Source organism: Stegostoma tigrinum, chromosome 2, assembly GCF_030684315.1.
Source record: "Stegostoma tigrinum isolate sSteTig4 chromosome 2, sSteTig4.hap1, whole genome shotgun sequence".
NCBI classification, from domain to species: domain Eukaryota; kingdom Metazoa; phylum Chordata; class Chondrichthyes; order Orectolobiformes; family Stegostomatidae; genus Stegostoma; species Stegostoma tigrinum.
In genome coordinates, this window is record NC_081355.1 from 76,228,123 (window position 1) to 76,476,680 (window position 248,558).

The window sequence follows — 248,558 nt, forward strand, 5'->3', positions numbered from 1 at the left end:
CAGCCATTCGGCTTTTCTTCACATGGAACTGCTTCTTCTGATCATGATGGTGATGCCACTTAATGTCAAGGGATATTGGTTAAAATCTCTCTCTTTAGAGATGGTCATTGCCTGACACTTTTATGACGTGGATGTTACTTGCCACCTGCGAGCCCAAGCCTGGATTTGGTTATGGTTGCGGACATACTATCTGAGAAATTATGAGTGGTGCCGAATATTGTGCAATCATCAATAAATTTCCAACCTGTGATCTTATGATGTTGGGAAGATCATGAATGAAGCAGCTGAAGGTGATTGGGTTTAGGACACTATCCTGAGAAACTGCAGCAGGGACGTTCTAGAACTGAAATTACCAACTTTTAACAGATACAACTATCATCCTTTGTGTCAGGTATGATGCCATTCAGTGGAGAATTTTCCCCAATTTACTCCGGTTTTGTTAGGGCCCAATGATGTTACGCTCAGTGAAATGCTGTGTTGATGTCTAAAACAGTCACTCATTCCCCAATCTCTCTGAATAATTCAACTGTTTTATCCATGATTAGACCAGGGCTGTAATGAGGTCAGGCATTGAGTGGCCCTGGTAGAACCCAAACTGAGTGTCAACACACAGGTTACCACTAAACGAGAGCTGCTTGACACAACTGTTAATGACCACTTCCATTACTTTACTGATGGTCAAGTAGACTGGTGGGTCACAAATTCTTTGGGTAGGATTTGTCCTGCTTTTTGTGCACTGGACATATCTGAGCAATTTTCCAAATTACTGGGCAGATGGTAAGGATGTAATTGTACTATAAGAGCTTGTCTATCGCATGTCACATTTTAGAACATATGTCTTTGGTACTATTGCAGAATATTGTCGGAGCCACAGCCTTTGTAGTATCCAGTGTCTTCAGTCATTTCTTGAAATCACATGGAGTGAATGGAATTGTCTGAAAACTGACATCTTTGATGTGGGAATGTCCAGAGGAGGCAGAGATGGAGCATCCACTTGCCACATCTGTCTAAAGATTGTTGCAAATACTCTGGCTTTATCTCTATATTGATGTGCTGGGATTCCCCATTGTTGAACTTGGGATGTTTGTGGAGTGAGTAGTTTAATTGTCCACCACATTTCGTGACTAGATGTGGCAGGATGATAAAACTTAGATGTAATCCGTTGGCACCTATCTGTCTATCACTTGCCTCTTACGCTGTTTGTTTTACAAGCTGTGTTGTAGCTTCATCAGGTTGATACTTCACTTTTAGGTAACATATGTTGTTGCTGCTTCTAGCATACCCACCTAGACTCTTCATTGAACCAGGGTTAATCCCCTGTCCTAATGATAATAATTGAATGTGGGCTTTGAGGTTGCAGATTGAGGTTGACAATTCCATTGCTGCCCAGTCATGGATGCCTAGTTTTCTGTTGCTAGATCAAAGTCTACACCATTTAACACAATTTTAGTTCCACATAACACAGTGGAGGGTACCCTTGATATGAAGACAGGACTTCTTCTCCACAAGGAATGTGCAGTAATCACTCTTACTGACACTGTCATGGATAAGTATACCTTCAGGTGCAGATTTCTGAGGATGTTGTCAAGTTTTTTTTTAACCTTGTTGATTCCCTCTTCCTTCAGAACCCAGTTCAGTTAGGGGTGGTGCTTCTGAGCCACGCTTGCTGTTGGACACTGAAGTCCCTCAGCCAGAGTACATTTTGCATCCTTTCTGCCCTCACTGCTTACCTGAAAGGCTGTTCAGCTTGGGGAGGTTAAAATCTGTTAATCAGCAGGAAATTCCCTTGCCCATGTCTGGCCTGATGCCATGAGATTTCAGGAGGTTCAGTCAATATTGAGGCAGCATCCTGTCAAATATACCACTGTGTTGCCACCTCTGTTTTGTTTGTCCTGTCAGCAGGACAGGACATAACCAGGGATGTTGTGTGTAAGGTATGTTTTCATAAGCATGACATTCAGACTGTTGCTGGGCTACTCTGGGAGATAACTCTCCCAATGTTACAACTAGTCGCCAGATGATTTTAAGGAATACTTTGCTACTCAAACTCTTTTGCTGGAGAAGGACATAGTGTTCCCATCACAGGCTGCAATGAAAGCCAAAATGTGTATCTTGATTCCATTGATAAAGTGCAATTAGAATATAAACATAGAAAATAGGACATTACAGCACAGTACAGGCCCTTCGGCCCTCGATGTTGTGCCGAACTGTCATACCGATCTCAAGCCCATCTAACCTACACTATTCCATGTACGTCCATATGCTTACCCAATGACGACTTAAATGTACCTAAAGTTGGTGAATCTACTACCCTTACAGGCAAAGCATTCCATTCCCTTACTACTCTGAGTAAAGAAACTACCTCTGACATCTGTCCTATATCTTTCACCCCTCAATTTAAAACTATGCCCCCTCGTGCTCACCATCACCATCCTAGGAAAAAGGCTCTCCCTATCCACCCTATCTAACCCTCTGATTATTTTATATCTTTCAATTAAGTCACCTCTCAACCTTCTTCTCTCTAATGAAAACAGCCTCAAGTCCCTCAGCCTTTCCTCGTAAGACCTTCCCTCCATACCAGGCAACATCCTAGTAAATCTCCTCTGCACCCTTTCCAAAGCTTCCACATCCTTCTTACAATGCGGTGACCAGAACTGTACACAATACTCCAAGCGCGGCCGCACCAGAGTTTTGTACAGCTTCACCATAACCTCTTGGTTCCAGAACTCGATCCCTCTATTAATAAAAGCTAAAACACTGTATGCCTTCTTAACAGCCCTGTCAACCTGGTTGGCAACTTTCAAGAATCTGTGTACATTGACACCGAGATCTCTCTGCTCATCTACACTACTAAGAGTCTTACCATTAGCCCAGTACTTTGCCTTCCGGTTACTCCTACCAAAGTGCATCACCTCACACTTGTCTGCATTAAACTCCATTTGCCACCTCTCAGCCCAGCTCTGCAGCTTATCTATGTCTCTCTGCAACCTACAGCATCCTTCATCACTATCCACAACTCCACCAACCTTAGAGTCGTCTGCAAATTTACTAACCCATCCTTCTACGCCCTCATCCAGGTCATTTATAAAAATGACAAACAGCAGTGGACCCAACACCGACCCTTACGGAACACCACTGGTAACTGTTCTCCAGGATGAACATTTCCCATAAACCACCACCCTCTGTCTTCTTTCAGCAAGCCAATTTCCGATCCAGTGATGCGGTCCAGAACAGTGGCAGCAGGAGTTGTTTGGAAAATAACTATGGATGGAGTTGACTTACTCCTTGGTGGAAGTAAAAGTTATAGCTTCACCTATAACCACAGAAATCTTGAATGAGGTTAAAGAGATGCAACTGTTACAGGCACAAGTTTTAAGCTTCTCCTTCTCACGTAAGTGACCAAAGCAATAACTAATTAAATTCATTACCAAAGATAAAAGTAATACCGTAAGAGATGTTAAAGTCGCTAAAAGTTTCTTTAAAGATGGAGATGATTCAAAAGAAGTATTTAACATATCTACTTTAACTGCAACCCAGTAAACACATTTGGAGATAAGAAAGTTAATAAAGACAGTGGGTGAAGGAGTTCTAGAGTGTTACTTTGTTTAAACTATGTTCTGATGAGGAAGTAGAGACATCCCCAGGACAAGGAATGAATGGTTGCTTATCACATATGAAAAGAAATGTGGAATATAAGACAGGGAAAATAAATTAGGCTAGAGGTTAAAAAATAGGTCCTCAGTGGGGTAGTTCTATCTGGATTACACCAGATACCATGTGCTAGTAAGAGGTGGAATAAGAGGGCAGGGCAAATGAATGCGTGAGTAAAGAGCTGGTGTAAAGAGCAAGGATTCACATTTTTGGATCATTGGGATCTCTTCTAGGGTAGGAGTGACCTGTTTAAGTAGGACAGGTTGCACCTGAATTGGAAGGGGACTAATATCCTGGTGGGGAGATTTGCTAGTGCTACTCAGGAGGCTTTAAATTAGTAAAGGTGGGCTGGGGTCGGGGGGGGGGGGTGGTGGGGGGGGGGTGGGGGGGGGGGGGTGAGCCCAAAGTGATAGTAAGAAAAGAGATAATTCTGAGGCTGCTACAGTGGATAAGGGGAGCAAGTTAAATAGTCAAGGCAGGCACTGCATGGCACAGAATGAGATAAGACTGATAAATTAAAGTGCATATATTTCAGTGCATGAGGCCTGACAGGTAAGCCAGTGAACTTAAGGGATGGTTAGGAACATGGGACTGGGATATAAGAAATGCGTCTCAGGTAGGGCAGGTCTGGTAACTTAATGTTCCAGGGTACGGATGGTAGGGAAAGGGGGACAAAAGAGGAGGGGTAGTGGTGTTTTGGTTAAGAATAACATTACAGTTAAAATTAAGCAGGATATTCCTAGGAATACATCAAGTGAAGTCATACGGGTGGACCTAAGAAATAAGAAAGGGATGATCACCTTATTGGTATTGTACTACAGATGCCCAATAGTCAGCGGGAAATTGAAAAGCATATATTTAAGATCATCGCAGATATCTGTAAGAATAACAGGGTTGTAATGGTAGGAGATTTTTAAATTTCCAAACATAGACTGGGACTGCCATAGTGTCAGGAGTCTGGATGGAGAAGAATTTGTTAAATGTGTTCAAGAAAATTTTCTTATTCTGTATGAGTAGTACCTACTAGAGAAGGAGCAAAACTTGACCTTCTCTTCGGAAATAAGGCAGGGCAATTAACTGAGGTGTCAGTGAGGGAGCAGTTTGGTGCAAGCAATCACAATTCTATTAGTTTCAAAATAGTTATGGAAAAGGATAGATCTGATTGAAAAGTTAAAGTTCTAAATTGTAGTAAAGCCAATTTTGGTGGTAGTGGCAGGAACTTTCAAAAGTTGATTGGTGGAGGTTGTTCACAGGTAAACAGATTCCTGGAAAGTGGGAGGCCATCAAAAGTGAGATAACAAGACTTCAGAGACAGGAGAATGCTAGATGATGAGAAAAATTGAGGCTCCAGTCAAGAAAGAGGAGGCATATGTCAGATGTAATCAGCAGGGATCGAGTGAATTCTAAGAAGAATACAAGGATTGTAGGAGTATACTTAACAGGAATTCAGGAGGGCAAAGATAACTTTGGCAAATAAGGTTACGGAGAATCCAAAGAGATTCCATAAATACATTAAGGGATATTGAGTGACTAGGGAGACAATAGGGCCCCTTAAAGATCAATGAGGCCATCTATGTGTGAAACCACAGAAGATAGGTGAGTTCCTAAATGAATACTTCTCATCAGCATTTACTGTGGAGACATGGAAGCTTGGGGAAATAAACAGTGATGTCTTGAAGACTGTCCATATTACAGAAGAGATCTTAAAATGCATAAAGGTGGATAAATTCCCAGTACCTGATCACATGTATCCCAGAACTTTGTGGGAAGCTAGGAAAGAGATTTTTATGTCTCTTGTTGAGATATTTGTATCATCGGCAGCAATGGGTGAGGTTTTGGAATAGACTGGAGCTTTTTCCCCGAAGCATTGGAGGCTGAGGAGTAACCTTATAGAGGTTTATAAAATCATCAGGGGCATGGATGGGGTGAATAGCCAAGGTCTTTTTCCTAGGGTAGGGGAGTCCAAAGCTGAAAGGAATAGGTTTAAGATGAGAGGGGAAAGATTTAAAAGGACCTGAGGGGCAACATTTTCACACAGAGAGTGGTGCATGTATGGAACGAGCTGCCACAGGAAGTGGTGGAGGTGAGTACAATTACAACATTTAAAAGCCACCAGGATGAGCATGGAAAGAGGAAGGAATTAGAGTGATATGGGGCAAATGCTGGCAAATGGGACTAGGTCAGATTAGGATATGGAGTAGTGCGAACAAGTTGGACTTAAGGTCTGTTTCCGTGCTGTATAACTCTATGGCTCTAACTAGTGATACTGCTCAAATATCATAAGGAGGTATGGTGAGCGGCGCACAAAACCCCTTTGGTCAGGGCAAATGGAAATACAGAACACTCAAGCATCAATAAACAGGCCAAGGTTTCATATGGATGCAGCAATTCTGATGCATATGCCATACATGTCAGGTAATAGAAAAGCCTCAATATGTAATCAATCCAGAAACTTTAATACCCATATCAGTTTTTGAAGAATAATTCACTGAGTGTTGGTACGTTATGGACCATTATTGAAAACGCATGTGGGACACCAGTATATCCTCACAGTAATGAGATGACAAATTGATTTCCAGAATCTATCTCTTCAATGACAATTACAGCTGAAATGTAGTGGAAAAATGTACCCAGTTTTTACCTTTGATGAACTGACGATTGAAATACAATCAGACCAAGGTTCTGAGCTTATGCCTAAATTTTTTCAGGACGTACAAAATAATCTGGTTATAAAATGGTTGAAGTCAATTGCCTATCATCTGCAAACACAGGGAGCTTTGGGCTCTCAAAACAATGATTAAGGTACATTCACATGGGACAAAGAACTAGATTTCTTACTTTTTGCTTTCAGAGAGTTGCCTAATGAATCTGCAGGGTTTCATCCATTCAAATTATCTACTGTCATGAGATAAAAGGTCCCTTGAAATTGATTTAGGAGAAGATTGTAAGGCAAAAGGATGAATCCTTGATGTTGGATTATGCGTCTACCTTTCTAGAATGACTCTCAGGATCGTGCAATTTAGCACAACAGCACTTAACAATTTCACTGGCAAAGCTGTAACAATGAGCAAACATGATAGAAAATGAATGTTTCAAGCAGGAAATATAGTGTTATTATTACCTTTATAAGATGAACCTCTGAAAGTGAGATTCAATGGTAAATAGCAGCATTAATAAAATGATTTATCAAGCAGATACTCATGGTTGCAGAAAGAAAAACTGGTTATGCCGTGTGAATATGTTAAAGCAACATCATTGTGGGGAGGAAGACAAGAAAGAGTTTGTCAGATGATAAGTGTATTGTAGGATGACACGAGGTGTAAGAGTGAAATAGTAACAGAGGTAGGCAACTCACAAAGAAAATCTACAATTCAACCAGCTAATTCTGATATACTGGGAGAAATTAGACAACCTATTTTCATACTTAGAGGTAGGTCAATGGGAAAATCTAGTAACTTAAAGAATTCAATGACACACCAGGTTATCTAATGTTAGTCACACATGATGTAGGCATAGAGGAATCAGTACCAAAAATATAACATCCTTTTCAGTTAAACCCAGAAAAACAAGCTCAGGTGGCAATTAAGATTCAATATATGCTGGAATCACCTGATTGAACCTAGCCAAAGCAGCTGGAATTCACTGGTAGTATTAGTAAGTAAGCTAGATGAGACAACTAGATTCAGCATAGATTAAGGAAGGACATTGACAAGCATCTTGGTATCCTTTTTGGCCACAGGTGAGGTCTCTGAGGACTGGAGAATAGCCAATGTTGTCGCATTGTTTAAGAACGGTAGCAGGATTAATCCTGTAAATTACAGGCCTGTGAGTATCATGTTGATAGCAGGTTAATTATTGGAAAAGATTCTCAGGGACAAGATCTACATTCATTTAGAAGCAAATGGGCTTATTAGCAATGAACAGCTTGGTTTGTGTGGGAGAGGCGATGCCTCTCTAACTTTATCAAGTTTTTGAGGAGGTGATGAAGATGATTGATGAGAGAAAAGCAGTAGATGTTCAAAACAAGGACTTTAGTAAAGCTTTTGACAACATCCCTCATGGCAGACCAGTACAAAAGGTGAAGTCACATGGTACTGGGAGTAAGCTTGCAAAACAAATACAGAACTGGCTTAGTCATAGAAGACAGAGGATAGCAGTGGAAAGTTGCCTTTCAGAAAGGAGGGTTGTGACAAGTGGTATTCCACTGGAACGCCTGCTGTTTGTGATCTACATAAATGATTTGGAGTAAAAATGTAGCTGGTCTAATTAGTAAATTTGTGAACAATGCAAACACTGGGGGTGTTGTGGATATAGAGAAGGATTGTCAGCGGATACAACAGGATGTAGTTCAGTTGGAGGCATGGGCAGAAAAATGGCAGATGGAGGTTAATCTGGACAAATGTGAGGTGATGCATTTTAGAAGGTCAAGTACTGGTGGAAATTATACAGTGAATGGCAGAAGCCTTCGGAGTATTGATATGTAGAGAGATCTGGATGTCCAGGTCCCACAGAACACTGAAGGTGGCAGCAGAGGTAGAAAAGGTAGTATAAAAGGCTTATGGTATGCTTGCCTTCATTGGAAGGGGCATTGAGTATAAGGATAGACAAGTTATGCTGCAGCTTTATAGAACTTTAGTTAGGCCACACTTGGAATATTGTATACAGTTCTGGTCACCGTCCTACCAGAAGGATGTGGATGCTTTGGAGAGGGTAGAGAAGAGGTTTACCAGGATGTTGCCTGGTATGGGGGAGTTTAGCTATGAAGAAAGATTGGCTAGATTTGATTTATTTTCACTGGAAGGAGGCTGAGGTGCAACCTAATATAAGTTTATAAGATTGTAAACGGCATGGATAGAGTGGGAAGTATGAGTCTTTTTCCCAGGGTGGGCGGGTTGATTACTAGGGGCCACAGGTTCAAGGTGCAAGGGGGCAAGTTTAAAAGAGATGTGTGAGGCAAGATTTTCACACAAAGGGTGGTGAGTTGCCAGAAGAGGTGGTGGAAGCAGCCACAAGTAGCAACATTCAAGAAACACCTGGATGTATTGATGAATAGGAAGGTAATAGTGGGGTAGAAATCCTGCACATCAAGACCGTTTTAGTATGCAAGGGCAAAATGTGCTACACAGACTTGGAGGACTGCTTGGCCTGCTGCAGTGCTGTATTCTTCTTTGTTCTTTGTTCTGCAGCTGTTCAAGAAAGTAGCTCACCAACAGCAACTTGAGATGGACAATAAGTGCTGGCCCAGCCAGCCATGCCTACATTTTAAGAATGGAAAAAAAAGCCGATGCCACATCCAGAAACTGATTGTACTGAAATAGTTTAAGTAGTTGTGAGGTACATGACAATAACTCCAGTATAAGGAATGAGAGACGGCAAATAAATATACCTTTGCGTGTTGTATTACCCCGCCCACGGTCTCCGCCGACGGAACCCCGCCCACGGCCGAAGCCGACGGAACCCCGCCCACGGCCGACAGAACCCCGCCCACGGCCGACGGAACCCCGCCCACGGCCGACGACCTCATCGCTCCGCCCACAACCTCCACAGCCTGCAACCCCAGAAGAGACGGCCACACTGAGCCCTGCCGCATCTTCACCATCCCCCCAGACCTCCCACTGACTGAGGACGAACGGTCAGTCCTTAGCAAGGGGCTCACCTTTGTCCTCCTACAACCACACATCAACGAATACCAGTCACGGTCGGACATAGAGCAGTTTTTCCGCCGTCTTCGCCTCCATGCCTACTTCTTCAACCGGGAACCCAACCCTCCTTCCACTGACCCCTTCACCCGCTTCCAACACAAGTCCTCCTCCTGGACACCACCCCCAGGCCTCCTACCCTCCCTCGACCTCTTCATCTCCAACTGCCGTCGAGACATCAACCGCCTCAACCTCTCCACCCCTCTCACCCACTCCAACCTCTCCCCCGCAGAACGGGCAGCCCTCCGCTCCAACCCCAACCTCACCATCAAACCCGCAGACAAGGGTGGCGCAGTGGTAGTATGGCGCACCGACATCTACATCGCCGAGGCCAGACGCCAACTCTCCGACACCACCTCCTACCGCCTCCTCGATCATGACCCCACACCCGAGCACCAAACCATCATCTCCAACACCATTCACGACCTCATCACCTCAGGGGACCTCCCACCCACAGCCTCCAACCTCATTGTTCCCCAACCCCGCACGGCCCGTTTCTATCTCCTTCCCAAAATCCACAAACCTGCCTGCCCTGGTCGACCCATCGTCTCAGCCTGCTCCTGCCCCACCGAACTCATCTCCACCTATCTGGACTCCATTTTCTCCCCTTTGGTCCAGGAACTCCCCACCTACGTCCGTGACACCACCCACGCCCTCCACCTCCTCCAGGACTTCCAATTCCCTGGCCCCCAACACCTCATATTCACCATGGACGTCCAGTCCCTGTACACCTGCATTCCGCATGGAGATGGCCTCAAGGCCCTCCGCTTCTTCCTGTCCCGCAGGCCCGACCAGTCCCCCTCCACCGACACTCTCATCCGCCTAGCTGAACTCGTCCTCACACTCAACAACTTCTCTTTTGACTCCTCCCACTTCCTACAGACTAAGGGGGTGGCCATGGGCACCCGCATGGGCCCCAGCTATGCCTGCCTCTTTGTAGGTTATGTGGAACAGTCCCTCTTCCGCACCTACACAGGCCCCAAACCCCACCTCTTCCTCCGGTACATTGATGACTGTATCGGCACCGCCTCTTGCTCCCCAGAGGAGCTCGAACAGTTCATCCACTTCACCAACACCTTCCACCCCAACCTTCAGTTCACCTGGGCCATCTCCAGCACATCCCTCACCTTCCTGGACCTCTCAGTCTCCATCTCAGGCAACCAGCTTGTAACTGATGTCCATTTCAAGCCCACCGACTCCCACAGCTACCTAGAATACACCTCCTCCCACCCACCCTCCTGCAAAAATTCCATCCCCTATTCCCAATTCCTCCGCGTCCGCCGCATCTGCTCCCACGACAAGACATTCCACTCCCGCACATCCCAGATGTCCAAGTTCTTTAAGGACCGCAACTTTCCCCCCACGGTGATCGAGAACGCCCTTGACCGCGTCTCCCGCATTTCCCGCGACACATCCCTCACACCCCGCCCCCGCCACAACCGCCCCAAGAGGATCCCCCTCGTTCTCACACACCACCCTACCAACCTCCGGATACAACGCATTATCCTCCGACACTTCCGCCATTTACAATCCGACCCCACCACCCAAGACATTCTTCCATCCCCTCCCCTGTCTGCTTTCCGGAGAGACCACTCTCTCCGTGACTCCCTTGTTCGCTCCACACTGCCCTCCAACCCCACCACACCCGGCACCTTCCCCTGCAACCGCAGGAAATGCTACACTTGTCCCCACCCCTCCTCCCTCACCCCCATCCCAGGCCCCAAGATGACATTCCACATCAAGCAGAGGTTCACCTGCACATCTGCCAATGTGGTATACTGCATCCACTGTACCCGGTGCAGCTTCCTCTACATTGGGGAAACCAAGCGGAGGCTTGGGGACTGCTTTGCAGAACACCTCCGCTCAGTTCGCAAAAAACAACTGCACCTCCCAGTCGCAAACCATTTCCACTCCCCCTCCCATTCTCTTGATGACATGTCCATCATGGGCCTCCTGCACTGCCACAATGATGCCACCCGAAGGCTGCAGGAACAGCAACTCATATTTCGCCTGGGAACCCTGCAGCCATATGGTATCAATGTGGACTTCACCAGTTTCAAAATCTCCCCTTCCCCTACTGCATCCCTCAACCAGCCCAGTTCGTCCCCTCCCCCCACTGCACCACACAACCAGCCCAGCTCTTCCCCCCCACCCACTGCATCCCAAAACCAGTCCAACCTGTCTCTGCCTCCCTAACCGGTTCTTCCTCTCACCCATCCCTTCCTCCCACCCCAAGCCGCACCCCCCGCTACCTACTAACCTCATCCCACCTCCTTGACCTGTCCGTCTTCCCTGGACTGACCTATCCCCTCCCTACCTCCCCACCTACACTCTCTCCACCTATCTTCTTTACTCTCCATCTTCGGTCCGCCTCCCCCTCTCTCCCTATTTATTCCAGTTCCCTCCCCCCATCCCCCTCTCTGATGAAGGGTCTAGGCCCGAAACGTCAGCTTTTGTGCTCCTGAGATGCTGCTTGGCCTGCTGTGTTCATCCAGCCTCACATTTTATTATCTTGGAATCTCCAGCATCTGCAGTTCCCATTATCTTGTGTTGTATTGTTTATGTGTTGTGGTCACCTGGTAATTGCATGTTTTAAAAAAGTGCTTTTTTAAGGGTGAAAGCTTGTAAGAGACCATATTATTTTCTTATCTGGAACTATAAACTGGAATAGAATTTGGACTGCTCCAATTGAAATACCAGGAAAGTTTTGCAACTCCTGTGTTGTACTTTGATTGTTAAAAATCAAGTGTTACACAATTTTAAGTTGTGTGATACAGTGTTGATTTTTGAAGCAGTGAGAAGAATTTGAGATTGAGTGGCCCTGAGAATCTTATCAGTTAAAGAGATTCTGCCTGCCAACAGATCTCTTAGTGGTTGAGCTGCAGTGTTAAAAGCTACAAGTGCCAGGACAAACAAATATCTAGAAAGCACCTATTTGTCTCTATCTCTAATGTGGGAAAAATATCGAGTAAACTTAAAAGAAAAAATTCTAAAACAAAGAAAGACCTAGATCAACCACTGAATTGAAGAATGGTCACCAGCCCACAAACACCAGCAAGATGGAATTGCTAAATCACATGGAACAGAGGGAGAACTAGCTATTTGGATACAGAACTGACCTGAAGGTGGTGGTGACGGAGGGTTGCTTTTCAGGCTAGAGGCCTGTGACCAGTAGTGTGCCACAAGGATTGGTGCTGGGCCCACTGCTTTTTGTCATTTATGTAAATTATTTGGATGTGAACATAGGAGGTATGGTTAGTAACTTTGCAGATGACACCAAAATTGGAGAAGTAGTGGACAGGGAAGAAGATTACCTCAGACTACATTGGGATCTTGATCAGACGGTCCGATGGGCTGAGGAGTGGCAGACGGAGTTTAAGCTGGATAAATATGAGGTGCTGCATTTTTGAAAGACATATCAGGGGAGAACTTATACACTTAATGTTAAGGTCCTGAGGAGCGCTGTTAAACAATGAGACCTTGGAGTGCAGGTTCATAGTTCCTTGAAAGTGGAACCGCAGGTAAATAGGATAGTGAAGAAAGTGTTTGGTATGTTTGCTTTCATTGGTCAATGCATTAAGTATAAGGGTTGGGAGGTCACGTTGCAGCTGTATAGGACTTTGGTCAGGCCATGATTGCAACCTGCATGCAATTGCGGTCTCCCTGCTATAGGAAGGATGTTGTGAAACTTGAAAGGGTTCAGAAAAGGTTTACAAGGTTTAGAGGGTTTGAGTTACAGGGAGAGACTGAATAGACTCAGGCTATTTTCCCTGGAGTGTCAGAGGCTGAGGGATGACATTATAGAGATTATAAAATCATGAGGGGCATGGATAGGGTAAACAGACAAGGACTTTTCTCCAAGGTGGGGGAGTTCAAAAGGGTGCAGGATTAAGCTGAGGGGAAAGATTTAAAAGGGACTTAAGGGACAACTTCTTCTACACAGAGGGTGGAGCATGTATGGAATGAGCTGCCAGAAGAAGTGGTGGAGGCTGGCGCAATTATAACATGTAAAAGGCATCTGGATGGGTATATGAATAGGCAGGATTTAGAGGGATATGGGCCAGATGCTGGAAAATGGGACTGAATTTATTTAGGATATCTGGTCGGCATAGACAAGTTGGACTGAAGGGTCTGTTTCTGTGCTGTATATCTCAATGACTCTAAATAATTTTCCACCTCGTGGTCTGGACTTTTGATCTTTGGAATTTTATAAAACCTTGATATATTGTTTCTCTATCCACATTATAAGTGCTAAACCATTTGTCTTGGTTTATGATTCAGTGCATGTGCATTTGGGGATTTGAAGGGGCATAGTTTAAGTTCATTGTTGTAGATTAGAAACTCTTTCCTTTTTCTGTTCTTGTTAAAGCTAACTGTGTTACAATATAGTTATTTTTCTGTAACTGATTAAACCTGGTGCAAATCACAATCATCTTTCAGATGTCCAAGTTTATAGATACCAGATAGATGTGTCAGTTCTAACACATGCTAATGCTCCCTATCTCCGAGTTTTGATATCAAACATGTACACTTGATAATTTACTTGACCACAGGGTTCAAAAATTTGACTTCAAGACCTTTGAAAATTTTCCAGTCTGACTTTTCTGCTTCTCAGATAGCTCTAGCGTATAATACATTTTGTAGCATTCTTTTGCCAGCATTCATTACAGATTTACTACTCTTACGTATTTGGATTTCTTGTCTAATTCTATAGTTAGTTCATAATTTTGCCATTGAGACCAAAAGAAATTCCAATTCTTCCTCATAATAACCAAGTGTGAAGCTGGATGAACACAGCAGGCCAAGCAGCATCTCAGGAGCACAAAAGCTGACATTTCGGGCCTAGACCCTTCATCAGAGAGGGGGATGGGGTGAGGGTTCTGGAATAAATAGGGAGAGAGGGGGAGGCGGACCGAAGATGGAGGGAAAAGAAGATAGGTGGAGAGGAGAGTATAGGTGGGGAGGTAGGGAGGGGATAGGTCAGTCCAGGGAAGATGGACAGGTCAAGGTGGCGGGATGAGGTTAGTAGGTAGGAAATGGAGGTGCGGCTTGAGGTGGGAGGAAGAACAGATTATGTTGGCGGGGACAAGCTGGGCTGGTTTTGAGATGCGGTGGGGGAAGGGGAGATTTTGAAGCTGGTGAAGTCCACATTGATACCATTGGGCTGCAGGGTTCCCAAGTGGAATATGAGTTGCTGTTCCTGCAACCTTTGGGTGGCATCATAGTGGCCTTTCATTTACAGCACCAGGGACTGGAAATAACACAGCCTTTCTGACTCACCCAGTATTGCAAAGCAGCAGATTACAGTTTTAAATCCTCTTTGCTGTTTCCTACATTGGATTTGTCTGACACCACTGCGGTGATACATTCTAAATTAAAAATCTATTTACAATAGCTATCAATGTGCAGAACTGCAGCAAATCACACTTGCACACTATCCTTACAAATGTAATTATTCAAACAAACAGTCCTTGTATTGAGGCACATTACATTTCTAAATAGGAAAGCTCCCACGGGTCGATCCACGTGGTTAGTATGTACAACCAAACGAACAATGACAAATTTGACACTGACAAAATAATTAAAATCAAAAGGGTATGATATGATTTTCACATATGTTAATAGAACTTTTTGCCATAATCACCAGCCAGGGATGGATGATTCCAGATTAACGACAATGTGGTTAACTTTTAATTGCTTTCGTAACGCTCAGTTGTGTTCCAGAAGATTCCGGCTCACCACTGCCAACATGAGTTTCTGTTTCGGAATGGGTTAATACAATATGAAACCCGCTAATGGTACCTAATTTCCGTAAATTTTCTTGAAAATGCGTGCTTTATGTACGTTGTTCTTAAATAAACTCCCGTCATTTGGGTTTTACAACTTACTCCACATTTTGCACTTGCAAATCTCTGATGGCAATGGTGGCAGTCATTTTAATCAACAATTAACAATTCGCGTCGGAACCACCGTTGCTCCCGATGTTTACCAGTCGGATTGAATTTCCGGCAGGCACGTTCGGGTGTTTCCTGTCAGCTGCGATACATTTCCTGCGGGGCTGCAGCGTTGGGTCTAATATTGGCGTTAAAGATTATGTGAGAGGTTGCTGGGTGATGCTGACGATGATCATCCCGAGTCTGGCTGCATTTGGTCGTTGTGTTGCACGGGGTGGGCTGCAGGCAGCTCGACAGCTGGGACAGCGCGCGCTGCTTCACCCAGATCCCCGGGCTCAGTTGGCGCGAGACGCTCGGAGAAGCTGCAGCACCAGCCGGCTCTGGCAGAGCGGCGCGACTGTGGAGCCCGGTAAAACAAAACTGCATAGTTACCAAGCATATCGTCATTATTAACGAGTATTATAACACGGTTACAGGAGCTTGTATCGAGAGTACAGGCGAGCACACGGACGGCTGCTAGTTGTTCGATCGCTTACTAGATCGTTCTTAGGCGGGTGCGCACGCTAAGCTCAAACTGTCGTAGCGGTGCACAGCGCGGAAACGGACCGACGCTTCGATCCAACTCCTTCATGCCGACCAGATTTCCTAAATCGATCCAGTGCCATTTGCCACCATTTGGCCTGTATCCCTCCGAAACCTTCCTATTCATATACCCATCCAGATGCCTCTTAAATGTTGTAATTGTACCTGCCTCCACCATTTCCTCTGGTAGGAAACAAAAAAATGCTGGAAATCACAGCCAGTTAGGCAGCATTCGTGGAGAGACAGCAAGCTAACGTTTTGAGTCTGTAAGAGTGATCCCCCAAATTTTTGCTTTCAGTGCAGGTTACAGTACGGACAGTAATTTCCTCTTATTTCCATTGGCATTTAGGTTATACACGCCCATCCTCTGTATGAAAAAGTTGCTTCTTAGGTTCCTTTTTAAATCTTTCCTCTAAATCTTTCAAACTGTTTAAATTCAGATTTGAGAGTCAGATGTGAAAGGGTGCCGTAATGTTTGTTTTAATAGATGCTGTTAAATTGTGAATGTTCAATGTATCCGAGTTCCTTGTTTTAAAAAAATCCTAAAAGGTAAGCTCATTAGTTGCCTGTGATAGAACCAGCTAACTGGAAAATACAAAATAAATCTTTTAGGTTCAAAACAGTTCGATACTGCTATAACACGTAATACCGCAGAGCTTCTTGTATGACTTAAATTTGAATTATCATTGAAATTGTTTTGTCCTTTTGGTATATTGCAACATGTACAGTTTTTTTTGGAGTTAACATGAACAGTTTTATGTGTAAAATAAAATGTTTGTTTACAAAAGGATAGTTTGTAAAGAAACCACAAGAGGGAAATGAAGAAAATTGAAATAATTGGCAAATGGTTTTGACTATGAAAATGCTCAAGCATAAAACAGTTGGTTAAAGGGAATGAGGGATATAAGCGTGAGACAAAAAGGGAAGCATAGTGAGAAAATTGACAAGAGGATAGCAACTTGTGTAAATATCTTCAATTCAGTAAAGCATCGTACAAGCTTAATTAGCCAAAAATCAAATCGGTGCTATCAAAGAACACATTAGAAAAGGTGATTGAAAAGTTGTGTCAAAAGGGTATGATTTAAGAAGCATCATAAAGATGGAGAGGCTGAGAGTGTGATTTCCAGAGTTCAACATCCTAGTGGCTGCAACTCTTAAGTGGTAGGGCAAAGGGAGTGGAATGGGCAAGTGCCCACAGATGAAAGAAGTTCTGACAGGACTAGATAGAGTGTATGGGTAACAGGGGGGCCCAGAACCAGGGCTCACAGTCTATAAAGATACTGTACGCCACTTAGGACTGAGATGAGCAGGAATTTCTTCACTGAATTTTTTCTGACAAAGGGTCTAGCCCCAAAATGTCAGCATTTGTGCTCCTAAGATGCTGCTTGGCCTGCTGTGTTCATCCAGCTCCACGCTTTGTTATCTATGTTTTTCAAGGAGTTATGTATGGATTTAGCTTGGATAGGCTGGGAGAGGAGGAGGAGGAGGAGGAGCAGAGGCGGTTGGGGACTAGTGGGAATCTGATTGAGGTGTACAAAATTGAGAGGCATAGGGTAGGTGGTGAGAATCTTTTCCTCATGGCAAACCTGTCTAAGACCACAGGGCACAAGTTTAAGATGAGGAGTAAGTAGTTTGGAGGGGATCAGAGGAAACATTTTTTTTCACCCAGAGGGTAGTAGAAGTATGGAAGACGCTGCCTGAGAGGGCGATGGAGGGAGGTATTCTCTCAACATTTAAATAGCATCTGGATGAGTATTTAAAATGCCAGAGCATAGTGGCAATGGACCAATTGCAAGTAAGTGAGATTGTTGTAATTTGGTGTTTACTGGTCAGCATAAACATGATGAGCTGAAGGGTCTGCTTTTGTGCTGTATAGCTAAAGGGATCAAAGGGTACTGAGTTGGATGATAATCCATGTTCAGTTGAATGGTAGACCGAGCAGGCTTGAAGGGCCTAATGGCTGACTTGTGTTCCAATTTTCTATGTTGAGTTCTAGGAGGATCATAAGTCAAGGAATTTACAGACAGTAAGGACATGAAGGAATTAGAACACAAGGATGAGAAATTTTTAACGTGCTGTGGGCTTGGAAGACAATGAGGATGAACAGGACTCGATGAAAGTAGTTTGTATTTTAGATGAGTTGACTTTCCCAGAGACTGGAGTGGGAACATTAGACAGGAGACATTGAATGAATCACATCTGGTAACAGTGAGCATGTTAGAATTTTAAGCAACAAAGTCTGAGATGGACAATGAATTACATGTGGAAGAAAGCAGTCTGTCATTGCAAGCTTGGAATTGGAGATGGTTTGCCTTTGCTCCATCTTCATAGTCAGCAGTCTTGCTGATTTTAGCTGATAATTTTTTCCTGTGGAATAATGTTTGCTTGAAACTGGTATCTCATGCCACTTCAATAGCACAGGGATTCAGTGGCTGTGGAATCATGTACACTAATGACTAAGATTGGTGAATGGCAAAAATAGCCTCTTTATTGAACATCCACAGTAGCATAGTTCAAGGTGGCAATGGAATCCAAAGTTGTTTTACAGTAGCCTCTTTTTATACAGTTTTTTCATACAATTATGTAACACCATTGTGCTAAAATTTTAATGTATCTGTTGTATACAAGTTGGTCTGACATCTGTCATTGGAGAAGCAGGAAATAGTTTAAGCACTTGCTAAATGCTGTCCAGTCTGAGTTTGCATAATTAAGAGGTGGGTAGCCCCTTTGTCTTTAGAGTTAGTAAAAATACTAAACCTATATGATCTAAATAAGTGAGAATAATTAAATACTTTTATAACTAAATAATTATACATGTACTAAATAAAAGTATAGAGGTTATTAAACTGATCTCTGGCAGCTGGGTTGTGGGATTTTATTTACTATTGTCAGTCTTGACAGTTCTTACACATCCATTCACACAATTTCATGGAAGCAGTTTTGATAGTAAAAGTCTTAAAGGGGATCGTGGCCCTATTTTAATGTGTATTTAAAAAGTATAAATACTTTTATTTAGGACTGCCCTCTTGTACTAACATAAGTTAGAAATAGGGAGTGTATAAGGAAGTTTCAAAGAGAAACTTCAAAGAGAGACAGCCACAGGCTGTAGGGACATGCTAATGGAGGAAACTGTTTGATGTCCTGCAACCTATTCAGGTTCCAAGAGATGGTTCCTAAGGACTAATTAATATTATGAGCTTTGCATAGTTTTGAGTGAGTTATGGAAACATGACAGCAGTTGGCACTGTTCTGGGTAGGTTACACTATTAACACTTATTCAGGGGTAGCCTTTGATACAGAAACAGATCTAAAGGTTGCATGTAGCATGGGGTTGATAAGAATTGAAAGGTGTAAAGAAACAGTAATGGATTGAAAGGGATGTTTAGTTTATATTTTAAGAGTATAATGTACTACAAAAATAGTAGGAACTGCAGATGCTGGAGAATCTGAGATAACAAGGTGCAGAGCTAGATGAACACAGCAGGCCAAGCAGCAGAGGAGCAGGAAAACTGATGTTTCAGGTCTAGACTTTTGTGAATGGAGATGCAGCATAGTAACCACATTGCACCTCAGTGAGCTAGTAAAGAGGATCATAATACAATATCACACAGCAGCGTTGACAGCATGGCTATGTACCAAGAGGGATCCACCTTGACAGAGATGCTTACATAGTGATGTATCACAGCACCAACCAATGTCCCATTTGGCTTGGTGCTCTGTACGGAGTTGAAACACGTTGCAAGGAATGAAACCTGAGCCGAATATTACCATTTCAGGACAGAATCATGCCTCCTTTTGGTCTTGTCTGGTCAAGGGGATGCTACTCTGACTTTTCAGTGTGACCTAGCCCTGGGGTGTTTGATAGTGTGGGCCTTAAATGCAGCTTTCAATTGTAGTTCAGTTTACTTGCTCAAAAACAAAGAAAGTTGTGAAAGCAAAGCAGACCAAGCTGTTTTTAATTACTATTTCCAGGAAAGTGAACCTAAACTCACGCACTGTGCTTTCTTTCTATTAGGCTTTATTCATCAGCCAGTTTTTAACATCGATGTTTTGGTAGCTTTGTTACGTCAAGAGAATGCAAAGGACCTTTGTGTCATTAAACTGCCCAAGGAGCTAAAGTACACTGATTATTTTATCATTGTGAGTGGAACTTCTACAAGACATCTACAAGCTATGGCACAGTATGCAATTAAAGCAGTAAGTGATAGTGTGAATTGTTGCTATTTGGTTTATTAGTATCTAACATCTCATACCCACATCATAAACTTATTTTGATTTGCAAGATAAATCAATGAAAGCTCACTTTCTGCAAGAATCAACTTATTGCACTGGACCTACAAAAGGTAAAACTGAACCAATTTCTTCATGGCCATTAACTTAGATTTGGCTTTTAAAAAGCTTTGATGTTGCAGATGACACTTCATTTGCAGAAAATGCATCATAAACATTAATGTACTGTTGTATAACAAGGTGTCTCATTGGAATGCCAGGTATAGAATAAATATGAATGATCAAAACTGTAAAGTGTATGTCAGAATAATAATATACATATGATCTTTCAAACATCACTTTACTATTGTGATTTTAACTGTAAATTAAAATGTAGTTTAGAGATGCAGTGCTGTATAATTGAGTTTTATCTTGCTCACGTTACTAAGTTATGGAAATCAGAAAAACAAAGCTCCTGAGCCTGTGTTGGTTGACTGTTTAGTAAAGTTGTAAAAATATTAAAAATGGAAAAACCTATATAATCAAACTTATGACAGCTTGGGACAAGATTATAGAACTTTGCAATAGTTGAATGCAGAAGAGAGGATTAATGCTTTATGACACTAAGTTCTTTGAAATAAAATATTCCTCAGGACCCAGCAGCTAGTGAAAAGTAAAATTGTTCTGAATAAATTTGATTGTATCGATTTAAATCCCATTTTCTCCCAACTTGGTTTAATGAACAGGCACATTTGAAGGAAGAGGCCACTGAGGTAAACTTTTGGATAATTTGAATGTTCAAATTTTAAAAAAAAAAAGAGCAGGAAGATTGCTTGTTTACTTTCGGCTAAATTGAGGAAACTTGCAAAGTTGTTATTTTTGAAGCAGCTTTAGACATATCTCTGGATCGGCTTTAGCTTTTTGTTCTTTCTTCACCTCAACCAAATTGCTGGTTTGTAACAGGGAACTGAAATAGGTAGCTTCAAATTGCAAAATAATTGAACAATGAAATAATCAAGAACTGTAAATAGATCCATTATAAAAAACAGTTTTCTGCAGCTGGACTGCAACAAAAGAATAATACACTAAAGGAATGTCTTTCAACAAAGTTTGTACAGGCTCCTTATTAAATTCCAAGAGCTAGTATTTTCCAGGAATAACTTGTGAAATACTTGCATCTAAGTTTATAAAACTTAGAATGGGCATATACCCAATATTCTAGTATTATGCAGACATTGAAACAAGAACCCCCAGGCTTTAGAATATGAAGCCAAAGTCAGGAGACTGTACCTAAGTGAGACTTAGGTTGGTGAATAACAAATTATGTGCACTTGGGAAAAATCAGCCCAAGGTTGGGAAATAGTTGCCCTTAGTAAATGCCCAATAAATGCTAGTGTTGTAGCTCTACTGGAACAGCTCGGCCAAGGTTGTGGCAAATTCTGGAACACAAGTCTTCAGTACTATTACCAGAATGTTGTCAGGTCTCACAGCCTTTCCAATATCTAATGCCTTCAACTATTTTTATTTTGTGGAATCATTCAAATTGACTTAAGACAGGCACCTGTAATGATGGGTCCTCTGGAGGAGGCAGACACAGATCATTCACTACACTCTTCTGGCCAAATATTGTTGTGAATGCTTCAACCTTACCTTTAGCACCAAAATGCTGGGCTCTCCTGTTATTTGCAGATATGGATATTTGTGGAACCTCCAGTGATGTGAGTTTGCTCGCTGAGCTGGAAGGTTAGTTTTCAGACGTTTCGTTACCATTCTAGGTAACATCATCAGTGAGCCTCCGATGAAGCGCTGGTGTTATGTCCCGCTTTCTATTTATCTGGTTAGGTTTCCTTGGGGTGGTGATGTCATTTCCTGTTCTTTTTCTCAGGGGATGGTAGATTGGCTCCAAATCAATGTGGTTGTTAATGGAGTTCCGGTTGGAATGCCATGCTTCTAGGAATTCTCGTGCATGTCTCTGTTTGGCTTGTCCTAGGATGGATGTGTTGTCCCAATCAAAGTGGTGTCCTTCCTTATCTGTATGTAAGGATACGAGTGATAGTGGGTCATGTCGTTTTGTGGCTAGTTGATGTTCATGTATCCTGGTGGCTAGCTTTCTGCCTGTTTGTCCAATGTAGTGTTTGTCACAGTTCTTGCAAGATATTTTGTAGATGACGTTCGTTTTATTTGTTGTCTGTATAGGGTCTTTTCAGTTCATTAGCTGCTGTTTTAGTGTGTTGGTGGGTTTGTGGGCTACCCTGATGCCAAGGGGTCCGAGTAGTCTGGCAGTCATTTCGGAAATGTCTTTGATGTAGGGGAGAGTGGTTATGTTTTCTGAGCCCATTTTGGCTGTTTGTTGCTGAGAAGTCGGCGGACTGTGTTCATAGGGTACCCATTCTTTTTGAATACGCTGTATAGGTGATTTTCCTCTGCTCTGTGTAGTTCCTCTGTGCTGCAGTGTGTGGTGGCTCGTTGGAATAATGTTCTAATGCAGCTTCGTTTGTGGGTGTTGGGATGGCTGCTCCTGTAGTTCAGTATTTGGTCCGTGTGTGTTGTTTTCCTGTAGATGCTGGTTTGAAGTTCCCCATTGGCTGTTCGCTCTACTGTGACATCTAGGAATGGCAGTTTGTTGTTGTTTTCCTCCTCTTTTGTGAATGTTATTGATGGTCTTTGAATGTTTCCTCTATTTTGTTTTGTTTAGTGATGACAAAGGTGTCATCCATGTAGCGGACCCAAAGTTGGGTTGGATGATTGGCAGAGCTGTTTGTTCGCGTCTCTGCATTACTGCCTCCGCTACATCAACATCAACCTGGCCAAAAGAAACACTGACGACACTATTAGAAGAACAGAAGACACATACACCAGACACCACCAACCTCATCAGCAAGGACAACATCATCAAGCTAGTGGACCTATGCCTCACCACCCACTCCACTTTCAATAACAAAACCTACAGACAAACCAACGGTACACCCATGGGATCTCTGATATCAGGGTTCTTAGCAGAGGCAGTAATGCAGAGACTCGAACAAACAGCTCTGCCAATCATCCAACCCAAACTTTGGGTGCGCTATGTGGATGACACCTTTGTCATCACTAAACAAAACAAATTAGAGGAAACCTTCAAGACCATCAATAATACCGTTACTGGCATAACATTCACAAAAGAGGAGGAAAACAACAACAAACTGCCATTCCTAGATGTCACAGTAGAGCGAACAGCCAATGGGGAACTTCAAACCAGCGTCTACAGGAAAACAACACATACGGACCAAATACTGAACTACAGGAGCAACCATCCCAACACCCACAAACGAAGCTGCATTAGAACATTATTCCAACGAGCCACCACACACTGCAGCACAGAGGAACTACACAGAGCAGAGGAAAATCACCTATACAGCGTATTCAAAAAGAATGGGTACCCTATGAACACAGTCCGCCGACTTCTCAGCAACAAACAGCCAAAACGGGCTCAGAAAACATAACCACTCTCCCCTACATCAAAGACATTTCCGAAATGACTGCCAGACTACTCGGACCCCTTGGCATCAGGGTAGCCCACAAACCCACCAACACACTAAAACAGCAGCTAATGAACTGAAAAGACCCTATACAGACAACAAATAAAACGAACGTCATCTACAAAATATCTTGCAAGAACTGTGACAAACACTACATTGGACAAACTGGCAGGAAGCTAGCCACCAGGATACATGAACATCAACTAGCCACAAAACGACATGACCCACTATCACTCGTATCCTTACATACAGATAAGGAAGGACACCACTTTGATTGGGACAACACATCCATCCTAGGACAAGCCAAACAGAGACATGCATGAGAATTCCTAGAAGCATAGCATTCCAACCGGAATTCCATCAACAAACACATTGGCTCCAAGCCAATCTACCATCCCCTGAGAAAAAGAACAGGAAATGACATCACCAACCCAAGGAAACCTAATCAGATAAATAGAAAGCGGGACATAACACCAGCACTTTTCCGGAGGCTCACTGATGATGTTACCTAGAATGGTGACGAAACGTCTGAAAACTAACCTTCCAGCTCAGCGAGCAAACTCACATCCAGAACTTCAACCTGAGCTACAAATCTTCTCAAAACTCGCTGACCTCCAGTGAGTTGTTTCATTGTCTGCTGCTATTCGTAACTTGATGTGGTAGCACTTCAGAGCTTTGATCTGACTGTAGAATTGCTTAGATCCATCACACAATGTTTAGTGTACAAGCAGTTATATTTTGTAGCTTCACTTAGACACCTTTTAGGTAAGCCTGGCTTGACGATATGCCAGGCAGTGAAGTTGCAGATTGTCTTGCGAGTGCAGTTCTGCAGCTAATGCTCCAATGGCCTGGTCTTTAGTTGTTGAATCTATTTGAAGCCTATTCCATTTATCATAGTGATTGTGTCACACAACGTGACATGGGTGTGGTGATATACTTCATCTCCACAAGAACTGTGCTGCTGTCAATACTGGTATGGTCACCTGCAATTGCAGCAGAGCACTGAGGATGAGGTCAAGTAGGTTTTTCATTCACCACCTGCTGCAGACAAGAGTCTAATCTAAGTGTCCTTCTAATGACCTGACTGAGAATGTGGTGCTACTACTGACTCACGCTTTGGCAGTTGACACCGAAATCCCCCTGCTAAAGTATCTTTTACACTCTTGACACCTTCAGTGCTTCCTCCAAGTGTTCTTCAGCATAGAGTCATAATTCCTAGGGCAATTCATGGGTTCAGTCAGTTGTCTCCCACATCACTTCCATTAATGCTACCACCTCCTCTGGGCCATCTTGCCAGCAGGATAAGATGTATCCAGGTACGGTGATGTCAATGCCTGACACCCTATCTGTAAGGTATATGATTTGATTGTGACTCTACAATGCAAGGCTGATTCTTGACCAGCCTGTGAGACAGCTGTCCCAATTTTGACACTAGCCCCCACCTATTAGTGAGGACTGCTACTGCAGGGCTCAATGCTACTTGGCCATTGTAAATTTTCAAGATCAATGACAGGCAGGCTGTCTGGTTTCATTTTTTTGGAACAATTGCTACTGCAGTGCTTTACTAGGCCAGGTCATAGGGCTATTGATGTGGAGTCACATCAGGAGAGGCAAGGATGGCAGATTTCCTTCCTGGAAAGCCTATCAGGAAACAGGATGAGTTTTTTTTTAAAAAAGCAATTGACGGTGATTTCACAGTCAAACTCTAATTCTAGATATTTCTTGAATTTAAATTCTACCAACTACTTGGGGTTTTTTTTGGATTAATATTCTAGCAATAATACTACTTGGCCATTAATTCCCTTAATTCTGAGGGGAGGCAAAGGGCACAAATAAAAAAATTAAAATGCAAGAAATATTCCGACACATTCACATAGCCTGATTGTTTTGAAGTGGTCAGTTTAGGTCAGCATTTTTTTCTCATGTACAAGTTTGCCCAAACTGCTTGACAGAATTTAGCAAAAACTTGTTTTTAAAAAATCTAATCACCTTGGCTATGCTAAAGCCTGTGAAATTTACAGTACTGGTTAAAGTTCAGTAATGTTTTATCCTGCAGTATAAACACTTAAAGAGACAGCAGAACATTCACGTCCACATTGAAGGGAAAGATACAGATGATTGGAAGTGCATAGATTTTGGTGAGTTCCATAAAATCTGTAAACGTTTTAACATGGGCATAAGTACTGCAGATGTTGGAAGTCTGATTAAAAAAAATTCTAATTCACTCTAAGGGTGTGACCTGTAATGTTTCAGCTCTTTAGTTCCAGCAAAAGGTTGATCCAACATGCTGTGAGCTAGGGGGTGACTGGAAATACGTGGCAGTATGGTTTCTGGAAGCCACTGTTGCCCTCATTGTTCAGGCAGCAAGCAAAATTGCAGTGTTAGTCTGGTCAGAGAGAGTTTCTTTCCACAGGTACTGCATGATCTGTATCGATTAAAAATAAATGCTGCAAGTATTCAATGTATTTAATTTGGATGCTGATATCTAAATAGAGCAGAATTTGTAGAACAGTGCTTTTGTCTAGACAAGAAGCAGTACTTTTATCTTCCTGTAAGGAATGGAAAGTGATCCATGACTGCTAAAGGATCAAAGCATATTTAGTACCTGGCAGTAACTGCAACAATTCTGTGCTGAAGGGATTCCGTATGATCAGTTGCAGTTTATAAAACAAAATGAATTACCTATTTGGTTTCACTCCAAATTTTGTGCATAAAATGTTATCAACACCATGTGATACTTAGTCAGACAAGTGAATCCCCCAGAGTTAATCCCTCTTATCTATTTGTTCTTCCCAGGTAGTTCACTGGGACTGTCCAAATTTGGACAGTGTATTAAAACATATAAAATACTAACGATACCAACTTCAGTTTTAGACTTGAATTTCAGAGAACAACATTTATAAATTCTGGAAAACATGACTGGATCCAAACTATATTTTTATCCATTGAGGAAAATATAAACCTGATTTTAGGTGGGCATGTTTTTGATGTAACTGTAAAATGATTTTGTTTCTTCCCTCCCAAGGTAACATAGTAGTACATTTCATGCTATCTGAAACCAGGGAAGTCTACGAACTGGAGAAGCTTTGGACTTTGCATTCCTATGATGATCAATTTAATATGATACCTCCAGAAACACTACCCAGAGATTTTATATATGGACCAACAGACATAGATGAAAACAGTGACTTCAGAAGATTGTCTTGAAGGGATTCACACCATTGAACCAGTGTTTGTGTGAATTCATTCGAACTCCTCTATAATAACAAGCAGTGGAAATGAGTTTGAGGCAAGAGGATTGGACAGAGTGGCGCAAGACACAGAAATGAAGTCCAGCTTGTAGAAACTACACACAAGCTGGACAGTTGTACCACTTCACATTTGGATCATGCATTTGTTTACAGAAGTTGATAGTATGCAAAATTTTATAAACTAAATCAGTGCAGCAGCATTTTAGTTAGATATGCTTTACAAAATTATCCAGTGTTGAATGTATTTACGAAAGAGCCAATGCTTGGCAGGCTCAGGGTCAGAAGGTTTATTGTATACCAGAAACTGAAATGCATATGCCACGTTTGAACCTTTGAAGTTAGACAGTAATGTATATAACACTGAATTATAGCAAAATGAGCTGAAGCTTCTGTTACAAATAAAAGGCTAAATGTTTGTCCTTTTAACATGAACTTTGATACGTACAATATTTCAGCAGTGGGACAGCATGTCAGACACTTATCTAACATTGCAAAAAAAAAATGGATTTGACACAGGCAGTGATGGTATTGGAAAAGAAACGTAGGCAGATTAAAAGACATGTATTGCCACATCAATATGAGAATAAGGTTTTTGGCTCCTACAGATAAATTGTGAATAGGAATTCAGTGGTCTAAAACTTAGAGTACCATCTGAATAGCAGCTGTAAGATACTGAAGGTTAGTGCTGGATGACATGCCGTGGACCTGCTCTGATTAACTAGAGGGAACATACTGGAGGTCCCTCTATCCTGTGTGAGGAAAAAAAATTAATTTACTGAACCATTGAAATTTTAGTCTATGTTGTTGCTTAAAATTGAAAGCATGCATGAGCCAGTTCTCCTTTAAATGGAATGGAGTTAAGATTTTACATTGTACAAAAACAGAAAATCTGGATTTTTTTTGCAGGACTAAATATGGTCTTGAAAGTGACACTTCAAAAGGAAGTATAGGGAAGTTCGTTGAAAACTGGTGTGTCTTAGAAATAAGATTTTCAGAATTTTGAAATTTGATCTTTCACATTGAGCTGGAATGAAGTGACAACTGAATGTGTGCCTCTTGTATGTATATTCATTATCAGAGCCTTGTACAAGGAATTTTGTGAAATGTTTCCATGTGTTGTACACAATTGCAAACCACAGGAGTGGAATCATCCATTATCCTTCTACTTGGCACAAAATACAAGTCTGCTTAATACCTTGAAAACATACATAATCGCATAGGAGCTAAATTATTTTATTTCAAACAGAGGCATTTGACAAATGGGGCTGCATTGGGGCACAGTATTTAGATGAAAGAAACAGAAGTGAGCAAAGTTTTTTTTTGCTGGTTTCACTTCTTTTACAGAACTACCTTCAACTAAATGCCAATATTTCCAAATTACCAATCTTGTTATATAGTCCAGAAAATTAAATGATACAGCAGCAGATCAGGAAGTGTAAATGCAGCAATTAAACCAAAAACCAAGGTAAATCAATCTATCAATGTTACTTGCAACAAAAAGTGGGCTCTGACCTTTCAGCCTCACATCAATTTATTTAAGTTATTAAATGACCTTCTGTAATTCAGTTATTTTATCAATGTAAGAAAACATTTCTAACACTACATGGAGAAGTCACTCTGCCAAAAGAATGAGAATTAATCCATTTTGCTAAAGCTATAACATAAGCTTTGAGAGTTTTTGATTAGTAATGAATATATGTAGGCAAAAACACACCAGACCATTTTTAATTGTCTAATCTGTACAAAAAATGATCTTTGGGAAAATATCAACCTATCCTATGCAGAAATGCCTCTAATTCAAATGTATCTAAGAGGTAGATCAAAAATTGATGAAGTAAATGGTTTTGCCAAGTTGTGCCCCTCTATTTCAGTGCAGCATGATGATAATGATCATCTCATGCACAAGAAAAATCACAAAAGGTTCAGAGGTAATAGCATGGCTCTGCTCAGACCACACACAGCAGTGTCTATGCACTAAACGTGCACTGCCTTCATTTAAAGCACTGAGGTAGCTGGAAATTGGGTGCACTCAGGAAGTTGACTGGAGCATTTTCAACTTTACCACAAATTAGTTGCTTTAGCTTATTCTAGTCAGACTACATTTGGTGGGAGAGGGAGGGGGAATCAAAACTATTTTGTGGCTGTCAATTTGGCCATTAACGCATTTATTGCTGTACCGGTTATCTGTAGATGTGCACAAACTCTGCTGCATTTCGACTGAAGCTCAGAGGAAAGAAAGGGTTGAAACTAACAGCCTCCCCCCATGGCTTAGTGTAGCCCACTACAGTAGCTGCATATGTAAACTCTCTTATTTTCAACAACTTTAGAATGAGCAAGCAGCATTGACTTTTCTCTCAATTATGATCACACATGTGGTTCAATAAATTCAGAGTCCACTCTAGCAAAGACTGCCAGTGTACCCAGACAGATCTAATAACTCTACCAGTAACTGCAGATGAAGCTTGCTCTGAACAAAATGGCCAAGTCCAAATAGACTGTGTTATTATGCATCAAGATGCAGTGATGGTCAAAGGCACCAAGGGTCCATGCATTTAAAATACCCAGTTATACTAAAAGCTACTCCATTTTGCAGTCTCTTTCCCCTACCCCAGCCTCTTGCCATCACTTCCTTGTTTTGTTCCCAAAAGTACCATCAATCAAAAATAGGAAATAAACATTTTCATCATATCTTAAAAAGAAAAAAAATGGCATTGCTGCTATTAGTATATATTGGCATCATTCGGCGTCTCAAACATTCACAGAATTTTGATCAAGTGATGGTGTTGTGGACCTCAGGAAAACTGAGGTAAGTATCATTTATTGAATACTCCCATCAGCCAGCAGCTAGAAGCAACACATTTACATTGATATTTTTCTTTGTAGTGCTCCTGGCTTTTAGCTGATCAAATTTTACTTTTTTTTTTAAAAAAATAAAATGCTTGACTATTACTTTTATAAAGTATACAAAATAAGCAGAAAAAAGGAACAATTGAGGTACTAAATGCCTGAGGTAGTTTAGTAAAATGCATAATCAATTCATGCCTTGGCCAATACCATTCAACACTTCCCTTAGGTTCCAATGGCAGTGTTCTAGTAATCTTTGTAAAACAACCCAATTTAAAAAAGCCATTTTGCATGTTGGGACAGATGCCTCAATCTTGCCAACTCCCCTAGTCCCTCCCCCAAAAAAATCTCAAGGGTTTTATAATGATGATTTGAACTATAAGAGCAATGCCTTTTTGTAACCAGTGAAAAATCAGAAGAGAAAGCTTCGTTAAACCCAACAGGTCTAAGAATTTTGGGAAAGCTAACAAGGCAATGTAAAGATTTGAATTCGAACAAAAGAAGGGAAGTGAAAAGGCCTTATTTAAAGCTGGGTTTCACAAGGTTTTTTTGAACGCCTAAAGAATACATTCGCACAAAGACAGAGTTCATAGGTTGCCTAGTCCTCAATAAAAGGTGACTGGGAAGATGGAACATTTACTTTTTTAAAATCAGTGACAGGTTTAACTGCCCTGATTACACAGTGTCTCTCACTCTCTCTTTGGTCTGGCATCTGTCTCTGTGGTAGATTGCAGATCCTGAACCTTTTACTTTCTTCGTGGTTGGGGCTGTCCACTCTGTGCTGTTTTCTGTTGTTGTCTTCTTACTTGGGATAAAATTTCTTGAATTTTTCGCTGAGCAAGCTACATTTTGAAGAGATGTCAGTTAGATTCATGAATATTCTTACAAAAATTAATTTACATTGCATTCAAGCCTCATTTAATCAAAATGGAACATGCAAGTCATGTAATCTCCCAGCTCACAAGGGAAATAGTGAAAATGAAAGAAACAGTTAAAGATCTGTAAACTGATGTGTAAAAATATATAAATATTGTAACAAAGTCTCTGGCACCTTCTCCACATAACCAATAAATTCACATTTTGGAGCATAAAAAAATTCAAGTCATATTAAAACAAAGGTTGCAAATTTACTGCGAAATAGGGCAAGTTAGCCAATCCTATCTATACTGAATCTGTGACAATGTCCAATTAGTGTCATCCTCCACTGACACAATTTCCTCAACTTAACATTTAATCAAATATGACTCTTGTCAAATTATAACCCCTCAAGAACCGGCTACAAGAGTCAGAGGTAAAAACATACATTGGTAAGGATGATGCAAGGTGGTTTCTGGGGTGCGTGGACAGGTTAAAAATGAGGTAGAAAGTGGCAGATAGAAATTAATGTGAAAAAATTGGGGCATTATCCATTTGGTAGAAAAAAATAAGCAAAAAAGGTGCAGTACTTACTAAATGGTGAGACATTGGAAAATATTGCTGTTTAAATTTATTTGGGTGTCCTTCTCCAAAAGGCACTAGAAACTTGCTAACAAGGCCAACAGACAATCAATCAGGAAGACAAAGGTATATTTGGCCTTCGTGGCAAAGGGATTACAGCAGAGGGGCTGATGTTAAGAATGAGAGATGATCCATTTAAAACATTTTTAAAAATTGATACAGGGTATGACAGGATAGATATGGATATTTTCCCTGACTTTTAAGTCTAGAACTGGTTCCAGAATATAGGACCTGTGATTTAAGACAAAGACCAAAGAACATCTTCACTCGGTAGATGATCCATCCTTGAAATTCCATACCCCAAAAGAAGGAAATGTATTAAAAAAAATTCTGCAGTGGCATTAAGGACAACGTTAAACCCCCCCATTATGTAACACCTAAGTTTTGACGTGCATGCTTGCTGTTGGAATATAAATGGATGATGACCATCTATGATCTGTTTGAACAGGCTCATCAGGCTAAACGGCTACTCCCGTTTTTTAACTCACCACCTCTTTTTAAATCTAAACCTCCAACAGTACAGTAAATAATTCATAATTTCCCACTGACAGGACAGATTAGTCCAACTTCCCACATCTAACTCAGAGCTAAGAATGCTACCCATCGAGCATGCTGATGCTGGACAGTCAATGAACTCAAAAGTAGTCTGAAATACCTACAAGATCAAAAATCAGAAGTAAGGATGGCATTTAAAAACTTTTATTCAAGATTTTTTCAAAACAGCAAATTTTGCAATTTTAATCCTCTTTGCCTGACCTTCAGTAACAATTCAAGCAATAATCACCAAATTATCAGTAACTTCTCAACAATATAAACTGCTTGTGATTGATCTCTTTCCCCCCCCCATTCACACTTCAGAATAAGCCCCCTGCCACCAGAGTAGCTTAAATACTTGAGTAGGAGTATCAGACTGGACCAAACTTCTCCAGGTGGCATTAGAAATAAACTGGTAAAAACATCATGCCACAACACATTTCAACTTTTCCTGTAGAGACATCCACCATAAAACAGGAAGCGAGACACACACAGACACCACTTTCTCTGTACACAGGAAATTGAAAGATTTCTACTCAACGATAATGGTTATCAGAAACATTTAAGTCATTAATCTATAACAAAGTGCAAGTTGAGGCTAGTAAAGGCATTACCTGACTTGCAAAGAAGTGACCAGTTATTTTCACAATAACCTGATCATTTTCATCTGGCGTTTGATCACGAGGTACTACCACCTCTGCACTCGTCAGGTTTTGTAGTTCATTTACCTTTTAAAAAACACATGTTGAAACGTTTTAAATAAAAAGGTCCAACACTAAGAATCCCAAAAGTGACACCAACAAAAACAATTGCACATTTTTAGAATTCAGCAGAACAATTTCCAGGTGAGTGGAGAACAATGCAATTTCCATCTTCGGAGATTAAACTGACCAAATACCCACAGAACAATTATTCCAACACTACATTGAGGAAAATAAACTGCAGAGGCTTTGCTAAAAAAAGTAAAACATTAGAGACTGAGAACATATTCAAAATTAATCATTTGACAAAAGCATTGGAATTTGAAAGGTATGATGCCAAAATCTGCAGATAAAGCATGCAAGACTTAACTAAATTACAGAACGACATATAAAGTTTGCACATAGGGCAGATAACTGACATGTTCTTACTTATATCTCAGACTGCAGAAGGTGAAAAAGTAGATTTACTCCACAAGCCAAATTACAGATGCCATTACATCTGGTACTCACTGTTTTGCCTCCTTTCCCAATTACTCTACCAGCAGCATGGGATGGCACTTTGATATGGGTCTCTAACTTAACTTCTTCTTTGGGTCCAAAGAAGTTTTCCTCTTTCAGTTTATTATAGATTCTTCCTTGAGCCTGAAAGATGAAACATTTTCCAACTATAACCATTCCCTTTTAGAAATTGGGCTTCAATTTCCATTTGACATTTAAAAAGTTGTTGCAGTACTTTAAAATGTAAAGATACATTAATCAAAATAATCATTGATGGAAAATTTAATCCAGTCAGCACATTGTAAATTTTGAAAAGGGTACATGCATACGCCATCAAGGACAGAAATCCCACAAAATTGTTTTTTGAAAATTGAAAAAGCAAGTTATTAATAGCCTATTGTTTTGGACATTATGAACGCAACATAATTTACTGAGAGTTTAGTACAACTGTATGAAGTCACAAACTACAGTACTGATCAGCTCTTTGTTATAAAACAGACAATTGCTGGAGAAGCTCATCAGGTCTGGTAGCATCTGTGGAAAGTGAAAAACAGATTTACCAGAGTCCAGTATGGCTTCTTCAAGACACATTCTGCTGTTCTGAAGAGTCGAACCAGACTCAAAATTAACTGTTTCTCCCTCCATGCATGCTGCTAAACCAGATTACTTTCTCTAGCATTCTGTGTCTCTCAAGATTTCTAGCATCTACAGTGGTTTGCTTTTATTCAAGCTAGTTACCACAGCACAACTCCATTAAATTCACATGAGACCAAGTTTGAATTACTAACATTACAAATATCACAATATTACAGAACGCTGGAGGGCTCAGATTAGCTAACACCTACAGTTGTTGTTTCAAGCTGTACAGTGAAAGCTTGAACATTCCAAAACGATAAGTTTTTTTTGAAACTGCCAGGCATGCTAGAATCTCATACCAACACTAATTAATACTAGCTTTATATTAATATTTATTTCATGCATAATATATGGATCAGAAAGTTTGAAACTGACTTGAAATTAGATACAATTCAGGAGACAACTTGATGCAAAACAAAAAGGGATCCTTCTTGGCACTGATTTATATGTTTGCAGAGCAAACTTTGAATTTCAGAGAAAAAAAATCACCTTAAACTGAGCTTCAGGCTGCCCTGTGATGATCACCATTCGCTGTTTAGCATCTGGACTCTCTGCAGGAGCAATCTGCAAAACATTTACAGATCCCAATAACACCTTTAAATTAAATGATAAACACACACAGCCAAACCAACCAAAAAGTTACTTCTTTATTCTCTCACCTCAATTCTTCATGTTAGTTACCCCACTAATTTTTCTTCCTCCACAATAGAGTCTATGTGGATAACATGGACTTGGGCTATGAGGTGTGAATGTTTCTACCACCTTAAGCGTTAAACAATAATCACTGACAATAGAATCTGAGAAATGGATGTTCAATAACACTGCCATTACTGAATCCGGTATCACCAACATTCTGGGATTTACCAGTGACACCAAGCTGCAGTCATAGGACTGACAGTGGTAATACAGTAATGTCACTGGAGCAACAAAATTCATACATCCAGACTAGCATGCTTCAGTGGCAGAGAGTGAAATTTGAACTCAACGATCTGCATTAAAAATCTAACCCAATGAAGACCAAATAACCATTTCCAATTGCATCATTCTGGTTTATTAATGTCCTTTAGGGAAGGAAATCTACCATCCTTGCCTGGTCTGACCTGCGTATAAACCTGGAGTCTATGACTCCAGACCCACAGCAATGAGGCATGACACTTAAGTGCCCTCAGAAATGGCCGAGCAAGTAAGTCAGTTGTATCTAATCACGGAAAGAAAGAAACTGGGCATACCGATAAGCATCAACTCAGACACTAGAAACAACCAAACTGCTTGCATGCAATTGGCAAGAGCTAAATAATTCCACAACCAATGGATCAGTTTTAAGATTTACAGTCCTATCACAACCAGTCATGATTGGTGGTGGACAATTATATAATTAGGAGAAAAAAAATTCTACAAATAACTTCACCTTGAATGATGGGACAGGATAACCAGCCACAGTGCAAAAAAAACTTTTGCCAGTACTAAGGTGGACGATCCATCTGCCTGGAACCATTTGTTTAGAACAATCACATTGGTTTGGCAGTATCCATTACCTTTCAGCCAATGGTTCCTGACAACATTCCAATACTGAAGACCGGTGCTCCAGAACTAGCCGCATGCCTAGCTAAAATTGTTCCAGCATAACTGCACAAGTGGTAGAATACCTGACAGTTAAAGACTGTCCCAGTGCATCTTGTCCACAAACCGTGGACAAAGCCAACCTGGCAACTTCAACTTTTCAGTCTATTCCCTATTGGCAGAGGAAAGAAGCACATGATAAGATAAAACAGAACTCAAAGTTTTTGACAGCTATGCTGCCGTTTATGGCATGAATAAGTACTGACCACGAAGTTTGGAAAGCTGACTTGGAAGTGTATTTTGGCCTGAAAAACAGCTTTTAAAAACAGCCCATTATGTTGATCAAGGCTTGTACTAATCACCGTAGAACACGTAATTTTATTTGCTGGAATCTATTCATTTGTTCCACATTGATAGACATGTTACATTTAATGTGGAATGAGTTATTTGATTAAACTTGTTCAATTCTTTTTATAATTGAGTCACTAAAGTCATTGATTAGTTACTCATTCTCATCATACAGATATATCTCTGTGCATGTAGTAAATTACAGCAAAAGCTCAAAAACAGGGTCGGAATAAAGCATCTCTATTTTTAAAAAAGTTATCCAGCAATATTTCAACTTCCAAACTGCTGACAACTTGCTCTCAACATCTTTAAATGTAGTAAAGCATCCTAAGGTGCTTTACAGGAGCAATTTTCAAATAAAGTTTCATACCAAGAAATGTAAAGAGATATTGGGGACCAGTGACTAAATACTTAAATCGAAGATCTTAATTAGTAACTTAAAAAGAAATAAGTAGAAAAGTTGAGAGGTGGAATTCAAGATTTCAAAGCCACAGTTACAGATAGTTGAACAATCAGTGGAGGAGTGAAGTAAACCAGGAATGCCTCAAGGACACAAAACAGTCCACAAACTAAACTCGTAAATTCAATATAGCTTAACACCACTTACGTGGAGGCCAAATAAAAATTAAGGACTAGATAAGTGAAGGAGCAAGGTAACATTTGGAGATTATTTTAAAAAGTCAGTGGGTAGACTATCAAACATAAATGAACATGTGTATATCAAATTAAGCAGTAAGGTAGTGAAAATATTATGAAAGCATTTCCAAAGTATTGCAAGATAATGAAATGAGAGGCTGGATGAACACAGCAGGCCCAGCAGCATCTCAGGAGCACAAAAGCTGACGTTTCGGGCCTAGACCCTGCATCAGAGAGGGGGATGGGGTGGGGGTTCTGGAATAAATAGGGAGAGAGGGGGACGCGGACTGAAGGTGGAGAGAAAAGAAAATAGGTGGAGAGGAGAGTATAGGTGGGGAGGTAGGGAGGGGATAGGTCAGTCCAGGGAAGACGGACAGGTCAAGGAGGTGGGATGAGGTTAGTAGGTAGGAGATGGAGGTGCGGCTTGGGGTGGGAGGAAGGGATGGGTGAGAGGAAGAACAGGTTAGGGAGGCAGAGACAGGTTGGACTGGTTTCGGGAAGCAGTGGGTGGAGGGGAATAGCTGGGCTGGTTGTGTGGTGCAGTGGGGGGAGGGGACGAACTGGGCTGGTTTTGGGATGCGGTGGGGGAAGGGGAGATTTTATTGCAATTATTGCAAAGTATTGCAATTGCTTCATTAAACATCTTCATTTTCAAATGCATGCAAGTGCTGGATATGCTCAAAAAGTTAAGCAGCATCTGCAGAGAGAAACAGAGGGATTGTGTTTCAGGTTTAGAAGACCTTTCATGTGAAACTTTTTCTTCACAGATACTGCCAGATGTACTGAGCATTTGCAAAATTCTTCTAAAAAATTATTTTAGATTTCCAGCACCTACAGAAGTTTGCTTGTGTGTTTCCATTGTTAAAGTGGTTTGTCAAAAGCAAATACCAGTAGAATGCAAGTTACCTTAATGGAAGCTTCTGCATAGCGAGACAGTTGTTTGATGTGTTGCCCTTTCTTTCCAATAATTGCACCTACAGCCAGGGCAGGGATGAAGACATGAACTGTTTCTGATTCTGACTGCTGCTGCAATTAATATACAAGAGTCATTATGGACCTGTGACATGACAGTCTATACACAAAATTCAGATCACATTGCATGATATACACGGACTTCTCCTCTCATCTCAGTGCCAGCCAAGAATAAATTAACCGTACAATATGATTTGCTTTTTTTAATCCCTTCTGCTAGCACGTTGTTGGCAAACTTATTCTGTATTATTTATCTGAGCCAAAAGTGCTAAACCCAAGAGAACATCCTACTACCTTGAGTGGAATCTGACTGCTTAAATTTTTTTTTAAAAATACAGAACTAGTTGCCAACAGATCCGTCCGTACATATGTGATAATGCAGTATCTGATTGCATCTGGAAAGCCAGCCAGCCTAATCAAAACACGGAAGTATAGATTTTAGTCCCCAAACTTCGTTGGAGATGCTTGTCGAGTAAAGAAAAACTGTCTGGGTAAAAATAAATAAATAAACCATGTAGATTTTTTTTTTCCTTCCACCAACAGCTAAACTCCAAACTGAAAAGTGCAGCCGTACAAAAATCAAAAGCATAATAGCTTCGAATCAGAATCCCTGTGTGGAAGCAGTCCATTCAGCCCACTGAGTCCATACCGATCCTCAGTGGTATATCTCATCCAGAACCATCCCCCTACCCGAGCCCTGTAATCCCCCATTTCCCATAATCCACCTCGCCCGCACATCCCTAAACACAATGGAAAATTTAGCAAAGCGAGTCAACCTACTTGCTCATCTTTGGACTGTGGGAGGAAACCAGGGCATGCCAAGGAAATTCACGCAGACAGACATCGGGAGAATGCACAAAATCCACACAGTTGCGCGAGGGTGGAATCAAACCCCGAGTCCCTGATGCTGTGAGGAAGCAGTACTAACCACTAAGCCACTGTGACACTGGCTCAGTTAACAATTTATTTCTTTTTGACAATTAACAAGTTCAAATTTCCAAATAATAGACACATGGCATCAAATTAGAGTAGCCAGATTCTGATGCTGTATAGCTTTCATTAACTTCGCAATGCCAACACAATAAATAGTGATGACACTTAAAATGTTTTTACTGGCTGTAAAGCATTCAAATACAAAACTTGTTTCTTTCTCTTGCCTAAAAATATACTGATGCCAGTTAACCATGAACAGAATGGGAGAACTGGTGTCTTTCTTGCCCACTAAATGCTTCAAGATTATATCAGAAGCATAAACTAATGCTTAGCAATTAGAACAGTGCATGAAATCCCACATCTATTGAAACTTAAAATAAAACAAAATGACGAAGGCAAGTAATGCTGCTTTTAAAATAGTTATTTCCTCCCACTATCCATACTAAAACAATTGCAGGTCAATCCAGACTAGAGGGTGTCTTTTATTCAGATTTTGAATTAAACTTCAATAAGGCTGCAGTCAAACAGATAATATCAATACAAACCTAGGAGTTCACCATATAAGGCATTATACCATTTTTGCAACCACGCACAAGAATGGATATAGGATGAACAGATCTTGTATCTTCACTGGTTCAAGTAAAGGAACAACTTTTAAAATTTCTTCAGTGTTTACGTAAACTGCATTGCGAGTAACCATTTTCGTTGTTTTCTATTAGATATTTTCTAAAACGTTTCACAGGGTTTAAAAACAATTATCTCCAAGAATTGGAAGATGATGGAAAAGCTAAACTGATTGTCCATCCCTAGTTGTTCTGAGGTGGTAATGAGACTTCTTGTGACCCTGCTGACCTTGGGGACAATTAATGCTTCCTCAATTCCAATAAATAGGAATTCCCAAGATGTTTTAATTGACATTAGTTTGATTTCAATGCAATTACATGGTCTGACATTTTGGAGTGCAAATCCAATGCTTACATCATTTTGAAATATATAGACTAGTTCTGCTTGAAGATTTGTTTTCCATTTTTAAAAAAAGTTTCTAAGTGGGTGAAGAATTAATTTAAGAAAACACATTTAAGAAAATCAGCATACACTTATTTGAGACAAAAGTTGGAAATACAAACAATAATAAATTTACTACCAAGCAGTTTTCGTTTTAAAAATCCTCTAATGGACAGGTTGGAGTTTCAAACGGTTTTATATTTGAAACACAGCCACACTGAATTAGCTAATGCACGTGTGGAGGATATGGAAAGCAAGGTAATAAAACAAAACAAAAAAGGCTTAGTTTTAGATGATCGTGAAGAGACCAGAAACTCCAGGTTAAAGGTGATTGCTGACAGGCTGTCCAGACAGAATCGCACAACCGAGTTCTAATTATTAGAAAATATTAAAATAAGATGCTAAACTCAGATATAAAAAGCTCCCTTTTATACTTCTTGGTTTATCCTTTGAGGTGAAAATGACCAAGTGCATTTGGGAGTTTTGGTAGCAGAGAGTTACAAAGGATGATAGCCAAGGCAAATTCTGCTGCAAACACAATTGAATACTACAGATGGCATTCTGTACAAGTTGCAGGCTCAGGATTCCCATGCTTACTTTCACGCTGCCTCCAATATGCACTGCTTTTGAAGGGGGCTGCACCTTGTGTGCTTGGTTAGACCTCTGCAGCATTCCTAGATCAGCTTCTTTTAGGACTTGGAAGTTGTATCAAAAACACAATGAAATGTTTTCATCTCATTTCGTTTTACCAACAGTACAGTTTACCTTAGACTTGAGCTTGCCATTGAAGATTTGTTTCAAACAGTGTCACACATTCTGTCAACCAGTTCTGTTTATTGTGTTCAGATGCTTGGCATTTTAACTTAAGTGGGTGCCTCAGTATCTCAAATTATGTCCTACCATCTGATCTTCAGAAGCTTTGACAACAGTTTTACTTAAACTGTTATGCTGGCACGATGCTACAGCACATTTCAAATTTTGCATGTGTAGAGCAAAGAGGGGCCAAACTATTTTTCCAATAGATTTTAGTTTGGTAGACAGACTTACTCCTCTTCATTCCCAGATTGATAATCAAAGCCCAATTCAGGCTAATTTCACTCAGCAACTTTTGCACATATCTCACTGTCAATACAGATAGCCCTCTTGACAGCGGAGTCATAGGTAGGCAACGTGGTTCGGCATGTCTGCCGTTATTGGTCAGTACACTGCATACAAGATTCAGGGTGTCATGTTGCAGCTGTGCAGAATATTGCCAAAGCTAGTTTTAGAATACTGCATACAATTCTGGTCGCCCTTTTATAGGAAAAGTTGATGTTAAACTGGAGGGTGCAGAAAACATTTACCAGGATGTTGCTGGGATTGGAGGGTTTGAATTACAGGGAGAGGCTAAATAGGCTAAGGCATTCCTCTCCCCAGCCCTGCCATGAGCATTACAGGCTGAGGGGTGACCTGCCAGAAGTTTATGAAATCATGAGCAGCACGGATAAGATGAATGACCAAGATCTTTTTGCAAGGATAGGAGAGCCCATAACTAGGAGGGCATAGGTTTAAAGTGAGAGGGGCAAGAAAAAAAAGGGACATGATGGGGTAACATTTTCCAAGTAGATGGTGGTGTGCGCATGGGACAAATTTGCCAGAGGAAGTGGTGGAGGTGGGTACAATTACATCATTTAAAAAAAAGGTACCTGAATGGGAATTATGAATAGGATGGATTTTGGGGAAATGGGCCAAATGCTAGCAAATAGGCCTAGGTCAGATCAGGATGTGTGGTCAGCATGGATGAGTTGGATTGAAGGATCTGTTTCCAGGCTGTATCACTATGGCAAGTAGCATTATCTACCCCTCAGTCTGCTCATAGACAAACTCTTGATTCAATATATGACATGCCTGGGGTATATGGACACATCAGTTCCCCCCCACCCCCCCCTCACTGATCATAGGGCTGTAGCTGACACGTATTGCAAAAAAGTCCATACTATGGTACACGTCCAGCTCTGGCCTAGCATATAAAGGTGCAAAATCAGGAAACTGTAAATTATGAAACACTGCATGTTATTGGAGGCCTTGGTCTTTGCCTGGAGCTCTCTCAGATTGTGCAGCTATTTATTAGGTTTCAATGCAATAATCATCACCACAGAAGGCAGAGTACCTATCAGAGAAAAGCAAGTTGAAAAGGTTTGGAATTAGTACACAGTAGAGTTCAATGCCATTGGTGGGCAGGAATGGGTCAGAAGTTTATCATCCAGAATCTGCACAGGCATATATTCAGGAAATTGTCATGCCATCATGAAGTATTTCAGAAGACAGACAAATATCTTCATTTGGTTTCTAAAATTCAATTGGCTAACTGCTCCCAAGATAGTTGGTCACTCCAACATGTGCTGTGGAGGTCTTGCTCTACTCATGATATTTCTCCTGCAGCCAACTGAAAATTCTGACACTTTCAAATTTTCCAGTAACAGGGCCCTCCTCATTAGAGCTAGGAATGAGGAGGATGATCTCACTGAAACATATGGGTTTCGGCAGGTTTGACAGGTCAGATGTCGAGAAAATGTTTTTACCAGCAGCGAATCCTAGCTGGGGAACAGTTACAGAACAAGACTCATTTAAAATGGAAATGCAAAGAAATTTCTTCTCCAAGAGGATAGCATATGTCTGAAATTCTCCTACACAGTTGTGGAGGCTTGAACACAAAGTAATTAAGGAGGCAGCAGAAAGATTTTTGAGATATTGGGGAGTTAAGGGCCATGAGAAGCTGATACAAAAAAAAGGGGTAGGTCATCCATGATCCCAGTGAACGATGGGGCACGCTCAAGAGTCCAAATGTCCCACTCCTGCTCCTATTTTCTATTATTTTATTTTCTACATTAAGCAGTTTAAGCATTTTGATTCTGAAGCTTTCTGCAGTGCAGAAGGGGTGTTGTTCAGCATCTGCACATTTGGCTCTCAAAGAGCCAATTCATTTTATTCCTTTCTTCTACTTTTGCCACGCTATCCTGCGCATTCTTTCAGGAAATAATCCAGTTCTCTTTTTGAATATTTCAACTGAACCTGCCTCCACGACCAGTCTCAGGCAGCACCTTCCCAACCTTAAACTCTGGCTGCAGTAAGATGTTTCTCATGTTGCTTTCAACTATTTTATCAATTACTTTAAATGTCTGTGCCTTTGTAATCTTGATCCCTTCACAAGCGGGGACAGCTTCTCTCTATCCACTATATCCAGATCCCTTTGAATACCTCAAATCTCCACCTCATTCTCTTTTCTCCAAGGAAAATCATCTGAACTTTTCCAACCCAAATGAAATTGCTCCATGGATGAGGAACCTGTGTAGATCTTTGTACTCTATCCAATGTCTTGACATTGGGTGTCACATTTTAGGAACAAAGTGCAGTATTCCAGGTGAAACCAAACTAGCATTTCATAAAATTCAAAAATAGATTGGTAATATTGAATTTGTGTTCTGATTAATAAAGCCTAAGATACTGTATGCTCTATCTATGGTTCTCAACTTGCTGTGTCATCTTCAATGGCTTAAGCACATACAGACCCAGGTCAGAACATTGAGAAACAAGAAAACACTTCATATTTCACCACATTGATTTTCATCTTTCAGCTGTTTACTCATTTCATCAGTCGGCGTCGAATTGAATTTTTTAACATCAGCCTCTTTACAGTTCCATATCATTTACAAACTTTGACATTACATACAGGACACAAAAATTCACACCATCGATATGCATCAAGCAATGCAAGGACCCCAAAAGGTCTTTGGAAACTGTACTCAATCTTCTTCCAGCCAAAAAAAAACAAAATCAACAACTGTTTTTTCCTGTCACTCAGATAATTGCAGATCCATGCTATATTGTTTCTTTTTATTCCATGAACTATGACTTGGCACACAAGCTCACCTTGTGGCACTGTGCCAAAAATTTTTTGGAAGTCCATGTACACTACATTATCCACATTACTCTCATTGTCACCTCTTCAAGCAAAAACAAACCAGCAAATTAGTTACACATTACCTTCTTACATGTTGACCTAAGTAACTATTAATTTTGTCCTGAACTATTGCTTCCCACCACATTACACTAGCTAGCAGTCAGTCAATCACATTGAATAAAGCTATAAAATTTACAGCTCTTCTTTCCCCTGGCACCATTCCATTCTAATTTTTCAGTCTTTTGAAAATTATGACCAATGCATACAAAATTTCCACTCTTACTTCCTTCAATACCTTGGGAAGTACCTCAGCTGGTCCTGATGCCTTAATTTCACTTAAATAGTGACAGTTTAATACTTCTACCTTGTTGATCCTAAACCCTGTTATTGTCCAAATTACTACTTTTTCTCCACTGTCTAATTTGGATCTTCTCCCTTAGCAAAAGGCAGACGCTGAGCATTCATTTGGTACCTCAATTACGGCCTCTGCCTCCATGCATAAATCCAATTTTTGGTCCCTAGTTCACCTTATTACTGCTCTTTTCACTAGAATTTTTCTTTTTATGTTTTTGGAAGACTTTGGGGATTTGTTTTACGTTGGCTGTCAGTCACTTTTCATTCTTACCTTTTGTTTCTTCTCTTATTTCCGTTTTGCCTTCCCTCTCCGCCTCCTGTACTTAACCAGGGTCTCAATTACATTTTTTAAATGAAGAGTCTGGAGAAGATTCTGATTGTGACAGAGAGGAGAAAGATTGACCTATGACTGTTGAAAGATTAGCAAGTTCCCTTCTTGTACAGGAGGCATACTCGTTTCATGCAGGATTTCCTTGCTCCCTACAAAAACAAAAAGTCAGTGCATCTCTTGACCAGATATTGACCCCAAACTGTAGGTCTCAGGTGGAATAGCAACAGGTCCTACAACTTTTCCACTTGCGCTTATTACTTCCATCAACAGTGGAGACTAGTCATATTATAGTGACAAAAGAAATGGATAAAGACCAATTAAGGGTGTGTTTAAAGTGCTCTGCCCTTCTTTCTGAAATTGGAGCATTTTCTGTCAGGTGTTAATTTGTCAGCATCAAGTCTGGTGGTGAACTAGTACTCTAGTATTTGTAAACATATTTTAAGAGCATCTTAAAGTCTGTTTCATTGCAAATGACTGAGGTTTGTGTTCTCAGATGGGTTCAAAAGATCCTACAGCACTATCCAAGTAGTGCAGCAATCTCTCTCAGGTGTCTTAGTTAACATTTATCCCTAAATAATTTGACCATTAACTTGCTGATGTTGCGAGACAGGCTGTTGCGTGTCTTGTAAAGTAGACACATTTCACTTTCATATTGCTATGTTGATGCCTCAGGATGTCTGCCTCAAAACTACCATGTTAAAAAACAAGATTCTTTCCACCCCTCCTTGGATATTTCCTTTTTACCTTTTTTCTTTTTTTAAGGAAAGAAATGCAAAATTGTAACCAACCAAAACTAAATTCTAGTTCAGAAACAAACAAAAAAGTTGCTGGAAAAGCTCAGCAGGACTGACAGCATTTAAAGGAAAAAAAAGTTAACGTTTTCAGTCGAGTGAGGCCTCCTCAGAATGGAGAAGGGTCACCGGGCCTGAAATGTTAACTGGTTTTTCTCAGATGCTGCCAGACCTGCTGAGCTTTTCCAGCAACTTTGTTTTAGTTCCTGATTTACAACATCCACAGTTCTTTCGGTTTTTATTTTGATTTAGATTCTAGCTCCGTGTGCAAGTGAGGTAGGTTTAAAAAAAATTGGATAACATTAAAAAGGTGGTTTCAAGTGGAAATACATTTTCATTTGAGCAACTTGGAAAATTAAATAGGGAAGAAAATGAATAGTTAAAACTGAAATTAAATCATGAGTAGACATTGATGCAGCAGGTACATGAAATTAAAAAGATCCTGGCCTCCAATTTTATATTAGTATGATTGTTTACATGAAATAAATGATCATATCCCAATGTAATCATTAATCTTACACATTTTAAATACTTGCACCATTTCTACACAAAAGTAATCCAAGTCCAAAGTTCGACAGAATACAGCAGTTGCATTAATTTAAAGAACAGTAATATTACCAAGAAAAGATGATTACGGTTCAAGGAACAAAATTGGAGTTAGTGACAAACACGCCTTCACGTTTTTAAAATGTAGCTTTGAGATTCTTTCAGAAACCCTAGAGATCTCATCCAAAACCCCAATAATGCTCTTCAGGTTTTCAACAGCAGACAACCTTATCATCTATGATTTAATTCATACTGAAGAATCATGTTATTTATTTTGAACTTGCTGCCTTACACTCCAATTTAAGTGAATTGTAATGATCATACAGCTCACAAAATAATCTGGTAAAACATAGACCTTTCCCCTGCAATGTTTTTGACTGATTGACAACTCAAGATACTTGGTTAAGACCGTTAACAAGGTAGCAACTATAATCAAAGTCAGTTTGTGTGACCAATACAAAGTTACTGTTTTCCAATCAATACATGAAGTCTTAAATTGTAAAGCCTTGTGTGCGAGTATCCTTTTATGTAATCTTGAAATGCATCAGCTGAATGGTCCAAAAACTGTAGCAATTCACAAACAGCATAAGTGAACTAATGTGCTAAGTGCCTACTTTGGGTTCTTCAAAGTAAAACAGAAGAAAATGTTGTTGGCTCATTCACTACATGCAGCTATAAGATTGATGCACTGATGATGCACATTTTTTACATGCACAAATCAGCATAGCAGGCTCAAAGGATTAAATGAAACACTGAGTTACCAATCTTGAGAATTTGCTGTTCAATCTGTGTCATTCTGGTGTTTGTTTTTACACATTCACCACTATTTTAACATTTTAGAGATTTTCACACTATTGTCAAAGTAGCCACAGAATATTAAGTCTGGTGACTAAAAGAGGAAGTGAATTTTAACTATGGTGATAATGGATAACATGGTGCAAATTAAATCACGCGACCTTACGTTTAATGACAAATTATGGAGTTTCATTCTTTCCAAATGGTAACTACTTCAGTTTGTTTAAAAAAGAAAAGCATCTTGTTTTTACCCTTGATTTACTTTTCTCTTTATCCAACTTCTTTTTCTATTGTCTTTGAGCAATTGTTTAGACCCTGAATCACCTTTCAAACAGTTCTTTGTTAATTTCTCAATGTTTAAATTTGTTAAACACTGTTCATCCTACTGTTCACTGAGATCTCGTGCCCTTTCTCTCAGATGGCGACTTTTACGTCCAGCAAGTTACAACGCAAACAAAACAACTGAAAATGGTGCAGAAATATTCCAACAGTAAGATGGCACTCTTCAGAATCTGGCTAACTATGTTTGCTTACCCCTAACCAGTCATTAACATTTAACAATTAGATAAAAATCAGGCCAGTTTTTTTTGCATGTTGTTATAGTATAATCTTGACATGACCAATGCAATTAGATCAATTACAGTTACAAAAGCAAGGCTGTGCAGGTTAAACATAAAAGGCATGTGAATGTCAATCTTTTCCCCCTTCAACACCACATCTTCAGTAAAGCTATTACACCAAAATCAGTTCCATTTATGCAGCTTATTTTTAGTTTTGAGAAGATAGTTTCATTTTTACTACATCTTCAGCAGGAAAGCAGGTCAGGCAAACGGTGCTGTGCATACCAGACTAAAAATAGTCACTTACAGCTAGTTGCTGGCCCCCTGAAGCAATGCTCGATACCTCATACACATCACAGAAATTTGGATAGCTCTAAATCAAAGAAAATTGGCATTTATGTAACTTCAGTTTCTGTTCAGAATTTCAGTTCATCTCTCTATTGCAGATGCCATATGGAGAACAGCGAAGATATAAACAGAAACATTACGCGTTCGCATTCATCATAAAAAGGTGAACAGCCAAAATGGAATAGAACGTACAACCATGTATGGACATTATGTAATTTGTACACATATACAGTAGATGTTGCATTTTATTGGAGAAAGTGGATAATAAGAAACAAAACAGATAATGGGGTAGCTGTATCTGTACTTTACAGATAAATGAAGTGTTGATTTTGAAAAATGGTTTCGCGCTTTCAAAATCATCTACCTAGGTGACAAAATTAACCAGTCAAACAAACAAACACTTGTACAAAAAACTAAGAACATTCTTTCCCCAAAACATGGAAGTAAGTAAATTGGGTGAAATTTGATTAGTATGGCTGAAAAGGGCACTTATTACAAAACAAACTTTGCTAAGCCAATGTCAACATATTGGAGATTAAGCAACATTAAAAAAAAAATCACTCAAAATTAAGATATGTCATTCTATTCTAGTTATTTAAAGGTAAATTACTTGTTTTAAATAAAAAGCTCAAGGTTCTTTTTCATGCAAGAACAATCTAGTCTCAAAAAGGTCAAAACGAGTACCATCAAAATCAGTAGAAACTCCCCAAAAGGTGATTTTTTTTCCAACCTAGGAGTGTCACCGACTTCTAGTGCAATGGTTTTCAAATGGCACAAGTTATACAAACTCAAGTTGTGAGATAAGTATTCAGTGCTCAAAATTCCACATTTGCTGTAAATTGGCAAACAAACGTGCTGATTAAAGTTCAACCATGCTGAAAATCCAGGTCACCAACTTTGGTGGTTCAGATACCAGAGGTACACTGCATACCATACAAACTCTTTAATTAGAGAAGTTTCATTATCAGAATAATGATCGGCATTATTAAATTGCAGGTGGTAAATTGCAATTAGTATTGAAGCAAATCCAGGTAGAAGTTTCCTTTACCACAAAGCAAAACGCAATCATGTGCTGCTGATTCAAAACCATACATTGCATTATTCACATCTACTGAGCACAAACCATGGCTCTCAGTGTACAGGTGTTACAATGTTGAATGGAATCTCAACTATAATGGAGCATTGTAGGCTATTAAATGCAATACGTTCCAAAATCAGTAAACTGAGCTTTAAAGCTAACGATTACTTAGTCTATGACATTTCAGGAGCTGTAACTAATTTGGAGTAAAATAATGACTGCATAAGAGACTTTTTTTATTAACAGCTTTTAATATATTACATAACATTAGATTATTCTTACAATTAATATTTACATTTCTTTGCAAGGTTGTACATATGACTATAGCTCTCAAAAATTCCCATTTATCAGAATGCAGAAAGGCAAAGAAAACAAACCTACCTATCGAGAGGGGAAAAAAACTACTAGTTTTATTTGGTGGTTTCACTCAAATATAAAAGAAAAGTCAACTGGAATGTTGACTATGTTGTATGCCTTGAAACCCTGCACTCGACAGCTTCTCAGGTCAATCCAATACACATTTTTAATGTCATCAGGAATTGTGTGAATTATGGTTTATTCATAAAAGTATAACAAAAACGGACATATAGTACATTTAGATAATGATTTATAGAACTGACAAACATTACAAAACTACTGTTGAAAAGTCAAGGATTAGGTGATTAAGTAGGAAGCTAAATTTCAAGAAATGCTTCTAGATAATTTTAGAACATGATTGCTTGAGCAGTAATGCAAACTAGGAAGGAGTAATCAAATAAGCCATACATTAAATTACCTTGAGTAATTAAGATTTGCCAATCAAATAACATTCACATGAATCAATGGAGCAATTCAAATAACAGTAAAGCAAGCACAAATGAAAATATTTAGTTCAGGCCACAGAATACATAGTGAAACTTTAGAAAGATTATTGGTGAACATCTAAGTGACCTGCAGACAAAACATCCTCTCTGGATAAATGGGCTACAAAATGGCTTACTGTCGACTTACCATAAGCACACAGAGATATGGACAGCAGCTTAGTCACAAAAGCTCGTTTAACAAATTATTAAATTTAGCAATATTGTATTTCTCAAAGTTATTTTAACATTTAATTTGGCCTTCATTAAAATTAAAACAAACACACAGGTAAATGTTAAGTTGTCATGAAACAGCAGAAGGCAACTCCAACGGTGTGTTTCCAGAGTGTACTGTGATCCTGGACAACCATATTGGCAATAAGTGGCTATAACTGATCCAGCGTTCCTTCAGCTGTTGAGCCAGAGTCCGAGTCCAGACGCTGTGGGCCTCAATGAGGCGCTGAGCAACCATGATTCTTTGATCTGCCAGAATTCTCAAGAACTGTAAGGTAACACGTGACCTTGCTTCTTCAAAAAAAAAATTGAAAGATAGGGAATAGACTAATAATTTCCTAGCATAAATATAAAGCAAGCCACACTGGGAACTTTGCTGAATCAAAAATCACATTTGACAAAATTTGTTCAGACTTGATCTAAAATATTAGAGAATTCTTAGTTCTAATAAGTGTTCTTACAGAATTTGAAATCCTAGGACTCAGTTTATGTAATATTAGCACAAATTGCTGAATGGAGAGACAGGACAGTTCAGGTTGGCAAGCTTGTAGAGTACCTTGAGAATCAGCAACCAGGTCTCACCTATTTATCTTCCACATTAATGAATTTGATAAGCTTACTTTAGTGAAACATAAACTTTGCTGCAAATACAAAGTTGGGGAAGAAATTAAGCTTCGAGGATGCAACAATGCCGTGAAAAGATGCAAGGCTGGATGAGTGAACAAAATTATGCAGATGGAATAAAGTTGCAAGTGCAAAACTTATGAATGGTTAGAGATTAGGACATGCATTCAGGAGTTACCAGGATGTCCTTATACTGGGAATATTAACATATAGATATAATAGGCAATTAGGAAGGCAAGTTGCCCTTACTTTTGTTACAAAGGAACTGTTATTGGAGGGAAAAAAAACAAACAATTCTTACTGTAACCACACAGGGTATAAGCAAGGTTACTCAAAAGCACTGAGAAGATTTGGTCTTGCTACATAAAGAAAAAATATGCATTCCCCGTAAGATGTGCAATGAAGGTTCACAATCTGGATCCTGGAATGAGTGTACTATCCACAGGAGTTTAAGTTATTACCAGATGATCTCATTGAAACAGAATTCTTAAGCATCTTGACAGGGCAGAGAAAGGTTTCTCCAGGCTGGAGAATCTGGAAAACAAGGTCAGTCTCTAGCTCAAAAGGGTAAGCCATTCCAAATAGGGAGGAAGGGAATTTCTTCATTCAAAAAATGAAGGGTTGTGAACCTTTGGAGTTTTCTACTCAGAGCAGTGAATGGTCAGTTACTGCATACATTCAAAACAGACGTTAATAGACTGTTGAGTATTAAGGTAATCAAAGACTGTGCAGAAGGTAAAATTAGGTTAAAAGGTCACCTATTTGTTGAATAGCAAAACAAGCTTAAGGGATCAAATGATTCAACACCAGCTCCAGCTCCATTTTCATTCTAGGCATTCTACATAGTGGGGAGAAAAAAAAATTGCCATTTGTTTCTTTTAAGTACGTACTCTAGTAATCGCCACGGTCATTTTAATTAAGTGGATTCAGATTGCAAGATTGAGACAACAGCATTAATAGTCAAGTAGGCACTAAATCATTTGGGTATACACTACCAGAACCTGAATTAGGCATAAGCCACCAGGAAAATCTTTAAAATTGAAATGTTTCTGAAAAAAAAGGTTTGTAATAATGGTGGCATGTGTTGAGGGCAACTAAATTGCACCAGTGAATCCAAATGGGAAGGAGCTCATAGGAACAAAGCTTCTGTTAAGGAAAGCATCTAGAGCTAGGTAGCAAAATATTTCAAGCAGGGGATAAAATATCAATCTATTGTAGGTAGGCACGGGTGAGTATGATGTTTGTGTTTACATCTAGTTAAACAGAGGGGCAACAATACAAGGAAGTCACATGAATTGCACCAGACTATCAAGGATCATGCATGCATCCAACAACACACTAAGCCCTAAAAGTCTCACCAACAGATGACCTAAGTGTTTGGGCAACCATGTGCAGTTGGGACTTCCCAAAGTGGGACTGGGGTGCCAACTGGAGTCATGCTGAAGTTACAGCCACTGCAGAGTTCTGTACTGTTACATCCACTTTCCTTTAGCCTCTCTCACAGATCTTCTCTCCTTGTCCCCTGTTTTCACTGGTCTTCGCTCCAGTACCCTCATGGCTGGTCCTCATTGAGGGATCACAACAAGTTTAAGGTTCAAAATTGTGTCACAGTGGGGCAGGATGGTGGGGGTGGGGGTGGCTGTGCAGAAATTTGGAAGGTCTACTCCAGAAAGTGATCACAGTAGCAGCAGGTGTGGTCACAGCTTGGAATGAAAGGATGGGTGTAGCACAAGAGAAGTGGCTTGTCCAAGAAATAATGAAAGACATTTGTGTAGGTTCAGGAAATCAAATACCAGAGCTCTCAAAAAAATTGGTGTGCTGGAAATCCAGGAGGGAGATAATGGCTCACAAGAAATGGTCCTGAGTAGCACTCCAGAAACAAACAGGCTATCTGGTGTTGAAGAGCAGTGAAAAGGCAGAAAACCCAGTGAGTAAAATGAAGTGGCAGACAGGAGATTCCTTAGTCAGAAAAAGAAATCTCACTTTATGACCAATACCAGGAGTGTTTAATGGTTTGTTACCTACTCAGCTCCATGGTAAATAGCCTCTGGGATCAGTAAAAGCATTTCTTTCAAGAAAGCAAGAGTATGGTGTCACATGTCAGCACTGGCTTGGTGGTCAAAAAAGGTCCTGTTCCTGTGCTGCTGTATTGTTCCTTGTTCTACAGGCCAAATGCTATGGTCAAGATTAGAACTAACATCTTAGATGTTTGTTATCTTTTACTGGGAGTTCAAGAAAATACACGAGAGATTGGTAGCCTCCAAGTTACGTTGCTTTCCATATGCTGAATAGTAACACCTGCACGTGTAACCTTTGATATAGAAAAACCAAACACTTACCAAAAGAAATTGTTAAATGCTTGGCAAACATTAGTCATATTATACAAATGCACTACGTGAACTTGTCAAACTATACCATAGGATTGTCAAGTGCAGGAAAACATTCAAACAACCCCATTTTGTTTTTCCTAGCTCTTTAATCTGCTTCGGTGCATGCTCCAATTCTACTTCATTGCTTCCCAAATGACTGCAAATTTTGAATTCAACTTGGGAAAAATACCAAAGTTAGTTTAATAATTTTCCATATGCATATATATTGTGTGAAGATGTAACATGATGTCCTGTCATGTAATCTGGCTTCACCAGATTACACTTAATCATCTGCTGTGTGCGCAGCATGTGTAAGATCGTCTAGTATACCAAGATTACATTCACTGCAATTGTAAATTGCAATCACACCCTATTGTAAGCTAATATCCAAGTATTCTTCTTGTAGAAGTTTCTACATTAAAATTCTCCCTTCAGTTGAATTAAAATTAACATGCTTATGACTTTGAGCAACCAAATTTCAAAGAAAGTTTTAAACGAACAAAAAAAAATTTCGGTGGTGATGAACTATTCCTGTCTGTTAGATGTGTGCAGCTACAGGAGGAATGCAACTGACCTCCGCTCTAGCATTTTTGTTAAAGTAAATCAGCATAGATTACTCCTCTTGATCACCATCTTTCCAGGTTTATCTGAAGTAAATTATGGATCATTAAGGAAGGGATAAAAAAATTTGCTCATCAGATATTCAGCAAGTGGCTTATCTTGGAAGTCTGCTTCAAAGACATGCACTCATTTTCACAACAATACATTCTCCATATTACAACTGAAACATCACCTTCAGTACATTTTTAAATTTTAAACCCCTATACCTCCTTCTCCACAACTCTACAAATAGAAAACTGTTTTGCTGTTGCCCTTTTATCCCATTGCCACGTATGGGAAGTGTACAGCATAGTAACTGCTTCATTTACTGATAAAACAAATAAAGTTACTAAACTGCAAACATGACAGCCCTGACAAAAATGACAAATGCCACACAATCATTGATGTCCAGCACAGAAACAGACCCTTCAGTCCAACTCATCCATGCCGAGCAGATATCCTTTGTAAATCTAATCCCGTTTGACAGCATTTGGCCCATATCCCTCTAAATCCTTGCCATTCACATACCCATCCAGATGCCTTTCAAATGTTCCAACTTTACCAGCCTGCACCACTTCTGGCAGTTCATTCCATACATGCACAATGCTCTACATGAAAGTTGCCCCTCAGGTGCCTTTTAAATCTTACCCCCCTCACCTTAAACCTATGCACTCTAGTTTTGGACGACACCACGATGGGGGGGGCACGAAGAGACCTTGGTCTATTTACCCTATCCATGCACCTTGTGATGTTATAAACCTTTCTAAGGTCACCCATTAACCTCCAGGCAAGATAGCCCCAGCCTTACAGCTTAAACCATGGCAACATGCTCAAATCTTTTCTGAACCTTCAAGTCTCTCAACATCCTTCCTGTAATAGCAAGATCAGAAAAACACGAATATCTGTCCATACTCCATAGCAACAACAGAATTGCATTAATGAACACATACATTTAAATATACAGAAGTTTTATAGTTAGATTAAAAAGGATAACAGAACTTTCACCTGTTTCTCTATTTCCATAAAATAATTCATTGGGAATACACGTGGCAAATGCACTTATGTAATTTGATATGTATATGAATCTCGAACCTATTAAGCATCTTAATCTAACCCAAGATGCATTATTAATATCATTTCAATACCTCAAAAACAAACATTCAAGACTTACCCCAGATCATTTAAGGCTTGGATATTTTCTTAAGCTCATGCATTTTTTGTTTGTAATTCTATTTAGTATACAAGGCAAAAAAAAGTCCCAGCAATATAAACTGCAAGTTTATTTGCACTGACTTGAACGCAAAACACTCAAAAGGAGATGAAATACATGGGCAATTAAAAGCATCACAAAGGTATTAATTTCTTTGTAGTTCAGGTGAATTAAATTTTACAGGGGAACTGCTACTCATTTTAAACAGTAAAAAGAACAGAACAGAACTAGACCCAACAGGTTTATGTTGGCTCTTACTGGTTACGAATATTTATCCCCCAGATGCCCTTCGTTACTGTTCAGGGAACGACAGTGAATACTAATTACATCAAATATAACAATGTTAAGAATTCTAGACATTAAAACCGCCAATAGTTCTTTAAATAGATCAATTTGACCAACACCATACGGGTAAATGTACCTTCCAGAAATGAAGATTTTCCAGCAATGCAGTAATGTAATGTATTTACCACTAGAGTAAAAGCAACAGCATGAGCCCAAATCACTGAATCATCCTAGAAAGCTGTAAAAAAACTTTTCAGATGTCGTGCAAGTTAACATTATTCAAACATATTAAGCAATGGCCTATGAAGAATGCCTTGGGCATCCTTAAGCACTTACCCCAAATGGAGTGTAAGCAGGAGGCACAGAAGGCGGTGGCAGTACAGGTGAAGATTGAGGAAACAAGCCTAGGGCTTTCAGGTTTAGGCCAGGGATTAAATGTGCTTGAAGCTGCAAAATTAAAAAAAAGTAAGTTATTGCATAAAAGCTTCAACCAAAACCATTATAAATTACTTGCTTTTCTTGAAACATCAGGGTTTGAGAAAGAACATAAGCATCAATTCAATTCTTGATCTTCAACGAGGATAATTAACATTTGTAAATAAGCTTCCACGTAGAAAATGAGAGCTGCAGAACATTTGGCTATTTTTGAATTAAAGGTCAATGGATCTCAACATCAAGTCTACCCAGATACTTTCAAATCATGTACTGAGAATCCAGTGTATTCAGAATTATGCACTTGATGTAATAAACAGCTACTTTTGATTTATAACATTTCATTGCTATACATTAATGCAGAATTTGCTTTGGGTAGCTAGTTCTGTCTTCACAAGATAGGGCAGAAAGTATTCACTTTCTTGCACGTACTGAAAAGGTAGTACTCACAATAAAGGATTCTGAATAATTATCAGCATTAAAATTAGGCTCAGCCACCAGTAACAATCAAAACATAATCTAAAGGACTTCCTCAACATACTGGAACTGCTAATGGATCAGGATTGTTTGGGAGACTTAACATAGTCAAATTTTGTACAGTAACAGATTCCAAAAAGTCTTAAGATCTATCAAGATGGTAAAATGCAACCTTAAATCGCTCTTCCTGCCTTAGAGAACACAGTTGCTGTTGGCCAACTGCATCCATATTAACAATGATAGTGTTCAAGAACAGCTAAAAATGCTGTTAGAACATAAAAGGTCAGAACTGGAAACGTTTTTTGGGAAGCAGTGACAATAAGGTGAGAAATGGAAGATGGAACTAAAAATTAGAAGCAGAAATTCAAATTTTGGGGACCTATTTTATCAGAGCGTGAGACTTTGCCTTCAGCTGGGTGCAATTGGGAATCAAGGGTATACACCACAGGAAGCTTCAGTAAAAGGACAGATGAGGGGAAAAGGGGTGCAGTAACAATGTTGAAAATAATGTCTTAAATATTGAGGGGTCTAGATAGTGTGTTTAATGGAGTAATATAGAAAGCTCAATTCACATGTCTCCAAGTGTCAAATCTGGACAGCAAAAGTAGAAAATTCACTTGGTTAATTGCACGGATACTTCTCATTCACACAATGGTTGCGGCATGAAATAGCCATTCATCCCATAGTGTTAATTTTGGCTCTCTGAAGGAGCAATTCACCTGGCAAAACTCCCCTGCATTCTCTCCAGTGTAATGCATATTCTTCTTGTACATTCAAAGCACTCATCAAAACAATCATTTGAGCCTACTTCCACCATACTTGGACTGTATTACTGATATAAACAAACATTCACTACGTGCAAGACGACATCTCCACGTCACTACTTTGTTTTTTTTGCTGGTACCTTGGAAACAATTCTGCCAGCTACGCTGTTCAATCCAAGATTTTGAATACTTTTGACAAATCTCTTATCATTTTCTCTTCTCCAAGGAGAACAGTCAATACTTTGCCAATATTTCTAGGTAACTACAGTTCCTCACCCTCGGAACTATTGTGGTCAATCTCATCTGCATTCACTCTAATACTTTCACATATTGCTGAAGTGTGGCACTCAGAACAGGACGTTAAGCTTCAGTTCAGGTAATGGTGTACTATATAGATATAAACAATTTCTTTGCTTTTGGATTCTACCCTTCTAAGAAAAGCCCAAGATACTATATGGTTTATTAACCATACTCTTGAACTTCCTGCCATCTTGCATGACTCAGTCACACATACACTGAGATGCCTTAATTTCTAAAAGGCAATACGTCTTATCGTCAGTATTCCTAAGAAAAATAAGCACTTCAGATTTCTTTGCACTAAATTTCATCTGTCACGTATCTACCCATTCCACCAATCTGCATGTCTTTTTGAAGTTCTTTACTATCCTGCTTGAAGATTCTGTTAAGCAGGAATTGGGTAACATAAATTAGGAACGGATGCTGTCAGGGAAGAGCACTATTGAAACGTGGTGATTGCGTAAGGAATGCATACTGCTTGTGATCGATATGTATGTCCCTAACAGGCAGGGAAGATGCAGTCGAGTGAGGGAGCCTTAGTTCGAGAGGTGTCAAGTGACTGCTTGAGACGAAGAAGGTGGCTTATAGAAGGTTTAGGAAACAGATCAGAAAAGGCTCTAGAGGGATACAAGTTAGCCAGGAAGGAGCTGAAGAAAGGGCTGAGGAGAGCTAAAAAGGGGGCATGAGAAAACCTTGGTGGATAGGATCAAAGAAAACTCCAAGGCTTTTTACATGTACGTGAGGAATAAGAGAATGACCAGAGAAAGGGTAGGGCCAGTCAAGGATTGGAAAAGGAATTTGTGCACGGAGCCTAAAGAGATAAGAGATGTCCTTAATGAATACTTTTCTTCAGTATTCACAATTGACCTAGTTGGTTGTGTGGGGAGGACGGCGTGAAACAGCTGGTACATTGACCTTTTCTAGCCTAAGGAAGATGTGCTAGGAATTTTGAGGAAAATGACGATAGATAAGTCCCCTGGACCTGATGAGATTTATCCAAGGATTCTATGGGAAGCAAGGGAAGAGATCACAGGGCCTTTGGCGATGATCTTTCGGTCCTTACTGTCCATGGGTATAGTGCCAGAAGATTTGATAGAGGCAAATGCCATTCCCTTGTTCAATAAAAAAAAGGGAATAGGGATAACCCTGGAAATTACAGGCCAGTTAGTCTTACTTCCGTGGTGGGCGAATTATTAGAAAAGGGTTCCAAGAGACTCAATAGTTAGAGGGACTTGAAAGGTTTGCCAGGAAGAAAAGAGACTTACGGTTGGTGTGTCGCCTCCCAGGTGCCAGGGTCTGTGATGTCTCAGATCGTGTCTTTGGGGTCCTGAAGGGAAAGGGTGACCAGCCCCAAGTCGTGGTCCACACAGGCACCAATGACACAGGTAGAAAGAGGGATTAGGGATGTCAGGTAGGATTTCAGGGAGCTAGGGTGGAAGCTGAGAGCTAGAACAAACAGAGTGGTTATCTCTGGTTTGTTACTCATGCCACGTGATAGCGAGGCAAAGAACAGGGAGAGATTTCAGCTGAACACGTGGCTGCAGGGATGGTGCAGGAGGGAGGGTTTCAGGTACATGGACACTTGGGGCTCATTCTGGGGAAGGTGGGACCTCTACAAACAGGACGGTCTCTACTTGAACCAGAGGGGCACTAATATCCTGGGTGGGAAATTCGCTCGTGCTATTCGGGTGGATTTAAACTAGCTCAGAAGGGGGATGGGCAACTGAGGTGTAGTCCTAGTACACAGGAAGATGAGCATAGGGAGGACATGGACAGGACCTCACTGTCACAGGAGTGTGCTGGCAGACAGCAAGCTGGATTGAAGTGTGTCTACTTTAACAGCAGGAGTATCCAGAATAAGGTAGGTGAGCTTGCAGCTTGGATAGGTACCTGGGACTTCGATGTTGTGGCCATTTCAGAGACATGGATACAGCAGGGTCAGGAATGGATGTTGCAGGTTCCAAGGTTTAGATCTTTCATTAAGGTCAGGGAAGGTGGGGGAAGTGTGGCTTTGTTGATCAAGGACAGTATAACGGTGGCTGAAAGAACTTTTGACGAGGACTCGTCTATTGAGGTGATATGGGCGGAGGTTGCCGAGGAAGGTTTGTCAACTGAGTCAGTGTGGGTGGAAGTTAGGAACAGCAAGGGAGCAGTCACCTCACTGGGGGTTTTCTACAGACCCCCAATTAGCAGCAGGGAGATCGAAGAACTCATAGGCCGGCAGATTGTTGAAAAGTGCAAGCGTAGCAGGGTTGTTGTTATGGGTGACTTCAACTTTCCCAATATTGACTGAAACCTCCTTAGTGCAGATGGATTGCATGGAGCTGTTTTTGTCAGGTGCGTTCAGGAGGGTGTCCTGACTCAGTATGTGGACAGGCCGATGAGGGTGGGAGAGCTATTTTGGATTTGGTGCTCGGCCATGAGCCAGGACAGGTGTCAGATGTCATGGTGGGAGAATACTTTGGCGACAGTGACCGCAACAGCCTCACATTTACCATAGCCATGGAAAGGGAAAGGAGCAGTTACCAGGGGAAGATATACTGGGGAAAAGGAAACTATGATGTTATCAGGCAGGATTTGGGAAGTACAGATTGGGAGCAAATGTTCCACAGAATGGGCACAACAAACATGTGGAGGCTATTTAAGGAGCAGTTGTGTGCGAGTGATGTATAAATTTGTTCCTCTGAGACAGGTAAGAAGGGGTAAGATTAAGGAGCCTTGGATGATGGGAACAGAGGTGCTTCTCGTCAAAAAGAAAAAGCAGCTTACGTAAGGTGGAGGAAGCAAGGGTCGAGCACCTTGAGAGGATTACAGGCTTGCTCAGAGGGAGCTCAAATCGTGGACTGAGGAGGGCCAGGAGCGGGCACGACAAAGGCTTGGCAGGAAGGATTAGGGAGAACCCGAAGGCATTTTACTCATACGTGAGGAATAAGAGAATGATCAGGGAGAAGGTAGGGCCGATCAGGGATAGCGTAGGGAACTTATGCATGGAGTCTGAGCAGACAGGGGAAGCCCTAAGTGAGTTTTTTTGCTTCGGTTTTCACTAAGCAAAGGGACCTTGTTGTGAATGAAAACTTTGAGGAGCAGGAAAACAGGCTTGAACAGATCAAGATTGAGGAAGTTGATGTGCTGGAAATTTTGGCAAACATTAAGATTTATAAGTCCCCAAAGCCAGAGCAGATTTATCCTAGGTTGCTCCAGGAAGCGAGAAAGGAGGTTGCTAAGCCGCTGGCGAAGATCTTTCCTTCCTCACTCTCCACGGGAGTCGTACCAGAAGATTGGAGGGAGGCAAATGTTGTTCCTCTTTTCAAGAAAGGGAATAGGGAAATCCCTGGAAATTACAGACCAGTCAGTCTTACGTCTGTGGTCAGCAAGGTTTTGGAAAGAATTCTGAGGGATAGGATTTATGACTAATTTGAAAAGCATAGCGTGATTAAAGGGAGTCAGCATGGCTTTGAGGGGGCAGGTCATGCCTTGAGTTCTTTGAGGAAGTCACGAGACAGGTTGACGAGGGTCAAGCAGTGGATGTGGTGTACATGGACTTCAGAAAGGCATTTGATAAGGTTCCCCACAGCAGGCTCATTCATAAAGTCAGGAGGTATGGAATACAGGGTGATTTGGCGGTCTGGATTCAGAATTGGTTGGCTGACAGGAGGCAGTGGTTGTAGATGGTAAGTATTCTGCCTGGAGGTCAGTGCTGAGTGGTGTCCCGCAGGGCTCTGTTCTTGGGCCTCTGCTCTTTGTAGTTTTTATAAATGACTTGGATGAGGAGGTTGAGGAGTGGGTTAGTATGTTTGCTGATGACGCAAAGGTTGGAGGTGCCGTTGATAGTATAAAGGGCTATTGTAGGCTTCAGCGAGACATTGACAGAATGCAGAGCTGGGCTGGGAAATGGCAAATGGAGTTCAACCTGGATTAATGCGAAGTGATGCATTTTGGAAGGTCGAACTTAAATGCTGAATATAGGATTAAAGGCAGGATTCTCAGCAGTGTGGAGGAACAGCGGGATCTTGGTGTTCAAGTGCATAGACCCTTAAAGTTGCCACCCAAGTGGATAAGGTTGTTAAGAAAGCATATGGTGTTTTGGCTTTCATTAACAGGGGGATCGAGTTTAAGAGCGGCAAGATTATGCTGCAGCTCTACAAAACCCTGGTGAGACCACATTTGGAATATTGTGTCCAATTCTGGTTGCCCTATTATAGGAAAGATGCGGAGGCTTTGGAGAGGGTGCAAAGGAGGTTTACCAGGATGCTGCCTGGGCTGGAGGGCTTGTCTTACAAGGAGAGGTTGACTGAGCTCAGACTTTTCTCTCTGGAGAGAAGGAGGAAGAGAGGTGACCTGATCGAGGTGTACAAGGTATCGAGAGGCATGGATAGGATCAATAGCCAGAGACTTTTCCCCAGGGCAGGACTGACTGCCATGAGGGGTCATAGTTTTAAGGTGTTAGGAGGAACGTATAGAGGAGACGTCAGAGGGAGGGTCTTCACCCAGAAAGTTGTGAGCGCATGGAATACTTGGCTAGTGGAAATTGTGGAAGCAGAGTCATTAGTGACATTTAAGCGACTGCTGGGCATGCACATGGACAGCAGTGAATTGAGGGAAGTGTAGGTTAGGTTATTTTATTTTTGGATTAGGATTATTCCACGGCACAACATTGTGGGCCGAAGGGCCTGTACTGTGCTGTACTTTTCTATGAGATGGGATTTGTGATCACTTGGAAAGGCGCAGTTTGATTTGAGATAGTCAGCATGGATTTGAGAGGGGTAGATCATGCCTCACAAACCTTAGTGAATTCTTTGAAGAGGTGACCAAACACGTAGATGAAGGTGGAGCAGTGGATGTGGTATACATGGGTTTATGCAAGGCGTTTGATTAGGTTCCCCATAGTAGGCTCATGCAGAAGGTAAGGAGGCATGGGATAGGGGGAAATGTGGTAGATTGGATTCAGAATTGGCTGACCCTTCGAAGACAAAAATTGGTAGTAGACAGAAAATATTCAACATGGTGCTCAATTATGAGGGGTGTACCACAACGATCTGTTCTGGGTTCCCTTCTTTTTGTGATTTTTGTAAATGATTTGGATGCAGGAGGAGTGGAAGGGTGGATTCGCAAGTTTGCGGATGATACAAAGGTGGGTCATCTTGTGGACAGTGCAGAGGGCTGTTCTAGGTTACAAAGGGACATTGAAAGGATGCAGAGCTGGGCTCAGAAGTGACTGATGGAATTGAACCCTGAAAAGTGTGAGATGATTCATTTTGGAAGGACAAACTCACAAGCAGAATACAGGGTCACCAGAAAGATTTGTAGCAGTGTGGTGGAGCAGAGGGATCTTGGGGTTCATGCCCACAGTTCCCTGAAAGCTGCCACCCAGATGGCTAGAATTAAGGGGGCATATGGTATGCTACTTTTCATCGATAGAGGGATCAAGTTCAACAGCCGTGAAGTTATGCTCCAGTTATAAAAAAGCCTGGTTCAGCCAGATCTGGAGTATTGTGTCAACTTCTGGTCGCCTCATTATAAAGATGTGCAAGCTTGGAAACGGCGCAAAGGAGATTTATCAGGATGTTGCCTGGAATGGAGTGAAGGTCTTAGGAGGAAAGATTGAGTGTGTTGCAGCTTTTCTCCTGAGAATGAAGAAGGATGAGAAGTGACTCGATAGAGGTGTACAAAATGATCAGAGATATAGATAGAGTGGACAGCCAGAGACTTTTTCCTAGGGTGGAGGTAGTTATTACAAGGGGACATAGTTTTAAAGTGAGTGGAGGTAGATACAGGGGAGACATCAAGGGGTAGGTTCTTTACTCGGAGAGTGGTCGGGAAGTGGAATGCATTGCTGGAGAGGGTAGCGGAGTCGGCATCATTAAAGGCATGTTAGCAGCTATTAGATAGGCATATGGATGATATTATACAGTAGGGGTAGAGGTTAACCAGACCTTAGGTTTAGGGTAAAAGCTCGGCACAACCTAGTGGACTGAAGGGCTTGTACTGTGCTGTACTATTGTATGTTCGACATTCACAATTCCTGTACTTCCAAATTTCATACGGTTTACAAATTTTGAAATTGCGCTCCGCACAAAAGGTATGCATATGCTTTCATCACCAATTATTATCCTATTCACCAAAGCTTAATTCAAGCTCTGATGGAATCAATCCATTCTAGGCCTCATCATAATCCTAATCCAGACCAAAGCACAGCCACTAAAATGAGAGAGGTGGAAGTAAGTTCCTTCATTACAATCAGACCAGGATCGGGCAACATGTAACCCAAACAAGTTGGAGGTCAAATGAGAGAGTCAAATGGAAACTTTGGTGTCAGGGTACAGAAAGATTTAAGCCCAATGACATGGTTAAAAGAACATCTCAGTGACCACCCTTCCACCATGTAAGAAGTGGGGCTGTTTACCTAAAACTAGTTTATTTTCATTCACAAATTCCTGATAATGATGCAATCAACACCGATTTAAAGCAAGGGGAAGTTCAAGGTCAGGCTAAGGCAGCTGATCCCTGGTAACTGGCTATTATTTGCCATTCGTGCAACGTAAATGTTATTTGTCATTTGTCCTAGTCTGGATGTTGTCCAGGTCCTGACATAGACTGGCACGTACAGAGTCATTGTAGGAGTTATGAATGGAGCAAAATACTAATGCTCAATCAACAGCACTTCTTCTGACCTTAAGACAAATGGAAGGTTACGATTTTCTAACTGAAGGTAACGGAGCTGGGGAAACTGCAGAAGTCTCTCAGCATTTCCCAGGGCAACCATAATTGTTTTATCATCACAGCCATCTCCTATGGCAGAGATAATGGGAACTGCAGATGCTGGAGAATTCCAAGATAATAAAATGTGAGGCTGGATGAACACAGCAGGCCAAGCAGCATCTCAGGAGCACAAAAGCTGACGTTTCGGGCCTAGACCCTTCATCAGAGAGCATCTCCTATGGCAGTTAGGATTCCAGCTGTTGGCATGTTTTCACAACGCCCTCAGGTTTACAAGCACTTCCTATGCCATGCTTTCTATCACACACATACACAGACACGTGCCGTCAGCTATTAAGCAGTTGGTGTACACACCTGGACTAAAAAACATAAGTGAGGTCTGCAGCCAAGTAGCTGTGCTAGAACATCAATGACTTATTTGTTAGGTAGTACCATCACAGGGCAACTACTATTCAAAAAGGCACTTAATATGACTGCAACCAGTCAATTTATATTTTGTGTGTTTTCTGGAAGTAACGTATACCAGGACACCATTCCATTCCTCGATAGCATTCGGGGCTATGGGCCAAGTGCTGAAAAGTGGGATTAATATAGATAGGTCAGTGCAGATTCAATGGGTCTCTTCTGTGCTGTACAGCTATAACACTCTTGAGCGGAGCTAATTTGCAACGAAGTTCCATGGGGAATGCCCAGAGTTTGGAGCCCTATTGTTGTTGAACAATCAGGGCCTGCAATGTGTGTAAAATTCCTTGGTTGCTTGCCCTAGAAAATGTTTCATGTGGAATTTGACCAAAGGTCTTAAAAAGGTACTGTTTAACCTAACTGCTTTGCATTACAGTTGTTTTGCATTGTACAATGATAGGCATGGCTACTTGACTATTACGCATTTTACACAAAGCGTATTTTTCAGCCAAAATAAATACAAACAGACGTCAATCTCAGCCACACTTGGGTAGAACGACAAAGATGTGTTATTTTAGTATGTAAAATTTGTTCAAGTTTGATTTCTGAGAATATGGAGTGAGCACAAGATTTTCTGAAAAATCAACGAGATTGCAGCAATATGCAAAATGGATTATTTCTCAAAAACCAGAGAAACATATTTTGAAACAAAGGAAAGATCCATTTATAGTAATATTCAAAGAGAATAATTGTCAAATATCTTAAAATGATAATACAACTCATCTGGAATAAGAGCACTGTATATACACTAAACATGTGCTAATCACTTACATTCATAGCAGCCATATCATTATCATAAGATTCTCTAATTTTCTTCATAATTTCTTCTTCAGCTTTGGAAGATGCTTCAATACTGCTTTTTATTGTAATGGTTCTTTCTGGATTATAAAGAGTTAAGTCTTGCAACCTGCAGAACCAACATAAGCATTTCATGTTTTGTCAAATGATTAGCAAGACAATGCACAGAAAACCGAAATCCAGAGTTCCGAAACTTACGGAGAAATCGTGATTTTAGTATCAGTATCTTGTTCAATTTTTTTCAGGTTTCTTCCTTCTTTCCCAATGAGTCGTCCAACAAAGTTGTTATGTGCTAGAATTTTTAAAGGTATTTCTTCTGTGCTGCAATTATGTAAATGAGATTTTAATCCTACTTTTCCATTTTTACAGATGGCAATTTGTTTAATTTACCGAATAACGAACAAAAGCATCCAGCATTCTAAATCTTCAGGGCACTGCCACACTACAACTACAGACAAATTAGTACTGTTGCCTTTGGGGCTCATTGGGTTTGTGCAACAGTGTTAAGAATGCTGCATCTACCCAGATAAGAACCCAGAAGCTTGCATGCAGACTTGGCTGTCTCAACTCCAGAATTTGCCACTATTGGCTTTACACTGCAGGCTTAACATAAAAAAGGTAGAGGGGCATCTTGGGTAAAGAGAAAAGGTAACTGATAGTGTGTTTATGGATTTAACACAGACAGCCAAATTGAAGATTTTGGGACAGAAATTATTTAAGTAACCAAAAAACTGAACCCCAACTAACGTGCAAGTTGCACAAATTCTGGAAGTCATAGAATCCACAGAGTGTGGGCTTGTTGAGCTGAAGGGCCTGTTTCCACACTAATGATTCCTTCTGTATTGCCCTAGTGACTGGAGAATCAAGTGTATTACATTATTACACTGTTGTCCAAGAACCCTGAGTATCCCATCCAAACCTATCCCCCTAAGATTTAAGCTACACATCCCTCAACACTCTGGGCAATTTAGCACGGCAATTCCACCTAGCCTGCACACCTCTGGACTGTGGGAAGAAACCCAAGCAGACACAGGGGGAATGTTCAAACTCCACACAGACAGCTGCCTGAGGATGGAATTGAACTAGAGTTCCTGGCACTGACAAGCAACAGTGCTAATCACAGAGGAATGTTTGTATTTAGATTTAGAGCGGTGCTGAACTTATGAAATGGTTCTGATACACAGACAGTCCTGAATTTAAAGAAAGAACTAAGTTTTTAGTGACAGTGACCAAATGGTTCACAAAATGTTGTAGTTCCCCATGTCTTCAGTGCTTCAAACATTACTTTTAAAGCAAAAAGGGAGGGATATCCTAGCAATTTAAAAAAGCCCTGTCCACTTCGGGGTGGGGGGAAAGAGAAGATTTAATTTTAAAAAAAACTCAACGTTAAGTATTGCAGTGAAAATGTTATTTGATGTACGTACAATTTTGTGTCCTGAGCTTCTTTCTGCATGATTTCCATTATCATCTTGCAAGCAGCTGAACAGCCCTCTGGTGTTGAATGAATACTTATTGGTTTCTCAGCAGCACCTGCATTATCTTTGCGATGAATATCAATCCTAAACACAAAAGGTTATTACTCAAGAATAAGAAGCATCTCAAACTTTGAAGGTGGGTGAACATGAGACGCAAATGACAGGAAGTGAATATTCAATGAAAAGTTGCAAAACTCATTAAAGAGAGAATGTGAATAAAATCTGTAGCAAAAAAGAAAAAAAAAGTCAATAAATAGTGTTTCCCCCTTTTTTAAAAGATCTATGTTGATTCCCCAGCCGGGGCAATGGCCCAGTTATGGGGTTCTATAGAATAGTAGGTTTGGGTCACAGCTAGAAATTTGTCATTGCAATGGGGATCGGAGATGGGCTCAACCTAAAATGGTTAAAATCCACAGCTTCAGACAAAAGAAAAAATAAACCAACCAACGCGGGACAGCAAAACATTCTGCATCATCTAACCAGAAAGAAAATACAAATAAAGCCTTTAAATCAGACTCGTAGTGGTTAATTTATTAACCAACTACTGAAGAAGTCCTTCTTCTGTTTTGCTTTAGTGATTGGAGAACCAAAGTGTAATACGCTAATACATTGTTGTCCAAGAACAGACTGGAGAGGCAAAGCAGAAAGTAAAAAGCACTCATTACCCCTCATTTGTTTTATTTGAGCAATGCACACTTTGTGGGAATTGCTTGTGAAACTGAAGATCTCAAAGGATAACTCCCCCACGTCTGTAACCCTCTGAGGAAAGCAGCTTAAGGCTCCAGGCCCAAAACATCAGCTTTAGTGCTCCTAAGATGCTGCTTGGCCTCCCCAACTTACCAGCCCACTTTTAACACAATGTTATTCTTTTCCTCTCTACCACTGCCAAACCCAGGATCTGACATCCCCACTGTCAACAACACCATCTGCAGTGAACAGGGTGTGATGTGACTTCCTCCAATTGCGCTGCACAAATGGATGAAAAAATATGTAGCCTTGGTTTCAGCTGCACCTCATTTCCAAAAAATTTTAAAAAAGGGCGGGGATCAAAATTCCCAGCTGCAAAAAAAAACATCCAGTCTGAAGGTAAAGAAATATGAGCAGAGTGCCAACCCAACCGTGATTGCCACATCTCAAAATATCTGGCCAAAAACAAACATCTGCAAACCAGATACAAAGCAAAACATCCGAAAAAAGACAAAGTCTATCACAAATCAACACACAAGTTAAGATGAGCCATTTTCCAAAGTAATCACGAGCAATACTCGACATATACACAATATAATGTGCTTTCTGTAAGAACAATGATTTTCTTTACTTCATTAGCAGTTTGACCTCTATCTTAAAATCAGGCCAGAGTAGAAAATGCCCAATGGAGGGAAGGCTATTTTTTGGGGGTGCCATCTTTAAGAGCTAATTTTAAATCATAGGGCTAGCAAAGAATTGCCCATGTTGGAGTCATAGATAACAGTGTGGAACTGGATGAGCACAACAGACAAGAAATGGGGCTTTCTGAAGAAGGGTCCCGACCTGAAACATCAAATTTCTTGCTCCTCAAACTTTAAAATCATGTCTGCTTGTGCAAGTTGCAAAGGGTTTTTCACCCATTATGTGGAGAATAATGGGTGCTTGCAAACAAAAACTTTAAATTTTGAATGGTAAACAGTTAAAAAGTAAGTGATTTAAATATTTTGCACACATTTTGTTGTACAAAAATAACTGAAGTACGAGTAAGCGTTTCTTTGGTATTTCTGGGACTTTGCATGCTATTTTGGGAGGCAGGAGAAATTTACTTCAAAATCACGACAAAAAATTCCTGTGTACATTCCAACACTAAGAAAGGCTCATTTATTGTATGGCAGTCATATTGTGGATCAGATGTTACAGATTAAAAACAAACACTCCAAGTACCCTAAATATCAAGGCCAACCTTAGTGAGGGAATTGAAAGATTATTTTTGTACTTTTTTTTGATGTCTTAACTATACCTTCACATCAAGGTGAGTAGATGAACCCAAAGTTTGGTTTCACCTTGAAATTCATGGCCACTGTCATTTACAAGGCTAAAAGGAAGCAAAAATATCAGAGCACCATCACCTGAAAGTTCCCCTTCAAACAACTCATCATCCTGACTTGGAACGACATTTTTGGAATGGCAATATCACTGAATCAAGGTGTCAAACTCCCTCCCCAATGAATGTCTACCAAATAGTTTGCAACTGTTCAATACAGCAACTCACTATCACCACCTTGAGGGCAACTAGGAATAAGCAACACAGGCTGGTCCAGTCAGTGACGCTCACATCTTAAGTGAATAAGAAAAATTTCTGCATATGGTCAGCTGCTGAAATTCTTGTTCACTCATATCATTAAGTGCTTTTGCATTTAGAAGGTTAAAAAAATTCAAGTTTTTTTTTAAATTTCAAGGTAGAAGAAAGAGAGTGACCTACTCTATAAAGTCTGCCTGTTAGTAAGGCTGGGCAGCTTCCTTTCATACTCGGCAATGAAGGTTTAGGTTATTTCTATGGAATGAAGGTGAAAGACGTTTCTACTTAGAGGCCATCACGGCAACCCATGCATTATCAGTGCAAGTTGATCCAGAAATGGTATTGAAAATGACAGGTTGTCCAGTTGTGCTTTATATGGAGATAAAAATAGCCTGGAATGTATGGCTGCTCCCTCATTAGAAAGAAATGACAAGTTAAAATCACCAAAGTGTCACCATGCCTCAGGCAAGGGGTGACGCAGTGGAAGAGTATGTTCTTCACAACGACAATGACATCATCTGGGAACAGAGCACAAATCACTAGCATCACTCTGCTTTTCAAACCACCTCAAGGTTTTTGAGATTTGTAGCTCGGGTCGTTGATGCCATCGTTGACTTGCTTGCCGAGCTGGAAAGTTTGTCACAAACATTTCATCACCATGCAGGTAACGTGAGCATGCCTCTGGTAAAGCGTTGGTCTCCTGTCCTGCTTACTGGTTCTGCTGGTTTAAGTGGGTGGCATCACTTCCGGATTTGTTTTTAAGTGGTTGGTATGAGGGGTCCAATTCTACATGTTTGTTAATGGAATTCCAGCTTGAGTGCCAGGCCTCCCAGAATTCTTATGTGCGTCTTTGCTTAGCTTGTCCTAGAATGGCTATGTTGTCCCAGTCGAATTGGTGTCCCTCTTTGTCCACCTGTATTGAAGATAAGTGATAGTTGGTCATGCCTCCTGGTAGCTAGTTGGCATTCATGAATCCAGATGGCCACTTTCCTTCCACTATGCTCTATGTAATGTTTTTGGCAGTCCTTGCATGGTATCTGGTTGATCGGTTAGATCGTAGATCCCTTATTCTGATCAGAAGCTGTTGCACTGTAGTTGTCAGTGTGCAGGTCACCATGATTCTTGGAGGGGGAAGTGGGGTTATCTGCTGGGCATTTCAGCTCTGTCCTTAACATTTGCAAGGGTGACTAGTGTTTCTGGGTGTGTTGTGCAGATCTCAATGGACTATGCTTTTTGGGTAACCACTGTTTCTAAAAGATGCCGTAGGCATTTTCAGTTCCAGGGTGCTGCAGTGTGTTGCGACTTTCTTGGAGTGTTTTGATGCAGCTCCATTTGTGGGTATTGGGATGACTATTGTTGTAGTTGGAGTAACTGATCCATATGGGTGGCCTGTATGTGCTGGTCTGGAGCTCAGCAATGGCCACTCTTTCGACTGTTATGTCCAGGAAAAGAAGTCTGTTGTTGTTCTCCTCTTCTGTGAATTTCAAGCCAGTGAGCATTTTATTTGAGTAGATGGGTTCCTTCCAGTTTAGCATGTTTGGTAATCACAAAAGGCCTCATCCACATAACCAGATGGTGGGAAGTGCTGTCTGTTCCAGTCTTCGCATTATGGCTTCCACTATTAATGCTGCTGTCAGTGATCTCATGGGTGTTCTGTTGATTTGTATATAGATCTTGCTGTTGAAGGGGAAAATGGGTTGAGAGTCACAGATCCAGTAGTTTAAAGGGTGGTGCTGTCTTTGCTGATGATGATGGTGTTAAGTGACTGTATCCCTGGTCTGCCTGGTAGTGAGGAGAGTGTTTCTTTAGCTAAGGGGATGTTTACAAATGTTTCAAACCAGCTGTCCAGCTAACTGACCAATTAACAGTTGGACTTTCAAAGATAGCATTTCTATCTTATGCTGTCCCAGAGGATTTGGAGTAGGATGAAGAGGGTCAGGTTACAGGCTTCCCTAGAATATCACTGAGTATTATAGATTGTTTGCGTCTGACTGGACGTGAAAGAAAAGCAGCAACTAGAGGCCAAACAAGTCTCCATGGCTCACGGAGCGACGTGTTGGAACAGAATATGTTTGGATTGAAAAGACCAAATTCGATGAGCTAAAAATAAACAGATAAGAGGAGTTACCAAGTTTGGGATAGAGGAAGTGTCTCCAGGAAAAGAAAACTTCATTGTGGAAGACAGTTCTAAAGATTGCAAGTTAACAGAACAAAAAAAATTACAACAATAAGTGATTGGGAACTAATTACTTCGGACTGATTCTGGGAAAACTGAATAATTCCAGAAAAGGCTGTTCAAAGTGGTTTTTTTTCCTGCCCCAGTACGGCTAAGAATAAGGAGGAGTTTTCCATTTGGTGGTTTAAAAGGTGGAACCTGCCTATACAGACTGTTCAGTTAATAGTGCTTTTGATTAACAGTTTTTTACAGTTGATGTTTAAAATAATGAAATCTTGTCACATTTCAGTTATTAACAGGAAGTTCAAATTAAAAAATATTGCTCTCTACCAGGACCATAAAATGTCAACCAGTCAAATTCCTTTTCTTGCCAATTTTCTTTCTTCTTCAGAATTGAGGGGATCAAGGTAAATGTACAAACTTGGCACTGGTATCCACCTGTGATTTGTACTTAAATTCAATGAGCTATGATCACTTTAGCAACTGCTGTGATACTTTGCCCCACTTACCAAGAAAAGCACAAAATAAAGCATACAGTCTAAATTGAGGAATTAGAAGTAATTAAGTTCACATTAAAATTTACAGATGTAATACTTACTTTGATTGTGTTTGTTTTGTGATATTCCTGATTGTTGCTCCCTCCTTCCCAATGATGGCACCTACAAACTGAGTAGGAACCATGATTCTCAAAGGAACATCAGACTGCTGCTGTTTTGGTCTAACTGTACCATTAGGAGACCCTTGTCGAGGTGGACCTCGTTGACCAAAACCACGCCGTGTTTGTGAAGTTGGCTGTTGTGAGCTCTGCTGACCAGCCAGCTCATCGGGGATGTAGGTTACTTTAAGTGCGCAATTCTCCAACATATAACCATTAAGTTTTTCAATTGCCCTATGAAAGGAAGCAGCCATTAATACATGAGTATCACTCATGAATAGATGCACATGCACTTTTCTTCCCATAGATAAACAAGGTTTTATTAAGATTAAAGAAAACTGCAATATTATCCAACTCAAAACATTTATACTGGAAATCAGAAAACATTGAACAAGATCTATTAATATTTGGAAGAATTCAGATCAGTGACCATTTATCAAAACTAAAGCTTGACCATGTCATTATGCAAAGTTTTTTATTGTAACATGGACACAGGAATTGATCAGTCTGTTCTACCCTTCACTGAAGTTATGGCTGATCTGCAAATGTAACCTTTGCCCTAATTTCTCCCCCTCACCAAACAAAACCATCTTAAATTAAGTTGCAAATATCTAACAGCCGACAAATGGTAATCAACCTTTGTGCATACAAGACTTGACTAATTTCACTACTGAAATTACAGCCATAGGTTTTCACGACTATACCCATGATTCCAATACTTCCTTAAAGAGTGGGCTTATCTTCACTAAATCAACTTAATGTTCCCCTCAACACCTTGACAGCTCACATGAACTCACTGCCGTCTTTCTATATTCCAGGTAATACAACCCTAGATCCTTTAACCTCTTCATAGCTTAACCCGTTAAGAGTCTACACACAATCAAATCTAGGCTCTTCTCCCACACCGCAAAGCCAATACGTCCTTACTTAGTTTTGCACTGGGAGTGGAGATCTCTATTGGATCAATTACTTTGGTCTGTCATTTCCTAGGTTGTTACAGCCTACTTGACATTAACACTTTTTCCCCCCCACACTTCTTACCTTCAGGTTCACCTGTTATTAAGTGATCATCTCAAATTTTCTGGGATGTACCAGAATTTGCCTTGATATCCTGCATCCTCAGCTTCCCTGGACACCATTTGGTCTTTATTTAGAGTAGTGGTGGAGGGAGGAGGGAAGAGGAAACAACAAAAGAAGACGATGACAAGAACACGAGCAAGGGAGAGCACGTGGGAGCAAGGGAATGGGGTGCAAGGTGGGGGAGAAGAGGATAACAAGGGAATAGGCAGACAGAGGGAAGGTGCTAGGTGTGAGAAAGCAAGAGCGCAATGTTTATATTTCAAAAAAGTACACATTACACATGGGACTTTAAACATTTGTAGGGAAAGATTTTGTATCCCTTCTGAATTCCCAGTGCCAATATCCTGACCAGCTTACCTGTCTGATCTGAGGTTAACTGTCAAGCTTAGCTAACTGAGTAACAGATCCAGCTGCAACTCCACTCCAACCAATCAGCACCAATGTCTCATGTATATACTGGTGCTGTTTCAAAGTTTGGTTTATGTCCTAGCCCTGATGAATGTAAAACAAAAAGCTTTGACTTAGTCTCTTTTCAGCAGTGATTATGTCCTATACTACAAGTAATTGTGAATACTGTATTCCTTCATTATACAGAAAACGTACAGCTTTAAGACCAGACCAGTCAGATTTTTCACTCTAAATCACAAACTATCCTGGTCTTTATGCTGACTCCACTCTCACCAATCCAAGAAGCTCCCAAACAATTCGGTGAGTATAACTTATCACCACGAACTATTTTACCTAAAACAGATGGTTAGAAACCAGAAAATGCAGTCCAGTCTGGGCAATTCAATGCTGTTCATCTCTAGAGAGGGGGGATAAAATAACTGAGGTTCTCTTAGAGTAGCACTTATGTAGACAAAATCCCTAATATTACTATCAACGTACCTACACCAGTTCAGTGACACTTACCATCAGCTTGACAAAGACAGTTAAGCAATAAACACCAGCAAGGCTCACATCAAAAGCAAGGTCTGCTCTCGTCTGGGCCAAACCCAGAAATATGCAAGAAACAATTTGCAGACTGACTTCACCTGAAGAAATAGCTCAAATATACATTAGTATTATGTTAGATGGACATTGCAACTTAAAAAAAGAAACTTTGAACAGGCGTCTCTTAACAGCAAAATATTATATCCTAGTTATAAGTTGTAATACTTCTGTGTTATCATGCATACTGACAAAAGTAGTGTCAGGAGATGCTAGCTGGAATAAATGGAGAATAGTTCTACTGGCAGAAGGGATTTTTGGGTGAATTGAAGGAGGTAAAAGGAGGTCTTAAAATGAGGAAGGGAAACAGGAGGTACACATTAATGTACAGTGGCAGTTCATTTTCAAAATGTTGGTGTCTGAAAGGTAAGCCTACATAGTTGAATTAGGAAGACATTTTCTCCTAGGTTTAACTTGCATAAAGATCTTCCCTCTCTTGTGGAACAGTCCCGTATGGTACAAGTGAGCTTGAGATATGTTGAATCTTGTTATAGTGGACTACCACTGCAGTAAAATATGTATAGTCAGAAGTCAAGTAGCAGAATATGGGAGCACACACAAACAACCAGCTGATGCCCCACCATCTCATCTTTACTGCTGCTCGAAGCTTATTGAGACAGCATATGCTGGCAGCAGCTCTGGTGTTGTAATTTCTAGCTCCTCCACAATGTTTTGTTTCTTTACTAGTCCATGAGTACAATGATTGGACCTGCTCTATTTTCTTTTGTTTAAAGTCACTCCAGGTTTCTACCTATTTGCTTTTCTTCTCTTCCCTTAGTACATGTTTAAATGAACTGCTGCATTTCTAGATGTTTTCAATTTCGATAAAAGGTCACCAACCCAAAAGAATGGTTCTCGCTCTACAATTGTCACCTGATCAGAGGTTTTACATAATTTTATGATTCAAGTTCAGATTTCCAGCATCAACAGTATTTTACTTTTGCATTACACAAAACATGCAGCAGAAACAAAATGTTAAGGAAAAAAAAATCCTGCTGAAAAATTCTCAAGGCTGCAATGTGGCTACAGCTGAGTTGCCTGGTTTGAATTTAAACATAAACACAACAGTTAAGCATTCCCGACTGCACACTCAGTCTCAACACGTCCAGAGTCAACTTGTCAACCAATCAGCACCATTTTTTCAATTAACATCAGGAAATTTGATGTTCTTGTGATTCTGTCCTGATAAGTGCCACATGAAAATTTACAAGCCACCCACCATCTGGGCTTGGAAATATAAAATCACCATTCCTCAGTGTCTACCTACAGCACTTCATCTGCTGTGATTCAAGAAGGCACCTCACCAATCAATCACTTTCAAGAGCAACTACAGACAGGCAACAAACGCTGGCTGAGCCAGTGACACCCGTCTTACACCCCAGCCCCCTCCAGCCACCTCAAAATGAATTTTTTTAAAAAAGCTTCAACTGCATGCCACATTAGCACTTCAGTATTGCTGAGCAAACATTTACAACTTTGACACTGAAAAATAGAGAGATGGGGAAAAAATTCACTTTGACGTTTAGGAAAAGTAATCTTTGGAGTCAGTCCTCAAGTGGTCTATCAAGATGGCCACAAACTCTTGGCACAATAAAAATCACCAAGAACAAACAAACTAATCAATACTCACTGCCTTGCATGTTCCTTGGTAGAGTATGTAACATTTACTACTGCAGTCTCTGTTTCCGTGTTTACTACAGAACAGACAACACAAGTGATTTTTTTTTACAAAAGGAGCAGGTAAATAACAATCCATAAAATAGCAAAAGTGTGTTTTCTATTTACATACCTTGTTCGCAGTTCTCAACTGAACCATATTGAGCTAACAAACTATCCAACACCTAGAACAAGAGAGAGACATGGGAGATAAAACACTCTGGAGGAGTTATTTTCTCTAACAGAATTCAAAATAGAAATATTCCTCATGAAACAAAAGTAAGTAAGACTGCTACATTCGTCAAATCCATTACAATGATCAGGGTACATTACATAATCTGAAAGAAATCGCTGTCATTTTCTTAACAAAAGAGAAAATGCTTTGATATTGTCAAAAAGTGAGGTTGCCATAGCTTTGTCGTGCATTTAAACAGGTCAGGAATGCCAAATTTCCAATCCTCACAATAGTTTATAGTACTGGAGAAAAGGGCGCTGACTGGCACACCAACTCTGCTTTACATGGCAGTGTTACTGCTAGTCAATGAATGACTGTACATCACTAACGCACACATACTATAGGCTCCTTACACTTCAAGGTAAATGAAAAAAAAGGTACAGGATAGCACATTTTTGTTTTCAGAAAATGAATCCCTTTGTAAGAATGTTTGTCACTGCTCACCACTGTGCTGTGGCAATGTGATAAGTTTTTCCACTAATAGGATGCCATCAACCTGAAATTATTTTCAGTGCATCTCAAACCAGAATAATGTAGTTTGAGCTTCAGTACAGGGTTGGCATCAGATACAAGGGCCATACAGCCTAGGAACTGGCTAAGTAAATAAGACTCTGTTCCTTTGGATGTTCATAATAAGTAAGGAACTGTAATCACCCAAACTGTTCTCAAAATGCTAAACAGAACACCAACAGTTGGATGCGATTCCCCATTTGTTTAGAGTATGCTATTATGTCAAACTGACAATAATCAGTTGCACTTGAAACAGGGCTAATTTAAATTTGCGTGAAGCCACATACATCCATATGCAGGAATCCATTCTCTACAAACAGAGCAGAGATATTCAAGCCTTGTACCTTATATTGGAATTACTTACAAGACTGGAAAGTCTATAATTGAGAATTTCTGTGGTAAAACCTCAGCCAACCAATCAGCACCTCTTCTCCTATACCATAAAATTTTTGATTGTTTGAAATTTGGAATTCACGTGTCTTGGTAAGTGAAAGGCTTCGGCAACAGGTCTCTTTTCAGCGATATTTAAGCTCTGTACAACTAGCAACTGATCAGAAAGCATTTTGTTAGTCTATATAATGCCTTATATTGATAACTCTGCAGACCAGCCTCAGGATGCATTGCATAAAGCACTTGCCAATTTTTATGCATGTACTTGATCTTAGGTCAAAACACAATCAGTACCGGTTATTATATTATTCGATCAAACATGTTCTACTTCAATGAAAAATGTGGTCAGTTGCAGACAGTGCACTATTGCATCTGGTTTTAGATAAAAACTAAAGTATTGCTGTAGCCAATAATTGGAAACAGTTGCAGGATTTTCACAGAACCTTGAATGGATGCAGAGTTTAAAGATTCTTGCTAATTTTGCACTATAATTATGAAATTTAAACTGATGTAGAATCGCCAATAAATAGCAGAGCTCAAAATACAGGATCGCCTGAAGCAACAGCCAGCTTCATCTAACAATTCGTTCATGCTTTTGTCCTCCAGCTGTTTCTTTTTGCAGATATCATTTAGAATACTTCAGCTTTAAAGGATCATAATATAGACCAGATTTCACAGAACAAATATGAAGTTATTCATTCTGAGAGTGAAAATGAAGGTGAAATATTGAAATGTTGCAAAGTGCAGATCTTTAGGGTGTACTAGTTTGAGTCAAAGTTAACTTATTAGGTGCAAGCAAGCAATGAGGAAGACAAACAGGACATGTTGCAAAAAGATTTTGAGTACAAAGACATTTTGTTACAATTGTGTGGAGCCTTGGTGAGACCTCATTTAGCACAGTTTTGGTCTCCTCGTCTAAAAGGAAGAATATTTACCTTAGAGGGAGTGCAACAAAAAGAAAGTAAATGCCACTTAATAGCACTGGTGACAGTACCTTCTGTTATTATCTGGTAAAGTTTGGCAGGAATGCAGGAGATCAAATCAAACTAGGGAATAAATAGTGGTTTTATGTTTACTAAAGGATAATAAGGTGACCTCTTAATTGGATATTTGGGGGACAAGTGAGCTGTGTTGGAGTTTGTGGAGTTCATATAGATAGAAAACTGACTGAGAAACAACTGTAGACCTGGACCCTGGCGAACTGAAATTTAATCTTGGGTATGTCACACTTTCCAACATGTTGCTGATAATTGAGAGGAGATGTTTGGGGTGGGTGCAAAGCTTGATTTGATTTTGGACAAAATGAAATGATGTAAATTTCTATTTTATGGGTGAGGTACCAGTGTTGTGGCTATCATGGAACAGATTCACTCGGGGTGAAGTCTAGAAGTGTGAGACTGGAAAAGCAGAGCAGGTCAGATGGTATGGTGGCTCAGTGGTTAGCACTGCAGCCTCTCAGTGCCAGGAACCCGGGTTCAATTCCAGCCTCGGGTAACTGTCTGTGTGGAGTTTGCACATTCTCCCCACGTCTGCGTGCGTTTCCTCCGGGTGCTCTGTTTCCTCCCACAGTCCAAAGATGTGTAGGCTAGGTGGATCGGCCATGCTAAATTGCCTGTAGTGTTCAGGGGTGTGTGGGTTATAGCGGGATGGGCCTGGGTGGGATGCTCCAAGGGGCGGCGTGGACTTGTTGGGCTGGAGGGCCTGTTTCCACACTGTAGGGAATCTAATTAAATCTATAAGTTCATCAGATGGATTCCTGGGATGACAGGGCTGCCTTATGAGGAATGAGAAAATTGACTGTCTTCTCTACATTTTGTAAAAACGAAGACTGATCTCATTGAAACATACAACACTCTTAGAATGCTTCTCTTGGCTTGTGACTCTAGAACCAGGAAGAACATCTTCAAGTTAAAAAGGGGCCAGCCACTCAAGATCCAGAGAGAGGAGTTTATTCAGGCTGTGGCGCATCTTGAGAATTCTATAGCCTGGAGAGTTGGGGAAATTCAGTCATTGAGCAGGTTTAAGACAAATGCTGTGTTTATGGAGACTAATGGCATTACAGGATATGGAAACAGTGCCACTTTCCCACAGATATGATCAGCAATGATCTAGAACATCAGGCAGGTTCAATGGGCTAAATAGCCGACTCCTGTTCCTATATGCTTAGCAGAAACAGGTCATGTGCCTCAATCCGATCCCTGGCAGTAATGTTCCACAGGAGCCCACAGCTCACCTCAACTAATCATGTCAGTAAACCAAATCCTCTCATCCTTTCATTCATGTTCAACCTTCACACGGCATCAGTGAAAGTGAAGCAATGTTTTTCAAATGCAAATGTTCAAACTGGCTCAGAGGCAAATTAGGCACTCAAAAAGGAACCAAACGCTTTCTGAAATAGTACCTCATGACAGTTGTGACATTTTAAGAGACAAATGACCTCAGTATCTGAGATAGTAGGAAATGCAGATGCTGGAGAATCTGAGGTCAACAAGGTGTAGAGCTGGATGAACACAGCAGGCCAAGCAGCAGAGGGGCAGGAAGGCTGATGTTTCAGACCTAGAGAGGGTCTAGGCTCAAAATGTCAGTCTTCCTGCTCCTCTGATGCTGCTTGGCCTGCTGTGTTCATTCAGCTCTACACTTGCTATCTCCGTATCTCTCCATTCTGCTCTCCTCCCATCTCCTGAGGAAGGGAGGCATTTCAGGGCCTTCTCATTCAGTGACAGTATTCTTTGCATCGTATAATACAACATGCACCAAATGATCATAATGAAACACCGTGACTGGTTCGAACTGGAGGGCTTCTGTTGTAACACCTCTGCACAATGGCCAGGAACTAGGCAGATGTCAGGAGTCACCTCAAAAAGGGTGACACTCATTCCTCACAACTACCTATGGAATCTGGCAGTTGGTCTAAAAGGCTGGGACACGAACTATAAAAGCATTAGGGCAACTAAGCAAGTTGCCATAATACTACTGGACCATTGGGCTACATGACAGATTACTGACCAGCAGTGGATCAATTCAAAGATCACCACGACTCAAAAGGTTGGGGAGGAGTCCTTCACAGTAATCTCAGATGTTGCAGGAGTTGAATCCAATCTGCTGAATTCACTCTGCATAGCCAGTCATCGAACCAACTGAGCTAAGTGAATCCCATCAGGAACGCTAACTTGGAACTGAGCGAAGGTCTTCAAAATGTGCTCCAGACCAAGTGGACATATGAGTGGAGATTTTTTTGGTCAAGAATCTGGCCAGCTAGTCCACTGGTGTCTTGATGTACAACGTTCAGTGACAAATCCTGCTGCTGTCCTCATCATGGTCAACTACCTCAAAGTTAATGCAGTTCTGTTTGTTGAAATCAGACATTTGTTCAGGAGACTAACTGCATGATGTTCAGGTGGTGACTGCAAGACAATGCTCAGACCGACATGTGGAATGATGTGCAGGTGTATAAAAATTCGATGCTATAAAGCAACTTTTATGCCTGCAGGTAAGGAATACCATGGGGACCACAAGGTTCTATGTCACAGCCAACCACATTCCAATCAACTATGTGGAAAGAGAGAGAGAGTCTCTAACAACAGTGATGCACTTACACTTACAGATATAGTTAGTTATTGGGCAGTATAACCGACGTCTTGGATAACATCTGCATCCCTTGGCAACTCCTGGCAGTTTTTTAGTCTCTCCGAGCCAGGAGCTACAACTTGTCCTCATTATTCTACCCAATATCAGAATGGCTGGCCACCATCTCTACTTCCTGCTACCACCTTTTTCCCCACCCCCTCCCTTACGAGTCAGCACCTGCTTGTCCCTCTCGAGTGCCAAGCCTTCATTATTCACAAATACAATTCTTACAGCAGTAAAACTTTGAAATTCTGTTACTGCAGCTCAAGTTTCTCTCATTTCACATGATTGAGCAACATGTTCTTTGGCACTCATGGTTTGTGAAGACATTTCTGATAGCTGTAGCTGTTCCACATTTTTTCTCGTGACTCCCAGCTGGAAAAATCTCAAATGGGTGTTAATGAGGCTGACATTCCATTAATTTGAGGCACATTAATTGCTGACTTTCCTACTCTGAAAATCTTGTTGTAGGAGGTATTGTGATCGAATGATGCCACAAGACATCAGGATTGCCAATGCAAGCTCAGGACATACCTCAGACTTCTAAGCATGTTGCCCATGTAACCTCTATTTATATCAAATCAAACACTTCCAAAAAAAAATGCAAGACTTCCATCAGATCATCTCAGCTCTCTCCATTCAGGCTACCTGATAGTTCTAAACCTTTCCATGGATGATTGTTTATTGTCTTTCTCCAAACACCTATGTGGTAATAAGGAGACCAGAGCCAAAACTTTAACTTATTCTCTGCTTTTGAATTTTATTCTTCAAGAGTGGAACAGTTGTTTGTGTTTATTTTAAAACTTTTACTATTTGAAGTGTGTGTTCAGTGCTGCAAGATTTCTTCAAATCTCCAATTCATTTTGAAACTTACATGTATGTAACCTCCCAACTCCTCCTACAAAAATGCACTTGATATTTGGACTCAGAATGGTTCAAGTACAAGAGGAAGTCATGTTCATATTGGTTCTCTGCAAGAGTAACTCAACTAGCCTCACATGCATCTTCCCAGAGTCCCAAACATATCTCTTTAGACAATTGCCCAGTTCTGTTCTGAAAGCCTGACTGAAGCTGCCTCCTCACAGCCAATGCAGATCAGATCTTCAGCCACTCATTACAGAAAAGCACTCCTCCATACAATACTCTTTCTTACTTTTGCAGATGGCCCTTAAATCTATTATCTGGTACTTGATCCTTCTACCACTGGCAATGATTCCCCCTACCTACTCTGACCAGATCCCTAAACGATATTTTTCCTAACACTTTCACCATCACCCCTCTCAACTATCCATTCTCCAGGGAGAACAGCACTAGATTCTCAAGTCTAATCAAGTAAAGGAAATTCCTTACTCTTGCATAAAAGCAAAATATTTCAGATCTTCAGTATCTGAAATAAAAACAGGAAGTGGAGGTCTTCTGGAATTGTGGGTTGAGCTCTGATGAAGAGTCATAACAAAGTTGAAATATCAACACCATTTCTTTCCGCAGATACAATCACACCTTCCAGGTTTCTCCACTACAAGGAGTTCTGCTCCCCAACTGACTAACATCAGTGAATGCTCATACTTTAACATTATCCTTCATAGCGGTGTCATTTTGAAAGACCAGAGATTTGAACTTTTCCAGTGTGGCTGCGTTAGTGTCCTGTACAGTGTTCCAGCTTGGGTACAAATCAACTTACAGATGGACTCCAGAATGGAAATCGGTTTGCAACCCAATGATTGCCCATTATGCATAAATTCCTCATCCCAAAAGCATCAAGAATCTTAACTACGTCCTATCCAAAGTCTTAACATATGTGGGTACATTTCAGTTCAGGTCAGGTCTAAACAAATATTTAATACAGATTTTGCTCTATACCCAGTTTATAGAACCAAGAATTATGTGTGATTTATTAGCCACTTTCTGAATCTGAGCAATCACCAATGATTTGGGCACACACAACTCAGTCTTTCTGCTCTAGCACAGACAGAAAATTCTGCCCCTTGATTTATATCACACCTTCTAATTCTTCTTTGCAAACTGAGGTCAATTCACACTTCTCTACAATAAGTTTAATTTTCTACTTGCCCACTTTGTCCAGCAGTCTAACTACTTTGGAATTTTTGAAAAAAAAAAAAGCCCCTCATGGTTCTTAATATACAATGACTCACTAGTGTCCTTCAACAACTGAGTAAGCCACCGTTGTACCAAAATTTTATGAAGACCCAATAATGGAACGAAGATCACCTGGCTACAACAACTGCAAAAACAAGCCTATAAATGATGCAAAGTCCTCTTTACAGGATACAGATTAATTTGAGAGTTGGGCAAAGAAATGGCCGATGGAGTTTAAACTAGACACGTGCGAGGTGACGCTTCTTTTTGGGGGAGGTCAAATTCAAGAGGAAAAAAAAATGCAGCAGATTGCAGGACCCTTGGGAACATTGACACACAGAAGGATCTTGGAGTACAAGCCGATAATTTCCTGAAAGTGGCAACACAAGTGGATAAGGTGCCAAAAGGTGGTAGTGTACAGCATGTTTGCCATCAACAGTCAAGGCATTCAGTATAAAAGTTGGCAAGTCATGCTGCAGCTGTATGAGAGTTCAGTTAGACCATATTTGGAGTATTGTGTGCTATTGAAGGCCTACAACACTTCATGGATGCATATTTCAGAGTTGCTAGATCTATTCAGTTTGTCCCATTTAGCACAGTGACCATGTTGTATGGCACTATGGAGAGTACTCCCAATTTGAAGACAGGACTTCATCAGCATCAGATCCATGATCTGTGGCACTGCTTCATACATTCATAAATGGTGATGAACAATTAAATAAGTCACTGGAGAAAGTAGTTCCATAATTATCCCATCCTCGATGAGCTCTGCACAAAGCAAACTGAGTATTTACAACCATCTTCAGACAAGCCAAGTGACCGACTCATCTTAGTATCTACCCAGGGTCTGCAGCATTACAGATGCAACTATTAGCCAATTCAATTCACTACATATGAAAATCAAGAAACGTCTGAAAGGCCTGAGAGTACTGCAGTACATGGACTCTGACAATATTATAACAACAGTACTGAATACTTCTGTTGCAGAACTAACTATAGCCTGAGCCAAGTAGTGCCAGTACAGTTATAAGATAGCAAATGTGGAAAATTGTCTAGTGTGCCTGTCCACTAAAAAAAAATTACAAATCCAAGCAGTGAACTAGTTATCACATCAGAAGATATTACTGGCAGTGCTAATACTTACTCAGCAATAAAAAAAGTTTTTCCTGGTGACCACTTTGTTCCAGCCAGAATCCAAGTGAGAATAAAAGATTTGTACTCAAGAAGCAAGGCAAGGATGACTATCCTTGGCATCAAAAGCCGCAATTCTCCAAGTCAAGCTTCAAGAAACCCTAACAAAACTGGAATCAACAGCAATGAGACAGGCTCTCCACTGGCTGGAGTCATACCTAATTACAAACAAAGCTTGTTGTGGTTTTTAAACAGGTCTGTCATCTCAGTCAAAAGGCACCATTAGGGGAGCTTCTCAGGGCAGTATCTTGTGTCAATTGGTCTTCAACTACTCCAATGACCTGCCCTCCGTAAAGGTTAGCAGTGGGGACATTCGCTGAAAAAAGTGCATCATGTTCAGCACCATTATGAATCATCAGATATTGTTTTCTTTATTCATTCACAGGTTGGAGGGCATCACTGGCGAGGCAGCATTTATTGTCCATCCCTAATTGCCCAGAGGACAGTTAAGAGTCAACCACATTGCTGTGGGTCTGGAATCACATGTCCGCCAGACTAGGCAAGGATGGCAGTTTCCTTCCCTAAAGGGCATTAGAGAATACTGAAAAAAAGAGTTCATGCACAAATAGAGACAGATCCGTAATAACATACAGGCTTCTGCTGATAACTGGCAAGTCAAATTTATGTGACTGAAGTGCCAAGCAATGACCATATTCAACACAAGAATCTAACCCTTGGAACTTGGTCTGCCGTTCAATATCACAACTCATCATCCAACTGAGAATGTCATTCCACCTGCGAGACATAGGGTGCTATTAAACTGGAAAGGGTGCAAAAAAAAATTCCAAGAATGTAACTGCAACTAGAGAGTTTGACTTGTAAAAAGAAAGCCTGGATAAGCTAGAACATTTTTCCTTAGAGTGAAGGTGGTTGAGGGGTGACCTTCGAGGTTTTTAAAACAGGAGGGGCAGAGATAAAGGTGAATAGCCAAGGTCTTTTCCCCAGGGTAGGGAAGTACAAAACTAGACGGCAGAGGTTTACGGCAAGAGGGGAAGATTTAAAACAAAAGGGGCCTGAGCGGCAACATTCCAGAGAATGGTGCACATATAGAATGAACTGCCAGGAGGATGTTATATAGGAGAGTACAATTACAACATTAAAAAGACATTTGGGCAGGTAGAAGAGGAACGGCTCAGAGAAATATAGGCCAAGCAGGCAAATGGAACTAGTTCAGTTTAGGAAAACCAGTCAGTGTGGGCAATTTAGGCCAAAGGGTCTGTTTCTGTGCTGTATGCCTATCTTTTGCCCCATATCCTTAGATCCCTTAGTCCTACCAACTAAATCTAACACTTCCTTGAGAACACTCATTGTTGTGGCCTCAATGGCTTCCTGTAGCAGGGAATTCCACAAGTTCACTATTTTCTAGGTGAAGAAATTTCACTTCATTTCAGTCTTAAAAAGGTCTACCCCATACCCTTAGACCAAGATCCCTGGTTCTTGATACCCTAATCTTAGAAACATTCTTCCTGCTTCTACTGTGTCTAGTCATGTTAGAATTCAAGGTTTCTAGGAGATCCTCTTCAAAATGAGAAGAGGTTCTACAAAATATCATAGATCAAGAAAAATGTGGAAGTTCAGAATATGGATCAAGTATAAACACAAGACAGAAAGACAATGGCAGGTGGAAGGAATATATTAAAGTGAAGATTGAGGTGAATGCTGTCACAGTGGACCATGTAGACAAATTTGTCTATTTAGGTTAAAAGACATATGTCTAGATGACAGATGTCATGCAGTTTTGAGGAGGCCAACAAAGATAGCCAGAATTAATTGTGTTAGGAAAACTCAAGCCTATTACAAGGCAAGCATTCATAGGATACTAAAATTATTTACAATTTTCTGTACAGCTCAGGAACCTGGAAAATAGGTAAAGATCTGAAGAGACATTTGAACTATGGGTGCTAAAACTTCTGCTAGAAATTCCATAAATCAAAATTTTTAACAAAGGAGTTTTCTTTAAGACAGAGGAGAACTCAAAAATGAAAGCTAGCAATTAGAATGCCAGCATCCAGGCCTTTTTGATCAGTGCTGAGAATATCCAAAAAAATAAAAATCAAGACAATAAAAAAAGGGACAGCAGGAAGAGGAATCAATCCAGAGTTCAAGGAGTGTTTTTGCAAATGAGGTACATGGATGGGTAGGTGAGAATAGTGCCAAGACTAAGGAATGTGGGACATCATGACACCAGATCACGCATCAGGAGTAGCTTCAAAACAGGAACAGACTTCCTTTCAGGTTTAATTAGGTTTTTTTCCCCCTCCCCCTGCTTGCCCTCTCCCACCACTCCACCTCATGGTGAAGGGGAGTCTTCAGCCAAAACCTTGTGTGGTGTGATACCTCTATTTCCAGCATTAGCTGATTTTCAGTACTAAACATTTAAAACCAATAGCACCATCTATGGGTGAACCTGTTACTACAGGTAATTATGAGCATTCAATTTACAAACAACACTTTGGAATTACAGCTTTTGGCTTCTCTTCAGAAGTACTTCCTTCCTTGTGAAGTAATCTAGTCCACGAAGGCTGCTACATAAATGCACTTAGTGAGTTTGTTCTGTATTTTAAACCATTCTAATCTATTTTTGCATGCAACATAGTGACCAGTTTTTAAGCTTGTTAGGGTATGCAGTAATGGGGACTCAATGGGCTAAATGGTCTGCTAAGTTTTCTACAATTATTGAAGAGATAAACAAACTATGCATGAAAACCATGGCTAAGAGACTGTTTGTGAGCAGGCATTCAAAAATAAAAGACCCCATATATTCACGAGGTATATATCAAACATCCAGCTTCCTATTCATTTTTCTACACCATGAATCTCATTTTCTTGATGTGTTCTTTGTGAAGCACCTCATTGCATGACAAAGATCACGTCCAAGGCATTTACTGAATTTTCATTTCTTAAAAATGATCTTTGTCAAACAAGCCTTGCCTATGTGACAAGCTTCAAATATTTAAACATAGCTTTCTTCCTCAACACATTTTACAAGTCTGCCCAAAAGCTATGTTTAAACTAACTGGTCTATGGTTAGATGGTTTAGCCTTTTAACATTTTCAAAGGTATTTTGGTATTCCCCAGTTCTTCTGGCTAAGTTACCAACTTGATTAGAAAAGTTGTAGTCAGCATCTGTTCTCTGAAAATAGTTTAAAATACAGAACAAGCTCACTAGCAGCCTTCATGGACTAGATTACTTCACAAGGAACTAAGTACTTCTGAAGAGAAGCCAAAAGCTGTTTAAAAAAGGTAGGAAACAGCAGCAGTGTATAAAGTGATAATCGCAAGACAATACTGGAGGGAAGATGATTGATGAGGACATCAAGGATAACTTCATTTCTCAAGATACAATGCCATGAAACCTTTTATGTAAATCCAAGGGTACAGAAAGTGCTTCTGTTTAATATCACATCCTGAACATTGCTGCACTCAAGGTTGGCACTGTACAGTCAGCTGAGATTTTTGTGCTCAGGTGTCTGGAGTGGGATTTGAAGTTGGAATTCCCAACTGATTCGCTGAGATACCCACCACAGATGCTGTTCTTTATCTCTGGATATAAAAGGAGCAAGAGAAATTGTGGGCAAGTAAGAGTGCAAATGCTTATCAGTGAGCATGTATTTCACTTGAGATACGCTATAGCCACATAAATCCATTCCTATTTATTTCAATTACAGCTCAATTTTACTTCCAGGTTTACAAAGGTATGTAACGTTTGGGTGCACTGCAGTCTGTATCTCTGCCTCAAATCACTCAGGTTGACGCACTGCCACAATGTGACTCACTACCAAGTTATAACAAACCTACGACAGAACATGTTATTGGAGCAGTAGCTCCTGCCATTTTGTATGTGGAAATGACAATGTTCTCAATAGTTGCTGCAGTGATTGAACTTTCCCAGGTGTTTGGTATCGTTGGAGGCCAAATTTGGTTTTTGAAGCTTGCTCCAACTTTTCCATTCATTAACTATCCATTCATTTGTGGAGAACTGCGCAGTCATGGTCCACACTGCAAGTGACATTCAGAAAACCCTCTTCAGCTTCTGTACACAAAATAAGGGTTAGACACTTAACTCAGTTACATCAATCTCGCAACTTTTCCCAAAGCAAGTACCTCCATCACTGGTTATTTACAAGTTTCAAACTCAAGACTTGAGGTTAGTGAACACTAGCACCAAGTCCCATTTACTCATCACTCCTGTATCTGCTGATCGACAAATGGTTCCTGGTTAAGGAAGAGATTATTTAAAAGTTTGGATCCTAGTTTTCAAATCCCTCCATGGGGTTGCTCCTTCTAGTCTGTAATCTGCTCCAACCCAACAATAACAGGTTTGTTACAAATTAGGATGCAGGCAACACGTTTTATGAGATTAGTACATTCTGCAAAATGTCTGGAGACTGTTTAAAAACACCCTTGATAAAACTGCTTCAAAAGGCACACAGTTTTACCATTTAATATGCAAGTTTAAATGTTTGAAGTGTTGGCAGGTAAATGAACTAGGCGCGTGGTGTAAATTTACAAATCAATATCAATTAAAATAAACACCTGCCATATCAACTTTTGAAAATGTAAGTCATTGCAATTCACTAGACCCTTTTGGTTTTGCATTTTATCTCATTTTTGCAAGTCAACAGCAGGGTTTCTGAAAGTTTTAGTATCTTGATAGCTATCCACCACGAACCTTACAGAAGTTGCAACCAAAAGAAGAGGCAAATATTCTAGATGGCTTGTACAAGGCTCAGGCTGAACCAATGCCAACACAGGTACCGGATGCAGCTGCTGCATCACCACCTGCTGCCAAACAAAACCTAAATGCTCCTTCCATTGATCATCACCACTGCCTCAAAACTATTGTGGGAACAGACTATTGTCAGATCTAGTAATGTGTACTAAGGTAGGATTAGGAGAGCTCATAGTTAAGGATTCTCTAGAGGGTACTGATCACAACAGTGTAGAATCTGGAATTCAGTTCGACAGACAGGTGTCTCAAGCCAGAGTCCTCAACTTAAAAAAAAAAGTGCAACTACAAGGTATGAAAACGAGAATGGCTTCAAAGTGGAGGGAAAATACACAGACTAAAAAGGAAAGATCAGAAAGGATGTTGTGAAACTTCTCTGAACCCTTTCAATGATGTTGCCAGGGGTTTGAAGGTTTGAGCTACAGGGAGAGGTTGAATAAGCTGGGGCTATTTTTCCTGGACTGGAGGTTGAAGGATGACCTTACAGAGATTTACATGAGGGGGCACGGATAGGGTAAATAGACAAGGTCTCTCCTCCAGGGTAGGTGGGGGCAAAACCAGAAGGCATAGGTTTAAAAAGAGAGAGGGGAAAGATTTAAGAGGGACCTAAGGGACAACTTTTCATGCAGTGGGTGACGTATGTATGCATGCAATGAGCTGCCAGAGAAAGTGGAGGAGGCTCGTACAATTACAACATTTAAAAGGGGCATCTGGATGGATAAATGAATAGGAAGTCTTTAAGAGGGATATGGGCCAAATGCTGGCAGATGGGGCTAGATTTATTTAGGATATCTGGTCGGCATGGATGAGTGGGACTGAATGGTCTGTTTCTGTGCTGTATATCTGTACGGCTTTAGTACATGAGCAGTGGTAAACATTTTAGGCAGATATTTTATTATGCTCGCAAAAATTTATTCTGTTCTAAAAAGGGGGACAAAAAAGGTGGTTAAAGGACCATCTTCAGTCAAAAGGCAGGTATACAAAATGGCAAAAGATAGCAGTAAGCCAGAGAATCAGAATTTTTATGCTAGCAACTACCAAAAGGATGGCCAAGAAATTAATAAAGAGGGAGAAAACTTAGTCAGAAGTTAGCAAGTAAATCTAAAACAAAAAGCAAGTAATTCTACAGCATTTATTGGAAGAAAAAGTAGTATAGTGAGCGAGACACTTGGGGACACAACTTCGGAATTGACATTCACGTACAAAGGAAATAACAATTTAAACCCAATATTTTGCATCAGTTTCACGGCAGGGGTCATTGTAAAACAGCTAAGCAGTGTTAATGGGAATAAAAATCTTGTAACAGTCGCTGACAAGTGGAATGAAGTATTTGACAAGCTAACGAGACTAAAAGAAGACAGGTCACCAGAACCTGATGGTCTGTTGAGGACTTTAAAAGGAAATCGCTGCAGAGGTAGATGTAACGGACAAAATAATGTAGAATTCACTGGATCTAGCAGGTATTCAAGTAGGATGGAAAGCCAATAACATGAAATGCTACAGGTCCAGTGTTAGGGAAGAAATAGCAGGATATTTAGAAAAGATGAAAACACAGTCAACACAGCTTTATGAAAGGGAAGTCATGTTTGACAAATTTGCTAGATTTCTTCGAGAATATGACAAGCAGAGTTGATAAAGGAGAGCCAGCTGATATTGTTTTCAGATTTCCGGAAGGCAAATCAATAAGATGCCGCATTACACGCTGTTGCACAAGATAGGAATGTACAGTATTGGGGTTAATATATTAGTTTGGACTTAGAATTGGTTAATGCACAGAAGAGGGGGTCAGGATTAATAAGTCTTTTCAGGTTGGAAAAACAGCACTAATGGAGTGCCACAAGGTTCAGTCTTACTAAATAATGAAGGTCCTATCCATATTAATTTGACTTGAAAGAGGTCCAAAAAGTGTAATGCAACCAAATTTCATGATTATACATAGACTGAAGTCATGTTGTGATAAGAACATAAGCAAGTTGCAAGGGGGTTCAGACAGTTTGAGTGAGTGGGCAAATCTTGTGAGATGGAGTTTAATTTAGCAAAGTGTGAACTCATGTCGTTTGGTAGAGTGTTAAAAGGGGCACACCATTATTTAAGAAAGGGTTCTAAAAAACCAAACCATGGAAATACAGAAAGAGCTAGCCATTCTTGTGCATGAAACAAAGCTCACAGGCAGGTGCAGCAGGTAACTAAGATGGCAAATGGAATTTTGGCTTTTGTTGTTATGAAGTTGAAGTCTTAAAAAAAGCACAAAGCAAGCTCCACAGGGCCAGGCTCACATCCAGTGGGAGACAGTACAAATAAGAATATAGTTCAGGAAAACTGGAGGCACGATGGGAATTTGGTGCAGAGGGAAAGAGATTTTTTTGTTTGCTTGTTCTTTTTGCACATAGTTTAAGGTTTGTTTGTTTGCACAGAAGTGGGACATCACAAGTAAACCACAAGTTCATTGGTTGGTGATAGTTACTAATTTGAATTACAGGTTCCTTCAGATTGAAGGGAAATATTTGCAACCTAAAAGGCCAGTACAAAACTCAAGATTCCATATGAAAAAGATGAGGAATCTAACTTCTGGGACAGCAGCAAAAGGGGACAGCTCTCAGAAGGAGCGGGAGAGTCAATGCAGAACTGAGGGTGCTGTACTTAAATGCATGCAGTATACAAAAGGGGGTCACAATGAGCTTTAGTTCATGTTGAAATTGGCAGGTATTATGTAGACAGTGTCACAGATGCGGGTGCAAGGGAATCAGGGCTGGGAGGTAAAACATCCACACATACACATCCTTTCCAAAGGACAGGCAGATGGGAAGAGGAAGCAGGGTCACCTTGTTAGTAGGAAACGAAATTTAAAAAAAAACAAAAAAAAAATCAATAAGTGATAGAGTCAGAAGGCAAAAGAATCTGCATGGGTAAAGTTGAGGAACCACAAGGAAAAATGACCCTGATGGCAGTTACGTACAGGCCTCCTAGCTGTAGTCAGAATGCAGGGAAGAAAATCAATCATGATATCAAGAAGACATTTTGTAGTGCCCTTCTTACAACAATTATGCAATCTTCAATATGCAGGTGGATTAGGAAAAATCAAGTTGACGGCTGAAGAAGAAAAGGAATTCATGGAATGTCCGAGATGAATTTTTGGAATAGCCCACCAAGAAACAGGCAGTTCTGGATTTGGTGGTGATATGTATGGTGTGTAATGAGGCAGACTTGATTAGGGAAATTAAGGTAAAGGAACCCCCAAAAAGGCAGTGACAATAAAATAATTCACCCAGCAGCTTAAGGGGGAGAAGCTGGAATCAGACATAACTGTATTATAATTGACAAAAAGGTAACTACAAAAGACACCAGAGAGGAGCTAGTCAGAGCTGACTGGAAGGGGAGCCCAGCAGGGAAAATAGTTGAGCAATGGCAGGAGTTTCAGGGGGTAATTCAAGAGGCAGAAATTCATCCAAAAGGGAGAAGCAGGCGAAAAGGTGGCTGACAGAATATAATGTGGCAATGAGGGTTTATCTACTTTGGTAGTAATAATAGCAGCTTGGATAGTTTCTAAACCAAAAAATCTTTAGAAATCTGAAGCACAAAAAGGACTTGGGAGGCCTCAGGATTCTCTTGCGGTTAGTGCTCATGTTCAGCTGGGGGTTAGGAAGGAAAATGCAATGTTCGCAATCATCTCAAGAGGGCTAGAACATTCGAGTGCGGATGTACTGCTGAAGCTGTATAAGGGTTTGGGCAGACTGCATTTGGATTGAGAGCAGTTTTGAGCCTTGTATCCAAGTAAAGGTACGGTAGGCTTGGAGGAATCCAGAGAATGTTTCCATGGATGAAGGGCTTGTCATTTGAGGACTCTGGATGAAATCTGAGCTTTGTGGCGCGGCGGGGGGCAAGGCGGCAATGTTGGTGGTGGTTCTCATTTGAAACTTGCAGAATACGGAGAGGCATGGACAGACCACATAATATTTTCAGAAGTAGGACAGACTAGGACCCATGGGCACAGTGTCAGTGTGAAGGGTCAATCCTTCAGAGCTCAGAAAGAGGCATTTTTTGAGCCTGATGGCAAGAACTGTTATGATCCCAACACAGAACCCTGTGGAATTCCGCAAGTCATGACCCAGGGGCTCGTGTTATTTAGCAGCCTCCTGCACTACACCTTGTCAGAGGCCTTCTGGAAATCAGAATAAATCACTTTCACTTCTTTTTCCAAGAGGATAAAGAGGGTTACAGGGAGAAGGAAGGGATGAGATTGGGAGTTCAGAAACAAATCAGCCACATTCAAACAACTGAGTTAACTTGATAGGCAGAATAGTCCAAGTCTACTCCAAGAATTTGTTACAACCAGACATGGTTGTAGTTAGACCACATTTCAAAAACTTGTACCATTCTGGACCCTGCTGTTAAAGAACACAGGATACAAAAAAAACAGACACTGGATACAAAAGAGACTCACCGGCTGATTCCTGGGATGGAGTTAGCTGATCAAGAACTGCAGTTAAGTTAAGCCTTTGTTGATTAGAGTTTAGAAGAATGCAGGGTGAGCTCATTGAAAAAAAACAAGATTCTGAGGCAGCTTGATGGGGTAGACTTAAAAAGGAGTTGAGACCTGGGACAGATCAATCATGATCTTTCTGAACGGTAGGGAGACTACAAGGGTCAAGTGGCCTTATACTGCTTCCATTTCTTATGGACGAGTACAAAGATATTCCTCTTTGTGGGACATTGTTTGTGCCGTGACTGTGACATTTTCTATACTACACTGATTTCTCCAAATAAAAGTTCACTGGCTGGGTGGTCCTTAACTCACAAAAGTAGGTGGATAAACCAACTTTTTTCTTAAAACACTTCCAAAACAAGAACCTTTCCAACAGAACATTGTACTGTATTTGATTAAAAATAACGCATACATATCCCAAGACTGACCTGTCTAGTTAAACCCAAACTTCTAGCCCTCATGAGCCAGTGATATGTAGAAGAACCATAACCACAGTTTAAAATGATTTCCCCCCAATTTGCATCCATTTCAGTTGTTGGTACCAACTCATGATGCAGAAGAGAGAGACCAAACGGTGCTAAAAGATCAGTCTTTGTTAAAGCAGAAATACCTTTTTAAAAAAAAACACTCGCACAAAAAAAAGGGCTATATTGCCTGAGCTCAGGAACTAATATAATACAAGTCAACTGTTGTGCAGGGGATCAAGATTCAGAGGTGGACGTTGTTTAAAAAGAAAAAACAATAACCATTTCCATCTGTGCCAGATATGGTTAAGTTTACTATCTGTCAAGAACCCAGAATGTTTAGCAAAACGTTTGGCAATTCATACAGTATCTATTTATAGCTACTATCCCGGAATGAAGGGAAATCCTCAATGACGTGAGGAGGAAAACTATTTCCATTCCACAAAATGAATTGGCAGCAGTATAAAAGAAAAAAGGGTTCTTTTTGACAATCTGGTTTTTAGAACTTTAGATTGACACTTTACTGAGATGAAACTAGATGGGAGAAGGAAGGAATACAAATAGTGAGGGAGGGGAGGAAGAGAATGTGGAGGAGAGAAAGTTGAAATGGAGCAATTAAAATCATTGTGTTTTGGTGGCTTTAAACCAACTAGCTACATTGAATCACTGGTATCCAGATGCACGATACAGCAGGAAGGAATATTTCTCTCTCACACACAGGCACCTATTTTCAGTTGAAATATTTGCACATGCTTACAATATCTGATTAATCAAACTACACCATAATTCACACAAGTCAGTTGAAAAAAAAATCACTTCCCCTAGTTACAGAGGTTCATTTTTAAAATCTGAAGCTACATTCAAATCAACATTTCAGATTCAATTGAATCAACTGCAACAACTAAAAATGAACAATGAAGAATAAGCTAACAAGTCTAGGTTTAGCCTACCATCACCAGTCCACCACAGGACCGGAAATAAGAAGAGTGGTAGGGCATATGATACCTCGAGCCTGCTCTGCCATTTAACAGGATCATGACTGAGCTGACATTCCTCACAGCCATGTTCTTGCATTTTCCCATATAACTTGACTCCCCGATGAAGAATCTCAGCCTTTTTTTAAAAATTCATTCATGGAGGGGAGAACATTACTGGCTAGACCCAGCATTTAATGCCCATCCCTAGTTGCCTAGAGGGCAGTTAAGAATCATCTACATTGCTGGGAGTCTGGAGTTACACACAGGCTTGATCAGCTAAGCATATAGATTTCCTTTTCTGAAAGGGCACTAGTGAACTAGATGGGGTTGTTTTTAAACCCAAAATTGACAGATTCATAATCACCACTAGCTTCTTAATTCCAGATTTTCATTAAATTCAAATCTTATAATCCACCACAGCAGGATTTAAACCTGGTTCCCCAGAACATTAACAGGGTCTCTGGATTAGCAACCCACAATAACAACAGACCTCTGCCTCCCCTATACACGAGTATACACAAGGACTGTGGCAAGTTTGAAAGCCTCTCCTGTCAGAGCAGAAATTTCTCATGAGCCTTAAATTGCATTCCTTCAATTCTGAGACCATGCTTTCTGGCCCTAGACTCTCCCATGAGTGGAAATATCCTCTTAAATATTAACCATCAGGTGAGCAAGGGGCACTTAGGGAGCAAGGGCAAAGACAGCAAATTAACAAAAGGAGATAACTGATAAGCAGAGCCAAATGCTGGGAAGGGTCTTAATGAAGAGGGTGACTAATTGAGAAGGGGCTGACTCTGCAGGAAGCAATCCCATACAGCAAAGGGTCTGGGGTGTTTTGGGTGGGTGGGTAGGGTGCAGGGCCTTGCATAAATGACGTGGGGGGGGGGGGGGAGGAAAAAAAAAGAAAACTAAAAAGGTGAACAGACAAGTGTTGCATCTTCTGCAATTGTATGGCAAGAGGCCATGAGGGTGTGGGGGAATGCTGGGAAAAAAGGAGAGCAGACCTGGATGCCGCAGTGAGAACACACAGTCTCTGCAAAATGTGGACCAAGGGAAAAGGGGTGCAATGGATTCCAGCGGGAGCACCATGGAGGTGGCAGAAAATGTCAGCTTATGGTCCTCTGGTGGGCCATGAAGACCAAGGGGAACCTATTCGCACGTGGCAAGGGAGGGAAGGAAATGGGTGAGGACACAAAAAGGTGGAAAAAAATGTCGAAGTCAGTCAGACACCTGTCCTCCTGTTTAAGGAAGGGGTGCAACTTAGAGCTGTTAAAAAGGGCACTAAAATTGAAGTATGTAGTGTAAGAATATTATCCCTTAACTAGTGATCCAGAGATCTAGGTAATGTCCTGGGGACCCCACTGGCAGATGGAGTTCAACATTTTTAAACATCTGGAATTAAAGTTTAATAATGACCATGCAACTCAATTGTCAAACCCACTGAAAATTCAAAAAGCCGTATGGTTTACTAATGCCTACATGCATCCTCAGACCAACAGCAATTTGGTTTAGTTTAAACTGCCCAGAGAAATGGGCAAGACATTCAAGAGATCTAAACTCCAGACTGGGTAGCTGAGAGGCACTGGGGGCCATTAGCAACAATAGAAAACATGCTCCAACACAATCAGCAACCTCACAGTGGGAGATATGCCACACTTTATCATTTCATTAAACTCTTGAATGGTAGAGCATAGGTCGACATGCCAGGAGCTGTGTAGCATAGATAAGAAATGAGCTGGCAAATGGTGAATCTATGAAACAGGACCACCTGGCACTTGTGCAGCAAACAGCTTATGCAGCTAGCGTTGGGTAGAACTAAGTGATTCCATAACCAACAGATCACATTTACGACCTGCAGTCCTGTCACATCCAGTTATGAATTGGCTTGGCTGTGGACAATTAAACAACTCACTAGAAGCAATGACTTCAGAAATAGACCTAGGATTTTGGTGCAAAGGATGAAGCTAAAGCATTCACGGCACTTCTGGTTGAAGACCTGCTAAGTGGGTAATCCGTCCCCGCCTTCTCCACCACCTCCCCAAGGGGCAATGTTTTCTGCAGAGGGTGGTGGCGTATGGAATGAACTGCCAGAGGAAGTGGAGGAAGCTGGTACAATCACAACATTTAAAAAAGGCATCTGGACAGGTATATGAATAGGAAGGGTTTACAGGGATACGGGCCAAATGCAGACTGGTGAAATTAGAGCCCGTAGAAGTATAAAGTTCATAGCTGAGAGACACAGATCATTCCAGGTAGATTTTGACAGCCTCCATGCTTCCAATTTGTAAAATATGAATATGTTGCCGTTTCTCTGGCAAGTGAATGCTGCAATTAAGTTTTCAAAATATGCCAGCTACATATAGAGAAAGTCAAACAGGGTCAAACCTATAAGTTGTGCAGAGAGTGTGACCTCAGAGCTTCTCAGCAGCTTGTAAAATTCTGGCGAGAATACATGGGTTTAAAACAAAGCACATTATGTGTCAACTACTAGTAATTCATATATGATTGTATATTTGAACTATAAAACTTATCAAGCAGCTGATAACCAACAAGCCCCATCTTAAACCATGACCTCAATGTGCAAGCTTTACTGGTCTATCCAAGAATTGAATACCTCAGCCAATTGCCATAGATGCCTTGTCATTGAAGTGGGAGAAGTAGGATTGTTCACACTCGGACTTTAGTCAGTTGGATTTTGAAGATTTGCTACATTGATTCAATAGGTTATGCATAATGATAAAAATTGGGGTTTGTCATTATGAACCAAGAGTTGGGTGACTTTGTCTTTAAGTCATTAAGTTTCTATTATGCTTCTAGCTGGAAGCTTAAAACTCAGTCTAGCATAGGTCATGTCTCTCACCTGAAATTGTCTTTTTCAGCATGAAATCCTAGCTGTAATTTATCTCCACTGCTCCAACTGTAGCCCAATAGGAACTTTTTTTCAAATTACACACCAGTCTCCCAAGTTCAATTTAAAAAAAATGCTGGCCTCATGATTAAGACTCATGTTCATTTTTGGACAGACATTTCTAAATGCCTAGCTACACTCAATCCTTCAACAGGGTATTTCCCACCAGCCCATTCTTTCCCATGTTATTTTAGGCTGTTCTATTAAGGTACTGATCTCAAATGTAGGCATTAAGTACTGTAGTGCTGAAAATAAAAACAAGAAAACCAGATGGAAACTTAAAAACCCTAGTGTCTCTGATCCAGACAAGTCCCCAGATTTAACTGTCAGGTGTGGAGTGGCAGAATAGCTCCTGTGTTTGACGATATCCTTTTCAGAAAGGCAAAGGCTATGCTGGTATATTCATTGTGTATTTTAACTGTTCATGTGTGGTGACTAAAAGTCAGACAAGTTTCCTCAAGTCTTCCAAAATAAAGAGAATAGTATTTATTGTACTTAATCTCGTCTGAGATAATGGAATATTTTAATTTTATGTACAAGCAGACAGAGTGGGAGCGTAGATTAAAAGTATTTAAAGTCAAATACAAGGAAATACATTCTTAAAAGTTTATTTGACTAGGCTGGCACATGGAGCGTGTAAAAAAGGTCTAAAACTTGCCAATTGCATTGACAGACAAATCTGCACAGGGATCCATTTTCTTCAGCATCTTATTTGCTGGTCCTAGGCCGCAGAGAAAATAATAGGTGCCTAAACAGGTCACATGACAACCCCCACCTCACTCCAACAGCTTGTTGCACCACGTACAGTTGCAACATAGTTTACAGGATTAAAATGTCAGCTAAATTACTTTCATTAGCTTCTACTGTTTGATTACATCCAAAATATTTGCCTCCGCCTTGTTGAATATCCAGGTAATTGGATGTATTGCTAATGAGTAGGAAATAGCCCCATTCATAACCATTCAAGACAACTGATCCTGGTGAGACTCGGCAAGACAGGACACTTAAATTCCAAAGCCATTGAAATGGAGAAGTGAGACAAACATTCGATCAGCCATCTATCACTTTAAACACTTGCAAGGTGACTTGAATCTCTTCAAAGAAAGTGTGGTTTTCAGCCAATTTTAGTCCTGAAGGAAGCTTCATAATAATGGAAAAACCCACAAACAGTGGAGCAGTAACTGGCTCACCAGGGAATTAGAAAGTCATGTTATAAAAAGACACAAATAAGCCCTAAAAACGATGGTATCAAAATCTGATTAGCTTGATACTCAGAATGGTAAGACTGTTTTTGAATGCTACACAATTTAAGATTCAGTGGCATACTGGCAATAATGACTGGAGTATGCTATCCAGAGACCCAGGATAATGTATTAAAAACAGTTTCAAATTCTATTACAATCAATAAATTAAATTCAGTTACTAAAAGTGTGGAATTGAAAGCTAGTCTCAGAATGGTAGCCATTGCAATCAATTGTTACAAAACATAGAACATTACAGGCCCTTCAGCCCTCGATGTTGTGCTGACCTGTCATACCGATCTGAAGCCCATCTAACCTACACTATTCCATGTACGCCCATGTGCTTATCCAATGATGACTTAAATGTACCTAAAGTTGGCGAATCTACTACCCTTGCAGGCAAAGCATTCCATTCCCTTACTACTCTGAGTAAAGAAACTACCTCTGACATCTGTCCAATATATCTTTCACCCCTCAATTTAAAGCTATGCCCCTTTGTGCTCGCCGTCACCATCCTAGGAAAAAGGCTCTCCTTATCTAACCCTCTGATTAGATTATGCCTCAATTAAATCACCTCTCAACCTTCTGTCTAACGAAAACACCTCAGGTCCCTCAACCTTTCCTCCTTCCCTCCGTAAGGCCTTCCCTCCATACCAGGCAACATCCTAGTAAATCTCCTCTGCACCCTTTCTAAAGCTTCCACATCCTTCTTACAATGCGGTGACCAGAACCGTATACAATACTCCAAGTGCGGCCGCACCACAGTCTTGTACAGCTGCAGCACAACCTCTTGGTTCCGGAACTCGATCCCTCTTAATAAAAGCTAAAACACCGTATGCCTTCTTAACAGCCCTGTCAACATGGGTGGCAACTTTCAAGGATCTGTGTACATGGACACAGAGATCTCTCTCCTCATCTACACTACCAAAGAATCTTATCATTAGCCCAGTACTTTGCATTCCGGTTACTCCTACCAAAGTGCATCACCTCATTTGTCTGCATTAAACTCCATTTTCCACCTCTCAGCCCAGCTCTGCAGCTTATCTATGTCTCTCTGTAACCAACATCCTTCGTCACTATCCACAACTCCACTGACCTTAATGTCGTCTGCAAATTTACTAACCCATCCTTCTACACCCTCATCCAGGTCGTTTATAAAAATGACAAACAGCAGTGGACCCAACACCGACCCTTGCGGTACACCACTAGTAACTGGTCTCCAGGATGAACATTCCCCATCAACCACCACCCTCTGTCCTCTTTCAGCAAGCCAATTTCTGATCCAAACTGTTATATCTCCCACAATTCCATTCCTCTGCATTTTGTACAATAGCCTACTGTGGGGAACCTTATTGAATGCCTTGCTGAAATCCATATACACCACAACCAGTTCACTCATCTACCTGTTTGGTCACCTTCTCAAAGAACTCAATAAAGGTTTGTGAGGCACGACCTACCCTTCAAAAAAACAGTGCTGACCATCCCTAATCAAATTATTCTTTTCTAGATTATTATAAATCCTGTCTCTTATAACCTTCTCCAACACTTTACCAACAACTGAGGTAAGGCTCACTGGTCTATAATCACTAGGGTTGTCTCTACTCCCCTTCTTGAACAGGGGAACCACATTTGCTATCCTCCAGTCTTCTGGCACTATTCCTGTCGACAATGACGAGTTAAAGATCGATGCCAGAAGCTCAGCAATCGCCTACCTGGCTTCCCAGAGGATCCGAGGATAAATCCCATTTGGCCCAGGGGACTTATCTATCTTCACACTCTGTGGGATTTCTAATACCTCTTCCTTGTGAACCTCAATCCCACCTAGTCTAGTAGCCTGTAACTCAGTATTCTCCTCAACAACATTGTTGTTTTCTAGAGTGAATACTGTTGAAAAATATTTATTCAGTGCTTCCTCTATCTCCTCTGACTCCACACACAACTTACCACTACTATCCTCGATTGGCCCTAAATCTTACTCTCGTCATTCTTTTATTCCATAAATACCTATAGAAAGCCTTAGGGTTTACCCTGATCCTATCTGCCAACAACTTGTCTCTCCTCCTAGCTCTGAGCTCTCTCCTGGCTACCTTGTAACCTGCAAGCACCCTAATTGAGGCTTCACATCTCATCCTAACGTAAGCCTTCTTCTTCCTCTTGAAGAGAGATTCCACTTCCTTCGTAAACCACAGCTCCCGCACTCTACAGCTTCCTCCCTGCCTGACAGGCACATACTTATCTAGGACACACAGGAGCTTTTCCTTGAAAAAACTCCACATTTCTAATGTGTCCATCCCCTGCAGTTTCCTTCCCCATCCTATGCTCCCTAAATCTTACCTAATCTCATCGCAATTGCCTTTCCCCCAGCTATAAACTCTTGCCCAGTGGTATACACCTATCCCTTTCCATCACTAAAGCAAACATAACAGAATTGTGATCACTATCACCAAGTGCTCACCTACTTCCAAATCTAACACCTGGCCGGGCTCATTACCCAAGACCAAATCTAATGTGGCTTTGCCCCTTGTTGGCCTATCTACATACTGTGTCAGGAAGCCCTCCTTCTCACACTGGACAAAAACTGACTCATCTATACTACTCAAACCGTCTCTCTCACTCCTATAGAGAATCATCTTTGCCATCCTTTCCTCTACATATCTGGAACTATTCGGAGGCCTATAGAAAACTCCCAACAGGGTGACCTCTCCTTTCCTGTTTCTAACCTCAGCCCATACTACATCAGTTGATGAGTCGCCAAACATCCTTTCTGCAACTGTCATACTGTCCTTGACCAACAATGCCACACCTGCCCCCCTTTTACCATCTTCTCTGTTCTTACTGAAACATCTAAAACCCAGAACCTGCAACAACCATTCCTGTCCCTGCTCTATCCATGTCTCCGAAATGGCCACAACATCGAAGTCCCAGGTACCAACCCATGCTGCTAGTTCACCCACCTTATTCCGGACGCTCCTGGCATTGAAGTAGTCACACTTCAAACCAACTTCTTGCTTGCCGTTGCCATCTTGCATCCCTGAAACTTGATTTCGGACCTCCCTACTCTCAATCTTTTCTATACTCAAACTACAATTTTGGTTCCCATCCGGCTGAATTGGTTTAAACCCACCCGAATAGCCATCGCAAATTTCTGCCCCCCAGGATATTGGTACCCCTCTGGTTCAGGTGAAGACCATCCTGCTTGTAGGAGGTCCCACCTACCCCAGAAAGAGCCCCAATTATCCAAGAATCCAAAACCCTGCCTCCTGCGCCATCCCTGTAGCCACATATTCAGCTCCTCTCTCCCCCTATTCCTCACCTCACTAGCACATGGCACGGGCAACAAACCACAGACAACTCTCTTCGTCCTAGCTCTAAGCCCCCATCCTAACTCCCTGAATTTCTGCCTTAAATCCCCATCTTTCTTCCTACTTATGTCGTTGGTGCCTATGTGGACCACAACTCGGGGCTGCACCCCACCCCCCCCTTAAGGATCCCAAAAACACATACATCACGAACCCTGGCACTGGGAGGCAACACACCAACCGTGAGTCTCTTGTCCCCACAGAACCTCCTATCTGTCCGCCTAACTATGGAGTCCCAAATGACTACTGCTCTGCTCCTCTTCCCCCTTCCCTTCTGAGCAGCGGGGACAGACTCTGTGCCGGAGACCTGTGCCCCACTCCGTTCCCCTGGTAAGTCCCCCACCTCCCCCAACAGTATCTAAAACAGTATACTTATTGTTGACGGGAATGACCACAGGGGATCCTGCACTGCCTGCCGGTTCCCTTTCCGGCCCCTGACCGTAACCCATCTGCCTTTTTCTTGTACCCGAGGAGTGACTACCTCCCTGTAAGTCCTCTCAATAACCCCTTCTGGTTTCCTTCCACCATCCTTGCGGCTGGACATGAGTCCAGAGCCACAGCAATGGAGTTGGCTCTTAGCTACCCTCCGAAATGGCCCAGGAAGCCACTTTTTCCTACTGTTCTCCTGAATATGGAAAGATACTAGGTAGCAAAACTCAGATTATCAGGGCTCAAGGGAAAGCCCATCAGGGCTGAAGTCAAAGACTCATTCTAGCTAGAGACTCAAAGACTTCATGACAGGAACACAATCAGCTGCTAGAATTACCTTCCCCATTTCCACTGACAATTCCATTATTTATACTGATTCCACAGTAAAGTAACACTGTCAGCCTAAAAGTCAAACTTGTGGATGGCTGGAGGAAGACAGCAGGAGGATGGGAGGAGAAGAGCATCTTGCAGAAGGTCCAGGTCCAGGTCCAGGTCCAGGTCCAACTCCCTATCTTGGCTATGTTTCACATCACGTGCAAGGAGGTTGATTCAAAAAACTCTTACGAACAGGACCTCGGCAGTCAGTTACATTTACGTCATAAATACAAACCAGTAATTAAAATCATACTCCAATCATTTGGCCAACACAAGTCTTTTGGAAAGAACCATGACCGAGAATGGGCATTTTGAAGTGAAACGTCCACACGATCTCAACCACTGTGCTCATGATCACTGAGTATGTCGCAATGACGGGCTCACCTAATCATATCTTTTTAAAGGCAGGAAATCCAAAATAAAATGTAGTATTTTGTAGTACTACTTAAAATGAAACCGAAGCAGGTTTCAAACAGTTATAGCCAACCATACGTAGGGATCATAGCTCATCAGCAGTGTAAATGAACACTCACCACGTGTGATTCAGTGTAGTCACAACAGCGTTTGGAATCTTGACACTATCCAGGAGACAGAGTGTGATCTAGCGGGTCAAAATTTTACAGTGCGCTTGGCCTCCCTTCACTGCTGGCACACACTGAAGCCATGTTAGGTAATAAAAAAGGGTACATATAGTGCAGTACTGCAATTCACCAAGCTGCCAATGACATCAAATAAAAAGATAACAATGTCATCAATTGAATGCTATCATTTCCAATTCAGACAGCATGTCCTTTTGGGGTATACACTGTTTGGGATTACACTGGCAAACATTACCATCTAAGAACCAATATCAGAAACCAAGGTAATTAAAGGAGAGACTGGCCACCACTACCATCACTGGACAATTAAAAAGGTGGTCCCTAAAATGTGACCGTGTCAACATGCCGAGAACAAAGGGAATTATTCTTTAGATCTAGATAGAATAATCTTGAGAAAATCTTGTCTCAATACAATATAAGCTTTAGGACCATGAAGTAGGATGCTCTCAGACTAGGGTGGGTTGAGTAAAAAGTAAAAAAACACTTTCATGTAATGGAAGACATGCCCAAGTGCACATGAGTTCAATCCACAAATACAAATAGGGGAGCCTTGAGCTTAAAAGTGGAGAATGCAAATGACTGATATGCACATGCCCAGGCAAATATGCACAAAGTCAAAAAGGATATGCAGATATTTTTGTTTTAAGGCTCAGCATAGTTTCTAGCAGGTAGGCTGTGATCTTGTTCCCATACCACCAAAAAAAAACACCAGACGTTATCTATCGGAGCAATCCAACTTTAAAAAGGTGGTATTTATTTCTTTAAAAATAAAAAGTGACAAGTGACAAGTGCTTGTTACTGGATAGGCCACTCAAAAATAAATACAGTTCCACTCAATTGCAACCAAAAGGAAAAATTTATGCCCATCTCCATTTGTGCATCAGGACATTCTCAAATACTGCAGCAAGTTAATTAGTTATACATAAAATGTCATTGCTGTTTACAGGCACAGTCCTACAGAAAAATTCATTAATTAGACAATCTGTTTAAAAAAAAAGTGAAAATATCCCTGTTCAGAATTCAGTTCCTGTCCAGTTTCCTAAAATCCAAACAATTGGTTTGTAAACCATCACAACAAGGTGCTGAATTTCTGGGTCACATGTTCAAGAAACTCCGCTAATGCACTTCTAGATCTCAATATTGTGGGGGTTTAAGAGCATTTTAAGCTGAATTATGTCAGCAATACTTGTAAAAGACCTTAATGTACACTTTGCTTGAAAATTTGAATCAAGAAATTCAATGCAGATACTTTACATACACAGCCCAATTCAAGTTATATTTGAAGTGTGAAAGAACTCAACTTTCAATTGTATACATATGCAACTTTTTTTTGAAAAAAGGACTTTTTAAAACAAGGATTTTTTGCTCCCTGCCCATTTCACAAGTTTGAAATTTTATCACACAAGTCCAACATACCCATTAAGCTTCCTCAGATTGGGCTACAAGATCATCATTTAATGAGTTCAATTTGAATATCAAAATTAACTTTTTGTACAACCAGTTTACTAATTACCTGGTCTTAAATGCACAGTTCCACTGTAGCTTTCAAATTTCTCTATCCAGTGATTAAAAGATGATAATATTGAACAGACTAATTCCTTTCCTCAAGATAATTCTAGTTAGTTGTTGATTTGTTTGCTAAGCTGACTGGTTTTCGTGCAAACACTTAATCTTCCTTTTAAGTGACATCTTCAGTGCCATCTCGCCTCAGTTCAAGCGCTGCTGTTCTGTCCCGCTCTGACTTTATATAGTCTGGTCTGTCTTGGTGGGCAGTAGATTGTACCTATTTCAGACGTTTGTTTATGGCATCGGTGGTTGAAAGCCAGGCCTCCAGACACAAAGACAAGCATGAGAACTCCTGGAGGCCTAGTTTTTTTTTTAAAAAAAAAATCGATGCCATAAACAAACATGTTGCAATAGACACCATTCACCTGCCATCACAGTACAAATAGCAGAAACAAGACGACTGCCCACCAGGACAGACCAGACCATATAGATTCATAGCAGGACAGAACAACAGTGCTTCAGAGGCTGGACAGCACTGAGGATGACGGCACCTACAAAGGGAGATGAAACATTTGCACGAAAACCAGTCAGCTCGGTGAACCGACCAACCAACAACAATCCTATCTACAGATCTTCATGAAAACAATAATTCTACTTAATGTACTTGGATAAACAAACTCCTGAACACAATTCTTAATATTTCCTTTGCTTGAAAAATTTCTATTGTTTGTCTGCTCATTTCAATTTCTTACCTCTGCCCTTTGTATTTAAATTTTTCAGTAAGTTCAAATCAAGTCAAAACAAAAAACTCTGGATAGCTTTTCCACCCCCAATTGTACATCATGTACATTTCTCATTACTCTGATTTTCTACCTGAAATGCTATCAATCAAGAACAATGCTACATTCCTTTAAATTAGTTTATCACTACAGTACCCTCTAATCAGAGGAAGTTTGGGGAACCTCTAAAAGGCAGCCATGTCCTTTCTTTTACCCTAGCCGCAGCTTTTAAACTGGATTTATCAATTTGGGAGTTACACAAATCTACGTACCTACCTACAATAACCACAAACATTCTTTCCTCAAAATCAGTGGGCAAATAGTAAATTCTTTGCTATAAATAAACACCTTGGGACATGGCCACATACGAGGCTTCACAGGAGTTTAAAACTACAAGAGTTGCAAAATTTGAATATTAATTCCAAATATTTTTCAAACAAACAAATAGTTTTCATTGTTAATTGCAACACAAGTCTTATTGCCTTAGAAACTCAATTATTTCACCTTTGCTTAAAAAGGCAGTTATTATTCATACACAGTTCAGGATGAGAGAACCTCCTTTCTTTTAAGAAATCTTTTGAGATTCCCTTGCAAGTCAGTTGTTTGCTTCTAGGTGAGTGACTAAGAACTTAAATTAAGTTAGGCAATAAGTGCTGAAAAGTTGCCCAAAAAACATATTCCAAATAGTGATATAAAAATCAAGTACTTTAAATCCACAGTCTTAATTATCTGCTTCTGACGGAATGGCAGCTACCACACACTCTTCCAATTGGCTCAAGAATGCTCTGATACCTGGCAGTATTATTTACCCTATTTCCTCCATTGGCATCATATGTCCGACAAGAACTCGCACTATATTCAGTCAAGATAGCAAGTCATTAAAAATATAAGCAAAACCATCCCGAAGGTTGACAGCTTTCAAAACTAACTTTGATCACTACCCAATTTTTCATTTTTAAAACTTGGATTCCATCCTCCGCCTTTTTTCATTTCCTATTAATTAGTATGTCACAAAATAGACACTATAAAATGTTTTTCAAAGCCTAAGTGACGAATCAGGTATAGAATAACTGCACTACCCTACTTAGCAAGGAGTATACCAAACCCACTCATCAGCTCACGTGAATGCTGTGGCTGAAGAAGCCATGGTAATGAAGGAAGGAAGGATGGGCCTTGGGGTTTGGGAACCATATTGGGAGTGACCCAATTACAGATTTCCTGACATTAGGCAAGGGAAAGGATGTCTCACACAGAGGATCAGAGACCATCACTGCACACAAAACGCCTACAGTCTCATCCTCATCCCTTGCTTAGCTTCCCAGGAACCATCCTTCTAGGTCCCACAGGAAACATAACTGCTCCTTTCCACAATACCACTCTTCTCTTACCCACACATCCAAACAGTAATTGTGTCTCCGATCAAGCAGCAGGGACATCACACTAATTTCAGATGGAGTCAGTCAATAACTGAAAAATGCCAATATAATCCAAGTTGAAATCCTTGTTAATTCACATTTCTTGGGCCAAGGGTGTTTGCCATAAACAAACAAAGTCATTCCTCCATATGACTTTGTGCTAAAAGTAACCAAAATTGATAGGCAAAACAAAAACACACATCCATGACCATTTTGACTTACACAGCAATTTCGTTCTAACTCTTCCCCTCAAAACTCCACAAGCAAGAGCACTGGTGCTTGGGAGGACAACCAGGTCAAGGAAAGCCTCGAGAACATTGGCCAGATCGAGGGAAAAGGAGGAGGGTACACCATTGGAGGAAGAGTGGCTGGGATGGAGGCACAGCTGCCGTTCTCCCTTTCCCACACCCCGTAATCAACATAACCTCCAACACCACCCAGCCCTCGAAAACAGAACCCACTGCCTTTAAAAAGTAAGTCAGTTACAACACATGACAATTATTTGTTATTTATTTTATTAATGTTTCATTCTATTAACATTTATTTCATATGTTTTAATGTTTATTATTTTTAACCCAAAAAATAACAGGCAGTCAATCTTGGGGTCTGGGAACCCAACCTTATTTTTAACACAAGTTATTGAGCCACACACTTGCAAAGTTATTGTTCACAGGGTTTTTCAGGAATCAACCCTCATGGATACAGAGGAATGACCGTATTCTCTCCGAAAACAGTTCATCCTTGATTTCCTTCTGAGAAATTCCAGTTGGTGCAAGGTCACTTTCCTTTAAATCCGTAAGTATCCTTTTTATAGTAAAGTACTTTCTCACTAAAAAGGTAGGCATAACAAGGAAACTGAAAAGTTGCTTTGTAAACAGCATAAGTAAACGGTACAGGGATACTTGCCTCCCACTGCAAGTGAGGGGGTATGTTCCTGATTTGAAGTTTTCGACTCCTGTAGAAAGAAAGATAGATAGATAATTTGTGAAATAGAGCAATGCAGAAGTTAGTTCTTTCTCCCCCTTTAGTCACTAAAATCTTCAAAAATGAGCAGTGTTTAAGCACTTGAAGTGAATGCTTCCTTCCCCCAACTGTAGCATTAATGGCCCACATCACCATTTAAGATGATATCTGGTTTGATAGAAACGTTCAAAGTAGACTGCGACACTAGGATTCAAAGTTTCTCTACATTCTAGTAACCCAATGAAGAATATCAAAATTTATGACAGCCAGTAATTTAATCAACCCATATCTAGTTTCATCCATAGCACTCAGCTCTGGTGAAAATAATTGAGGCAAGTGAAAACCATGATGGAGACATTAAGGAGTAGAATTTGTTTTTTAAAAAAGGTGAAAGTAATGGAAATGATCATCTGAAGTGAGTGCTCAGATTAACAAATAAAAAAAAGTGGGCACAAAACACTTGAAACTTGTTACTGCAAAGTGAAAATATAGTATGCTGCCATTATTTGTAACTAGCAAGGGCTCTGCCACCCTACACATTTACCCCTGACTTCAGAATTCCAAGGCAATCTCATTTGAGGAGGGAGTTTAAAAACCATGAAGATTAGAAGTGATAGGTACTCTAGTGCATCACTTGAATGAGTTACTTTTATGATTGAGAAAAAGGCAGTTTCACCATTTAAAATTTTCAAACCAAAAAATTTCCAAATCTTCCATTACTTCTAGACAATTACATTCCTGTCAAAAAAGTGGACGATGATCAATGACGTTTACTTTCAATGTAAAGTGTTACATACTAATACTGCTATTTAACAAAAAGGATTCTTACCTAATATAATCCTGCAGAAATATCTGTTATCAACTAACCTACATTTCATGATTCATTTGCAACTGATCAACACAAAGTGCAATTTAGTGATACCAGTTTGGGATAGGTACCTTCAATAGGGCAGCACATGAATGCATAAAATCAACATAAATTTTTTGTTTATCAAATTGTATATCTGTTTCCCAAACTCTAAATACCAATGCTCACAGAATTTTTACCTTATTCTGCGGCAAGACAAAATCAACATGCATCACAAATGTTAAGTTTTATGGTGGTTTCATTGAGAAAATGTTTTTTAAAAGCCATATTGCAAAAAGGTTGAATTGGCTTCAAATTCAGTCTCAAATTTCAGCTGTACTTGACTGAAAGTTGTGTTGTGTTAGGGAAGCAACAAGGAAGAGCAGGGAGTAGAATTTTGCTAGAAGTAAAAAAGGGAGAAGGAAGCGATTTGGAATATTCTCATCTTGAAATTATTTTTAAAAACCTTAAATGTGCAGTGCAACTCGAGGATCACCGTGAGCTCGAAATGGAAGATTCACATAGATGCCATTTATTGAAGAAGTGCATTAACAGGCCAATTGCAATTATTTTCCTGAAAAACTCCAATACCTTAATTTATTAGGGTTTTGAAAAAAAAATCTGAAAATCCAACCAAATGCAAGCTCAAAGGAGAAACAATTGCGCCCCCAAATGTACCACGATTCAAAAAAATTTAATGAAATGCTACTGGAAGAACTACATAAAAAGCAAAGATCATCCTGCATTTTGCGACCCAAGGTGGTTTAGGAAGTATTAATGAATGCAAAATAAGGTTCCAGTCACACACATTTTGAAAGCTCCATTTAAAAACAGTTAAAATAACTCAGCAAGTTAACCTTTGAAACAAGTACTTGAAAGTAATTAAGCATTTTGCAAATTAACAATAATCCAATTACTTGCATCACAAAAAGTAGTCGGTCAATATCTGAAAGAGGAGAAGGATCAACTCTCTGACAGCATTTTTGCCACGTGTTTGATGTTTTCTCATATTGGTGATCCTAGCACTGAAACCAGATATTGCATAGAATGAAACCTGCTGAAGCAGGGCCTATTGAGAAGACTGGAGATACAAATAAGAGAATCTAGAGAGAAATACATGTGATTAGCGTCCAGAACTTTAGACTCCCTCATTAACAGTGAATTAAGCAAAAATCAATCAGTAGAACAAAAACAAAAAGCCATGAATTTTGGTTACATCAATGGGTTGAATTCAACTATCTTCCCCAAATATGAAACTGTCATTTACACAGGTCAACCTAAAGTAAAGGGTGCCACACACCATAAATAAGTAATAAAATTGTCTTAGCTTAAAATTTTGGGGCAGGAAGATTCCAGCTGGATTTTCAGAAAGCCAGCAAAATCACCACCCATAATAATAAAGCAGTTTACTAGGCAAGGTCAGTGGAAATGTAAATCTGTATGGGCTGCCCACAGCATGGCACTATTAATGCCAGTTTCACCTCATCTTGTGACCAGTTGTTTACAAACTGGCCAAATGGTTGGGTAAATTACCAAAGTTTAAAGCAAAGTTTTTCACACAAGATGGATTCACTCACATTTACAAAAAAACACATTTGATTTGCATATAATCACAACATCAAATGACCACATGGTCACTGGAATGACAGCCAATGTACCACTCAAGGGAGCAATGGTTCTTTGCACTGCAACTAATGACAAGCCACACCCACCCCAAACGATCAACTACTGATTCTCAAATATACAAAACGCAGCAACTTAGGCAGTCAAGTTCAGTTCTGACACTCAAAGTAGATAGCGTTGCAAGGGATGCCTAGTCAGCTCAGCTCTCAAATATCCTTTGTTGGGTTTCTCAAGAAACAAAGTCCTTGATGACTCATACCCAAACCCCTACCCTTTGGATATCTGTGATGCAAGAATTTCCTAATGGTCTTAATGAGCTCCACCACGTATCAAATTCACATTAAAAAAAATGTAACAGTCATACCAGCTTATTTTGCTACATTCTTTAATTGGGCAAATAGGAGAGTCAAACTGTCTTGTCTGAAAGCAAATAAGACGACAGGCAGGGAGAATGAGGAGGGAAAAGAAAACTGTACCCTACGGATGACTTCAATCTTCATACAAAACATTAAAAAAAACAAAAAACAGGGAGAGGAAGCCATGAAGAAGAAATCAAAGCATGTTCAGGACAGTTTCCTGGAACAAATGTGTGTTCTGGACCTCACCTCGGAGCAAGCTTTTTTTGGATCTGGTCAAATGGGGCAGGTTTTACTAAAATGACCTTAGAGTAAGAGGTCCCTCAAGAAACAATGAGAGTTGAATTTAGCATTCAGTTTGTGCATGAGAAACAGGGATTTCAAACAGCTGTACCTAAGCTAACTTCATAGGGTTAAGGTAGAGATAGCTAGAATGAACTGGGAAAGGAGATCAGTAGAAAAGATGACTGAGAATCAAAAGAAAACAATATACGTGGATAGGGACTTGATGATAACTGACCATGGTTAGCCATGGGGAAGAGAAGGATAGTCTGGTGATTGAAAGAAAAAAAAAACAAAATAAAAACAAAAACAAACAAACAAAGTAGAAGAGATTAGGGTAAACCAAAAGGACTGGGGAACTTTCAGAAGACAAAAAATTGAAGGTAAGCAGTTTAAAAAACAGACCAGGGCTTCATTAAGTGTCTATTCTAAAAATCCAAAAAGGAAGTGAGATGCTCAACTGTACAAAGGCCCCTTGGGGAAAGGGGCAAGAGAAATAATTTTAAAAAAAACCGGGAGGCAGGATATGGGAGTGGAATTAAATCAGAATCAGAGCATGGAAACAGGCTCTTTGATACAACAAACCAACTTTTATCCCAAAACTAAACTAGTCCCATTCGCCCATATCCCTCCAAACATTTCTAAGTCATGTACTAATCTAAATGTCTACTAAACATTGTAACTGTACCTACATGCACTACTTCCTCTCAAAGTTCAGTTCACACAAACCAAACACCAAAACAAATTTCCCCTCATGCCTTTTTAAAATTTTTCTGCTCTTACCCTCAATCTTGAAAACCCACACCTGAGGGAAAGACACCTGCCAATCACCTTATCTATACTCTCAGCATTTTGTAAACCTCTCAAGCTCCAGGAAAAGTCATCCCAGCCTATCCATCCTCTTTATATTCAAACCGTCCATTCCTAGTAACATCCATGTAAATCTGAAACCTCTCCAGCTCATCTAGAAAATAAAACCAAATTTAAACTTGTCACTACTAACCAGACCAAAACAATTTTGTTTTGTCTGTAACAATGATGCCAACATTCTAATTCAGTGCAATTTCAATGCTCTTGATTCTTTATTCGAACCCCATTTTCATGTCTGTTTCACTTCCTTTACTTATACAATGTTCCATTAAAGTTCAAATCAAATTTAGGAAATAACATTCATCCCTTGGTTCAGCATTTGGCAATGATCTCATCATAACACTGACTTTCAAACTGTAAACCACTAAATCCATCTATTACCCTTTCAAAAAGTGATAATTATGTAATTGGGAGTGATACATGTTGCTTGGTGCTTAAAGTTAGCAACGCCCCATCAGCACACTGCACTGGTGAGCTGCTCATCATCCTTGGTGTTATTTTGAATTTCACTTTTATCAGGGTCCTGGGACAGTGGAGCTTGTTCTGCCAATTTGTCTCTACCTACCCACACACCCGAAACCTGTTTTGGCTTTTGCACTATTATACTTCCTACTTTGCAAAGCATTTTTAATGACGGTATTGCAAAAAGCAAAACCTCTCAATGTTAAGCATCTGGAGTATTCTTCTGTTCAGAGGAATAAGTTACAAGATGTACAAGATCCACAGATGCAACCTCACGAACACTTCCAGGAGTTTTCTGCTTTTATTTCTTATTGCCAGCTTGGGAAGTCCTTTGATGTTTCCTCTTTTACTTTAACCTATTATGCCAACACCATCTTAGAGATCATAGAGACAACTTTGAAACAAAATATTTTGCAAAATCGCTTGAATGAAATACTAACAAAAAATATCACAAAATCAACAGTTTTCCTTCAACTTCAACAATGGCAGACTTAAGAGAACGGAGTTCTTAGCAAAAAAAAACTGAAACAGCTCTACCAAAACACATTTGAAATCCTGCGGTAACAATGTGTAGAGTTGGATGAACGCAGCAGATCAGGCAGTACCAGAGGAATAGGAAAGCTGACATTTTGGGTCTGGACACTTCAGAAATTGCTATCCTGCTATCTCTGAAAGCCTCAGGATTTCAGTCTCAATAGACCTGGATCATGCTTCATTATCACATGTCCGTAGATTTAAAAGAGAGTTGGTGGTTTGTTCACTAAGTCTCTTTTCAGTACAGGGTCAGATTAATTGAAGCCCTTTAGCAAAAGGAACAAACCTGGTCTGCACAGCCAAAGCTAAACTACACATGAACTTGCATGTTATGTCATGCTTCTATACATTAGACTATTGCTTAAAAACTTAAAAGAAACTGAGGAATTACTTAAAAAAAGAACAGAACTTGTTGTCTTCCATTCTAAAACTGTTTTCCTAAGGGGATGCAGCTCTCACTGGCTGAACCATTTTTTTTTGAACATCTCCCAGTTTCCCTAAAAGGTGGTGGTGAGCTGCTTTCTTGAACTATTGCAATCCAGCTATGTGTAGATTTAATATCAATTAAAAGCAGTTCTAGGGTTTTGACTAAGTGATACTGAACAAATGGCAATACTTTTCCATATCAGGAGGATGAATGATTTGGAGGGGAACTTGCAGGTGGTCATCTTCCCATATACCAAGTTGCCCTTGTCCTTCTAGACTATAGTGGGTGGCAGCTTTGGAAAGTGATGACCAAGGATCTTTGATAGCTCTCTTGTGCATCTTGTAGATAGTAAGCACTGCCAGCAAGTGCTGGTGGTGAAGAGAGTGAATGTTTGTGAATACAGTGTCAAATAACACAGATTGTGTCACAGATGGTGTCAAGCTACTCAGGTATTGTTGGAGTTGCACTCGTCCGAGTTGGGAGTACTCAGATGGGAGAGACACACACACACAGAGACACACACAGAGAATTAAGTTAAAAGCATAGAAGAAAATACAAGCTGCAGACCGAGAAGCAATCCTCATGACAGAGCTGTGTTCAGAACCACCAATTACAAGCACAGTAGCCAGCTCTCCAGCAGTCATCTAGTGACAATTCTGATGTACGGAAAGATGCATCCAGAAGGATGGTTAAACTTAAAATAAATTGAGCCACAACTGAACAATGTACCAGATTCAAAAACTGAACTGAACATTACAAATGAGAAGGGATCAGTGAGAAAAAGAAAAAGAGTGATTGAAGTCACAAGTAACAGCATTGAGAGCGCCAATCTTAACCCATCATGTCACCAACTCAGGAAGCAAAAGGTACAGTTAAGACCACAGCTCTAAATATCAGGAGAGATTCGCAGACGATTATCTTTCATTGGAGTAGCGTGCTGAAGAGAAACCAAACCCTATGGTGTCCCAAATGATCCCACAAGTTAAATTTTATAGGAAGTACCCAAAATTCTCCAACCCGTCTTTTAGGCCCAAGGTGCTGAAGCATGGATCAGGTTTCTCACCTTGGAGTGCTATTAAAAATAATTGTTTAAATGTGAGATAACAAAGTGTGGAGCTGAATGAATACAGCAGGCCAAGCAGCATCTTAGGATATATAAACAGGAATCTATTTTTGAGCCATCAACAATCCACTCTACCCCACATAAAAACTTTGCACTCTACAGACACAGGCAGATGAGATGGTTTAAAGAAAGTCAGTGTTGTGGGAAGAGGGAAAGACTGAGGCAGCTCAGTAGTTCCAGTCCGCAGGGATTTGCTGCGATAGTCCTTTTGCGATCACGATCCTGCTTTTTCCTTCAAGGCACTTTTACCTATTTGCAAGAGTCACGAGGTAACAGGTTTTTAAAATCTATAAAAACATTTCATACCAATTTAAAAAGTCAAGCTTACAGCATCCAGTAAGGGGAAGCAAAATGGCTTAAGATACTCTTTACTGTAGAGGAAAACATCTTCCCTTTAAGAGGTCTGCCCTGAACATGCACACCAGCATGCTGCTGTGTGACCTGGAAGCTGGTCAGATTGATAACAAAGGCCTCCTGCCTGCTAACAACTAGTCACTATTTCACAGCCCAATCGGCGACTTGCTGATGACCAAATTTCCATTTATACACAGGCCCTCCTCCAGCTCATCCCAAACTAAATTTTCACCACACCTCGAACTAACTGTGGAAAAACCACTTACAGCAAGTGTGAGGTAACTTGACTTTTAAAAATGGCAACAATCATTGAAGTTGATTGTAAAATCCCTATATAGTGTGGAAACAGGCCCTTCAGCCCAACAAGTCCACACTAACCCTTGCTGCAGCCCATCCCTGACCCCCGCATAACCCACCTAATCCACGTATTCCTGAACATAATGGGCAATTTAGCATGGCCGGTCGGACAGTCGGTCGGACAGTCGGTCGGACAGTCGGTCGGACAGTCGGTCGGACAGTCGGTCGGACAGTCGGTCGGACAGTCGGTCGGACAGTCGGTCGGACAGTCGGTCGGACAGTCGGTCGGACAGTCGGTCGGACAGTCGGTCGGACAGTCGGTCGGACAGTCGGTCGGACAGTCGGTCGGACAGTCGGTCGGACAGTCGGTCGGACAGTCGGTCGGACAGTCGGTCGGACAGTCGGTCGGACAGTCGGTCGGACAGTCGGTCGGACAGTCGGTCGGACAGTCGGTCGGACAGTCGGTCGGACAGTCGGTCGGACAGTCGGTCGGACAGTCGGTCGGACAGTCGGTCGGACAGTCGGTCGGACAGTCGGTCGGACAGTCCCTTGCCCATTTCAGTCCACAGTCAAAAACAATTGAAAAATATAGTTTTCAAAAGAAAATTAAATTAATGGGAGGGGAGCCTGAACTGGAAGACTTGCAGCTTTGAATATTCCTCAAGTTAAAAGCTTTGGATGATATGGTTGCCCAAGTTGATTGGCATCCATTTTAATCTGGCTGAGTGTTACTTGTCTGCAAATGAAAATGCTGGTTGGTTTCACCCCACCCCCAAGAAAAAGGGATGACCCATATGCATTTTTTGTTTTTTTCCTCCCAATTTGCTTGTATGGGGATTTGGAGCCAAACATCTGTCTTGGAAGTTAATTAATTCTGGCAATGGTTAGAGAAGTTTTTCAGGTATACATCATTTCTGCTCTTTGCTGGAGGTACTGGTAGGAGTGAAGTGTCAAGTGCACATAATTCAAAAAACTGCTCCCTGGCTTAAATCAGAGGCTGGTACTGCTCAATAAATAGGAAGGTGATTATCACTTGTGCTATTTTGTTTGTGACATAGCTGCAAGAGTCCAGGATCCAGATGTCTACAGGGAAAGTCAAATAACTTCTTCCTAGCACTCTCAGAAGAGACAGTTACCACTGCTCGGAACAGCAGCTGCCAGACCTATCCTGCTGTGGGTATGTGAATACAGTTAGGCTGCCTAAATTAGCAGCATTTCACAACAATCCAATACGCACAGTTCCAGAACATGTGATCCCTGATTCGGTGACACTAGTCATCTGCCTAGGAAAGTGCAGCCTGAGAAAATCTCAAATGTCCTGTTAGGCGATCACAGGTATGAAGATAGATTTCGCCCAAAAGAAATCTCAATTCCTGCAAATTGCATCTGTCTTCATAAAAGAAAATGATGATTCCAAAGTACTTAATTCTCTAGCTCAGTCCTCTACCTTACTTAAAAGGTCTTCCTTCGGTCCCTTAAAAATTTTAACCATTTCCCCGGCAAATCACTGTTCTGAAGGTCTCATTTAATCGTCTTTTAGTTCTTGACTTTTCAAAATCAATTTTCTACAGCCCTTCAAGTGTTATAGAAACAGACCCATTTTAAAAAGGACACTGGAACTTTTAAAGAAATAAAATTTGAGCACTGACATAGTTTCAGCCAAGTGTTGGACTTGGTTTCTGGAAGTCACCTGCTTAAGTTTTAGACTTTCTGCTGAACAGTGTTTACAACCTGTGGAATTTGCTCTGGTTTTCAGTTGGGGAGTTGGGTGCCCAAACTACCAAGGAAAAGCTTCCAAGCTCAGCTCTCATTTCTAAAATGAAGTTTTGCAAATAGCGTTGTACCTAGAGCTTTGATTCAGCTACTTTCATGATAAAGCCTTTAAAAGGCATGTGCCTAATCTTCTCACCAACTCCCTTTGACTCCATAATCACCATTCCAAAGCCTTCCTGTACTGTCTTCCTGGCTATTAAACGACCAGGAATTCTGCTCTCTTCAGTATGTAACTTTTAGTTTCTTCATAGATCTTTTCTTTCAAATGGAACATGTCCAATTTGGGCTAACTTACTCTTCTACAATACTTTTATTACTACATTCTGCCTTTAAATCTTGAATTAAACTCTTCCACAATCCACTTTAAAAATTGAAGTGCCAGTGTAGATGAAGTGAACAATTGCACTTCTCTCCCCTCTCCTCCACCCACCCCCCCCAACTTATTAGTTTCTGGTTTGTTTCCAATTATTCTAAATCTAATTAGTACTAAGTTGTGGTGACTATTAGATGATTTTCCACTGTGGCAATTCATTTGACCAGGTTTCCTTCCTAACTGGACTGGAGACACACTGATCATTTTTCTCAGTTATAGTAATAATCAGGTGATTTCATTTATCTTGATATTCTTTTTGATTCACTTTTTGGAATTTATTCTTCTCTTTTCCATGCTTTTGATTTCTAGAACACCCCATACAAAATTGTCACTCCTCCTCATCAAGCCAAATAGTTTCAGTACTGAAACTAACAACTTGTATGTTCAACTCTGCTTTTACCTTTTTCATTAGAACCCGGTCTTGATTAAGCCATTCTTTTATAAAAAAAATTGTGAACACAAAGTAGTAATTCATTCATGCCTGCAACTCAAGCACTTAATTACACACAACATTGACTGACGTACAAATGTAACAAGAGTAGACCTGTTAATACAAGAAGCTGGAAACAAAAAAAAAGTGAAGAAATTCAGCAGGCCTGGGAGCACATTTAGAGAGAAACACTGGTAACCACATTCATGAACATTCACTCCCTTCATCACCAACACTTGTTAGTAGATCTTGTAGATAATAAGCACTGCTATCAAAAGATCTCCTTGGCCATCACCTTCCAAAGCTGCCACCCAGCACAGCCTGCAAGGACAAAGGCAACTTGGTAAATAGGAAGATGACAACTTGCAAGTTCCCCTCCAAATCATTCATCCTCCTGATGGGGAAATACAGTGATACTGAACAAATGGCACTAGGTGAAAACCCTATAACTCCTTAATTGATATTAAAAATCGACCTACAACTGGATTGCAGCAGTACGAGAAAGCAAGAAAGCAGCTCACCACCACTTATTACCTTTTGATAAAAACAAAAAAGTTTAACTCTTAATTTCCCTTAAAACAAACAAAACCAAAAACAAGCTGGTCCCTGCCACTTTTGGCACATTAATTTATTGATTGCTTGTTGGTATCTGACCCTTCATATCACTTGTGCTGCTGCTATTTCTGGTTCCCAAAAGAAAAGGGTAAACTAAAAAAAAGACACTTATAATAAGCATATGAAGCATAGCAGTCAACCACTGAAAGACTGTTTGGTATGTGGAGGATTGAAGAGACACATGGATTTCATATGGGGTACCAGAACCACATACAGGAAGCAAAGAAAGTCTCCAGTAGAAGTGGGAAATAATTAGACCAGGGGATTCATGAGCAATTCAGTCCACGATTTGAGTAAATGCAAAATCTTAATGCCCATTTTTGAAATTAAAAAAAACTTGCTATTGTTAAGAACAAAGATCTGTTTAATGTAGAAGCTGCTTTTTCACAATAGCAATAAAGTGTGGGCCATCAGTTTTTAACTTGCATTATTTGATCATGATACCAGATGTCTTTCATAGACTAACATGAATTTTAAAACAAAAAGGGAAAAAATTAAGATGGCTGTCTGGTTGACAAAAAGCATGAGAACACAACTGGACACAAGAACATGTTGAAATGAAAAAGCTATGAAAACTCGAGTCAGCCACACAAAAAAAAACACCTGGCGTCTCCTATTTATACCACAGTTGTAGCATTTTAAGGATTTTAGATGCAAGTCACCTGCAGATCAAGCCAGGCATGGGAACACAAAACGAACTGTATACAGAGGCAAACAGCTTTTGCTGAGAAGGAAATGAGGGTGAAGCCTCATTTAGCAGAAAGGCCACAGGGGAACATAGCCAAAGCCGATCATTCTCCTGATGTAGTAGTGTTCAAAGGAAATTCAAACTGGCTAGGATAAAATTAATCTCCAAAATTAAAAAGGAACATTGTGCACTCCTTCTGTGGACAGTCAGTCAAATTTCAAACCTCAAACTAGTCCAAATCGGGTTGGTGGAAAGTTGAAATGATTGTGACAAGTGCAGGATGCAAGCACAGACACCATACAGGAGGTAAGCCTCATATTCATCATACACCAGCCTCCTCGGAGATCAGATTTGCCAGATTACTTAAATCTGACACCTAGGAGATTATAAAATGGGTAATGAAAGATTAAAACTCAACGCAACAAAGCTAAGAGAGCATGTCCAACTGCCAAGCAAGTTCTGAACCCCAGTTGGAGGAAGAGAATGAAAAGAGGTGCTGTAGGGTCTCAATTTTTGTGCCGATAGATCATGGTTACTTTGCAATGGACACGCCATTTTATGGTTTTAAAGAAGTTATTTTGCTTCTAGTACTAGATCTGCAAGCAAGCACTAAATAGTGATCAACTGCTGGACAGCCCAGTGCAGAATGTTCGAAGGAGAATTCGTGGTGATGGTGGTGGTGACGGTGACACAGGGGCATACAGATAGTGACTAGGCAAGTTGTAATCAGCAGTTGTTAAATAAACCTGTATGAGATTCAAGTCAACTAAACCTGTTATATAATCTGCATATCTACCAATTAGACAAGCAATTTGTGCAAATGGATGTTTGAGAGTGGTGGGTAGGTAGGCGAATTGGCATGAAGCTTAAAATCGATCATTCAAAAGGAGTGATAAACTGATTAATGTGCATGTAACAAGCTTCACCAGCTAATTGAAAAGCTTGAAATAGTTCAGTTTTGTTTTAAGTTACAGCACTAAACAAAAACATTTGCCCATTTTTGGACATTAAGTCATTGACACTTCTGGTGTCATGGGGCTCCATTCACAGTGCACACTTCCTCCTGGAACTGTAGAATTAGAATGAGAGAGTGAGTGGGCTGTTCTTTCATTAGTTTTCAAAAAAAAGACAAATGGCGTTGATTTATCCTGAAGGCCACCACACCTCAGGAAAAGGGAGCGGTTGAGACAGAATCCACCATGGTAACTTCAGGCCAGTGTGGGGGGGGGGGGGGGGGGGGGGGGGGGGGGGGGAAGAGAGGAACGGAGAGAGAAGAAAAAAAAACCACAAGTCTCCTGTTGGCACCACACTGCTTTGCAAACAGCCATCCAGTCAGAGTTAAACCAATCCCCAAACATTTGGGAAAAAAAGGCACATTGTTGCAGGACTGCTATAAATCTCCTCACCGATTACCTCAGCATTTGTCAAATGCTATCAAAAAGGTAGTTCCATGTCTTGCTAGAAATTGTCATGTCATAGATGTCTTATCCAAATTTAGGATTTTTTTTTAAAAACCAAGGGTAGGCCTATGCCTTTTAGATTTAGCCACTAAAAAACTTCAAGTACAGAATTTCAAAGACAATTGGAGATGACAGCTGACACATTCAACGCTTCAGAAATCCCACTAAATTATAGGATATACCTTTAAAAAGTGCATTTTGGAATTTAGCCATCTACAGCTGACATCTTGCCACTAGAATCAATTGGTCAGTTTGTTGGCAGGTGCCATAACAAGAGCATGGACTGATTGCTACTGCCACTGCTCACCACCCCCCCGCCACCCCCCCACCAACCACAGCTCAGTTGCCCAAAGTGGATAACAACTGGTTATAGCTACACAGTGCTTATCTTTTCTTACAAAAGATTTTTGTTGTTTTCAAAAGTTCACACTTAAGACTAGCAGAAAATAGGAAGCCATTGTAGCCATTAAAAATCAAGAACATTAGCATACGTTAGGTGCACTTAACAGCATTGCTGCCAGACAGCCATAAAAAAGCAAACTGTATAGGACATGCAGTCTATTGTACCCACCTTGAAGCTATTTGGTGTTTCAAGATCTTCACAATTCATTTGGTGCAAACAGACACTGGGCTCACCTGTGCAAATAGAAAATCTGGTTCTAAAGATACAATGAAAGGCAACAGTAGGATGCAACCAAGCAGAAAACACATACAGGCAGCGTTATCCGCAAGTGCAGCAGAGCCCTGCACAAATCATGTGCATATATTAGGTCAGCAGCAAGACTAGAAAAGGGCAATGATCAGAAAGGATGAACTTTCAATAAGAAAATATGTAGGCTTTCCACATGGTCTGCTCAATGCAGAGTAGCAAGGGAGCACTAGTTGTTGCCCAGCCCTATTTGGCCGTGAATGCTGATGCCAATGCCAATGCTGTAGGTGAAGAAAACTGGCAAACATACCCAAGACCAAAGACAACAAGGGAGCAAATACAAATATTCTGAAGAACGTGACATGGACTCCAAATGATCCAGGTACAAATTGACAACAGTAAAGTGAACTGCATGTAGTTGGAACACCCATTTATTACATCGATACGATAAAATGTAGCTGTGACAATTCTGTATTGAAACATTTTATCTGATGGATGCAGTAATGACAACCAGTGTCAACTAAATTAAAACAGTGTAACCACTTACAAGATACCAACTGTAACACAACAGATCAAGAATAAGATTATCAAATTGGTCCAGGATTTCCAGCAAAATATTCCCAAATAGCTTCGATGCCATGTTAGATTTGAACAAAGTGAAATGGAATTGCACCTCACAAGATGCAATTCCATTAACCAACTTCCAAAAAGTGAAGCCTTGTAACAAAGAGAAACAGAGGCTGATGTAGTTTTGAGAGTGAAGAGAAATGGCACAAATCAGGGTGCATTTGGACCCAGATGACTAAATCCTTCTCTAAAAAAGGGTGCTCACATTTTCAAAACAAAGAATTGAAACCCAAACTCAGAGCTAAAATGATTTTCAAAACTGAATATTGGTTGGTTCACATTATCAAGAAAAAAGTGAAGAAATCACAATTTTCAGAACATAATTTGAAAAATATTGCTTCCAGAGATTCTCTTTCGGTCATTAGTCAAGATCTGTTTCAACAGTACACAAACAGAATTACATATACATCCAAGAATGTTTTGTACAATGTTGATGGTTCTATCAACTGCTGCAACTTCAGAAGATGAGCACAACCAAATCCAGATTCACTGGTGGATGCATATCATTGTGAAGGACTGGTCTTCAACAGCAAGTAGTCAGATAAATATACCTCAGACCAACTGTGTTCTGGGATCTATTTCAAGTCATGCAAAAATCAAAACAAAATGGAAAACAAGACTAGCCCCAAGGTATAAATCTGCAGGAGATGCCTCAGATTTTCTTTTAAAATTCTTAGTGCCAGACATGCCAAAATCCTTCCAATAAGGCATTACTGTTAATAAACATTGCAAATCAAAGATGTACCAGTTGATGGCATGAGGGCCACCAGTGTTCAGATCAAACAAACATGGTAAACAGAAACTGCTATCTTACCCAACTACAATCCAAGACCGACCACCATCTTGGACATCACTGTCACAGGAAGGGCTAACAGCATGCATCGCATGGTATAAACCTCTTATTCTGGTGTTCAGTATCACAATTCTACATGCATTTGTTTGGCAAGCTATTCACTGTGGAAAATGATCACAAATCATTGGAAATAATTTGGCACACTGACAAGTGCAGCACCCAGACTAATGTCAAATGGCACAAAACACTAATTATTTGCAACAACCATGCTGTGATACTTGTTAAGGCAGTATTATGAAGTTATACAAGGCAGAAACAGGAATAAAGTAGTGAGGAGTAGTGGTAGGCTAGTTGACCCAAATCATTTCCACAGGATCTAGTTGAACTTGCACATCAATTCTACCTTCCTCACTAATTTTACATCCCTCGATTCCATTAGTGGCTTAAAAAAAAATTAACCTATTGAGTATATTCAGCTACCAAGTAATCACTGAGAGACTTTAGAATGAACAGATGAAAATTTGAAAAAAGATGCAATGACTCCAAATAGGGTATTCACCGCCCTATGTAAGTGCTGTGGAGCATTAAAAGGAACTTCACAAGAACATAATAAAATCAAAGCAAACACCACATTAGGTGATGTCCAATATTTTGTCAATTAATTAGCTTTTAAAAAACAAACTGTTCTAAAAGCCAAAGTAAAACTAGCGAGATGGAATTCCAAAGCTTAGAGTTCTGATGGTTGTGCCTTCAGCACACCAAGATAAAACAAAAAAAGTTGGATCTGTTCAAGAAATTCAGATTTAACATACAAGCAAAAAATCTGAAGTAGTTCTTTAAGCTTTTGAAAGCTTGAAAAGAAAGAGAAAGAGAGAGTCCACTAAGAGACTAATGGAATTATCAAATCTAGAAGTAACAAAAGGATATATCATCTGGGTTTCAGGCAGACCCCACACAACGGTCAGTCCTACATATTTGGCTTTTGTAGTATACACTTCAAAGCAAAGCATTTATATTTCAATCAAGTAAACCCCTCAGCCTTCTAAGATATCAGTGGAGAGTAAAAAAAAAACTCAGTCAAAAACCAACCATTCCTCAAAGACAACTGATTCATTTCAGAGATAACAAGGTGTACAGCTGGATGAGCACAGCAGACCAAGCAGCAGAGGAGCAGGGAAGGTGAAATTTCAGCCTACACCCATCAGAAAAAAAATTATCCTATTATCTCGGATTCATTTCAGCTCTGGTAGACCTCTTTGAACGGCTTCCGATATGCTCCAAATCGATCTGTTCAGTGATATTACTACACACATCTGGGGCAGGCAGGACTTGACCCTCAGCCTCCTGGTTCTGCCACAAGAACCACAGAGAGTCAGAATTACACAACATGGAAGCAGATCCTTCAGTCCAATACATTCATACTGACCAGATATCCTAAATAAATCCAGTTCCATTTACCAGCATTTGGCCCATATCCCTGTAAACCCTTCCTATTCATATACCCATTCAGATGCCTTTTAAATGTTGTACTTGTAGCAGCCTGCACCACTTCCTGTAGCAGCTCATTCTATACACACACACACACACACACACACACAACCTTCTGTGGGGGAAAAAGTTGCCACATAGACCCTTTCCAAATTTTTCCTCTCACCTTAAAATCTATGCTCTCTACTTTTGGACTCCGCTACCCAGGGGAAAGACCTCATCTATTTACCTTATTCATGCCCTTTGTGATTACAGAAGAAGTTTATACAAGGTCAGTCGTTAGCCTCCAACACTCAAAGGAAAATAGCCTCAAATGTAATCCTTCTCTCTCCACAGCTCAAACCCCACCACATCCCTGCATATCTTTTGAGCCCTTTCAAGTTTCACAATATCTTTGCTATATCAGGGAGATCAGAATTGAAAGCGATACTCCAATAGTGACCTAACCAATGTCCTGTACAAATGCAACATGACCTCCCAACTCCTAAACTCAATCCACTGGCCGATAAAGGCAAGCATACCAAACGCCTTCTTCACTACTTTATTTACCTGCAACTCCAACTTCAAAGCAACTATGAACCTACACCCAGGGTCTCTGTTCAACAAGACTCCCAAGGACATTATCAAGGTGAACAAGTACTGCTAACCATACCTCAGATTTCAATATGAATACAGAGGTGACAAAAAGCAGTGGACCCAGCACTGATCCTCGTAGCACACCACTGGTCACAGGCCTCCAGTCTGAAAAACTACCCTCTAGCACACCCTGTCTCCTAACTTTAAGCCAATTCGCTTACAAATGGCTAGCTCCCCCAGGTTCTGTGATCTAGCTAGTTTACAAAGCAGACTTAAGTCTATCTAGACTAAGGTTCTAAGTGTTTGACCATGTCCACCTCTTGCTTTCAACGTTCTTTGTCACTTCTTCAAAAACCTCAAGTTCTTGAGCCATGATTTCCCAAGCATAAAGTTATGTTGACTATCCCCGATCGCTCTTTGCTTTTCCAAATGCATGTAAATCCTCTCCCTCAGATGCCCCTCCAACAACTTACCCAGCCATCTAATTCCCTCATTTTAAATTTACCACACTTAAGTAATGACACCACATTCATCAACCTCCAGCCTTTCAGCACCTCACCAGTGGCTACCAATGAGACAAATATCTCAGCAAGCAAATATCTCATCACTTCCTTACCTTCCTGCAAAGCTCTGGGATACACCTGATCTGGTCCTGGGGACTTGTTCAGTTTTATGCCTTTTAAGACATTCAGCACCAAATCCTCTGTAACATGGACACTTTAAAATATCATTATTTATTCCTCCAAGTTCTCTAAGCTCCATATCCTTCTCCATGCGAAACACTGATGTAAAATATTCATTTAGTATCTTCATCTCCTGCAGTTCCACACATGGGCAACCTTGTTGACCTTAAAAAGGAGCCCTTTTCTCTTCCTAGATAGATTCTCCAATGTCTGCAGTTCCTACTAAGATAACAAGGTGTAGAGATGGATGAACAGGGCAGGCTAAGCAGGAAGGCTGATGTTTCAGGCCTAGACCCCTCTTCAGAAATGGGGGAAAAGAGGGTGGGGATTCTGAAATATATATACATTGGTTAGGTCACTATTGGAGTATCGCTTTCAATTCTGATAAATAGGGAGGGGGGGGGGTAAAAAGAGGTGGAGAGGAGACAGACAAACAAGTCAAAAGAGGCTCGGATGGAGCCAGTAAAAGGTGAGTGCAGGTGGGGAGTTAGGGAGGAGGAGGAGGAGATGTGTCGGTCCGGGGAGGATGGACAGGTCAAGGGGGCAGGTTGAGGCTAGTAGCTGGGAGGAAGGGAGGGAGGAGCTGGGCTGGTTTTGGGATGAGGTAGGGGAGATTTTGAAGCTTGTGAAGTCCACATTGATACCATTGGATTGCAGGGTTCCCAAGCGGAATAAGACATGCTGTTCCTGCAAACTTCAGGTGGCATAGTTATGGCAGCGCAAGAGGCCCAGGATGGACATGTTGCCTGAGGAACGGCAGGGGGGGGGGGGGGGGGGGGGGGGTGGTGGTGGTGCAATGGTTCGCAACTGGGAGGTGCAGTTGTTCAGTGCGAACTGAGCGTAGGCATTCTGCAAAGCAGTCCCCAAGCCTCCGCTTGGTTTCCCCGAGGTAGATGAGGCCACAATGGGAACAGCGGATACAGTATACCACATTAGCAGATGTGCAGGTGAGCATCTGCTTGGTGTGGTAAGTCTTCTTGTCCTGGGATTGGGGGGGTGAGGTGTAGCACTTCCTGCAGTTGCAGGGGAAAAAAAGTGTGCCAGGTGGAGGGAAAAAAAAGGTCTTTGGTGGTGGGGCTGGATTGCAGATGGCGGAAGTGTCTATCCAACACATCATCCTCTGACACTTGCCTGGCCTTATTTACAAACAGGTCAATTTCGCTCCTTCTCCAGTAGATACACACTGAGTAAGAAAATCTACTTAACATACAAATTCCTCTCTATCCAAGCCCTCAACACTATGACGTTCCTAGTCTGGTTTGGAAAGTTAAAATCCCTTACCATTGTCAGTGGGATAAAAGGGCTCTAGGTTTTTGTACAAGTTTGCTTCAATTTTCCACTATGGGGTGAGGGTCTCCTGTCCAATCCCAATAAAAGGTGACCATACTTTTTTTTCTTACTTCCACCCAAATAACTTCATTGAATTTACTCCCAGAACATCCTCCAAATACAGCTACAACGTCAACCCCAAGCAAAAATTCCTCTCTCCTTCCCTTCTTACCTCCCTTTCCACCTTCAATCACATCTGGATGGGAGTTTGCTCGCTGAGCTGGAAGGTTTGTTTTCAGACGTTTTGTCAACATTCTAGGTAACATCATCATCAGTGAGCCTCCAGTCTCTGCTAAGAACCCTGATAATGGAGATCCCATGGGTGTCCCGTTGGTTTGTCCGTAGGTTTTGTTATTGAAAGTGAAGTGGGTGGTGAGGCATAGGTCCACTAGCTTGATGTTGTCCTTGCTGATAAGGTTGGTGGTGTCTGGTGTATGTCTCTTCTCTTCTTCTAATATAGTGTCAGTGTTCTAATAGTGTCATCAGTGTAACACTCTGATGAAGGGTCTAGGCCCAAAACGTCAGCTTTTGTGCTCCTGAGATGCTGCTTGGCCTGCTGTGTTCATCCAGCCTCACATTTTATTATCTTGGGTACACCCATGGGATCTCCGATATCAGGGTTCTTAGCAGAGGCAGTAATGTAGAGACTCGAACAAACAGCTCTGCCAATCATCCAACCCAAACTTTGGGTCCGCTATGTGAATGACACCTTTGTCATCACTAAACAAAACAAATTTAGAGGAAACCTTCAAGACCATCAATAATACCGTTACTGGCATAACATTCACAAAAGAGGAGGAAAACAACAACAAACTGCCATTCCTAGATGTCACAGTAGAGCGAACAGTCAATGGGGAACTTCAAACCAGTGTCTACAGGAAAACAACACATACTGACCAAATACTGAACTACAGGAGCAACCATCCCAACACCCACAAACGAAGCTGCATTAGAACATTATTCCAACGAGCCACCACACACTGCAGCACAGAGGAACTACGCAGAGCAGAGGAAAATCACCACCTATACAGCGTATTCAAAAGGAATGGGTACCCTATGAACACAGTCCGCCGATTCCTCAGCAATAAACGCAAACAGACAAAACGGGCTCAGAAACCATAACCACTCTCCCCTACATCAAAGACATTTCCGAAATGACTGCCAGACTACTCGGACCTCTTGGCATCAGGGTAGCCCACAAACTCACCAACACACTAAAACAGCAGCTAATGAACTGAAAAGACCCTATACAGACAACAAATAAAACGAACGTCATCTACAATATACCTTGCAAGAACTGTGACAAACACTACATTGGACAAACTGGCAGGAAGCTAGCCACCAGGATACATGAACATCAACTAGCCACAAAACAACATGACCCACTATCACTCGTATCCTTACGTACAGATAAGGAAGGACACCTTTTTGATTGGGACAACACATCCATCCTAGGACAAGCCAAACGGAGACATGCACGAGAATTCCTAGAAGCATGGCATTCCAACTGGAACTCCATCAACAAACACGTTGGCTGCAAATCAATCTACCATCCCCTGAGAAAAAGAACAGGAAATGACATCACCAACCCAAGGAAACCTAACCAGATAAATAGAAAAACAGGACATAACACCAGTGCTTCGGAGGCTCACTGACGATGTTACCTAGAATAGTGACAAAACGTCTGAAAACGAACCTTCCAGCTCAGTGAGCAAACTCACATCCAGAACCTCAACCGGAGCTACAAATCTTCTCAAAACTCGCTCATCACATCTGTACACTGCAACATTAAGCTGTCAGTCTTTTCCATCACTAAGCCACATTTCTGTAATAGCTATTAAGTCTAGTCCCAAATTACCGGCCATGTGGAGTTCATCTGCCCAGTCAAGTCCCTTGCATTGACTTAAACTGCATTAATCTCAGTCTTACCTCATTCCCTGCCATACTTCGCCCGTCTTCACTATTTAACTTGCCCCTCTTCTCTACTGTACCAGCCTCCGACTTCTGATCTCACTACCTCTAAATTTCAGTACATCTACAAGCTTCCCTCTATTGACAGAGCTTGCAACTAATTCTAATAAGTTGGTTTTGTGAAAGTGTTTAATCATGGTGACTTTTACCAATTACCCTGAATATTTCAAAACCTCCAGCTGTAACCACCTTAAAATGATAGGCAACAACCTGCTTCCCTCCTCCTGTTCAAGTAGTAGTACATTTGCTACCTCCTTCTCTGATGGAATTCGCTTTAATCTAGCAAAGTTTGGAAAGTTATCAAAAAGTTTATTCACTCATTAGCAGCCTTCTGGAGACCCTGTAACAAAATCCATCTGGACAAGGAGACTGATCTGCCTGCAGAGAATCCCTTCACTAGTGATAGTAAATTCACCACAATCCTTTCTTCTGCCAATCTCCTGAGTCAAAATCTCCAGGGGAACTGTTAATCCAGAAATCAGATAACTTTCTGGAGACCTGGGTTCGAATCCTGCCAAGACAGATGGTGGAATTTCAAATTCAGTACAATATCTAGAACTAACAGTCTAACAATGACCGTGACTCCATTTTTGATTGTTGGGAAAAACTCATCTGGTCCATTAACGTCCTTTAGGGAAGGAAGCTGCCATCTGTACTTGCTCTGGCCTATATAGGACTCCAGACCCACAGCAATGTGGTTGACTCTGAACTGTCCTCTGGATAATTAGGGATGGGCACTAAAATGCCATCTGGCCCAGAGATGTCCTCACCCCATGAACAAATAAAGGAAAAAACCCTATTATTGGGATTTCTTTTCCTATCTTCTACAAAGAAGACATAGCAAAATGCCTGTTCATTTCACTTGTTGCTTCCTTATTGCATTATCTTTTGGATTTCCAGCATCCACAGTACTGTGCTTATACTTACATGCTAAGTCAGGTCATTTGTTTTAACAAAGTTGATCTGATTTTATATCACTACATTAATTCACCATAACTGGAAACTTGAAGCACCAATTAAGTTTGGAGAATTATGCAAATTTTGCATACAGGAGCTTTCACATTAATTAGTGCCATGGACAACCAAGAGTTCTGCCTTGTTGGCAGGAGTTGGGGACCCTTATTCCATTTTCTAATTGTCTACAGTTCCCTCAAAAGTAGCAACACAAGTCAATAAAGGTCGTCAAAAAAGGCCTATAGTATGCTTGCTTTCATCAGCTGGGGCATCAAATATAGACGTGTAATGTCTGTTACAGCTAAACAAGGAAAAAAGTTTCCAGACGGGGTGGGTCTCTGGAATGCACTAACAGTGGGAAGCTGCAGACACAGGCACATTAGCAACAATTAAGGCGTACCGTGATAGAAATGAACAAAACACAAATAGGAGGTCTACTTAAGGACTTGGAATCGATATAGACTTGGTGGGCCAAAGGCTTGCTCCTGTGCTGTATTGCATTATATAAACTGGAGATCAAAGCTGCTCACTACATTTTACCATCATCTTCTCCATCTCTCAATTCCAAAGATTACTCACACTTGAAGGAAGAGATAACAGTATGGAGCTGGACAAACACAGCAGGCCAAGCAGCACAGGAGCAGAAAAACTGCCATCTTGGGGTCAGGACTTTCCTGCTTGTCGGATGCTGCCTAGCCTACTGTGTTCCTCCAGTTCCACAGTGCATTAATCTCAGACTCCAGCATTGGCAGTTCTTACTATCTAACATTGAAGGAATGCAGATCACACATTTTCCTCCCTCAAAGTGCAAATATAAGTATATACTTCCTCAAAAATAAAAATGCGACAGAAATTGATAACTTAGCCCAACTGGTTGGGGCAAAACGTTCATACCTCTACCCCCCAGCCTGATTCAGAGTCCTTGAGCAGACCTGCTCCTATTTACGTTCCGTTCTCGTCTATCATGATACGCCTTAAAATGATGCTAACATGCCTGTGTCTACAGCTTCCCACTAGCCTCTCCTAGTGAGAGCTTCAACTATTTATTGTGGCAACAAGCTCAATATATTGCTGAAAAGCAATTCAATTATCTGGACTCCCCTAGAAACGGAAACTCTTTTTTCACATCTACCGCTACTGGTCCACTTCATGCAGTTTTGCAGTCCCAATTTCTCTAAAACACATGGAATGTCCCACCAGAAATAAACAATTTTCCTCAATATTGCTCTTTATTTCTTTGCTCCCAGGTTACCAAGTTATAACTAATGCTAGTATTTCAGACTGAAAAACAGTTTTAAAAATTCAATCACCTTTTAATACATAAAGTCACTCTTTCTCCTTGATCAATACCATTTGTGAATTGCTCCCACATGCCTCAAACGGCCTTGGAATCCATCCACTAAAAACTAGTTATCACAGAAAGTGGAGTTAAAGTTTTGAAGCAATTGAGGTATTCGTACCTTTTATAAAAGGAAAGGTATCTTGATTTTAAAGACATCCCTTACCAGTCTAAATTGATTCCTTTATTAAATCAGGTTAGGCATTTCAATAAGGTTGTGCAAATGGGCAAGTGTGTCCTCTCTACTGCTTTCCCAAAAGTTATTCCAACATAATTACACACTAACCTTCCTCAGTCATTGGTTCAATCTACTATCCTATCCATGTCACATTCAGGATAAAGGGTGTTCTTAATAGACAGTCCTAGTACAAAAGGTTTTCCCCCTGGATATGAACTGAAATGATCATCATACTTAAGTGAGTATGCATATTAGATTGAGCAATATGCACACTCAATTATCAAATTGAACATTTAAAGTTAGGCAAAAAAACTCGTGAAAATAGTGGATGGAGGAATTTTAGGATCTCTAAAGTCTCCATTTCAAACCTATTGACAAACTAAAAATGTGCTTAGCAACATGGCGAAGGGAAAATTACCTTTTCATGCTTTGCACTGATATCCTGTCCTGCAGAGGAAGGAGTGTGTGAAAATAGTTTTGATATTTGAAGCAGAAGCATATTCTACCAAATACTATTTAAATCAACATAATTGCTGTAGTTGTTGGAACCAATTCTATATAGGTTGTTTAGCTTGGAAATGGAACAACTTTTAAAGTTTAAAATGTTTTTGAATTATTGAACTTCATGCCTAATATTTATGTTAAGCACCTTGAAGTTTAAAAAATAACCCCACTATGAACTGTCAGCCAAACATATCAGATTCAATTGTGGTCTGCTTTAAGTTTGTGTTTTTGAGAGATCTCAAATCAGACAGAACAAATTATGTAAGGTTTAGAAACAAAAGTCTTGTAGTGCTTAGATTTTGTAAAATTTGAATTGAAGTTTCAATAAGTTTGATCAAATTACATGCAGTTGATCCAACTTCTTCCTGCCTGCCTTCTTATAGTTTTATTATTAGTCAAGATTCATATCTGCATTTCATTCAAATTCTGCACACCCACAGGCTTGAACAATTCATTTTTCTCATTTCAAAAGCAACTTCAAATATTAAATATTCAGTACAAAGTGTTTGAATTCAAATTAAAATTCAAAACTAGAATAAAACTGGCCAATTTAGAAAGATTTTTACATTCAAAATAAAAAATTCTTGATCTGAATATTTAAATTAAATCTGCAATTTCATGAAACTGAAAAAACCCATTAAAATTGTTTCATAGCTACACTAAATTACAAATAAACATTTGTTTAGAAAGTGCAGAACAGAAATTATTAGGAATGATTTGACACTGCAATTTTAATCGTGCAATCACAGAAGTTCAAATCAGAATGCAGATTAAAGATCTACAGACTTGTCGAATTCTGTACAAGACCAATTTGTTATGCATTAGAAAGATCAACACTGACATGCTAAGCAAACTTGCAAGCTAAAAAGTCCAAGTTAAGCACAAACCATCACGACAAAGAAATGTGAAAGAAATCCATTTTGTTCAGTTGATTTGCTTTTAAAAACTTAAAAGTAGTCTTGACATTTGAGATCTACTTGCTAGTACCATCATAAGAGATGACTCTGTTGAAGGGGAACTCTTACTCACGTCATTTACATTAAGAAAAAAAACAACTTTTTCTGGAGGCATGATGAAATGCATCTACTAAAAAGTTTTAGCTATGGAACAAGCCATCAGTAGAAGTGATTGTCTTGGATATGAACCTGCAAATTATAGTCCAGGAAACAGATGATTCTCCCAGGCCAAGGGGGCCCCTGATAAAGTTTAATGCCTGCCAAGTGAGGGTGGGGATGATCAAAACATCAATCTGGTCACAAATTGCTACATTTAGTGGACAAACTTGCAAAATAAAACACCACAGCATACTTGCAAAATGTCCCAATGGATTTCAAGTTTCTTTGGGAGGAGGCAGAGTTTTTGTCAGTCTTATAGGTGAAATGAAATCTCTTTCTCACCATACTTTCCACAAGATCCTTTTAAACAGCATTACGTGAAGTGATTAAACGTGAACACAAATGTATGGCCAAGACTGCAGCAAAAGTAGCGGAAGCAATGAAGGGGCAATCCACAAGCGATCATAGTCATAAGAACAGGAGATTGCCACACAATCTTTGGAGCCTATTCCACCATTTAGGTTAGGCCATAGGTCATCAGAACATCAATGAACAAATGACTGAATCGTTACAGCACAGAAGCAAGCTAGCCATCCAGCCTGCAGTGCCAATGAGTCTGCTGCAAGGAAGGTGATTTAACCAGTCCCTCAAAACTTGTTCTACAGGTAACTATTAAATTCCTTTCAAAAACCACAGCTGCAGTTTTCAATGCATTCACAGTAAGAGCACTTCACCAGCTAGACCAATAATTATTGTCCATTCCTGATTACTCAGAGGGCAGTTAAAAATTGCTGTGGGTCAAGTCACATGTAAACCAGACCAAGCACGGCAGTGACCTTCCCTAAAAAGGACAGTGTATAGTCATTGACTAGTCATTAGACACAACTTCAGATTTTATTTCCAACATACTTTCACCCAGTAAATTAGAGATCTGTCCACATGCTGTATAAATCTTCAGTCAGCTGTGTTTGCAGCTTTTGCCAATCTTAAAAACTGGCGTTCTTACGCAGCTGATGGATCAAGGTTCCACGTGATTTTCTAGTTAAAAGAAAAAGCCTTCAAAAAGTCTTCTTATACACTTCAGTGTATTGTGAAAGCTGGATCTGCTAGGCTCTAAAGCAGAAGTAACTGCAGTCTCATTCCCAAAAATTCTGTGGTCCTAGGACACAAAGCTCCAGTGGACAACAGGCCACTGACGTGAGACTTTTTCACGAACACAGCAGGACAGCAAACAGGGTCTTCAAGAAGAAAGAAAAATCCAGATTTCTACTACTATCTTCAATGAAGTATTTTCTGATATTTAAGAAATGTGGCTGCACAATTTCTCACTGTCCTGTATTGTTTACCACTAAAGATCTATCACACCCTTTAACATAAAAAGGAAGAGAACATTTTATGCAACTCGGCCTCATCATTTACTCCTTAAATCTTTAGCCTGATCGTGGAACAACACCCCAAGGATTCTACATATTTCCGAATTAGTTAGAAATGTATGTACACACCAAAAACTGGATAAGTACTGAAAACATGGTTTAACTAAGGCTTTGGAGAACAGAAATCACCACTTCTTTTTCATCATATTCTATCCCTCAAGAACAGAGACAAAAACATTCCATCTGCACTGATGCAAAGCTTCCATGATGTGTTCATGGCACATAGCATAGACTGGTGAGTTTGCAAAACTATAAACAAAAATTTACAAAATACAACACAAGAGACTGATTCACTGATAATAACATGGAAGATTAAATTGCCACTACTACAGGCACCAAAGGGGTGCTACCAAAAGGTGAGAGAGATTATACTTCAGAAACAGTTTGCAAATTCTGGGTGATAAAAGCCTGAAGTTACCTAGATATTTTACAATATTACAGCATATTATTCATATGCAATGTGCAGTGCATGTGACTTTAAGTAGTAATGACACAAAGTTGGTTAAGCAATATTTCTAACCATGTCCCACGATGACAGGCAACCTTGCAAAGGGCTGAAAGAAAAAGACAAATTGAGTGACAGACACTAGTGAAATCTTCAAGAAGCTAATTATTCATAAAAATTTGTCCCCCCCCACCCCCACGGACAAAGCAAAAACAAGCAATTTATAGAAGAACCAGTGTAGGGCATTAAAACTAATATTGCTGCCCACTTTAATAGCAAATCACATTTACAATGCAAGCTTTTAAAATGTAAATCAATACTGTTGTCATTGTTAAAATGTGCTACGTAAATACAGGTTTGCCAAACAATAATGCCCTTCAAAGTGACCATTACCAAGCAAAATTGGACAAGATACAACTGAACTTCAAAAGTTCATGCCATGTTTGCATATTCTTTTATAGAAGGTTCAGAAAAACATCTGAACATTTAGCAAAGGTATTATTGAAAGCCATTTAATGTCTACTATACTTGAAGGCACAGAAATTAGCATCCTCTTAAACAGCTTAGATAAAATGTACTTAATTTTAAGTCCTCGGCAAGAAGTTGAGTGGTATTGCATACATCTTTCTGCAAAGATGTTCATTATCGGTACACAATCAACTTTTCACTCATGTTTAAAAAGATATCAAGTAAAAAAGGAGTCAGCCATTTTAAGTTCTAAAATTTACAGTTCAGGAGCAGTTTGGATTGACAATTCTAATTAACTAACATTTCTGTACAATATCAGCAATTAGATTTGCAGCAGCTTGAGAATTTAACTAGTTAATTTAATCTATTAAAAGAGAATTAACATTGAGCAAAAAAACTTTAAATTAATAAAGTAAACCCAACAAATTTTTAAATTGGTTTCACGTACTTCAGTAGCCTCGGTGACCAGTAGTTTAAAGAAAAGTGCTATAATTGGTCTCAAAATGTCCCTAATTCCAAAGGGGAGAAACAAGTCAGTAAACTAGCTCCCAAAAGTGATGTTCTTCAGTAACAGGTTGCCAGGTATGATAGGAACAATATCAAGTTCAAGTTCAAGTCAAACTCTTCTACCTGAATAGCCAGTCAGTCTTTACAATATTGTACCAGGCAGCCTTTAGTACATCAATCAAACCAAGGCATAAAGAACCAAAAAAAAGACATATTTGTTATCAATGTTCAAAACAATTATTTAAAAAACACTCAACTTTGTGTGCCACGCAAGGAAATAATAGGGCAGTCAACCAAAAGCTTAGATGAATATGCAGGATTGGAGAGGAGCAAAACAGAGGCAGAGGTTTGAGAAGGGAATAACGAAAAAAAAACTTTTCAGCAAAGGGGAAAAGAAACTGATCCCGTGAACAAGCTTGACAACAAGACAATGTTTTAATTTTTTCAACATTAAATCAGTTTGATCAGGGTATTGCTCAATAAGAATAAGTACTATGCATAATACTGACATTCCATTCTGTTGCAATAAAATACAAACCTTTTACTAGCATTTTAAGTTGTAATAAACAAAGCTTCGTTAGAACAGAGATGAATTGTATACAAGTTCAAATTCATGAAAGAAACTCATCACCTTTTGCAACGGTTTAAGTCTCAAGTGTTACTACTGAACTGCACTAGTAACTCCTCAAAAACAAGTTTATACTATTTCCCTAAATCTCACTTTACCTTTTCATCATCTCTGCATATTGCCCAAAATCTTGCAATTCAAAAAGCCAGAGAAAATCAAACACTGTCATGTCATTTGACAATTGAGGAATTATTCAAAGTTCATAGTTTACTTGCAAGATTACAAGGATTGTCTTAATTATCTATGTCCTTCAATTTACTTATTTTCTAAACCCAGTAAGCATTTCCTGATGTTCATGTTAAAAGTGGACAAGTTAAATTTTAATTCAACTTGTCAAATATAAACCGATACTTATGCATGACTTCGAACGGATTTTCTTACTAAAATCTTCAAATGGATGCAAAATTCCAAAATAGTTTTTAAACAAACATCTATTTTAAGATGCAGCATTATCCATTTTAAAGCAACATCGTAAAACTCTTTGTACAAAAACATTACAAGAAACAACTCAATTTAAAATAAAAATCTGATGCTGGGAAAAAAACAAAAATTGCTAAGAGAGACTCAGCTGGCCTGGTAGCATCTGTAGCAAGAAAACACGGTTATTAAAGGACAAGTGATCAGTGCTCTGAAGAATCACTGGACCTGTAACGTCAACTCTGCATCCTCACCACAGATGCCGGCAGACCTGATGAGCTTTTCCAGCAATTTCTGTTTTTGTTTCTTAAAGTCGGTTGACATTTATTCAGGATTTTAAAAGTCCGAATAACCTGTACACCATGTTTCATTTTCCCAGCAAAAGTTCTGCACATGTAGAAGTTAGTAAATTGGCCACACTTGCTTTGCATTTAAAAAGGGATATTTGTAAATCAGTGTGGTTTAGAACTGATTTGTCTAGGACATCATTTCCTGGCAGGGTTCATTGTTTGCAGGTCTTTTAATCTACAGCCATATCACCCACTTCTAAATATCCCTTAAGTACATAACTTAAACATTCCAAGAAACAGTAATTGTACAGTTACGATTATTTGTTAACAATCTTTATATTGAGACTGTAGAGTTAGAGGAAATAAGACCTTGCTATTCATTTAAAAAAGGTCAATGCTTTTACAAAAATTGCACTGCCTATAGATGAATTCTTAATGCAACTACATAAATCTCAAATCAAGCATTTTGTAAAAGCATTTGTTGTACAGTAATCAACACTAATGCCACTTAACTATGCTTCATGTTCATTTGACTAGAAAACGTTTAAAACAGTAAGTGAATATAGCCAAAAGCACATCACATTTCTTATTTTAAATACTAGGATAGTATTATAAACCTTTCAAATTTGATTGAACATCAACTATATTACCATAATATAGGTTAACCAGCACCACAATCTTAGAATATTGGTTGTTTACTGAACCCATAGTACACATAATCATTAGCAGGAAAGAAGCTGAAAAAGGAACCAATTTTCAGCAGTGGAGAGAATGTATTCAGAACACAGTCCTAAGCCAGTTATAAAATGAACTCATACATATGAATTAGGAGCAAAATTAAGCCTTTTGTCCCTCTAAGCTGCTCAAACATCATGGCTGACTTGATTACTCAAGATTCCTGCCTAACTACATTAAGCTTAGCCCCCGCCTTGCTTATCAAAAAGTCTACCTATGCCTCAAAATATTGAAAAGGATGCGCTTCCACCACCTTTTGAGGAAGCGAGTTCCAAATTATAATCACCAGTCCTAGAGTCACCTACAAGACGAATATCCTTTACACAACCATTCTGTCACGGTTGCTCAGGATCTGAAGTTTAAGTAGTCACACCTTGCTCCTAACTCCAGAAGATAAGCCTAAACTTGTCCAAAAAAATTTCCTCAAAAGGTTCAGAAATACTTCCTTTATTTAAGGACAAATGTAAATGTGTTGGAAAACAATACTGTACACAACACTCCAGATGTAGTCTCAGCATTGCCGCATACAATTAAACCATCTCAACTTGTGTACTGAATTCCTCTGCAATAATTGAAAAAATTCTATTAGCTTTCCAATTACTTGCTGCACCTGCATATTAGCCGGTTGCAATTCATGCACTCAGACTGCCAGAAACATTTTCCCACAGAACACTATTTGCTAATCTTTTCCCATTGACAACCTGTTTCACTCTGAAGCCTCCTTATGTACTGTCTACTTTTTCTAAGCGTGTAGGAAAGTATTTTAGAGCTTTCGACCTTGCACTCAGTTAAATCATGAAAGCAGTCTTGAAACAAGAGCACCAATTTATACGTTTAATATCTTCTATTGTATGAAAAAGAGTGGGTCCACTTCTCACCACCCTCATCTGTTTTTCCATTCTAATGCTGAAAAATACAAGACAAATGCTTCGACTTTACATATTACCAATTATTTACTTTCCTGCTCATCTTATCACATAAGCAAATTCTGCCACCATATCTTTAATTCCTCAAGTCCTTTTTTGTAAACTGGAAAATTTAGAGGCCCCTGCAATGATCCCTGCAGAGAACTACTCATTACATCTTGCCAAGGAGACAATTTATCTTTCTGCCTATTGGTTCCTGTTAGCAAGCCAGTCTTCCAGCCATGCCAGTAGGTTTTCATTTACACCTTAAAATTAAGGATAAGAGTTATTGCAGTTTATCAAAGGCCTTCTACAAAACCAAGTGTAGTACATCCACCAGTTCCCAGTTATCCACACAACATGTTACCCTCCCCCACCAAGAAAAACTTGCCATTTTCCTGTCAAAATGGTGATTCTGCCCAATTACTTGGATAAACTAACAGTGCCTGGCTAAAACACCTTCAAATGTTTTATGAAAGAAGTGAAACTAACTGGCCTATACATCCAGCTTTGTCTCCCTTTTTTTGGAAAGGTAAGTAACTACAGTTGCTATTTTCCAATGAAGCGAACCCTTCCTGAAATCAAAATTAATTTTGGAAAATTGAAAACAATACACCAGTTAATTCACCAGCCACTTCTTTTAAGACCCCAACTTGTGGAAGTCACTTTTGCTAAACCCTGCCTTTTCAACTTGGCAACAGTTAAGTTCAAATCCTCTTCAACATGACAGTTTTGTGTCGTGCACCATTGGATATCTTTATAAAATGGTTAAATCAATCAGGTAAACACATTAACGTGTTTTTATTGTCTAGCATATCAGATATGGCTTTTTTAAACATTTTATCTTAAAAATGACTTGAGAACTGAAAAACGTAAGCCACATTGTAACTGAATCTCACCAAGTGATCATGGATGTTGCACCACATATTTGTTTAAATAGTTGAGATATTCTTGGTCATTTTTAGACCAGCACATGAGCAAGTATACAAGGTGAGATTTTCTTTCAAAAGATTCTATAGATTGATCAGTCTATTTGTAACTGCTGTTTACCTGAAGTGATCATGTACTGCCCTACAGTAATTTACCAGATACTCAGTGCAAGCATTTGGATACTCTCAGTTTCTAAGTTTAATATTAATTGAATACAGAATTTAATTCATAAAGGACATGCTAGCCTTTTCACGTTTTCTATGCAATTAGAAAACGCCCAGTATCTTTCTTCAGGTAAAGTGCTGTTAGTAACAGATCAAAAATTGCTAAGATTAGCTATTTTTGCATTTGTAACAGTAAGCCATTGACGCACCAAGCCACACCATGTTAGTAGTAAAACAGAATTTTCACTGACCAAAGCTATTTTAAATTAGACATTTTCTCACTCCTAAGCAATCACCACAATGACTATGATAGATACATTGTAAAGTTCAATAATACCCACAAAAAGATAATTTGCCTCTTTTTGCCTGCATTCTGCTAAAATAAAAATTCCACAGTCATTCAAGAAGGACCTTCTCAAAAAAGGATGTCAACAGCCACCCTTAAGTCACAAAATGTAACTTGGCTTTTAAAAAACAACTGGGTAAACCCTACTTGTTTTATCCCAACAGAAACTGGGTCAAACATCTTGAGACTAAAATGTTTTAATAGGGGTTTCCAGAAAATAAAAACTAAGTAAGACCACACAATGACTCTCCACACATAGACACTATATAGAAAGGTGATCCAATTTCTATTGCTTACTCCATAAAAATAGTTTTGATCAATTAGATCCAAGACATATGCTGCAAATAGACAAGTACATAGTTTAGTGCAGATCAAACAATTCAAAATTAAGTCTCATTTAAACTAGTGAGGAACAAAATTCAAAGACAACTTGCTGTGGGAAATCTGCAACAGATTGCAAATTTAAAAAAAAAGACAAAAAAAGGTGTAAAATGAAACTGGTTTTAAAACACAATGACGATCTACACAATTTGGGTTGCTATACTGAACAAACTTGACAAATTACACTAGCCATTTTCTACATATTTAACAAATTGCTGTTCTAAGATAACACCAGAGCATAAGCACTTCTACCAGATTTAAAATCTGCAAGTTTGGTAAATCTATTACTTTTGATTGATATGTCCACACAACAGCATTAGCTGTAATATAGCCAAAAGAACAATTTCCACAACTTTAACCCCAAAATATGCAGAGAAGGATAAAAAAAATTAAAAGTTGTAGGAAACCACAAACATCCTGCTAATGCTGTTCAACAATTAAAAGCAGTCAGCTGCCTAGTATGCAATGGCTGCCTGCTATACTGATTATATGGTGTGGAGTTATAGTTAGAGGTCAAGGAGGAAGTAACCCTAGACAGAGAACACCACCCACTTCACTGCCATTTTTAAATTATTTCTTTTACAGAGAAAAAAAAATACCAATTTGGACCTCAAACTTCACTCAAAAAGGATGCAAAGAGAAAAGTTCTTTATGAAATATTTACAATTTATTTTCAGGAAAGTATTTTGTTCACCCATTGTTCTATGGAAATTGTAGAAATTCAGAACAGATTTTAATCCCAGGTGGCAAGTGTCAGATCTGAATCCATCCCCCAAAACTAAACTGTCCACTGCAGAACAAATGACAGCAGGCTGTTTGCATAAATCAGATTGTGAACACGTATATTGTCCACTGGACACCAGCTGCTGTGATATCAAGCAAAGACTATAGAACTCCGCTACAAACTCTGCTATTAAATGTCAATTTTGGACTAGTGATTGATGTACAGAAATGAAGTTCAGCATATTTGAAAAAAAAAAACATTGAGTGCCTCACAAATTTAGTGGAGGACAAAGTTTTTATAAGCCAAGAGCATGCAAGACGGACACAGGGACACTTATTTTATCACTGAAATCGTTTAGCAAAAATTGCATCTCAAATTCATTTTAAGTGATCCTAATTTATAATTCAGTTCATTTTCTTCCAGCTGCTTGTATTGAATACATAGTTTTGAAAAGACCCTGCAAAACTGACGAATATTCAGACTTTGGTTATGCATTTTAAAATGTTAGAAAAGCATATATTCAAATGAGGCCTAAAGGAGGTTTAACCCTCCCCTATTATATACACACACACCAACTCTTCTACCATGTAAGAGTTGACCAAGCCCTCTCCAATAACTGTGTGCAGTCTTTCATCTTTTTAATGCTTCAGTAAGTGCTCTATGGCACCATATTCCCAACCTGCCTTTCACAGCAGGTACAAAGGTCGCTTTTGCAATGGTGGGCGTACCCACATCAGTTCTGAACGTTCCAACGTGAGCTGGAATGCAATGACTGGTAAGCCCAAGAATTTCACTTTGAATAACAAATTAAGCACACTTTGTCCTGATTGGCCCTCTGGCCTCAACACAACTTTATGGAAACCCTTACTAACACCGCCTCTTGACCTTTCTTTACGTGATGAGGATGTGGATTAGCAGTACCCCACTCAGTTGCCTCCAAACCTCATGGCAAAGTGAACAGAATAAAAGGAAGCTACTTACTGCTTTACTATGCACATCAAGTTACAAGAGAAAAACAACTGGATAATTCAAACTGCATTTTCCCCAACATGAAACAAGAAGAAAACAGAACTCCAGCACTTGGATAAATAAGCACATCATGCACTGATGAACTAAGCAGGAAGACCAGGGTGAAACAATCACATCTAAAAATCAATTGTCATCTGTCATTAGTAAAGCATGTTGCCCCTTTCCCTCTCCACCCCATCCCAAGCCCACAATTTGGGCATTAATGAATGTTTACTAGAAATGGTCAGCAAAGTAGGATTTGGAAAAAACCTCATACAAAACAAAGAATATACATACTAAAAAAGGTATGTACACTAGTTCATTTTGGACCAAAAAGTGAATATGTGTGTGGGAAAGGCTTTAAGTACAGTTCACAGAATTTACATACTTTACAGGAGCCCACCCAGTTTGCTGGTAAGCATGCATTTTTTTGGAATTTTGCTGAGGCAAAGTTACTCAAAAGCTAATACCTGATCAATATTCTGCCCAAAACACAACAAGCACAAGGAATTTATATAAAAATACCTTCAAATGGTGGTTGGAATTAGAAAACAAGAACACCAGATCTACATTTCTTCCAAAATGAAAAACCTTTACTTCTACAGCACTGAAATAACACCACAAAAATGAAAATATATGCATATTTCTCTATATACAAAAGTCTCACACACCCCATTCAGAAAATTAAAATCGTAGTATTCAATTTTAGACTAGTGATTGGTGTATAGAGATGAAGTTCAGTATGTTTGAAATATATAATACAAGCACCTCACAAATTTGAGGCCACACTGTAGAGATTCTATGAACTTTATGACAAGTTTTTGAGCCAAGAACCTCGCCATGCCCATCTCCTTGCTTTCAATAAAATACTAGCATTCAAAGTGGTACTGAGAATTATTTCCTTCTCAAAAGAAGAAAAAAGTTTTCCTCCATTGCTCCAAGGTGGTGGAAAAATGAATTTGTACGATTGAGTTTGAGGTCAACAATACAGGTATTTGACCACATGGCTGAAAAAAGACTGAGGTTACATCACTGGCCAGTTGTTTTAAAAAAATACACATTCTCTAACCTATTTTAACTTCAACATTATTTGTTAAAAATCTTACCAATTTCAAGAAGGACACGGCTAAAGATAATACAAATTCAACGAGTTGCCTTATTGTACTGCAGTACTATTGAAACTGCAGTTGCAGAATGCAAAGCATGGACAGAACCAAGTTCTTTTGCAAACTACAAAACACACTACTTGCCAAAAAAAGTAGTACACATGCCTCTTTACGTGTTTTACTTTTAGCATACAGTCTCCTTTAGAAGACTGCATACTTTCATGTCTGTTTCCTCATGTCTCCAGTATTTTGGGGGGGTTATGTTCACTTAAAGTGCTAGGAGATCTAAAGGAAGGCAATTTTAAAACACAACTTTGCATCAAAATTCAGAAGTATAATATACCAATGTGAAACTCAAGATGGCCTCCTCAACTAGACTGCACACTTCACCCTTCTATAATGCATAGGAGTCACAGTGGTCATTCATGCCAGAATAATACTTCAACCTTCATATCGGTGCAAAGCTGTTTCAATTGTACACTAGTAATAAAAGGGAGCAGAACAAAAAGTGGAAATTAGCAATCTAAAATTGTGCTTTCAACAGGGTGTGAATTAAGTTTCAGAATATATTCAGATTGTTACAAAGTGTTCAAAGGTTTTCTAAAATTACATTTATTTGAAACTTGTGGCAACTTTTGATCTAATGTTAGGAACAAAAAAGGCAATTAATATTGCAGATCTGAATTTTCAAAGAATCTTCAAAACTTTTAAATTCGCAAAAGATTTTATTTTTAAAATAAGTCCTTAAACTTTAAGTTCAGAATAGAAGCAACAATTTCTGAAATTGTAAGATGAAAACCCCAGCAAGAAAGAAAACAAACAGACCAGAGAAACTAATTTGGCACAACTATTCACTCTTTGCATTTACAAAATAATGTGAAGTTATCAAAAGAATCAAGAACTGAAATACAAGAACATTAGCAAAATGATGAGTAAAATAGTTTGCATGGTTTATATTTTTCATTCTTTCTAGAAATTGGTTAAAAACATGGTAAACCTTTTACTGAGAAAACTTTTGAGTTCTTTAAAAAAAATTCAGCAATTTATAAATTCAAATCATAGCATATCCAGCTTTAAATGCCATGGTTCAAAAGTTACAATTTAGCTTTTAGATTCAAATCTTAAATCCTTCTGAACATTTAATATTTAAAATTCCTGCCTGGTTTGCAAAGAAAGAGGACTGAAGATTAATAATTTAGACATCCTGTACTAATGAACTACAGGGAATATGGAATAAAAGTTGTACAGTTTGAGGCCAAACAAATGGAAGAAAAGGTGAAGAGAAGAATCACACAGGAAGCAATGTAAAGTAACTCCCATGCCAAATTTTGCCCATTCAAGCATTTCTCTCTCTCACACACAAATGTAGCATTTTCAACAACCTTCAGACGTAACCTCATGACACTCCATGTAAATCTGTAAAGTTACATTAAACCAAAAGCTGAAGCACAAAGAATGGAGGCATCTTTTGAAGAGTGAATGAAATCAAATCTCATTTTAAGTCTGGTCCTCAAAAGTTTGTTTTTTCTACTGAGAAACTTGAAGCCAGCCAGGTGAGGAAATAGGTCAAAAACTAACCTAGTAATTTTTGTATTACAAAAGCATCCTGTGACAAACAATTCAACTTCTATCAATCCATATGGAACGTTCAAACCAATAGTGATCTTTATTTTAAAAAGCCAACAGTTGGCATTGCTTTCTAAAGCTATTAAATCCTGTTTTAGAACTGTCAAATTAGCCTTAGAGTGAAATATTGATGTTTAACCTCAACACTCCATACAATATCAATTATATATTTTGGTAACAACATTTTTGAATAATCTTAATGCACAGTTTTAAGATCGATGAACAATCGATTGCACATTAGGGTTCACGTGAAGCAACAAATACACAAGAATTAATTCCCTTCCCTATCAAATGATCTCTTACATTTCGTGGACAATAGAGGAAACATTGAATTGTGATTTTCGTTTTGTTGGCTCTTAAATTGAGAGCTCCTCACGTGTTTGTCGATTAGCATGATGCAAAGCATCTCAGATCATTTCCTGCTGACGCCCAAACTTCTCAAAAAACACTGCACCAGGTCTCGTTTTAAAACTAGAAGTGTGTTCTGGTGTCTTCTCAAATAAAATATTTTTGATCAAATACTCCAGTGATATATAAAAGAAATAAAAGAATTCAACTAGAAACCAAAACAAAAGTACAAAGGGACATTTAAAAAAAGTATCCGAGATTCAAACGGTAATTAGTTTCTAACTTAAGTAGACGGATCCCAGAGACTCGTAGGGTTTAAGATAACCTTGAATTCCAAACAGATATAATCGCTAATTAGTCAGTTGTAGTCTAATTCTCTCTGATCGGAAAGAAATCTGATACGAATTAAAGTTTCTTTTACCTTTGTCGTTTAGGAACGGAGTGCTCCACTTCTATAGATTTCCCATGCAGCTCAACTTTACCTGAAGCAAAGCACAAAATACAATGCGTATTAAGCACTTGAAAACGTTTAAAATCGACCGTTCAGCCAAGATTATTTTTAATTATCTTCTGTTGATCTTAAGCGTTAGGTTTGCAGTTGAACAACAACTTGCTGGGCAACTATGTTACAAATCTCGGAACAGTGTCGACAAGAAAGTTCGGCGTAGAACGTAAAGGAGTCGGTCAACTGTAGTCACAAAACTGATATGAACAAGTACAATTTGAAATTTTTTTTTAAGAAAACGTGAACTCAATTGCTGTGCTCTAATTCTCAGCCATTTTTCTAGTGGTCGAGTGCTAAAGGACACTTTTGGGACTCAGTATGGCCGACTACAAATGCGTTCGCGCTGGGGGACGGAACGAATGAAAAAAAAATTGATATTGTCAATAGTTTTCGGATAGTGAGCTTTCATTTGTCTTTATTTCTGTCAGAAGTATAAGATTTGAAGTGCGTATTCCTTTCCCGGTGCGCACTGATTTGAATGATGGCTCCGAGCTGCCGCTGGAGTTATTAAAGGCCTACTCTCACCAAGAAGGTACAACAACACGGGCCGAATTCTCCGACCCCAGCCCAATTACACAAGATCAATAAAGAGTTGACAAATTAAAGAATCCTGTACAGAATGCATCCCCGTATAGTTACTGTCAATCCACTGAACGCTTGAAGTGTAACAATTCAATGGGGGAAAGAAAAGACCGCGTGCAGATGCAGAGGAATAACGGGTGGGGGTTCCAAATGTTATTTAGATTAGGTTAAAAAGAAACCCAATTTCTGTGCGAACGTCACAAGAAAATCCAGTTTAGGTGTAGATACGAGGAGTGGATATTTGCAAAACACACGGGTGTAAGCAGCTTCGTCTCGCCCGCGCCCCCAGTCGATTTGTGCGAAACTGGTGCGCAAGGAGCTGCCTTAGGCCTCCCACCAAACAAGGTTCACGACTGTTTGTTTCAAAACTTGAGGTAATATTAGACTACAAGGGATTAACTCGCTTACCTGACAGAGTATCTATCGCCTTCATAGCACAGTTATCATCTGGGCAATCGACAAATGCATAACCAGATTTCACCAGAAACTGTCCAGTGAAGGGAATCTTCCATTCCTTGAAAAGACTTTCCAAGTCCACAGTGGTTACGTTTTCGGTGAGATTCCCAATGTACAGCTTGTTCATGTTGCTAAAACTGCAAAAAAAAAGACAAAGATCCTTCCGTCCTTATCTTCCCTTTGGAGAAATAATCGGTCGATTTAAATATAAAGATGGGAGCGAGAAGAGTCCTTACAAAAAAAATACACGCGATGATAAAATAAATCCCCAGAAGTAGTATTAGCAGTCTAGAATGGCGGGCTTCGGAGAGAGAAAAAAACTATTTTTTTGTCTTTCCCCCAAAACCCCTTTCGCAAACAGGCTGTGAAAATGTCACACTACGTTACTACTAGCACCGCCTCTGAATAAAATGCAGCTCCAAAAAATCCCCGAATATTCCGGCTGAATGAGCCACGTGGTCAAACTAATATCAACTTCTCACGTGAGGAATGCCAGCTATTCAATGATACTGGGAGAGAAACGGAGGGAGGGACGAGCTGTACTCCAAGAATCCGAGAAACATATTGATTGTGGAATAATAGTAGTTTGGAGCGCTCTCCATTTTTTTCCCTCTTCCCATTTTCCGTCTTCTCATTCGCACACAGCTTGACTCTAGGATCCTATCAAGCGTCTCCAGCCTCGCTACCATTGACCAAGTTTTTTTTGCTCTCTCTCCCTCTCTGCCTGCAAATTTCATTCATTGGCTTAGATCAGGCTGCCATTTACAAGGGCGATGGCGCGAAAATTCTCCTGACTGTTGCAGTTCCCCAATGTGGTGATGGTTATGCGAGTTATTGGTCTGGTTGATCGGTGGGGGTTGGGGCTGGTTGTGTGAGGCGAGGCGGGGGAGGGAGTGCATTTTCGCTGTGATCTGCCCATCTTTTGCGTCCCCTCCCTGTTTAAAGCTGAATAATGTGGTAACGATACCGTGTTCAGGAGATGTCTAATCGGGTCGTGCCAAAACCGATACGTTGCAATGGCTGCTCCTTTATTATTGGAGACGTTGTTCTTTTATTATTAAACGACGTTTTTACCCCCAGATTTTGGTTGGTTGATGGGATCCACTGAATGGGTAATTACATTATCTCATTGAAATGTTGGTCGAAAGTGATCTTTTGAAAGTTGTAGCAGTTTCGACGTTTTCTTACGCTATTCGGCAACTCCACTATTGTTCACACGAGGCGACGTTACCTCTATAAAATATTGGAACTCCAGGTCTTTGATTTATTTTCAAAGGTCGTTTGTTTAAATGTGTGCCCACAGGCAAGTTTTGTTAAAAAAAATAAAAGCGTATCAGAATTATTTTTTAAAATAACTCGTGCTGAGCTGTCGTTGGCGCAGTTCTTCTTAAAAAAAGAACGTTTTCGTTTTTTGGAAAAATAGCTAACTAAATTCACATTGCACAACTTTATTGGCGGAAGTGTTCAGAACGAACGAAAATCTACATCCGAGATTCAAACCCGTCTCCTTTGTTGGCAATCGCGTATGTGTGAAGTTCGGTATTGTCGATTTAAAAATTGTGCAAAGCCACTTCGCTCTTTACGGACGCATCTAATAATTTCCCCGCCCGGCACGAGGGGGTAATTTCGTTATAAAAATAAAATAATCGTTAGTGAATGAAGTTGTACCTTGCGATCATTCCTCATGACTCTAGCTGTCCACTTTAATGGACTAGATGATAGGTAGCGTACGAGCGCTTAGCACGTTTTCATAAATTCAAAACTGAAGTTAATCGTGCTATTTCGTTTACGTTAACTGCTTCAAAATCTTTTGTTCCGATTTCATGTTCCGTTTGCCGATTATAATTCCTGGAACGTTATAGCAATCTTCGGGAAATTGAAGTATGTGGATTGAAGTCAAATATATGCCGTATTTATTGATGTAATTGATTTACAAAATACTTTTAAAATTGTATTTGCTGCGTGTTTAGTGCGATTGATAATCGGACTAGCCAAGGAAAAAGAAAATGTTAATTTGGTGATTCGGTTGAGTATTAATTTTTAATCGTGTGGTGTGCCGTCCCATTTGGACTCATTGGGGGAAATTACTGTGTGGTGTAAGTAAATAAATTGTTTCATATATCTTTTACCAGCTTACTGAAAGATTAAAATATCCATTTAATTTGATTACCATGTTTAAATGGTCAATTCAATAACCAAAGCTTCACTTTAAATGAAAATTCAAACTGGGGGAGGGGCAAATAGAACGTAGGGCTTTATAAGAGCTTCATTGTTTAAAAAAACTCCCAAAAATTGTTGTTAAAGAAATAATACATTATGAACAGATTATTATATCCAAGATCTGACACTTTGGAACTTATTTTGTGGCAGAAGAGAAAAACTAAGTTAATATGTTCTATTATAGTTGTGATATGCTTCAAATCTTTGTTCTACCACAAAGTTCACACTTTCTACTGTTCCTTAAAGCTTCGTCTGCATTCCCCATAATCATCCACCTCTACTTAAATCAATTTCAAATACCAGAGGTGTCAATGTTGTTCATTTTGAAATTATGAAAAACTGATGTCAAACTAAATTCTTATTACCAGTTAAAGTGCACTATGTTATTATAAGTTTCCATCTTCAAACAAAATGTCAAATAACAACTCGATGTTTCAGTAAAAAGTCTTTATGTTGACTTTTCAATTATCTTAAATTCCTATATGTTGTACTGTTTTAATATTTAATGTTTTAACATGAAAACATACATTAAAAATGGTAAAGTACTTTGAATAAACACATTTGAAGTTTTGTTTTCAAATTAAAACATCAGTGGTTCTACAGAGAGCCGCATAGATTTAAGAAAATATAAAGCAATGCCACCTCTATAACCATTTCAACGCTTTTGAAAAGCTTATAGGGTATTGGTTTTTGTTCTTTATCTTCTAAATATGTATTAAAAACATGTTGAATTGATCAACTTACTTTTTGTGAGAGCAAATCTCACTTTGTTCTGCACGTTGCACATTTCATTCTTTGTGTAGATATTGTAGTCACGATTAACAATACAAATGCAATTCCTTAACTACTTTGAAATTATTTATTGTTGAGTAAAACCATCGCTCTACAAGGATAAATAACAGTGAAGCTTAAACCTGATCAAAATATTTGCAAATAATGTGATTTTAAAATATTGCACAAATTTATTATAGCCAAGGTAATTTTGACAATGGATTTAATAGATTAATATATATTAAAGTGTAACTTCGTCATAAATTCAGTACAAAAGTAAATTAATTTTGTCATTTTAAAGCATTGTATACTGTGATATTTGTTTTCAATACTATTGAAAAATGTAACCTATATTTAGACAAAGCAAATAATTGTAGCTTATTGAAATATTTCAAACAAAATTCATAACATTAGGCAATGTTTCCAAAGAATCTGATGGAAAAGTAATTTAAAAGTTACTTGGAATATTCTTCACAAAAATAAAAATCAGATTATGTTCTTTCCATTTCCTTTGTGCCTCCTTTTTTTCTGTCAAAACATAAAACAGTTAGAATGCAACTAAAGTTGTGAAATAACATTTCTAAATTATTGTCTGGGCATGTAAACACAATGTGACTAGTACATTGTTAACTACATGAACTAGTTTTAAGTCTAAACAGCTTCAAATTAGATTGTTTTGTTTTCAAGAATTAGAACTAAAACAACTGCATGAAATTAACAGAGGATCATGTCTTTATATATTGGAGTCTTCAAATTAGGATTTGCATTTAGTCCAAAACAATATTATCAACATTATCTAAAATTGATAATTCTTTCATTGTCTAATGGGACTTTTACTTTTCTTACCATATCTTTTTAATCAAGAATTATATTGTTATCTAGTTAAGTTTACTTTTTTGCTAATTGGTTACAGAATTGTTGAATTATTTAATTGTTCACTATAAACCAGATTATGCAAGCTTCTAATACATTTTTAAGAGAAAGACAGCTTAAATGTTCTCTGAGCTGTATGAGCTTTGAAATCAAAATGAACGTTAAAGTCTGAATAATCAATTGTCTTCATTGCTCGGATCTTTGAGTATAGGAGTTGGGACGTCATGTTGAGGTTACACAGAACGTTGGTGAGGCCTCTTCTGTAGTACTGTGTTCAGTCCTGGTGGCCCTGCTATAGGAAGGATATTATTAAACTGGAGAGGTTTCAACAAAGATTTACCAGGATGTTGCCGGGAATGGAGGATTTGAGATATAAAAATAGAGTGGGAAGACTGAGGCTTTTACTGGATCTTTGAAGGTTTGAGGGGTAACCTTAGTGGGATTTATAAAATCATGAGGGGGCATAGATAAGGAGAATAACAAGGGTCTTTTCTCTAGGCTGGTGGAATTTAAAACTAGGGGGCATTTTTAAGATAGGAGAAAGATTTAAAAAGAACGTGAGGGTCAACATTTTTTTTTCCACAGTGGATATTGTATGAATGAATTTCCAGAGAAAGTGGTAGTTGCAGGTTCAGTTACAAGGGTACATGAATAGGAAAGGTTTGCAGGGATGTGAGCCAAATGCAGTAGTTGTAAGTAGTTTAGGTTGGAAACATGTTCGGTGTGGACTAGTTGGACCAAAGTGTCTGTTTCCTTGCTGTATGACTCTGAACTTATCTACCTGTAGCATTTTGCATCAAACTGTACATTAATGCTTAAAAGCAGGATATGAAACCACTGCCTTTAATGATTCAAAATATGAAAATATTACGATCCAAAGCTATTCACAATATATGAAGTCTTTCAATAGTCTTTGAATAAGGAATAAGTTGTAAGTGATCCTGATGCTATGAAATGTTTTAATATGCATTTTGACATCATTTTTAGAATTTGTGATAAAATGTTAAACCCAAAACAGTGAAATTATGCCATTAGCCAGAAGTTCAGTTCTTTTGTAAAATTGAATAGATGCTTTGAGATATTGCATATTGTCCAATCCTAAAACTGAATATATCTGCTTTATTAATAATAATTACAAAATTCTGAAAAGTCTGGTTCGCGAACATAAAAGGAAAATAAACCTTTACGCATTGTGCCTCTCCATCATAAAAATCTTATGGGGTGCAGGAAGGAAATCCTGTTTATGTTGGCGTGGTGAAGGAAAACGGATTTTAAATTTTAAAACAACTTTTCAATTAAACCCAAAATATGTTTTCTTCTGTTAGTGTATCTTTCAAACAAACTGCCATTTGATAATTGTCTTTGTTTGAGTTGTCCAATTTTAATGGTGTTTTCATTCCATTCTTTAAGTATGCATTTATTTTTGCACCTTTCTATTTTTAATACTTCACTTATTGCTGCTTTTTTCCCTATTTCTGTTAGGTCTTTCCTTTTTTCTGCCAAAGTCTGTTTCTTTATTGTTTTCCTTTTTATTTTCTTCAACTTAATCACTTTTTCCTATTCTGGTGATTTCTCCATTGTCTTTTACATGCTTTAATTCCTCAGTTATTGTTGTTTGCAAACATTGAAAGAACTCATCATCAAGATTAATTCACCTGTATCAATATTAATTAGCCTGGAATGATCATGTTCAGTTAATGAAGAGCTAAAAGAAAATTAACAGTTTAAAAACTTCTAAGGGGCTGAGCAATGGAAATGAGTCTTCATGACTATCATTTGTCTGTTTTTAAGTATTTGATTAATGTTTTTCTTAAAATCCAAGTTGTTATAAATTGGTAAATTTCCACTGTTTGTTTAGAGTAGTTCTCAGCCTTTTAACTGGACACAATTTGCATCTGCATTTGAAATACTGTTAAGTGTGGGATTTCATTAAAGGCTTCTGAAGGCGGCTTTCAGGTGATAGCAAACATTACTTATAACGTCCCATTTGATATTCCTCAACCCCTGCATGGGAAAGGGTTTTATTTATGCTGAATATTTTTTCAAAGAAACATGACTTTAGAGAGCAGGGCAAAATTTGCCACCCTAATTTTGCATCATGCTGGGCATTAATGCTTCAATAATATTTTTTGAAAAATCTCACGTTATTTATTTGAAGAAAAGGTCTGATTATACAGACTGATGACAAAATATTCGGTTCTTGGATGTAATGAGACAGTTTGAAGAGGTTTGTTTTAAAAACAACACATGCTTTCCACAACACTAGATAGTGATTTTTAAAAAAAATTACGTACCATGCCGCTAACTTCCAAAATCTGTTTAAAATTAAGAATGAATTTGTCTTTCAATTTTCTTTATAATGTTTACAATTTTAGTTAATGTTTAGAATTAATTAAAATTATAAAGGAAGCCATTCAGCCCTCAGACCTGTGCTAGCTGTTTTACAGAATTATCTAATTAGCTATGATTCCCTCTGCACCATATGCAGATCCCTTTTAAAAATTACTTTTGAATCTGCTTCCCCCATTCTTTTAAAGTAGTCCAAGTCAGAAAACATCAAACAGTTGCCTTTAATTCAACAAAATAGTTAATACTTACTGAAACAGTATGTGAATTTTGGATTACAACTTGATGAAAAGATGAATTTTATTAAAATAATTATTTGATATACTCCAGAGAACTCTGAAGGTTTGATTATGTAAAAGGAAAGCTGGTACGATAAGGATGTTGCCATTATTTTTAATGTTTGTGAATACTTAAAGCAAGCAGGTAAATGTTTAAATACTAAAATATTGAAAATCTGCTTGGTTTTGCAAATTATTCAAAAACCTTACATTTATGAAGTTATTGAAGAGCCCTGGCATGGTCTGCAAGGAAATGAATTCCTAAAGTTAAGCTTAGAGTATGAAAAAACTGAACACTTAAAAAGCAGTATTTACATCTTCAACTATGAATAGCTTAAGTAAAACACTTGATTTAGTTTGTCTCAAATGAATTTTGTTTTGAATTTGTGGTTGAGTAATTTATGAAAATCTCAGGTAATTTTTCTTACCTGTGATTTCACTTCTCATTTTGACAAGTTTATTCATACTAAATACTTTGTATCCATTTGTTGCAATTACCAAGAATTGAATTGAGATTATTGCTTTCTTTTTCAAAAAACTTGTAGCCATAACATCTGTTTTTTCAACTGGTAAGCATGTGCACATGCGTGTGTCTATTGTAAACTTATCTACCAACTGCTTTAGTTTGTATATTCATAACATAGTTAAACTAGTGGAAAAAGTACAATAATTTTGATGCAGAAAGTTGGAAAATAAAATTTCTCAAATAAGTTTAAATTCAACTAATTAATGCTGTAAATTATATATAAATTATGGCTAGGAAACAGACCAGTTAATCCAACAGATCCACATAATTGTCTATCCTCCATAAGAACAGTAGTTCTAATTTTATCCCTTCTATCCCCATTACTTCAACCAACTATCAATCCTGTTTTTAGGTGCTAAGTCACTTCTTTATTTTTAGTCAAACTTGGGAATGCTTTGTTTCACGTAGGATCTCACACCACCTTATTAGTATCATGAGTTTAATCCATTTTTGATGGTGTAGCATGGAGGAGAGAGAGAGAGAGAGAGACACTAGTTTTTATATTAGTGGAATGGGATCCTTAAACTTTCACATACTATTGGAGAGGCTGTGTGTGTGTGTGTGTAATGCAAGTAGAAAAAAGTATTTGTACATTTAATATAATCCAATAACTACACCTTTTTGTTGAAGGTTAATATCATTTTGAATCAATTAATTGTACAATGAATGCCACCTCTACTTACACTCTTTAGGACTGAATTAGGATATTATTTTAGATTGTGGTGTGGGAGTCTTGGGTATGGTACTGGGTGCGGTGGCGGCAGCTTGGACCTATAACTTGTGGATGAGAACAACAATCATGTAAGCTAATGTACATTAGTCATTAAGTGCAAAAAGAATGATTTGGCATTCATCATCAAAGTTGCAGAAAATTAAATGGAGATGGTGATTATCAACCTTTCATTGAAACATCACTTCATTTATGCCCTCAGACTAATAAATTGGTTATACATTCAAGAGTTGTAAATTAAATAGTTTATTTCAATTTTGTATGATTTGACACTTAACATCATTGAATAAAATCAAAAGACAGTGTTGCTGGAAATCTGAAACAAAGCATTCTGGAGAAATTCAGCAGGTCCGGGAGAATCTGTGGAGAGAATGAGTTAATGTTTCAAGTTTGTATGCCTCCTATTCATTCTAATTCTCTCCACAGATTCTCCCGGACCTGCTGAATTTTGCCAGCACTTTGTGTTTGTTAGAGTTAAAATCATATCATATATTTGGAATGTTTCATAAAATTGAGTATTATGCATTAAAAATCACTGCATCAAAATGTTTGGAAATAATCACATGGATGATTCTAGATAGAATAGTTTGAAGTAATTGAATTTGTTAGCCCTGGAGAAACAATTGAAAATGAAACTAAGTTGCAAAATTGTTGGAGGTGAAATGATAACAAAAGGTTAAATATGAAATTAATACATTTTAACAAAACTAGAGATTAGTAGAATCTATTTCTTTCAAAATTAATCGATGTGTGGAATGCATCACCATATACAACTCAAATAATTTTGATTAATTTATTCAAAATCGCTGATCACTATCCAAGTAAGAATAAGACTAAATTTAAGTGTAAGAAAATGGCTAAAGAAAAATCTAGTGGATCAGAATGTTTCCAGTAACAAAAACAGAAATTGCTGGAAAAGTACAACATGTCTGGCAGCATCAGTGGAGAGAAATCAGAGCTAACGTTACAGGTCTAGTGATCCTTTCACAAAACCGATGCTGCCTGGCCTGTTGAGCTTTTCCAGTAAACTCTGTTTCGGTTGTGGATTTCCAGCATCTAGTGTTGATAGCGCCATGGAAATGCCTTCAGGAAAGTAGCCACTCAAACTGAATAGATTATTTCTGAAAATTTCCATTTAACACCCCCAAAGACAATAAATGGGAAGCATTGCATCTGTTTTTTTGGGTATAGAAATGGCATCAGCAATGAAAAAATTGGCAGTGGAATGTCACCTATCTTAAGAACGTTTAAAGAAATGTGTCTGCTCCACTTGGGTACCTGTGTGGCCACTGTGATCTGCACCACAATAAGCTTTGTTTTTGAAAAGAGGGAAAATTATTCAAGTGGAATAAGGAAGAACAAGAATGCTTGGCTGACTTTCAGAGTCATAATGATTACCTTCCCATTGCTGCAAGCTCCTCAGGTCTTGGCTGACATTCATTTGCCTCTAATGTTTTAGTGATGACCTGTAGCTTGGGTTGTGGTTGGTTCAGTGAGCTGACTGGTTTTTGTGCAAAAATGTCCTCCTTCTAGGTGACATTTCAGTGCTGTCTAGCCTCTGCTAAAGTGCTGTTCTGTTCCATTCTTAACTTGTATGGTCCAGTCTATCATGGTGGGTAGTCTTCCTCCCTAGTGGTATATAGATGGGCTGTATTTCAATATTTTTGTTTATGGCACCAGTGGTTGAAAACTAGGCTTCCAGGAATTCTTGTGCTTGTTTATGTTTGCTTGTCCTAGTACTGTTACATTGTCCCAGTTAAACTGATGCCTTTCTTTGTTGGAATGAACAGAAACAAGGGAGAGTTGGTTGTGCTGTTTTGTTGTGAGTTGGTGTTCACGTATTCTGGTGGCGAGTTTCCTGCACGTTTATCCTATGTAAAGCCTCTCGCAGATGCTGCATGGTATTTTGTAACTCACATTTGCCGTGCTCATTGTGGGTACCAGGTCTTTCCTCTTTGAGAGCAGCTGTGAAGTATGGCTGTTGGTTTGTGTGCTATCATTATTCCGAGAGGTCAGGCAGGTCTTGTAGTCAGCTCCAATATGTTTCTAATATAAGTAGGGTGGCCAGTGTTTTAGGGCATACAGTGTGTCCTTGGTGTTGTTTCTTTTGTGAGGCATCAGCGGATGAAGCTGTTAAGAAACCCACTGTTAGCAAATACTTTCTGTCAGTATTCCTTTTTGTTTTTCATAGCTCTGGATTATTGCAGTGTGTTATCACTTGTCTATTCCTTACCATGCACCTTGTCTTCAATGGCCAGGTGTAGGAATAAATTAGTGGGACGTCCATGTGTTCGCCCATCTCGGGTCTTATCATGGAAGCAGTATGCAAAGACTTGAACGCACAGCCCTCCCCCCAGATCCAGCCTAAACTATGGGTCAGGTACATGGACAATACTTTTGTGAGCATTAAATGAGCAAAGTTAGAAGAAACACATCACCTTATTAACAGCTTGTTCACCGGGATCAAGCTCAGCAGGGAAGAGGAGAACAACAATTAGCTCCCGTTTCTAGACATAATGGTGGAACAAACAAACAACAGAGAATTCCTTTCCAATGTATATAGAAAGACTACCCACATAAATCCTGAATGACAACAGTAACCACCACAGCGTCCACAAACAGATCTGTTTCGAGACTCTGTTTAAATGAGCGATAACACACAGCAACAGTTATGCCAAATGAAGAGGAACACCTATGCAAAGTTTTTGCAAACCATTGTTATGCTAACAGCTTCGTCCGCTGATGCCGTGCAAAGAAACAACAACAAGAAGACACTGTACGCCCCAATACACTGGTCAATACCCACAATGAGCAGGACAAATGTGATATACAAAATACCTTGCAGCAACTGCGAGAGACCTTTCATGAGACAGACAAGCAGGAAACTTGCCACCAGGATACATGAACACCAGCTCACAGCAAAACAGCATGACAGTCTTTCCCTCATTTCTATTCACTTTGACAAAGAAGGACATCAGTTTAACTGGGGCAATGTAACAGTACTAAGACAATCACAAGAATTCCTGGAAGCCTTGTTTTCAACCACTGGTACCATTTTTTAAAAAATGTTGAAAGAGACCCCATCTACATAGCACTACAGTACAAAACTGGAAACAGAACCACCCACCGTGACAGACTGAACCACATAAATTCAGAACGCAACAGAACAACACACTTCAACAGAGGCTAGACAGCACTGACGGTGTCACCTGGAAGGGGGAAGAAACATTTGCGTGAAAACCAGTCAGCTCGGCGAACCAACAACTCCATTCATTTGCCTGAACTGCATCGAGTAAATTTAGAGATCAAAATAATGATTTTTTAAAAATATTGGAATTTCAATTGAAGGCCAGGGTCTGGTCTCTGTGAGTTGCACCATCAGCATAATATTGATTATGCACCTATGAATGAACCATAACCAATTGCAACCTCCACTCGAGTCTCTGAAAACTAGTGGGTGAGAAGTGGTTTCAATGGGCAAAATTCCAAAGGATGATTATCTATTTCTTCTTAAGCATTTGAAAATCAAAATCTATTAAATCGCACCAAGGAATTTTCATACTTATTGCAGAACAGCAGCCTGAAGTTTTGCTGATTAATAGAGATCAGAGGGAACTTGCCCTTGATCTCTACTTAGTAACAATTTACTTTGTTTCAGCTGATCTTGCAATGGAAGTGTTACAATTGACTTCAAAATTACTGCATAGGAAGTGAAATTTGATGTAAAATTTTGATCCTGACAGAGTAAGATTAGATTCAGCTATGATGCCCACCATGTTGAGCTTCCTGACTGGTTAGTGGCTAAGGTATGGGAGTGCAGTCAGCACTCCAAGGAGGAATTGAATTTTTCTGGAGAAGACGAGAGACCAAGGGAAGTTCGGCAAGAATGTGTGGAATGAACTTCCACAGTAATTGGTGGATGCAAGTACAGTTACAAGATTTAAAAGACATTTAGATAAGTACGTGAAAAGGAAATGATTGGAGGGATATGGGTAAAGCACAGGTAGGTAGGACTAGTTCAGTTCAGGATTATGGTCGCTGTGGACTAATTGGACTGAAGGGTCTGTTTCTGTGCTGTATGACTACATATCAAGAAATGAAACTTGGTTTATTTTTAAAAATAGCTTTTAGTTTTTTTTTCATGCAATGTATGCATTAAAAGCAAGGTGGAATTACATATGGTGATTAGGGTTTTTTTAAATCACATTCGCATTAGTTTATAAATTACCATGTATTCTGACCATGGATACATATTGGACCAGTGTTGCAAAAAAATATCAACAGTTTTTAAAATTTGAAAGTTTATCACATGTATAAATGCTACAGTTTGCCGATTAAGTCTAATCTTATACTTCAGTAATTGGCAATAGCTTTGCTTTCAGACAAGCTGCAGGATGTGCGTGTGACAGAATAATAATACGATATGGTGGAAATGTATTGCAATTCAAAGAAAATACTTTCATGATATGTGCTATACTCTAATCAATAAGTTTACAGACCTGTTGGATAATTGGAAAAATGTAAAAAAGGATTAAATGCAAAAGATATTGTAGTGCCTTTCAGGGAATATGTACCAGTCTGAAACAGATGGACTAAAACTAAACAGGCATTAGGACTAATCAATTAAATGAGATTTTATTTACTTAAATTGTAACATTTAAATTAGAAATGGAGAGGAAAGGTGAGAGAAAACATTAGGTGAAAGAGTTGTTCCCAAGTTTGTTCCTGTAGAGAAAGTAGTCACAAAGCAAACAATGAGAAATTTAAAAAATAGGGAGGTTGGAATCAGTACAAGTATCTAATAGTTCAGCAATTTTATAAATTTATATTAATGCTGACCATTTATTGAGATGAGGAACAGAAACTGAGGGCTGGAGGAGCAATACTTAACTCACGAGGGATGTGCTGAATTCTGCATAAGGCTTACAAAAAGATGTGAAAGTAAACTTGGATTTAAAAAAAAACTAATGACAACGAAATAACGCAATCTTAGGTACAGAAACACTATTCTGATATCAATGTCACATGTTTCCATTTATAGAAATTACTTAATGGGAAATATCATTGTACAAGGAGGAACTTTGAAAACTTAAGTAGAAAGACCATATAATCAAGTTTTTATTCACAGCGCAAAAAAGCTTTTTCTATGCATAAATATCTGCCAGTATGCTGCAGTCTATATATATTGGATATATATCCTATTCCTGTGTTATGTATTCATAAGCAGAGAGCAAATCAGAGTGTATGCATTTAACAATAAATTTCTCATTATCCTGCATATTATTTATTGTGTATATCTCATTTATATTTACTTAATGTCGTTAATAATATTTGTCATCTACCACTAACTTGCATCCAATGTGTACTTGTCACTTTGAAACTATCAATAAACTGCCTCTAGAGTTCTCCCTGTTCCTGGATTTGACATCTTGTTAGTGTCTGCTATTCCCCTCATGGCCTCAGCTCATCTGGTCCATGATACCCATCTCCAGCTTCATTATTCCTATTCCCAGGAAACTTCTGACCGCTTTTTTCCCCACTTAAATTTTATACATTTTTAAAATAAGATTAATGGTTCTCTTTCTCCTGCTCCCTCTTTCCTTCAAATCTGCCACCATTTTCCTTCTCCTTAAAAAGAAATCATTAGTTCCACTATTCTGGAAAACTATCATGCCATCTACAACCTACCTTTCCTTACCAAAGGTCTTCAATAAATTGTCGCCTCTCACATCCATACTATCTTTCTTAGGACTCTATCCTTGAATCCCTTCATTAGGTCTCTGTCCAAGCCGCAGCACCAAAATGGCTTCGATCACTCACAAGGCATCCATGTAACTAATAAACCATCTCATCTTGTCTTATCTGCAGTTTTTGACTTGGTTGAATGTGATATTCTCCTTCATTAATCTTCACTGTCATCTAGCCGAATGGAACTGCACTGATCTGGTTTAATTCTTTTCTGCCTAATTGTAGCTGAAGTACCATCTGAAATGCCTTCCCCTCCTGTTCCTACATCATTATTTCTGGTGCCCTCCTGTTTCTCCTCAGCATACTTCTGCTTGTCATCCAAAGGCCATTGTTGATTTTCGGAGACATCACCTCTTGTCTCCTGCATTATCACAAGTTATCATACTGCTTGCTTAGCACTCAGCACTAGATGAGCATTAATTTAATCCAATAGAGTAGTAGGAAGATCAAAACCTCTTTTCTTGGTTTTCTGTTTCCCCAGTCAGTGACTCTTCCCCTTCCCTGGCAAATATCTGAAACTGAGTCAGACTGTTCACAATCTTGGTACTGCATTTGACTCAGGGATGAATTTCTAACGAAATTAGCATCATAAAGTTACCACCTCTGTAACAATGCTTGACATAAAACAATGTTTAACAATGCTCCTATGAAGGGCTTTGGGATGTTTTATTATAGTTGCTACTTAAATTCAAGTTATCACATTATGGAGATCATGCTTCAAAGCTTCAGATGCTTTAAAAAGGGGAAAGATAGTTGCTTGTTCTAGCTTATTCAGATTGCAAATGGACATTAATACACCCTGTATATTACCTTTACTTACCAACACATTTAGTGGCAACTGACATAAGAATGTTCCCATCTAGAACAATTCCAATTGACTCTGAAGGGAAATATTAAAATAAACACATCTACTCATTAATCATACACTGTCCTCCAAATAATGTATTGGAAAGCAAGGTTTTACAAACTGCATAAAGATACATGAAGGCAAATGAATAAAAGTTTTCATTTCTTTGCAAAGGGATTATTTTTAAAGGAAGATGGTGAGGTGAAGTGATGCAAAGAATGACTTGTGAGCTCACAGGCAAGGCAGCTGAAGACATTGCCACTAATAGTAGATCAAATTAATTTAAGGATGCTCTTTTACGTGAAAAATTAAAAATATCAAAAGTATTTCTCAGCAGCCTAATTTATTCATAAATATATACATAATATTTTAATATTTATTCATTGACCTATAGTATATAATATTATTATTTATTCTGTAATATATAACTGCAAACGATTCCAAATAACTTAGTCTTATAACCAGCTTAAAAAAAGCTAATTGGTTGACTTGAATTTACAATGCTGAAACAAACCTTAAACCCTTTATCATCTTGTTTAGTAAATTATGAACGATACAAGTGTTCTAGCCAGAAGAGAGAGAGAGAGAGAAGACGTGCATCCCCCAGATTCAAAAGATAGGTCAATGGTAAGAAGGTGCCAGCATGGTTGATTATGTTATTTACAAATACAAATAAGTAAAATCTTTTTCATAATAATTATTAGAATTGCATAATACACAGCAAAGCAAAGATATATTAATAACATTTATTTTCTTAAAATACTTGCTAGATTAGCTGAAAGATTAACAGAAAAGAGAATGCTGGACAACTGACTATGCTAACATTTGGGAAACTGTTTTTCAATTAAGTAAAGTTGTTAAAAGATGCTCAAGAACTTTCAGGAAATGGCAGAAATGCTAAACGAGCATTTTCCATTGCAGTTCACTCTTAAATATGATGTTCAGCTAACAGCATTAAAATAGTTCTGTTAATGAAAAAAACACCTTGATATGAGAAATGAAGCAAAACAAAAAAAAAATCCTGAAATATTCAGCCTGGCTGCCAACACATTTGAATAGAGAAGCTAAGTCAACTTTGACAAGTCACAACTTAAAATATTAACAACTTTATCCCCCCTTCACGATGCCTGGCAAGCTGAGTATGTCTAGCATTTTCTGATTTTCACCATGTACACTCTCACCAAATTTGTAACTGGTTTGAGGAAATCAATACAAATGCATATTATGGGCATTTAGACAGAGAGTCCATATAAGAAGCAATTGAAATAACATTGCTTTTAATAAAAAAAATTCAACACAGAATTGGGCTTATGGGCCCCTATTGTTTGAACATTGAGTACCCTTCATGCTTAAAAATTGTGGTCATAAGATGTCCGTATATTTGAGAGACAAAAAGCAATAGATACCATAGTTGTGCATGTGCTGGTATTTTAGCAGTGAACATCTGTCAGAAATATGCAATGCAGGCAGACATGAGATTCATCTAAGTGCAAACCTAATTTAGAATTAGTGGTGACGCTGTGGCATCAAAGTTCCACCTTGTATTTTCTCGATCGCTTGCCTAACTGAACATGTGTTTAGTAGTAGCTCTGGCCTCTTCACCAGGATTATTTAAAGCTGTCATGGATCAATTGGAAATTTATTACTGATGCTTCTGTCTGGCTGTTGTTATGATTCTACCAGTATTTAATGTTTTGTATAAATTGGAAAAGATGTCCAGAGGCTGTAGGGTATCAAATGCTAATGGATGTTTTGCTGAGTTGAAAGATTTTCTAAAAGTCTGTTGCTCCATACATTGATACAGTAAAGCTATTTTCTGTAGAATATAGCATGTTGTGAACCTTGGCTACACAGGGGAAGATGAGAGCTGGAAGGAGTTGAGAAGGGCTCTTAGCGGGAGCCCTATCTGTTCAGGGGGCAATTCGCCCACCTGAAACTCATTGAAAAATAAAGTGCAAGACATCTACACTTAGGAATCTTGTGATGCAGTGGTGTATCCTAAGCACCTGGGTTCAAGACCCAGCTGCTCCAATGCTGTGTAATAACATCTCTGAATAGGCTGACCAGAAAATGTCTAAGACATCTGCACTTCAGTAAGGATTACCATGTTGAAAGTTTCTACCGATACCAACAACAATAGAGTAGGGCAAGAAGCACATAGTCAGTAGCTGTGAAGGTGACCATGAAAATAAACTTGTGGCTCTGGTGCCTGCTACCTTGGAGCTGGAGTTGTTCACAACAATTCATGGTTTGCTATCCACTGTTACGTGAGGGAGTTCTCCGACACAGTTCATGAAAGGTATGAAATACATTTTGTTTTCAAAATGGGTTCCAAAGAAGTCATAGAGACATATAAGTGGAGCAAACTCTCCAGGTGTCAGGTCATTATAGCTGACATGTGTAGTCAATGTGTCCTCTTGTACAACAGAAGGGATTCCAAACCCTCAATATTCATCGAGTGTTTGACCATAAATGGAGAACCATGTAGGTTATGCAGAGTGTCACAGGGTACATCAGGAACAGAGTATAACTCCAGTTGGTGAGAATGAGAATTTGGCACTCAGGAGAAGGAGGCATTTTTTAAGTCTCCATTATTTTTATTGGCTTGTAGAAGTTCCAACAGCAACAGTTGTTGGCATTGGCAGCAGGAAGGGGAGCCATTGAAGAAACAACAGAAGGCAAAGGGAGCCTAACAACAGTTATTCTGACTGGAAAGAATATTTTCGTAAGGGGCGGGATTTATGGTGAGGATATGGATGGCCAGAATAGGATAAGGATGATATGGGAAGAAAGGAAAAAATGGCATGGCATGAGAAGCAGAGAATGAGACAGATGCAGTTGCAGGAGACAGAGATTATATGGGAAGGATAGGCAAAATGATGGGAATGGTTAAATGTGCTAAGATAGTAGGAACACTTATTTGTTGTAAATTATTATTCAAAAGATATTCTTTACAATAAAAATTACAGTTTGCAAGATTTGAATGAAAATATTATAGAAGAGCCATCATTTGAATTCAAAGAATAAGTCAGCATTGATTATGCAGACTAAGAAGAGAACAATAGTCTCTATCTGCCAGAATTTGCGTGGTCCAAATCCATCCTACCACACAAACCTGAACTCAAGGGAGCAGCACCTAATATGTCATTAGGAAACGTGAATCCTAAACAAGGACTCTGTCGTGAAACAAGAGAGTACCTAGGATGCAATTGTATCAGTGATAATGGGAACTGCAGATGCTGGAGAATCCAAGATAACAAAGTGTAAAGCTGTATGAACACAGCAGGCCAAGCAGCATCTCAGGAGCACAAAAGCTTGAGCTCCTGAGATGCTGCTTGGCCTGCTGTGTTCATCCAGCTTCACACTTTGTTACCTAGGATGCAGTTTTTTTTTGATAGTATCAGAAATTGTAAAAGACTGATTATAAGGAAATAGTGTGCTTATTCATCAAATCATATGTGAATGTGCCTTTCCAACAGAGGAGAAAACAGCAATTCTTTATTTATGGATGTATTGTTGTAATAATAAAACTAATCACAGACATATTTCAGGTTTTTTTGAAGTGATATGAATATTCTGGATTGATGTAGCAAAGTAGTTTGCACATTTGAACTGCCGTATTGGGGAGTTTGTGGACAGTGCTGACTTCCAGAGAAAACACATCTCTGTTTCAAATCTGTCTGGCTCTGAATCATCCAACCAAACGCCGAGTTGGAGATACTTTGAAGCTCAAAGGAGGGGGAGAAATATCAAAATGGTTTGTTTCAGACCTTGAAGTTTTCAAGAAGATTTGTAGCTCAGGTTGTGGATGAAGTTATAAACATTCTCACTGAGTCTGGTGAGTTTGATTGCAAAACATTTTGTCACCCTGCTACGTAACATTGTCAGTGCGCCTCTGGTGAAGCGTTTGGTGATCTGTCCCTTTTTGTTTATACACTTTTTTTACTGGGGTGGTTGGTACTACTTAAAGTTCTGTTTCTCAGTGGTTTGTACACAGGGTCTAATTCAATGTGTTTGTTGATGGAGTTCTGGCTAGAATACTCGGCCTCCAGGAATTCCCAGGCATGTCTCTGTTTGGTTTGAGTGATTATGTATGCGTTGTCCCCCTTGAATCGATGTCCCTCGTTGCCTGTGTTTAGTGAGACAATTGAGAGTTGGTTGTGTCTCTTGGTGGCTAGTTGGTGTTTGTGTATCATATTGTCAGTTTTCTTCCAGTTAGGCCCATGTAGTGTTTCTCTCAGTCCTTGCATATTTTGAGTATTACCCCAGTTTTGTTGGTTTTGGGTACGGGATTCTTTACGTTTGTCAGTAGCTGTCATCGGGTGGTTGTTGCTGTAACCCCATATTTACCATAGCTAGCTCACTTAGCCTGCACCTCCCTGCACATTATGTGCAAGTTAGCAAGGCTAATCCACCTAACCTGAACATCTTTGAACTGTAGATGGAAACCAGAACACCCAGAGGAATCCCACGCAAACACAGGGAGAACAGACTGCCAACAAATATCACTGTCTTCCTTTGTGCCAGGTATGGCTCCAAACACTCAATTTTCCCCTTGATTCCCATTGTCTTGAGTCTTGTTACAGTTCCTTGAAGCCACACTTGGTCAATAGTAGCCTTGATGTTGAGGGCAGTCTCTTTCACCTCACCTCTGGAATTCGCTCTAATGACAATGTTTGAACCAAGCTTGCAATTAAGTCAAGAACTAAGTGGCACTGGTGGCACACAAACTGAGCATTTGTGAGCAGGTCATTGCTAAGAAAATGCTGTTTGATATCTGCGATCACAGTACTGATGATAGGGAATACATTGAAAGAGTGGTGATTGGTTGGGTTGGATTCAATCTGCTTCTTGTGTACAGGACATGCCTGGGCAATGTTATGCATTGTCAGGTAGATGCCAATGTTGTGGCTTCACTGGAACAGCTTGGCCACTCGATGTTTATGAACTTGTGCTTGAGGCTCGTGACTTAAAATCTAGAACTACAAATGGGTCATGAATCTGTGGAATTCACTACTCCAGAATATGACACATGCCAGAATATCGAGTAAATATTGGTAGAAAATAGACAGACCTTTATTCAGTAATGTGTTGAAGGGGTATGGAGAGTGGGCAGGAAAGTAAAGTTGAAACCAAGATTAGAACAGCTGTGATTGGATTAAATGGCAAGAGCAGTCTTGAGGGGCTGAATTGCCTACTCCTGCTCTATGTTCTTATGTGAGAAAGAAATCTAATTGGCCATTTGTCTCTTTTGGTCTTGTAAATTCGACAATGTGAGATCAGTGGTTTAAATCACTAAAGCTTGAGAAAAATTTTGAGCACATGTGGTAATTATGATCATGGAAGAATTCAACTGTCACAATTTTGCAAAGTTAAAAAATGTATTTAGATGACTATTAAGTGTTAAAGATCAGAGAAACAGCAGTTCTACCGGTTACAAATGATTTATTGCATAAACCTTTGGAGATAGGTAAATGCTCATATAGAAAGCCACAAGAATGTTGAAGAAGAACATCTATGGATGGATGAGATACTAGTTTTAGAGAAAAGACAGAACAATGTCAAAGTAATAAAGGAGAATGGTTATAACCAAAGAGTGATAAAAAGAAGTTAATATGCTTTTATTCTAATAAAACTGTACATACCAAATACCAATCAGTGAAGGTTGATTGAGAGGCCAATACAGTAGTAGGAATGTCCAACAATTCTTTGGAAATGTAAAGGAAACTATAGAGATGGTACAAAGAGAACACATTTCCTTAGCATGGAATAAGCAGGGAGAAATGACTCAGGACGGTCACAAAGATTCTTTTCCAAATGTTGATGAGCAGAATCAGATCAATGAAAGTTATTATCAAAAAGGGGATATATTCTTTTATGCATGGAATCAAGGAAGTAAACCAGTAAAGGTATTGAAAGACTGAAGCAAGTCATTCCTGCCAATGACACAATTGGCCTTCGAGGGGAAAAGAAATATTAACTGGAAGTTGAAGGTTACACAGAGTTGGACTAAAGAGTGACCCAGTAAATGGGGAATTTGTAATGGGGGAATCAAAACAAATTCCTATAGAAGGAATTGATTATTTTGTGAAATGACCTGGTGATGGAATAACCAGTGGAGGTGAAAAGAGCCGAAATGTTGCTGGAGGAAATCCTGGATGGTTTTCTGACTATATTGTGACTAGTTCAATACCACATGGAATTAGACAGGAAGAACAGGAGTCCATGAAACAGAGTAGAATTCAGTTATTGATGCAATTTTTTTTGAAAATCTAACCAAAAAGGATAAAGATAGAGAGAATGAAGTTGACAATAAGATTAGTCCATCTTCTTTAATAGAAATGCAACAAACTGATTCTGAATTGAAAACATGATACCAAACACCATAATTAGAATATGAATTGGAAATAATGATTGAAGGTTATTATTTGAAGGATTGAATATTAATGAGCAAAGGGAGACTATTTCAAATACTAGCTGATGAAGAAAAAACTGAAAGAACTGCAGATGCTGTAAATTGGGAACAAAAACAAAGTTGCTGGAAAAGCTTAGCCTATCTGGCAGCATCTGTGAAGGGAATAAAAAGAGTTAACGTTTCGGTTCCAGTGACTCTGAATTCTGAGGAAGGGTCACTGGACCTGAAACGTTAACTCTCTTTTTTTTTCCCCATCACAGATGCTGCCAGGCCTGCTGAGCTTTTCCAGCAACTTTGTTTTTGAAACAGCTGATGAAGAATAGGCAGTGATCCATCAGGTGGTAGTTCCCTCTGTATATCATGAGGAAGTTTTAATGGCAGTTCATTTAGGTATTCGAAAAATCCAGGCTGAAATATTGAAATAGTTCACTGGCCAGAATTACATAAAGATTTTGCCAGACATGCCAAAAATATCAGGTAGTAGGCAAACACGAACTATCAATTAAACCACTTAAATTAAGACTTTAATTCCAATACCACCTTTTAAAGAACTAGATTGTTCCCAATTACTGGATCAATAGATTGTGTCAGATCCCTACTGAAAACCAAGAGTGGGAATCAATATCTTTTAACAATAATGGATGCAGTGCCTTAGGTAAAATAACTGCAAAAGTGGTAGTGGAAAAGTTCAAATTTTTACAAGATATGAATCAGTGAAAGCAATGAAATCATCAAGTTTCAAATATAGTGACCGAAATTTTCAAAGAAATGCTGACTAGTTTGGGAATAAAAGAGCTTATATTTTCTCCTGATCACCCAGAATCTCAAGGTACAATGGGGATCTCATAAAACTTCAAAGACTGTGATTAGAGCTTATTGTCAAAGATTGGTGGTACAGTGAACAGTGAAGGAGTTTATCCAAGGTTACAAAGAGATCTTGACCAATCGGATCAATGAGCTGAAGAGGAGCCGATGGAGTTTAATTTGGATAAATGCAAGGTATTGCATTTTGGTAAAACGAAATGAGGGCACGACTTATACAATTAAAAATAAGGCTTTGGGTAGTGTTGTACAACAGAGAGACCTAGGGTTTCATAATTCTTTTGAAGTTTGCATCTCATATAGACAGGGTGGTTAAGATGGCATTTAGCATGCTTGCCTTCATTGCTCAGATCTTTGAGTTTAGGATTTGGGACATTATGTTGAGGTTGTACAGGACGTTGGTGAGATCTCTTCTGAAATACCATGTGTAGTTCAGTTCACCATGTTATAGGAAAGATATTAAATCAGAGAGGGTTGAGAAGAGATTTACCAGGATGTTGCTGGGAAGGGAGGATTTGAGTTATAAGGAGAGGATGAATAGGCTGGGCTTTCCTTGACTGGAGTGTTGGAGGTTTAGGAAATTACCTTGTAGAGGTTTATAAAATCATGAGGGTCATAGATAAAGTGAATGGAGATGTCTTTTGCCTAAGATAGGGGATTCCAAGACTAGGGGGCATATTTTTATTGTGAGAGGAGAAAGATTTTAACAAAGACCTCAGGGGCAGAGAGAGTGGTTCACGTCTGGAATGAATTCTCAGAGGAAGTGGTGGAGGTAGGTACAGTTACAATACTTAAAAGATATTTAGATCAGTACATGTATAAGAAATGTTTGGAGGGATATGGACCAAGCACAAGCAGGTGGAACTAGTTCACGTTCGGATTATGCTTTGCATGGATTGGTTGAACCAAAGGGTCTGTTTCTGTGCTGTACAGCGCTATGACTGGATGATGTTCTGGTGATTGGGATAAGGGAATTTCTTGGGCCTGATTTGCCATTAAGGACACTCCTAACAAGTCCACATGAGTTAATCCTTTTCAACTAAAATACAGACATGAGATGAGAGGAATACTTAATCTAAAGAAAAATTGATCAGCCAAAGTTTAGAGATAATGCTTTCAGCCTAAGTTTCAAATTCCAGCGAGAAACTGATCAAAGCATGTGAGTTGTTACCACGTGCATTTAAAGTGTGTTCAGCAAACAATAAAAACTAGATTAGATAAAATGATCAAAGTTTGAAATGTCATTGAAGACAAGGTGTTGGTGGTATTGCCTGGTTTTAGGGAACCATTCATAGTAAGGTGTGCTGGATCTTATCAAATCAAACGAAGCTTGATGTCTTTTATGTAATGAGTACTGAAGACACCAGAAAAAATAATCCATGAGTTTATCATGTTAACATGTCAAATAGATATGACAGGGATGATAGTCAGGGATTAAAAAACGTGCTTAACAGTAGTGAAAACAATGGGGAATGAAAAAAAAATCAGACTAATTGTAGAAAGTATTGAAAATTGTAAATTTCAGAGCTGATCCTCCAGCAATCAGGTTGCATGATACAAAGGGGCTTAAAAGTTTAGTTAGCATTGTCCTCCAGAAACTATTCAAGTAATTTGCAAAGGTTATGACAGAATCATAAATCAATTTGTGGGCTGACTCTCGGAAGTAAGGCTGTTCATGATGTTAGTGTGGGGATGCTATAGATTAAAACAATAGATTCAATTCCAAAGAGATCCGCTCAAGTGAGGGGGGACATTAAGTTCGTGATAGACAATAACATTATTGAACTAGTCATAGATAGCTGGAGCTCGGTATCATGATTGTGCTGAAACTGGAAATGTCAGAAAGATTCTATAATGACGATGGTAAAATCAAAATGGTACCAAAAGTACATGTATCTTAATCCAACTGGGAGGATTTTTTTTAATTCACCCATGGGACATAGACATCACTGCCTGACTACTTTGTCCTGGATCATGTCAATCTTCCTGATTGTTTTTGGAGCTGTACTCATCCAGATAAGTGGGGAGCATTCCATCACACTCCTGACTTGTGCCTGATCGATGGTGGGAAGACTTTGGGGAGACAGGGAGTGAGTCATTTGCTATAGTATTGCCCATCCCTAGTTGTCCTTTAGAAGATGGTGGTGAGCTGCATTCTTTATCCGCTTTGGTCTATTTGCTGTAAGTTGACCCACAATTCTGTTGGGAAGGGAATTCCAGGATCTTGATCCAGCGACTGTGAAGGAACAGTGATATATTTCCAAGTCATGGTGATAAGTGGCTTGGGGTAGAACTTGAAGATGGTAGTGTTCCTGTGTATCTGCTGCCATTGTCCTTCTGGATGGAAATGGTTGTGAACTTGAGAGATGTTGTCTAAGATCTTTAGTGAATTTCTGCAGTACATCCTGTAGATACACCCTTTACACTGCTGCTACTGAGAGTCGATGGTGAAGGTAGTTTTTGGTGAAGTGGATGCTTGTGGACGTGGTGTCAATTAGGTGAGCTACTTTGTCCTGGATTGTGTTGAGCTTCTGGAGTGTTTTTGGAGCTGTACTTCTCCAGCTAAATGGGGAGCATTCCATCACACTCCTGACTTGTGCATTGTGGACAGACTCTGGGGAGTCAGGGAGTGAGTTATTCGCTGCAGTTTTCCTACCTCTGATTGTTTTGTAGCCACTATATTTATATGGTGAGTCCAGTTGAGTTTCTGGTCAATGGTAATCCGCAGGATTTTCTTAGTGGGGGATTAGTGATGGTAACATCATTAAATGATAAGGACTGTGGTTAAAGATAATGGGAACTGCAGACGCTGGAGAATCCGAGATAACAAAGTGTGGAGCTGGATGAACACAGCAGGTCAGGCAGCATCTTAGGAGCACAAAAGCTGACGTTTCAGGCCTAGACCCTTCATCAGAAAAAGGGTCTGAGGAAGGGTCTAGGCCTGAAACGTCAGCTTTTGTGCTCAGGACAGTGGTTAGATTGTCTCTTGAAGATGTTCATTGCTTGGAATTTCCGTGGTGTGAATGTTACTTGCCATTTGTCAGCCTAAGCCTGGATATTGTTGAGGTCTTGTTGTATTTGAATGTGGACTGTTTCAGTATCTGAGGATAAGTAAATGGTACTGAACATTGTGCAGTCATCAATGAACATCCCCACTTTTGATCTTATGGTGGAGGGAAGGTCATTGATGAAGCAGCTAACGAAGGTTGGGCCTAGGACACTACCTTGACGAATTCCTGTAGAGATGTCCTGGAGCACAGATGACTGACTTCCAACAACCTCACCCATCTGATGCGTCAGGTATGACTCCAATCACTAGAGAGTTTGACCTCTGATGCCAGTTTTATGAGGGCTCCTTGATTTCCCACTTGGTCAAGTGTGGCCTTGAAGTCAAGGGCTGTCACTCACATCTCACTTCACCTCTGGAATTTGTTCATGTTTGAGCCAAGGCTGTAATGAGATTGGGAGCTGAGTGGCTATTGCAGAACCTAAACTGGGCATCACTGAGCAGATGGTGCTTGATAGCACTGTTGATGACACCTTCCATCGCTTTACTGATGATCATTTTACTAAGATCAGACTGGTAGGCAGTAATTGGCCGGGTGGGATTGGTCCTGCTTTTTGCGTGCATGACCCGGGTAATTTTCCACATTGTTGGGTCAATGCCAGTGTTGCAGCTGTACTAAAACAGCTTGGCTAGGAGAGCAGCAAGTTCTGGAGCATACATCTTCAGTACTATTGCTGAAATTTTGTCAGGGCCCGTAGCCTTCACATTATCTAGTTCCTCCAATGATGGAGAGGGAATCAAATTGGCTGAAGACTGGCAGCTGTGATATCTGGGACCACTGGAGGAGGCTGAGATGGACCATCTACTCAGCATTTCTGGCTGAAGATTGCCACGAAAGCTTCAGCTTTATCTTTTGCACTGATGTGCTGGGCTCTTTCATCATTGTTTAATTATCCAACGCCAGACACAACTGGATGTGGCAAGACTGCAGAGCTTGGATCTGGTTTGTTGGTTGTGGGATTGCTTGGCTCTGTTGATTACTTGCTGCTTATGCTGTTTGACACACACGTAGTCTTGTTCGGTGGCTTCACCAGGTTGACACTTCATTTTTAGGTATGCCTGATGCTGCTCCTGACATGCCCTTTTACATTCTCTATCAAACCAGGTTTGATCCCCTAGCTTGATGGTCGTGGTTGAGTGGGGGGTATGCTGTGCGATGAAATTGCAGGGGTACGATTCTGCTGATTTTAATGGCCCACAATGTGCTTTGGATACCCTGTCTTGAATTGCTACGTCAGTTCAAAGTCTGTCCAATTTAGCACAGTGATAGTGCCACAATACAGGGTATTCTAAATATGATGTCACACCTCATTCACAAAGACTGTGTAATGGGGAACTGCACTAAATGAATTGGACATGCATGATTTGTAACAAAAACCAACCCACGAATCAGCTGTTGACATTTAGAACCAAGGAAATATCAGCTTTTTATCAGGTGGACTTTATCAATGCAAGTCACGCCAGTTAGGGTACAGAAAGTGCTAACAACATTCAAATGACTAAACAATAATGTTATCAAAAGATTATGTAGTTGTATTGGTCCTTCAACAATTTGGTTTTAGCCAAACTTGGCAAAAACTTTTACACCACTTGAATGAACTGTTTGATTAGCTACAAAAATGAACAATCTGGTTATAAATCTGGCTGCGAATCAATTTACCAAAGTAGAAGTGACATGAGTTGTTGGTTGGTTGGTTGGCCGAGATGACTGTTTTTTTTTGCCTCCCTTTTAGGTGTCATTGTCAGTGCTGTGTAGCCTCTGTTGAAGTGCCAATGTTCTGTCCCGCTCTGAATTTATATGGCCCAATGTGCCATGGTGGGCAGTCTTGTTTCCGGTGTTGCACCACAGAGATATGTAGATGGGGTCTATTTCAAAATGTTTGTTTGTGGCATTGGTGGTTGAAAACCAAGCCTCCAGGAATTCTCGTGTTTGTCTTTGTCTTGCTAATAATGTAATTTGTCCCAGTCAATTTGATGTCCTACTATGTCACAGCTGTATTGAAACATGGTAGAACCAGTCATACCACTTTGCTGTGAGTTGGTGTTCACGTATCCTGGTGGTGAGTTTCCTACCCATCTGCCTTATGTAATGCCTCTTGCAGTTGCTGCACGGTATTTTATATGTCACATTGTGGATATGGGGTCTTTCGTCTTTGAGAACTAGCGAAGTTGGCTGTTGGTTATCCTTATTCCAAGAAGTAATATGAGTTTTGTAGTCAGTTCTTATGTGTTTCTAACATAGGGTAGGATGGCCAGTGTCTTCTTGGTGTTGATGACTTTTCTGAGCCGTTATGAGGGACAAGGACAAGTAGCACATAGAGAAGTGAAAGCAAGGTCTATTTTGGATTTTCCTGTTGCCCGCAACAAAGCATTAAATTTTACCTTTTTTGCAAGAGTAGATTTTATTGCAAGTTTGTCTTGAGCTTAAGCACAAATATTATCATGTTGCACCTTTTAACAAATTTGTTGAAGAAAGGCAGAAAAAATGAATAAGTACAAGTGTGAGTGAGTGTCTTTGTCAACTTGAAAGCTGTACTGATAACTGCACTGACTTTAGCACTACTGAGTATGAGAAGCCATTCAAAGTATCTGTTGATGCCAGGGCTTTTGCAGTGGAGCTGTTTCACTGCAAGATGACAAGGTGGGGATTGAACAGTCTGTCAGTGACTTTTTCAAAGAAACTGGCTGCGTTTTAGCAAAAATACTCAACAGTTGAGAAAGAGACATTGAGTCTTGTGTTGGCTTGATATTACTTTGAATTATATATTACTAACAAATGCGGGTAAAACTTATTTATTTTATGAACCACAATCTTTTGATTTTCCTGTAAAAATTTCAGGAAAAGAACTTGAAACTTATTCGTGTGCATAGAAAAGACGTATTACCGAGAGCACACATGAAGAACATTGAGTGGTACGGTGCCCATGATTCATGTAAAATATGGCTACTGTGTAATTCATTGTGTCCTTAATGCTTATGAGTTACTACTGTTAATGTGACATTAGAATGTTGTTATTTTTTGATAAATCATGAAAATGCCGCTTAAGCCCATACTTTCATTCTTCTCTGGGATGTGGTGTGATGCAACTTGTATGACTTATACATTAATATGCTTTCAATTAGAAAATTTAGGAACTTTTTTTTTGCTTGGGAAACAAATCCATAGGTCAGAAAACTTCAGGTTTCTGTTTGCAGAAATCCTTTTTGAAGTTGGATGTGTGAAACAGTCCTTCCTGTAAAAAGGAGGTAGTTCTGAAAACTCAGAAAATGGGTTACATTCGTATCAGGATTTTAGTTGGAAACTTCCAGACCAGAATTGTTTGGTGAGAACCCTGAAGGGATATTTGAAACTAAGAAAGTTTTAGGCTCAGTTGTTTGACTGTGTGGAAGGTTTGAGTTATGCAGAAATGCTGGATAGGCTGGTACATTTTTCACTGGATCCTAGGAGATTGAGAGGTGACTTGATAGAAGTTTATAAAATAATGAGGGGTATAGAAAGAGTTAATGACAGTTGTCTTTTCCCTTGGGTGGGGGATTTGAAGATTGGGGATTTCTTTTTAAAAAGGTAAGAGGAGCGAGACAGATGTAAAAAAGAAGAGAAGCAAAATTATTTTACACACAGGGAGGTTCACATGTTGAATGAACTTCTGAGGAAGTGGTGGATGTGGGTGCAATTAGAGCATTTCAAAGGCATTCGGAATAGGTAAATGGGAAGGGTTTGGAGGGATATAGTCCAAGAGCAAGCAAGCAAGTGGGACTAGTTTAGTTTTGAAATTATGTTCAGCATGCACTGTTTGGACTGAAGGGTCTGTTTCCATACTGTATGACTCTGGAAAAAGGCTCTCAAACTCAAAAATGTAAATGAAAAGAACAGTTAACTGACATTTGTAGATGTGGTAGAGAAGGGAATTTTGTCTGCTTGAGTACTATAAAGTAATGGTGTGGGGATGGCTGATATTGTATTTTACTGTAATGATTATTTTTCAGATTGTGTTTATATGCACACACGGACAGTCCTAGGGTTGCAAATGTGGCCCATTCTGGAGACTGTCCGCAAGTCAATTTGTACACAAGTCAGAGCACAATGCAGGACAATGTAAAGCAGCTGTTTGTAAGTACAGGAAATGTTTGAACGTCAAATATATAAAATTATGTCCATGTACGAGATCACATTCTTAAATACAAGTATTTGTAAGTCAGTCATTCATAAATCGGGATCCCCTGTAAATAGCGTTGTTCATTCTGTTTTGTATTATTATATAGTAATTTGTCTAACATTTTATTGTTAAAACTGCGTCTACAGCATTTTGTCTTTGTGTTTCACTGAAAAAAAACACATTGTTAAGTAAAACCCAAATGAAATTGATTAAGCCAGATTTCAGCCTGTTTTCTGTCTTGTCCAGTATTATTATCAGCTCGGATGTTAACACTACCTTATTGGCTTAATCATTGGAAGTTTGTATAAAATTCATCAAACACAGTAAAACCATAAAATGGTCTTTGACTATCCTAGGATTTTCAATGTCTATTGCTTTGACTTCCTGAATAACTGATGCCAGCATACTCTTCATGACTAATGTCAGGCTAATTGGCCCGTAGATCTCTGTTTTCTCTCTTCCTCTTTTCTCAAATAAGAATGTTAAATTTGCTAGTTTCCAATCTGCTGAGACTATTCTACAATCTAGGACACATTGGAAAGTCACTAGCAGCTCATCAGGTATTCCTGCTGCTACCCATTTTAGAAAATAAAAGAATAACGCTGTAGATGAATGAGATCCAATAAAAATGGAACGTATTGAAGGAACTCAGCATGAGTGGTCGTACCTGTAGAAAGAGAAACAGTTAACATTTTTAGCTAATTACTCTTCATCAAAACGGAAGAATCACAGAGCTCGAAATGTTAACTCTGTTTCTTTCCAGAGACACTGCTGGACCTGATGAGTTTCTTCAGTATTTGTTTTTATTTCCTCTTGTGGAACCATCAGGTGCAGGCCACCTTGTCCTAATGAATTTAGCCCCCTAAATTTATTTAATTTTTGTTTTCTCTCTGCTACTATTAACAAACTTTAAAATTTGTCACTTTCATTAGTCCCTTGGTCACTTACTGGGGTGTAATTCTTGTCTTCCACTGTGAAGATAGGCAGACACACAATTGTTCAATTGCTTGGCTGTTTCTTCTTGCCCAATGATAACATCTCCTGTCTCTGCTATAAGGAATCAACCTACTCTCTTGCTTTGTATGTACTTCTAAAGTCTCATATCATGTTATATTCCTGGTGAGTTAATGCTCATTCTATATTTATTCTTTCTAAAATCAGTAGTTTGTGGAATAACTCCACCAGAGGCTGGTAACCCATCAGTTAAGGCTCCCTGATTGGACCAGAAAACAGTCTCAATCAGGGAACTCGTATCCTATGAGGTCCACCTGGCTGACCTCACTACAATCTCTACAATCCTCACCTCTCTGAGTCTGAGGTCACAGGGTGATCCTTTATCTTGCAGCTCCTCCTGGGGTGTTTTAGCACCGGGTCATGTTCCTCTGATTCTGCCTTGGATACAGGTGGCATGTAATGGGCAGGAGCTCACTCCTTACACCTGGAGTGTCTTTGGAGAAATTCAGTCCCCATCTGGTGGCCAATGTGGTGAAATCCACCGTGTCCATCTTACATTCTCTTCAATGCTTGACGGAAAGGGAGAACCCATGGGTTCCAATAGCCTTTCCAACTGTTTCGAGGAGCAGGACATATCTTGCTCCTGCACCTTTTGAAGTTTTCAGCTTTTGCATTCATGTTCGTTCAGGACCATTGTGCCCACCAGAACTTTATAAGTCACTGGACCTGATCTTGCCTTGACCAAGCTTCTTACCCACGCAGAGCCATTCCCATTGATCCTATACCAAACTTTGTCTTTTGAAGTAAACAGTCTCCTTTGCTCAGCAGAGTCTGGCATCCAGCATAGGTGTTCCTGCTGCTCCCCCACCCACCACCTCCAGGTTTGGGAAGAGTAGATTTACCCTGGCACATGGTCTTCTCCCCAGCAGTAACTCTGGAGTTATCCCTGTAGTTGCATGAGGACTGGCCCTATAATCGAATGGGAACTGGTATCTAGGGAACTGCAGGCTGTTTCTTCAAGCCTGTCTTCAAAGTTTGTTTTGCTCTTTCTGCCAGGCCATTAAATGATAGATGATATGGAGCTATCCTTATGTGTGGAATCCCATTCAACTTTAGGAAATACTCAAAATCTTTGCAGGTAAACGATGGCTCATTATCTGTGACCAACACTTTTCTATCACTGTCCTTGTGTTTGACGAATGTATTCTACGCATGTCCAATTACTCTGAGTGGCTGTCTACAATGTCTAAGAACATTGAGCCCATGAAAGGGCCTGCATAGTCGATGTAAACCCTGACCATTCCCATGAGTGTGGGGAACTTGCTGGCAGTAATTTTAATTCGTGTTGGCACTTTGGGCACTGCCCAACCAACACAGCTATGACTGCATCCTAGCCTGACCCCCAGACATAACTTCTCACAACCACTTCATTTTGAAGACCTCTGGATGACCCTGATGGATTTCAGCCAGTATCTGGTGACAACCTTTCTCGGGACAATCTTCTTGCTCCCCATAATAACGTACTGTCCTCTACTGTCATCTGGTGTCTCTGGATCAAAAAAGAAGAGATCAGCTCTGGTTGTGACAGCCCCTTGGTTTCCCCCATTACCAGCAACTGTTTCACTTTGGCCAAGACCAATGTTTCTGTGTCCAAAGCCTGAGATTGTCAGCTGTGACTGGAAGTGTGTCTGGAAAATGTAAAACCATAACGGTCTCTTGCAGTGATGGTAGCACCAGTGGAGGTGGTTCAATGCATCTGTATTTACCACTTGGCTTCCCAGACAATGTTCCAAATTGTAATTATATGCACTGAGTATTAGAACGCACTGCAGACTTCAGCCTGCCTTGTCTTCTTTAAATAAACCCATCGGGGTTTGTGGTTTGTTATTATTACAAACTTACATTTGCTAAAATATTGGTGGAACTTCCGGGCTCCAAATATGGCCACAAAACCTTCCTGCTCCATCTCTGCATTACCTTTGATCTTCCCTGTTATTAACTCATCATCTAGATAAACTGCAACCTGGGGTAGACTTTGCAAAATGTTTTTCATCATCCACTGAAAAATTGTACAGGCTGACAAAACCCTAAATGACAGTCTTTTATAATTGTAGAATTCTCCTGGGAATCTTCATCTAACTGCAAATGCTGGCGCACATGGCTCATGTCCAGCTCCTTGAAGGACAGTGCTTCCCCTCCACCCACCCCCAGCCAGCTTTGCATATAAATCCTCTATGAGAGGGATTAGGTATTTATCCAGCTGCAAAAAGCTGTTTACCATTTGTTTAAAATCCTCACAAAGGTGAACATGGACATGTCAGGCTTCGCAATCGGTACAATCAGTGTTGCCCATTCTGCAAATTGCACTGGTTTAATGATTCCTTGTTTTCCAGCCTCCTGATTTCTGTCTCTACTTTAGCCGATGAAGCAAATTGCACTGAGTGGGCCTTGCAGAATCATGGAATTGTTTCCTAGTCAACATGCACGGTGGCTTTGACTCCTTTGATAGTCCCTTGACCTCCCCTTAAAAAAAAATCCAGGTATTTAATTAGGACGTCACTCAGGCAGCCATTCTTGTTGAAAAATGTTGAGCCAACCTAAACGAACACCTCTCAACCAATTCCGACCCATCAAACTTGGGCTGGCGCCTTTTATTACAATCAGTGGTAACTGAAGCAGCTGCTTCTTACAAAAGAGTGGAACAGAAATTGTAACTTCAATCTCTAAGGGTTCCCGGTACAAGTTCTCAGTCTCGCCGAGGTCTTGCATAAACATAAGAGTTGGAGTCCATAGTGAATTTTATTAAAGGCAGGTTCTGCAATCACTGAAATGGCTGCATCAAAACTGACCTGCATTAGAACTGGGTGACCATTTAACCAGATGTTTATTTTGTTTGGTTCTGATTTGGATGTTGCTAAGCAATTTAACTGCTCCAACCCAGATGTAGGTGGGCTTTCCAGGGTGCGCACTCTTCTGGATACTGGTCTATGAGTTCTCTCACTCTGTTTAGGCCTGGTGGGAGTCTTTGCTGTCTCGAGCCTGCATACTGGACGCGACTACAATGGCTTGCTGACCTGAAACCTGAAGAAAATTTTAACTGTTTAGCCATGGCTTGGCTTTGTTTTGGAATTTTACTGTGAGTTGACTGAGAGTCCCTATGTTCAGGATATGTCCTGAGCATAGCTATACAATGGCTTTCAATCAAGTGGTGTTTTCCAAGGTCATTTGGACTGGTGAGGGTGTCCACTTCTATCAGAATACCCTGCAACTCATATGTTCCATTTGGAGCTTTTTCCAGTGATAAATTCAGTCATAGTGTCTGCTTGAAGTCCAGTTGGGCTTCAGCTCATAAGTACTTTTGCATGAATACCCTGTCACCATCTCATGAAGGGTTAAGCTGAAGTCACACACTTCTGCCAATCATCTTAACCTAGTCATAAATCCTGATATGGATTCCTGTGGTTCTCACATTGCCCAGTAAAAATGATAACAGCTCAGAATTAGAGGAGCTGTAGGGCCATAATATTCCTTAACTAACTCCATCAGCTCTTGAAAGGTTTTAGTACCTTGTGCCTCAGGGAAAGTTAGGCTCCTAATAAACAATAAAGCTGCTGGTCCACAAGCTGTCAGGAGAATTACTTGCTGCTTTTTATCTGCTCCAATGTTATTTTCCCAGAAAAAGCAATGCATTCTTTCCACAAACTGGGCCCAGTCTTCAGCAGGATGAAATGAGTCAAGCTTTGCAAATAAGGGCATGATGCTTACCCTAACTCAAAATTGACGGTTGCGAGTGAATTTCTTCAGGAACGTGCTTCACACTCATTACAACTGAAACAACTTCGCAACAGCTGGTATCCAGTCACCCTTTATTTACACTCGGGAAAATCCTTGACACTGGTCCAGCTCCCTCAGAGTCAGCTCTTTCAGTGTCAGAATGTCTGACACTTTTTTTTTAGTCCATCAGCCAGGGATCCCTGATTGGGGCTGTTAATCTGGTCCAATCAGGGAACTCATAGTCTTTCAGTTCCACCTGGCTGACCTTGTTACAATCACTACAGATCGGACACTCTTTTTACTGGTTTATACACTTTCTCCCCTTCCTCAACCTCACTATTACTCTTCACATTTACTATATTGGGAACAACAGTATAAACCTCATTTTTTTCATCAATAACGTGCCTGGAAAACTATAGATGGGTCTTTCTTGCTGAGTCTTTGTTTCTTAATGAAATGTAATTTTGTTGAAAATTCAAAATTGTATCTTTTAAGTATTTCCGGCTGTTATTTGCATCATGTCTACAACCTCAGGTAGTTCCTCCTCATGCCTTGTTATTTTGGCCTCAAGTAATATGTTGCTCTGAACTTAATTTGAAATTCAGTCCTTCAGACCTTTATGAATTGCAGGCATCACTGGTATCTCTAACTGTCCTTGAGCTGTGTTGCTTGTTCGGCCATTTCCAAGGATTGTTAAGAGTCTTCCACATTGTTATGGCTCTGCAATAACATGTAACCTGACTGGGTAAGGACAGCAGATTTCCTTCATCGAAGAAAGTTAATGAGAAAGAAGCTTGTTTTTTTTTCTTCAGAACAATCAATGGTAATTTCATGGTCAGCATGATCTATAGGGTATCATTAATCTGAGGTGTAATACAATGGCCACAAACCCAATTCTCTCTTTCTCGAATATTCCCATACTCATTTTCCCTTCAGCCACTAATCATTGTATCATACGTCTTGTCACAAATAAATAAAACAAACATTCTAAGCCAAATTTATAAATGCTACCTTTCTATACAAAGGTCAACCCATCATTTCTGTATATTCCATTAGAACTTGTCTTCCCTTTGTCTTTGTATGTTCTCCTGCCTTTATGCAGTGTCAACGAGTAAATGCAGCATCAACCAATAAATGCAGCATGACTTGAGGAAGCCTGCTGTGTTAAAATGGAGGAGACTGCAGATGGCTTATTAAAATGATGTCCTGGGGCTAGATAGCTCGGCAGAGGAAAGTACTAACAACTGAAGGAAGCCACCTGGGTACAGGGGGGAAAAAAGATGTTTCAGAATGAATACTGGCTTCCTGAGTGACAACAGTAATTCAGACACGCTGTTAATCCTTCAGGACAGCCCCACTGTAATCCTAGTAATCTGCTGCAGAGTGGATTGATAACCTGCTGTGACTACGATATCAAGAGGCACTACTTGGTAATAACCTGATCACCAATACTCAGTCAGAGCCATTCACTGTCAGAGCTCATTGCAGCCTTTGTTTAAACATGGACAAAGAAGCTGACAAAATCCATAAGGAACATAAGAGCTCTTGACATCAAGTAAAGTCTAACAGTGTGACAAAATTGTGATCAATAGGAATTGGGGGAAAACTCTCCACTTGTTGGAACCATATCTAGCACAAGGGAAAATGGTTGTGTTGTTGGAGACCAGCATCTCATCCCAAAGACATCACTGCCAGTGTCCCTCCTTGGGTATTGTTCTTGGTGTGGTCATTTCAGCTACTTCCAAAATGATCTTCCCTCCATCACAAGGTTAAATTTAAGGATGTTTGTCAATGATGCCACATCATTCAGAACCACTACTGAGTTACTGAAACAGTTCTGAGCACGTACAGCAGGACCTGGTGTTCGTTAGGACTAAGGACCTACAGCTTACCTGCTCCATCTACAATGCTCAAGTTAGGTGTAATGGAATACTCCAGACATCTGAATTAAAATAACTCCCAACAACACTGGAGAAGCTTAACACCATCCAGGACCAGGATTGGTATCTCATTCACCACTATAAACATTTACTTCCTTTTCCACCAACATACAATGGTGTAATGGTGCAACATACCATTTATGAGATGCACTGTAGCAACTGGTCCAGGATCTTTCCAACAGTACTTTCCAAAAAAACCAAGATGGACAAGGGAAGAAGATAAATAGGAACACCACCACTTGTAAGTTCCTCGCCAAGTCCATCTTGATTTGGAACTATAAGTGGGTGAAAGACTTAGAAGTCTCTTCTCACTAGTAATATGGGTATATCTACTCAACATGAAGTGCAGCAATTCAAGAAAGTGGCTAGCCACAACTTTTTCATGGGCAATGATGATATCTCATGGGCTAATTTAAAAGAAAACCTCTAAGCACCCCTTGCACATTGTAATCCACATTCCTGATGTCAGCAGTTTGGATGTATATACAATTCTGAACTTGCACTAAATACTCCGACATCAAGTGCTTTTGCTGCAGTAGAGATGCAACATCAATCATCAGGTTCTGCATCACATCTGAGTCCACAAATGTATGAATGGAGTTGGCATCCGTAGAATTGGAGACTGATGACACCACGGAAGGAGACTATTTGCTGTCATGTATATACAAGCTCCAAGAAAGAGCATCTCAGCTAGTCCCACTCTCACATCGCCCTTGTAAGTTTATCATTCAGATAATAATGCATAATCCTTATGAAAGTCACAATTAAATCTGCTTTCAGCATAGTGCCGAGAAATATATTTCAGCTCATAACTATTTGCTACATTTTAAAAAAAATTTCTTCATTTTTCCCATTTACACTCTGGAAAGTATGGATTCTAACTTCAGCACAAAGATCTGTGCCAAGTTGGTGCTGGTCTTATCCATTACAGTATGATGAGAATGCTTCACAACAACAACTAGGGATGGACAATAAATGCTGACCAGTCAGCGACACCAACATCCCATGAGTGAGTATAAAAAGAATTAATGGCATCATGATGTGTGAGGAGATCTAATACTGACATTAGCAGTTACAAAGTTGGGTAGAGTAGTCATGAATTGGAAGGTAGAATTTGTTGGTAAAAATGATCATGGGGGGAAAAAGTGTGTCATGGTCTCTTTTAAGAGCTTGTGCTTTGTCTGTGCTTGCAAGTTTATACATGCAGGTGCATAAAGAATGTCCAAATGGAAACATTTTGTGCAGAATTGCTAAGCAGCATTTTTTCCAAGACAACAAATTTGAATTTGGCCAATTAGTTTAAACAAAGCATCTAGATACAGCAACGAGATTCAATACAAAAGTGAATCTAAAAGTGCTGGTATTGACAACCTGAAACCTATTATATTAAAAGAATTTGATTTTGTCATTACAGATATAAAAGATGAGTGCATTTGTAAAAACAAAGAGAGACAACTGCCACCTGCCAGAGTACGTACCATTCATCTCTCAGAGAAAGCCCATTTGATTCATCAAAAGTACCACAGTATTTTAACTCAAAGTCCTCATTGAAGAAATTATAGTGATTAATTGTCCCTGACAACAGAATTAGTGGGAGAAAGGTGCTTGTGAAGAAACCAGAGATGACAGTCCCTGCGCAGGGAGATTAAATTATAATTTATTGCTTCTTATCAATTGAGTTTATATTAGTGGGATTTGTCTTTATTTATACAGCATTCCAGTAGAATTTAAACTAGTTAGGTAGTAGTTAGTAGTCTAAGGGGGAATTGTTGGTCTGTTAGTAATTTAGTTAATTTGTTCATTGTTGGGTTAAGTAAATAAATTGTTTCTTGTTAAAGTGGAGATCAGGTATTTTCTCTCTTTTAACCATTCCTTTAATAGGTTACGAGGAGAAAGATGAACTTCTCTGGGTGTTTTGGGGGTAATTATTAGTGGGGAACCCCTACTCCCATCATAACAGATTGGGGCTGGTGTTTTAGTTGAATTTATCAGAGGGGTTCGGCCATTCTCCATCGTAACACATCCTATCAAAAAGTTGGAATAATCTATACTGGAGAGCTATATACTGAGATCAGAATAATGTATAACAGCTTGTAAACAAAAGAGTTTACTAGAACCCCTGAGAATCAGACAACTTTCACCCTTAGTTAAGGCACAACGTAGATGGAATTCAATCCAGATAAGTGTGAGGTGATGCACTAGGGCAGGACAAATAAGGCAAGAGAACACATGACGAACATGGTAGGGGCCCAGGAAGCACTGAGGATCAAAGGAACCTTGGTATGCATGACCGTCAGTCATTTAAGGTAGCATGACAGGTTGGTAAAGTGGTTAAGAAGGCACGTGGGATATTTGCCTTTATTAGCCAAGTGATAGAGTTTAAGACAAGGGAGATTATGAACTGGAACTGTATAAAAAGTTGGTTAGGACACAGCTAGAGTATTGTGAGCAGTTTTGGAATCTACATTATAGGAAGGATGTAACTGCACTGGAGAGGGAGCAGTAGAGATTTACTCAGATGTTGCTTAGCCTCGATAGTTTAAATTATTCAGAGATTGGATAGACTGGAGTTGTTTTCCTTAGAGCAGACTGAAGGACGATATGATTGAGGTGTATAAAATTATGAGAGGCCTAGTTAGGTAGATGGGAAGAAACTTTTACCTTGGTGGAAGGATCAATATCACAAAGGAGGGAGGGGGGAGGCTCAGATTCAAGATAAAAGGCAGGTGGTTTAAAGGGAATGTGAGGGAAATTGTTCTCGTCCAGAGGGTGATTGGCACTCTGGAACTCACTGCTTCTATGAGTGGTAGAGACAGAAACCCTCACAACCAAGTCTGTGCTATAAATCCAAAATTCTTTGTTTTCAGCTCCGTGCACACAAAAGACAGAAAGATAAACAATGAATAAAAGAAAATAACAAACTAGATCACTTAAGTGTTTTCATAATGCATTGTACCACAGGCACAGATGATGGTTTCTTGATTACCTCTCTGATTGACACAGATAATGGCAGTAATACTTATAATCTAAAAACCGAAATAACTGCGGATGCTGTAAATCAGGAACATAAACAAAGTTGCTGGAAAAACTTAGCAGGTCTGGCAGCATTTGTGAAGGAGAAAACAGAGTTAACATCAACTCTGTTTTTTCCTTCACAGATGCTGCCAGACCTGCTGGGCTTTTCCAGCAACTTTGTTTTTGATACTTATAATTCAGTTCTTTGTTCTTTGTGCTTCCTAGAGCTGCTCATGGGAGTTTAGGCAGGGAAGTTTCAAATCTTAAAATCTTCTGTAGCATCAACAGCTAGATTCTTTTTTCATAGAAAACACAGTCAAAAACCCAATTCAGACTCTGACCACTCCCTGACAGACTGATCGTCTCTTCCACAAGGTACCAGTTACTGTTCAACATCCACCACTTGTTTGAGGACAAGGCCTTTTCCAGAGTCGCTGGAACCTATTCCCAGGTACTGACCTTGTGCATAGCCAACTTCTGCTACCTATTTAAACATAATGCTCTTCCCTGGTGATGAAGCATCTGTAGAACTCTTTGGCAAGGAACCAACCCGCAATTACCTTCCAGGCCTGGTCTCACAAATAAAAGGCTTGTTTGGTATGTTTTTCCTTTAATATAAGCTGTTAATCACAGTCCAATATCATCTTTAGCTCACAATTCACAGCCCCAAACCCAAATTAATGAGAGCAGCATGGTGGCTTAGTGGCTAGCACTGCTGCCACACAGCACCAGGGACCTGGATTCGATTCCATCCTTGGGCAACTGTGTGGCGTTTGCAAGTTCTCCCTGTGTCTGCATGGGTTTACTTTTGGGTGCTGCGGTTTCCTCCCACAGTCCAAAGACATGCAGGTTAGATGGATTGACCATGTTAAATTGCTCATAGTATCCAGACTAAGTGGATTAGCCTTGGGAAATGCAGGGTAAACGGGAGGGGTTGGATCTAGGTGGGATGCTCTTTGGAGGGTCAACGTGGACTCAATGTGTCGAATGACTCTCTTTGACATTGTATTTTTAGTTTATTCTGAGAATCCCCAATGAACAGTTAGCAAGGACACTAACATGGGTTGAAAAGCCCACAGCAGTGTTTGCTTGATGCAGCTTAACAAGTCTAGTTCTCAGCAAAGTCCTCCAATTGTACTGACTTGTTGAAGTTTGCTGTTTATGGAAAAGCTTGAACTGTGAACCTGAGCAAGTATAGCTTCCAGAGTCTGTGGGAGTGTTGATGCAGCAAAACAATGTGATCGAGCAGAATGGGAACAGTTATTGTGGCAGTCGATGTGCTGGAATAGTTCTTAACAGAATGTTTCAAGGCTAGATTGGCAGGAGTGAAGAATTGCAAGCTTGAAGTTCAATGAGTTTAAATGAGCCAATATGGTATTGACATCTGTGGGGCAGAGGAGTTGTTGAGGAATCCATTGGATTGCTTTTGATCAAATTTGCTTTTTGATGTGTCGTCTGGGGTATTTAATCACAGACAATAATATCTACTTCTGGGCATCAAAAGTAACTTTTACATACGTTGCAGGTTATATTACTGTTCTAACATTGTACAGTAAAGTTTATTGTTGTTTGTTCAAAACTGAAATCTTGTAGCTTTATTCTTTTGAAAGATTCCTGGTTCTTGCATCTTGTCCATGTTGAAAATAAATCCCTAGTTAGATTGGAAGATAAAGTTGACTATCTAGTCCAGGAAACTAAAACATACTGGAGAACAAACCATTTTCTCCCATCTCCCATTCTTTTCCACTGTGGGTTTGATTTCACTCACTTTTGTCAGCAGGTTTGAAGGTGATGGGCTCCTAAAATCAAGCAGGTACCCATCCATCCCTCACCACCATTCCTCACACTTCATGTGCGTGGCTGGCACACCTTCCCCTGGTGCCTATTGAGGCCCATGTGGCCATCACTGGCCACTTTAACCCCTCATCCCGGTATTGTACCTGCAGTGGAGAGATCTCCACACCACGCGTAAAGTCTGGAAATGTTAACTGCATGCAAAAAACAAAGTTGCTGGAAAAGCTCAGCAGGTCTGGCAGCATCTGTAAAGGAAAAAAATAGAGTTAATGTTCTGAGTCAGGTCAGCCCCTCAAGCCCACTCTGCTATCTATGACAGCCATTTTTTGGTGGGGAGAGGGGGGAAGGATATTGAACTCCACAGATTCACGACCCTTTGAGAGAAGCAATTTCTCCTATCTCTGTTTTAAATCTGTCACACCGAGCTTAAATGATGAAAGGGAGATGGAAAATTTTTTTTGTAGGATCCCTGAATCCTTTGGGGGCAGCCCTACTTTAACCATTCCCCAGGCCCCAGCCTCTTTACTCTAGCCCCTCAGACCTGCCTCTGAAACACCGGATTCCAGAATACCTTTCTGGGTATGCCTTTAGTTCCAGCCATGGCCATCGTTCCCAACTGGCCAATTAGACGGCTGTTTTCTAACAACCCATTAAAGGAGCTTATTAAAGTGAACATCAATTCAAGAGCACCCTCTGGTGGCCATCAGCAACTTTATCAAATAAACCAGGGCAAGTATTTGGAATAAGATGAAGAGTCATAGAATGATGCAGCACGGAAACCAGACCTTCGGTCAACTTGTATCTGCTAACCAGGCGCCCCAATCTGGCCTGGCCCTACTTGCCAGCATTTTGCTTGTATCGTTCTAAACCTTTCCTATTCATATACCTAGATAATAAAATGTGAGGCTGGATGAACACAGCAGGCCAAGCAGCATCTCAGGAGCACAAAAGCTGACGTTTCGGGCCTAGACCCTTCATCAGAGAGGGTCTAGGCCCGAAACGTCAGCTTTTGTGCTCCTGAGATGCTGCTTGGCCTGCTGTGTTCATCCAGCCTCACATTTTATTATCTTGGAATCTCCAGCATCTGCAGTTCCCATTATCTCTATTCATATACCTGTCCAGATGCCTTTTAATTTAATTGAACCCACCTCCACCACTTCCACTGGCAGCTTGTTTTGTACGCACACCACCCTCTGCATGAAAATTTGCCCCTTTAGTCCTTTTTAAATCTTTCCCCTCACACCTTAAACCTATGCCTTTTAGTTTTGGACTTGCCCCACGCTGGGAAAAAGACCTTGGCTATTCACCCTATCCATGCTCTCATGATTTTGTAAACCTCTACAAGGTCACCACTCGGCCTCCAATGCTCCAGGGAAAAAAAGCCCCAGCCTATTCAGCCTCTCCCAGAAGCTCAAATCCTCCAATCCCGACATCTTCCTTGTAAATCTTTTCTGGACCCTTTCAAATTTAACAACATCTTTCCGATAGCAGGACCAAATGTAGTTTTCTCAAAGTGGTCTCACCAATGTCCTGTATAACCACAAATGACATTCCAACTCCAGTATTCGATGCACTGACCATAAAAGCTGGCTGCAAAAAAGTCACCTTTTAGTTAAAAACATCCAAAGAACTCTCTTATTCCACATTCACAAGTTAAAAACTTGATTTTTCTTTTTAATTTACACAGACAATGGAAGAAAATGGTACACTGTTTCTTGAACAAAAGTCCTTCCCTTTACTTTGGTGTCACTGCCGTTGGCTGCTTCTCTCAGGCTGCAAGGTCACTGATTGACCCTCAAGTTGGTGTTTGATGACTATGTTTGCCATATTACACAATATAGGGGTGGGAAGAAACAGAAATCAAGACTGTTTCTGGAATGCTGAAGCACTCAAATACTGGAATTGTTAGCGGAATCCTTAATTTGCATGGAGGCAGGCTTTCCAGCTGATTAGGGTTGGTGGGCAGGCTCTCGATACTTGAGGGTCAATCAGTGACCTTGCAGCCTGAGAGAAGCAGCCAACTGCAGTGACACCAAAGTAAAGGAAAGGACATTTCAATGTGGACACATCCTCTCTGCAATATTGTTGATCTTTTAAGTTTACAAAAAATGGTTCATGCATTCAAGCAGTAGTGAGGAGAGGGCTGTCTCCAAGGATAACCTTTAATGCTCACACACCTCAGCAGACAAGGAGGGCTCAAGGTCTCCATAGAGCAATGGCTCTTTAGCCAGCTAACAGATACCCTCCTATGGGTACCTAAACCAGTCACTACCAATGGAAGAAACTGGAGACCATTTGTAAACCACAGTCAGTAACGTTTAATTGAAGTTAACAATACTCTTAACAAACCTAATTGGCTAACTGCCCCAATGACACCTCCTCAAAAGTTGCTTTTAGGTGGGATGGAGCGGGGAAACTGGCACATGAGCTGCTATAAATATTCTGATGCTTTGACCTCAGCCATAATGCGGATTAAACATTCAGCCTGCTGGGTGAGTAAAATGAGGATACCTGTAATCATCTGTTTGCTCCTTTTGCAATGATCACTGTCTCACAACATACAAATTTATCATCATGAAATGCAAAACGAGAAAACAGGTACAAAAAGAAGCCAGACTTTTGTTTTTATATTGCAATTCTTGTTTCTTATTCAATATTTTAGAAACAGTAGGGTACAGGACACTTTCATGTGAGTGAAAACACTAGAACACTTTTTATACCCATCTTCTCTGGTCTACTTCTTGTTGGAATGTGAAAATCTGACATTTTATGACTATGCCGCACTTTGAAAAGACAAGCAGAGTTGGGAACTCCATGTCTTTCCAAACAAAATAGTTACTCCTTAGCATAGCTATGAAATATAGCTTGCTTTCCACCCAAAATACACTTTATTCATAACATTTGTAAAAGCACATTCAATGACATTTTAAATTAGACATTACAGAAAATGCAATAATGCTCCAAGTTCTTTCCAGTTAGCCATGTTGCATTCTGAGGTTCCTCAATACAATTGTATTTACACATGGTATTTACAGTATACTTGTGAATACAAACCATGATAGCACAAAGAAGCATATAGCCTTTAATGTTACACCAATTGCCTTCCCTTACACTACTCACGATGGTGATGCAAGGCTGTATTTTTCATTTATGGGGCCATGTTTCTGCTTTGGATGAAATTGGTCATTCTGGCACAAATTGTGCACAAAGTCATGCCCATTTTGACAAGTAAACATAGGAATCCTTAGTGTGAAAGCAGGTCATTCAGCCCATCAAATCCACACTGACCATCCAAAGAGCATCCCCTTCCCCACCCTATCCCTGTAAACCTGCATTTCCCATGACTAATGCACCTAGCCTGCACATCCCTACACACTATGGGCAATTTGGCACAGCCAATCTACCTAATCTGCACATCTTTGGACTGCAGGAGGAAACTGGAGCACCCAGAGGAAACCCACCCAGGACAAATGTGCAAACTCCACACAGACAGTGGCCTGAGGGTGGAATCGAACCTGGGTCCCTGGTGTGTGCTTCAACGATTTCTATGCAATGAGCGCAGGGGAACCCCATTGGATTTTGAGTCCAGGGAATATGAGTAGATTGGTTACCTCTTTGAAACTATTTTGTTATTCATTAGAATCATAACTAACCTAAATCCATATAAATGCACTTGTCCTATATCCTTTAAATCGTGAACAGCATAAACTCTTAATTAATGAAAATCATGACATTCAGCATAGTCAGTAAAGTGAAATAAATTAACCAACAATATGTTATTCAAAATAAAAAGAATAATTTGGATTTAAAACTTCTTTGCGGTCGGTGTACATGAATCTTCTTTAAAAGCACCTTTACTTTCTTTGTGTGATCATGTGACATTTGGTGTTACGTTAAATAAGTGTGCACATGCTCATGGCGCACAGACCATGAGCAATATCAGGTTGCTTGAAAGTGAACGCATCAACTAGGACATTGTTTGAAGTAATCTGAAGGTGCTATACAAATGAATGCATGTTTTGACTCATGGTGTGAAGTAATTTCTGTTAACTGCAAGTTGTGACAGGAGACCTTCTTTCAATAGATTTTTCAAGAAGGCTCAAATGGTTACCGTGTTGCTTATTTTGTTAAATAGAACTCTGCTGAAGAAACTACAGAACAAAAAAAAGTCACAGCGACTTTAATGTTTATATGAACACCTTAAAGCAGTTCAATGGGATGAGAAACACCGCTTGATAAGTGGAGGCCTTCATTGTGGCCAACGTACCTGCAAAGAAGATTATCCAGAAATAAGGGAGTTTGAATGAACAGAGCAAATGCTCAAAGTTTTCCATGTGCAAATAAACTTTATTAGGATTATTTACCCAAAGTAATTACTTTGCACATTCTGTATGTTAAAGCTGCACTGGTGAAATGTAATTCAGAATATTAGTTGGAAAAAACAACAGATACTAGAATGAATGAATGAATGAATTATTATCAAATGGATTTTAGTGAGGGGGAAAAAAGTAAAATATAGTGAAAAGCTTTTTCAGTGCAATTCTGAATAGTTTTAAGAATACAAAACAAAATCTTGCTATCTTTGTCTCTGTAATCTACATTCTATTTGTACCGGACAGCTGCTAACAACAGTGGCATAAGATGTAATAGAGACTGTTGTAAACTATAATCTAGGATTCAAAATATTCTGTGTTTATTTCTGTGAATCAGTACTACAGGTTCAGTGAACTGAATCTACCACAATTTGCACAATCTGCTGCCTACCTTTTTTAATGCAGTTTGAATTTTTGACCTAAGTCAGGAATAATTTGTTTTGATCTTATTTGCCATAAAACCACATGATAACAGAAAGTGCATGTGTTATTTTGCCTTAGAATCCCAGTTGTGATAAAATTGACTGAATTTTGGGACACTTTTGTTTTAACTAGTTTCCTTATCTCCATATTATAATCACTTACCACCAAGATTTTGATAACTTTTTGGTTGCAAAGTGGATGACCTCATATTTGCCTACATTGAAATCCATTTGTCACCATACCCACATGTACACAGACATTGGCATCTGACATGCCCAGAATAGTAAGCATAATAAGTCAGGAGTGAAACCAGTCCAGGACTGGCTGCTCAGGACAGCGACAGTCAGGATCCCCCCACAGCACCCACCTTGACTCTTTCTGTCCTCTGTGGGCATATCTCCTCATGGAATGAGCGAGAGAGAGACAGGTAGTACAGTAGACAAAAGTGTGTGGCATGGCTATTACTGTGTAGGGTGACCTGACCAAGTAACTGAACTGTGCAGGTCTAGTGGTTTCAGTGGTTGGAGTAAATAAGGGAAAATGTTGCAGGCATCAATGAGAGTGTGTTGAAGATACGATAGTAGACATTGATAAATGTCAGGAATCAGATTGAAGATTGTGGAATTACCCTGGACAGACTAGAGAAGGACATTATCCTTCTCCCTACAATGTTGTGCATTCCTCCAGATGACTGAGTGCTTTAAACTAGGCTGGCATGATCGGGTGTCGTGGCTTCTAATGGTGCTAAGGGAAGAGGAAGTCCTGCCTGTGTACCACCCCATCCAGCAGGACCTCCAGAACCCAATTTTGCCCTGTCTGTAATGACAGCATGAAGTGTCAGGAGCTGTACAGCTCAGTGATGGACTGGCAGTGCTTGTCTGGGTGTACCAAACTCTTCTGTAATTGTAAATATTGGTTTGATGAGATGACAGCCTAGTAGTATTGTAGTTGGACTGTGAATCCAGTGACCCAGGTAATGTGCCGGGGACCTGAGTTCCAGCTATCCCAGAAGAGAGTGGAATTGAATTCAATCAAAAAAAAAATCTGGAATTAAGAATCTAATGATGATCATGAATCAGTCCTGTTTCACTGAGTTCTTTGAAGAAGTGACAAGAAGATCGTTGAAGGCAGAGCAGTGGACATTGTCTATGTGGACTTCAGCAATGTTCACCATGGTAGCCTGGTTGGCAATGGAATCCAGGGAGAACAAGCTGCCTGGATGCAAAATTGGCTTGAAGGTAGGGGACAGCAGGTGGTGGTAGAAAGTTGTTTTTCGGACTGGAGGCCTGTGAGTAGTGGTGTGTCGCAGGGATTGGTGCTGGGTACAGTGTTTTTTTTTGTCATTTATATAAATGATTTGGATAGGAATATAGGAGGTGTGGTTAGTAACTTTGCAGATGACACCAAAATTGGTGGTGTAATGGACAGTGAAGAAGGTCCTTTACAGTCCATTTACTCAGACTCCAATGGGATCTTGATTAGATGGACTAATTGGCCAAGGAGTGGCAGTTTAATCTAGATGAATGTGAAGTGCTATATCTCGGTAGGCCAAATCAGGGCAGGACTTACACACTTAATGGAAAGGTCCTGGGGAGTATTACCAAACAAAAAGACCTTTGGGTGCATGCTCGTAGTTTCTTGAAAGTGGAGTCAAGTAGGTGGTGAAGGAAGTGTTTGGTACACTTGCCTTTATTGGAGCACAGGCGTTGAAATGTTATTTCGTTGCTGTACAGGACAGTGGTTCAGCCACTTTCAGAATATTGCATTCAATTTTGGTCTCTCTGCTATAGGAAAGATGTTGTTAAACTTGAAAGGATTCAGAACAGATTTACAAGGATGTTGCCAGGGTTGGAAGGTTTGATCTATAGGGACAGGCTGAATGTGCTGATGCTATTTTCTATGAAGTATCAGAGGCTGAGGGGTGACCTCATAGGGGTTTATAAAATCATGAAGGGCATGGATAGGGCATATATCCAAAGTCACTTCCCCAGGGTAGAGGCGTTCCAGGGTAGAGGAAAAGGTTTAAAAGAGACCTTAGGGGCAACTTCTCCACACACAAGGTAGTGCATGGGTGGAAATGAACTGCCAGAGGAAGTGGTGGAGGCTGGTACAATTACAACATTTAAAAGGCAGCTGGATGGGTACAAAAATAGTAAGGGATTAGAGGGATGTGGGCCAAATGCTGGCAAATGGGATTAGATTAATTTAGGATGTCTGCCTGGCATGGAGTTGGACCAAAGGTTCTGTTTCTGTACTGTATAACTCTATGACTCTACGACTGGCTAACAGAAAATAGAGAAAAGACATGAACGGGTCATTTTCTCGTTGATATAGTTTAACAATTGATGTGCCACAGCAATCAGTGCAAGGCTGTCAGCTTTATAAATGACCTAGATGAAGGAATCAGACATATGATTGCTAAATTTCCTGATTACACTAACATAGATAGGAATACAAATTGTAAAGAGTACATAAGAATAATGCAGAAGGATATAGACAAAATGAGGACAATGATTTTGCAAATGGAGTATATTATGGAAGACTGTAAATTTGTACATTTGGAAGAATAGTAGGGAATCATATCTAAATAGTGAGGGATTGGAGAGATCTGAGTTGGAGGAGGATCTGGGTATTGTAATGCATGAATCACAAACGAGGTACAGCAAGTAATGAGGCAAGCTAGTAAATTATTTTTATTATTGCAAGGGGAATTGAGCAAACAAGAAGGGACATTATGCTTAAATAGTACAGAGTGCTGGGGAGACATCTGGACTACTGTGTACAGGACTGATTTTGTATCTAAAGGTGTAAATACATAGGAAACAGTTCAGAGAGGATTTATTCGACTCATACCTGGAATGGGCAGGTACTTTTATGAGGAAAGGCTAACAGAATAGGCTTGTAGCTAGGGATGACAACTTGAATATATATGATCCAGAAGGCTTAACATGGTGGATGTGGGAGAATGTTTCAAAATAAGGGGTTGCCCATTTAAGACACTGATAAGAATTTTCTTTCCTCAGAGAGGACCGAACCTTTGGAACTCTGTTCCTCAAAAGATGATAGAAGGAGAATCCTCACTTGCTCTTAACACAAAAGGTCAAATGTTGTAAGGGATATGCAAGAATGTAGAATAATCAGATCGGCCATGATTTGATTGAATGGCAGACTGGGCTGAAGGCGTTGGATGGCCTATCCCTGCTTCAAATTGATATAAGATATGCTGAATATATAATGCACAATTTCAGCTTTGGTGCACACCATCTACGAATCTGATTTTGGCTGACCCAGTCATTCATTGCCAATGCTTTTCACTGTTCCTGGATTATATTCTTTATAGGTTTCCTTTCATTCTTGTTAAATCCTTCTTCTTCATTATCTTAAACTTAACTCTCAATGGGACCTGATGAACCAACAGTATATAGTTGGCAGCTCCAAGAGAATAACATTTCAGTCTCCCCCTCCTCCTTATATAACTGATACATCACAGTTCTCTCTCTCTTTCTGTACCCAAAGTATGTCCATCATGACCCTCTGACTCCCAAGCCCATTACCAGTGGAATCAGTTTTGAAGGATACCAGCAGGCAATTCCATCATGTGCTGAGGTTTTAGACTGTGGAAGTTGGGCTTCATTGAGACTTAAATACTGAAACAAGTTAAAAAAGCACAATTTGAGTCATGCTCCTAACTGATGCTCTAGCACCCATTTTACACAGTAGAAAATGCAAGGGAAATTTAGAATAGGCCCAATTTACTATTTGCATTCATTTTTAGTCTGTAGGGTGGCCTACACATAACCCAATCTTAAAAATTTGCCAGAGAAACATCGCGCCCAAGTACTCCACCATGCATGCTAACTGCTTCATCTTTAGCAAGGAATACACTAAAATGATAAGAAACAGCTTGCATTTTACAAACCACATGCATCACTTCTGAAATTTGGTAATCTTGGCTGAGGCAATTCATGTATACAAACAATCTACTTAGCAAACAGCAGAGGTTTAGGTGAGGAAAATTCTATTTGGCAATCCTTGCAAATTCTTTGAGGCTCTGCAGAAAACGTAAAGAATGGAACTCTGAAGCACGGCATGAAAAGATCTTATTTAGACAAAAAGCTAGAGAAATCCAGAAATTAATTTGGGCCTTGCAATAGGAAAATGATTGGATACTCCTAGCAAAGAGAACTGTTCACTAGCACAGTTTCCTTTTTAGTGCCTTGCGTTTGATTTCACTTCAAAATGTTTGGAAAAACAAGGGTCTCTACCATGATCTTAAGAATACCACTCCTTGTTGGTAGTTCTAAACAGAGCAACACTTAACAGAATAATGTTACTGTGGAGGATGACAGAATGCTTGCAAGATTAGCCCATAATTCATTTTTATTGATGCTGAATGCAAACATGAGGGAACTAAATGATCCACAATCTTGACACAGCCCCATGGCAAACTGGCAGATAGGTTACAAATTAAGCTGAACCTTACTCCTGCACTTTAGTTCTTATTGGTTGAATATTCCACACACCCCAAACAAATCAGGAGTGTTGCTGATGTGGTTGTATGGTACTTCACAACGGACACTCCATCAAATTGAAGCCTGATAGGGTGCTGGCAAGTTAGGATATATTTTAGGATGGTGGGATTTAAATATGACCCTTGCATTAAGTGCAGGGACCTTTATACTGGGATGTGAGTTTATGTATAAGCCCACAATATTAAAACTTGCAGATGAGACATAGGAGGTAGTTACCTTAAGGACATTGTAAATTATGGAGATTGGTTTCATCTGGTGCCTGGTCTTTTCACAATATTTGTCAACTTCAATATGGATTGGATATCCATCTATCCAAGCTTGCCAACATGAGGTGCAACTCATTTTTTAAAAAATTATATAAAATAGACTCTATAGTCACAATGGGGCATCAATAGACAAAACTAGCAAATCAGGTTCAATGTCAGGAAATGGGATGTCATCCACTTGCGTTATAAGGCGTGAGTTTTTAAATGTTAGCATCATTGAACTGGTGGGATATGGGTTTTGGTCTATGCATAACAGGGTTTAATGATTAATGTACCAGTATTTCTAGAGCATTTTCTAAAGAAAAAATGTCCGTATGGGGTTGCAGTGGAATCCTAGGGAGATAATGGGGATTTGTATGCATTGGGAAATTTTATGTATATACAGAGTACACATTGAAAAATATGAGCGTGCTTTCAAGTAGAAGAATCAAATTCCAGTCTAGAAAAGGAACTGAAATTCTTTGTAAGTAAGCTTAGAAGAACATTGTAACTACATTTAAGTGACCTACCTGTGGCTTACGATATTAATTTACAACTATTTTAAAATTAATTAATTTAATTAATAAATAAGTTAATTTACACCATTTAGTGTGTAATTTGTTTATAATGGATTTTTAATAAAAAGGTTTCAGGTAATTCTGGGTGTTACTGTATAGGTTATTAAATATTTGCATGGATTGACTCAACCATAAAAAAATCTTTGTTCTGAACAATGGAATATTGAAACTTCACCTTTAAGATCTTGAATAAGTTTAAAAAGTTAACTTTACTGGTTTCTACCAAAATTAACATTTCCAAACCATCTCAGCTTAATTTAATCTTAAAAGTATTTTTCCTCCTCTCTGGCTGAAAATCACTAAATTCTGGTCATGTTAGGAAGCTTGCTTCCAATGAAAGCCAATGTGACTGGAATCTTCTTGACTAAATCAATCCTCATCCATTCACCCCTCGTGGTAGTAGAGTTTCTCGTAGTTAAAATTGCCATCCAAAGTCATTTGCTTTGAAAGCCTTCCATTGTAGGTACATTTAAAAGGGAAACTATTGGAGAAAATTCTGAAGGAGCAAATTAGTACATAGTTGAAAGGCATGGGTTAATCAGGGATAGTCATAGAATCATGAAATCCCTACAATGGGGAGACAGGCCCCTTGGCCCAACAAGTCCACACCCACTCTCAGAACTTCCCACCGAGACACACCCCCTTCTAACCCACCTAATCTGTACATCCCTGAACACTACAGGCAATTTAGCATGGACAATCTACCCACAACCTGCACGTTTGGACTGTGGGAAGAAACCACATAGACGGGGAGAACATGTAACATACATCCATACAGTTGCCAGAGAGTGGGACTGAAACATAATTCCTGGCGCTACAAGGCAGCAGTGCTAATCACTGAGCTGCTATTGTCAGCAGAGCTTTGAGAGAGGAAGGTCATGCCTAACAAATTTGTTAGAATTTTATGAATTAGTGATCGTTTGCAGGTGAAGCAAGTTCAGTTGATGCAGATCGTAATGGATTTTAGCAAAGTTTGGACAAGCTCCCACATGGGATACTGGCTAAGGTTAAAGCACATGGAATAGAGGGGAAACTTGGTAAAATACATCAGAAACTGACTTAGTAATAGAAGAAAGGTGGTGGTAGTAGAAGGCTGTTTGAGTGACTCGAAGCCAGTGTCCAGTAGTATACAAGGATCAACACTGGGATCCTTATTAAACTGATGATGAAAACATGGGGAGATTGTTAAGCAAATTTACAGACAACACTAAGATTAGTAGAATTGTTAATAGCAAAGATGGTCGTAGGTTACAGGAAGACATGGGTGTCAGATGGGCCCATGATATTTAACCCTGATGCACTTGGAAAGAAAAAAAGGGTGTGTTTAATGAATGGCAGAACACTAGGTATCTTAAGAGGGACAGAAGGATTTTGGGGTAATTATTCAGATCCCTGTAGCAAAGCATGTGAATAGGATAAAGATGGCTGTATGGGTCACTTGCTTTCAGCAGTTATGGCATACAGTATAAGAACATTAGTCAACCACAACTGGTGTATTGTGCATTTCTAGTCATCTCACTACAGGAAGGTGCTAGCAGTAATGGGGGTACAGAGGATCAACAGGATGTTGTCTGGGTTGGATAAATTGAGGTATAAAGGGACTAGATAAGTTTGCATTGCTTTCTTTAAAGCAGAGGTCTGAGGGGGGCATGATTGAGATTAAGCTATTTAGAATTATGAAGGGTATGGACACACTGAATAGAGAGCAGCTGATCCTCTTGCTGGAGAAGTCAATCATGAGGGAGGCATTGCTTTTGGCTAAGGGGCAGGAGATTCAGATGTGATTTTGGGGGAAAACTTAGGTGGTAGGAATCTAGAATGGGAGGCTGGAAACGTTCAGAGTGTAATAAAATTTGGATGAGTACTTCAAAAATCACAACTTTCAAGGATATGGGACCTAGCGCAGTGGTTATGTTGGTGCAGACTTCTAAGGGCTGAAGGACCTTTTCTGCACATTATGAATCTACGAATGATGAAAGAGCCTAGAACTGACAACGAAGTGTCAGAATTAAGGGATGCCAATTTAAAATCGGAGATAGAGAGGAATTTCTGCTGACAGTAGAGGGGGTCTTTAGAACTCCTTGCCAGTGTGCTTTGGGGACAATATCTTTGTGTCTATTTAAAGTCAAGGTAGATTGATTGTCTTACTAATCAAGGGGCTTTCATTATGGGGAAAGGTCGGCAATGCAGATGGGAGGAGTGCCAAGTCAGCCAATAGCCTACAGGTAATTCTGTTTTAATGTGTTTAGTTAACACAAATTGGCTGTAATGCAACTGATGAATAGTGGGTGCTATTTGGATAACACGATCTTTCTGCTGTACATATATAGCGATTTTCTATGGTGTGAGGTCAAACAAGAATGCAATTATTGCAGTACAGAACTACCCAGAGCAGGCTGAAGGGACCAAAGAGCCTACACTCATTCTGTATCGTTCCGCTTAATATCTTTAAAAAAAACTTGCATAGTCTATTGAATGCTCAAAAACTTCATGCAACTCAACTCCTTAGAGCCTTGAAAAAATAAAGACCTACCAGTTTGTATATGCTTCCCTTTAGTATCTGCACTCAAATCACCAAGTTTCTCTACTCTCCTTATGCAAGTCTGTCAGCAGATTAATTCCTCTGACCGGTACCAGCTTGGACCAGTGATCAGAACTTGACAATACTTCAAGTGTACAAACACTTTAAAAGGCAATCATATGGGAACAAGAACGTAAACACATCAAGAATTGAAGCAGGGCAAGCCTAAAGAGCTTAAGACAGAAATACCCTGGATTATATGCTATTTATCCCACAATTTTGTAACAAAGGAGATATGGGGGTCACTGATTCAATACAAGAAGTCAATGCACAATGGAAAGTTATCAGTAAACTGGATCAAGTTAAATGGTGCCCACATTCAGAAGTGGTGGTAGTTCATTCTCTCATTTCTATTACAGACAGATTCAGCGATGAGCACCTGAAATGTGCTTATCAGTAGAATGGTGTATGCAAAAGTACTAGTTTATTTAAAGAAACTTAATACACATATGGGGGCAGTGCAGTCTTTACAAGATTTCATCAGAGCTGAACAACTTGTTATCTGCATCACAGCATTAGACCAGCCAAGGGTGTGGTTAAAGGCAGGTTAAAATAAAAGAATCACCCAGTAGCTAAGTTGAAAATACAGGTGCCAATACAGAACCTTACTCAAAAAAACAAACAGTACATGAGTTCTGATGACAAGAATTAGCACATTTCAAATTTAAAGCTGTAAACAGTATTTTAAGAGAAAATACAGGGCAGTAATTCCATCCAATTCAAAAGGGAACAAACCTGGTGCTAACAGTGGGTGAAAGATGCAACAAGTATGAAAAAGAGTTAAGGATACCAAAAAAATCTAGGACAGAATTATGTTTTTACCAAATACAATGGAGATGCCTTGCTAAAAGATGAAGAAGGCTAGACAAAATATTAACTGAAAATTCTAACAGTCTACAGATGCTGAGAGACAAATCTCTAATGGTTCTTTGGAAATACAGAAGTACACACTTAGAAGCTTTTCATTTTACATTCAGACAATTTGCAAGAATATTGGTTCAAAAGGGAAAACTGATGTTTATACCATTGGAGGGGAAAAGAGTACTGATTGCTTAGCACATGGATTCTATCAACAAAACTGATCTCAATTCCTAAGATTAAATCAATGATTAGAGATTGATCAAAGTTAGCATTGGACAAACTTTCTACAACTTGCAACTTTTAGGGATACATTGTTAAACTTGATTGAAATACATGAAAGATTCATTTACTTTATTTCTGTTGGGAGTCACTTTAGCAAGAGCAACAGCAATAAAATTTAACAGAACTCAAGTCATTGCTTGATTTTGAGCAAAATTTTAAGCTAATTTGCAAAATCCAACTTACCAAATTGAGAACAAATTTGAAGGGTTTTAAAATGCAAGATGAATGCACTCACTGTTCAATATTTTCAAATATAGTTTCCAAACAATAATCAATGTGATAGCTGAGTTTCACTCAAGATCAGTGTGTTTTAGTTCATAAAATGAATTTACACAAGAAATTCAGAACTTAGGGACATGATTAGAGATGCTGTAGCACAACATTCTACAAAGTATGCAACTTTATATAGGGGTTTCAAATAATTAAACACTTATTGTTAGATTAAAAAGGCATTATGAAGTGACTGTAGTCTTACCAAACCATAGGGCTGCTCTCTCATGGGTGAGACAACTGGTGGTTGTTTAACCTGAGAATCCCAATCACACCTCAGATAAAGGGGTAAGGTTGAAGAGTGTACTTCATGGTAACATCAGCTGGTGAGGCATTTGAACCCACGGTATTGGTGTAATCCTGCATCACAAACCAGCCAACTGATCCCACACAATATTACGTTGAGAACACTTTAAAAAATAAGCCTGTATCTCAACATGAGAACAGTAAATATATTTTCACTGCTGTGTCCAGAGAAATTAGAGGCAAGACTAATGCTTTATTAACTAAAACAATCTGAAGAAATAATTTACATTTTCTGTATAAACAGGGCAGATTTTAAATGCCTTTTTTAAAAAAAAACTGTTAAGCTTTAATATATTGCGAAGCACATTTCTAAAGGATCCATTCTCTCTGGATGCAGGTGGGGGAATCTAATAGTGGATATATGTCGTTCTCAATACAAAGATTCACCAGGCAATCTTCACTCAAGAGTTCAAGTTGAACACAACGTTAAGTTGTTGAGCATCAAGTCTCTTTTTCACCATTCGTTTTGTTCGCTTCCTTCTCCTTGCACCAGATTTTAAGTATTTTCTCTTCAATTTTTGTAATTAACTCTATGTATGGTAATTTTTGTCCTGACATTAATTTTACGTTGATCATCTGTTGCAGGATCTTTCAACATAAATTGGAACTCTACATCTAATAAAAATTTTGTTGACAATGTATTCCTGCATTTGATTCTACGTCACCAGTTGGTTGTATGCTCTGTCTAAAAGCAGGGCATTAAATTTTTATGGCCAGGTTTCTGCATGGAGGTTTATAAAAGCAAGGCCAAGAGAAATTTCTGTGCTTCTTTTTCCAAATAGAAATAAATTGTTCTTTCAAGAAGTTGTCCCCACTATTGACAGTTACGTCAGATATCCAACAGCAATTCATGTAACACCCGAAGTACCTCCCTCCAAGACATCTTTAATTTTTAGTCAACTGTTGTACATTATAGCTGTTCGATGTGCAGGATCTACTTTGCAGATCAAAATGTAGAAATACACAATTAACTAAAAACAAAAATTTAATCCTTGTATTCCTTTACAATTGTGAAGACAAAGAATTCTGTCACAACACATTTTCAATCTAGGTCAGAAAGTCAATATTCCACTTATACTCATTTAAAGCAATAGGTTCCAAAGTTGCAAAATGCTTTTTCAGAATCTTTCAGAAGGACATTACACAACTGGTTACCCTTCTGTACATTTTTAATAGTTATTTTGTAAAATGCATATACTGATCTTTGCTAGGTTTACATCAGACTTTCTTTGAATAAAAAAAAATACACCTCAGAACTCTAGGACAGTTTCAAACAGCAAATACAACCCCATGACAAAATCAAACACCATCACAAAACTAATGAATGTTGGCATTTGCGTGTTCAAAAACAACCAGTACTTGGTAATTAAAAGATTACCATGAACTTTGAGCCCCGTCCTTTTCTTATATCAGGTTATGAACTACATAAGTTCAAGCAAGTGGCTTTTAGAATGGCCTTTCCAAAGCAGTATACAGCCATAGAAACTATCATGCACAACTACCAAAATCTTAACCCTAACCACCCCACCCCCCAAAAAAAGTCACTAACACATTGATTAAAAATCTTTAGACAGTCGTCCAGCAAGGAGGAGTCTGGTCAGTAACGACCTGCAAAGCAAAACACAGTAATCAAATGACTTAATTGTACAATGAAATTATAATTAGCTTAATTGGTAACTTTAAGAATCGATGGGAGCACATAGAATCTCCAAGGGGATAGACTGGTTGAATGAGTAGGCAACAAACTTGGCAGGAGAGTTACGTTATGCACTTTACAAAGCATCAAAACGTGAACAATTTTAAGTAAATCAGTTAAACGGAGATACCCCAAAAGAGAGTGCACATAGAGATCAGAGTTCTTACACATAAAAGATAAAGTTAGAATGCAGGTGCGAAGTAATCAAGAGGATAATGGACTTCAGCCTTTATTGTTAGGGGTTGAGGCTTGAAAATAGCAAAAATCCTGTTATGACTGTACAGAGCATTGCTGAGGCTACACTTGGACAACTGTGCACTCTTAGTCCAGTACTCAAGAAAGAATACACTGACATTTGAGGCAGCTCACAAAGTGATTCATGGGATGAAAAGATTGACTCATCAAGAATGGCAAACATGTTTGGCCTTTATTCAATAGCGATTAGAAGGATGAGATGCAATATAAGATTCTGAGACTTGATAAGGAAATGTGAAAAAGACACTAGTGGGGGAATCTCAAACCAGGAGACAAAGGTAACCTACATTCTCTTTAAGCTGCACAGAGATGACAAATTGACATTGATCACAACAATAAAATTCTGGCTCCAGAAGTCATTGCTACATGCAGGCCTCAGAGGGAACCCTGAGACACCAAATAAGGAGATATTATTTAAAAGAGAGGTGCATAGGAATTTCTCCTTCCAGAGGACATTATGTTTGGAGTGCTCACCCCAGTGTAGAGGCGACATCACAAAACGTACATAAAGAGCAAGTTGATAGACTTTTGCAATATCAGAGTTTCGGGCTATGATGAATTGGCACGAAAGTGATGTTGAGCCTGTGAAAGATTGGGTTTGATCGTGTGAATACTGGGCAGTTTGAAGTCACCAAATGACCTTATTCTGCACCTATTTTTCAATGTTCTGACATACAATTTCAAGTCAGCTGCAATGCAATTAACACTTAGTACTCACGTGGCGAATAAGATCGCGATCTCGAACGTGATCGGTATCCTCTGCTGTAGTAGGGTGATGGTGATCGTCGTCTACTATAATGAAACAGATTGGAAGGTTTAGCTACCTTAAGCAGCATCACCTCTTCTTTACACTGATAAAACCTTTAGTTCACGCAGGGCAGTGACTCAAAAAGAATTTGGGGGATTTACATGTACGTATCAATTAAAACTTTCTAAATGATTAAAGATTTAACAGCATATCAGGTTTGTTTAATACATCCTGATCAGCAAAGTGACCCTTTGATCTTTCACTTACAAATTGTGTCTAATACAAACTCTCTCACTGAGATGAGGAAGAGAGGGGCTCCGAAAGCGTGTGATTTCAAATAGACCTGTTGGACTATAACCTGGTCACGTGATTTCTGACCTTGTCCAGCTTCACAGAGGCACTAAAATTTCGAAACAATTCCTGAATGGTTACACCATGAAGTCCAGTGCTACCTTGATGACTTTGCTTACTGGGTGGCTTCAGTATATGATTCTCAAAGAATAGTTAATTTGGTGATCAAAATTTTTTTTAAAAAAAGATTCGGTGCACAGTGCATCTCTGGTACTCTCTTTGTATGAGGGGAGAAAAGAAGAGGGATTTACTCTAGTCAGTGCCATTTGCACATTTGAATCTACATTGCTAATGTGTGCAGGCATTAACACATCATTCAAGATTAAGATAGAACACGAAAACAGATCAGCAGTTAACAAACGCACGCTTTCAGGACACAACTAAGGTACTAAACAAGTATTTAGCATCCAGTTTCAGAACAGTAGACGATGTTGCCTACATAGAAGTAAGAAAGGGGAAAATAATGATAGTACAGCAGACAAAAATAGACATTACAGGTCCTTAAAAGGTTGACACATCTCCACGTACGAGTCAGCATGCCTGGACAGGATACATTCTAAGCTACAGAAGGCGGCAAGGAATGCTGAAATTGTGCAGACACAAGTTATGATCCTCAACAGATTCTGTACAAGTGCTACAGTGCGCAAACATTCCCTATTTGAAGGTGGGGTAATCTACAAGATCAGTCTCAAGCCAAACATCATGTGGATTTAGAACCACAATCGCCATCCCTTCATAATCCCAGGTCAAAATCTTGGAGCACCCCCTCTAACAGCACTGAACCTATACTCCAAAACTTAATACAGTTCAAGGCTGCAGTTCATCACAAGTTTCTCAAGGACAATTATGGGTGTGCAAAATGAGGCTCAACCTGTAGCTCAACCATTATTCCATGAATGAATAAATAAAATTGCCATCAGGCTCCATGAATGACTTGGAAACAGAATGTGCCAGCAATCACTAACACCAGTAACTAGATCACATGAGCAGATGGCTTTCACACCATGAAGTGACTAAACTATACATGTTGGGGATGCTGAAAGAACACTGCTCCTTTCAAAAACATTACACATTTGGCTTTACAAGTTGACAGTCTACAACAATTTATATTCTAAAATACATTACCTGTATCGATAATCATAGTCCCGGTCATCATAGCGATCATATTTATCATAACCTCGATCATAGTACGAATCGCGACGACGTCCTCCACCACCACCTCCACCACTACTGCTAATATGAAATAAAAGGAACAATGAGCAAAAGGAACACAAACTAAAACAACACTTAAAAGAATGGCTGAAGTTGCTTATCCATACTGAGTAGGTCGTCCCATGTAAATCCCAGGAGTGGGAGTGTGTGGCCTCTTCGTAATGGAATAATCAACACGAATTCGTCTACCATCCAGTTCCATTCCATTTGCACGCTCCATTGCCTTGCAGAAAGACATTTTAAAATCCAAACTTTAGTTTGAATTTGCCTCCACCTAATAAAATCATATTCAAATAATAGTACCAAGTTCCCAGCGGCTTAATGGACAGAATGTACTGAAGCACATCGACTCATTAAACATACAAGGGAAGTTGCTACACAATTTCATATCAAAAAGGAACCAGGGGAAAATTAAGTCAATACATATAAGTAGAAGTAACAAAATTAATTTTGATGTTATTGGAGAACTTTCTGATTACCTCTTTAGCATCCTCCAGTCTTTCAAAGTAAACAAATGCAAATCCTCGTGAACGACCAGTCCTTTGATCGTAGACAACATTGACTCCAGCCAATGGCCCATACCGAGAGAAAACTTCACGAAGATCACGTTCAGTGGTGTACAAACTAAGACCAAAAACACCTAGGCAAGTGTTTGGATCTGGATTAGCCTGAAAAAACAATGCACGAATAGCTCTGAAGAATTTAGTGATGCTGAATCCTCCAAAGATCAATTTCAATAAATTTCATCTCCCAGAAATCAGGTTCGACTACATACAAAGTCACCTGTGAAGAGAATCAATAATGCCTTTCATTTTAGGATTACATCAATACATTAGTGCTTAATGCTCATTTAAAGGATAGGCATGGTATTATTAATTTGCTGATCTTCTAATTTTCCATAGTGGTTGACCAACAAGCCACAGTTGAAAACCCAAAACAAAGTAAACACTCCATTAAAGGAGGTATGTATATGAAATCTGAAGCCTTAAAAATAAATCTTTAAAGGAACACCTGTCAATGCTCAAATTTGTAACGGCATACGCCAACTTCAACACAAACATATTCAAACTTTCAATTTGGGCCAAGTACAATTGTTGCAAATTTTCAATGTGCTGTCTAAACGTCTTAATCCTCAAACAACTTGGAACTGAGCCTCACTGTTACAAATTAACATTTTCAAATCCTACTTTTTCCAACTCGTTCCAAACGGTGTGCAAGTCCCCAAACTAATAACTTTCTATCTTCTGGTGCAGTATCAACACTTTGTACAGGTATCAGTGCAATGTTTATACAGAAACCTACAACTACTCGGGGAGATTCATCAGAACAAGGGCAGTGAGGGTTACTATCGGAGAACCCCATCCTGCATCTTCAAAGGCAGTTTATTTTAAACAGAACTATACTAATTTAGATTTCAAATACTGGAACAGATCCTACCACTGTGGTCCAGCGTGAATAATCAATTTCACGACAGTATTCTATGACCACACTCTACAAATTCAATATTGGCGTACTCAGGGTTCCTTCAATACAGCATCTGTCAATAATTTTATCTCTAGATTATTCCTGCCACGGTTCTCATACTGCCACAATAAACCACAAGTAGATAAAAACTTCAGTCCAATTCGATCCTGAATTTGAAATGCTAAGTATTAACCTTCTATCACAATATTATTTGTCACTTAAATGATATACGATGAGGGCTTTCTGGGGGCGGTAGTGGGGAGGGGAGGAGAGGACAGAGAGAAGGAAGAAGTGGGATAAACGGACTTTCTACCACTATACTGGTAAGTGAATTGGCTTTAAAAAAAACTTTACAAAATCCTAGTATTTAGCAGCAAAATAGCTTGATTAGGATTTGCTCACATAACTGTAAGCAAGTCACTCAAGTGATCGAAGGAATCAAATTCGTATGATCAACTGCAGCTGAAGGTACCTAATTTAACCATGCTGAATTGCATAATGGGCAAGAGTAAAGTTAATTCCACACAGAAACTGACTAATGCCATCTGTTATTTCACACTGTTGCAACAATGGTAGATAAGTCAATTCCAAGCTCAGCCAGTCTTATGGTTCAAGAACTTCAATGGAACAAGCCATTCAGGCTTATGAACTAGGTCTGAGCTCCTGGCTCAGATCAATGAGCCTCACTGAGCTGTGATAGACTGGAGAAGCTGGGTTTTTTTTTTAAATTTCTTTACATGATGAGGGTGCAACTGGCTAGGCCAGCAATTGGTATCCATCCCAAATTGCCTAGACAGCAGTGAAGAGTCAAACATATTGCAATGGACCCAGAATCAAAGGCAGGCCAGAAGGATAGCAGATTTCCTTCCATTAAAAAGGACATCAGTGATTCTGACGAGTTATGAAAACGACAATGGTTGCCATTATACTAATTTTTTTTCTGTATTTTTAAAATTGAATTCAAATGTCATCACGTGCCTGGGGTTCTGGATCTGTCCCGAGACAATACAACTATGTCATCACCCTCCTCAATGTTCTTTTCCTTAGTGAAAACTTATAGAGCACTTCAAAATTATGAGGTACCTGAACAGAGTAGGAGGGGAGATGTGGTCCCCTCTAGCTGAAGGGTCAAGAATTACAGACTTAATGCAAGTCTGGCTAAAGAACCAGAATAAAGTTTTTATATAGCGGAGAGCTTGAATCTGGAATGCACTGCTTGAGTATGTGGAGTTCGAAGCAAATCAAAAGGGACTGGATCATTATCTGAAGAGAAAAACATGTAGGGCAACAGGGAATACACGGTGAGCAGACTAAGTTACTTTTATAGAATGCCAGCAAACAGTGGGCTGAATAGCCTCATCCTGTGCAACGATCCTATGAAATATTCCCATGATTAACATGGGGTAAGGAGTGACAGCACAGGGACACAGCAGATTACTAAGCTGCAACTTGTTGGATATTTACGTACTTGTGGATTTTAAGAATCAGAATAGTGAGTTCTCCAACAGTTTTTTGAACATGTTGCTGTAAAGAGACTGAATGCACAACACATCCATTAGATATCTGGAAACAATTAAACTTGTTTGAAAGTAAGTTTTCAATTTACGTTTTGAGAACCGAGTTTCCCTTCTTTCTTCCCATATCCTGTTCGCCTCCAGGAATCATCCTTCATCTGGGACGATGGGGCAGTCCTGGCAGCGGACTTCTCCACATCTACTATCAACGCTCCGTGTTTCGCTGACACATGTCCCGTCTGTAGGACAAGAGGGACAGAATGAGTTTTCCCCCCTCCCATAAAGGTGGAACGCTCCACTATCAGGTGGCATACTGCCCATAAACTTAGACAAGATTGAAAACTTCACAACTGCGGCTAAAGGACTGAACTCCTAGACAGCTCATGAAATGAGATCCAAGGGTTTAAGATGACAAAGTTAACAGTAGCCATCAAGCCAGCAGTTGATGGAATTCCCAAAAAACTGCAGTGCAAGAAATTTAAATGCTACTGCATTAGAATAACACTTTCAAGTTTAGTTTTTGCTACATTAATGATGTCCCAGAACGTTATACACTAGCAAAGTAATTAAATTTATATTCTATAGATGCACACAATTGTCTAGAGACAAATGGCCACTCACTTGTGTAAAATCACCACAAAGTCACAAGAGTTGTTTTGCATTCAGTGAAATCACACTTCCAAGAAATGACACTCTTCAGTAGATCACATCCAAATTCAAAGAGAATTTGCATAATTAAAACTCAACAGCTAACAGTTACTTCTGATTCCTCAGAATCTTACAAGTCATATCCACTTGTGAAGGAATAAGGTGAAACTATACATATAATCGCAATGCAATAACCTACTCTACTTCCTGCATGACGTCTTCGGCTGGACATTGGGGAATGACTACGGCTCCTTCTGCGTGATCGATACTCAGGCGTATAAGACCTACTACGAGATCGCCTTCGGTGTGAATGTGATCGTGACCTGGAGCGTGAATAACGCCGGTGCGAATGCCTTCTGGAGTGAGATCTAGTGATAATATTTCAAAAATATTTTGTGACTGCAGTGTATAAATATGCAGCAAGCAAAGTTAAGATTAATCAATCATCCCAGTCTACGTGAACACATTTCTCGTGCTCCATTTGCTTTAATAAAAGGATTTAACCAGTGCATAACCCTAGAAATGTTTACTTTCTCTTTCAAGTGGTCAAGGCTAACCAGTCTGAGTACAAAGCAAAAACTGGTAACTCAGTCACACAGCCGTGAAAGTGGTCAATTTACGGCCCCAATGTTACACCACGTGTGTTTGTTATCTTTCAGTACATTTCTGAAGTTCTCCATGTAGGCACTGAGGAAAACAGGCACTGTGCAAGGTTGACCAATAATATACATATTACTTATAAGATATAATTTATTTTCTACAGTTCAAGATTTAATATCTGAAATGGAACATTATGCCTCAGTCGACAAAACAAAAAAGACTTCTCCCCTGTAACGTATTGACTACAATCAGAATAAATTACATTAACCTAAAACACACATTACGGTCAACTGGTGTTGAATTTAAAAACAGAACTAATCCTCAATGTATCTCAAATAAAATGGCAACAGCCAATAGTAAGCTCACATCCTGACTGACAATGGTCATATTGATGTTTCTACGCAGTGCAATATTCTAACAACTGGTCTGTGCAATTCCAACACAATGCATAGTATTTTGAATTTTATCAGGGCAACAGGAAAACCAACAGGCACATGAAGACTGCATGATTCTATTTCTCTGATTAGATGCTTGGTAAAGAAACCATGATAGAGAATGACGCAATTTAAGAGTGAAGAAATAAATTCACCAGAGGATAGATAAATTGGCCAAACTCCGAGACCATTTTTTTTCTTTCATCTGTTTCCTCTGCAGTGTGAAACAAATACATTGACTTTCATGGAAGGATCAATTAGCATTATCGGGCAGACTGCAGAATATAGCATTTTGGATTTGGCATGCAGAAAAATGCAGCAGTTAGCTTAGGAGACAGCTTACACCTCGATTAAACTGGGGGCTCAGGAAACGAAATAGGGAAAGCAGAAACAAAAACTATGACTAACAGTTTTTAAAACAAGTGCCCCATCATACAGACACCATTGGCCAAACATGAATTTTTAAAAAAATTGTTGTAATATTACAGACCAGATGCGTATTAAGATTTCTCTTCGACAAACTGCACATCATTCCTACCCACTAAATAAATAAATTACCTTGACTTGGACCGTGATCGGGAGCGTGATTCTGAACGTTTTGAGGCCCTAGATGGGCTGCGTGACGCAGAGCGGCTTTCTGATTTTACACGGCCAGCACTACCACTTGGAGATTTGGATGGTGAACGTGACTCCTGGCACGACAGAACAAAGTTATTTATTGAACTAACAAAATACAGAATTGTTAAACCTTAGTAGTGATCAACTATAATTCAGATACTGAGGATGTAGACAAGGGCCAAAATGGTTAGGTATCCTTCACTAATATCACTTTGACCCCTGCTAAAACACACAAAAGTTCAACCCATAGTAAGTACTGCACATTCCTAAAGAATACACATTCCCTACATATATACCTAATCACCAACATTCTATGAAACTTTCATAAATAATCATGCATTTTATGCTAAAACTTGAGCATACAGACACGTGAACATAAACCATACATTACTTAACCTAGGACACATTCAATCTTCCAGATTCTTAATTTTCCAGATTCTTTTAATTTTAGTTCACTCTTGCTTTCTATTTTCTTCATTTCTTCATTTTCAGAGTTTTCATACTCCGTGTATTCTTCCCAATTCAAACAATTCATTAATGCCTTATAAAAGCAAGCTCTTCTATCTGACCAATCTTCTGTTCATTTCCCATTCAAATTTTATTTTCTGATCTGCAATACTTGTGATTAGCCTTCTGTTATCTTGATTATTCTTCCACATTCTTGGAAAATACTCTTCCATTTCTTCAATATTAACCTTAATGGAAAAAGAACATTCAGTAGGATGAAGCATGGGGTTACAATCTGCTGGATTTGTACTACAGCCTACCATCTTTCTAACTAAAGACCAGCAGGTGGAATAATTCCATTAATTTTAATTTAAAAAGTTCCTAGATAAAATGCCTGAATTAAGTATTACTCCTGTGGTTTTACTTAGTTTACTGAGCATGTAATTTTTTTTAAAAACTACAATGAAAACAGCAGTATTAGCCTTGATTTTCTAATTCCCACCCCGCCTCACTTCCAAACAAAAGGTGGAAAAATTCCAAACTGCAGTACTGCCTGGTACAAAACATGATAATCTGATATTTGAAACATTTTTGGGCATACAAATTTTCACTATTGGCTAAACATTGCATAAAAAAATGTCTGCCCTGAAAATGCAAGGATGCAGTTAATTTAAAATTAGCCAGGAACACAAGAAATCTATTATCCTTAATGAACAAAGATGGTACCACAGGTGTTCAAATAGTTACAACATTGTAACCCAGGCTCACATTCAAACTAATTTCTCTCTCCTGGTCACAAAGGAAAACATGCCTTTGTAACTTTCAGTCTGATGTATTAAATTCCAGCTCCCATTACAAGTTTTAACATTAGGTGGCAATTGGCGAAATACTAAGACCGGGGGTGGAATGGGGGTCTCTTCAATCTGATTCAGGACGAGTACCTATTCTTTAAAAGACCACCACATCAACTAGGACTAACAACCAACAAACACCATTCCCTTTCAACAGCTTCCAGATGACATTACAATATATCAAGTGCCCCAGTCGTTGGTGATTAAAATAACGGATGCAAAATAAAACAGCTTGACATCACTCATGCAAGTTGCAATTCGCTATGCACATAGAACATAGCTGAACTTGCAAGGAAGTGTCAACTCCTACATTTAGTTTACTTTTGGAGAAAGTTATGCTCAAATGGCACAATAAAATTCTGCAACCCCTACACTGGTCGAACTTTTGCAGCTAAAATTACAGTACCAAGGATTCTCAAGTCCAAATATTGTTACATTAGGTACTAGATAATCTTTTTTCCCTCTACCCCAACTAATTCTAAGGCCAGAAACCATACATTTTCACACCCTCAGCAAATTGATGATCAAATCTCACTTACTGTATATTGGTCAGGAGGTGCATCAATTTAGACCCCATGGATTATGAGCAAGACGACAGTGTTACAAGGATTGAAATGATAGACAACCCCTAAGTATTTTACATGTAATTCAATGCAACACTTCATAAACTAAACTGTGGAATAAGCTTCCTAAAATATAGTCAATTTAAGGAACAATTTGAAAATGAAATAATAAAAATCAGTGTCAGTTATGGAGATGCAAAGGAAGAGGTTGTTGGACCACTTGATTTAAATCCCTAAGTGGAACTTGACTATTTAAGACTTACTCAGCTAGCAGTCTATTATTTCATAAAATGAGATTGGCAATTATCTATTTTTCAGTTTCTATCAAGGAGTGTGTATAAGTTTCAGTTCTTGTGAATCTGTACCTAAAATATAAAGTACAAGCCTTTAATGAACCATAGTCAAGTATTAGTTGGAGACAATGCACATATTAAATCTGGAATGTAAAATCATGCATCTGCATGCGTGCCTGATCTCGATCCTTTGACTTAATTATCTTGCTAGTCAAAATGTCTCTTAAAATACAAGACAGTTTTACAGAGCAAGGGAAGCCTTAATTTTTAGGTTGTTGTGTCAATTTTATTGTCAGGAACACTATACATTGTCAACACATCACTCTACACAATCTAGCCACTTAAATTCAGTTTTTTTTTGCAATGGTGACATATTAACCAACTGCCCCAACTTTACATTCACTGCACAAGGGATTTAGCCAAAAATAACGTATAAACCTAATCATATTATGAAACAGACACACTTTTTAAAAATTATTTAGATGGTAGTCTTTTTCAGTAGCCCAAGTGGAACTTTTTTCTTTCAGATTTTCGTAGTTCATACAAACTAGTTTTTCTATATCAATGAGATTTTTTTTCAAGCTAGGGTGGCAATTTATAATAATTCATTTGCCAAAGGTTGGATTAGGACAGTGCTTACCATTTATACCTCTGACAAATTAATTTCTGACAGTATGGAAGCAAAAACTTTTGTAATTTCAATTTGAAGTACTTTTTGTTAGAAAAAAGGCAAACAAAGCCTCCAAGCAAAATGAGTAGTAAGAGATGGGAAGAACAGTAACAGCTGATCTGGTACATAGGGAAGGGGATTGGCCATCTCAGCACATTATTCAAAAGGGGAAGATACTGTTCACAACTGACACCTCAAATGCAGTGATCAATACCTCCTTTCATGGCATATGTTACATGATTAAGATTACATGAGCAGATGGGGAGAAACAGCAAGGATATTAGAAGCAGCCATATATGGTTACATTCTCTGCCTTAACGCACAGGCATTCTAAATATTAATAAGTAGGCACTGCTACCAATAGCCTACATTCACATAACACTATGTAAACACTATAAAATACCAGGAGTATTATCAAAAAAATGACAAAGCCAATGATTAGGAGATGAGAGGGCAGAACCTCAAAAGCCTGGCTAAAGATGCATATACGCACGTTTGTTTTTTTGGGGGTGTACTGGAAAAGATAGGTTGAAGGGGAATTCTACAGCTCAAGGTGTAAATAGCAATTTTCAATCAAAAAAGAGCAAACGGATTGGCAATACTTGAGATGGGAGGATTTGCATTTAAGTTCCTAAAAAATCTCTCCACTATTCTTCCAGTAGCAGAAAAGAGTTAGACTGTAAGATGTCGTAGATTAATAAATAAGTGTGTCAAATTGTCTCCAACCAATGCATTAATACACAGTTCACGCCATTACAGGGCAGTTTTGAATGGCCAGACATTTTACTTGTTAATATATCAACATGCAAGAACACTGGTGCCACCTCCATTCTCAATGAATTCAGGAATATCTCAGACAGTAGTCGCAGTTTTGTGTTGTGTGATCCGTGGCCAACTGAAAAACAGGGAGTAACAGTGCTAGCTATCCTGGCATCTTAAACTCAGAAAATTCTATTGTTCATCACACAACAGCCAGGAACTTGAGTTTGAGTTTAAGGTTGGAATATTTGTGTACATTTGATGCAGCTAGTAGCCCTCAGCTAATTCTGGGATTTAACAAGTAATAAAGTGGAAAGGAAGCAACCCACTCAAAATGAAAAGTGACCTGTTGGCGATAAAGAGCTAATTCTGTGTAAAATGTGATGTGATCCACAACAAGAAACTGTTTATTTCTAATGTTTAAAGGAAAGTTGTTTAAAGGAAACAATGCTGAAAGTGTTCAGTCATTTGATACAATTAAAGTTTTAAACACAAATGCATCATTCTCAGTTAAAACTTGGAGCTGAAGCCTTATTTACTTTAAAGTTCAAATCTTTTTAAAAAGTGATTGGTTGTACTGAAAATTGTAAATTCAGCACTTTGTGCATAAACTAGACATTAGTTACAATATACCAGCTATTGTGTTCTCTCAAAGCATTATGCTTATAGATGTAATATCATTGAACAAAACAGGAATGAGAAGCTTTGCTCCACTATGATTAAGTAGATTCTGTATCCCCAATATGAGTTTAGTCTAACACGAGGTGTGCTTGCAGTGCCCTGCCAATCCCAGGAGTAAGAGTATGATGCATTGGCAACTTTGAGCCCATTTTTCTGAAGGAGCCCGATAGGTCTCAAAACCATTTTTGTTTCTAGCTGAAAAATATAAATGAAATAAGTAATTCAAGTGCATTTTAAACTTTCCAAGTCCATTCTCTCTTTTTAAGAGACAACAGTAATTTTGCAAATGTTTAAGGCCTAAGCTCGCTTTAATAAGATCAATAATCACCTTTACAAAACAATACAAAGATATGGAAGAACCCCACATTAACTTACTGAAGTTATTCTGAATTAGATCAAATTTTCTGTAAAAATTAACATATCAGAGGACATAATTTAACAAGTAAATGCACCATTTAGTAGAGTGCCAACTACATTGATTAGAATGGTCCCAGGTTAAGTTTTTGGATTTGTGCTGTTAGGCTGTCTCAGAAAGTTCAACATAGAAACAGAAACTAGGTGCAGGAGTACACCATTCGGCCCTTCATGCCCTCTCTGGCAATTTAAAGTGCTGATGGCTGCTTATCTATCTAATTGCCGTGTTACCTCATTCTTCTCATACTCCTTAATACTTTTAACATCTAAAAAAAATCGTTGAATTAATTCAGTAACTTACCCCCACAATCTTCAGTGGTAGAGAATTTCATGGGTTCACTACACTAAGTGAAGAAATTTTTCAACCCACTCCCAAATGGCCGACTCTGCACCCTGATTCTGAGACCCCTGGTTCTAGACTTGCCAAGCATGGAAAGCTTCCTTCCTGCATCTAGTCTATCCTGTTCCTTTAGAATATTATATTTTCCATTAAATCCCCACATCCTTCTAAACTGGAGTGGATTCAGTCAAACCAATTTCTCCTTATACAGCAATCCTGCCATTCCCAGTACCCATAACTACACTCCCTCTATCGCAACAATATCCTCCTTAGATATGCAGTTTTGGTCTGCCTAATGGTCCAAATGTGATCACACTTAAGCCCTGCAAAACTGCAGTGAGAAATCCCTACTTCTGAATTCTCACAATCTTGCAACAAAGGCCAATATATAGTTTATCTTCCGATTTACTGCTGCAGCTGCCTAGCTACTTTCAGGGAGTTGCGTACAAGGACATGCAAATGCCTTTTCACATCTCCGAAACTATTACAAATTTAAATAATAGTCTTCCATTCTGGTTTTTCCCCACCAAGTCCGTAATTTCACATTTAGCCATGTTCTACTGCAACTGCCACACGTTTACCACTCAACTTGACTAAATCAGCTTAAAGTCTCTTTGCAATTCTCAATACCACCCAGATTCATGTATTCACACTTGGAAATAAAAATAGCAGTTGCTGGAGAAGCTCTGCAGGTCTGACAGCAGCGTAGAAAAAAAAATCAGAGTTAATGCTTTGGGAACGGTGACCCTTCCTCAGAACTGTTCACCATTCCCGAAGCATTAACTCTGATTTGTTTTTCTACACAGATGCTGCCAGACCTGCTGAGCTTTTCCAGCAACTGCTGTTTTTATTCCTGATTTACCACATCCACAGTTCTCTGTTTTTATTCAGTATTCACACTTGGAAATGTTTTTGGTTCTTTTTATTTAAATGGTAGATCTCATGAATATATATCATGAAAGGCTGGGACACAACAACTGATCCTTGTGGTACCTCACTGGTCACATCACCTTATTCATCATCTAAACCATGAGCATCTAATTCATTTTTACAATCTGCAGATCTGAGCCATGATTTCCTCGAGCACTACACTCATTAAACCAAACAACTTCATTGCAAAAGGCAAATACTCCTGTATTTCTCAGCACTACAGTCCAACTACAGCACACTTCCCTGAAGTAGCAAATGACAAACTGAAGCTTAGAGATGGCTAAGAAAGTGCAACACTAAACTAGATTATTTTAAGGAAATCATAAGTCTGCACCATTGGAATTCTAACCCAAGATAAACCACTACCTTTAAGGAATCAGAAAAACAGAATTTAAAAATGGACAAGACAGAAATGGCACAGGAGAAGAAAAAGAGTGAAAATACACAAAATAAAATGTTTGCTTAAATATCTAATCACTTCAAGATGGTGTTGGGTATACTTTTCTTACTCTTCTCTCGAGTTCCATTGCCAAAATAATGGAAGTGCATTGTTCAGAATGTGAGGCTTATAATATTTTACAACTAATTACGATAGTTTTAAACTCTAGTTGCCTGTTTCATGCATAAATTACTGCCCTTTCAGACGAATTAGGGAGTTGCTAAGTGAAAAGAATGGGTTCTTGCTATAAACTAACGGGGTATAAAGAATCTTTACCTCGGAACAATGAAAGCGCAGTCACTGTAATGATTTAAGGGGAGGGAGATGTCCGCGGAGGCGTGCCCGACAGGCCTGCGTAGCTGACGGGCGGGAAGGCGGACGGGCGGGTGCGCACCAGAATGTGGTCGGGAGCGCGCGGTCGTCGATTGCTGGCACGCGGCCAGGCGGTTTGTTCTTCGCTTTAAACAAATACTCAAAAACGACAAAGAGCTCAAAAGTAGAACTCGGATATTAACGAAAATAAAATCCCTGCATCGATGAGGGAAAAGGAGAGCATTCGAGGCATAGACAACAATCGCCAAGTGCGGGACCAGACAACTCACTTCTACCAACCGGAGGCCACTGCGTGACCGAGTTTCTGACCTGTATTTTAGATTTCAAAAAAGTAAAGTCAAAAACGTTTAACCTGCTCTATTTATGCTGCCAGTCAGTTTATCTGGAACAAGTTTTACCCTCCTCCCAGAAGCCTGTATCTACTAACGCCTGTCGTTTTTATCGACGTCAGTCACCCGCTCGCATTCAGAAGGCGCCACGTTAGGCCTAGATCTCGTGTTCACAGCAGCCTCAATCCCTAATGTTTTATAAGCACATAGATATAAAATATCGACTACCACACCCACCCCCTTGCACAAATTTTACTGAAACCTTGTCAAAATAAATTACAAAAACAGTTCGCTCCACTCACCCTTCCTTCGTAGGCTGTTTCGTCGATGTCACTCATCTTTATTGCTGTGAATTACAGAAGTTTAACCAATACCTCTGTGTGTATGTAAGAGCAAATAATCTGCCCAGCCGAATAGTTTTGCTGCTCTCTGCTGACAATATGGCGGCCGCACTGGCGCTGCCGAGCTCGAGCCCGGCCCGTGACGTCACCGACCAACTGTCCATCTCCATGGAAGCAGCGCGCGCCCTAGCCTTAAAACTTAAAATTACTTTTCATTTTGGCATTATAAAATAAACTCTAATAGAGAGGTACCACCCAGATTTCAGCCAACATAGTTTATCCATTGGAACGTGATTTTTAAGATTATTCACCCCACCCCATTTTCACTACCCTGTGTGACGTAACTTTTCTCGGGTCGGTTTTCTTTTGAACCATCAGAGCCACGAGCGGGAAATGGAAGATGCTCAACAAAAGGTAAAATGGAGGCGGCTCGGCGCTGTCCTGACAACCACACTTCCACCCAGTTTGTTTATTTCGCTGATATTGCCCTTTCCTTTCCTCTGGTGGTTGCAACGTAAAGTTTAAACATTACATGTTGAAGTAAGACCGTAGAAGTTAACTGGATTAAAAGGACATTGGGTTCCAGCTCTGAGCATTGCCAGTGTTCTAATGTTCAGAATTAGATAAATTATGTCCCTGAACCCTGATAGATCTAAGTAGAACCTAGACTCATATTACTGGGAGAGAAACGAAAAATTTGTTTGGCGTTTTTTTAAAATTTCCGTATTTAGTTTTGTATACCCCCTCTTCGGTTAAGCTAGAACGTCAGAGGAAGCATTGAAGAGGACGAACGAGGTACATGGAGGACTCAGAAAAGCAATTATAGTTCAGCAAAAGAGATTTTAGAGCGTACAACATGAAAGATGATGGTTGGCGATGCATGATGTACATAGATGTGTATAGCACGCACAATAATTGATGAACTATGGCAAACTACTCCAAGGCATTATACATAGTGGCATTCTCTGATAGTCCCTTGGCATTGAGAATAAATTTCCCCCCATTATATTGTCGTAGAGATATGCAACTCGGAAACAGACCCTCATCCAGATGCATTTTAAATGTTATAATCATGTCAGCCTCCACCACCTCTTCTGGCAGCTCATTTCAAACACGCACCACCCTCTACATGAAAAAGTTATCCCTTAGGTATCTTTTATATCTTATCCCTCTCAATGGAATCTATACCCTCTAGTTTTGGAGCCTCCCATCCTAGGAAAAAGACCTTGCCTATTTACCTAATCCATGCTCTTCATGATTTTATAAACCTTTATAAGGTCATCCCTCAAGCTCTGACGCGATAGAGAAAATAGCCCCAGCCTATTCAGCTTCTCCCTATAGCTCAAACCCTCCAAACCTGGCAACATCCCCAAAAATATTTTCTGAATCCTTTCTAGTTTCATAACATCCTTCGTACAGGATGGAGACCCCCAGAATTGCACAGAGTACTCAAAGTGATTGAACCAATGTCCTGTACAGCTACACATGACCGCCTCAACTCCTATACTCAATGCACTGATCAATAACAGAGAAGGCTGATATCCCAATCCACTCGCATACAGCACAGCAGTTCCTGAAGGACTAGATTGAAAACACTCATTCAGCAGATTTCCAACTTTGTGAACATGGAATTTATGTTTTTCAGTCTCCACAGATTATACTTGAAAAGTAGTGTGTCCTTTAAACATTTAAGAAGGCCATAATTGCCATTCTGAGCTTGGAAAGACGAAGCCAGAAAGTAAACAGACTTGCTTTGCTTCGGATAGAGAGGGATATCTCTGTCCAATGAATCTGCCCTGACAACGTAAATCTTGTTTTGTCAGATGTGATGCTGAAGCATGAACAGCTAAACGAGGAGAAGGGGCATCTATTTAACAGCACACATAACGTAATGATAACTCACTCAGAGATAGTAAGAACTGCTGCTGCTGGACTTGGAGATAACACATTGTGGAGCTAGAGGAGCGAAGTGGGCCAAGCAGCATCTGAGGAACAGGAAAGTTGACGTTTTGGGTCTGGACCCGAAACATCAACTTTCTTGCTCCACTTATTGATAACAATGTTTTTTCGCCTTCATTTAGTATTGCTATAAAATTTTATTTGCAAAATTCAACATTTTTCAAAACCTGTGCACTTTAGTGGGGATTAACAAGTTATTTAAAATTTTACAGCAAAGCTTAAATAAAAACCTGTTGCCCAGCTTTTCTGTGAGAAAGTTCTGCAGATTTAGAGACTCTCTCGTTCAATCTGGGCACTGCATTCCACAATATGCTGTCAGCTGGAGGTTGGTATCCCTAAGCTCGAGTGCACAGAATTGCTTGTTTTGATCATTATCCAGCATCCCCGGCCAAAATTATTTTTCTTACCCCAGACTAAATATGACTGGTGAGACTTGCCATTTTTGGGGATGTTGCCAGGTTTAGAGGGTTTGAGCTATAGGGAGAAGCTGAGTAGGCTGGGGCTATTTTCTCTATTGCGTCAGAGCTTGAGGGATGACCTTATAAAGGTTTATAAAATCATGAAGGGCATGGATTAAGTAAATAGGCAAGGTCTTTTTCCTAGGGTGGGAGGCTCCAAAACGAGAGGGTATAGATTCCATTGAGAGGGATAAGATATAAAAATACCTAAGGGTTAACCTTTTCATGCAGAGGGTGGTGTGTGTTTGAAATGAGCTGCCAGAAGAAGTGGTGGAGGCTGACATGATTATGACATTTAAAATGCATCTGGATGCCTAATGACTGGTGAGACTTGCCATTCAGGCTGTTGTGCACCTTTGGCCTGAAGGTTTCTGCTTTGCACCAGCTCATAGAGTCATAGAGATCTACAGCATGGAAACAGACCCTTCAGTTCAACTCATCCATGCCGACCAGATATCCTGTATAAATTTAGTCCCATTTGCTAACATTTGGTCCATATCCTACTAAGCCCTTCACATATCCATCCAGATGGCTTTTAAATGTTGTAATCGTACTAGCCTCCACCACTTCCTCTGGCACCTCATTCCATACGCACGCCACCCTCTATGAAAAAGTTGCTCCTCAGGTCATATTTTTCCCCTCTCACCTTAAACTTACACCCTCTAATTTTGGAATCCCACACCCCAGGGAAAAGACCTTGCCCTAATTAGCCTATCCATGCCTGTCGTGATTTTATAAACTTGTAAAACGTCACCACAAGCCTCTGAAGCTCCAGGGAAAATAGCCCCAGTCTATTCAGCCTCTCCTTATAGCTTAAACTCTCCAACCACGGCAACATCCTTGTAATTCTTGACTGAACCCTTTCCAGTTTCACAATATCCTACTTCTAGAAGAGACCAGAACTACATACAGTATTCCAAATGTGGCCAAACGGTGTCCTGTATAGCTGCAACATGACCTCCCAATTCCTAATCTCAATGTATGACCAATAAAGGCAAGCATACCAAACACTTTCTTCACTATCCTATCTAACTGTGACTCAGTTTTCAAGGAACTATGAACCTGCATTCCAAGGTCTCTTTGTTCAGCAACTCTCCCCAGGATCATACCCTTCAGTGTACAAGTCCTGCCCTGATTTGCCTTTCCAAAATGCAGCTCCTCACATTTATCTAAATTAAACACCATGTGCCAGTTTGTGGGAGTTAAGGGGTGGGCAGCAACTTTTAAGTGTTAATCTAATTTTCTTGGTTATGAAAGGCACCAGAAAGTGGACCTTTCCTGTACTTGTCCCGTAACCTCTGTATTCACTAAAGATGCTTAAGCCTTATTAACCAGCAAGGAAAGTTGAATACGAGCACATCATTGAAAATTAGCATAAACAATTACACTCTCAGAAGATGGCATTCAATTTGTATTTTGTGTTCGCAAACTGGTCAAGAATATTAATTGTAGAAATGAATCTTAAATTAGTTTAAAGATTGTGGCTACTGTCATGTTTGGAGAAGTCAGGCATCATGATTCAAGGCTCTTAGATGCATAACAGCAATTTGTATTTATAAAGAGGCTTCAAAGTAATGAAATATTCCAATCTTTCATGCAAGTTATAAAACAAACTATAACACCAAGCCACAGGAGGAGATGAAAGACTAGATCAACAAAGATTCATCAAAGTTGTAAGTATTAAGGAGTGCTTTAAAGGAGCAAAGTAAGATGAAGAGGCAGGTAGGTGAAGGAGCAAATTCAGTTGTGGAGGGTCTTGACAGTTGAAGGCATAACCATTAATCATAAGTTGATTAAAATAAGGATGTTGATATTCAAGGAGTACGAAGATCTTGAAGGGTTGTGGACTGGCAAAGATAATGGAAACATGGAGGGGTGAGGCCTCGGAAGGATCTGGAAACAAGGATGATAATTTTTGAGTTGTTTACCCAGGAGCCACTATAGGTCAGTGAATACAGAAGTTGACAACTGAACAGGCTTCAGTGTGTTTTAGGATATGGGCTGCAGCGTTTTAGTTTATCTCAGTTAACAAAGCACAGAAATAAGGGAGGCTGGTCAGGCATGCTTTAAAACAGTTAAATCTAAAAGTATAGATTAGAAAAGAGATAGAGTAGATTGGACTTATACTCATTAAGTTTAGAAAATTGATGCAAAATTATTGAAATGTACTAGATTCTCAGGGAATTTGACAGGGTAGGTACAGAAACGCTGTTACCCCTTGATGGAGAGTCTAGGACCACAGGTTATAATTTCAGAATAAAGAGTTTCACAAATTGACATAGAGAGGTTACCTTCTTCTTTGGGAGTAGCGAATCTGTGGAACAGTTTTACCAGAGGAGGCTGTAGAGGCTGAGTCATTAAGTGTACTCAAGGCTGAGATGGACGGAGTTTTAATCAAGGGCTTTGGAGAAACAGCATGAAAATGGAACAAAAACAGAAGTTGCTGGAAAAGCTCAGAAGGTCTGGTAGCATCTGTGAAGAAAAAAATCAGAGTTAATGTTTCGGGTCTGGTAACCCTTCCTCAGAACTCAGAAAATGGAGTGGAGGATTGTCAAATCAGCTATGATCTCATTGAATGCTGGAAGAAACTTGATTGGTTGAATAGCCTAGTTCTGCACCTATGCCTTAAGATTTTATAGTATCAGCTGCAGATAGACTGGGGCAATCAGGTGGACGATATAAGGCAGTTGGGCGACAGTTTCGATGATAGCATAGATGTGTATCGGAAACATATCCTGATAATACGCCAGGTGTACATTTGCCATCTGGTTGGCTGGCAGCTCCCAATTGAAGGACGTCCTCCCGAAGTGAAGACAGTAGTTGCGTTATTAACTTGCCTGCAGTGCATTATGGATGTAACATAGACTGAAAAGTGCAGAACTTTCCTTCTGGGTTCTTTGTGATTCACCCACCAACTTGCATTAAATCTAGCCCAATAATTCTGTTTAATTCTACATAGATACTGCCTAACTTGCTTAAGGATTCCAGCATTCTATTCTAAGTCGGTGGGCCCTAATGGTGTAGTAGTAGTGTGTCTACCCCTGGGCTGAGGGCCCTAGGTTCAAGTCCCACCTGCTTCAGGGATGTATAATAACATATTTAAACAGGTTGATTAGGAAAAATAGGTTAAACGAAAAAAAGGGACATAATTTTACTCTTCCATACGATTTTCATTGAGTTGCAAAATACTGATAGAGATGGCTCATTGTTGAAAGTGGCTGTAAGAAAAAAGAATATATCTTACTACTGTGTCCCTCAATAAAAAACTTAATTAATTGTGCAACTGCAATCTCATTCATTTTATCAAGCTAGAATTCTTGTATGGAAACCTCCAAACTTCATTTGCAAATGCAGAAATTGCTGGAGAAACTCAGCAGTTGTGGCAGCACCTGTGGAGAGAAAGCAGAGTTAACATTTCAAATCTAATGACCCTTTTTCAGAACTGTTAGTAGCTAGGAAAGGGCGAGATATATTTATTTATATATACTGAGGTGGGGAAAGGAGTGAGCGGATAGGTAGAGATGGAACCTGAGAGAAAGAATGACAGGTAGGCAGACAAAGGGATGAATGATAACATATGCTAGGGAGAAAGAAAAGTTGATAAGAGGGCCCATTAGTAATTTAAAATGTCTTGGCTGTGCTGAAAGCAGCCCATGTCATGACAGTGCCTGGTAGAGTGGATTGGTAAATAACATAGAGGAAGGTGTTCTTGTGCTAAAGTTATTGAACTCAAGCCCAAAAGGCTCCAAGTGGAAACTAAGATGCTGTTCTCGCAGCTTGCACTGAACCTTGCTGGAACAATGCAGCAGGCCCGAGACACAAATGCTTCTTCGGGGAACAAACTAATGTGTTGAAGTGGCAAGAAACTGGAAGCTCAGGGTCCTTATTGCATACAGAACGTAGGTGTTCTGCAAAGCGGTTGTGCAGTGTCCATCTCGCTAATGAAAGGAGACCACATTGTGAGCAGCAAGTGCAGTAGACTAGATTGAGTGAAGGACAGGTAAATTACTGCTTCACCTAAAGCCTTGGATAGTGAGGAGGGAGTGGGTAAATGGGCAAGTATTATACCTTAGCCATTGCATTGGATTGGGGTGTGGGGAGGTGTTGGGAATGGCAGAGGAATGGTCCAGAGTATTCTCTGAGATCCCAGGGTATCACAGAGTACAATAGGACCTTGATCAGATGGACTGCGTGGCAGGTGGAGTTTAATCTAGATAAATGTGATTTGCTACATTTTGGTAGGGCAACTCAGGGCAGGACTTGTACATTTAACGGTACGATCCTGGGGAATGATGCTGAATGAAGAGACCTAGGGGTACAGATGCATAGTTCTTTGAAAGTGGAGTCGCAGGTAGACACGGTGGTGAAGAAGGTGTTTGGTATGTTCGCATTCATTGGTTAGAACATGGACATGAAGCAGAGATCCTGGACTATTTTGAACTTGTACTACACAATTTGGTCAATGAATCAAGCATAAATATATTGTGAAACTTGAAAGGGTTCAGAAAAGATTTATGAGGATGTTGCCAGGGTTGGAGTGTGTGAGCTATAGGGAGAGGCTGAATAGGCTGGAGCTATTTTCTGTCGGAAACTGAGGGGCATCTTAGAGGTTTATAAAATCATGAGGGGCATGTAGGGCGAATAGTCAAGGTCTTTTCCCCAGGGTAAGGGAGTCCAAAACTAGAGGGCATAGGTTTAAGATGAGAGGGGAAAGATTTAAAAGGGACCTAAGGCGCAACTTTTTCACGCAGAGGGTAGTGCACATACAGAATGAACTGCCAGATGAAATGGTAGAGGCTGGTACAGTGACAACATTTAAAAAGCATCTGGATGGGTATATGAATTGGAAGGGTTTGGAGGGATACGGGTCAAATGCTGGCAAATGGGATTTGATTAATTTAGGATATCTGGTCAGACGAGTTGGACTGAAGAATCTGTTTCCATGCTGTATATTTCTGTGACTCAAGTGCTGACAAGGGAGGGAAGATAATATTTGTCTGCTGGTGGCATCAGTTGGAGATGGCAGAAATGATGGCTTATGATCCAGTAGATGCTGGCGGGGTGGAAAGTGAGGACCAGAGAGATTCTATTGATATTGTGGGAGCAAAGAGAAGGGGCGAGGGCAGAAGTGCTGATATTGGGTTGGACATGGCTAAGGGCCCTGTCAAACATAGTGTTGGGGAATTTTCAGTTGAGAATAAAGGTGGACGTTTCTAAGGCCCCAATGCAGAAAGTTGCATCATCTGATGAGATAAAATGGAAAACTGGGAGAATGGAGTGGAGTCCAGTAGGCAAGGTGTGAGGGTGTATATTCCAGGGACTTGTAGGAGTTGGTGGATTTTGATGACCAGCCTATTCCCAGAAATGGAAACATTACTTGCAAAAAGGTCAGTTTACATTACTGTATATGCATCTATGTTAATATTTAACATGGAAATGTGGTTCAGTTGGTTGTCTAAAATGCGTCTTTATGACATAGTAACACAAATGAAATCAGAAAAGGACAGCAAATAGATCACCTATGCGCTCTCTTGTCTGGGATTAGTAAAAACCAGGAAATTAAGTTTTGACAGTTTTTCATTTTAAGTCATTATTGTTAGCAAAAGGGTTACACAAAACATGTACTTTCATATTTTGTATTATCACATTCATTTAAAATGTTTACAACTTGTTTAGAAATAATTGTATTGAAATAAAATTGACATGACAACTTGCCTTTATAGATACATTATTAGTTTCTGGAGTGTCATCAGCATTGAACGAATACCAAGATGTTCGGAACAGCTGACTGCAACAAAATATGCCTTTGGGAAGGTGTGGTCTAATGCCTAGTGTACTATGACTTGCAAGAACAGACACAAATAGTCCTTGACTGCGTCTCCCGCATTTCCCGCAACACATCCCTCACACCCTGTCCCCGCCACAACCGCCCCAAGAGGATCGCCCTCGTTCTCACACACCACCCCACCAACCTCCGGATACAACCTCCGACACTTCCGCCATCTACAATCCGACCCCACCACCCAAGACATTTTCCATCCCCACCCTTGTCTGCCTTCCGGAGAGACCACTCTCTCCGTGACTCCCTTGTTCGCTCCACACTCCCCTCCAACCCCACCAGACCTGGCACCTTCCCCTGCAACCGCAGGAAATGCTACACTTGCCCCCACACCTCCTCCCTCACCCCTATCCCAGGCCCCAAGATGACTTTCCATATTAAGCAAATGTTCACCTGCACATCTGCCAATGTGGTGTACTGTATCCATTGTACCCGGTATGGCATCCTCGACATTGGGGAAACCAAGCAGATGCTTGGGGACCGCTTTGCAGAACACCTCCGCTCAGTTTGCAATAAACAACTGTACCTCCCGGTCGCGAACCATTTTAACTCCCCCTCCCATTCCTCAGACGACATGTCCATCATGGGTCTCTTGCAGTGCCACAATGATGCCACCCGAAGGTTTCAGGAACAGCAACTCATATTCCGCTCAGGAACCCTGCAGCCCAATGGTATCAATGTGGACTTCACAAGCTTCGAAATCTCCCCTACCCCCACTGCATCCCAAAACCAGTCCAGTTCGTCCCCTCCCCCCACTGCCTCCCAAAACCAGCACAGCCTGTCTCCCCCTCCCTAACCTGTTCTTCCTCTCACTCATCCCTTCCTCCCACCTCAAGCCGCACCTCCATTTCCCACCTACTAACCTCATCCCACATCCTTGACCTGTCCGTCTTCCCTGGACTGACCTATCCCCTCCCTACCTCCCCACCTATACTCTCCTCTCTACCTATCTTCTTTTCTCTCCATCTTCAGTCCGCCTCCCCCTCTCTCCCTATTTATACCAGAAATCTCTCCCCATCTCCCTCTCTGATCAAGGGTCTAGGCCCGAAATGTCAGCTTTTGTGCTACTGAGATGCTGCTTGGCCTGCTGTGTTCATCCAGCTTCACACTTTGTTATCTACAAATAGGCTTTGTTGCAGGTTTAAATTAAACCAAAGGAGAACTATTTATTTTTCATAACACCTGCAATGTAAACTTGTCAAACACCTACATTTCATTCACACCAATTACACATATACAAAAAGTGTTTTAAAGATGTAGCATACATTTAGTTACCTTTGAGTGTAAAAAGAAGAGTCACTTCTAATTACTGGTCAAGATAACTGAGATATTGTAAACCTATGGGATTTTTTGATTGCACCAAAGGAAAATGAAGGTCAGAAGTTTCCATGATGTCTTCCTAAATAACAGCCAGCTTCTTGCTTCCCAGTTGGAGGTGGCCAAGGCCCTGTAGTGAACAAATATAATGCAGCTAAAATGAATATGTCTCAGTTGTTTGCTTAAAGTGGCTTTGATGCAAGGTCCTTTTCTGTGCTGGTTGAGAAATGCTTCCCTCCAGTCTTCATATCTCAGACTGACACTCTGGGTTGTCCTTGTGAATTGTGATATTAGCTTTCTCCAGCTAGTTTCAATCATGTGACAACAGTATCATTGCATTTCATTAGCTACTCAATGGGTTGATGCTGGATGTAACTGGGACACAGTAGGGAATGTCCCATCAATATTCCAGCCATGAAGTAACTTATGTGTTACAAGCTCAGAGAAAAGCAATCCTATGTGCGCTGTATCATTATTGAACTGTTACGGTAGGTGATGGCATAATGGCATTATTGGACGAGTAATCCAGAGATCCAGGTAGCATTCAAATCCCATCGTGGCAGATTTGAAATCTGGAATTAAAAGTCAAATGATGACTTTGAAACCATTGTGGATTTGGGGAAAACCCATTTGGTTCACGAATGTAAATCTGCCTTCCTCAACTGGTCTGGCCTACATGTAACCGGTGAACCACAGTAGTGGGCCAACAAGCGACTCAGTTGTATCAACCACTAGAAAATCTCAAACTGGATGACTACCAGCATTGACCAAGGCACCAGAAACAAAGGCAAATACAGCCCTGTTGACACTGCAAAAGTACTTGTTGATATCTGGGGCTAATGCCAAGGTTAGAAGAGCAGTCACACAGACTAATCAAGCAACAGCCTAATATTGTCATACTCATCGAGTCATACCTTACACATAATGACCAAACCACCCTTACATGTTCTGTTCCACTGGCAGGATCGACCCAGTAGAGGTGGCAGCAAAGTATAATAAGGTAGCAACTGCCCGAGGAGATCTCAACATTGACTCTAGATACCATGAAATCATCATATTAAACATAGGCAAGGAAACCTGAGTACCACATATTGTTCCCCCTCATCTGCTGAAACAGTATTCCTCCATTTTGAGCATCACTTGAAGACGTACTGAAGGTTTCCATCACCAACAGTGGTCTGATAGTATCACCACAAGTCGAACTGGTTGAGTCCTAAAGGTCATAGCTGTATACTGGGTCTACAGCAGACAATGAGGGAACAAACAAGGGGGAATTACACACTTGACCTCATCTTCACCAAACTGCCTGTTGCAAATGCATCTGACATCATACGATCAGTAAGAGTGACGATGAAATCCCACCTTCATATTGAGAAAGGGAATTAAATGTTTTCATAATGCCACTTCTCAAAGTATCCCTCAAATCATTTAGGAGAAGAATATTTAAGTACATATTGTTGTCTTCCAAGAGCAATGAGACGATAATTGACAACTCATCTTTTTGAATTTAGCAGATGAAAATCTATGATTTCCTACTTCAAGGTGTAACTTGTTAGCAGCAGATTAAATTTCACATTTCAAAAATTCTTCTACAAACCAAAGCACAGTTAAGAGGTAGAAAACAATTTCGTAACTGAATTCATAATCATGCAGAACTTCTACATCACATCAAATCCAGCTAGTGCATAGCCAGGTTACCTGCAGATTGCTCACACTTTCACAGAAGTCTTTAAGGTCCTCTCATTGTTCTTTCATTAAAGATGGTGGAATTCGAATTCAATAAAATATCTGGAATAAGGAGTCAAACAATGACCGTGAATCCATTATTGATTGTTGGAAAAACCCACCTGATTCATTAATGTCCTTTTGGGAAGGAAACTGCCTTCCTTACCTGGTCTGGCCTACATATGACTCCAGACTCACAGCACTGCCTCTTTGTAGATTACATGGAACAATCCCTCTTCTGTAGCTACACTGGCTCTAAACCCCACCTCTCCCTCTGTTACATTGTGACTATATCGGTGCTGCCACGTGCTCCCATAAGGAGCTCGAACAGTGCATCCATTTCACCAACACCTTCCACCCCAACCCTAAGTTCACTTGGACCATCTCTAATACCTCTCTCTCCTTCCTGGACCTCTCTGTTTCCATCTCTGGCAACCACCTAGAAACTGATATCCATTTCAAGCCCACCGACTCCCACAGCTACCGAGAATACAACTCCTCCCACCCACCTTCCTGCAAAATTGCCATCCCCTATTCCCAATTCCTTCACCTCTGCCGCATTTGCTCCCAGGATGGGGCATTCCACTCCTGTACATCTCAAATATCCTCGTTTTTCAAGGACTGCAAATTTCCCCCCTCGGTGATCGAGAATACCCTCGACCGTATCTCCCGCATTTCTTGCAACTCACCCCTCACATCTCCTCCCCACAATAACAACCAAACCAGAATCCCCCTCATCCTCACATACCAGCCAAACAACCTCCGGATCCAACGCATCATCAATCTGACCCCACCATCAAAGACATTTTTCCCACCATAATCTGCATTCTGGAGGGACACTCTCTCCAATACTCCCTTGTCCACTCCACACTCCCCTCCAGCCCACCAAAGAAGATTTTCCACATCAAGCAGATGTTCACCTGCACATCTGTTAATGTGGTATACTGCATCTGCTGTTCCCATTGTGGCATCCTCTACTTCGGCAAAACCGAGCAGAGGCTTTGCAGAACACCTACACTTGGTTCGCACTAAACAGCTACATCTCCCAGTCGTGAACCATTTCAACTCCATCTCACATTCCTCAGATGACATGTCCATCCTGGGCCTCCTGCAGTGCCACAAAGATGCCACCTGAAGGTTGCAGGAATAGCACCTCATGTTCCATTTGGGAACCCTGCAGCCCAAGGTATCAATGTGGACTTCACAAGCTTCAAAATCTCCGCTCCCCCAACCGCATCCCAAAATCAGCCCAGCTCATTCCCGCCTCCCTAACCTGTCCTTCCTCCCACCTATCTCCTCCTCCCACCTCAAGCCCCAATCCCATCTCCTACCTATGACGTCATCCCGCCCCCTTCACCTGTCCTTCCTCCCTGGACTGACCTATCTCCTCCCTCATTCCCCACCTACATCCACCTTTACTGGCTCCATTCCCGCCTCTTTGACCTGTCTGTCTCCTCTCCACCCTAACATCTCCTCTATCCATCTTCTATTTGCCTCCCCCTCTGCCCCTATTTATTTCAGAACCTCCTTGCCTTCCCCCATTTCTGATGAAGGGTCTAGGACCGAAACATCAGCTTTTGTGCTCCACTGATGCTGCTTGGTCTGCTGTGTTCATCCAGCTCTACACCTTGTTCTCTCACTCAAATCACTGTTGTAGATTTACAAAAACAAGATTCACTTTAAAACAAGCCACATAACTGCTCCCCTGATGTGATCTCCACCACACAAGTTTTTCTCCAAGATAAGCTATGAATTTCACTGTTTATTTTTGTTAGAACAAATTCAAAGTCCAGAGATACTTGAAACTGAACAGCAAGACAGTAGCTGTGCAGATTCACTGCTCAGACAGCATCTCGGACTATTCTAGCAATCTTATTCTTCAACTAGAGTTTCAGCTGCCCTCTCTGCGTGAGTGGCCTTTTTTTTAGGTTATTTATGGGTTGGATACTACTTTTGAGGAAAAAGGGGATAATGTTGAATAAATTCTCTTACCATCACTCACCTCCACTTTGTACTACCTTTACAGTCACAGCAAAGCCTACCTCTAACCTCTTAGTTGTAGTTTAAGCTGCATGCTGATCGATGGCATTTTACATCTGAGTTTCCTTTTTGGACTCATGAATTCCAGTAAATCCGCTGGGTTTCTCTTGCAATTTCCAGCATTCTCAATGTATGTTGTCTGCCTTTTTACAATGGAAACAGCTTGGCTTTTGAAATTCACCTCCACTCTTGCCCTCCTGAGCTGGGGAGACAACTATAGGGCATTCACAGCTATCTATTCCTTGCTTTGACTTTTGGTCTTCCTTTCATGCTCCCATTTTCTATCCCTTAGAAATTTACCAGGATGATGGAAAAGTAGTTTGCTTTATTGATTAACTCATAATCACCAAACATTAGTGCTGCCTGTCTAACAGTTGCAACACTTCAGTCCTCAAAGTGAGTTCTTATAGAGAGTTTTTTTTAAATTCCTACAGAATAACCTGTCTAGGGGCTTCTTGTTTGGTTCCACTTCCTGATGTTCTTACCTGCCTATCAATATTACTTGGCTTAATCCCTCAAATTCAATATACTTCTCCTTCCTTAAATTCAAGAACCTTTGCCTGTCTTCCTCAGGCGCTAACTTGTAACAGTCGGTATAGTTTTCTACATTGCACTATAATCCTGAGAAACTGCACCTGACAATAAAATATAATTTTCTGGTGCTTTATTTGTCAACTTACTCTGCATTAGCAAAGTCTAGTCTTCTTTTGCCCACTTCATTTGCCTAGATATTTCCTCAAATGACATGGAAAATACCTCCACATCCTTTTCCTCAGATTTTGGTAGAGCCTGTGTGAATTTAAACATTTTCTTCCTGGACTTTCAAATTAAGATTCAAATCCTCACCATGCGTCAACATCTGACATCTGTTTCAACTATGCCATTTTAAACATATTCATGTTCCCTCTGTGTATCTTTTGCCTACCTTTCTACTTCCTGTCTTCTCATTGCCATTGTGTTCTCTTCGTTCTTTCTCGTTTTCATTATTTTTCTCTGACTTCTGTTGTTTCTTCATTCTCTCTTACACGCCTCTGCTGTAATTGTAACTGAACATCACCTGGTCCTGATGTTTCACTACCTCAAATTTTCAGCCTTTTCTGTATTTCCTTTAAACTGAAATGGCAGGCAAATACCTCAATTATCCTCACTTTTTGCCTTTTTAAGCTGTCAGGCAATACTATGTCCAGTTTACCCACCAAGTCAATCATCTTTTGTTTTGAAATTTCCTTTAAGTATACCAGCGATAACTCTGCCACCTGCACAGTGTCTGCTGTCAATTGCAGGGTCAAGTCTTAAGTGCAGGACGGAACCTGATATTTTCCTTCACTTGAAGTATTTACTAATACCACACGCAAATCTTTGTTGCCTCTATTTCAAATCCATTCCTGACAAAGCCCCAAACTTTATGACCCATTGGTGTAGCACTCTGGAAATGAAGTCCCATTAATTATAAAATTTTTAACTTTTGTGACACCTTTGTAAAGTGTGCACAGTTGTCCAGTTTACCTAACATTCAGATTCAGTTTGACAGAAAGCAAAGACTCAGTTTCTGTTCTTGCCAAGAATTGCTATTTGTTACAAGTAATTAGACTCTAGCTATAGGTAAGTAGTTCTAACACATCAGCATAGAACACTATTAAATGAAACTCTAATCCACTTACAAACTTCCATTTATGCACACAAAGACAAATAGAGAAGGAACATAGGTTATTATGCAAAAGGGTTATTAGAGAAAAACTGAAAAGGCAGCTTGGTTGTCTTTGTGATAACAAGGTGTAGAGCTGGATGAACACAGCAGGCCAAGCAGCATCAAAAGAGCAGGAATGCTGACGTTCTGGGCCTAGATCCTTCAGAAATTTCTGAAAAAAAGACCTCAGCCCAAAACGTCAGCTTTCCTGCTCTTCTGAGGCTGCTTGGCCTGCAGGGTTCATCCAGCTGTACACCCTGTTATTTCAGATTCTCCAGCACCTGCAGTTCCAACTGTCTCTTGGTTGTCTTTATTTCAGGTTCTTTTACTGAGATGATCCTTTTGACGCTTCTGCTAGCCAGTCATCATTTTCTGGTCTCTTTTACCACTTTGTAAGAGACACAAGGTGGCTGGTTTGCTTATAAAGTCTCTGATTTATCAGTTAAAAATCATAATTTACAACAACTGTTACATAAATGATAATTTGACTTTCTTCAGGAAGTTTTGACTGCAGAGAACAGAGAGAGACTACTCCCAAGCTGGGGAAGACCTGAACACCTTTCTCTCTCTGGCTGTTCTCTCTTCTGCCAAGCTCCAAACTGTTTAGTTACTAGTGACATGGTTATTGGCAGGCAAAAATTCTCTGTCATCAATAATTGGTTACCACTCTACAGACCAAGCAACTTTGCGTTGCCCACAAGAGCTGCATTTATCGAACCCATGCTCAGGATTGTCTGAAACTCAAACTTTAATTACTTTCTTAAACATGATGCTTGACATGGGTGTCAGGTTACTTGCTTTCAAAGCATGCAGCTGCCCTTTCAAACACTGACTTTAAAACATTTATTTTTTATTTGCATCTAGTTTCTTTTTAAACACACAAAATAGAAAGACATAGCTATCACGCATTTCTGTACAAGGATCATGGAGAAACAGTATAAAATAAAGGGTACTATTCTAAATGGTACAGGAACAGAGAGACCTGGTTGTATATGTACGTAAGTAATTAAAAATGGCAATACAGATGAAGAGAACAGTTAGTAAAGCTTACATTACTTCAGGCTTCATTAGGAGGAGCAAAGAGTAAGGAGGCTATCCTAAACTTATTAATGACCTCATAAAACCATAAGACACAGAACATAGAATATTACAGCACAGTACAGGCCCTTCGGCCCTTGATGTTGTGCCGACCTGTCATACTGATCTGAAGACAGTCTAACCTACACCATTCCATGTACATCCATATGCTTATCCAATGATGACTTAAATGTACCTAAAGTTGGCGAATCTACTACCATTGCAGGCAAAGTGTTCCATTCCCTTACTACTCAGTACAGAAACTACCTCTGACATCTGTCCAATATCTTTCACCCCTCAATTTAAAGCAATGCTCCCTCATGCTTGCCGTCACCATCCTAGGAAAAAGGCTCTCCCTTTCCACCCTATCTAACCCTCTGATTATTTTATATGTTTCAATTAAGTCACCTCTCAACCTTCTTCTCTCTAATGAAAACAGCCTCAAGTCCCTCAGCCTTTCCCCGAAAGACCTTCCCTCCATACCAGGCAACATCCTAGTAAAGGAGATAATGGGAACTGCAGATGCTGGAGATTCCAAGATAATAAAATGTGAGGCTGGATGAACACAGCAGGCCAAGCAGCATCTCAGGAGCACAAAAGCTGACGTTTCGGGCCTAGACCCTTCATCAGAGAGGGGGATGGGGGGAGGGAACTGGAATAAATAGGGAGAGAGGGGGAGGCGGACCGAAGATGGAGAGTAAAGAAGATAGGTGGAGAGGGTGTAGGTGGGGAGGTAGGGAGGGGATAGGTCAGTCCAGGGAAGACGGACAGGTCAAGGAGGTGGGATGAGGTTAGTAGGTAGCTGGGGGTGCGGCTTGGGGTGGGAGGAAGGGATGGGTGAGAGGAAGAACCGGTTAGGGAGGCAGAGACAGGTTGGACTGGTTTTGGGATGCAGTGGGTGGGGGGGAAGAGCTGGGCTGGTTGTGTGGTGCAGTGGGGGGAGGGGATGAACTGGGCTGGTTTAGGGATGCAGTGGGGGAAGGGGAGATTTTGAAACTGGTGAAGTCCACATTGATACCATATGGCTGCAGGGTTCCCAGGCGGAATATGAGTTGCTGTTCCTGCAACCTTCGGGTGGCATCATTGTGGCAGTGCAGGAGGCCCATGATGGACATGTCATCAAGAGAATGGGAGGGGGAGTGGAAATGGTTTGCGACTGGGAGGTGCAGTTGTTTGTTGCGAACTGAGCGGAGGTGTTCTGCAAAGCGGTCCCCAAGCCTCCGCTTGGTTTCCCCAATGTAGAGGAAGCCGCACCGGGTACAGTGGATGCAGTATACCACATTGGCAGATGTGCAGGTGAACCTCTGCTTAATGTGGAATGTCATCTTGGGGCCTGGGATGGGGGTGAGGGAGGAGGTGTGGGGACAAGTGTAGCATTTCCTGCGGTTGCAGGGGAAGGTGCCGGGTGTGGTGGGGTTGGAGGGCAGTGTGGAGCGAACAAGGGAGTCACGGAGAGAGTGGTCTCTCCGGAAAGCAGACAGGGGAGGGGATGGAAAAATGTCTTGGGTGGTGGGGTCGGATTGTAAATGGCGGAAGTGTCGGAGGATAATGCGTTGTATCCGGAGGTTGGTAGGGTGGTGTGTGAGAACGAGGGGGATCCTCTTGGGGCGGTTGTGGCGGGGGCGGGGTGTGAGGGATGTGTCGCGGGAGATGCGGGAGACGCGGTCAAGGGCGTTCTCAATCACCGTGGGGGGAAAGTTGCGGTCCTTAAAGAACTTGGACATCTGGGATGTGCGGGAGTGGAATGTCTTATCGTGGGAGCAGATGCGGCGGAGGCGGAGGAATTGGGAATAGGTCCATCCCCTATTCCCAATTCCTCCGCCTCCGCCGCATCTGCTCCCACGATAAGACATTCCACTCCCGCACATCCCAGATGTCCAAGTTCTTTAAGGACCGCAACTTTCCCCCCACGGTGATTGAGAACGCCCTTGACCGCGTCTCCCGCGACACATCCCTCACACCCCGCCCCCGCCACAACCGCCCCAAGAGGATCCCCCTCGTTCTCACACACCACCCTACCAACCTCCGGATACAACGCATTATCCTCCGACACTTCCGCCATTTACAATCCGACCCCACCACCCAAGACATTTTTCCATCCCCTCCCCTGTCTGCTTTCCGGAGAGACCACTCTCTCCGTGACTCCCTTGTTCGCTCCACACTGCCCTCCAACCCCACCACACCCGGCACCTTCCCCTGCAACCGCAGGAAATGCTACACTTGTCCCCACACCTCCTCCCTCACCCCCATCCCAGGCCCCAAGATGACATTCCACATTAAGCAGAGGTTCACCTGCACATCTGCCAATGTGGTATACTGCATCCACTGTACCCGGTGCGGCTTCCTCTACATTGGGGAAACCAAGCGGAGGCTTGGGGACCGCTTTGCAGAACACCTCCGCTCAGTTCGCAACAAACAACTGCACCTCCCAGTCGCAAACCATTTCCTCTCCCCCTCCCATTCTCTTGATGACATGTCCATCATGGGCCTCCTGCACTGCCACAATGATGCCACCCGAAGGTTGCAGGAACAGCAACTCATATTCCGCCTGGGAACCCTGCAGCCATATGGTATCAATGTGGACTTCACCAGTTTCAAAATCTCCCCTTCCCCCACTGCATCCCTAAACCAGCCCAGTTCGTCCCCTCCCCCCACTGCACCACACAACCAGCCCAGCTCTTCCCCCCCACCCACTGCATCCCAAAACCAGTCCAACCTGTCTCTGCCTCCCTAACCGGTTCTTCCTCTCACCCATCCCTTCCTCCCACCCCAAGCCGCACCCCCAGCTACCTACTAACCTCATCCCACCTCCTTGACCTGTCCGTCTTCCCTGGACTGACCTATCCCCTCCCTACCTCCCCACCTACACCCTCTCCACCTATCTTCTTTACTCTCCATCTTCGGTCCGCCTCCCCCTCTCTCCCTATTTATTCCAGTTCCCTCCCCCCATCCCCCTCTCTGATGAAGGGTCTAGGCCCGAAACGTCAGCTTTTGTGCTCCTGAGATGCTGCTTGGCCTGCTGTGTTCATCCAGCCTCACATTTTATTATCCTAGTAAATCTCCTCTGCACCCTTTCCAAAGCTTCCACATCTTTCTTATAATGTGGTGACCAGAACTGTACGCAATACTCCAAGTGTGGCCGCACCAGAGTTTTGTACAGCTGTAGCATAACCTCTTGGTTCCGGAACTCAATCCCTCTATTAATAAAAGCTAAAACACTGTATGCCTTCTTAACAGCCCTGTCAACCTGGGTGGCAACTTTCAAGGATCTGTGTACATGGACACCGAGATCTCTCTGCTCATCTACACTACTAAGAATCTTACCATTAGGCCAGTACTTTGCCTTCCAGTTACTCCTACCAAAGTGCATCACCTCACACTTGCCTGCATTCAACTCCATTTGCCACCTCTCAGCCCAGCTCTGCAGCTTATTTATGTGTCTCTGCAACCTACAGCATCCATTATCCACAACTCCACCGACCTTAGTGTTGTCTGCAAATTTACTAACCCATCCTTCTACGCCCTTATCCAGGTCATTTATAAAAATGACAAACAGCAGTGGACCCAACACTGACCCTTGCGGTACACCACTTGTAACTGGTCTCCAGGATGAACATTTCCCATCAACCACCACCCTCTGTCTTCTTTCAGCAAGCCAATTTCCAATCCAAACTGCTATATCTCCCACAATTCCATTCCTCCGCATTTTGTACAGGAGGAGCAGATGTTAAGCCATTCAGCCCAGTGAGTTTGCTCTGCCTTTCAATCATGGCTGATAAGTTTCTCAATGCCATTCTCCCACTTTCTCCCCATAAACCTTGACAGATCCCTCAAGAACCTATCAATCTCTGTCTTAAATATACTCAATGACCTGGCCTCCACAGCCTTCTGTGGCAGTGAATTTCACAGACTTACTACACTCTGGCGAAAGAAGTTTCTCCTTATCTCTATTCTGAAAGGTCTTCCCTTTATGCTAAGGCTGTGCCCTCGGGTCCTAGTGTCCCCTACCTATGGAAGCATCTTCCCAACATCCAGTTTGTCCAGGCCATTCAGTATTCTGTAAGTTTCAACTAGAATCCCTCCTCTGACTTGTAAACTCCATCGAGTATAGACCTAGAGTCCTCAAACTTTCCTAATATGTTAAGCTTTTCATTCCTGGGACCATTCTTTGAATTCACTCCACAGCCAGTACATCTTTATGACCTATGTGGCCCAAAACTGTGCACAATACTCCAAATATGGCCTGACCAGAGTCATACAGATCCTCAGAAATGCATCCCTGCTTTTATATTCAAGTCCTTTCAAATACCAAAGTTGCATTTGCCTTCCTAACTACTGACTCAACCTGCAAGTTTACCTTGAGAGAACCCTGAATTAGAACTCCCAAGTCTGTTTGCATTTCAGACTTCTGAATTTTCTCCCCATTTAGAAAATAGTCTATATCTCTATTCTTCTTACCAAAGTGCAGGACCTCACACTTTCCCACGTTGTACTCCATCTGCCACTTCTTTATCCAATCTCCTAACCTGCCCAAATCCTTCTGTAGCCTCCCTGCATCCTCAATACTACCTGTCCCACTATTTTGTATCGTCTGCAAACTTTGTCAGAATGCCATCAGTTCCTTCATCTAAATCATTAATGTATGAAATGAAAAGTTGTGGCCCCAAACTGACCCTTGTGGAACACCACATTACCAGCTTCCATCCTGAGAAAGACCCTTTTAATCCTACTCTCTGCTTTCTGGCAGCCAATCTTCAACCCATGTCAGCACTTTGAGTTTAACACCATGGGCCCTTATCTTACTCAGCAGCCTCCAATGTGGCACCTTGTCAAAGTCTTCCTTGAAGCCCAGATAGATAACATCCATTGGCTCTTCTTGCTCTAACCTGCTTGTTATTTCCTCAAAGAATGCTAACAGGTTTGTCAGGCATGACCTCCCCTTGACGAAGCTGTGCTGACTTTGCCCTATTTTACCATGCAGTTCCAAGTATTCAGAAATCTCATCGTTCACAATGGTCCCTAAAATCTTACCTACGATCAAGGTTAGGCTAATCGGCCTCTAATTTTCTCCTTTTTAAGCAGTGGTGCCACATTAGCAATTTTCCAGTCCTCTGGGACCCTCCCTAACTCTAGCAATTCCTGCAAGATCACCACTAATGCCACCATTATCTCTTCAGTGATCTCCTTAAGGTGCAGCACTGTAGCTCAGTGGTTAGCACTGCTGCCTCACAGTGCCAGGCACTGGGGTTCAATTCCACCCTCAGGTGAATGTCTGTATGGAGTTTGCATATTCTGTGTGGATTTCCTCCAGGTGTTCCGGTTTCCTCCCACAATTCAAAGTTGGGCAGGCTAGGTAGCTTGGTCATGCTAAATTGCCCATAGTGTTCAGGAATGTGTAGATTTGCTGGGTCTTTGTTGTGGGATCGGTCTCGGTTTGATGTTCTGAGGGTCAGTGTGGACTTGTAGTGCTGAAGGGCCTGTTTCCACACTGTAGGGATTCTGTGATGATTCTATGAACTCTGGGGTGTAATCCATCCTACCCTGGTTATTTATCCATCTTCAGGCCATTCAGTTTTTCTAGCACCTTCTCGTTGGTGATGGCCACCAGACTCAGCTCTGTCCTCTGACCCTTTCAAATTTTTGGGATATTAATTGTGTCTTCCACTGTGAAGACTGACACAAAATAATTATTTAGTTCCTCAGTCATTTCCTTGTTCCCTGCTACTATTTCTCTAGCATCATTTTCCAGCAGTCCAATATCCACTTATGCCTCTCTTTTGCCCTTTATATATCTAAAGAAATTCTTACAGTGCTCTTTTATATTACTGACTAGCTTATCCTCATATTTAATGTTCTTATTTCTTTTTTTTGTTGCCCTCTTTTGGTCTTTATAAACTTCTCAATCCTCTGGTTTCCCACTGCCCTTGGCCACATTATATGCTTTCTCTTTTGCTTTTCTAATATCCCTCACTTCTCTAGTCCACCATGGTTGCCTCATTGTCCCTGTTTCCTAGGGATGAAATTCTTTCGGTGACTGCTGAATTACTCCTAGAAACGCCTGCCATTGCTGTTCCACCGTCTTTCCTGCCAGGGTCCTCTCCCAGTCAATTCTGCCTGGCCCCTCCTTCCTTCATCCGTGGTTGCCTATATTCAGTAATAACACCACTACCTCTGTTTCTATCTTCTCCCTCTCAAATTGCAGAGTAAATTCAATCATATTATGATCACTGACCCCTAAGGGTTCCTTCACCTTAAGCTCCCTTATTAAGTCTGCCTCATTGCATAACACAAAGTCTAGTGTTGCCTGTTCCCTCGTGGATGCTACCACAAGCTGCTCCAAAACGGCATCTCGCAGATATTCCACAAATTCCTTTTCTTGCAATCCACTACCAACCTGACTTTCCCCGTCCACCAGCGTATTGTAATCTCCCATGATCACCGTAACTTTGACTTTTTTACACACCTTTTCTATCCCCTGATGTATCTTACACCCCAGCTCCTGACTACTGTTTGGAGGCCTGTACACAATTCCAACTATGGTTTTGTTACCTCTGCGGTTCCTTAACTCTACCCACACAGATTCTACACCATCTGACCCTACTCCATTTCATACTATTGATTTAATTTCAATTCTTACTAATGAGGCAAACCCACGCTCTCTGTCCACCTTTTCGATAAGATGTATACCCTTGGATATCCAACTCCCTGATCTCCTTGCAGCCATGTGATGCCCACCACGTCATATCTGCCAATTTCGACATGCGCCACAAGCTCATATATCTTCTATCTTACACTGTGTGCATTCAGATATGCCTGGAATATTGTGTACAGTCTGGGTATCCTACTTTAGGAAGGACGTTGAAACATTGGAGAGTGCAGAAGAGACGTTTAAGAATAGTTCCAGGCGTGAGAAACTGCTGTTACGTGGATAGACTGGAGAAGTTGGGACTGTTTTCCTTGGAGAGGAAAAATTGAAGCGTAGATCTAACAGAAGTTTTTAAAATCACGAGGACCATGGGCAGTATAGCTAAGGAGAAGTTGTTGCCTCTTGTAAGAGAGCATAGATTGAAAATATTTTGCAAAAGAAGCAAATGTGAATTGAGAAAATGTTTTCTCTCCTCAGTGAATGGTTGGGGTCTGGAATGCAGTGCCTGAAAGTGCATAGGGCTAGGTTCAGTTGAGGTTTTCAAAAGGTCGTTCAATGATTATTTAAATAAACATTGTGTATGGCTATGGGGAGGACGCAGGAGATGGACACAAAATGTTCAGAGAGATGATGCACACACAATGGGTTGAATGCCCTCCTTCTGTATTGCAACAATTCTGTGAAGGGGGATGTGGTGACTGTCCTTGACAGAAAGACACAATTTGATCAACTATGGCATCAAGGAATTAAGTAGTATCAATAGGGATCAAGCAAAAATCCTTTAACTGATTAGAGTTGCATTTGCACAAAGGAAATTCTTATGGTTGTTAGAGTTCAATTATTTCAGCCTCAGCACACCATTGCAAGATATATTTGGGGTAATGTCCTAAGCCCAATCATCTTCAGCCAATTCATCAATGATCTTGTCCTGCATCATAAGATTAGAAGAGGGCTTGTTCGCTAAGAATTGTATAATGTTCAACACCATTCATGACTCCTCAGATACTGAAGTAGTTTGTATCCATACGCAACAAGACAATCAGGCTCTTCTTCATAAATAGCAAATAATATTTGCATTGTACAAGTTGCATACAATGGCCATCTCCAACAGGCAAGTATCCAATCATTTTCACTTGATATTCAATGGCATTACTATCAACAAAACTGCCACCATCAACATCGTGGAGGTAATGATTGACCAGAAACTGAACTGAAGCAGCCATATAAATACTCTAACTACAAGACCAGGTCAGAAATTCTCTGGCAAGTAACTTACCTCCTGATTCTTCAAGGCCTGTCCACAATCTACAAGGCACAACAAAGTTGTTATGGAACATTCTCCAATTGCCAAATGGGTGCAACTCCAACAACACTCAAGAAGCTGGACATCACCCAGGACAAGTAGCGCACTTGATTGTCACCCTCCACTAACAATACAGGTCATGTACGTATGTTGCAGAAACTCACCAAGACTATTTAGTCAATACTTGTGATTATCTTGAAAGACTAGGAAAGCAGACATATGAAAATATCATCACCTTCACATTTCCCTCCAAGACACAATCCCCACATCTACAACCCCACCCAATCACTGTTTGGAACCAAAACACTGCTTCTTCATTGCCATTGGATAAAACCCTAGAACAGTCCTTCTTAACAGCGTTGTGGGTCTACTTACAACCCAAGGACTTGGCTGTTTGAAGAAGGCAGTTCATTGTTGTTTGCTTGAGGCCAATTATGGATGGACCTTAAATGCTAACCTTGCCAGTGATGCCCATATCTACAAAAGATGTATTTATATATTTTTTTTAAATCCTCCTACCCTTTTAGAAGAAAACTTGGACACGCAGAGCAGTGAGAAGGGAAGCTGTCATCTGGTTGGCCACCAGTGACAACCAACTTCGTGGCCATTGGCAATGCAGTCTACTTGACTTCACTAGAGGGGGGGTCTTGCACGTAAGAATTCAGATGTCATCAATGGCCAGCTGTGAGATCCTCTGGATAAACTGATACTGGAGATGTTGAGAGAGCTGATCACCTGCCAGTGAAATGTGTTTTAGGAAGTACCTTCTTCCAGCTGGGTCTAGAGGGAACATCCCCTCTGCCTTTTGGAGGCAATGTAGTTGCGAAAGCAGCTGGTGCTGCTTTTGATGTAGACATGGACAGCAAAGCTGCATAAGCTACTCCTGTGTCACTCTGACGGCTGGCAGCTGGGAAGTACAGTTGAAATTGGGTGAAGCACCCTTCTAGGAGTTGATCATTTTTGTGTCAAGGAATTGATAAGGAAGTGACAAAATGATGCTTTGAACCACAGACTTTCACCTGGTCATGGTTGGAGTGTTTCCCAATGTAATTGATGGAAGACTTCTCTGGTTCACTAAGGAAGTGCTTCATGCTGTGCTGGTCTTCCCAACTGCACTGAGTTATAATCTTAACATGCATCTCCTGCAGTAATGGGAAGCGATTCATTCATACAATTGTTTGTAATTGTCTTAAGTATTTAAATTTGCATCTTGCCTCAGCCATGAGGTTTCCCCCTTATATTCCTAACCTGTCTATGAGAAAGTTGGCAGAGGCAGGATAATGTCAGTTTTGCAACTTGATGTCATTTTCTGTAAACGTTCCTTAACTGCTTCTACCGGGAATATTTCAGATATCTTCTAATGTATTAAAAACTTAAGATTTGCTTTTGATTGATGTGAAAATAAAAATAATATTCAAGCACATTAAAAATATTTGTTAATTATGTTTTTATTGATGTCAACTTTGAAAACAGCCCACAGGTCAAGATAATCTTTAATAAACCATATGCATTTTCCAATTGACCAACCATTACAAAATATTAAACTTCAATTTTTTTTTAAAGAAGCCACTTCGTAATTGAAGAATTTAAATTGTACAAGGTTAGGAACCTTGATCTCTTTTCTGGCCTACATCCATTTTAAGTTCTTTTACTTAATGGCCATTTCTGGAATATAATCATTTAGGTGAACAGAATTTAATAACACACATAGAACTGTGGAAGCTGGAGATCTGAAAATAGAAATTGCTGATGATACTCAGCAGGTCTGGCAGCACCTGTGGGAACAAAGCTTTGTTCACCTACCCCTTGGATATTCTCTCCTCTTGCTGAGACATTTGTGTCATTGATAGTCACAGGCAAGGTGTCAGAAGATTGGAGGTTGGCCAGCATAGTGCTACTATTTCAGAAGAAAGGTAAGGAAAAGCCAGAGAACTAGACTGGTGAGCCTGACATTGGTGGTGGGCAAGTTGTTAGAGGAATTCCTGAGGGACAGGATTTACATGTATTTGGAAAGATGAAGGTCTGATTAGGGATAGTTAACATGGCTTTGTGCTGGGAATTCGTGACTCACGAACTTGATTGAGTTTTTTGTTACTTCTTCAAAGAGGATTGATTATGTCAGAACGGTAAACATGATCTACATGGAGTTCCGTAAGGCATTTGACAAGATTCCTCTTGGTGGACTGATTGACAAGGTTAGATTACATGGAATGGGGAGAGAACTGGCTATTTGGATGCAGAACTGGCTTGAAAGTACATGACAGACTGTGATGGTGGCATGTTGCTTGTCAAATTGGAGGCCTGTAGCCAGCAGTGTGCCACAGGAATTGGTGCTGGGACCACTGCTTTTCGTCATTTATATAAATGATTTGGATGTGAACATAGGTATAGTTAGTAACTGCAGATGAAAACAAGATTGGAGGTGTAGTGGACTGCGAAGGTTACCTCAGATGGGCCAGTGCACCATGCAGTGGCAGATGGAAGTTAATTTAGATAAATGAGAGGTGCTGCATTTCAGAAAAGTAAATCAGGGCAGGACTCATACATGTAATGGCAAGATCCGAGGGAGTGTCACTGAACAAAGACACCTTGGAGTACAGGTTCATATTTCCTTGAAAGTGGAGTTGCAGGTAGGTGGACTAGTGAAGGTTGTGTTTGGTATGCCTACCTTTATTGGTCAGTACATTGAGTATCAGAGTTAAGATGTTGCACCTGTGCAGGACATTGGATAGGCCACTACTGGAATACTGCATGTGGTTCTGGTCTCCATCCTATAGGATGTTGTGAACCTTGACAGGGTTCAGCCAAGATTTACAAGAATGTTGCCAAGGTTGGAAGGTTTGAGCTGTCAGGAGAGGCTGAATAGACTGGAGCTATTTTCCCCTGCAGCGTTGGAGGCTGAGGGTTGACCTTACAGAAGTTTATAAAATCATGAGGTACATACATAGGGTAAATAGACAAGGTCTTTTCCTTGGGGTAAAGGAGTCCAAAACTCAAGGGCATAGGTTGAAGGTGAGAGGGAAACAATTGAAAAGGGACTAAAGGGCCAATGTTTTCATGCAGATGGTGGTGTGTATGGAAATGAGCTGCTACAGGAAGTGGTGGAAGCCGGCACAATTACAGCATTTAACAGGCAGCTGGATGGGATATAAATAGGAAGGATTTAGACGGATGTGGGCATAACACTGGCAAATGGGACTAGATTTATTTAGAACATCTGGTCAGCATGGACGAGTTGAACTGAAGGGTGTTTCCCTGCTTATATATCTCTGTGACTGACTGTATCTCTGTAGACTCTATCTCCATCTAGTTGGTCTCTTGTCTGCACCCCCTCCCCCTTCTAACCATGTCTTCACCATAAATACTGGTTTTTCCTTGGTGCTATCAGTTCTGATATCGCCATTGAACTCAAAACATTAATTTTATTTTCTTCCCACAAATGTTGCCCAATTGTTGAGTTTTGGCAGTAATTTCTGTTTTTATCATTTCAATATGCACTTTTTAAAATACTTTTCACAATCTTGGAGCAATGACCTGGATAATTAGTGGGATAAAATCTGCATATTTTAGAAATAAAGTCAATGTGGAGAAGGAACTTGTCTTTTAAAACGATTACTTTTGTTGTAGAAATAATAAAAGGCAGTTTCAGATCCACAATGGGACTTCATGAAGACCTGAAAATGGGCACAATTGCACTAACTCATGCTGCTGATTGATTCAGTCTGGAAACAGGACCAGTTTCCAATGTAATGTTTCTTTAATACAGTGCAAAAGATCACAAACAGAGTTTAAAATTCTGTAGTCTTTTGTGCTGGTTTGGTTGATTTTGCGCAACCCGGAAGAAAATTTCCCGTGTGTATAAACTAAAAAGAAAATAACCTGAAAAATGAACACCCCAACTCCCTGCCACTGCCACTGCCACCAAGAGTAATAACATTTTTCTAGCTTTTTGTCCAGTGGAGAGATAATCAGTACAAGAGATAATAGTAACTGCAGATGCTGGAGAATCCATGATAACAAGGTGTGGAGCTAGATGAACACAGCAGGCCAAGCGGCATCATGCTCCTAAGATGCTGCTTGGCCTGCTGTGTTCATCCAGCACTATATCTTGTTATCTCAGACTCCAGCATTAGCAGTTCCTACTATCTCTGTTGGACAATAACCTGGTGTCATGTGATTTCTGATATATAATTCAACTAGTTGAAATTATAACCCCTTAAAAACTTCCGTATGGCATATACAGAGTGACTGAAAATATCAATGTAATGGCTGGAGGGAAAAGCTGGGAAGGCAATTCAATGGCCCCTATCTACATGATTCATTGAAACTTTCACTCTTCAGATTTTGCTGTTCTTCGGTCTCTCTTCCCCAATTACATTTCACGTCCTTACAGGAGGTTCAGAGCGAGTGATTCACAAGTGTTAAAGTCACTGACTTCTGGCTGAAAGGCAACTGAAGAAGGGTCCAGACCCGAAATGTCAGCTTTCCTACTCCTCTGATGCTGTTTGGCCTGCAGTGTTCATCCAGCTCCACACCTTGTTATCTCTGTTTACAAGTGGTGGGAGAAAAAGAATTGGCTTTCTTCAGGCTTCAAGTGTTATAGACTGCAGAGAGACACATTACCTCCCCCTTTTGGAGGCTCACAGACTTCTGGCAGTATTGTTCACACCCACAAGCTATTCCACTAACCAGGAACTTGTTAAATTTTATTGGCCAGCAGATGGCACATGGTATTGACAGTTTTTACTAATTTGAGCCAAACAAGAATCAACTGTTTGTTGCTGGCCAAATTTGACTTTGTACACACCTCTGGTGCCAGGTTGTCTGCAACCAGCCTCCCCCACTGGTTGAACAAAGCAACAGTGCAATTGCCACTTAGAATGAGTTTCAGTGATTTGCATTTATAAATGCAGCAATCGCTTCCACAATCTGAGATAACAAGGTATAGACTGGATGAGCACAGCAGGTCACGTGCATCAGAGGAGCGGGAAGGCTGATGTTTCGGGCCTAGACGCTACCTCCATCACTGCCACAATCCTTGGTTTTTCAAAATTCTTTTCCCATTTCAGTCCACAATGAAAAGGACAGAAAAATACAAAGATTTATTGTTTATCTGCACCACAGAGCATCTTTTATTATTTTCATGAGTTCATGCTTTTTTTACCCCTACATAATATTGTAGAAACAGCTCAGAACTTTAAGTTTTTGGTAACAATTTTTTTTATTTCCTTTTTTAAATGTCTTACATTCACAGATTTGTCTATGACCACTCAATTTCACTGCATAACTAGACAGAATTGGCCAGGAATCCAGAGCAAAATAGGAACTTAGCTAAAATGAATTAGGCTTTCGCCATTTGAGCATCAATAAATAATTTTATTTTGAAGTTCATGAAATATTTACTTAAAGCCAAAAGCGAAGGGTGGCACGGTGGCTCAGTGGTTAGTACTGCTGCCTCACAGCGCCAAGGGCCCAGGTTCGATTCCACCCTCTGGCAACTGGCTGTGTGGAGTTTGCACATTCTTCCCATGTCTGCTTGGGTTTCTTCCGGTTTCCTTCCACTGTCACAAAAATGTGCCAGCTAGGTGGATTGGCTATACTAAATTGCCCATAGTGTTTAGGGATGTGTAGGTTAGATGGGTTATAGGGGATGGGTCTGTGTGGACTTGTTGGGCCGAAGGGTTTGTTTCCATATTGTAGGGAGTCTAAGTCTAAGAACTCAGGTGTATTCTCAGTCTGGATTGCCTACTTGAGCCAAAAAAATCCAAAGTGTTAACATAAATGATAAAATATTTAACTACATTTCACTAAACAAAGTGTAACAGTTTCAAAGACTTCTACAGTGTAACAGTAAACATTTTCATTATTTCTATGATTATTTAGGGATTGATGGAAACTAGTGGTGATGGGTGTCTGGACGTTGATAGTGATACTACCAGAGGAGTATGGAAAAACTGACAATGCAGGGGGTTCCTGATTTATGAATATCTGTCTTTTGAGTGCTCATACTTACAAACACAATTCCATAAAGGGGTGTATTAATAATAATTTTAAAGATCCAACATGCAAAAAATTTTTGTACGTATGAATGACTATTTTCTGTCCTGCATTGTGTACAAATTGACGACATTCCACCAGTAGTACTGAAGACTTGTGCTCCAGAACTTGCCGCTCGCTTAGCCAAGCGGATCCAGTACAGTTACAACATTGGTATCTATCCAACAATGTGGAAGATTGCCCAAATATATCCTGTACACGAAAAGCAGGACAAATCCAACCCAACCAATTACCGCCCCATTAGTCTCCTCTCAAACATCAGGAAAGTGATGGAAGGTGTTAACAACAGTGCTATCAAACAGCATCTGCTCAGTGATAGCAAAGTGTGGAGCTGGATGAACACAGCAGGCCAAGCAGCATCTTAAGAGCACAAAAGACCCTAGGCCCGAAACGTCAACTTTTGTGCTCCTAAGATGCTGCTTGGCCTGCTGTGTTTATCCAGCTCCACACTTTGTTATCTCAGATTCTCCAGCATCTGCAGTTCCCATTATACCTGCTCAGTGATGCCCAGTTTGGGTTCCACCAGGGCCACTCAGCCTTGGTTATTATAATCTTGGTTCAAACATGGACAAAAGAGCTGAATTCCAGATGTGAAGTGAGAGTGACAACCTTTGCTATCAAGGAGCCTTAGCAAAACTGGAATCTATGGGTATCGGGGGCATATACTCAGGTGGTTGGAGCCATACCTGACACATAGGAAGATGGTCGTGGTTGTGGGAGGTCAAATATCTCAGCTCAATGACATCTCTGCAGAAGTTCCTCAGGGTAGAGTCCTCGGCCCAGCTATCTTAAGCTGCTTTATCAATTACCTTCCCTCCATCATAAAATCAGAAGTGGGAATGTTCGCCAATGATTGCACAATGTTCAGCATCATTCATGACGACTCAGACTCTGAAGCAGTCCATGTTCACATGCAACAAGATCTGGATAATATCCAGGCTTGGGCTGACAAGTGACAAGTGACATGTACGCCACAAAAATGGCAGGCTATGACCATCACCAATAAGAGACAATCTAACCACTGTCGCTTGACATTCAAATAGTGTTACCATCACTGAATCCCCTACTATCAACATTACCATTGACCAGAAACTCAATTAGACTCACCACAAACACAGTGGCTACAAGAGCAGGCTAGAAGCTAGGAACACTGACAAGTAACTGACCTCCTGACTCCTCAAAGTCAGTCCACCATTTACAAGGCACAAGTCAGGGGTGTGCTAGGATACTCCCCACTTGTCTGGGTGTGTGCAGCCCCAACAACACTCAAGAAGCTTGACACCATCTGGGACAAAGCAATCTGCTTGATTGGCATTATATCCACAAACTCCCTCCACACTGACACTCAGTAGCGCCAGTGTGTACTACCTACAAGATGCACTGCAGATATCCACCAAAGATTCTCAGGCAGCACCATCCAAACCCACAATCATTTCCATCTAGAATGACAAAGGCAGCAGATATATGGGAACACCACCACCTCCAAGTTACTCAACATTCTGACTTGGAAATATATAGCCATTCCTTCACTGTCACTCGGTCAAAATCCTGCAATTCCCTCCCTAATGGGTCAACACATAGCAAGAGAAATGCAGCAGTTCAAGAAAGCTTCTCAAGGGCAACTAAAGATGAGTAAGAAATGCTGGCCAGCCAACAACGCCCACATCCGACAAAATGAATTTTTTAAAATTTGCAAACAGACTCAAGGACGGAACCTGTTTGCAACCGGGGGAA

The 248,558-nt window shown here is 40.1% G+C and overlaps 3 protein-coding genes across 9 annotated transcripts; 1 reads left to right on the top strand and 2 right to left on the bottom strand.

Annotated features, from left to right (window-relative positions):
* The first annotated feature begins 15,354 nt into the window (after positions 1 to 15,354).
* Positions 15,355 to 35,487, top strand: malsu1 (mitochondrial assembly of ribosomal large subunit 1). Its single transcript, XM_048558713.2, has 4 exons — positions 15,355 to 15,653; positions 19,842 to 20,023; positions 25,610 to 25,691; positions 26,579 to 35,487. The coding sequence occupies exons 1-4, from the start codon at positions 15,464 to 15,466 to the stop codon at positions 26,758 to 26,760; spliced, it is 636 nt and encodes a 211-aa protein (XP_048414670.1). The 5' UTR covers positions 15,355 to 15,463; the 3' UTR covers positions 26,761 to 35,487.
* Positions 28,022 to 145,859, bottom strand: igf2bp3 (insulin-like growth factor 2 mRNA binding protein 3). Of its 5 annotated transcripts, none has more exons than XM_048558670.2 (17): positions 145,541 to 145,859; positions 145,011 to 145,195; positions 143,937 to 143,997; positions 106,338 to 106,386; positions 74,251 to 74,302; positions 74,092 to 74,155; positions 70,335 to 70,625; positions 65,244 to 65,378; positions 64,018 to 64,140; positions 63,793 to 63,928; positions 54,209 to 54,319; positions 46,593 to 46,658; positions 36,965 to 37,084; positions 34,004 to 34,078; positions 32,891 to 33,022; positions 32,294 to 32,407; positions 28,022 to 30,490 (listed from the first exon to the last, which is right to left on the bottom strand). In XM_048558670.2, the coding sequence occupies exons 2-17, from the start codon at positions 145,183 to 145,185 to the stop codon at positions 30,395 to 30,397; spliced, it is 1,800 nt and encodes a 599-aa protein (XP_048414627.1). In that variant the 5' UTR covers positions 145,186 to 145,195; positions 145,541 to 145,859; the 3' UTR covers positions 28,022 to 30,394. The 5 variants fall into 5 exon arrangements, with proteins under 5 accessions (XP_048414627.1, XP_048414616.1, XP_048414635.1 ...); XM_048558659.1 differs by lacking the exon at positions 145,541 to 145,859 and adding an exon at positions 145,295 to 145,534; XM_048558678.1 differs by lacking the exon at positions 145,541 to 145,859 and having other exon boundaries at positions 36,965 to 37,081; positions 145,011 to 145,534.
* Positions 145,860 to 200,753: 54,894 nt separating this feature from the next.
* Positions 200,754 to 216,843, bottom strand: tra2a (transformer 2 alpha homolog). 3 transcript variants are annotated; one of them, XM_048551387.1, is made up of 9 exons: positions 216,678 to 216,843; positions 209,267 to 209,400; positions 207,874 to 208,042; positions 207,119 to 207,265; positions 204,528 to 204,716; positions 204,156 to 204,271; positions 203,962 to 204,066; positions 202,456 to 202,529; positions 200,754 to 201,394 (listed from the first exon to the last, which is right to left on the bottom strand). In XM_048551387.1, the coding sequence occupies exons 1-9, from the start codon at positions 216,711 to 216,713 to the stop codon at positions 201,384 to 201,386; spliced, it is 981 nt and encodes a 326-aa protein (XP_048407344.1). In that variant the 5' UTR covers positions 216,714 to 216,843; the 3' UTR covers positions 200,754 to 201,383. The 3 variants fall into 3 exon arrangements, with proteins under 3 accessions (XP_048407344.1, XP_048407326.1, XP_048407336.1); XM_048551369.1 differs by having other exon boundaries at positions 203,962 to 204,069; XM_048551379.1 differs by lacking the exon at positions 200,754 to 201,394 and having other exon boundaries at positions 202,445 to 202,529; positions 203,962 to 204,069.
* Positions 216,844 to 248,558: the final 31,715 nt, after the last annotated feature.

Excerpts from the sequence above, each read along its gene's own strand:
- malsu1 (XM_048558713.2), top strand. The coding sequence starts at position 15,464 with ATGCTGACGATGATCATCCCGAGTCTGGCTGCATTTGGTCGTTGTGTT. Across the intron at positions 20,024-25,609 it reads CACAGTATGCAATTAAAGCA|TATAAACACTTAAAGAGACA; the intron begins GTAAGTGATAGT and ends TTTATCCTGCAG. Across the intron at positions 25,692-26,578 it reads TTGGAAGTGCATAGATTTTG|GTAACATAGTAGTACATTTC; the intron begins GTGAGTTCCATA and ends TTCCCTCCCAAG.
- igf2bp3 (XM_048558670.2), bottom strand. The coding sequence starts at position 145,185 with ATGAACAAGCTGTACATTGGGAATCTCACCGAAAACGTAACCACTGTG. Across the intron at positions 106,387-143,936 it reads TCCGTTCCTAAACGACAAAG|GAGTCGAAAACTTCAAATCA; the intron begins GTAAAAGAAACT and ends TTCTTTCTACAG. Across the intron at positions 70,626-74,091 it reads ACCAAGGAACATGCAAGGCA|GGCAATTGAAAAACTTAATG; the intron begins GTGAGTATTGAT and ends TTCCTTTCATAG.
- tra2a (XM_048551369.1), bottom strand. The coding sequence starts at position 216,713 with ATGAGTGACATCGACGAAACAGCCTACGAAGGAAGG. Across the intron at positions 209,401-216,677 it reads AAACAGCCTACGAAGGAAGG|GAGTCACGTTCACCATCCAA; the intron begins GTGAGTGGAGCG and ends CTGTCGTGCCAG. Across the intron at positions 208,043-209,266 it reads CGATCACGGTCCAAGTCAAG|ATCTCACTCCAGAAGGCATT; the intron begins GTAATTTATTTA and ends TATTATCACTAG.